The sequence below is a fragment of the Chiroxiphia lanceolata genome, chromosome 6 (genome assembly GCF_009829145.1).
Source record: "Chiroxiphia lanceolata isolate bChiLan1 chromosome 6, bChiLan1.pri, whole genome shotgun sequence".
Lineage (NCBI taxonomy): Eukaryota > Metazoa > Chordata > Aves > Passeriformes > Pipridae > Chiroxiphia > Chiroxiphia lanceolata.
In genome coordinates this window covers 19,905,384-20,193,741 of record NC_045642.1, presented here as the reverse complement: position 1 = coordinate 20,193,741, position 288,358 = coordinate 19,905,384, and the positions used below count along the sequence as shown (strand labels likewise).

At 40.4% G+C, this 288,358-nt stretch overlaps 4 protein-coding genes and 2 long non-coding RNA genes across 13 annotated transcripts; 4 read left to right on the top strand and 2 right to left on the bottom strand.

Annotated features, from left to right (window-relative positions):
• Nucleotides 1-14,884: 14,884 nt before the first annotated feature.
• On the bottom strand, nucleotides 14,885-18,814 carry FJX1 (four-jointed box kinase 1). Its single transcript, XM_032692229.1, has one exon. It carries the CDS (start codon nucleotides 18,645-18,647, stop codon nucleotides 17,361-17,363), a length of 1,287 nt encoding a protein of 428 aa, XP_032548120.1. The 5' UTR covers nucleotides 18,648-18,814; the 3' UTR covers nucleotides 14,885-17,360.
• A 30,971-nt stretch (nucleotides 18,815-49,785) lies between these two features.
• PAMR1 (peptidase domain containing associated with muscle regeneration 1) lies at nucleotides 49,786-108,513 on the top strand. Its single transcript, XM_032692119.1, is given in 13 exon segments — nucleotides 49,786-49,967; nucleotides 58,699-58,875; nucleotides 59,615-59,743; nucleotides 67,769-67,883; nucleotides 72,899-73,116; nucleotides 78,184-78,291; nucleotides 97,512-97,682; nucleotides 100,348-100,502; nucleotides 100,504-100,561; nucleotides 102,151-102,217; nucleotides 104,329-104,561; nucleotides 105,870-106,165; nucleotides 107,463-108,513. Coding segments are annotated over 13 exon segments (2,337 nt in total). The 5' UTR covers nucleotides 49,786-49,894; the 3' UTR covers nucleotides 108,000-108,513.
• A 3,998-nt stretch (nucleotides 108,514-112,511) lies between these two features.
• SLC1A2 (solute carrier family 1 member 2) lies at nucleotides 112,512-203,602 on the top strand. 5 transcript variants are annotated; one of them, XM_032692263.1, is made up of 13 exons: nucleotides 112,512-113,089; nucleotides 137,912-137,917; nucleotides 144,018-144,205; nucleotides 166,976-167,115; nucleotides 168,680-168,832; nucleotides 169,446-169,696; nucleotides 173,159-173,318; nucleotides 176,425-176,551; nucleotides 179,382-179,615; nucleotides 181,531-181,725; nucleotides 185,230-185,364; nucleotides 190,789-191,020; nucleotides 194,482-203,602. In XM_032692263.1, exons 4-13 carry the CDS (start codon nucleotides 166,986-166,988, stop codon nucleotides 194,554-194,556), a joined length of 1,692 nt encoding a protein of 563 aa, XP_032548154.1. In that variant the 5' UTR covers nucleotides 112,512-113,089; nucleotides 137,912-137,917; nucleotides 144,018-144,205; nucleotides 166,976-166,985; the 3' UTR covers nucleotides 194,557-203,602. The 5 variants fall into 5 exon arrangements, with proteins under 5 accessions (XP_032548154.1, XP_032548152.1, XP_032548155.1 ...); XM_032692261.1 differs by lacking the exons at nucleotides 137,912-137,917; nucleotides 144,018-144,205 and having other exon boundaries at nucleotides 112,513-113,089; XM_032692264.1 differs by lacking the exons at nucleotides 112,512-113,089; nucleotides 137,912-137,917; nucleotides 144,018-144,205 and adding an exon at nucleotides 115,047-115,282.
• LOC116788984 lies at nucleotides 135,704-157,544 on the top strand. Its single transcript, XR_004357829.1, has 3 exons — nucleotides 135,704-136,774; nucleotides 142,181-142,182; nucleotides 157,532-157,544. It is a non-coding gene; the product is annotated as an uncharacterized LOC116788984 (long non-coding RNA).
• A 5,389-nt stretch (nucleotides 203,603-208,991) lies between the features above and the next one.
• On the bottom strand, nucleotides 208,992-261,833 carry CD44 (CD44 molecule (Indian blood group)). Of its 4 annotated transcripts, XM_032691882.1 has the most exons (15): nucleotides 261,584-261,833; nucleotides 241,009-241,174; nucleotides 238,465-238,601; nucleotides 236,979-237,050; nucleotides 236,035-236,277; nucleotides 234,634-234,729; nucleotides 226,870-226,974; nucleotides 225,029-225,208; nucleotides 223,089-223,250; nucleotides 221,376-221,561; nucleotides 219,801-220,034; nucleotides 218,696-218,881; nucleotides 215,775-215,897; nucleotides 214,441-214,519; nucleotides 208,992-212,495 (listed from the first exon to the last, which is right to left on the bottom strand). In XM_032691882.1, exons 1-15 carry the CDS (start codon nucleotides 261,648-261,650, stop codon nucleotides 212,279-212,281), a joined length of 2,253 nt encoding a protein of 750 aa, XP_032547773.1. In that variant the 5' UTR covers nucleotides 261,651-261,833; the 3' UTR covers nucleotides 208,992-212,278. The 4 variants fall into 4 exon arrangements, with proteins under 4 accessions (XP_032547773.1, XP_032547770.1, XP_032547771.1 ...); XM_032691879.1 differs by lacking the exons at nucleotides 219,801-220,034; nucleotides 221,376-221,561; nucleotides 225,029-225,208; nucleotides 226,870-226,974 and having other exon boundaries at nucleotides 209,001-212,495; XM_032691880.1 differs by lacking the exons at nucleotides 218,696-218,881; nucleotides 219,801-220,034; nucleotides 221,376-221,561; nucleotides 225,029-225,208; nucleotides 226,870-226,974 and having other exon boundaries at nucleotides 209,004-212,495.
• On the top strand, nucleotides 223,335-227,043 carry LOC116788783. The gene is made up of 4 exons (XR_004357765.1): nucleotides 223,335-223,490; nucleotides 224,520-224,547; nucleotides 225,772-225,888; nucleotides 226,879-227,043. It is a non-coding gene; the product is annotated as an uncharacterized LOC116788783 (long non-coding RNA).
• Nucleotides 261,834-288,358: the final 26,525 nt, after the last annotated feature.

The window sequence follows — 288,358 nt, the reverse complement described above, 5'->3', positions numbered from 1 at the left end:
ACACTATAGACAATGTGATCTATCCCAGTGCTAAAAAAATCTTAGCCATTAAAGCCTTTCCAGCCTGGACAAAGCCAACAATGTGAATTATGCACAAACACTAATCCATCTTATTTGGCCTTTACTTGACCCACCCTCTCTTCACACAGCAGGAAGCCTACCAACTCATAGATGTTGATGCTCTCCCACAGAGCATTTCTAACTCATAACAACTTTACCTGGCTGTCCTCAGCCATAGCCCACCTCACACAGATGGTACAGCAAGGAACCAAGTACCTGGGAGGGTGTCAGCAGGACACATGATGAACACACGCTTGCTAGCTTATTTCAAGAAAAATTGTTCTCCGAGGAAGTAAAAGCTTTAGCTACCATGTATTAATCTTTTCACTAATGGAGATGGGAGCATAATGATTAGATGTGGGTATATATAAATCAGTAGCATTCAATTAATTTAACCTGCGTACATTATGATCTAAGTAAGGTCAGCATGGACTAAAGGCAGGTTATGCACAACTTCCAGGGAGTTGGGGTGGAGGAGGGAGCACTCTATGACAGAGAGGACTGTCAGTAATCTCACTGCAACACCAAGACCCCAGAGATCACTTTGCTCCAAACTAGACTCCAGAAAAGACCTTGAGAAGGTGAGGTTGTCACAAGGGCTCAAGCATCAATAGCAGCTTGAACCAAAGCACAAAATATAACAAGGGACTCTTGCCTCCTCCAAAACACCCCAACTCAGCTAGCCATGTTTCTCCCTGATTTTCTGAAGTTCTTGGTTTGCTTAATGCTAGAGAGAGACAAGGACAAAGAAGAACACAGTTATATAGCAATCTTGCTTGTATGAATGGGTCTGTGGTGTGACACTTCCCTTAGAAAAAAGAAAAGCCTTGATCTTCAGGAGCAACTAAAGCATTAAAGAAAGAACACAGCCTACTTCCTAGATGAAGACCTGAAGTTACATTTCTTCCATACCCCCAGATAATAGGTCTTATTTCTCAGAACAACTTTAATATGCCCAATTTCTACTGCAATCACAACAGACCCTGGGCACAAAACAGGAGCTGTTTTTATAAACCCTATGGAAATCCCTACTTTACATATAAAATATGCTAAATCATATGTTTTTCCCACCATCTAGCAGTTGGGAAAAAACCCTCATCATTAGCCTTTTTGCTAACACTGCCAGATGAGACAACACTTATGCTACCGGCACTACTCATGGTAGTCATCACATGGCACCAGCCTTTTCGTTATGGTTGGAAGCAACTTGAAGGCCAGAGGACTGATATTTTGCTGACAGACCCCCCTGAACCGCTCCACTCCCCTCTCTCACCAGCACCAAAGTAGGAGAGGAGCTTCCTAAAGCATCCAGCAGTGAAGGAACATGGGGGAACTGCTGCCTTCTTGCACAGATCGTTTTGTCTGTTAATGAACAATGTAGCTGTCAACTGAGTAATAAACTTCCAATTCCTGATGCTTCTTCTGAGTATCCTTCCTGCCCCTGTCTAGTTTAATAGTTTAAAAGCCTCCCATTGCTTTGCCCTTTTATTGGACTTTTAGTAATGCAGCCATCAAGCAACTTCTTGGGAAATATATGATGAAACCTACCAGGGTTACAAGGGCATCTTGCACCAGCAGGTTCCTGGAACAGCCCTCAAGCTGCCACCTGACAAGGCAGGACTGCAGGCTCAGCCACCTCCTGAAGTGACATGACAGGAGGCTGGAGCTGTTCAGAAGAGGCCGGCTGGGTGGCACAGACATCAAGGAAAACCACACTTCGGTGATTATCAAGAGCCACGTGCACAATTATTACTTACGCCAGGAGCTCCCAGCTGTTTCCCTCACGGAAAGCAACCATTGCCCTGGACTGGTGACATCTACCCCTACTCACACGGCAGTGTTCTGCCTTAGACCATCCCTGACCTTGCCTTCATGTCGTCCCCATCCGTTCTTCCCCCGCATGGCACCTGTGCCTGCCCACGGAGCGCGCGGCTCTGCGCGACCGCGGGTCGCTTCCCGGCTATTTTGGGCAACTGAGGAAATGCCTGATCAGTGTCCCCTCGCCCCAGTGGGATGCCCCACTGTCGCCACCGAGGCTCCCCCGCCCCACGGTCCCCGCGCACCCCCCGCCCGGCGCTCCCCGTCCCGCTCCGCCCCCGGGGCCGGGGGGGAGCCTTAAACCGGCGATGCCGCGCGGCGCCTCGGTGGGTTTGGGTTGTCGCTGGTCCTCGGCCCGAAGGAGTCAGACATCCTCTAAACGTGCGCTCCGCGGGCCCAAGTGCTTGGCGTCCCGCGATGCCCGCACGAACACCCACTCGCGCCCACACAGAGATCCCTCGGTGACAGCGAACCCGCTGTGCATCACCAGGGACTCGCTGTGGCTCCAGAACAAGAGATTATCGTTAATCTTGTTAATTATCACTGCAATTCGCGTGGTTTTTATCAACGATGTCTGGCCTGAACATCAGGCAGTGTAACAACATGCGCTGGAAGTCCTTTATTATTTATTTAGGGTAAATTCCTGCTGCAGCACCGCTACCCAGTTTGCTTCAGTTTGCTTCTTGCCGCTGATCGTTGTGTCCTCTAATTTTGCTCTTGCACAGCAGGGAATGAGGATGGTGCATTCTCCGATTGCAAAATCCATCAAGCAAGACTCTAGGGGAAAAATGGTCCTTGGTGGTGCCCTCTTTTACTGCACTAAACAAAGGCTACAGGGATGCTATTAGCTGTGCCACAGCTTTTCTGTGGAGTTGCTTGTTTCATGACAGCTGAGCTCAGGCATTTAATTCAGGTCCAGCTGGCCCAGTGCTTAGGCTGGAAGCAGCTCACCTTTTGCCTGCAGACAGTGAGCAAGCTGCTTGGGCAGAGCTGAAACGGCAGTGTCTGCCTTGTGCTTCACCTCCTTGTCTTACACATGGTCGGAGCTCACTCCCTCCTCACAAGCCACAGCAGCCAGAGCCAACCTTGCACCCAACAATACTGACTGAGTATTGGATGCAGAGGCACATTCCAACCCATGTGAGGGGAGTGCTCAGGACAGGGAGCTGTGCTGTGGCTCTGCAAGGGTAGATGGGTACAGGTGACTGCAAATGATGGTGATAAGTGTTTGAAGTGATCCATGGAGGTGGAGGTGGCCCTAAGCTTTTACCAGTGGAAAGTACAATGGCTGTGCTTTCATGGGAGTGGGCCTTGGCATTTGAATCCAGAGCTGCAGTGATGCAAACCTTATGCCTGTAAGAATTTATCAGCTTGCTTTCATACAAAATTGCATTTGCAGTCAAAATGCCATCCAAACCCAAATTTTAGCAGTGTCTCTCCCTGATGTAGCCGTCCTATGGAAGGCTGGCTGTGGGACATTTAGGGACGTGAGCATTGTCTTCTGTTCCTCTCTATTTTGTAATGTAATGGACTACCACATCTCCTTGGCACGGTCCTTAGGGGCTTTAGAAATAAGGCTTGTCAAGAACGAAGTCAAAGGCCCTAGAGAGCTGTCTGATGAGGAACAAGCAAGTTTTTATGTGCTCTAAACCCTCCCACCCAATTTCTCTGCTGCTTGTAGGCAGTCCAGCCCTTTCAGCACACATTAGTGAACATCACTAGCCTATTGGAAAAAGTTCTGGAAATGAAAAATGAAATGTACTCTATTTAGTCTTCAGTTAAGGAAGAAGAGTTTACTCCATCTCTCTAGGGCAACAAAAACTGGAGCAGAGTGTTAGGTTCATTGAACATTAATGATCTTTTTTTATTATGCTAAATTATTGCTTCCTTAACCAGCAATCAAATACAATAGCTTTATTAAAGCCTGTTTCAGTTAGAAAAATGAAAGTGCCTTTCTGCTGCAGTAGCTCTCATGAATGACAAAGGAGCAAGGGCCCTACAACGGAGTGATTGTTGGAAACAAGGGAAACAATGGTCCCTGCTGCTTCTGCAGATGTCCTCACCTTTCCCCTGCCCTGGTAACAGAGACATCGAGCTACCCAAAGGAGAAGCTAATTTCAGCTTCGTGCTCACCCAACTGCAGCTCCTCTGGCCCCCTGCACTGTGAGCCATGCCCTGCTGAGCAGCGCTCTCTCACCCCACAATGAAAAATATAAAATCTCCTAAAAAGGCATTTAACACATAACCCAGGTTGGAATAAAGTGTCTTGTTACAGCAATGAGGAACAAGCTCGAGCTGTAATAATACAATCCTGTGGGGGAAAAAATAATCTGAAGCAAAATGAGTCAATTTTGGTGCAAGTCTATGGAGGCAATGCTACACTCCTTAGACAAAATTAAATAAAACAGTTTTGATGGAGTTCTGTGGAGGTCACAGTCCAACGTAACTGCAATGGAAAATTGGCGTTCTGTTAAGTACGCTGCTGCTGAAAGGAAAGGGTATAAAGCCATGGGAAACACAATAGGTATAAAAAATAAGGTTGAAATTAACTTTTGAAATGGATTTATTTATACCACACCCCGACTGTGTCCCTCTCTGGCACTGTAGCACGCTTGTGAGATGACTGCCTCTTGCAGCAGCTCAACACTACCCCATGTGCTGTTCACAAAAACCAGGTGCATGGTCTCATCTGCTGCAAGAGAAGAACACAGTGGCTGAGGTGTCGTCTCCAGAAGTCCCTGAGCCATAACTGTGGCAGTGTGTTCCACTCTCCCTACCTGCCTGCCCTAGGTGCATAGGCAGCTTGACCCAGCTGGGCTACTCAGCAGTTGGGGATCCTTCGGCAGCACTCTCAGACATTCATCTTCACAGCACTCCAGCATGGTATTTAAAATGCCATTGTTCTGTAATCTGTGGCATACACAACAAATATCTTATCTGGGACACAGTTCAAATCTGAGTGGGTTTGGGTGGGAAATGGGAATGAACCATGTCATTTGCATGGTGGGAAGCACATGGAGGGGAGAGGCAGTGCTGGCAGAGGAATGCTGCTGAGCACATGGAGAAAAAGTCCAGCAATTTCCCCAGGGGTCAAAAGAGTTGTTTTATTTCAACAAGACACTTTTGAGCTATGGGAACTTCAATTTTAAAGTAGTTTCTCCCTTCTCCAATCTCTCTCTGTCTTGGCATCCGTGCCATACTACCCTCTGATGTTACATATTCTGCTTGAAATCTACCTGGAAAAGGGGAGGATCAATAGGCTCTCAGTTTTGCATCCATGGCAACACATACTTTACATATCATTTTATCCTGAACAAAGGAAAATTAAAGACTTGGGGTTTCAGGGAAAGAGGGGAGTTAAGGCAGCTGGCTTTGCCTCCAGGTGCACACTTGTCATATTGAATCCTTAATGCAGTGAACTTAAGAAAAGTGTTGATAGAGCAAAACTTGAGACTCTGTGAGAAGAATATGAATGCCAGGTTTATTTCCACTGACAGTACTCACAGTCTAATGCAAACTAGCAGAGCTATCACCAGCTCTTAACAGACAAGCATGTAAATAAGTTATTCTCAAAAAGTAATTATAGGAAAAAACCACCCAATACCTCACTCCAAAAAAACCCACAAAACCCCCAAAAACAAAATTAAAAACCACAAACAAACAAATGAAAAAAATCATAACAAAACAACAACATAAGAAACCACCAAGCAATATCAAACATTTATATTTTGGACTAATCATATTCTAAACCTTATTCTGACTTCTACTGGCAGAAGGCTAGAAAATCAGTTTTCAAGCTGCAATGGTTTAAGTCAAAAGAAAGCCCTTCCTGTGCTCCTGAACCCTGGAAAGTGTTGCTAATACTAGGTGGCATTTGTGATAATATTAGATTTGATATCTGATATACAGAAGCCTCACCTATGTCTGCTGATTTAAGTTCATTACTTCATCATAATAAAGTTGGTTTGGTTTTTGTCTTCCAAATCCCGTTATTCTGAATTTGGGTTGAACAGTGATTAAATTAGGTGTCAACAGCATAAAATGGCCTGATTTCCTTCTGCTGTGTCCCTAGGGTTTTATTTACACAATCACAGTATGAGTAAAATGCATAAAACCATGCATTTTTTGTATGGTTTAATTTTGCAATTATTTAGATCCACACTTTCAAAAGTGCAACTTCCTACACCAAAAGCAAGGCAGTGGAAAAGCCATTTCCTAGTTTTCTGTCTGTCCACATCCACATGAAATCCAAAATCTTTCCAAGTCATTACTGTGCTCTCTGTAACTGCACATGCCTGTGCTAATATATAAGTGTTGCACTGACTCCTCCAATCACAAATTTTCAAATTTCAAAGCTCTGCTTTTCCAGGGATGACTTGGAACCTGGTCTGCTATGAGGCTTCATGTGCTCCTGATAAGGCAAGGAGAATCCAAAAGCAGCATCAGGCCAGCTGGTGGGTGGGAATGGGCACAACTTGCTAGAAGCAAGTCCAGAGACAATCCCAGAGGAATCAGTGGATCACATCAGACCAACCACTGTGCAAACTCCTACTTGCACATTGCAAGCCTGGCACTCCTGTGTCAACAGTATCTAAGGAGCAAGAGCTTGACTTGAAAGGCTTCATTCACCAGCATAGAGCTTTTTCCTGGTCTCTTGTTAATGATGTATCTAAAGATGCTCTGTCTGGTTGCTAGCAAAGGCAGGCACAGAGACCACAGTTTCCATAGAAAATATATGCAGTTAATACAGCACTGTTGAGTAAAACCTTATAGATTTTACAGCATACTTTAAGGCTGTTTATTAAGCCATGTCTCTGGGGTCAGTATCCCAGAAGACAACAGATGTAGGCATGTGAGCCATTGATGTCACGTTTGTGCTCATTAAGAACAAAAAGATCCAGTCTAAATATGGGAAAAGAGAAATAATTCATCTGGATACTGAAAAGTGCCTGCAGTTGGGTTATTCCATTGAGTCCACATTACTGCCCTTCAAGGTATGTGTCACACAAGGACTCTGGGAAAAATATGAGACAGACAAAGATATCACAGCTTTCCTTTATTTACAGTTACCACCCTGAGGCTTTTATCTATAGTCTCAGGACTGTGTTACCTTTTCTTTACTCTGAAGCCTGCCTGGCATTGTTTGGAAACAAGGTGAGCTCTGCAATGTAGCTGTGCTGCTCCTGCAAGGGCAGCAACACGGACGGTACTGGGCAGAGGTATGGGGGAAGCCAAGCAGCAAGAACAACCTTTCTGCCAGTTCCCAGCAGCAGCATGGGCAACCTAAGCCGCCAGCTGCCACCTTGGGGGAAGTGGGTCCCCTGAGGGGCCACAAACAAGGGCCCCTCCTGCCCATGGCAGATGGTGAAGCCTCCCGCCAGCCAGCAGTATCAAGAGCACCTCAGAAGTGAGAGAGTGCTGCTGCCAGCACAGCATGGCTACGTAGAAAAAAACCTGGGCCCAAGTCTTGGTGGCTTGAGGGCAAGGTTTGCCTTAGCTTACATCCCACTTCAATGCCAGTGTCAGGCAACATGCTCTCAGTTCCTCTGTTCCTGTTTTCCGCTCTGTAACATGAGGGCAATAAGATACAGGCCACGAGAGCATTGTGATGCCTAACTCGTCTTTGTAAAATGCTTTGAATCCGTCCTGAAATGCTCTGCCAAAGTTCATAGCACATCATCAATATTACCACAGTATTTATTGTCTCTGAATGGTCCATGTCATTATCATTAAGAATGAATATTATTCTTTATTAGGCACCTATGTTATATCTTAGCTCCTTGGCAGTTGTTCAGAAATGCTGTAAATGCTTTTCTTGTATTTGCCCTTCCCCAACAATTTCAGGAAGATGTACGCACATCTAAAATGTTAGAAGTCAAAATTCTTTAATTTCTAATGCATAAAAGACTCCATCTGGCACACCTATATTTTTCAGCTATTATGCAAAGTGAGAACTGAAATATTAACAAGCTTTTTGAGTAATTCATATCAGGCAGGATAATTTTAAAAGTTTTTCAGTGAGTATACTTTTCTTTCTGAGAAGAAATTCTCTGGATGACTGTGAACGTACTGATAGTTGCTGGAATTGAAAGAAATGGATGGGTATCATTAAAATGACAGCAGACTGAAAAATTACAACGAAGAAAACACTTATTTGCATTTCAACATAAAATAACATGTCATGTGTTCTTTACCACCCTAGCTGGTGTTTCTGGGGCATTATGTGCAAGTATGGGCAGGTTCCTCCTAACACAGAATAGCAAGTGGAGGGAGCATGCCTCATGGGCAGGCAGACCTGTCTGTGTGTGGTATAAAATATACCGGCATGTGTGATTATCAGTGACATCTGAAAACTTGAAGAAAAGTGTGGACAGGAGCAAAAATTATCTAGATGGTAAAGAAAATGGTAAAGAAAATGAGCTGAACATTTTGAACAAGGCATGGGGTCAATACACTGAAGTTCTCTTTCCAGATAATAAGGATTTAAGCATTTTGAATGTCGACAAGTTCACTGGAGCATGTTCCTTCCTAGTGGTCAGACTCTGTGGTGTCTCTTGCAGAAGCAGCTATCCCACCTCTATGTTTTGGCAGTGCCCCTGTTCCAGCTTTTCCATTGGCAAGGATCAAGAACCTCAGCTGAGCAGCTCACAGCTGCAGCCTCACCTTGTGGGACATGTCTCCCTGCTTCCTGAAGGATCCTTCTGCTTTTGCTTCCCAGCTCTGAGGTCAAAATCTGAGTTTCAAGAGCAGCTTTAGCTGCCAAAGTGCTGAGGATGATCCTGGCAGGGAGAAGCAAGACAAAACCTTGCATTAATAAATATACAGAAACATCCATATTTTTGCCACTTGGTACCTGCTAAAAATCATGTGCTGGGTTTCCCACTTGCATTGGATGAGAGCTGTGCCTGTCCCTATTCCTGGTCCAAAGCACAGCTGGTGACATGGCCAGCCAGAGCAAAGAGCTGTGACACGGTGCTCATGGCAGACAGGTTGACTGCTCCCAGTCTGGACGAGCCCAGCCCCATCCTCTGCACCAGCTGCCACTCTGCCGACACCGGATTACACTGGGGTTAGTACAGATCTTGCAGCTTCATGGGCCACCTGTTTTGATCCTGTCTGAATATGATTGGGTTGCTCTGTGGCTTAAACATCTATTTTCAACTCAAGGGGGTGGGAGGCGAAGGAGGAGGAAGGGAGATGGCTGTGCTGGGGCTGATCCTCAGGGTTGTCTTCTCCAAGGGAAAACAAAATCTCTCTAACACTTGCATTCACTAATGTCATGATTCGTATAAATTTCTGACACTGCAAATGCATCTGTGATCTACATACTAACCCAAACTGTCCATACATTTACAAGGCATCAGTACATCACCCATGAAGCAACCAAGGCTTAGCTCCATACTTCGGTAAATAACCTATCTGTCCTATGTCTCTGATCATAGACAGGTTTCCTGATGTCACCAAAAGCACTGTTAAGACAGATGGGATTGACATGCTGTTTAATAGGGAGTAGATGTCACATGAAGCAGTTGTCTACTTTCTCTTCAGCATAAAGGAGCTAAACCTGACAGTTTCAAAGAGAAAAAAAAATTGTAACCTGGTTGTTAAAATTCACAAGGAAAAAAATCCTAAATATCCTCTTTTATTAAATCTATGAATAATTTTATTATTTTTATGGAAATAGTTTCATATCAAGGAATAGTAATTGTAGAGTCCAGAGAACAGTTACTGCACTGTCCTGATTGTGTAGGAGAGGCCTAGAAAATGAAACTGCCTGGAGACTCATTACTGACAAAAAATGCCTTGTTTATGTGCCTTGACTAGGAGGAGCAACACATAAGTAAAACAACTATCTGGACTATTCACTGATAAGTCAATTACATTTCTAATTTATTTTTAATCATCTGAAGCACTGGTAGGAACCTAAGGAGGGGAAATTAAGTTTTTTCTTAAAGAAGAAGAATGTCTCCTTCTGTAGAGATATTCAAAAGCCGTCTGGACACAATCCTGAGTAACATGCTCTAGGGGACCCTGCTTGGACAGGGAGGTTGGGCCACACAGCCTCCAGTCTTCCTATCTTATCCATTCTGTGATTAAAGAAAAAGAGAAGACAACCCAGGAGCATCCGTTTAACTGTATCAGCTCCAATGACTCATCTTCAGAAGGTCAAATATTCATCAGCTCCATAATAAATGACAAACTGGTAAGAGAACTGACAGTCATTGATTGTGGTCCATTGTTCTACAGCTGACAGGCACCTGAGGAACCTGATTAGGAGCTCCTCCGTGTTGGCTTGAGCAGATGGATAAATGACTGCACTGGGCTCTGTCATATGAGATTTCAGCAGCCTCAGACTCTGTCATTGGACAGCATCCCATGTAACGTGTTGTGCTGGTCCCCAGGCTGTTTCTGTCACCCTCTGCCCTGTGCCATGTTGCCAGGAAGGGAATAACTCAATGCTATCTACTAACCAATTTAATGAGCCCTGAAAGCAGTATAGCTGGACTCAGTGTAGCATTCCCAGTTTACTTTTTTTCCCCTTCTTTGCTGCTCTTTTGATAAATTTCTGCACAGGTAATTGTTTTTATGAGCCAGCAGATGACAGCCTCATTTCTGACACAACCTGAAATATTTCTTGCTAGAGGAGCTCATAAAACCTCCTATCATCCTGACTCTCACAGCAGGCTCTGGTTAGCTGGGCTCCCAGCAGTCTGCTAGGTTAGTCGACAAAGAAAGGAACAAGAAGCACCACTGTCAGTCCCCCTGGTCATTTCTAAAAGAGGGATGAAGCATATCTCTATTAATACTCATTGTGGATATACTCATGACCAGTTTTTGCATCCTAACTGCGGGGAAATTCATGCTCTTACCCCTGCAGAGCAGTAAATCAGAAAATATTTTAGAGTGTTACTTGCATTTAACAAATCACAAACAGGGCCTGATTTTGATCTCTGGTGGCTACCAAACCAACTCCACTGGGCAGTTGCCTTGCTGGATAGCTGATATGAAAGGAAATAATATAATTAATATCCTCCAGATCCTTGCATACAGGTTCATCCATAAACTGTGCCACCTTACTTTGCACTGCACTGTTAAAAAATAAAAAATAGCTCTTTTTCTGATAAGCAGTTCCTGTATGTTTTTAACAAAAAAAAAAGGAAACAATTACCCCTCCTTAACTTGAACAAACTAAAGGGTATTGGAAATTTTGGAGATGATGAAGGTGACCCAGTTAAACTAAAGCAAACTGACTAACTGCAGTCATTTAAACAAATAAATTCCTTGCTCATCTACAAGAATTCATGTATAGCTAAAAAATATTCACAATAGCAGCTTCAAACCATAGTTTATTAATGCCCTTTCCCCCACAGCAGGATACAGAAAGGAAACTGGCAAGATAGGCACATTAAAAAATGATGATTCCTCTGATTGAAACATATGATACCAGAAATACACCTCCCTTCTTTTATGCTGGGGTTGGAGATACCGATAAAAAACATGTTTGTTCCTTACCTCTTTACTGGGCTGCATTCCTGTGTTGGTATTACTTGAGGTAAATGCCTGTCTGTTTTCACAGCAAGGCATTTTTAAAAATTCCAGCCATGAGGGGAGGAGGCTTTTGGCAGAAGAGGGAGTTTAAGGGAGGGGTAGTTGGTGGGGAGCAGGACATGGTGGACACAGACACTTAGAACAGCTGCCTTTTGCTTTCTGGGAAATACTATTGGGAACAAAGCCCTTCAACTACATTTTAGTTAAGGGAAAAATGAGCTTCAATTCAGTCCATATAGACCAACAGTAATTTTAACTCCTGCACATGCTTTTGGGGAACATAAGGAGCAGTGAGTGGCAGAAGTGAGGGGTCCCTCCCAGCCTTGTGCCTCACCCAAAACCACACTGATCCCAAATGTCTGTGAATCCTCACCATCACACAGCTTCAGGTGTAAGCTCTGAGGATGCCTCAAAGTTGATGGCGTGCCCTAGTCCAAATAATTTGGAAAAACCTGAACAGTTACATTCCTGGATATTAAGCTATATAATGGATTTTATGGCACCAAAAGGGAGCTTTTTAGTGAACTGCTCACAATTCAGAATGGGGAAAGTATTTAATGAGTTTAAATAATATTGAATAGGTTGAATTAAATATGGAGGGCAGTAAAAGTTACTTACTCTTGCCCAGCTTGCATTCTGTTTGTATTCCACCTGAAATCCCCTTACCTGCATATATGTCCTTGGGATAGGAACTGGAGGGGTCTGTGTCTTCAGGATGTCTGCTCAATTTTCCCTGCATCAGCAATTGCTACATTTTGCAGTCAGTTTTCTCTTCTGTTTGCTTTCTTGCAGAAATGGCACAAGTACCACACACACAAACCCCCACAACCCAAACCCCACAAGAAGTGGTTGAATAGCAGAATGACACAAACCCCAATCTATCTGCAGTGTCAGACCCTCTTTGTTGTGCTGTTTTTGTTCATCCTCCAGTAATCCAGCCAGAGCTCTTTTCCTTGAGTATAGCACTGGCTTGCTTTCAGATGGGATCGGTCTCCTTCACCTGCACAGCTCCTTTCACACCTGCACATAGCAGCAGTCCCAATTCATGCAGGCTCGTGTGTTCTCTCCCGTGAACTCATCCTGCACTGGAGCGGGCAATGGAAAGCCACAGCACAAGAGGGTGTTAAGACATTACAGGTATAACACCTTGTTCCTGCCCCATACTCAAAGTACCCTCAGATTAAAGAGTCCCTGAGGGTGGGACTAATAATGTTTGTTAAAACACCAGTTGATTCTCAATAAAACACTGTTTGCAGACACGAGCCATGCTGTTGGGAAATAACTTCTGCTCAGACGAGTGTGCATTGCTTCAGAAGGGAGAGCTACATTAGCACCCAGGATAGCAAGGTAAAAGGTTTTCTAGGTCATGGAGAGTCACAGAAGCTGTGTGGGTGCCCGGCAGGCACTGCTTACTGTGCAGCCCAGCCCGTTCTCCTGGGAGCTTTGCCACATTTAACCCAGGGAGCACAGCTCTGAAGGAGTGATTAAATGTCATGCTGCGGTTGCAAAGTAGGAATAACATGCAAAATGGGATTAAGTCTTAATATAATCTCATATCTCATAGTCCTGGACCACCTAGTAATGTCAGTGAGAAAATTCTAAGTCTTATTAACATTAAAAAAATGCATCAAACTTCAAAGGGAAAGCAAACCACAAAAAAACCATGCTGGTGATTTCAAGAGCATGCTGTATGACCAGTAAGTCAAAGTGTAACTAACTATATTTTCACTGTCTTCCACTGGCCTCGAGTTATTTTCTCAATCTTTGAACGGGCTGACTCAGCCTCAGCACGGCAGCAAAGCGTGGCACCAGAGGTCAACACAGCTCCATCCCCAGGGCAGCTGCTTTTGTGTGAGAGGTAAGGGGACTCTACACCTGGGATGAGCTTCCCAAGCTGTGAAGGACATTCTCAAAGGAAAACCCACAGTGAAAATAAATCCTGACTGGAAATTACTTCAGATGCAAGCAAACAGAAGCAAAGGGAGATTTGTGCTGCAAATGCCAGTCTTGCTTTTTTTCACCAAGTGGGAACTCCACTGAATTCACGGGACTTCTCTGTCTGGTGCTCCACTGCAAGCACAGTTTTGATACTCCTTAGTTCTCAGAAACTATGAAAGCTGTCCTCCCTTCACACTAGTAGGGTTAGAGGTAATGTCCCAGTGACTATGAACTCAAGCTGGGAGAAGCAACAACCACCTACCCTACAAGACTCCTCAGATTCCAGTGAAAGAAAAAATCTGGGGAGGCATTCTGAATTTGAGTGGAGAAACATGAATAGGAGACTGAATGTAGAGCATTTAAATTAAAATATTCTCTCTACATTCTTCTAGGGTTTTTTTTCTATTTTTTTCCCCCGATTCTCATGTTATCAGTTAAGCACCTAGGTCTTCTCTGAGCTGAAAACCAGACCATCTGTCTCGCATCTGGGACAGACAGCAGGCTGACTCTCCCACCCAGCCTCTCCAGATCTGTGCAACAGTCCACACCTGGCCAAGGCACCAGCACAGCCAACCTTGCTAAGCACATCCTTCACTGAAAGCCTGTGAAAAGCTGTGGGAAGTGCATCTTTTAGTGTTCTGCTGAGTGAGGTCTAAAGCTCTACAGCCCCATTCTGACACAGGTTGCACAGATGATTCCTTGAGCCTCAGGCAAAGGGCTGCTGAGCTGCCGGCAACACACAGCCAGAACCACACAGCCAGAACCGCACAGCCAGAACTGGCCAATCCTACTATTGACAACCACCTTCTACTCACAAATTCCAGGTCCTGAAGTCTTCCTGTTCTCAAATAAGCAATGGTCTTCCTTGCCTGACCAATTACTGTAACTCAAAGGAAACTACTGGAAGTAGGCAGTTACATGAGTGCCATTGAAGTTATACTATGTCAAGTTTACAGCTTCATCCCTCGGTTCTGCGGGAAGACAGTCAAATCTAAGACAACAAATATAGATAAAATGGCGTGCAAAAAGTGTACCAAACCACTAATTTACAAAGCAGTGTTTGCTTTAAAGAAATCACACAAAATAAAGTAAGTTTGCCTTAATCTAATGATAATTCAAAGCTTTTTCTGGCCCAGAAGATGATTTCAACAAGAAGAATAAGAGAGCAATGAAGTAAAGTATCATTCTCCATCTATGCTAGTTTCTCTGTCCTTTTTGAATGAACACGTTTCCCAGGGCACTGCTTCTCTAGCACAGCATGTCTAGTTTCACACCAACCTAAAACTACATCATTTTTGAACACGTTACTTATATATAACTTGAGGAAGTTACCAGTCACCAAATAGGAAATCATGTTTCTTCTTGAAAGGGGTAATTATCTAGGCTCTGGCTCTAAAGACATTGCAAATGAGATTTACTTCCCATTAGCCATCAAAGCCACAGTTGTGCCATAATTATAAACCTACTTTAACAGAAATGAAACCTTAGATGCTTGTGGCACAGCAGTTTGCTCTTCACGGTGGTTTAAAATGTATGCCAGCAGTTTATTATTTAAATGCATTTTCATGAGGTGAATGCGACTGTACTGCTGTATTTCAGTCACAAAGCAATGCTAAAGAAGAATTAAGAATTACAGTTAAATTGTGTATTATCATGTAAATGGCAAAGGAATGTCACATGGGATTCTGTGCATTGTTCGTAGAGATAAATGCAGTGAACTATAAATACAAGTTCAATAGAGAGCCTTGACAGTTAAGCAGCTGAATGAAAGCTAGTCTTGGAGGCTGCTGGGACATTTTGAAATAAATACGCATACATACAGATGCAATACCTAACGTATCTAATTAATCAACCATTCATTTTGGAGGTGTTTTTTGTTGTATATCTCTTGTCCTATTAAAAAACCAACCCACAAAAAACCCCCCACCCCTGCTGTAAGGGGCAAAGACAATTGTCTTTGATGTGAAGTTTAATCTAAATAATGAATATTAATAGACTGAAGACCTCCTGCAGGTATGAATGTTCAGCCCTCCTTGAGTTCATGGGAGGGTTAGTGCTCAACACTGAAGACAGTGCCTACTTGAACAGCAGCCACCAAGAACACTGCTGTCTTCATCAAAAGAGGTGCCTGTCCAGATGTAGAAGAGATTATGCTGCTGTTTGATTACAGCAGGAGATATACTGGCATTTAGAGTTTAAAAAGGATTAGTTTATTCTTTGTCCTTATTCTGGCTGTTATTTTGAGCTGTACAATGGCCTCTTCTGTGAATACTGGTATATGCAAAAAAGCAAACAAGAGCTACAAATATTTTATTTTGTATGCCCACTGCTACTGCTTCACCCTACCCAGAACAGAACTTTTGTAGGGGAAAAAAACTCCACCAACTATTTCAGCAAGACTGAAAAGGTTTCCTGTTCTTCAGTTCGGCCTCCATGGCAAAAATAGCCAAAATGGGAAGAAAAAACTGAGAACCAGTATAAACACCCACTGAAAACAACCACTATCTCTGGAGATGCTTCTGGTGCAGTAACAGCTGACATCACATGTACTGAGAGGTTGGTATCCAGCCCCAGGACCCAAAAAGGCTGAGGGCAGCTAGCCCACATAAGCTCTATCAGTTTGCTGAAACTGCTACAGTTATCTCAGGGCTAGGCAAGGCACTTCATTTCAGGTTTTAAAAACCAGACAAATGTCTATTCAGCCGAAGTACTCACATTACTTTAGCCACTCAAAGAGCTTTTGCCCTTTCAATGACACAACAGTTAGGAATGAGAGAGAGAGGAGAGTAGTGTTTGAAAGCTTAACTCTACCCCTCCTTGCCTCAGAGGGAACAAGTAAAAGTTCATTCAGTTCAGTGGAGTGAGAAGCTGGAAGGTGGTGGCCTCCACTGCCCATCAAAGAAGGCTGAGGAGACACATGCTTCCCTGTCAAAGCTCAGGAAAACATTCAGTCCAAAGGCAAAACATTAACACACTTTACTGAAATATCAGTTTCTTTAGTAAGTTACAGCAAAACTTATGAACATATATAATGTACATAAAAAGCAGACTTTGTAAAATAAAAAGGTCTTCTTCTATAAAAAAAATATTAAAAAGTCAAAGTAAAGTGCATGTAACAGTTTTTCGTCCGCTTTAACTATTGTGTCAAAGTCTTAGCACATAGTATTTTTTAAAAATGGGAGACCTTCTTGTGCCACCCATTAGTCAGTTACTTTACTGGTCAGATGGAAGGATGATGGTGATGATTACAAACAAATGCTTAAGAATCAAAACAGTTTAAGTCGATGCAACCACAACAAAAACTAAGAGCTAAGGGAATATCAGCTTCCTATACACTTCTCACCGACAAGATTTAACAATCAGTGGAAAGGTTCACTCTCGTTAATCGGTAGGAAACAAGTTTCATAAATAGGGCAGTTTTGCTAGTTAGGGGCTCCCCTATTGTGCAATCAGTTCTTGGTCTATCAATATCAACATTTATACTTAAATATGCCATTGTAAAAGAAAGAATATATAAAAAATGTTTCCACCGGCGTCCTTTGGAAGAGGTACTCGACCCCAATCCAGACAAAGACAACAGTTTTCCTATGGGGTTTCTTACTAGGGCAAGTGCACCCAGAAAGTTAAGGAAAGTACTAAAGATGCTGAACCCTCTCATGTTTTTCAAACTCCGGGGGCAGAGTCCTGGAATGAAACTCGGCCATAATTATACCGATTGTGCTCCGCATCTTCAGAGATCTTGACAAACGCGAGTTAATCGCTCCTCTCGACAGCACCGGCAGGCAAGTTGCCCGTGATTCCCGCCGCTCCCGGCGGCCGTTCCCGTCCTCCGCAACCCCCCATCCCCGGCAGTCGCAGCGATTACGGGGCACCGAGCACCGGGGTGGCACGCTGGGTCAGCTCCTGCCTTCGGCAGCTGCCGGGGCAAGTCCCGCTGCCTGGAAGGAGAGGAAAGCTGAAGCTGTCGCCGCCAGCCTCCGCCCGGCCCGGGGCCATCAGAGCACGGCGGCCTGTGCGCGGCAGTGGGCGATGTGGCGGTGCACGAAGTCGACGCGGGCCTGCAGCAGCTCTGCCTGGCGCTCCGAGAGGAAGCCGAGGCGCGCCCAGAGCGGCTCCCGCGCCCGGTACCGGCGGCGCAGCTCGGCGGCGGCGCTGCGGCGGCGGTGCAGCTCGGCGACTCGGCGGGCCGTGCCCTCGCGGAACACGCACACGGAGCGGAGCAGCGGCTCGTTGTAGGGGTCCCACATGGCGAGGAGGCGGTAGCCGTGCACGAGACCCGCCTCGTTGTCCATGAACACGAGCCCGCCGTCGGGGGCGCGGAGCAGGTTGCTAGTGGCACGGCGCATCACCCGGGGATCCCACTGCAGGCTGAAGAGATTGCTGACCAGGCGGTCGAAGTTGGCCGTCAGGTAGTCGAAGAGGATCAGATCGCTCCACTGCACCAACTCCACCAGCTGGGATGGAGGCAGCCGGCCCAGCTCTCCCGCCGACAGCGGCTGCAGCCGCCGACCGGCGCCCGCCTCGGCGCTCCAGGGTGCGGGTGCCACCACGGCGGTGAGATTGTCCACCCAGCGGGTCAGGCTGACCACGGCGCCCTCGGCCCAATGCGAGCCGCGCAGCTCCTCCCGCACCGGCTCCCACTGTCGCCCGCGGGCCTCCACCAGGGCGAGGACCATGGGCGGCAGCCGCTCCTGCATGCCCAGCACCCCGGCCAGGTGGTACGAGAGCGCCTCGCCCTGGATCTGCTCCGGGTTGATGCCGTAGCGGACGCAGGCGCGGCTCCCGTCCGACAGCCGCGCCAGCCGGTTGGAGCTGCGCCCGCAGCCGCCCCGCTCCAGCGAGGACACGCGGGCGGCGCGGGCGGCCGAGAGCCACGCCGCCGCCTCCTCCGCCGCGAAGCCGGGAGGCACCTGCTCTTCCAGCTCACGGCTCCAGAAGATGCCCCGCTCCACCGGGGAGGCGGTATCGGCCGGCGGCAGCGAGCCGGTCACGGCGAACCGCTCTTCGCCGCCCCGCTCCTCCTGGCCCGTCGCCACCTCCGGCACCGCCAGTAGCGTCCGGAAAGTTTTCTGGCCGCCGCCGCCGGACTCGCCCCGCGCCGCCGGGGAGCCTCCCCAGCCCCACCGCCCCGCGGGGGACTCCGAGGGCGGGAGCGGCTCCGGCTCTGGCTGCGCCGCCGCTTCCCGCCGCAGAAGCACCGTCCAAAGCCCCGGCAGGGCGCCCAGGAGCAGCAGCCCCAGAAGGGGCAGGGGGCCCGTCGCGGCCCGCCTCGCCCGCCTCATCCTCAAGCCGCTTCACGCCGCTGCCGCGGGACACGGCGGCGGTGCAGCCCCGCCGCTCGGCCGCTCAGGGCGGCGCTGGCGCATGGCCACGGGCCGGAGCTGCCACCCAGGGAACGGCGGCGGGAGCGGGGTAGCCCAGCAGCAGCCCCGCGCCGTGTGCGCCCCGCTCCGCCGGCGGCCGGGGACACGGGCACCCGCACCACGTGGGGGAGCCGAGAGGGCGCGCCCGGCCCGCCCCGTCTCCCGGCGTGGAGCTCCGCTTAAAGCGGCGATGGCGGGGCGGCGGTCCCACCCGCGGCGGGGCGCCCCCTCCACGGGGCACAAGGGTCGGGGGTGGCGCGGGGGCCGCTCCGGCCGCCCGCCCGCGGGCAGGGAGCGCGCTGCGGCGGGGGCGCTCGGCCCGCCGCGTCCTCCTCCCCGCTGCAGGCAGCACAAAGGAGCCTGCCCGCCGAGGGAGGACAGCGGGGAGGGGGAAGGGAGAGGCGGTGCGCAGCCAGCAGGGCCGCCCCCCGCCGCCGGTGCACGAGATTCCGCGGAGCCTCCGGGCGCGGCCGCGCCGCCTCCCGCCCACGGCCGCACCGAGAGGTCGCGCAGCGATCAGCGGCACATCAGCACCCCCTCCGCTCCACCGCTCCTTCGACCCCCAGTCCGGTGCTGGGGGCCGGGAGTGAGACTGGGAGCCGGCAGGGGGTTGCACAAAGGGATCGTTCACGTACCAGGCTGTGCACACGCGTACGAATGCACACCCGGACACGCACCTGTCCGCCCGGCAGCGTAACGCCCGGGGCCAACGCGGGACACCGCGCCGTGGTGCCGGGGCTCCCTGCCGGGCAGGGCCGCCGCTGGCCGCGGGCGAGGCGCGGTGGTGAGAACCCACAGAGCATCACCTCTTCCTGCGCCTCCTCCCGCTTCGGCGGCGGCAGGTGGCACCGCCGCGGGGCCCCTCTGCACGGAGGGCAGCGCCCTTCGCGTCCTTACACACTGGGATATGCGGCGCGATCACGCACCAGGTGTGTCACGGAGCGTGAGGACCAGCTTTTCCTGGCATTTGAACTTTCTCCAGAGAAAATTTCAAGGCTGCGGAGCCGGCGGCAGGACGCTGTCCCACCCCACGGATTATCCTTCCCGAGGAAACCATAGCCAGCCCTTCTTTTCAAGTTTTGTCCCGTCGAGGTCTTTGGAAGAGTAGCTATTTCTTTATCCCCCATTTCCATTTTTCTGCCTTTCCAAGGCAAAGAAGTTCAGCTCTGCCCTTCCTGTATTTTTCTGGGGACCTCTCTTGGGAAGAACACATTTGTGAGCCGCGTTAGATGAAACACCTTTCCCTTTTGCTCTCAGTGCCGTGGCTATCCTCCGAAGTAATTATTGGAGTTGGATCAGTGTAGCAAAACCAACACACGCAGAATCTTAAATACTGCAAAAGAAAAAAAAATCCCTTTCTCATCTCCCCAACTCTTTCTGCTCTCTTGAGATATCACAGCAACTCGTATTTTTTCAGCCACACCACTCTCTTCCAGCTTAGATGAAAAATAATTTGTTTTCTTTTAATGTAAGAAATAGGGAATTCTTTCTTTTGCGAGATTTTGTTAAAAACATTCAAACTCTCCAAATCCACCTTAACAACTTACATACACAAAGGCACACCGTAAAAAACAAACAAACAAACAAACAAACAAAAAAAAAAAAAAAAAAAAAAAAACCAAAACCAAAAAAAGAGAGAGAAAGACTCAAAAGCAGAAGCCGAATTCCGTCTTTTGCCTCAAATTCCCGGGCAGTGAGCAGCGGGAGCCTCCCCCGCCGCTCCGGGCGACCGTGTCGCACCGGCGCCTCCTGCCGCTCACGGCGCCGCCCTGCAGCCACTGGCGGACCGGTGATAATGATAATAAGAAATAGTCACCATCCTGGCTTTCCTCAGATGCAATACCAGCTGTAAAACATTTCTCTTGTTGACCAGGAATTCGAGTCTCATGCTATTCCGACCCTGAAGCCTCATTGCCAGATGATGCTTTACACTTTCACCCTTTGAAAAGTGTGAGGTGAACACCAGGTGTGATTTCTGCACTTCACAGTGGTGAACAGTACCATTACTATAAGCAGGAGGCTTTTATCCAGCAGTACGCTGATATTTTTACCAAAGAAATGACACAGAATTGCCTCTGTTTGCTGTCACTTTACAGCTTGAAATAGCTTTAAGAAAACTCCTAGCTTGTTGAAAAAAGATTGAAAGCAGAATACTAATTTTATTCTGTATGTAGGTTGGACACATATTTTGATTTAGGTGAATAATTTATGTTTCTTTCAGGGTGAGTTGTGCTTCTATTGAGCATCCAACTGCCAGTGTCTGTACTGGGAATCCCCCCTGGAGAAGTACCATTGCCATGGATAAGGACACTACGTTTCCTGTTATTGAAGTACATATAAGCTCCAAGTGATGCATGGCATTAATTTCAATTACAGCTTGTCTCTTGTAAGCTAAGCAGTTAATCAACAGGCTATACTGTGGCTACACCCTTAAATCAATAGCTGGGAAAACATCACCTCCCCCAAATACTCTGCCTCCTAACTACACTATTTGGAAGGAGTACAAGCCAGAGTTTAGCTGAGCCATCCCACTGGCTAATAGTCCTGCTTACAAGCTGCAATATTTTTAAAACCAGACGATTAGTAAAGGGTTAAACATCAGCCAAGCTGTTCAATTTACAGCATGTTAAGCATTCCTGAAACTGTGATCACTGATATATTTGGGTCAATCAGATGTCTTGTTACTGCTTTGCAGACATTGCAATGAGCAGCTCAGAGATAAAGGAGAACAGTTTCCAGGCTTCACAGCCCTGTACTGGGGAAGGGAGAGCTGGCTGCTGTCCAGACCCAGAATTCTAGCAAGTAAAAAGATAACAAAATAATTTCTGGCTTCCCTATGTTGTTTCTTATATTAAGTTGATTTTAGTTGCCTGGCAAAGCTAGGCTCATAGAATACCTAGCTGCTGGTGTTTCACACTGATTTTAGCCTAGTGAAGCCTTTGTTCTCCTCATTCCCCTCCTGACCCGCCAGTACCCAGTTTCTCAGTGATGTGGGGGAGTTGTCATTACAGGCAGCGATTCCTCCCATTGAAGGCAGAAGAAACAGGAGCTGAACAGAGACTTGAAGATTTCTCCCCTGCAGCGAAAGTTATTTTGCATTCAAGACAACTGTCAAACTCTAATGGGCTTTGATAGGATTAGAATCATGGGGAAACAGATGGGGACTTTACTTTTCTGGACACTCTACCTATGCTGGCAAGAAAGGCTGGCAAACCAGGCACAGAGTGAGTCTCTATTACACCAGAGCCTAAAATGATTAACAACTCCAAAGCACTGAGAGATCTACCAGTGCTTCCCAGGGCAGGAGGTAGCCTCCTCCCATGGCTGGAGCTGCAGCTGGCAGAGCTTGGGAGGACTGTCCCAGCCGTGAGGAGGCACACTCTGGCTCAGGCAAGTTCTGGCCTGTGGTAGCATTGCATATCTTCATCTGATACTCTCCCATAGCCCAAGGCTTCAGTACAATGCCTCCACCCCCACCTTTCAGAGGCATTGCTATGAAAGTTATTTCCCAGCATAGGTTTTTTTGGACTACCAAAATTAGCCCCCCCCAACCCTTCCCAGGCTCATGAAGTTTATGAACGTTTCTCTCCCTTCACTGAGTACTGACAGACACTTTCCATACAGCATTGGTTTTAGTGTAAACCCAAAGCCACATCTAACACACCTCAATGCCAAGTTACTGAGGCTGGTGACTGCCACATTAAGCTCAGCAGGGCTGTGAGCTCCTTTCCTGGAGACTGCAGGAGGTGAGCCTGAAGGCTATTGCTTCATGGTGATGACTAGCACAACACAGGAAGTTCTTCATTTACTCTGAACTGGGATTCAAGAGCCCAGGGTGAGGTGGGAATAGGGTCCTTTTACTCCAGTCCAGCATATTTTTTCTACATTTCGTTCTCCTAAGACTTTTTATACAGCTTGTTCCTACTTTGAGTACTTCTCTAGCTCTATTTATACTCTTTCTTCTTTGTCTGTCAGGTTAGCAAATACCTCTGTTTCTATCCAGGATTTCTTTAACTGTCCCTGAGCAGCTTGTTCCCACCCCTGTGGAACCTTTGGTTCCTGGCAGTGAGCTGGTGCCAGTGAGCTCCCACACTGGTGATAGTCATTTTTAAAGTGCCATCTGAGATTGCTGTCAGGAGAGGAGCATTGAGTACATGGTACAATGTACCTGCACCCGTGGAACTGGGGTCTGCCCTGGCAATGGGAAAGCACTGCTGCAGAGAGGCTGTAGCAAAAGTATGCCCCTGTTTCCTCAGTGCTGCACATTTGGGTCCCTCCACATTTCCTCTCTTGGTGTTTTGAGTCACTGGATCAGGGAAAATGGTAGTATCAAGAGCCTTCCATCAGGACAGTATCAGTTCTCCACGTGCCAGTGATCTACACTGGATGATTTACAAGGCTCCTTTTCTGCTGATGACAGGTTCCTCCCAATGCAGCCTCCCTGGTGCCTCCTTACTTTGGTGGTGAGAGCATCTTATGCTGCCCTTCTGTGCTGCCTGAGCTTGTGGCCTCCTGAAGAAAGGGCAGCTTTTGCTCAGAGCCCCTTGTCCATATGGCCTGTGTGTTTCAATTCTTCCCTTTGCAAGAAAGTTACTGAGGCTAGCTGGCTTGGGGGGGGAAGAGTTGTGCCTGCAAAGCTACCTGGTACAGATGCATCAAGACAGTGCTACTGCTAAGACAGCTTTTTTCTCTTGTAGAAGGGTGAGAATTTTGGAATAAACTATACTGGCAACAAGTGAGTGTGCAAAAATGTTACGTGCTTAGTGTGACTAAGTTATTTCCACACTAGGAGTGCTTGGTACAAATTTTTTCAGCAGCATAGCCCATGTATATGCCTGACTGGCTCTGTCAAGGTGGATTTGTGTTTCTCAACCTAAACCCCATATTCCTTATGACGAGAGATTCCAACAACTGAAGGGCATGATTTATAGCTGGTTGTGACTGGGGGAGGGCTGAAGAAGATAAGGTGCTCTACATTTCATAGCAGGGAGGTGAACATTAGCAATCTTACCCTGCAGGCATGTTGGCAATTTCTGGAAGTATTTACAAACTTGTCTCAGCCTGGAATAGAGAAATATGGAAGCTTTTCTATTGCTTTGACTCCATAGTTGATTTCACAGGAAAGCTCTCAGACATATGTGACTCTATAAGGAATGGGGGGGATTGTTTTGGTTTTATTTGTTTGTTTGATTGCTTGGTTTGGTTTTTGTGGTTTTTTTCAATCTGAAGCACCATGCAGAATATGAAACTAGGCAATTCAATTCCTGTACACAGAATGGATCCTATCTGCCCTGTATTCTGTGACTCTCTACTTTTAATATCAAAGCAATAAATGAGTAAGTACTTGAGTTCTTGTGCCTGGTTCTTGAAAATGTTCGTAAGACATGTCAGGTGCCTGATGATGCTGTCTTTTAGGTGAATTGTTCTCATCCCCATTAAATGTGAACAGAAAAGATAGAAAGACTTTTGTATTATGCTCAGACTGATGTTCTCAGGTCCTTCAACAAGCAGACTTTGCGGAACTGTCATGAAAGAAATATATTGAAATGATAGGTTAGCAGCATCCATTATACAAATACAACCCAGCCTCTCCAGACAGCTCATGATTAGGCTGTGAGGATTTTTCATATAAGCAACATCAGGCATGATGCTTTTCATGGCTTAGGGGGGATATCCTTGGCTGATCTGAACTGGCAAAGCTGCATAGTGGTGAGCTGCTCACTGAAACTTGCAGCACGCACATTAGAACAGTTCTGGGAGGTCTCTGCTCCCTGCTCCCTGAAATACAGTCCATTCTGGAGGGAAACACAGTAGCCATTTGTGTCCATTACAAAATATATATATATATATTTATTTTTTTTAGATCGGGAAGTAAAGAGGTTCAAGACTTCTTCAAATGAAACTGCTGAGGTGATTTAGGGAGAGAAAAGGTAATTACCACATGAGAGAGAAATAATACATTAGGTACGAGCCTCTGCTTTCAAGTAGGGTCTCCTGAAAGATCACACTCCACGGCCTATAGTATTTATATCATATATATCAATAAGTTTTCTTCTCTCCTTCTTCAGCCTGCTAAAATATGTGAGTGAAGAGTATTGTTCAATACAGTTCACAGTAATTCTAGGCACCTGCTCTGATGTAGCAGAACAGGAGAGAGAACTCCAAATTTGATGTCTTTCCAGAAGGGAAAATGTCAAACCACCTTGATAGCAGCCCATAGACCTTCTTTCTTTCTGACCCCTGCTGCAAACCGTGAAATTTTACTAGAAAAATAGGTATGATTTGGAAAGATACTGCCTTTAGGCAGAGAACCTCCATCACCTTCCAGTAAGCTGTGCCAGGGGTTAAATGCTCTTACTATTAAAAATATCATCCCTGTAATGTGTTCTCCAGGCACTTAGTCCTATGATGGGCCCAGTTAAAAACTGAGATGGACCAGATTTGACTAGAAAAATAAGGCCAAGCTAAAGGCAGAGTTACTATTGTCACAGGAAGGAAAAAAAAAGGTCATAAAATTTAGCTTCTATTGCAAAAATGCACTTTTGCAAAAAGGACACATCTTAAACTTTTCAGCAAGTCCTAAAAAGCTGCAGCTTTTGCACTGCCAGTGAAACTGTTCTAATTAGTCTTAAGGTAAAAACCCCAGCTGTGCCAGTGGAAAGCCAGCTGTTCAGTTCTCTCTAAGCAAAGTAGAGAAAAGGACCAGCTTAAATAGCAAACCTAGTTTCCAGGCCCCTAATATCTTCTCTCTGATGTGTTGCCTGGAGAGGCTGCTGGATTGTTTCCAAGGACAGAGGAGCCCCTTTGGCTGCCAAATGTGCTGAAGGGGGAAGACACAGAAGAAATAAATGTATAAATTCCCTGGACATTTGCTTTTCTTCCCCCAGCCTCTTCCCTTCTTGAAGGTGTTCTCTGCCCCTGCATGAAGCTGTCAGGTGAGGCAGCAAGAAATGGGGAGCAGTGTCCCAGTCCCTCTCCTTTGGCCCATCGGTCCTGTCAGAGGAAGTCCTCTCTACACTGTGCCTGCATGGCACAATTTGTCAGGTCTGTCTCTTACCCACACCAGGGATTCCAGGGAGCCCGTAGCTTGTCCACAGGGGCATCCCTGGCCTGACGCTCAGGCACTTAGGACTGTACAATGCCATGCAGTGTACACATCAACATGTGCAGCATCCTGTGGGCTACAGGATGTGACCTCCAGCCACATATGGGGAGAGAATTCACCACTGAGGACAAGTATGATTCTGTTTCAGGTGACAATATAGTCTTTTGCATCAGGCCATGCTGAGCCTCTCTCCTCACTTGTGAGGGCTCTTCCTTCTCCACATTCTCTTGGGTTTTGTTTTATCCAATTTTAAGTGACTCAGATGATGAGATTTCCACTCTGCTCTATCCAGCAGATGTCTCTGCTGGGAGAATTGACTGTGGCTGCATTACCTACTGTAATAGTTTTTCTGCACATCCCAGCTGTTGGGATCAAGTTATTGACTGACACTCTCAGACTTCAAATGAGAATAGGGTATTCCTATTACTGCTCTTCTGAGTGGTGGGGTGATGAAGTCATAACATGTAATTCAAGGGTGATCAAAGGGGACTTCAGGGCTCTGGGACAGTTGATAAAAGAACATGGAACACAAGTTATTATCTCAGTTCATCAAGGCCATGTGCAAAGTGCTGTACCTGGGTCAGGACAACACCCATATCAATATAGGATGAGGGATAAAGGGATCGAGAGCAGCACTGCTGAGAAGGACTTCGGGGTGCTGGTGGATGAGAGGCTGGACATGAGCCGGCATTTAAGCCCAGATAGCCACTCGTATACTGGGCTGCATCAAAAGCAGTGTGGCCAGCAGGTTGAGGGAGGGGATTCTCCCCCTCTACTCTGCTCTTGTGAGACCCCACCTGGAGTGCCGTGTCCAGGTCTGGGGTTCTCAGCACAGGAAAGACATGGACCTGTTGGAGTGAGTCCAGAGGTGGGACATGAAGATGATTAGTTTTCCTCCTATGAAGGCTGAGAGAATTGGGATTGTTCAACCTGGAGAAGAAAAGGCTCTGGGGTAACCTTATTGTGGCCCTTCGGTAGCTGAAGGGGCCTAGAAGAAAGCTGGAGAGGGACTTTTTACAAGGGCATGTAGTGACAGGGCAAGGGGGAATGGCTTTAAACTGAAAGAGGGTAGGTTTAGATTGGATATAAAGAAGAAATTCTTTACTGTGAAAATGGTGAGGCACTGGAACAGGCTGCCCAGAGAAGTGGTGGATGCCTGATCCCTGGAATTGTTCAAGGCCAGGTTGGATGGGGCTTTGAGTAACCTGGTCCAGTGGAAAGTGTCCCTGCCTATGGCAGGGGATTGAAATGAGATGACCTTTAAGCTCCCTTCCAACCCAAGCCATTCTGTGATTCTATGTTTTTGTGATATCTCAATGTACATAGGAACAGCCAAATTGTCTGAAAGTAAGCCAGCTGACCCTGGATGTGGTCTAGCTGCATTAGCCATGCTTCAGGTCTGAGTTCAGAAGCCCAGGTTCAGGTTTTTAGCACACTTGCATGATTAGCCTAAATTAAGACTCAAATGGACTTATGAGTTTGTGTCTCTGCAGCTTCAGTGATCCATACACCACTGTCCATTGTGCAGGGAGATGTTCCCTGTCAGGACTCTTACCTCTGACAGGGTGCAAAGCAGGAATCCAAAGACACACACACACACACACACACACACACACACACACACACACATACCCCTGGGTCATGAAGGTGTCCCAGTTTTGAAGGTCCCAGCTCATGATTTTTCTGTGATTCGGTTGATGACCCAATCAGGGAAAATTGAGAATTTTCCCCGTTGTGCCCTTGATATCTTAATGTGATGCATTTAAAAATCTAAGCTTTATTAAATGTAGCATTAACATTCAATAAATGTCTTATTGATTACATATTTACTTAACTGGTATTTAAGTAACCTTCTCTTAGGGAATGAATAAAGAGTCAGAAGCAAGCGATAGTTGTTACATGTGATTTAAAAGGAACTGGAAAAGTACCCTTCTACTTTCAAGGACTACAGTTAGGAACTGAATCTACCTTCTATACAAGTGCCATGAATATTTTTATATTCAATAAACTCTATTAAAATACCATAATGCTTTTGTTGAATCAAAATATATTTTAACACTAAATGAAATCCCCTTTATCTACAAACAGGAAAGCATTCCAGTTTCTGCATAGCTGAACTGGCCCAAAGCAATACTTGGTTCCTCAGCCTGCAAAGCCTATGACTGCCACTAAACAGTGCAGCAGTAGGAGTAACACTGGTGAGTGGCGGGAGCTTTGGGCTGTAAAACTGCAAAATAAAGACAATTTATAGCTCTACTGTAGTTAGGTGGTACATCCTCCATGTGCTTTGGCTGTCAGGAGGGCCAGCCATGTCCTGGGGGGCATCAGGCACAGCATCACCAGCCAGTCGAGGGAGGGGATTGTCCTGCTCTGCTCTGCACTGGTGCAGCCTCTCCTTGAATATTGTGTGCAGTTTCGGGCACAACAATGTATGAAAGATATTAAACTCTTAGAGAGTGTCCAAAGGAGGGCAGGGAAGATGGTGAAGAGTCTTGAGGGAAAGCCATATGAGGAGCAGCTGAGGTCACTTGGTCTGTTTAGCCTGGAGGAGACTGAGGGGAGACCTCAGTCTCATTTTATCACATTTTCTGGTGAAGGGAAGAGGAGGGACAAGCACTGATCTCTTCTCTGTGGTGACCAGTGACAGGACCCAAGGCAATGGCCTGAAGTTGTGTCAGGGGAGGTTTAGGTTAGATATTAGAAAAATGTTCAGAGGGTAACTGGGCACTGGAACAGGCTCCCCAGTGAAGTGGTCTCAGCACCAAGCCTGACAGAGTTCCAGAAGCATTTGGACAATACTCCTGGGCACATGGTGTGACTCATGGGGATGGTCCTTTGCAGGGCCAGGAGTTGGACTCAAAGATCCTTGTGGGTCCCTTCCAACTTAGCATATTCTGTGATTTTGTGATACACCTCGTCCACCTCACTTGGGAAAGAGGTGCTACTCATCTTCCTCCAGGTTTAGGAGTCCTGGCAGCTGATTAATGAGCAGTGTAAGAAGCTTTGTACTGTGCCTGTTGTACCACATGCTGCACAAAGTGTGTCTTACATCAGGAATGATGTAACACAAAAGCATAAGAGTCTCTCCCTTAGCCTTTCTTCCATCCAATAGTTCGGCAAGACAAGGAATGAAGTTGTTACGTTTCTACAACTGGCCCTACTGCATTTCCCCTCTGTGACATTGTATGAGACATTTAGCTAGCCAGTGCCTTGGTTTCTCCACTTGCAGAATGGGATGTTGTGAAGGTAAGTTATTTGATAATATCAAATATCAAATACAGGTCTTTTAGTTCTCCTTGAGAGCTAGGAAGAACTAGTGGACACTCAAGAAAGTCAACACAGTAGAATTTCATGTAACTTCTGTTTTCTGTAGGTCTGTGTCCTTCTCACTGATGTCAAACTGAAGATTGGAAAAAACCAAAACTTTTGAGGGGCAAGTGAGCTTCAGTGTCTTCCAGACCAGCTACAATTCATTCAGTTTTCATCCCTGCTCAATTTCCCATTTTATCACATTTGAACTTCTCCAGTATGTGGGTGGAGAGGAAGAGCAGCACAGACATTACAGAGAAAAAACTTTTTCCTCTGGGAAGCTGACCAACATTTTTGGTTTAATTTAGCCCAGTTTTCTTTCAAATGACTTTCTGCCTTGCTGTTGAACTTTCAGTAAACAGTTTAGTGAGAGTCATAAAACTAATCCCTCAAAGATGAGAAAAATAAACATAGTCATGAGTTACTGAAGCGAGCTCTCTCTTCCTCCTGATGTTTGTTAGGCATCACAGGAGCTGATTTTCCACTGAGTCACAAGAAAATTGTGCAAGGAAATAACAGGAGATAGCACAAACAAACAAAAGCATCATGAGGAAAGTATATATATATGTATATATGTATATATATATATATATAAAGCTTTCAGATGGATTTCAAGAAACATCTGAACTTCCTCAAATATAGAGTGGCAGTAGAAATGTGGCTTAATGTAATCTGCCCCACAAGAAATGGCAAGTTGGTGGTAGGGAGGAGATGAGCTGGTGCTGGGTGTCACTGGACTGGAAAAGCAACTGCATGGGCATGTGTGCTGTGTCAGCCTCCCTGTTCAGATCATCAGGATCCTCCTGTACCCCTCTCTGGCTTCCTGTCCTTACCTTAAAGATTGTCTTTAAGTACTGCCTTAGGATTTTGAAATCACCAGTGCAGGCATTACAGGTCCCTTCACAAACTCTATACCTGATGCTCTATTATTCTGGAACAGAACTAAGTATAAGAAATACATTGCATTTATCTAATTGCCCTTTTACACAGTTCCTCAAATTAAGCATCAATAAGGAGCAATTCAGCTTTGTAGGGGCTGCATCACCATGAACCTCCTCAGCACTCTCTCTGTTCTGCAGTGTTATGCCCCTGTATGGAAGGCAATCTCAAGCCATTATCTAAAATGACTTTTGGTGCTTTCTCCTCTGCCTGCTAAGAAAAAAGGACGAGGACAAAGCCTGTATGAAGACCTTGGACCTTCCTTCTGTATATCCTCTCACCAGGAGCTGGAGCACTCAGTCCCACACAAGGACTTTGAGAACTTCCTGTCTTCTACTGCCAAACCCAAAGAAAGCACAATATTTACTAGGTTAAATATGCAATGTGAAGATGATGCTCAGGCTCTGATTTAGACTACAGCTGCAACATGCTCAGATGGGGTCATGTTATGAATTCTGCTCAGGAAACAAAATAATATTTAATGTGCAACACCCATCTTAATTCCTTTATTATCTTCAAACATCAGGGTTGAGCCTGCTCATGGTCAAATGCTCTGAAATGTCCAAAGTTGTTTAGATGCTGACTATCACTAAGAATCTCTACTGTAATACAAGTTATTCCATGATTTATTGGTTTTAGTAGGGCTCAATGGTCAGAATACCAACCTAAAAGTAAACAGCCCAGCTCTCTCAAAATTTGTCTATATGAGACTTTTCCCCCATTCTGGATGCCAGGAGGTTGAGAATGCAAAAGGCACATGAAAACAAAGCATTTTGAGCTAAAAGGAGTCACAGAAATAAGGGAGGTCAAATTTTTTTGTGACTAAGCAGAAAAAGAACCTGGATCGTACTTCTACCGTATGCAGCTTGCACAGGATTTAGATTCATAGAATCATAGAATATCCTGAGTTGAAAGGGACCCACAAGGATCATTGAAGTCCATCTCCTGGCTCTGCACACCAAGAATCTCCCAGCCCAAGAATCACACCAGGTGCCTGAGAATATTGTCCAAACATGGTGTTCCAGTCCCAACTACCCACTGGGTGAAGGACCTTTTACTGATATCCAACCTAAACCTTCCCTAACACAGCTTCAGGCCATTGCCTTGGGTCCTGTCACTGGTCACCACAGAGAAGAGATCAGTGCCTGCCCCTCCTCTTCCCCTCACGAGAAAGTTGTAGACTGCAATGACGTTTCTCCTCAGTCTCCTCTTCTCCAGGCTAAACAGACCAAGTGACCTCAGCTGCTTCTTGTATGGCTTCCCCTCAAGACTCTTCACCATCTTTGTAGTCCTCCTTTGGACACTCTCTAAGAGCTTAATATCTCTCCTATATTGTGGTGCCCAAAACTGCACACAATATTCCAGGTGAGGCTGCACCAGTGCAGAGCAGAGCAGGACAATCCCCTCCCTTGACTGGCTGGAGATGCTTTGCCTGATGGCCCCCAGGACATGGTTGACCCTCCTGGCTGCCAGGGCACTGCTGACTCATATTCAACATGGCATCAACCAGGACCCCCAGGTCCCTTTCCACGGTGCTGCTTTCCAGTGTCTTGTTCTGCAGTCTGTCCGTACATCCAGGGTTGCCCTGTCCCAGGTATAGAATTCAGCACTTACCCTTGTGAAACTTCATGTGCTGCCCAGCCCTCTGGTTTGTCAAGGTCTTTCTGCAGGGCCTCTCTGCCTTGAAGGGAGCAAACAGCTCATCCCAATTTTAAGTTGTCAGCAAATTTACTTAGTATACATTCAAGTCTTGTGTCCAAGTTGTTTATCAAGATGTTGAAGAGCACCGGCCCTAGAATGGAGCCCCGCAGAACTCCACTGGTGGCTGATTGTAACCCTGTTTGCTATAACTCTTTATGCCCAACCCATAGACCAGTTGCTCACCCATCGTATGATGTAATTATCTATCTATGTGCTGGTCATTTGTGTTTGTGGCTGTCACTGTGGGTGGGAAAGTTAAAACCACAAAACCAAGACCAATCCTCATGATGAAAGCTCTAGAAATTGGGATGTCAGATTTGACATGAAATAGTGAATGCATTCTGTGCACAAGTGCACAGCGTCCAGAAGTCAAAGAGAGTCAGGCACCAGCTGAGACATTTCTTGGATCTCAGAACCTTTGACACTCTGTATTCTTGGATGCAGTTGACTGTGCTGTCAGGAGTGTATTTGGCAAAAAGATGATATCATCTGGGATCTGGATCTTTAAAATAAAACAGCAGAAGATGGAATCAATCTTTGCTCCAGGAAAGTTGGTATGAGTTCCCTTCAGGCAGCCTCAGTAGAACAGTTGTGCTATTAAATTTCCAAGATGTTTCTATTGGTGGAAATTCAAACACAGAATTTAGCTTGTGTATTGACTTGGCTGGTGAGGGGACAATTAGCTGGGCAATTAGGTCGGGCTAGTGAGGAGGTAGGAACAAAAAATCATCTGTAGTCTGTCTTGTACAGAAGGGAGCTCAGGGTACAGAAGATGTATCCAGGGCTGCCCCTGCAACTGACTTACACAAGGGATAAATCAGGAGCCCTGCACTAACAAGAAACTTGAGCCGAGGATTTCCAGTGTGCAGTTTCCATGCACGGTTGTATGTCTCTAATCTTTGTGAAAGTATGTCTGTCATGGATCTTTATTTAGGATCCTCTGTAGGATCCTTTAAAATTCTCTGTAGGATTTTAGGTGCAGCTTGAGTTTTCCCCCTCTCAAGACATGGTTTGATTTTCATAGGAAAATTGCTTGGGTTTGCATCACACTTCTCATTTTAGTCTCATAAAAGGTTCCAGGATTGATCTTGGATTTTCTTATCCTTGAAATCCATGAGGGCAAAGAATAGAATTTGCATGAAAAAAGTGTTCAGAATTAAAAAGGTACTGTATGAATGTTGTATTTGCATAACATTTTTACTCAAATTTAATTTAATTTTGCCATTTTTAAAATTATCTGCATATTTAATGTAATTTCTTGATACATGGCTAGCATGCACTGCTGCTTCCGATATATTACAATATGACATAATACAGTAGCTGAAATATTTTATTATTTTAATGTAATTTAGTGAAATGTATAATGTTAATAATTAGCAGTAGCTGTTACTTAGAGCTAGTTAAAGCTTCATGCTATATTCCCCAGAGTATTTTATCTTATTCTTTCAATCTGTAGTGCACTGTAACAGATTGACACTTTGTACAGCGTAAATAATTTAAGTGCCAGGGTGAGTCAACAGCAATGATTTGCAGAAAGCAGCGTTAACACTGCGGTAAGAAGTAGTTTAATATTAGTGGTACTTTGTCCTTGGCTTGTGTTTTCCACCCCTATACCAGCAGAGACTTTACTAAGACAATTAAACATCCATTCATTACTTCTGTTTTCCAAATAGGCAACCAGAAGCTCAGACCACTGCAGTGATTTCAGGGCAGTTAATATCTGGGATCTGTGTTCTGTGATTCCTACCATATCTTTTTTCACCTTGATGTTTTCTAGGGTTTTGTGGATGCTTCAGAAGTCCAGGACAAGATGCAGCACTGCACTTGTACTATACCCAGCCAAAATTTCCCTCTGGACTCCCTGGTTTTCAGAAGAAGACAGTTCATGTCAGGTGGCTCAACTTATCTCTCCTCTTCCAGCCACTTCTGGTGTCTCGAAGGACCCTTAATCTTGCTTATCCCTGAGTACCCAGGGCAGATTTGATTCCAGTTCTTTGCAGGATGCAAAGGTGGGATGTAGTAAATGAGGGGCCTCTAGTGGCACACTTTGCTCTGTGTCCACTGCATGCCAGCAAAGACCTTAGTGACAACAAGGGACCAGCACCACTTAAAGGGTTAGCTGAGTTTCTACAGTCTTGGCTGCAACTGAGCAATTTATTTTGCCTTTGAGTTATTGTATTGTTGAGTGAGTGACACCATCTCTCAGGTACGGCTCAGACCAGGCCCTTATGTAAAGGTCAGCACTTCAGGTGGGGCATGCTGGACTTGGACTTGGAGAAGTGAGATGAGATGCACAGAGATCTGTTTGCTTCTTCCTCTCCTCTCTTATTCATCCTCAGCTGTGCTGCTATTCCTAGACACAGGGACCTAAATCTGAGCCACAGGCATTAACATGGCTTGATATTTTTATAGCAACAAAAATGAGTTCCCCTTTAGCCAAAAGTGGCTGGAATCCCAGGTCTGGAATTGTGCTGATGGGGTAATGTCTGGAAGGAAAAAAAGTAGGAAATCTCCAACATGGAAACACTAAATGCTATGGCAACAGAGGAGCAACAAACAAGGCTTAAAGACACAGGCTCAGCATTAATTTAAGCAATGGGAACTAGAAAGAGGGAAATATCAGCAGTTTATAATGCTGTGTTTTATCTGGGATGAGAAGATGGGATCCTATGCCCAACAGAAAGGTGTATGTGCTGTAGGAAGACAGACAGGGAGCATCCTGCTGCAGTCTGCTGGCTTTCATCAGAATTTCTTCTGGCCACTCAGCTGACATTACATGTGAGTTGTTCTCACATTATCCCTTTTTCCTGAGCCTTCTTTCCAGTCATGTGCTGTAAATACAAAGGAGGGAGCATATCTCTGTAATTTGTTAATCCAGTGATAGGAGCTGGCTGTGCTGCTGCTGCCAAACCATCTGCTCTTGAGTCATGGAGAGATTCCTCCCTTCCCTGAAGAGCAGAGATTTTTCTCCAGTGACATCTGACTTGCCCTATTGCTAATTGACAGCTCGCTGTTGAAAATGATGTATGTATTCAGGATGTGCTGGTGTTTGTTCCAGTTTATCCTGGCCCTAGTGACGACACTTCACAGGTCTCCCTTCAATCCCTAAATGCTTGGCAAACAGATAATTTCCATACATAAACCTCCAGAGTTCTATCCAGAGTAGCCCAAAGGAGGTTTCTCTTCTTTCTTTTATTTCCTTTGTGGATCTGAATCTCTAACCATCATGCCACAGTAGTTTCCAGTAAATATCTGGAGAGGAGAGACAGGGAAAAAGTAGTCTGAAATTGCTCAGTGGAAGGCAGGGGCTTTTGAAGGCAGGACACAGGCTTTAGCTCAGCAGATCTGAATTTATTGTGTTTGCACTTCTGCAAATTCCCTTGAGATCCCTGACAAGGCATGCCCTTTCATTATGCCTTCAAGCTCTGAAGTGTCTGTGTTAGAGAGACCATAACCCACTTGGGTAAGAAGTCTCTCCCTGTGCATGCAGAGCATCTGCCACAATGAGGCTTCAACCTGAGCTGAGACCTGGTGAAGCTACTTCCATATAAGCACTGGGTGAACTTCTTGTGTAAAGTATTAACAGGCTGGTTCCTTGCAGCACGTTCCATTGCAAAGCTCAGTGCCTGGATTTCCAGGCTTCTATAGTTCCTCCTCCTAATGATGTATGTATAATAAGTTAGAAGTCATCTTTGTGAAAGACATACTTTGTAAAAAATGGAACAAGTTTATCTGTTTTTTAATTTAAAAAAAAAACCAACATCACAAGACTCTGCTTGTCAGCATCCAACAGCAATGACACCTGAATCTCAGGCAAGTGACTCCATCTCTTTTTCTTATTCAGGTGCTCTGAGCATATATTTCCCAGACTGGCAGATTTTCTCCTCCTGTAAGGTGATACTGTATTTCCCCACTGTCCTTGCCCTTACCCCAAGGCCCTTGCTGTAAGCCTGTCCCAGGCTGTAAGGATTCATACGGAGAAGACATATGGCCTGAACATCTGCTGCTCTGATGACAGGACAGGCTATTCCCATACACCAAGACTTCTGTGGGCCACAGTGTGCATGATGTGAGCTGTCTGTGTGTGTGTGTGGTACACGATGTTTGTGCAGCACACTACTCTGAGCACTGACTACAGTGCAGCAAATCAATGAGAGTCACAGCAAACCTGTCCTCTTTAGTGATGTTTGTGTGTCCAGGCTGCTCAGGGTTTGGAGAAAGCGTGTGCCAGGGTGGCAAGAGGGGATGAAAAGTAGAAGCAGTAGCATCAGTGTGAATTCCTCCCTCTGAAGATTAGACTGAGGAAGCAACTTCAGCATGTTTCACAGGGCAGGCTAAACATGTGGGACAGGAATACAACAGTGGTTATTTCTCTCCCACTATCTACTATTTGATCTTGGAATAGTTCCTTCATTTCTTGTTGTATAAGTACCCTTTTTCTATAATGATAGGATAAGAATACCCTCCTTTGTGAAGTCCTTTGATATCCAAGGAGGAAAAATATCATATAGAAGTTACAGATTATTAGTTTTGTCAGCATCACAGCCATCTTCCTCTTGAATAAAGTCTCCCCTTTGTACAAAGAACATCATTGTTGAATCTCTCTCTCTGGTGTCACACTGAAATATATCTGCTTTCATTGTACAGGAAGAAAGAGAGTTGTGTTCCTTCATTCAAGGACCTGTTAAACTTCTCAATGTGTGTCCTGGCAAGGCATCAGGAGAAGAGGGTAAAAGAGTAAATGAGAATAATGACAACCTTCTTCTTTGGCTTCTGTCTCAGTGGATTTCTGCTCCCTGAGTTCCAGCAATTTCCAAGTTAAAAAAAAAAAGCAGTTTATGGTTTTCATTATTTCATCCGAATTTCCTTAGAACTGGGGCCAGGTACATTCCAGACAAAGGGATCCTTTTTGACCAAACTTCCCGGTTTCAAGTGTGTAACATTCATCCTACGCAATCTTGTGTTTCAGCTGAGCACATTTCACACAGCTATGTTCAAGACTAGGACTCTTGTATTACACCAGCTTTTAGAGGACAACATAGTGCAGTGCTTTCATCTTCACTTGCCTGTCTATTTGTGCACACATGAACAGCTTCTGTCTCTGTTAAACTCTGGTAGGGTACTGCTCAAGGCACGATGGGAATCCCAGTGGCACTACTTCCTGACGCAACCCTGGTACCTATTGTGTGGAGATAGAACCCAACAGTTTTGAAATAATAGTGGGATCAGAGGTATTGTTGTTCAGATGAACATCTTTTGAAGACTGAAAGATTTTTAGTTTTCACTACATCAGCTGTGTACTTCTTGTATCTGGAAAGCAGCCTACAGACCCAGAGCAGGAGAAATCAGCAAACCCCTAGAATTGTAGAATCATTTGGGTTGGAAAAGACCCTTAAGATCATTGAGTCCAACCATAAACCTACCACTGACAGCTCCACCACTAAACCATGTCCCTAAGCATGATGTCTGCACACCTTTTAAATACTTCCATGGTGATTCAACCACTTCTCTGAGCAGTCTGTTCCAATCCCTTTTGGTGATGAATTTTTTCCTAATATCCAATCTAGACCTCCCCTGGTACAAATTGAGGCCATTTCCTCTTGTCCTGTTGCTTGTTACCTGGGAGAAGAGACCAACCCCCACCTCACTACAAACCTCCTTTCAGGTAGTTGTAGAGAACAATTAAGTCTTCCCTGAACCTCCTTTATTCCAGGCTAAACAACTCCAGTTCCCTCATCTGCTTCTCATCAGACTTGAGCTCCAGCCCCTTCACCAGCTTCTCTAGACACGCTCTGAAACTTCCCTTCTCTGGACACGCTCCAGCACCTCCTTCTTGTAGTGAGGGACTCAAAACTGAACACAGGATTTGAGCTGCAACCTCACCAGTGCCAAGTACAGGGGAATGATCACTGCCATGGTTCTGCTGGCCACACTATTTCTGGTACAGGCCAGGATGCCATCGGCCTTCTTGGCCACTTGGGCACACTGCTGGCTTATGTTCAGCTGGCTGTTGACCAGCAACTCCAGGTCATTTTCCACTGGCTTTCCATCCACTCTGCCCCCCGCCTGTGGTGCTGCCTGGGGTTGTGGTGACCCAAGGACCTGGCACTTCATCTTGCTGGCCCTTGTGGTGCAGTGAGTAGGCTGTCATTGGTGTCAGAGCTCAGAAAGGGTGGACATGGACTGTCAGGCCAGCTTGAGCTATGACATCCTGGTAAGAGTTAGACTGAGCTTATTTGAGCCCAATTCAGTTCTTTTCCCTACTTTTGGAGATGATACCAAAGGAGGAACAAATAGGTCCTTGTCTTTGTTTTCTTCTTTTAGCTATAAAGAAAGGCTGAAAGTGTTTGTATTTTACAGATATTCTGAGAAAACTTTTCAGCAGATACCTTGTACGTGAAAAATTCAGATCTTGTCTCTACTCTTTTTCTTGATACACACTCTGGACAGCTTGAGAACTAATAGGATTATGATATCTATGATAAAGGTATAGCACAAATAGCTGAGAGAAAAAGTAAATTTTATCTAGGCTGTTTAAAATTCTGGGTTTTGTTAGTACATGTTTAATGCAACCCCACTATAGGCAGCTGGAGAAAAAAATATCAATTTGCCGAAGTGTCATCTCAGTCTGATCTACACAGTCAATACCACAGATACCTGTGCAGTTTTACAGGAAGAAGCGGTGAAGATAAGCCTTGACCTTTCTGATGCTTGAAAGAAAAACAAGAGAATGGAGGTTTGTCAAAGGGAAGAAAATGTCCCACTTTTCAGGCCTTTTTTTTTATTTGTCTCAAAAAGAAACAAGAAGAGCACAGACTCACCTTGCACTTCCTTTTGCCATTTCACCTTTCTGCTTCCCCTTATAGCTCAGGAAATGTCAGAAATGAGCTGCAGTCAAGGCAGAAGTTTCTGTCTGGAGAGTCACCAAATCACAAGCAGCCCAGCTGTGCATCTCACCCTCAGCCTTAAGAAGCCGACCTTGCAGTTGATTCTGGGCTTGAAACATCCCAGAATGTTTAAAACAATGGAATAAAAACAAAACAGCAATTGCTCAGACAGCAGGGTTTCCTGGGAGCACTGAAAGTCCTGAACAAGGACACATCAGCCAAACAACCATTACTACCAATTGCTTTGCGCATCTTGTACAAAATGACACAAAGGTAGAGCTTTGTCAGATGTTGCCTTACGGTTTTTCAACAAGGGTAGAAAGTGGTCAGACCTCTGCCTTACATCCTGTAGAAATTTGCAGTATTGTAGAGAATTCCAGTGAAAGTACTCTTAGAATGTGCTATGGAGTTTGCTGTCCCACTGGCTCAGCACCAATTTAGTTCTGTGTTTCATAAATTAAAAGTTATTTTACACAGCAGGTAAGATGGGTAAATCAAAGGCAATTTACAATGCTAAAAGAATCTCTCTCCAATAGTGAGAATCTCTTTGATGACCAGTGACAGGACGTGAGGGAATGGCATGAAGCTGTATCAGGGGAGGTTTAGGTTGGATATTAGGAAAAAGTTTTTCATCCAGAGGGTGGTTGGGCACTGGAACAGCCTTCCCAGGGAAGTGGTCACAGCACCAAGTCTGCTAGAGTCCAAGCATTTGGATAACACTCTCAGGCACATGGTGAGATTTCTGGGGCTGTCCAGTGCAGGGCCAGAAGCTGGACTTCAGTGATCCTTGTGAGTCCCTTCCAACTCAAAATATTCTATGATTCTATGAATAATGTGTGCCCAAGATTGCCCCAAATACCTGTCTGCCAATTAATACTCAGAACACCCATGTGCAAATTTATGAAGAGTCAAAAGAGAGTATAGCAAAGGTAAATGCCTTTCCTGAGAAACCCACTATCTAGATATTAATCTTCTATAAATACATTCCTAATTCTGGAAAGCTACAAAGAATAAAAGAAACAGAGATGCTTTTCTGTGAAGGCTGAAATTAGATGTTCATTTCCTGCAACCTCTAGGGAGATCACATTTATTTTATTGAACATTTTACCAACACTGGGAAAATACTCTCTTTTCCTGAACATTTTCCCTTTGTCATGTTGCCAAAGCCTTACAGAATGATGAATCATTCTTTACTGACAGTAGTGCTATTATTTCTCATTTGTAACATAAGCAGTATTTTTGGTGCAAAAATTTCAGACACCTTATACTGATGTTACAATGGGACCTAGTGCTGTGTATTTGAGCATATGAGAGAGAAGGGCATGAAGCAATAAAAAAAATTATTCCTGTGGTAAAATTAGGCAATGTTCACATTGATCAATCATACCAATCATGCCAATAGGGCTGCATGTGTACTTGACAGTAAGATCCACATTGTAAACCACGGAACTGCACAGGTGAAGACACAACTTCAGCAGGAACTATCTGATGCTGCAGTAGATGAGAACAGTGATAGCTGTGCTGATGCTGTAAGGAGCTCTGGGCTCAGAATAGCAATGGGAATGTCAAGACAAAAATCCAATGAATTTGCAGGAGAGTAAAGCAGTGGGTAGAGGGTGGGTGGTTGTCATAGCTTGGTAAGACTTCCCTTCAGCCCCTTCTGAGGTGCCCTATAGAAGGACAGAAATAAGTTTAAACTAAAATGGCTGAGAAACAAAGTCTGTGGGTCAAAACTGTCTGAGAGATAGGAAGAAACAGTAGGAACAAGTTTTTTTTTTCCTCATACCCTAACAACATAGGTGTAGCTAGGTGTTTAACATGGATGTGAATCCATATGTAGTTTAAAACACATATTAAAAAGTGGTGAGCTGAGATCTAGACACTTGTGGCAGGTAGCATAAGGTTAAGCTATCAGTTCAGACCAAGGAAAGTTTATGAGTAATTTCCAAAGAGTCCTAGCATAGTTTAAGGAAGAATAAAGGGAAGTAGACACACAACAAGTAGAGTTCAATACAAGCATCGGAAGACTAAGTTATCCCCACACTTCTCAGTTATAGGTTAGTTGCATCAGCTCAGGCAAATGAGGTGGCCAAAGAGGTGGTGGCTACAATGGCAGCTGCATCTCACCAAGCCAGCAAGTATGGACTGATCAAGGGAATGATGCAATGCTTTGATCTAATCAGTGGGATCTGACTCCTGAGGGATACTCATCTCATCCCAACTACTGCATTTCAAATGGATATTGTGGAACTAAAGGATGGTGAGGAAAAGGGGAGAGGTAGGGTAAAAAATACTAAACTGGTCTCTTACTGGCAAGTGAAAAACTGTAAGCATTGTCTTGCCGAAAACCAGAAACTTGTGGAATGAAGAAAATGTTAGAGAAGTATAGTTTAATCGTTTGTCTTGGTTTTTAGGAACCAAAGCGTAATTTAATGAAATAGAAGGTGCAAAATGTAGTTAGATCACTTCCACCACATATTTCTGGGAGCAAAATCTTAGCAAGTTTTAAAAGGGTATTAAACATATATATAGATGGCAAGAGGTAAAGAGTATAATTACTAAACCATAAATGCTTCAGGAGCTGAGTTGGTCTTTATTAGTGGAGAACAAGGTAAAACTGTGAGCTAGAAAGGTTATCCCAATGAGTTTACTGTTTTTATCTGTTGAAGTAATAAAGTCCTGGTCATTTCTGGAGGCAGAACGCTATACAAAGAGGATACTTAATCTTGTCTGGCCTGACTGTGTTTATGTGACAATGTTTCAGCAGATCTATGAATCCTGGGCCTGAAAGAAAAGAAAAGATTGAGGAGTGAGGTTTCTTGGCAAAGCATTTTGTGGTCCGATAATGAAATAGCAGGGGATACTTCAGGTCAGTCCTGAAACGCACTGCTAGAGCCATCCAGTAATAGAAGTCATCCATTATCTCTCAAGCACAAATATTTTGAAAGGAAAATTTCTGCAAAGGCTCGGAAAAGATGGCTGGCTCATCATTCTGATGAGATTTCCATAGAGAAGTTACAGTATTTGTAAGGTTGCCAACTTTTAAGCAATCCTCTCTCAGCCAGTTTCTTTCTTTCCCTCCTCTCACTACCAAACATGATTAGATCATATTATCATATTATGTATTGCCTGCCAAATTTCATATCTAGTTAATCATGCTGAGCACTGTGACCTTATAAAAGAATCTTAAACTGATTAAACTCTTTACTGTGTGCCTACATACAGGAAAAAAAGAAGTCTCACCAAGTACTCTTATTTTTGAGTACTATTTATTAAGGTATCTTGATTTATGTTTTCTTCCTCTTTTTGCAGTTGATATGTTGTACTTCAAAGGAAAGGGGCTGTAAAAGAAAACAGGGGTCCACCCTACTTGTGATTACATGGAAGAGGAGGATGGCGCAATTCCAAATACACTCCAGAGAGCCAGGAATATGCATCTTATTGTTCCCATTTATTTGTTTACAATGAGGCCCACATGGCTTATTTTGGTTGATAAAATCATAAAACATTTAAAGCAGTTAATCTGTGCTGACCAGTAAGGCTTTGCTCTGCTAGAACAGCAGAGCAGATCTGGCACCAAAGGCCAAAACTTGCCATCCTTCTGGCATGTTTACTTTGCAGAAGCAGACAATATTTTGCTTTATGATGAATGGCTACCCAAACCAGCGTGCTCTGTCTGGATTCGGATCAAGGTGGTTTTGGATTAAAAATACATGAAAAGAAACCTAAACTGAATGTCAATGGCCAAGAGATTCTTTACACAGAAAACAATGACTGAATATAAACAATGGTGTTACGGACAGTACTAAATATATGGGGAAAAAATTCTACAACAGTCAATACTTTTTCAGCACAAACTAAAAATTCTAACTGGATCCAAGACCAGCTCTTCTGAAGCAGATTAAACTACTCAAAGCAGACTTGCTGTGTAGGCTTTTCTTCCCTTGTATGATTTTTCGTGTTACAGTGCAATGGGAGTTCAGGAAAGTCTCAAGGAGCATGAATAGATATAAGAAATTTAAATCTATGCTGTCATGAGGCACATGTTCTTGTAGTTTCAAGACAAAGATAGAGAAATGCGGATTTTCTAGCAGGACAGAGTGCAATGGAATAGACCATTTCTTTCTTTTACTGCTCAAACTTGTAACATTAAAGGCCTGCTGGAGAAAACAAAAATTGGTCTTATTTCTTTTCTACTTCTTTTTATTGCTTCTCTTCTATGAAGAAATGTTCAAAGTAGTAAAAATCAATACCCTCTCTGTCAACTTGCATGCCACTGAATGCTAAAAGCCAAGGGGAGCAACAATGGTGTAGTAAAATCTATTACATTGTTTCAACAACTTTTTCAATCTTTAAAGCAAAGCAGCAGTGTTTATTTCTAATCCTGGAGGCTGCTACATAAATATTTACTAAAAGCTCTGATACACCAATTAACAATATATGTTGAAGGCTATCTTATTTAGAAAGTCCTGTCACCCTTCCAGTGTCTCTGTAGTGTTATGGTGCTAGTCTCTTGGTAATCCTAGTGACAAATCTGGTCTGATGGAATCTATTTATTTTTATTTCTTGTACAAAGCAGGCAACACACTGCAAAATGAGAGCCTCATTCCCGTTTGCTGCCAAGGGCAGCAACTGCAGTATTGACAGCAATGCTTCACATCTCTGGAGGTGAGGAACATCCAGCCATCCCAGGACTTGTACAGAAAGCTTTCCACATGACCTCTGACATTGTCACTTCTCCCAGTTTCAGTAATGGCTACCACTGGGATCTTTAGGCTTCAAAAACTTAAAAGAGCGTAATTTAGACCCACTGAATTCAGTGGGACTACAGATGTAACCAAAGTTTAGCACGTGCTTAATTCTTTACTTGGTCAGAGCTTAAAATATCATTGCAATCAGTACTGTGTAGTATCTTCATGGATGTTTTAAACAGAGATCTTATAAGCTATACAGTCTTCTATTAACTTGAATAAACTTTTTAGTTCACTTTTTTGTATATATAGTATTTTTACTTGAGTCACGGCTCATAAATCTTCTAAATCTCCTCAGTTTATATAGTTATAAGTAACAAAACTAAACTAAGATGTGCTTTTTGTGGCACTAAATACACAGAAGGAGATTTCCTGATACAAACATATCCTACTACTAGCTGAGCGTCAATTCCTGAAAAGTGTGACAGTTAGTGATTTCACAGATGCAAACCAAATTCTCCCATAGGAATTATGTCAGGGCCGTGGGTGGGATTTGTGCTTCCAAATTACACACAGTTTAAATATTGAGGGACAGTATTTAACAACAGATGGTCTTTCTGTTTCATATCCCAATATCACTGCCTAAATAATAATAATAATAATAAAAGTATTAGGACACTTTTTTTTCCTAAGTTTTAAGAGAAGCATCATTAGTGGTCTGGCATACCAGAATTCAAAGAGGATAAGGATGACATGGAGAGCAAAATATGTGGAAGCAGGATCACTGGGATTCTCAGCTGGCACATCAGTGTTTGATAGGGCCACTTCATCTATTAGTTTGAGCAATCTTGCTCTCTTTCTGAATAATTACATTTTTTTTGTCTTGGTCATCCTTTTCAGGTCTCTCCCTTTTTGTCAAGGTCAGCCAAGTCAATCAAGGGAGAAGTATGAAAAACCTAAGAACTGATTAGCGTAAGACAGTGTTAAATGATGAACAGCAGAACACCCAAAAGACGCATCAGGAAGATACATGGTGTGTTTCTGTACATTTCCCGATTATGTACTTTTATGACATGTAAAACAACTGCATAAAAGGTGAATGATTTTGTTACTCCTTGTTATCAAAATTTGATTGTTGTTCCCAGATAAACATTTTCACTGAATATTCCTAATTGCATTTCAGCAAATTTGACCTACAGGGACAGAGAAAGTGAGCCTTAACTTCCGTTTTTATGGGGATCAATGAAAGAAGAAAAGGAGATCACAAAAAAACTGTATTTCAAACTAAGATCTTAATTTGGTAGACACCACTGCTCAAGTCTTACATCACTCCATTATCTAACTTCAATGCAGTTACAGCTTGTGTGAGTCATATTTTCAGAACTGCTATACTTTTACATTTCCAGTTTGAAAAATCAGACATTCAGCACCTCTAAAAAGCTGACCTTTCACCAGTTACTTCCCACAGACATTTTTCTGACATTTATTTCATGCACACATACATCTGACCTGACTTCACACTGCAGTGCTAGGCTGGCCTTCTAGGTGGAACATGGCTAGGTTTCTGTCCCAAAACCTTATTCTCTTTTTGGCCTCCATGCTAATTCACATGTACCCAAGACCATAAAACATAAGGTCAACTTAAAAAAAATTAAAACAGTTCCTAATTTTCTGTGTCTCTGTTGTTTTGATGATCAGTTTGAATTTGCTACATAGTTAAAAGTTGTATTGATTAACCTAGAAAGCCTTATTTGTTCGCCTACAAAGCAAAAATGTATATCACAAGAATGACTGAATCTACAGCGTTCATTTCCCCATAGGGAAATAAATAATTGCAGCCCTCTTTTATTATCCCCTTAGAGAGTAATATCAGTGTCTGACTGATTGTTAAGCAGGATTTAATTTCAAAGTTTTAATTTCAGTTTTAATTTCAAACCAAATCTTCCACCTGTTTCTTTTCTTATATGTTGCTATGGTGAAGATCATCATAGACTGTAAACAAAAGTGAAACACAGAAGGATCACTTGAAAAAACATACAGACAGATTAAGACATGCAATAACAACTGAACAAAAGCATGTTTGCTTGTTAGGTACCATTAAGCAGTCATGTTTTTCTGGCCATATTGTGCTGCTTACCTGTCCAGAAATATATTCTGAATAATAAACTTTAAACTGTCTCAATTTTCCTGACAAAATCTTTCTAACAAATATGAGCATTACCATTGTCATTGCATGCCCCATTAGGTCAAGGGCTGTAACATATGCTGGCATTACAGCTCCTAGCTCTTTTGGCTTCTATTTTTCGCACCCATTTAGCTCTCCTGGACTGTGATGCTTCAGTCACTGAGGATTAACATCCTACTGAGAGATAGGAATAGTTCACAGAGCTCAGGCCAGAAGAAGCCACACAAAGTGCTCTTGCCTGTGTAGGTAGGCTGCCACAATTCTAATGTGAGTCATGAGTGCTGGATATTGCATTCACACATTTGGCAGAACTTGAAGCCCAAAGGGCAAACTATACTCTTGATAATCCTAGGAACTTATAAAATGTTCCTGAGATGTTACAATAAGGTCTGGGATTTATTTTAAAAGCTATATTTTACAGGTGAACACTTTATAATCTCTCCTCTAAAAGGACCATCCCCCATTTGACAATAGTGTTTTGAAGGGAGGAGTTAAATATTAGTGCTAATCTTTCATTAAGTGCTCTTGCTGTTAATCCTAAATTGCCAGGTCGGAATTTAATTTGAACTTAATTTCCCTCCGAGATACAAGCCCTCTGCAGCCTCTCAGTGGGTCCATTTTCCTTTACAATGTCTTTCCAATGGTTTCTTCATATATTGTTTGAGTGGGATGGGTATTATTGGGCAGTCACTAAAGTTCAAGATCTAATTCCAACAACCCTGTTGGGAGTATGTTTGATTCATGATTCAAACTCTTTCTTTGACAGAAGATTCCTCTAGTTCAGTGGGAATCCTGCCTGTAACAGGAGAGAGAAATTAACTCCAAATGTTCTTGTAAGAAGGATGTCCTGTGGCAGCATCCAATCTGTAGTAGCAGAAATGAATAACATTGAAAATTAGAGATTTCCTTCTAGCAGGATCTCTGGAGCTCTGGAAGATCACCAAGGCCATTTGGGATAGAATCATCTAAGCAGAAGTCACAAAAGCAGAAATTTTTCTGGCAATGTTCCAATAGCAGAAACAAGAGATTTCTGTAGTTTGAGGGGGAATTAAAAGTTCACTAAAATTTTAAAGACTGAAAAAAGTTAATTTGTATTTCAAGTCCAAATAGATTTTATTCAGAACTATATATCCATCACTAATTAGTCTTCACTGAGTTCTCTCAAGCAAGACAGTACAGAGCTTCGAGTACTCAATGGTGATGAAGCTACTGTGTTCCACTCTGGACCTGCCACTGTTTCAGGATATGAACCTCAGTTCATATCTCTGCATGTCAGTTTTCCCCAATATAAAATGGCAGCATTCTTTCTGTTTTTGCAGGTTGGACCACACAGCGTTTTCAGATTTAATGATAGATTATTAGAAACCTGAGCTAGTGGTATTAATTACACATTAATTATTCACTCAGTGGTCAATTATTAATTATCAAAGGTCTTGTTTTACTCTAGGTTGAAATGGATTGTTAAGTACTTGGAAATTACTATTAAATTATTATAACTCTATCAATTTTTGCACCACTCTGTTTTACAACTCAGTTTCAGTGCAATGTACTTTTCAAACCTGTACTTCCAACAATAAGATGGATACAAACATTGAAGCCAAATGCTACAGTGAGATTCCTCAGCAGCACAGACACATGGTTAAGAGCTTCTAGCTTTCTTTCGTGGGGGATTACATACAACCTGAAATATTTGGCTGGTGCAATGTGCCTGGCGTGGTCCCTGCCTCTTAATAGGAATGCAAGAAGTGCATTCAAGGAGCATTTTGTAAGTTGCCCAGAGTCATTCCTGGGACTAAAGCTATATCCCAACAGACAACCCATGTAAATAGGCCATGTGCAAACTTGTGGGATCATGACTGAATTCTCTTGTTTGGCTGCCGAGCCATTCTCTAAGGAGGCAGTAGATCCACCCACTGAACTGATTTGCTAGATGCCAAGCTAAGTTAAGCACTGCAGAGTAATGTTGTGTGATTATATTTTCTGGTTGCATAACTACCCTCCATCAGAAACAAGAAAGAAAAAAAGATGTAATAAATCTACCAGTTTTACCCTTTAGCTCACAGCTCCATAAAACAGAAAAGACCACTTTTCCACTCTAGAAGAGAAGATGTCCCTGCAGAGCTGATCCTTGCGCATGACAAAGACACAACTTCAGCAACTCGTTTTCTGCCATGTTGAATGTCTCACCACAGGAACTGACTCAAACAAATAGTTGTGGCCTTGTGGGTATATTTTCCCCAGTGGTTCTGGCCTTTATTAAACCTCAGTATTTGGTCCTCTATGTCTGGCCTTAACACTCACTTTGCCTGTGTTCAGCCTCATTAGGTGCTCTGGGATTTCCATTCACTTTATGTACCAAACCCAGATTTTGGCTTACATCCTCATGAAACACCCCTCAGAGATATCTAAGCCTCAGATATCTGTAAGCCAACTTTCAGTCCAAAAAGGACTTACTAGGTTAAATAATTTAATTGGTTATGAGAAATAATGTCTAGAAAATAAACTAATCATGATTCCACAGGCTTTAAAATAGCTTTGTGTTTCTTTCTGAAGATGTAAGGGCTCCCCATTTTCACTATTTTTGTCTGCTTTTGGAGGCCTCATTTTTTTCCTCTTTTTTTTTTCCTCCTGCCACTGACCAGAAATGGCTTGTTAGAGGAACCCAAAGCTGGAATTAGAAAGGAGTTTTCAGCATGTATATGAATGACCAAAAAGGAGCAGGGGGCCAGCAAAGCAGGGTTTCAGGACTCTGGGCAAGAGATGCCCATCAAGGGCTCCAGGGAAACATAGTCACTGACCCATAATAAGGTCCAGTGGGACTTGGAGAGCTTTGATGGCCTCCTCCTGAGGTGACAAGTACCCAGGGCAGCAGCCAGGGACTATGTGCGATAATGGTTAAAATCTTGGCATCTGTTTCAGGTCTTCTTATATTGACATTCTCAATGGTGGGCTTGTATCAGTGTTAAGAGACTCAGAGAAAAAAAGATTATCATTAATATTTTGGTATTGTTTTACACGGAAGGTGCCCAAACCCTACGAAGACTGTTGACAGTGTAAAGTCAATAGGTTGGCAGACAGACAAGCCTAATCTAGAGAGATGTCTGGATAAAGGAATTCATCCCATGAAAGACCACCTGAAGGCGTAATGGATTTTGCACTGCAGTAAACTACTCAAGGTTTCCACTGGCGACTGGTCTCAAATTTTTGAGGTTGCTCAACATGCCTGAGTTTTACAAACTGCTGTAGGTGTTTGTTAAAGCTTTTGAGATTCTCGAGTCTCTACTCCAATGCAACTGCAAATATTTCAATTTTCCCCTCTCGCAATATATGTAAATTTTGAAATCTTGCTACAGGAATTAAATTGAGAAAGTCTGACTTAGAGGTATAAAATGTGTCCTTTGGAAAGTATTAAAAAATTGTACAAGAAATATATATAAAAAATAAAGTATACTGCTATGAAATACATGTTAAACACTAAAAAAAAAATCAGTAGCATGTGCTAATAGAAAAGGCAAAACAAAATATTACACAAAGATAAAATCTCAATTAAATGTTCTCTTTTGTTTGGATTAAACATTTCCTCAATATCAACATGTTCCCACAAAACATTTAAATTTTGCCAAAATTGCAATCCTGGCAGAAATGGACTCTGTAAAAAGGTTTTGACTAGCACAAGCACATGTGTGCCAAGTGATTCCTTTTGTGTTTTGTGGTTTTCATTCACTGTGGACTGAACTTTTAGTGAGCCTCATTCATTCATCTGCCCCATCATAAAAATGCAAAGCTATTTTAAGCACGTCGTAAAGCGGATCATGTCACTTGGCCGGGCTGCCCAATTGCGGAATCATGGGCCAGGAATCCCTCTCTGCACCCACCCCACACCCAGCCTCACAGCACCCGGGGCAGACACCAACCCCTGCAAGTCTAAAGGTAGCAAGTACAAAGTGCCTCCTTCTGGGGACATCTGCAACTTCAGGTCACCCACAGCAACTGGGATGGCTCATATGGATATTTGCATTTTTGTTTCTCCTACCTTAACAATATCTTTCTTTACAGAATGAAAATTGCTATCTCAGAGCTGAGCACTAAGCCAATAAACCCATCACAAAAGGGATCAGTTGCCAGAGTCCAGAAAGGGTTAAGGCAGCAGTTGGAGAGGTTTGGGGTGACGTGTGCTTCTGGACGCCTGAGAAGTCTCTTGAAGGTAGTTCCCCTCTGGTGAGGATGGGAGCGTGCTGAGGTCTGAAATCCGAGATCCCTCGCAGCCTGGAGCTGGTGAGGTCCCAGTAAAAGCTGTTTGCCTGCTTTCCCTTCCTGAGCAGTCACACCGCTGCACCGGCCAGGGCAGTATGGAGCGAGCACCCTGGACACATGTAGGACTCACTCTTCTCCAGCTCCTGCTCATCTCCTGCCTGCCAAGAGGTACTGTAAGTGAGTGTGTGTGTTCCCGGCATGGCCGAATGAGTCCCTTTCCTTCAGCGTGTTCAGAGGGGTTTGATCTCATGCGCTGTCATGGGAAGTAGAGAGATCTGCAGGGATAATAGAAAGAAGGGGCTCTGCTTTATGAATGTTTTTTCCTTGTCGGCATGGAGTGTGTGTGTGGGGAGGTTTATTCAGGAATTAATTTTGGTCAAACTTAATAGCCTTAAAAAGAAACAACTGGCTGAATTTGTTTGCCAATGGCCATCAAGAAAAGGGTATGCAATCACTTAGCTTATTACTCCTTTTATTTTCTCAACACTCAGTGCTAAGGAAATGATGATAAAAAGAGGCATTTAAGTCTCTGAATTGTAAAGTGTAATTTGTTTAGTTTGGCAAGACAGAGATTTTTCTCTCCAGCCCCAACACCAAGAATGAAGGCAAGGGAGAAAAAAAGTGAAGAGAAAAAAGAAAACAAAACCCACACATTGTTTCCAGTCTGGGATTTAGTTCTGCCAATATTATTCTTTCAAAGGGGAAGCCTTGTTAAAGCAGAATGATCTTTTTTATATTCAAGCCTCACTCCCTTTTCTGCTGAACCAGCATTTATGGTTTATCTTGATAAGGTTGAGCAAAAAGCATTTACCGTTGAGTGCACATTTGCTGTAGTTATGGCCACGAACATGGGCTGTTTACACCTGGAGGTGTCTGGACCTGCTTGCAACAGCTAGCTGTCAGCATCACAGGCTGCTTCCTTGGGAGCTGCAGCCCTAAGGACTGGGAGGTGAGGTGCCCTCAAATCACCCACCCTTCAAGCTGCTGCAGATTTCGGCAAGGTAAGTGCCTCTTACCAGGAGAGCTGTCAAATAAGCAGGCACTCGGATCTTGATGACTATAAATAATTGGTGTCAAGGTTGGTGCTTCAGAGCCTGCTGCACCAGGGGCGGTGGCAGAGGGTCTGCCTCTGCAGTGCCCTTCCCTGCTGACCCCTGAGGACACAGGGTGCAGTGGACAGTTGGTGACCAGTGTTGTCTGCACACCAGGCTGGCCATCACCACCTCAGCTGTCCTAGGAGACTGACCTCCTGCCAAAATTTGCCCCTGGCTCACAAGCACAGAGAGTTTCTCCCCACCTCTGTCCCACATGCACTGATTTATCCCTGTGGTGGCCTGTTCCTCGGCCATGTGCCGCCTTGCACACTGGCCAAGGGAAGTGGCTCCATGGCATGTGCTGGAGGGGCACAAACCCAGCCCTGTCAGTGGCAGAGCAGCCCTAGGCAAAGGCTGTGGCTGTCAAGTAGCTTGGTGGGTAACAAATCCCTCCTGCTGCAGGGGCAGCATGTCTGTCTCATGGGGAGAATCTGGTCCGTGGAGTAATTGGGCATCAGGTCCCCTTGGCAGCAGTGACAAGGCGAGGCAGGAGGAAGGACAACTATGGGCAATGGGACACAAGGGCTGTGAGCCTTGAAGGGTGGGTGCTGGTTCTCCTGACACTTCCTCCTGCACCAGGAGCAGTGTGAGAAGAGCCTCAGGACGCATGGAGGTGAGCCGTCTCCCTTGCCCGCTCCCCTTCCTTGCCATGCCTCCACTGCCATGTGGCTGGTGGAGCAGCTGGTGGGCATTTCCCCAAAACAAGTCTGGCAGCATGAGGGGAACAGGAGCTCCCCTCAGCCACAGCGGGCGGGGCTCCTAGATACAGGGGAGCAATTCAGAAATGCAGTGGCCTTAACATGTCAGGGCAGGTTGGAAAATAGCATTTTTCCTCCTCCCCACAGATGTATCCAATTTTTATCCACATTTATCACACCCAGTTGCACAGGGCCTGCCTCAAGAGTTGGGGGTAGGAGTCAGGGCAATCTGGGAATTTATTTTTTGGAATAAACTTGTAGTGCATGTGACTCATGTTTCCTTAAAAATATATGTGTGTTTGTGTGTGTTTCTGCCTATCTAAACTCTTCCCAACCTCTCCTCCCTTCCCCCTCCAGTCTCTGTCTAGAGAAGGGAAGGCCAGATGCACTCAGACGCATCCAGATGCATTCTGTCTTAGCAAATGGGTTACTTCAGTTCACATGTTTAGGTTCCTAGCATGGACAAAGGGAAAGAGACTTGCTTTTTGTTTTGGAAAACAAGCTGGAGTTACTCACTCTTGACCCTGAGACCACCTCAAGTGGCTCCCAGAAGTCCCTGCAAGCCTGCCAATGCCCAGGATTTCTCTCCACCAGCCCAGAGGGACCCCTCACCACCACAGGACTCTGCAGTTGCTGTCAGCAGCATGAGCTCCCTCGGGGAAGTGGGTGCCCCTTATTCTCCTGCAAGAGATGGATGTGGTGTAGAGGCAAATGGGGAGGAAGGCCACCGGGCAGGGAGGGAACTTATCAGCAGTGACAGAGGGCTGGCACACTGAGGACATTTTCAGTCCTTGGTTAGGACTGGACTACACACCTCAGGGGAGCTGTAAGGAGTAAAATTTGAAATAGAGGCTCAGAGGGGTTGCTGCTGTCTGTGTGGACTGTTCCTATCTGGGCAACTGCAAGTAAACTGTCAATATGTTCCAGGTCTCGCACCACTATAACAGGCAAGCCCTCAGGACAGGTCCAGCACCACTCCTCTATGTTTAGGACATGAGCACACTCTCATGTTCTCTGGTAATGAATTTCAATACAGCAGCTGCTTCTTCTCCACAGATTTCCAAAGATTGTCCCATATTGCAGAAGTCTAACCTCATCAGTGCTGTCACTAACTCAAAAGTTCTACATTCATTACCTGTTCCTATTCCTTGTCTTTCAGTACAGAGAAAACAAATTCTCTTCCTGATCACACTACTAGAATATTTCTGGTCAGAACAAGCTCCTCTATATCAGAAAGAATCAAAGTCTGAAGCGTAATGTGGCAACCTCTGAGTTTTAGCCTTATCTTGGCTATTTTTCCTGTCATAGCTTTTCTCGGATGAAAACACAAGGCCCTGGTACCAATAATATCACAAATGCCAGCTTATAAATACAGAGAAGAAACTGAAGGAGAGGGATGTTTAAAAAAGACAGTTGAACTGATGCACATTTATTAAGTGGCTAAATTCAGCTTAGTATTGTACATTTCCTCCTGTGTCCTCCCAGTAGCTTTGATTTTTTTTAATAGAAATCCTTTCTTTCCCTCCTCTTCCCCCTTACTACTGTGTAAAGCATGCAATATGGGCAGAAAAGGATGCTAACTGACTCTGTAGATGCAGCAGTCTAATTTTTCAGCAAAGGTTTCTGACTCATAAAGTAAGTACACTGAGTAAAACTAAAAAAAGGATGTATTTTAGCTCCTTTCTTAATTAGCCCAGCTGCTGAAAAGAGTAATAGGTACATAATTTCTAAAGAGAAGCAAGTGGGTTTAGAGACAGCATTATCCCTTTCATCCTCTTAACACATCTAATAGGTAAACAGACATAATTTGCACAATAGTTTATCTGAGGTAAAAAGGTTAACAATAAAGACCTGCACTTTTCTTTATTTTTAATGGTTTGGGGTAGATCATTTCCCAAGAGCCCCAGTGAAAGTCTCTTTAAGGGAATGTCTCTCTTCCCTTCCAAGATTTATTCCCCTTGGCCTTACTGAAATCAAATGGAGAATTTTACTGCTCCTCACAATGGAGCCACAGTTTCACCCCACGTTGTGCTCAAAGCATTTCCTGTTGTTAAGATCCACATACATGATACCTGTGGGGTGAGGCCCAGTTTGCTTATCTATGCAATGACAGTAGAGCTGAGTAAGAAAGGAGCAGAAAAATGAAACAGACCTAAAGAAAATGTAAGCTCTACTAGGTTTCACCTCTGTTGAAGCCATTTTTTCTTTAATTAGAATGATTCCTTTCAGAATTATTACATGGTCAAATATTCCCTAATAACAGCCTTAAGAAATTGCTCCTTCAAATTCAAATGTTCCTTTCTTCTTCAGAAGGCAGTTGTTGTTGTTGAGCAGGATGCTGAAAAATTAAGATGAAATCAAATACAAAGGGACATGTTCTCATCTGAGTAATTTTAAATTGGTTAAATAATCAATTTGAAAAACTCGTTGTCTACAAACTCTAATTCTAGAGGTGTATCTATTTGTATCTGCTCTTATTACACTGCATTGTTAATGCAAGTGGCACTTTTCAAAGCAATTTGAAATAATATTTCTTTAAACTTAAGCAGTATTTTACCAATGTGCTCACGGATAAACTGAGGCATGGGAGGAGAACTCACCTTTGCAGAAAAACAGAATGGACTTGTAGGATGGGAAGTTCCATCATTGCAGACCAAGATGTGGATGTCCTTATAAAATATTTTCTTCCATCTTTCAGGAGTTCTGAAAAACACACGTACATCTCTCTCTCTCTCTCTCTCTCTCTCACACACACACACACACACATACAACTCTCTCTTTTGGAGGACTCCAGAGCACATTTAGGTGGCAAACTTATCGTTTCCCCCAGGTATAGATGGAGATGGCAAGCTGGTTTTCTGCTCAGTCATCTGATCCCTCCACATAGCAGCTAATGTCAGCACAACCATAGGAAGTGGGAATGGGAAGTCAAGGAGAGAAGAGAAAAAAGTGTTCCACCTCAGGAGAAGCATGGGATTATATCAGCTTAAAGTGAGTGTACGCTGTAAAAAAATCCCTTTCTTCCAAAGTGGAAGACACAAGAGATAATTGGTGTAATTAGGCTTGTGCCAATTCACGTTAGTTCTTAGTGAAATAATTTTCCCAGCTTTCAGACCTTTGGAACAAAAATCCCTTTCTATCTAGCAAGGTATCTATGATTGACAAATTCACTATGGCAAAAGATTAGTGTGCTGAAGCTGACATTTTACTATGATGAGCTGACTGACCCACTCCTGAGGCACCAATGTGCTTGTGAATCTGTTCCTGAATCACTAAAGCTTTAAGCTTGATCTCAACCCTGGGTATCAGGAGAGGCAGCAGCATCACTGTGGTGAATTGCCTTTGCAGTAACTCAGCCCTTGGACTGACACTAACAAGTGACCGGGAGCATTGCCTCTTACTGCTGTCTCACAAAATCCATCACTGACAGCCTTTAGGATCTGACATGTGCTATAGGGATTAGGAGGTCTTTCTAGGTGCAGATGTCAGTGAAAAGCATGAATGTGTTGTCATCTGAACCTGAAAATGTTCATCTCCCACCTCACAGCCCTCCTCATGCTGGACTAAAGCATCAGGTGAAACATTGTATTGTGCTCTGCCAGGCTCCTGAGCCAAGGAAGTCTTCCTTCTGGCACCTGCCCTGGAGGTTTGCATGCTTTCCCAACACAGCTATTTTTTGCTTGGTTTCCATGGTCTTGAGCTGCTTCCATGTGTGCTGTTTATGCCTGGATTTAATGGGCTTTTCTTCCATCATTAAAATCTCATAAATTAATCCACTGTTTATTTGCCTGTCCAGAGTCTTGTTTGTTCTTTGCAGCTAAATATTTTGCATGGGTTGTCAAGCAGCTTCTTCCTGCTTGTCCCAAAATCAGAGACACACTCACTGCCTGCAAGCCAGACTGCCTGTTTTGGAAGATTATCAAAGTAAAGCTCACAAAGCACCCCACAATTATCTCTGCCACAGCTGGCCAAGGCCTTGCTTTCAGTGTTTTTTTCAGCCAATAAATCTTTCCCCACTTTTCTCTGCCTCCTTCTCTTCTGTTTTGGGGTAATGATGGCCAAGTGTGGGTGTGGGAGCTGCCAGTGGTTACCCATCCCCAAACACATACGGAGGAATGAGGTTATGCCTTTGCCTCCCTGGAGCACAGGCTGAGCTCAGCCACACAAACAAACACTGTTTACATGCAAGTGGCTCTGTGCATCTCCCTTTTAAATTTCTGAGGCAAAGGTTTTATGTGCCTTTTGTTCAGTAGCCTAGAGATATTTAAAACAAAATCCCCAAAACAAAAGGGATTCCACCATTATTGAAGGGGTGCATAAAGTCTTCACACAAATTTCTTTTAAGAATAGATTCTGCAAAACTTCAAAATAATAATTTCATGATTTATGTGAGGAAAATCCTAGAAAAGGCCTCTTAAAAAAAGTCTCAAATCCCCATATTTCCTGAAAGGGAATTAAATTGTCAGTAAATCAAAAGACAGTCTATTTCCATTGTCTCAGTTGAGACAAAGGCAAGAAGTGAGGAAACAGCATTTCTAGGTGGCAGCAAGTTTATTTTTGCAAGTCATTTAAGGGACAAGATCTGCTCCCATCTTAGCACTAAACATTACCTCAAGGTCAATTTATGTTACAAATACACACATTCAGTCCATCAAGAATAAGTGTGGCATCTGCTTTTTGGCCCTGTTGTGAACACAAACTCTACGTATAAATATGCTTATGGACACATTCACACTCTCTTACCCACATACAAATACATGTGCAATATTTTAGGGAAGAATAGAGTAATTTAGGTGAAAAGGAGCCTCTGAAGGTCATTTGGTCTAGCCCCTTTCTTGGTGCTAACTTGGAGGTTGTGTTGCTCACAGCCTTATCTTTTCCAGGTTTTGAGTTCCTGGAAGGATGGAGACATACTTTTGTCACTCCAGTGTAACTCTGCCTATGAACATTTGGATAATTTTATAGATAGCAATTTCTCTTGGATAATTTACAGCTACAACCCAAATGAATATAGCCATTTTATTAATAGGCTTTAGCAATCTTGAGAGAAATCAGATTTCTAGCTTGAGTTAGGAAAGACGAGAATTTAAAGGAAGCTTTACAAAAGCTCTGAGTGTTGGGTACTTATTTAATAGTCAGACTTTGCAGAGTACTGCTTCAGCAAGGAGTGATACCCCCACTCCCATACACTAGAGAAACAGCTATTTTCTGTCTTGTATAGTGAGATGTATTAAACTAAATGTCAGTTCTAATAAGATAATTAGACACATGTAATCAATTTGCTCTGGAATCTGAATGAGATACAATTCGTAGATAAAAGGCTTAATTAAAACAGAATAATAGCCATAGATTAAGAAGTCCCAGCTTGGCCAGGTTGATTGACTGCTGTTCTGGGAATTAGAATGTATGAGTTTAATTCCTGTCTCTGCTCTTGTTTTTCTCTGGGACCTTGAGCAAAGTCACTTCACCTCCCTTGTGCTTCATTTTCCCATCTGGAAAGAGGACTTTGTAGAGTATATCAAGATCTACAGGCAAAGGCTATAAAACTGCTGAACACTAAGGTTATTTTGATGCAAGATTTCATTATTGGAACAAAAAATTACAGTACCTAATTGAATGTCAGAAGAAGCTTTTTCCTTTTGAAATGATTATAGGGGCAGAGAAGGGGAATGGAAAGGTTTCAGCACAAAAAGCAGCCTCGTTCCTAAACTTAGAGCAGTGACAGACTCTCCCTGGTCTGTACACCAGGCACAAGGGAAAAGCTCAGTTCTGAGAAGCACAAAAGGCTGAATTTCATTTCCCAGGCAAAGGAAAAAAAGTGAAGGAACAGTTTGGTGGTCCCTTTTTTAATAAAGCCAGTAAAAATCATTAGGGGGAAAGATAAGCTTTCAGGAACCAGGTTTCATGAGGTTATGGAGAATCAAGCGAGACAGAGCAGCTAGGCTCAGTAGTAGGGAGCTCCAGCAGGCACAGTGATTAGGTTATCAGGGACAATGAAACAAAAAACAGTTGTGTGAGAAGGGAGCCAGGTACAGGCATGCATTGGAGTGCTCCGCCTTAAAGACATATTGCTTGTCGCAATGACAAGGCAACCCCGTTACTCAGAGTTTAATACACAAGGAAAAAGGTTGTTATCTAACCACAATTAAAAAAAAAAAAGAAAAAGAAAAAGAAAAAAAAGAGGAGGATAGAGGGGATAAAAAGAGCTGGTCTCATTAAATTTCCTTCATGTCTCATCTTTCTAGTCTGCTCTCTCTCTTTGTACCATCAAACTCCATGAAAGCACTCATCAGGCCTGTCAGCTAGTTAGGAGGCATGCTGACAGCACCGTGCACTCATTAGATCTTACTTTGTAGAATTTAGACAGCACACTGGTGAGGAAAGACAGGATCTGCATTTATTGTGGCAGAGTCACAATCTGAGGTTGTTTCTTAAAAGAGTAGTTCCAGCATAGCTTAAGTATCATATGAGGTTATGTTAAATAATAGAAAGATGTTGCCATATTAGAAACGGTATTTGACAAAATGAACCTTCAAAAATAATGAAAAATCTTGTTTCCTTTGGCAGAGAAGCCAAATGTAACAATGCATGCTTCTGAGTGAAAATAGGGAGCAAAATTAGCAAAACCCAGCCTCAAAAGGGGCTTTTCCTGGTGGACACCCTGGACTTCAGGAGCAAATTCACAAGTAGAAATACAACCAAAACATACTGTCATAGTTTAAATAATCTATACTATACATGATGCCATAAATCAGTCCTGCAATCTGAAGAAACTTTCTCATATGATGTCATCCTCTGTGGTTTTTTAAAACTATTCTTCTCACCACAGAGGGGGGAAGGATTGCAGAGACAGTGGACATATTCCTTCCCTCTGGTCTTTCTGCCTCCTCTGGCTGGCAATGCAAAACTGCCTCTGTGTTCTTCAGACAACCAAGCCACATTGACATTTTGGCCACATGTTACCATGTAGTTTGGGTTTTTCTGGGCTGAAGACTCTGGCCAGCCTCATGCCATGCATGATCTGACAAATCACTGAATAGATCCTGCCAATCCTCATCAGATAATGGATTATTTCCATGTGTCCCCCTCTCTGTTCTCTGCTTGCAGAGTACACAGTGATCAATGAAAACTGCCCAGGTGCTGAGTGGAATATCATGTGTCGGGAATGCTGCGAATACGACCAAATTGAGTGCATCTGCCCTGGACAGAAACAAAGAGTGGGCTACACCATTCCCTGCTGCCGGAACGAGGATAACGAGTGTGACTCCTGCTTAATCCACCCAGGTATGTTTATGGCCATACTGCATTCACACCAAATCTTTGGCCAAGGCATCAGCACATAATGGTGGATGCTGGGCAGGGGAGTGGCGAGGGCAGGCACATCTCACTGAGGCATGGGATTGCCCCACATCTCCTCAGGAACTCCCTCTGCCACTCTGCTGACAATAGCAAGACACTTGGCAGGGTGACATTGCTGCCAGACAAAGAAAACACTTCATACAAGTAGTGTTGTCCTGAGGATGTCTTAGGCAGGTGTGGGAGCTGCCAAAGGGTGGCATGGTAGCTGGCTTCACACCAAAAGTGGGTTTTTGGTGCTCTGGGATGATTTTCATCCCCAAAGCAAGAAGAGAGACAATTTGGAAGTCCTGCTAGCAAGGAGGAAAGAGAAAAGTGAAAGGTGAAAGCAAGAGGAGATACGGCCAGGTTAAAAGACATTAGAATCACTTAGGCTGGGCCCAAGTGGCACCAGCATCCACATTCAGATTTCTGAGAGAGGCGTTTACAGTTGGAGCAATGAAATTTAGAGGTTTGGGCAAGTCAGACCAGGAGTTTGGTTCCAAGTCTCTCAGCTCCCTAGGTTTTGGGGGTGGAGGTTGGGTGTGGTTCACAGTAGGGAAGCTGTCAGCACCACAGCAATCACTAATGTCATTGGTATTTTCTGTGGAAAAGAGAGAGAGGCTCCTCCTCTTCCTGCAGGACAATCCACCTTGGCTTTCATCTAACACAGTGGCTCTCCTTTTAGGCTGCACCATTTTTGAGAACTGCAAGTCCTGTCGCAATGGCTCCTGGGGAGGGACACTTGATGACTTCTACATCAAGGGAATCTACTGTGCAGAGTGCAGAGCTGGCTGGTATGGCGGGGACTGCATGAGTAAGTGTCCTACATGGGCAGGGAAGCATGTCAGGGACAGGGATTGGTGGGACAGAGCCAGAGCCGTGCTGTTTCTTTCCAGCTATTCCTGTACAGTGACGCTTGCAAAGGGCACAAGCAGAAGTGGCCAAACACAACAAGGCAGTAGGCAGATCTACAGTGAGGAAAACTTTTCTCCCAGTGCTTGTCTGCTAGGGATAGGTTGGGCCCCCTGTCATGGCAGGTTATGACCCTACTAAATTTCTGGTTTGTTTTGGTTTATTTTTAAACATTAACTACTGTGACTCCAGAAATTTTCTGGTGTCTGCATTTCTTGGACATACTTCAGAATAAATGCTGAATTTATGCTCTGATTCCCCAGAGCATAAGCATAAATATTTACAAGGGCAACAGCTATATCAAAGAGCTTCTCTTCTGTCCTCCTTCAACCCTTGGACTGAAGAACCAGCCCCAAGGAAGTCATAGTACTTCCTCTCTCTTTTACACAGCTTCAATGCACTCCAGGGCAGTTCCAGAAAACAGTGTCTTGCAATTGCTGACAGTGTCATGAGAGACCAGGAGTGTTTCAGGCTCTGGTAGCAATATCTAAAGGTTTTGTTCCTGACAGTGTACAACAGCTCCTGCTCCTTAAATTTTGCTAAGTTGATGGTCTCAGTGCTGTCTTCAATAACAAGTTCCATCAGCTAATTTGATACAGTTTAAGACTGGTTTTTCCTTTACCAATTTCCCACTGGTGAAGGTAGAGCTTTCTTTAAATTTTTATTGACTGTCTCTTTGTTCACATTTCACTGGAAGGGATGAAAGCAGAGTCAGCTTTCCCTACTCTGTTCTGTTCATTGTTCTACATACCTCAGGCTTGCATCCTCTTAGTCATTGATTTTAAAGTAAAAATTCAACTTGCTTTCCCAACACAGCCCATGACCATTCAGGAGGTGAAAGCATACAGAATAAAATCATTACTTCAAGCAGCAGAATGTGGGGAATCAACATGTTTTGGCAACAGAGCTAACTCAACCTTGATGCTTTGGAAGTTGATCAACTGAGTCCTGTGCCATTTATGGTGTGATTTCTGATAGCACTGTAATGTCCCGTTTGCTCTAGGTCAATACTAGAGCTCCCGTGGTACTTTTTATAAAAGCAGAGCCAAGAAAGAATCTTTAACTTCTGTAATATTTCCTCCATCTGCCTGAGTATATTGGTTGCCTACATTAGATTTCAGTCTGCTCTCCCTACTTCTTTTAAAGCAAATACGCCCTCACAAGAGGTCTATTTGGACATTTTTGCAATGTTAAGATTTTGGAGAGCTTTATCTTTTATTGGTTTTCCTACTACTCGCTCTTTTGAGGGAAGCAGTGTGACACTAAGGATGTGGTCTCTTTTGTGTGGTTCTATGGTACTTGGTAGGCAGTGTAAGAAGGTCAGATAGTGCTGTTGCCTCTTCCACTCTTAAAAAGGCGACACGGGGGGCAGTTGTGATTCCAGCACACTCCTGAGCTCCCCTGTTCTGGCTCTCATGGCTATCTCACTTTTGGCCTTGGCTCAGGCATGCAGAGACTGCATGTCTGGAAAGCAGCCCTATAACCATGGTGGGTGCTGGAGTGCAGGCTCACAGTGACGTGGCTTGGGGTCTGGAGGGTGGCCAGCGATGAGCCTTTGAACACCAGCATGCACTGCTGCCGGAGCAGTGGGCATGCTAACACATCACACTTCGGAGAGGGAAGGAGGAGGCATCTCTCTTTGGCGCCTGCACACAGCATCACAGCTGGAATTTTGCAGCCAGCCCTGTGTATCTTGCCAGCGGCAGAGTGACCATAAATCCCAGAGACACAAGGAAGCGCAACCACAGTAATTAAGGGACGGAATGTGTCCTATAGTGCCAATGCCAGTGCTGACAAGCACACGGCCGGCCCTGGGGACTGCCCGGGGCACGGGCCGCTCCTTCAGGTGAGACCGGGAGACGCGGCAGGATCAACTCCCGGCGCCCGGCGAGTCTGCGGGCGGAGGGAGCGCCGGGCTCTGTCTCCCTCTCGCGGGGCGCGGCGGGTGTTACCGCGGTGCTCCGACTGCCGGGGCCGACGAGGAGGGCGAGCACCGCTCCGGCTCCATCCCTTCGCTCCCGGACCGCCCCCAGACACTGCTCGGGTCCAGCCCGCCCGGCCCGGCGGGGTCTCCGCTCCCCTCCCACCCGGCACCGCCGCCGCACGGGCGGGAGGTGGCGCCCGCCGGCCCCGAGGAGGCCGCGCCGCCCGGCCCGCGGCTCCAGGCGGGGAGAGCGAGGGGTGCGGAGAATCCTGCGGGCGGGATTGATGCCGATTTGATACTGTACGGGGTCAGGGTGGTGGTGGAAACTGGCAGGGCTTGGTTACCTCAAGGGGAGCAGTGAAGCCTAGCCCTGTGTCAGTGGCCAAGGGGCTGGCTGCAGTCTCAAGGGAAGGGTGAGCCCCTGGGAGCGATTTCTGGGAAATACCAGCAAAAGCAGTGAGGTGCCTGGAGGGCCGTGTCAAGGAAGCAGTACCATGGGATGGCGTATGGGTCTGTCCAGTTTATGCTATCTGCTGGCATAGCTGGATGCATGGACATGGCTGAAAACCCTCCAGAGGACACCAGACCATATGGTAAAATGGTAAATGGTACAGGGTAGGCCAAAGGATGTTATTAGGAAAAAACCACACTGACTAGAGTTAATTGGACACCGGGACATTTTCTAATGGGACTTCTGTTGTATTGAATTATCATGCCCTAAAAGGTACATCAGACACTAAAACCAGAAGAAAATCAACCTGTAGAGCCCTTTTCTCTGTTTGAAATGTCACCTGAGAGCACATGCTCCATCAAAGCAGGAGAGTTTTCAAACAGGTGTCCTGAGCCTTGTTGTCTGAATGTGGTCCCTGTGATGAACAACATCACTTGCAGTTTTTGATACTTTGTGAACATTAGTGTTTCACATAATACTAGTGACCAACAAACAACAGGTAAGGACAAGTTTTGACAAGTGACAGCTACCTTCCTATATCAGCCTTTTTCTGAACACCAGTAACGTTTCTACTCTCATTCTCCTCTGCAGTGCTCTTGACCTTTGAAGGAGCCTCATATCAAAGATGTAGCACTCAAACAGCAGATAATGAGTTCTTACCAGAGGTCGTCTCAGGACCTCTCCCTCCATCATCCCACAGGTCTCTGTGGGCTACAACGCAGAGGTCTCCTGAATTTTTTTTATTCTCTGTTAGTAACAAGCTTTAGAGGAAATCTTACTGTGGCCCTGAAAGCTGCCTTTTTTCAGGAACAGGAACGGAACAAGGATGTTGGTACTCTGCCAAAGTGGTTTATTTTTTTGTAAATGAGGCAGAATTTGCCAGCATTTGTGTTTATGATGTAAATTATTTTTGAGAGCTTTCCAGGTCTCCTGCAGATTTAGAATGGGAAGAGAAAAGACTTCTTTTGATCAACATATGATTGAACTGTTGGTCTGAGGAGTGAGCCTAACTTCTTCTAGAAGGTCTGGAGATAAAAGAGCATGGATTTGATGTGACTGCAAAGGTGCTTCACATGCAGAGACGGGTGGTAGCAAACCTGAGAACGTTCTTTTGGAGATAGTCATTGAATGGCTCCTCTTTAGTCTCTGGACCACCTGCTTTGCTGGCCAAACTTACTTCCTTGGCGCCAATGTTCAGAGAGTTCAGGCTGTACCGCAGCAAACAGAGGAGTGTGTTTAGTATGCCATGCATACAAGTATCTCTTTGCACCAGTTCTTTGGCTTTCTTTTGTTAAAGGCATCAAAAACTCAAAAGCCCTTCACAACGAAAGGGAAACTTTCTTTGAGGTGGTCCAAGCCCCCTGTCAAACCCTCTGAAGATTTCTAGCAGCTTTGTCTCAGGTTGTTTTTGAGTCAGGAGCCCAATGGCAGCACAAGGGCCCGTTTCTTGCTGTGGGAAGGAGCATTATCATTTACACCACAGCAGATCCTGCTGTACTCATTGAATCCTAATGTGGTTGCTGGGCACAGTCATTAATCCTTGCCTTTTACACAGGGAACTAAGCAAGCCACAGAGGAGGATGAAACACTTCTGAGGAACACTTCTGAGCAGGGTTTCTGTTTCCTTGGGTCCTGCTTAATTAAGGGTAACTGAGGGTAAATGAACAAAGGGTATTTCATTTGAACAACACTTTCTTAAGAAGAAAGAAGAGTAATTGACCTGCAGTTTCATGTTTCCCCATAGACCTGATGCAGCAGTATTGATTTCTAGACGCTATGATCGATGGGAACGGCAGATGCTTGGTACTTCACCAAATCAGGTCACTGTCACCCTTTTTTTCCCTAAGGAAGGAAGGGCCTAGGGGCAAGCATTAAAACCCACCATTTCAGTAGGAAACATTCATCCCGTATTACTGGTTAAAAGTTTAGGGTTCCTCTTGGGAAAGAGATGGAAGCAGCAGGGCTTTCTGTTGGACTAAAGAGGTAAAAAGAAGCGAGAGAATTGGTGTGGAGGTCTTTTTGGTCATTTGACTTTTTGCTTATCATCTGTGGTGTGCAGACTATCAGAGTCTCCTGATTTGGTGATGCTGTTAGACTGAATTGCAATTTTTGGCTTACAGACACAGGCTCATACCTCAGCAAAGTAACAGAAAGCTTACCAGGGGATATAGCCACGTGCAAGATTCCACTTGGAAAAATGTAGTCAGGAAAGTAGAAACTGAGAAATTAGCTCTGTTTGGTGTGTAGTGATTTAACTGTGCATTTTGCTAGCACTTGCATGTACAGATCACAGTAAGCTCTGCAAAAATCACTAAACAACTTTTCTTCTTCTATAGAGGAAAATACTATTAGACATATTTTATAGCTGGGGGAAAGGGAGAGGTTACTGAAGGTGAGAGAACTCTCTGGGCTAAAAGTGTTCAGCATTCAAGATGAGGAATTAGGACAACTATCCCTGGACAGCTGCCTAAGGACAGCTGCAGGATAACCATGAAAAGATATTGCTTCCTCAGTGTGTGACCTTGTCTGCTGTTTGTTCAGCTCATTGTCCTCTGATGGTTTTCATAGACTGGGCACAAATGACTGGAGTACTTCATTTTATTCTGTTGATGCTGGGCACTGAAGTACATTTCACAGTATGTAAAGCTGAGAGCAACACAGGCAGAGTGGGTCAGGTGTAGAAGAAAGGTAGGAAAGATGGGGTAAGGGCTGTATATTCAATATGTGTTACACTGAGTAATCAGTATTAACACTGATGATGGAGGGGCTGTGATGCTTATATACCTCATTGACATGGTGGTATTAACACGTAAGGATGATGTAGTGAATCCTGAGGACAAAACTTCTACCCTGGACTTCCACAGGGCCGATTTCGACCTACTCAGAAGACTGGTTCAGAGGGTGCCTTGGGAAACAGCCCTTGAAAACAAAGGGGTCCAGGAGAGATGGACATGCTTCAAGAAGCAAGTCTTCAACGCACAGGAGCAGGCTGTCCCAGTCTGCTGAAAGGCGAGCTGGTGGGGAAGACAGCCAGCCTGGCTGAACAGGGAGATTTTAAAGGAAATTAGAGGAAAAAAGAGAGCTTACCAACTATGGAAAAAAGGACTGGCTACTCATAAAGAGTTTAGGAATATAGTTAGGTCATGTAGAAAGAAACTCAGAGAGACAGAGGCAGAATTTGAACTCAGTCTAGCCACTTCTGTTAGGGATAACAAGAAGTGCTTCTACAAATACATCAATAGCAAAAGGAGGGGCAAGGAAAACCTCCATTCTTTGTTGGACATGGGGGGGAACATAGTCACCAAAGGTGAGGAAAAGGCTGAGGTGCTTAACACTATCTTTGCCTCAGTTTTCAACAGTAAGAGCGGTTGTCCTCAGGACAACTGGCCTCCAGAGCTGGTAGACAGAGACAGGAAGCCAAATAGCCCCCCTGTAATCCAGGAGGAAATAGTTAGCGACCTGCTGAGCCACTTGGATCCTCACAAGTCTATGGGACCAGATGGGATCCATCCTAGGGTGATGAGGGAGCTGGCGGAAGAGCTCACCAAGCCACTCTCCATCATTTACCAACACTCCTGGCCTGCTGGGGATGTCCCAGATAATTGGAAGTTGGCAAATGTCACACTGATCCACAAAAAGGGCTGGAAGGAGGACCCAGCAAACTACAGGCCCGTCAACCTGACCTCAATGCCTGGCAAGGTTATGGAGCAGATCATCCTAAGTGCAATCACACAACACCTACAGGATGGACAAGGCATCAGACCCAGCCAGCGCAGGTTTAGGAAGGGCAGGTCCTGTCTGACCAACTTGATCTCCTTTTATGATCAAGTGACCCGCCTGGTGGATGAGGGGAAGGCTGTGGATGTGGTCTGTCTGGACTTCAGCAAAGGCTTTGACACCATCTCCCACAGCATACTCCTGAAAAAGCTGGCAGCCCATGGCTTGGACAGGGGCACTCTCTGCTGGGTCAGGAAATGGCTGATGGCCGGACCCAGAGAGTGCTGGTGAACGGTGCTGCATCCAGTTGGCGACCGGTCACTAGTGGTGTCCCCCATGGATCAGTGTTGGGCCCAGTTCTTTTTAATATCTTTATTGATGATCTGGATGAGAGGATTGAGTGTACCATTAGCAAATTTGCAGATGACACCAAGTTGGAGGGGAGTGTTAATCTGGAAGGCAGGAGGGCTCTGCAGAGGGACCTGGTCAAGCTGGAGGGATGGTCTGATTCCAGCAGGATGAGGTTCAACAAGGCCAAGTGCCAGGTCCTGCACTTTGGCCACAACAATGCCCTGCAGCCATACAGGCTTGGGACAGAGTGGCTGGAGAGCAGCCAGGCAGAAAGGGACCTGGGGGTTTGGATTGACAGGAAGCTGAACATGAGCCAGCAGTGTGCCCAGGTGGCCAAGAAAGCCAATGGCATCCTGGCCTTCCCTGGCCAGCAGGACCAGGAAAGTGGTTCTTCCCCTGTACTCAGCACTGGTGAGGCCACACCTGGAGTGCTGTGTCCAGTTCTGGGTCCCTCAGTTCAGGAAGGATATTGAGGTGCTGGAGCAGGTCCAGAGAAGAGCAATGAGGCTGGTGAAGGAACTTGAGCAGAAGTCCTATGAGGAGAGGCTGAGGGAGCTGGAGTTGTTTAGCCTGGAGAAGAGGAGGCTCACAGGAGACCTCATCACTCTCTACACCTCCCTGAAAGGAGGTTGTAGCCAGGTGGGGGTTGGTCTCTTCTCCCAGGCAACCAGCAGTAAGACAAGAGGGCATGGTCTTAAGCTGTGCCAGGGCAAGTTTAGGTTGGATATTGGGAAGAAATTCTTTACAGAGAGAGTAATCAGACATTGGAATGGGCTGCCCAAGGAGGTGGTGGATTAACTGTCCCTGGAGGTTTTTAAGATGAAACTGGATGTGGCACTTGGTGCTATGGTCTAGTAACCATGGCGGTGTTGGATCAAGGGGTGGCCTTGATGATCTTGGAGGTCTTTTCCAACCTGGTTGATTCTATGATTCTATGACAAACATGTCTCCTCTAGGAATACATCAGCTGTTTTCCTCCCTCCTTGTGAAGGACTAGAAACTGTGATGCTAAGTGCAACAGCTCCTTCTCTCATTCTCTTGCTCACTTGATCTAATTCAAGTATTCACTGTAGTTTTGCCACCTTCCCACCAGCTTCCTCAGCATCAGTGATTGCACAGGTCAGCATAGGCTCCATCAAAAGTGTTCTAAGCTGGAGTGTCAGCCAGGTGGGTGGGCTGGCTAATTAATTGTGAGGCAAAAGCTGTAAGAAATGGTTTCATTGGGCTACATTGCAAACCAGGGAGAAGCAATCAACTAAAACTTTTCTAGGGCTGCTCTTAGCCTAAACAGTGCTCCAGTATAGTCATAACTCTTTATGACCATTGTGTGGCTGTCCTATTATTTTATATACTGCCTTGTGAGAAGGTGTGTATCTTCCTAAGTCATCCTGTCTTCTCGTTCTGGTGTTGTTTCTATGTGTATTTTCTTCAAATGTCTCTTGCAGGTCCCTCACACAGATTTTTTTTCTTCTTTTGCTCCCCAGGGTGCGGGCAGGTTCTTCGGGCTTCTAGAGGTCAGATTTTGCTGGAGGGTTACCCACTGAATGCACGATGCGAATGGACTATCCGTGTTCAAGCTGGATTTAACATTGAATTAAGGTGGGTCATGTTGACTTTTAGCCAGCACTGATTTCAGGTGGACATTGGGGCATATGGATAACCAAGAGCCAATGAGGGTCAACAGCTGTAAGCTCTGCAGCACTGAAGGTATAGCTACCACTTTGCATTTGGTACCTCAGTTCTTTCCCCTGGTCTAGCTTGTGATGGGCAACCACTGGACAAATCATCAGTGCTGTGCTTTCAATTTCCATTTAGGACAGCTGGATGCTAAGGAGAGTTTCTCAGATTTTAAGCTCAGTGTAGCTCTTTTCAAGACCTTTATATCAGAGAACCCAACATTTTCTGAAGACAGTACCAGGTACCAGGCTGAACTACGACATTCTTTGATGAAAAGCTGTAGGAACATTTTAATATGACATCTCATCCAAAGAGAGAGTTGCCCATGGGACCTACCTTGCATTTAGCCTACATTTTCCCTCTCTTATTTTTCTTTCACTTATTTTAGCAGGCCTGTCTTCTGCCAGCTTCAGTTATTCCTCTTACCATTCCTGTGTCTGGAGGATGTGATTAGTTCTGCAAGTCATCGCTCTTCTGACCTGTGTATGCTTAGACTTACTAACCTGTTCTTTCTGACCCAAGCTCACAGTTTTTGATTGGGTATCCTGCCTAGTGCAGGAAAGCCTCCTGTTGGACTGATTTCACGTGTGTGTAGCAGGGTGCTCACACGTGCAACAGGAAGTGTGGCAGCGGGTGGTATCCAAATCCCACTAGTTAATATGAAAAAAAACAGTAGCCAAACCCTTCATATCAACCCCTTTCACCAACTTTGGAGCCCAGGAAAAAGAGCTATGCTAGACACAAAAACAGTTGAAATATGTTTAAAAGGTTTGAATGTGTTCCTGTATGTTTGAAGAGAGACTTAATAAGAGGAAGATGACTCAATTGAATAGAAAAGAAGAGCTTGTGGCTTTCCCACACTAATGAACTTTTTTTCAGACTTGCAAATGTGAGCCTATTGTGTAGTTATGAGCAGCTGCAACTAATGCCTGGGATAGCATTGTAACCTCTTGACTTTGGAGAAATGTGTAGGAGAGACAGGAGCAATGCTGTGAGGAGAAGTTTTGTGTTCTCATGACACAACTTCACATCAGTCTCAGCATGCATGAGTTTTACCTGCCTTGTTTTTAAAAGGTGTTGAGGTGCATGATCTGCACAGCACAAGCTCAGGGAGCTGATTTTTTTTTCCCGTTTCTGAATAGGGCTTTGTCAGTTGTAAGGCTTAAAAAGTGCTTCAGGAGCTACAGGTGTCACCCTGTCTTCACTGTTACAGGGGTGGGTGTGAGAGTGGAAATGGATCCTGTGCATGCACCACTACCGAATGCACCCATCTCTGGGTAAAATGTTGACAGCCAGGTGGCATCAGGCACAAGGTACGAGAAGGGGAGAAAAGGCTATTTTTACAAAGGACACTAGATTGAAGAGATGTACAGTTAGCAGATGTGCTAACTCTTTTGAGAAATCAGACCTCCATTGTAGACCCTGAGGGCCACCCGTATGCATACTAGGAAGATGTGTCACATGAGATCGGTACAGTTCATTCTATTTATCTTTGCTGTTACCAGAAAATGCAAAACTTTAACATGAGGAGCATCCTGCAGAGACTGCCTTTCTCTTTCTCCCCATGTCCAGCCTTCCTGCAATCAAACAAACACAGTACTAGGTATCTCCTTGATGTAACTAAATTGTTATATTCCAACTGTGAAAGTCTCCAAGAGGGAAGCCTGAGCTACCAAACTTCTGTTGTAAGCATCTACATTCATCTGAGTTGGGTAGTGTTGGAGAAGCCTAAAGCCCTTTGCATAGCCTGATGATGAGTTTAATGTCTGAATGTCTAAAAATCCCATCAGATGACACAGTACTTCTAGGGAAAGACCAGAAACTCTCCTCAATGTCCACACTTAATCCTACCACCCTGCAAGTTCTGCAGGAGGCACAGAGGAAACCTTCAGGGCAAACACAGAACAGGAGGACCTCACATAAGGTACCTCTGTGTAGAGTGTTCTCAGAGCTGACCATTGAGGTATTTCAGCAGTTAGACACTGTGGCAAAGTGGCACAATAAGCCTACAACTTCTCTTTTAGGCCATTCCTACACAGAAAGGGAGGTACAACTAAGCTAGCCACCAGAGCCTGCCTCCTGAGTCTACCATCCCTCTTTCCTTCACTGCATTTTCATACAAACATGCTGATCCCCTCTGTGGGTGGTAACTGCTTAAAACTGTAATGCACAGCCAGCACTGTGCTGAATCAGCACAACTGCTAACAAAAGAACTCTTTTCTTCATTCTGTCTGTGCATAAATCCTGTTTGCTGCCACCCTGATGGCTTGCAACGGCAAGGATGGGTACACTGGGATACAGAAGGTGAACAAAGTGGTTGTCTTTGTTTACATAGAGCAGGAAGAGTAGAATTCTCAGGAGCACAGATAAATCTTCCCTTGCTTTAAACTGTGCCACTCAGTCCTTTGGAGATTGGTTTAGAAGAGCTGTTATGATAAATAGCGCCCATATTGCGGTGGTAATTTGTTTTCCCTGCCTTTTTTTCCCAGCCTTGTTTTGTTTTGGGATGTGATGTATAAGCTCCCTCAGCCTAAGCCATGTCAGGGGTGTCATACCACAGCAGAAGTAGCTCAGAACTTTCAATCTTTTTCTTTAGTGTCTCAGCAGAGAGTTTTAACTACTCCCTTTGGCTGGAAGCTTTCCTTAGAGGGGTTGGTGAATGTACTCACACTACAGACACTGATGAAGTCAAGACAATACTTTGCATTTTGTATCTGATGAGCTGTTGCATGAAATTAGCATGCTTATTTTTATAATATCCAAGAGAGTTATAATTACAGTTTCACTGGTGAGGGAACTGAAATTCATTACATTGCCTGCACCTATGATTTAAACAGCAATAGACCTCATGGTCTGTAAAGGGGCCTGTCAACTGGGCCATAGCCAAGAGGTTTTTAAAAGCTTTGGCAGGTTTCCTGACCTGCCAAGTCTGAGTCTTAATCATGAGATCCCATGTCATCAGTACAGTATATCTGCTTCTATGCCAAGTTAAATAAAATGCAAATCAGAACCCCTATGCCTTTCACATTTTCCACTCTGTTTTCCTCATTTTTTAATGCAGAGAAAACAAACAATTAAAGAGAGTATTCTGTGTATGGTTCTTTCATTATGTGTTTTCATTCTGTGTGAGTATGTCTTGATATTCTTTGTTCAGGGATGCACTTGCTAGACACAGTTTACCTTTACATGTATAAACAATACTGCTCCCAGTAGGTAATGGACATTCCAGAAACTTTCCTTTTGTACTCACACACATACTTAATTTTAATCAGAAATGCACCAGGTCAGAAAACCAGTAAATATTTTTTAGGATTGGGTTTCAGGATAAACTGTAGCCTGATAAGTGTAATAAGGATGAATGGGTTAATTTATATTGCTCTATTACTTCCATAAGGATAGATCCCTGGGGTATGTTTCAACAGTGAAAGAATGTTTTGAAGATGTAGTGTATAACCTGATACCTGTGAGGATGTCTATGACAAACCTGACAGAACTAGAATTCAACTCATGCATTTTATGCAAAGCTAAGTTGAATTATTGCTCTGTGATGCATATTTAAAGCAGATGTGGGTTTTTTTCTTGTTCTACATACCATCAGATGATTTAAAAAATGTGAGGCTCTGCTCCATTGGTGTAGTTTCCTACAACTGTTCAGTCATTTCTCTATATGTAGTCTACTCCTGATGCTCTAAAACTAACCATATGACCTGAACAAAGATGACTGAGTAGAGTCAAAGAAAGGTCATTTCACATAACATGGGGGCCTCCTTAACATGGGGGCCTGAGTCCCGAGATGAGAAGTTCAGGAAATAGGCTCTGCAACTCTCTTTCCCTTCAAACTGTGAGGTCCAGCAGCAGATCCAAAATTTTGTCTCGCTTCTTTGGTGTGCAAATGCAGTCTGCAAATCAGTAGGCCCACACTGGAATAGGCAGTGTGGGAGATATAGCCTAATCCTAAGTACACGTTTGCAGTGGTAGGGGTTCCTAGGAAGACTGAGTACATAACAAGTTTCATCTATAAAATATCCTACTGAACAGTAGTTACACGGTCTCTCCCAGGCCCATATCTTCTCTTTTTCTGCTGTGCCAAGGCTGATCCCAGCCTCCCTGGCCATTGCACATTCTCCAGAGGCACTGGGTGTATCTCACTCTGTTTCTCATTCATATTCTGGTAGGATGCTTTGGCTCTGGACCCAACTGAATTCAAATATCAGTATATAGCATGGCTGTTAATGAACAAAAGCCTCACACAGTGCCTGGATTGAAGCTAGAAAAGACAGACATTGTGGGAAAAGGCTTTAAATATTTCCTTTCTGCACTAACCCCTGTGCCTTATTTCTGCTCTCAAAAGAAGGGCAAGTGCCAGACATTGAGGATTTACTACCATTTTGCTTTCTAATGCAAAATGTGCTGTAGTATTTTGATTCCATTTCTCTGGCTATTTCTGCTTCTCTTATATCCCCAAGCTTTCTTTGTATCTCTAATTGCTGACTTCTGAACAACACAGTGTAAATAGCTTTTGAACCTTGTTATTTGATGCTACTACTTTCAACTACTTAGAACTTTATTTAGGGGAAATAGAGCAATTTTTAGCAAATGGCCATGATAGAAATATGCCCCCTATATTGTCTTACCCTATATGAAAGTTCTGACATTGTATTATGGTTAGAAACCTGATGCATGTGAACAGACTGTATGACTTCAATTTAGACTTCACTGTTCTGACACTTTATTATTCTCATGGAGAAACTGTATAGAGTTGAGCTGGCTTCCAAAGATCAAAATGCAAAAATTGAGATGCAGTGAGGGAGACTTTATGTGGTTAGGGACTTTTTGATTCATTGAGAGGGGTAGGCACTAACTTAGCTAAACATGCAAATAAATCATATTCAGGGTGCACAGGTATGCAGTCTGACTGTGTGTCCTTGTTCCCCAAGATTTTCCATGCTGAGCCTGGAGTTTGACTATATGTGCCAGTATGACTATGTGGAGGTCCGTGATGGGGACAATTTGGACAGTCGGATAATAAAGAGATTCTGTGGAAATGAGAGGCCACCTCCAATCCAAAGCACTGGGTCTTCACTCCATGTCCTCTTCCAGTCTGATGGATCCAAGAACTTTGATGGATTTCATGCTGTCTTTGAAGAAATTACAGGTAAAATAGTCCAAATATGGAACATGCCACTCATTCTCATTAATTCAATTTGACTAATCTCTTTCCCTGTTTTGCTTCATTAAAAACTTTCATGCTGTGTTGCCAACAGCAACTTACATAAAGTCAGTGTGGGGAAGATCCAAAAGCTGTCAGATGGCATGTGAATGTGAGGCTCTTCTAAAAAAGACTGAATTCTTTCTACTTGTGTGAAGAACAAGCACATCAGCCAATAGAGAAAAGCTGCTGTTTTGTGTGACTGTTCAGTTTGAATCGAAGAATTAAGAGCACAGAAGGAAATAGAGGAAGGGGCATGGGTATCTGCAATGGCAGAATTGCTCAATGCTGTATACAGGAGCAGAGTCACTGTCTCGACTACCAAAAACCTGATGCAAAGCCTCATGCCCTGACAGAACTCTTGTGTTGGCTCATGTACCATTAGGGCATTAAAAAAATAAAAAAAAAGGCTGTACAAAGGACAAATTATTTTCTTTAAGAAAAAAAATAAAAGAAGAGGCATTTTCTATTCTGTAGCAATCTCAGTGTTATGAATGACAGAAGCAGGACTCCAAAATTACTGGTTTTGTTACTACTCAGTGCTTGAGTCTCCTACATTGCTTTCCATAGTTTCTTTCTGACTACAAAATAGCATTTAAAGTGTAGCTGGCTCCTCATTTTTCCATTGCATTTGCAACAGCCTCTATGCTCTTTCTGGATCTTCCTTGTTTAGCTATGTAAGGAATTTTGGTCAAACCTATCCACAGTACTCCTGGCACAGAAGGTTAATCAGACTGTGCTGCTTTGCCATAGATAAACCCTGCAGGATCTCTGACTCACCATAACTTGCCTTCTGCACACACTAGTGACCCACATTTCATGAGGTCATCCTGGGTATATCTGTCTCAGGAAATTTAGTTAGTTTATATAACCCTTATATAAATACACAAACCTACAGAGGATCAGCTCTTAGCAATGAGCAGAAGTGTAACTAGCAATCTGAAATGTACATACTTCTGGATGCAGCACCTATGCCATTTCTTAGCCTGCCCTGTTCTTGAAATGTCACTTTTAGTACCTGCCAGTAACATAGCAGGAGCAGTTAGCTATTGATAGTTTGCCTGGGCTTACAGCAGGAGAGGTGACATAGAACAAATGAGTGTGGCGTGGGCTATGTTGCATAAGGGCTGCCTACACTCAGGGAACTAACATTTTCCATATGGTGCAAGCTGAATTGGTTCTGTTTTCCCTGCCCAGCAGGGAACACTTGGTATTCGAATATGGTTGAGCACTTTATTTCCGCCCCATTTTTAGTGGTAATTATTCTGAGGCTGTGAGGCTGCAAGTGTGGTAATCCACATAGAGCACGTTGTAAAGGCCTTCTTAGAGTTTGTGAGGAGGTCTTATTGTGCACTTTATTATGAGGCTGTTCTGGTCTAATGTGTAGCTGCAGTGAAAGGCTTTTCAAACATTCCCAGTGTCTTTTTATGTGAAGCATTAACCTGGCCAGCAGGACCATTTAAGGCAAGAATACAGTGTTCATGGGGCAGCATAGAATTGAAAGCGAGGGCAGCACAGGACCGAAAGCTCTGGCAGCACATTGAAAACTGAAGCAATTCCCTTGAAACTTTCCTCTGTGCACAGCACTGTGGAAGAGCCAAAGTCCCCAGAACAGATTTCACAGGGCTTACTAGAGCAATTTCCTATGCTGCAGGTGAGAGCAGCAGCAGCACAAGTGCTTACAGGATGTGGACCAGGCCATGGAGGTGATCTGATGTCCCCAGCACCTTAGTGGAGTAGTGGAGAGGACTGAAGAAGCATTTTATGCTGCCAAAAGTGAATTCCTTGAATTCCTTCCCTTTCTGGCTTCCCTTCCTGTGAGCTCTGTACTGGCTTAGAAGTCACAGCTTGCTGAAACAGGGGTGCTGACTGCACAGATGTCACTGGTTCAACTGCCAGAAAGGTTTTGATTGATACAAAATAAGCTGCAAAGCCTGTATCTCCTTTAGGAAAGGTCACTCCATGTGTAGTTATTAAAGGATGAAACTACACTACCTGCTGTGCTGCCTAGTCTGGGGCAGGTGCTAGGTCCCATCCCATGCCAAGTGTGAAATGGGAACCAGTAATTGGCATGATTGACTAGAAGTCACTCAACAGAATTCAGATGAGAATCATGGGGGACCAGATGGGGAGCCATCAGGGTCTCTTAAGGATTAGTCATACGCTGGATCCAGTTAGATGAAAGCCTGTTACTGACTTTCAATAATAACACTTTACTTTTTGTACCCCTAAGCTAGCGATCTTTGACACAACATAGTGGATTTAACCTTTTATAGTATTGTCCTATGTTGTTTGACTTAATCCAGGAAACCAAGACTCCTTAAAAAAGGAAAAATATTTAGTGCTCTTGAATATCAGGCATTTTCAAGGACAGTGTCTGACAGTATCTGAACCTTATCCTTGTCCACTTGACATGCTTACTTTTCCATAATCATGAGGCAAAGCTGTGGCAAAGACAAAGCTGAAAGTTCACTAGCTTCAAACCAGCAATCACAAAAGATCAGTCTGTACAGTCTTTTGCTTCTCCTTCCCTTTCTCAGTGATATTTTACTTTAGTTGGATACAATAAAATTGCCACATATATATTTCATTTTAACAAATGAATTACTGTCTTTAGTCAGGCCTTAGTCTTCAATGAGACCTGGAAGATATTTGTTGTCCAGCCATGTATGAATTGCTCTTACATCACCACATGAAACCTCCAGAGTAGTCCATATGTGGCATCTATATATTTCTTGTCTCATGCCATCTGGATATAGGAGACTTCTCCAAGAGAAGCTACTCTGAGGTCGGTCCATATGGTGGCAGAGTGACACATCCTGGCACATGGGGGCTTTTCCTGAGGTGGGAGACGCCTGAGCAGGTCTCGTGGGAGGTGCTGAGGAGACCTGCACGTTGCCAGAACAACCACCCTTCTGTGCCCCACCATGCCTATGCAGAGCAGCCGGGGGGTGTGCAGCAGGTCATGCAGTGCTCGGGTGCACAGCAGGGGCGAGTTCCTGCTGTGGCTGCAGAGCTGAGCCCAGCCATGGTATCCACTCAGCAGGGAGCTATGTCCTCTGCACATGCCAGAAAGGAGGTGGTGACCCAGGCAGAGCTTCCCCAAAAACATGGAGCCATCCAGGTCTGGCTGCAGGGAGGGCCAGAGCCTGTCTTTTTTGGCTCAGTCATCTCTTCCCACACTTCTTAAGCAGATTGACTGCAAGACAGGGACTGGGAAAGCAATGTCCCTCCTGCTGTAAGAGAAGATCAGGGCTGTGACCTCCTGAGGAACCTGAACATACCACCTCATCATAGGACCCCCAGGGTGGATTGCTTGTGGTTGCAACACTCAACAGTTGGTACAGGCATTCATTTTTCTTTTTAACCAAAATAATCATGGAAGGACAAAGATGATCTGTAAAAGAATTGGAATGCAGAACTTTCTAGCAATTATTATTTCCAGGTTTAATGTGTGAGCTATCAACCATACTTGGATAATTCTTTAAGATAGCAAGGAATATGTTCTGTAGTCAATGTGAACTGAAACTGAACTCAATTTCTGGTATGGATCCAGATGTGAACTTTGCTGCAGAGTCTTGTTTTATAAAGATAGACTTGAAGCAGGACATCAGATCCTGAACTCTTCAGGTGTTGGAGTTACTTGAATCTTAGACTAGATCTAAATCTTGAGATTTTGGGTCTACTTTCTGTCCGCTAAAACCCACACTCGATTTGGAAAATAATCTAAGTGGAAATTATTTTTTTTTTCATTTTTGAGATTAATTTATGTTCTTGTCCTGGTTTCAGCTGGAATACAGTTAATTGCCTTCTCAGTAGCTGGTGCAGTGCTGTGTTTTGGACTTTGTATGATAACACACTCATGTTTTGGTTGTTGCTAAGTAGTGCTTGCTCTAGATCAAGGACTTTTCAGTTTCCCATGTTTTGCCAGTAAGGAGGTGCACAAGAAACTGAGAGGGAGCATGCCCAGGACAGCTGACCCAAACTGGCCAAAGAATGTCATGCTCAGGATATAAACTGGGGGGAGTTGGCTGGAAGCTACCATTCGCTGTTTGGGGAGGGGCTGGGCTTCAGTCAGTGAGGGGTGAGCGACTGTGTTGTGCATAGTTTTTTTTCTCTCAGGTGTTATTTCTCTGTCTCTCTCCCTTTCAATGTAATTATTATTACAATTATTGTTATTATTATTATATTTTATTTGGTTTCAATTATTAAGCTGTTCTTATCTCAACCAGTGAGGTTTAGTTTTTCTTCCTCAATTCTCCTCCGTACCAGAGGAGGTGGGGTGAGTGAGTGGCTGCCTGGTACTTGGCTGCCAGTTGGGATTAAACCATGGCAGTCCTACTCACTCATCTCCCCTTAGAGCAGCCATCAAAGAAAGTGTGTGTGTGTTATTACACAGTGGAATTTGCTGATATTAATTGCACAGTTGCACATTCTGATATTAATTTATGGTAGTATGTACAGTTTGATGTGTATCACTGTTAGACTTGTTGCATGCAAGAGCTTCTCCAGAAAATTTAGGATCATCATGACCATTTACAGCTTCCTGAACCAAAAACCAGAGAAGTACTCCTCAGGGACAAAGCAACTTCCAAAGTCTAGAATTACAAGATGCAAGACCCAAAAAACCCGCCAGAACCCAGAACTTATCCCTAAACTCTGGAGTGAATGGCAAGAGAAATGTAGTTGCTATTGTCTTTAATTTAGGCTAAACATTATTTGAGCTTGGTGTAAATTATTTTTCTTCCTCAAACACTTCTTACCACTTGACTACAGTTAAAGGAAAATGGTAAAAGTAATGGATATTGGGTAAATTACTACTCACCCCTATTAGATCCCTTCTCCAGTAAGCAAGAGAAGACAACTTTTTGACATGCATCAGGCCCTTTACTCTGTCTTCCTAACTTTTAACCAGAATATATAATTTACCCCAAGTCACAACCACCATGAGGAAAACCAGATAGGTGCCCGATCCTATGAGAGACCATGAATGTTCTTGCTTTTGTTTTACAGCTTGTTCTTCATCTCCATGTCTTCACGATGGGACGTGCATTCTAGACAAAAGAAGTGCCTACAAATGTGCCTGTCTGGCTGGCTACACAGGGAATCGCTGTGAAAACTGTGAGTACAGGCACTAGTGTGTATGACCAACCTCCAGGGTTGTCATTGATATAGGCCCATTAATTGTTACGAGTGTCACTGATGTGTAGGGTCAGGTCAGTCATACTGCCAGAGAGCACACTGAGCTTCCTCTGGCATTTTCAAAGACAGGGTGCTTGCAGTTTTCCATTGAATCATTCTGGAGCTTTATGTCTAGTGTAAAAGTAAAACAGAAGTGGAACTAAGGAAAAGCACACAAGAAATCTTGTAGGGAATTAGCCTTATCAGACAGAGATATACCTGCCTGCTGTTTTCCACTGTGTGGATCAGCTGTTCTCTACTAAAGGCACATACTCCAGCTGAGCCCTGTGCTTGATGCTCTAGTCAGAGACAGTCATAGGAAAGTTGTCTTCCCCCACAGCCACCTGAAAGGTAGAATTCTGGCACCATAAATGACAGAGTCTTGGGATCAAAACAAATGAAGAAGGGTAGATTCTGTCCATATCTGTGTTGGTAGTTCTCACTGTCCCTATAGTCATACACTCGGTTTTGTCTGCAAGTGAATTGTAGAAATAATTGGGTTTAAATCAATTATCTGTTCCAGTGATTTACTTCATACATGAGCAAATGTCTTCATCTAACAGGGCTTGAAGGAGCAAGAAGGAGTAAGAATTGTGCAATATATGCCACGACAATGACTATATCATCTGTACTAGCTGAAAGGAGCATGCTGCAACATTAAAAGTCCCTGAGCTAGACCTCCAGCTGACCCTGAAGGATTTCAGTGATGATGGTGAAATATACTTGAGATCATATTTGGCCCAAGACAGGAAGCATGGCTTACTGCTGTGGCATTACTCTGGCCACAAAGGCACACAATGCCTTGCCTGCTAGGAGAGTTTTCATTTCTATGTCAGAGGAGCCCATATACACCAACCTATCTTTTCCCACATATGCTGTTGTCAGGAATGGATTCATCCTGGAATTTCTTTTATTTCATCAGGGGAGTTAAATCATAGTGACATGATATGTCCTTTCATGGGTCATTTTGAGACAAAGCACCCTTTGATTTCAGCAGATCCAGAATTACCTCATAAGGCTTGACTTCCCTCCCAGCAGATCAGAGGAGAGGTAGTTTTATATTTTCTATGAGTCTGAAAAAATTGTGGTTCTGAACAGCATGCCTCATTCTGCAGATTGCACCAATTCCTGGTATGTGTTCCATAGGGAAAAGGTTACTGAAAATGGAAGGTTCCTGACCTCAGGACAGAGAGTGGCTGGCTCTTCTGCTAACAACCTCTTTCCTGAGAATAGTTGTTTAGCAGGTCATTTAGGGACTGAAAACCCCCGAGCTCTTTGCAACTGCTCAATGGGATTAGTTCTGTTCCTGCCTTTAGAACAGGGTTAAAAAAAAAAAAAAAAAAAAAGGAAAGATTCCTATCTGGTTCAGAATGAACCTGTATTTCAGATTAATTACATTTCCAGCAAACCTCAACCCTAGTTTTGGCAGGCTCTACACTACGGTCAAGTCATGGAATGAAGCTCATGTTCTTTTACTGATTTTCTGTAACACACAGCAAAAAGGGAAGTTGGTAAAAAAACCGATAGGATGAGACTTCTGTCATCGTAAACAATGAAGGGTACAAGCAGTAACAGGATGAAAGGGAGAAGACACTTAAAAATATAGACAGTAAGATTTTTAACTTGGTAGGAATCCTATAGTTTGATTAGTGAAAGAAAATTTAGGTGAATCAAATTCTGTTACTGTTGTGATGTTTGTGGCTGTGTGCTTGCCTTTTGCTTAGGCTAGGAAGTATTGTTTTCCAGCACCTATATTGCTGCTTTCCATAACAGAAATAAAGGTTGACTTTTTTTGTTGTATATGAATAGCAAACCTCACAGTGGGAAAACATCATGGCAATTCTCTGTTTTTTCCATCTTCGAATAATTTTTTTTCTTAAGATAGTTCCTTCAGTTTTGCCAAAAGGTATCCTAAGTATTTTCCACTGTATGGGGGAGAAACGTCAGAAAGTTAAAGTTTGATTCATTTTTTAAGAACCAAAGGAAGAACTGGGAAAAAATATCTATGAGTGTAATTCTTTAAAAATTAGTCATGTAGTTTCCTGAACAGCACTTCAGTTTAAATGTTAAAGAGAGATTGTGTCATGCTCAGAATCTTTCTTTCTTTCAGCAACAGTGTTGTCGTGTGAGGTGGAGCCAAGGGAATTAAATTTATTTCTGCAGAAAACAGTCATAAAATATTTGCTGTTGGAGCACTGAATATGGCTTTGGACACTGTAAGACTGATTTTTTTCAGCCTGGTTTTCTTGGAGCAAGTCAGGTGCAATCCCATTAAAGTTAATGGATGAAAAATAGATATAAGAGAGAAGAAAATTAGAGTTCCTTAATGTTAAGTGCCTGTAGAAGCTTTGTGGTGGTGCAACAGAAGGTACCCAGAGTGATACAAGGGTTTTAAAGAAATCCAAGGGACATACTTCAGATGAAGGGAGATTGGGGGATTATCTCACTGAGGAATAAGTTAAGGCCAATTAAACAAATTTACAATGGATATTTCATTACAGAATCAGAAATTTTGTAGGTCCCTTACCATCCCAATGCAGATGTGTCTTTTGTCTGTTACTAAGTTAGTTTTAAGGATGTGGGAATCACTATTGGAATTATTATTGAAATCACCTTAATGAGATAACCACAAGGAACCTCTTGTTTCCTCTGTTAAACTAAATTCCATCTATTTACAGGATGGTCAACATTGGTCAAACTGCTTTCCTAATATTTAACCCTAATTGCTCTGTCACGATTTGCAATATTAATAAAATAATCCAAGGCACAGGTTACTTATAACTAGCAGTCTCTCTCCTCTTCCACTATAGCAACCAGGAAATTAACTCTTTGTTTACAATTTAATGAGCTAATACAGTGATTTAAAGGGTTTCAACAACATGAAGTGCAATATAGGCAAGTATCTTTCTAACAGCTGCTGATATGTTTTGATCAGTCCAGTTTCAGAGCAAGAAATATTTTATAGAAATATGTCTCATTTCACTCCAAATACTGTTAAAAAACCCAAACAATATGAAATTGTAAACAAATACCAAGCTTTTTTCTTCTGACCAAAACCACAATAAAGACAAGACTTAAGTACAGAAAAAATACCTTCTTACAGATAATATGTGTTGCTATCATGGTACAGTAAGTAGAGAAAACTACTCCCTATTTTAAATACTTGGCTTTTTTCTGACCTTAAACTTAATTTACAGTATATCTGCATACCCCTCCCGGTAACCCCTTAGCCATGGTGACATGATTGAGGTAAAACTCAGGCTTTTCTATTTGACCTCTGTAGATTTTAATGCAGTCAGAGGCACTCAAAAAACCCACAAAATCAGATAATCTTGTTCTTTTAGCCTGCAATACTGTGAGACAGAGTGGCAACTTCCTCAAAAGATGCAGGGGAAAAGTAACCAGCTGACAAGTGCACATCCTGCATGCTAAAAACCATCCACTCCAGTATCAGATTGTCAGTGACTCTACAGTGTGACAGCTACTTGTTGATCTCAAACTAAGAAGGGTCTTTTGCAAAGTCTCTATGTTGAGTTTTCCTGCTGAAGATGCAGCTGTAGAGAGATGGTATTGCTGGTACCCCATAGCACATGCTCTTGCCCTCTGCTTGTCCTCCTCCTAGGACAGGGTGTTCTGACTCAAGTCCTCCTAGAGCTTGCTGGCCCCAAAGCAAGAGACCTTGACCTCATCCTGCCCAGAAATTTCCTGTTACCTTTATTTCTAACAAAGCCAAGCAAACTAGGGTTCCTACGCACATAAGAAGAGCTTTGCTGAATGGGGAATTCAGGGCTGAGATCTGATTTCCATTTTTATTCTGTTTCTTGCTTCTGTCTGCCAAGTAGAAGAGGTTTGCTCTGCATCCTAATGAAGAGTCTAATCCAATTGACTAAACTGTATAAACTAACTCCTCGCTGTAGCCTTTGATGTTGCTAGGGCTGGCCTTAGTGTGTTCCAACAGGCCTCTGAATGTAGCTTTCAGGCCCTTCCCCAATGATTATATAATCCACTTCTATCCTTCCTGGCCCCATACAACTGTGACTTGGGTTGGTTCTTGGGGATGCGCTCACCCTTAACAGAGTGACTGATATTTAAGACAGGGAGAAAGCATTAACATCCCACCACCACACCTCACCCCCTGTTCTGCTGTGGGAGAAATGAGCCCAGCTGTCAGTGCTTGGCATAAGCTAGACAGAGTTTTAAACTCAGCAGAGTCTATGATGAGGCACTGGGGAAAAGTTCTGGACATTAAACCTTGTTTTCTTACCTACCATGGATGTGTAATGCAGAGTCTTCTAAAGGAACACTTGCAGGTTTAATTTTGTCAGAAAGATTCTCAGTAATAGATTTCAAGGAGTGTCATAATCACTGGTATATATTGGGCCATTTGCAGCCCACATGTGTTAGACCATGCCTATGCTGCATGATTACAGTGGAGAACTTAATAATACCCCTGATAACCTGATAACCAAACACCTCATAACCCCTCAGTTCTTTCTTTCCACTCTGTCCTGGAAATCAGTCCTATTCCCGTTGGGAAAATGATCCAAATAGAAATGTGACTCCTAATTTCCCTGCTCCTGGGGCTGCTATTGGTTGGTGGGGAGCGGTTTTTTTTTTGGGTGTGGGGTTTTTGTTTTGTTTGGGTTTTGTTTTTGTTTGTTTGTTTTGTTTTTTTGGTTTGGTTTGGTTTGATTTGTGTTTTTTTGTTTGTTTGTTGGTTTAGCTTAGTTTTTCTAGTGGAAAAATAGCTTGTACAGGGATGAAGTTCATCCCCACTTCTGTCAAGGTGGCTCTTTTGGTGGCTATGCCACAGAGATGAGGTTAACGTCACTCCTTCTCCACCAAATTTTTATTGTCCTCCCTATAGGCAGATGTGTATTAGGGTGGGAAATAAGAACTCAACTCCTCCTGCTGTCAAAGCACATGTATACCTGGAGCTGCTAAGGAGTAAAGGCTAGTGGCCTTTTTTCACTATTACAATCCCAGGGTTCACCTACCTTGAGACCCACACACTAGTGAAAACCTTTAATTGCAATATGGCAGTTCTCAGGTTTTGCAGGCCCATTAGGGGGTTACAGGCTAAATCTGAAAACAGCACCATCCTTTGGCCTGTCATGCAGCAACTCTGTAGTGTGAACACAGTCAGGATGCCCTCAGAGGTGGCCATTCTCCAGAACCTTCCTGGAACTCCCTCTGAGAGGACATGTAGTATCACTCCCTGTGCCTCGAGCACTGTTACTTGGTAAAACTGATCTTTGTGGCCAAGACTGTTCAGGACTGTTAGTGCAAACAGAGTGAGAAAATCCTACAGTGATAACATGGCCAGTGTAGTCACACAGGAAGCTTCACTCACCCACGTATCTCTCCAAAGCCAGATACTACAGTCCTTAGAGAGGTTTTTAATGTCATCTTCAGAGTTCAGTTCTGGTAGCATAATGCCCTCTTTTGTTCTACTGAGCTGATGAGAAGAACATTGTGATGTTGCCTAGAACGTTTGCTAGAATGTTATTATTACTTCCCCATATATACTCACTGCCCAACAGTGTACTCCTTTCCAGGAGGATCATGTGTTTACAAGGCAATCTGTATTGTTTAGTGCCTAGTGCATGAATTTGAAGGGCTTGGGTAGATATGGAGGTAGAGATTTCTGCTCCCAGTTTTCACTTCAGTATATTTCCTGGAGATTTATCCCTTGGTTAGAAGGATGCTGGAACTGTTCACACAGAAACTGCCAAACCACCAAACATGATGTCTATTGTTTTAAGATAACCTAACATCAATTTCAGGTTGTCTTAATTTACTGAGCAATAAACTAAAGCTGTTCAGCTCCTGCTACAAAAATAGCCAAGAGGCCTCATAGGAGGACGGAAACACCTAAGAGAGAAATGATGTTGATGGCTGAGGATGGAAAGCAAAAATCTGAAGCAACCACTAAACAACAGTTGCTTGTAAATTAGCCTGCAGAAAACTAGTCCCTAGGAGTGGTCTTTCCTTCAGTTTGTCAATATGACTGTTGGATTGGATAGGTCATGCAGTCTCTGGGAGGAAGGTGCTCACACCATGTAACAGTGTTTGATCTCATAATACTTTTATAATGTTTTGAAACTCTAGTGAGTAAGTGTTGCTAACAGCAAGGCTGAAAGAGACAGGACATCTGCTTTACTGACAACTGCTCTTGTCCCTTTTTATTTTCTTGGTGTCAATTAACTAGCCATTTTTTTTTAGTTTTTCATGAAGTTAAACATATCTGGTAAAACCCTATGGTATTCTGCCCAGAGCATAGCTATCATCTAAACAAATAAAAAATTGTCTCTTTGTTAATGTCTTTATCCAGGGCCAGACCTACCACAGAAAAGGAGTCTTTTCTAAACTACATTAAATATTTCATAAGGAATCTCCACTTACCCTACCCCAAAACAATACTGAACTTTTCCTTGGTCTGCTAAGATGCCTTAGAAATAAAACCATCTGTAGGATTCTCCCTGGTATGACTTGCCATGTGTAAGGATGAGTGTTGGACCAAGCTGCATTCCAGGTATTTTTACCCCCTGGACGGGCCAAAGATACTTTTCCCTGTCATTTAATCACTGAGTCATTTAGGAGACTAAGTCCTTCTGGCAGGCCTGCTCTAATGTTGGCATAAATCAGCATAGAATAACCGCATGCAGGCCAAAAACCAGCTTGCATCACTGGCACGCTTTAAGCTTAGCCCATTTTTGCAAAGGTCAAAGATGATGAGGGGCTGGTGTAGAGTTACAGAATATTCTGAGTTGGAAGGGACCCACAAGGATCATTCAGTCCAATCCTTAAGTGAATGGCCTCTATGACGAATCGAACCTGGACTTTTTTGTTACTAACCTGCTCTAAACCGACTTCTAAGTGCTGATGGAGGTGTTTTCTGCTGCCTAGCTGAGAGAGGAGATTTAACTTTTGGTTTCTGGAGCTAGAAGAAATGGAGAGAAAGGCCCAGAGTAGATTCTAGATTTGGATCTCTGCCTCTATCAGGCATTCACATTGTTGGCCAGCTACTCCCTTACCTGCTTCATCACACCTTCCTAATCCTCTTCCCTATATATTGGAGCCCTAGAAAACAAAATACTCAACTTCTAAAAATACTCTAATAGTTTATAAAAACCATTGGTCTGTAAACCAACAGTGAAGCTACACCGTCTTCTTTAGAATTCCAAAAAATCACCTCAGAAAAAGGGACCTAAACCTCTATCTCCAATTCCCAAAGCTGGTATTTTACATAAACCCCTCTCTATTTTTACTGTTAAATTGTCAGATAACCATCACGCAAGCTCCAAAACAACAAGTAAAGTTAATAATAGCCCCCATCCTGTGACCAAAACCATCCCCACTCCACAAGAACAAAACAGCTCTACCACTAAAATCCAGTCGAACAGAAAACATACCCCCACTATCAACAGCAGCCATCCCAAGCTTTCAGCATTCAGTAACCCCCCCCAATAACTACCTCCAAGTTCTAAAAGACCCACACCAAAACAACCAATCCCACCAAGCCTCTGGAAAAGAGTCTGCCACTAAAGACAAAAAATAAACAAAACCCACTGTCATTCCACCTGAATTAACCATAAACAACAGCAATGACACAAAGGAGACCCCCAAACTCAACAAACACCCACCCCCTGCAACAGACGCCAACAGCAAACCTACCATTCCATAATATGGTGAAGGGTTAGATGCAACTGCTAACCTTCCCAAAACAAAGCACAACCCTAAGAAAAGTAAAAAATAGGTCATAATAATTCCTACTTGGCCTCTCTCCAAGGTCTATGGCCTGAAAACATATCATTGTAAGCTTCAGCTACAGGAACCCACCCAAAATACAATTTTTATTTTTTTCTTCCCCCTCCTACCCTTCTGCTCAGTCTTCTCTGCAGACTACTGATATACTGTTGGTAGCTTCTGTGGTGTAAGCATAGTCTGCACAGGGTCTTGCAGTTCATCTTTCAACTGCTTTGACAGTTTGCTGAAATAATCAACATGCTTAAACGCTGACAGTTTCGTTCTACTCTACTCTACCTACTCATTACCCCCTCACCTACTCCCCCCCCCCTCCCCACCTCCAAGTTCATTAAAAGGCTTTGTTCCTCCTTGAGGATTTTACACTCAAACATCTCTGAGGCAAGCTACCTTACACACTTCCCTTTGTTGTGCTCAGGGGAATGGATTTCATTGTCTTGCACGCTGTTTGCAGGTGATACAAAACCCTGCCAAGGCAGAATGGCCCCAGGCGGTAGGAATGATGACACAAACGACCAGACAGAATTCCTCCTGTTCATATCTTATGGCTCCCACTCTCCTCCTTGGTTTCTTCAAGAGCTCAGGAACTGCATTTCACAGCCAACCAAATTGCCCTGCTACTTCCTCAGTACTCTCCTGCATTTTAGTTCCCTTAATTTTCTTTTCCCTATACTCTCATCCCAACACTTGGTAATTTCCATCTCTTTTTCTAAAATGGGCCATGCCTGATCTTCCTTTCTATATGAAATTCAGCTTGGATCCCCGCAAAAGGCTGAATGAACTATTCTGTCAGCCATGCTAGGGTGAATCTATATCATTAAATATTATTTTCCTGTTACGGTTAATACACATTCACAAACATTGTTTCAAAGCAATATGCATTTCTGTAGAGTGTCTTTCTCATCCAGCATTGTTTGGGCTTGTCCCTGTTTATCTGGAAAGCTGACATCTCCACAATGAAACACCTCAGGCTTATTTACTCTCTCATTTGTAATATGATATAATAATGAGCATATCCACTTCTATCTTGCCCTAGAATCTTCCCCCTGAGCAGACAGTGCTCTCCTCTGCAGCACGATACTGTGATGTTTTCCAAGGGACACATTAGGGAACTTACGATAAATATTGGTTCTTGCTACTGATAGAGAAAGTGAATGTTGTGGATCGTTAGGATACAGCATCCCAGCACAAACAGGTCCAGTTGTATAATTAAATAGGCCATCCAAGTACCGGAAAGGTTGTATCCAGAGACACAGCTTTCTAAGGGCTAAGAACAATGCTGATAAAGATCAAGTGGCTAATTGTAAGCAACAGCCTCCAAATTGCCTCCGGATGAATAAATCACAGTGAGTGATCCAAGCATATTTTCACATGGATACGGTCTCATTCACAGAGGCAGGGAGCTGGAAAACATCAGGGGCGAATTCCAATTGGCTGGAAGGGAATGAAAAGATCTGGATTTCAGTAGGGATTACGTCATACTTCAGTGTAATTATTCCTAGCCAGTGGAACCACTGTAAAAGCAAAAAGGCCCAGAGAGCAGGACTGGACACCTACTGTCTCTGGTTCTTTGGGCTGGTTGATCAGCTGCTCTTGTTATGATTTCCTTTGACATTTCCAGTACTAATGTGAGGACTGGCAAAATGCAACGAGAGGAGATTTGAATTTACAGGATTCTTCCATGGGGGATAAATTAAGGCCAAAGATCTTTGTAGTGAATAGTCTGCCCCAGTAATTCTGCATGAGCTGTGGCTGGAGCTGGGCATGGAGCTGGGAGAATGTGTCCTAGGACATCACAAGAGGCATGAAGGAAGGTAAACAGTTTCTTCCCTTTTGAAGCACAAGTGAGTGAGGGCAGACATAGTTTATCAAAAGTCCTCCTTTGCTAGCAACCTAAATGGATGTTACTGCAATGCAGGGAAGAACTTTTGGGGAATAATCCTTGTTACCCCTTCAAAACTTGTATTTGATACTGAAGGCCAAGGTCCTGAGTGATGTTTGCTCTTTTAGCTATTGCAATCACCACAACATGAGCGTTTTTGTGGAGCTGGCCATTAGTATCTTAGCCTTGGCTAAGTGCCTATGATAACACAGAGGTTTGAGGTACCTCTGAGACCCCTGCCTAAAGCCTCACCCAGTCATTGCTGAGTCTGTGGTGACAGGCATAACCAAGCAGAGCAGTGCTGCTTTGATGTGTGGCTGTAGTTGTTCAGAAAATGCTGCCATCACTGTGAACACTTTTTATGACAGTGGTTTCCATGCCCTTTCCTGTACAGGATCTACTGTGGTGTTTGCATGTATTTGTTCTCTGCTACAGAGTCTTGCTTTAAAACAAAATAATTTTCAATCCAAACCTTAGCACTCTTGGCTTTCCTTGTTCACTCTCTTCTAATTTGTAATTGTAAAAGCTGCAGTCACATTGGTTTTTTACCTAAAGTGCAGAGCTTGTCAGCTCCAAAAAGTAAAAGTTCTGAGTGGCAACAAAGAAGACAAGCGAGCATTCTAGACGACACCAGCCCCCTCAGATATGGCCCGTGTGAACACACACCACCCCCAGAAAGCATTTTCTTCAGAATTCTGACCAAGACCACCTGTCCTCCAAAGCTGTTCAGCTCCCAGCAGTCTGTTCCTGCTGTGGGGGAAGATGATCACATTGCTAAGCTAATGCCATTGAGCCTCTCTGGCTCTCATTCACATCCAGCTCTTGCCAGAGTCTGGAGGAGAACAGCTGGGCTGCTTGTCACTGTGTGGCTTCTTAGTCATCAGTGCTCTCCAGCGCAGGAGCAGTGGGAGGTTCAAGGAGGTGGTGGCAAGAGTGTTAGTTTCCTTATGCTGGATCCTGCAGTGCTTGATACCATTTATTCAGGAGATCTTGAGCTGAGAATTGATTTTGAGAGCAGCATCAGAAGATGCCAGGCTCTTTCCTGAGTATAACTACCATCACTGTGAATTTAGCTCCTTGTAGGAACAAAGCCTTTGCTGAAACAATTGTAGGCTCCGGCAGAGTCACAGAGAGAAGGACATTTCCTCCACACTTCACACAGCTTGCTCGATGAGGCATTACAGGACCTCATGAATCAAGGTTGCTGTCAGCGGACTTATGATGTGCCCATGATTCCAGCATGCGGAGAACCTTGAAGGCAAACAGGAGCCAGACAAGAACAATAGGACTCCTAAAGCATAAGTCTGGAGTCAGGGTTCCTGCCTCCGTGTGTGTGACCTAACAAATGCGGGTTTGTCAGGCCTGAGCACAGAAGAATGCAGAGCCACACTGCACTGCCTCAGGATGGCAGAATGGCCTGATGCCTCCCAATGTGGACTATTTTATCAAATCCATTGCCAAACTCGTATGCTGGTTTGAAAGCCCTGCACATTGCTTACGAGAAGCAATAGAAAAGCAATTCTGAGCGCTTTGAGCCGTGGCCTCCAGGAATCTTTCACCTCATTCTTTCCTAGAGGATACAGCTATTCTAAAAATATTTTGACAGCCAAGGTCCTTATGCTTTTGGCTAAAGTTAGTCTCTGTGGGCTTATGTGTTAGGCATTAACCATCTCTGGGCTGCTATGCCGAGCTGCAGAAGGAGGATGTCTCAGGAGAACCATCTGAGTCCTCCCCCATGTCAGTTCTTTTCTGCCAGCAAACCCTGCGAGAACCTGAGGGTCCTCACCTAGTGGATACATGCTGCGGAGAGAAGGGATCAGCACAGGGATAAATGGTATCAGAGATTTACATGGACTGACAGAGCTCATGGATCAGGATAATAAGCTCTATTATGAGTGAAGACAACAAATTCTGTAAGTCTGAATTCAGAAATGTCCCATATGGGACTTTGAAAAGGGCATCACAATACCCAGCAGTAGCTGCTAAGCTTCTGGTGGCTGGGTCCCTCTTTAACTCATGTGCTTTGTGTTCAAACATACTGAACTATCTGCTCCCATATGGCTTCATCACCTTTGAACAACACACTGCTGCTGAGAATAAAGTGTAGATTCCTAAATGGTAAGACTATTTAATGCTGCACAAAGTTGGGTCAGTTTAAATATAAATGTAGTAAGAATATCAGGAGATGACAGGACTGTTAGCATTGCCACTTACTCAGTGTTTGCCTTCAGATAAATCATTTGATATCTCAGTGCTATCACTTCCCCAGCAGTAAAATGCAGACAGATGCTAATTTTATAAAAAACATTGGAAAACCAGATTACTGTTATATAATGATACTCAGGTAGTCATGTCATCAGACTTGCCTTCTAAACAAAACTTAAACCATCAAAAAGAATTTGGTCAAATCAGACTTGCAGTCCAAAAGTCAAACATGATGGGATTTATCGCTATTGACTTCAGCAGGCTTGGCTGTAGGCAGCCTTTGCCAATATCAGTGAGCTGTATGAAGTGTATGTAGGTGGAGCTGGCTAGGAGTTTTCTGTTAGAATAGTTTCATAGCAGAAATTTGTATTTTCTGCTGTATTCTTATTTAATTTTTTTCCTTAGAGAGAAAGAAAAAAAAAAAGTCACTTCCACATACTCTACCTATTGTGCTCCCTCTAGCAACAGCATCTTGGAGCCATGTTCCAGGGCTTCCAGGTCCTCTGGCTCCAGAGAACATGTTGGCCACTGCTGTAAAGCCAAGAAACCCTGAAGTTCAGATCCAAAATCCTGATGCTCAGGATCCCTGTGCAGGTGTTTTTCTGGCTTAGCAACTGCTGTGACTTTTAGCAGCATGCAGGGTCATGGTAGCATTCACTTGAAACAGAATGTTATTTTGGCTTCCTCCAGACAAAATGTCCAGTCTCTCAGGAAAGTTATTTAAATTTCTTCAGTTTCAGTGTCTATTGGGCTTTCTCTGACAGCCATTAGATGGTTTGACTAGGATGGTGGCACCAGGGGTTCCAAAGTAAGTCCGTAACTCTTTTTCTGCGGAGGAAATATGCTAGGATTTGTTACAGCAGAAGCTGCTGTATTCCCCTGCTTGTTACAAGTGCAGTTTCTGTGACCATTTTCAGTGTTTGGCCTCCACTGAGCACACCAACAGACCTTATGCAAAAGCAGTATTACAAGTACCTACAAAAGTTCTGGGGCCCCCAACACAAGAAGGAAGTGGACCTCTTGGAAAGAGTCCAGAGGATGGCCCCGAAGAGAATCAGAGGGATGGAGCACCTCTCCTCTGGAGACAGGCTGAGAGAGCTGGGGTTGTTCACCTCAGAGAAAAGGCTCCAGAGAGACCTTATAGCAGACTTCCAGTTCCTAAAGGGCGGCTACGAGTGAGCCAGAGAGGGACTTTTCACGAGGGCATGTAGTGATAGGATGAGGAAGAATGGCTTTAAGCAGAAGGAAGGTGGATTTAGGTTAAATATCAGGAAGTAATTCATTACCATGAGGGTGGTGAGACACTGGAAGAGGTTGCCCAGAGAGGTTGTGGTTGCCTCATCCCTTGAAGTGTTCAAGGTCAGACTGGATGGAGCTTTGAGCAACCTGGTCTAGTGGAAGGTTCCCTGTCCATGCCAGGGAACTAGATGATCTTTAAGGTCTCTTCCAACCCTAACCATTCTATGATTCTATGATTGTATGATTCTATAAAAAATGCTCAACAGAGCTATACTACATAGGCAAAATATGCTATATACATCAGCACAAGTCAGCCTAAAATCCAAACTCTGATTGAAAATATGCAACAAGATAAATTTCTTTAGCAGGAGCCATATTAAAAAGTTTTGTAAGCAACTTAAGAACAAAACTCCATAAAATTACAAGCTCTTGCACCTAATATTTCAGGGAGAGAAAAAAAGAGAAATATAAACCTTTTATTAGTACCGGCAATGAGAAATGAGATTTATTTCAGGCATGCAATATTATTGAAAGGTTGTGCAGAATTTAGAGATAATAAATTATATGTGTGAGGGGGAATATATTATTTAACAAAGTGGGTGAAAGGAAGGCAGCAGAAAAAAATAGTGTTCATTATTGAAGGGATCCTGGGACAAAAGCAAATGATAATTCCATCAGGCAGGATTTGAAGGACATTGAAGAGAGAAGAGTGTAGCTCAAGAGATCATCTAATTTATCTCACTGGTGATAAAATTAGCTTGAAAACTATTTCTAAATGGCACATAATTCAGATCTGAGGAATGTCTCTTACACATAATTTAAAAGGAAGAAGTATTTGCACTGTTATTATTAATAATGGAATATTTTACTTAAAAATTCAGGAACTTACTGTTCCTCTAGTCAAGTTTTCCTCATATTGAGGAAAGTTATTTGAGAAATGTGGAGGCATTTTAATGTTATGGTACAGAAATTGTTTTCTTTTTCCCAAGACACCAAATAAGAGGCAAGAAGCACAATAAGTTTTATCAGGAATGTGTGAGTTTGTGATATAGACACTTGAGGCAGCTCTGGTTTTTATTATCTGACAACTGGGCTGCCACAACTGAGCATTTCTGCCAGAGGTATGTGTAACCACCTTATCATATATCTTCCTACTTTGCTGTCTTATGTATGGAGCTGTATCAAGCCAAAACTCACCTCAAACCCTAAAGTGACAAGGGTTACCTATATGCCTGTACAGTTTAATTGTAGAACTTCCCAGGAACAACGCTGTGTAGCAAAATATGGAAAAAATAAAACAAACAAAGAGAACTATTTCCATTCATAATGCATTTGTTAGTGTCACCCTGTTCTCTCCAAAGTCTATTTTTTTTATGCGGAATTTCAATTTTCAAATGATGAGACTCATATAATTTCCACTTACATCCTATTATGCTTTTCTAACATTTGCCAAGGAGACTTTTTCTTGAGTAAGAATTACCCTATTTTTCATTTTATCCTGCCTGAATATACCTCTTTGTCTTCCTGTAAACATTTTAATGCATCCTTTCTGGTTTTAGCTTTTTGATTATTGCAGTTTTTAACTTTTCCATGACCAGGGTGATCATTCTTAGCTCTTAGTCACTCTCAAGATTACATTTCCCTAACATTAATTTCACCTTTCCCTGAAACCTCTCTCATTTTCCTATTGCTTTCTAGATATAAATTCACCAGAATCTTAATAGGTCTGATGACATCCCGGCAGGAGGAATGGGATCAGCCTGACCCTCATGGAGTCTCTGGTTGCTCAGATATTTTTTGGCAGACCTTGAATGAATGTCTTTCATATTTGGCTGTCCATTGCCACGTCATAGTAGAATTTTGTAGACACCTGGTCCGTATTCTGGGTTCCTAGTGGCTTTGGTCTGACAGGAAAGTTCAGGGATTGAACCCTGCAACCTGAAATCCTGACGCTTTTAGTTCAGTTTTGGTAGGGCTGTCTCAAACTTACATTTTGGGGTAAGTATTGCTGAATTCATGGTACATTTCATGCATAATTCTGTCTGAAGTTCTCTACCTTGTCTTCTGCTTCTTCCTCTGTCTGCTTTACAAAGCACATGGAAAAGTTAGGCAGTGCCTGCTATTCAGAGGGCATTGCACTAACACTAGGGAAATTTGATAAGGCCTTTAGGTAAGATAAGATCTCTGGATGCCAGTTCTTTCTTTAACCACTGCTGTGTCATTGAGAAAAGTCCTCTCATGGGTTATCAAGACAGATTTTCCTACTCCTTCTTCTCTCGTTTTGCTATGGACAAGTAATGCTGTAGCAAAACAGAGGATAAATGGCACATCTAAATTGCCTCAAAGGTAGGAAGCCAGAGTCACAGGGCAGTAGGAATGTTTTTTGATTGTTTGTTTCTTTGTTTTCCATGTGGAGCAGGGCAGTCTAACTAGTGGCTTAGGAATGGTTCAAACTCATGGAGTGCTGCTGGAGAGCCCACCACCTGCTTCCCAAGGAAGTGCTGTCCAAGCAGCTTCCAGCCCTGTCTGTGCTGTAGCAGTCAGGCTAGACCAGGCACAGATATAGCTCGGGCTGGATACAAGGTGGGATGGGGATGGTTGTGGGTGAGTGAGGGCTATGAGGGGAATCCTGCCCTCTCTGGACCGATAGTCAGAAGTACTCAGTAGATGGCAGGATCAGACCCATCCTGCCTAGGCAAGGGAATCTAAAATCAATCGAACACCTTAGAAACCTTAGAAACTGAAGAGAAGTGGGTGAGCTCAGGTGGTTGGATTTTATGGCTAATATGTATCCAAAGGGTAAGGGCAAAGATAGGTATGAATGACATTTACAAAATGTTCTTTCCTTTTTTTTTTGACTTCTGAGAAATATCTGTTGGACAATTGGATGTAGTCTTACACCAGAAGAGAATGTTGAAAGACTTCAGTAAAATATCTCAAACAAAGGAGGCTGTCCTAAAATTCAGTGGAATACACTGCACATTCTGAAAGATATAAGAACCAGTCAAAATCACAGTCTTGATGGGAAGCTATCCACAAAAAGTTAAGATGAACTTGGATGAAGCACACAGGCTAGGATTCCCTTCATAATAACTGTTCAAAACTCCATTGTCTGTAAAGGGAAAAGGTGCAGAAGAGATGCCTGAAGCGTACTACATGAAAGGGATAAAAGGCAAGTCAAACTGAAGAGGAAAAAAAACTATAGAGCTCAAACCAAAGCAGTAGAAGCAAGTACTAGAGTAACTGTATGAATCTTTCAGGCTAGATAATATCACTGAAAACAGAGAGCTCAGCTGTGGTACTGAAATGCAGAGAATACCCCAAGATTCAAAACCATATTTAGCTGGTAGAGAGAACAAAGGAACTTAACAAGATTATCTGAACTTAACAAAATAAATGGCGTGGCTGTGCCTCTAGTGGCAAATTTTAAAGAAAAGGACAGAAGATGAGGGAAGACCCTATGTTACAAGAGAATGGACAAGCAGTAGCTAAAGGCATGGGTAACAAAAGGGACACATCTATTAATAATACTAAGCTGTTTTACCATCAGAGAAACCCTGCAGTGGCTCTGTAACATAAGTGGCTATGAGCTAATGCTTGTGACATCCCTATGATGAAAGGGGTGCTCTCATTTGTCAGATACAGCAGATGAAGCAACCTACCTATGACCACAGTTTTTTAGCTATGATTAGATCTCCTGACCTTCTGCCTCCATATCCTCTGTTCTAGGTCATAGTTCAGTACTAAATTAACCTGTGTAGGAAACACTGAATTTACATAATAAATTAAACCAGAGCTGTTCCAGCTGGCTCACACGTGCACAGAGAATCTAAAGAAAGTGTGACAACAGAACAAATCAAAAGGACTAGAAATGAAATAGCTTGATGAGTTAGGAGACTGAACAAGAACAGATACTTATAAGTAAGTAAGTAAGTGTGGCTTTGTGAAAATTTTCCAGGATGGATCTAGAACACAAAAGTTGTTCTGCAGAGTTGAACTGGACCACATGCAAAACAGAAAACCTGTATTTATGATAAAAAATAGAACTCTGAGTGATGAAACAGATGTTTCATCTAATTTTCTCATTTGACAAGCTGAGGGTGACTTTACATTGAAAGAGAGAAACATAAATGCAGGGAAATGGATTGCTGCACAGAGAAAGATATGGAGGGAGTGACTGGGAACACAAAGACCATGACTGCAAAGATAAGTGTTCTGAGAATTTAAAACACCTAGAAAATCTATGTTCCCATTATTTCCCTTTCATTTATCTATGTGCTTGTGTATACACATATCCACCTATATGCATGTATATGTGTCTCTATTTTACATGAGAAATGTCAAGGGCTAGAAATAAATTCTGTTGAATTTTTATCATTATTCTTTTGCTGACAATGATACTGATGCCAAACACTTGGAGCCAAGAGGAAATGCTGAGCTCCCCTAACGGGATGTGTTTTCTTTAGGAGCACTGAGTCCAGGCCCTTCTCTAATGCTTAAACATTACACAGTTTTTCTTGCCAAGACTTGTGCTCACTAGTGCACAAATGATTCTTCCAATTCATTATTTGATGTCTTCCTTATGTGAATATTTGAATGGTCCACAATCCATATAAACAGATGTATTTGTGTGTGCTCTGTGTAAGGATTACAGGGCAGAGGCCTTAGAAAAGTTTTTTCTCTGAAAGTGTAAGGATTGAAATTTGGCTTCAGGTTAGCAAGCAATTAGCTATGAGGCAAAACAGAAAAAAATCAAATTCTAAAAGCATAAAGTAGGGATTGATCTCTTTAGCATTCATCTATGTATCTTTAGCGGAGTATTACAGGTCCCAGGTAAAAAACCTATATGCCTATCTAAGTTTTGCACTGAATCCTTTCTCATGCAGTTTTTCACAATGAATGGCCCAGGCAAAGAGAGACAAAGAGATGGAAAACTTTGTGTATAATAAACCATGTGTGTCCTACATTGCTGTGAATTCTATCTACAGAAATACACATATGTAATTTCTACATACAGGAAATTGGTCTTTAAAAGTGACTTGGAGAAAGTTAATAGGGCATGGACATTCTCTGTCTCTATAACAAAGAAATTACAGCATCAAATAAAATTATCAGGTGTCAGGCTAGAAACAAAACTAAAGAAAGCAGTGCATTTTTCACGCAGCCCTTAATCTGTAGAACTCATTACTACAAGGTATTGTGGCCACCAAGTATGTAGCTGAGTTTAGAAAACACTAAGACAAATAAATGTTAAAAAAATATCACCAGGGTATGTTATACCAAAAATACCATTTTAGTTCTTCTAGACCTTGAGCTTCAGAATTCTGAATGCTGACAGAATATGCCAGGAAAGTATCCTATATGCTTGCTCTGTTTTTATATTCCTTCAAATCTACTCTTTACCACAAGTGGACAGGTTTCTGTGCTGGGTGGACTTTTGTTCTGATTTAGTATGGTTGGTTTGATGCTGTCAGAGAAATCTTGCCTAATCTAATATTTACTACTTGCAGTAGTTATATAGACCATCATCTGTATTTCCCCAATAAAGTGAACCCTGTGGAAAGGGTAAATATTCCAGTTTAGTAAATATCAAGGTTCCTTTTTAATGTAATTATGCTAATGTTTGGTCTATACAAATAATGATGCTTTAATATTTCAGCGATGTTATCTGCAAATCTATATAAAAATGTAAAGAATTTGAAAGAATTTTAGTATAAGGTTTTTAAGGATCTAAATTTTTTCTTGACCAGGCATAGTAGTTCATTCAAAACCACTTTTAAGATAGAAAGTGCTTCAAGTACTAATACTTTGAAAAAATGATCCCTAATGATTCAAACACATGCACATGATCACGTCACACTTCTGAGCAATCCCATTGAAACTAATGGATCTATATAGGCTTTGAAAAGTGACATACATATATATAAAGATCAACATATACCAGGCTTTTAATTTTTACTCCTGTGTCCATTTTAATTGGTTTTTCAATGTTCTAAATATAGAATCATCCTAACACAGTCCTGTTTTTGTAATAAAGTGGATTTTTTTGAAATATCTGAACTGTCAGTGGTGATGTGTAGGACTCCAGGTGCTCCCGCTCATGGTATTGTGGAAGGAGATGACTTTAAATACGGGGCCCAGGTTTACTTCAAGTGCAACGCAGGTTACAGCTTAAAAGGCAGCCGTGTTGCCTACTGTCAGCTTGATGGGATTTGGTCATCACATCATCCTGAATGTGGTAAGGTCATTTTAAGTTTTAATTCTTATGAAATACTTTGGCCGATGTATGCCCATGAAACTAGACTATTCAATCTCACTTGAAATTTGGTAGATCTGTGACTTAACATGTTCTTTTGTCTTCCTGTCTTTAAGAAGCAGTAGGAATTTTTATTTTACTCTGCGGAACCCAAGCCTGCAAGACTTCTTACATAAAGGTCTGACTGAAACATCAATTGACTGAAAACTAATATCCTCAAAGACTTTAGGCATATATCCTTTTTATACACAGATTGAAAATGTCTAGGACCAAAGCCAAGTGAGGGACATTGTGTAACAATGAGTAGTTATTTCCATTATTATGTATCCCTGACACCTTCTCTGCAGAAATCTGGTGCGCTCTGCGGAGGTCACTAGGGGCTTATTCTGTGAAGGCTAGACCCTTATGTCAACAGAATTCCCATCCTAGAGAAAAATGGATAAAAAAGAAACTTCCATTCATTCTGACTCTGCAAGATGGCATGCCTACCATTCACATTGATACAGCTATGAAATTCCAAGCCCCTTCTTCTCATCCACAGAGACTTTTAATTTTTCTTTAGTTGATTTGTATGGCACAATTTCATTTCCGTATTCCAAAATAATTTGTATCAATTGAAAAAATGCTTTTACAAGTGTGTTATGTCAAACAATGTAAATTTGCGGGGGGAAGCGTTGGAAAAGATCTGTATACAAGTTCATCTGAAAGAGCAAGCACTAAGCATTCTTCCATCTAGAGAGAATGTCTCCAGTTGCAGTGAATGTAATGTCAGGACCATGCTAAGTCCCTGCTGCATAATGTTCCTGGCTAAAGACCTATAGAAAGATCTGTCTCTAGACTTGGCTGTTACTGAAGTGCTAGGCGATGTAATTTGGGTTTCTCCTTCCCAGATGTTTTCTCTTGTTTTTAATCTATCAAAAGGTCATAAACCTGAGCTTAGGGAAGAAGACAATTACTCTTCAAATTACTGAAATAAGAGAAGGTCTTAGCTGACCTATTTGGTCAAGCTTTTGGTACATTTGGAAACATGTACTCCACTCATCAGATGATGCCCTCTAGGCTAGCCATCAGTGCAGAAAGCAGCTTGCAAATAAAGCATTATACTGTGGTGCATTCCCTGTAGTCTTTAGCTGCTATCAAGTTATCATTCACTTGCGGTTCACAAGTGAGAGAGCCTGTGAGGTACAAAGAAGGAAAACGAGCGAAATTAAAAGGAGGCAGGGCTCTGCTTTTCCTTTTCTCCTGGTTGAGAGGAAGTTCAGACATCCTCATTGTTTACTGAATAGGACCTGTGGAAAAGTATTTAGGTACATATAATAGCTTTGAGCATGTACTAAACCCATAAAGAAAACACAGAAATGTATGCTTAGCTTGAATTTACTCAATGTTTAAAAGCATATGCTCTTCATTAGACTTGCAGTGTTAGGGTTACCTGTGTGTTAGATGCTTTGCTGAGTTGGGCTTTGTCTGGTGGCATGAGGATATGGGACAGGACAAGGCCATACCTTTGCACTGTAATTGTGTTAATTTCAAAGTGATTTAATAAAGGTCTAAGTGCTTTGTTATATGTTGGTGCTTTTGTGAAGTGAGGCTCAGCAGGCAGCCAAGTCTGAAGCAATGATATGAAAAGGTCCGTTCGGGTCAGTTGATCTGTCTCAGTCTTCGGCCCTCTGTAAGCAGAGCAGCACCAACACCAGCTGTCTAAACTGGGTGTTTGCTGGTTATCATGCAAGGAGACATCAGGCAGACGAATTAAACAGAATTGCACGTTACTGTCGTCCTGACAAGAAAACTGAGATGAAATCCAAAGGGAAAAAATAGTACCTTGTCACATGCTAAATAGAAAGAGCAGAGTTAAAAATACAGGGAAAAACATCTACTAGCATCAAATAGTCAATCCCGATTAGGCCAAAAATTAAGTTTATTGAGAGAAAAAAACCCAAACCCAAACCCAACAAGAATTAAAAAGAAGGGGAAAATACTGGGAAGGAGGAAGTAAAAGAGGTTTTATAGGTAGAACATAGCATGAGTAGGCTTTCCATATTTACTTTTTAGTATCAATAAATACATATATATATTCTCTTTCAATTCCCATATTTCCCTGGATTATTGAGATCTCTCAGTGCTAAGAAAACAAAATGCATACATTTGCATGCATGCAAACATAAAAGTAAAATGAAGTAGTCTAGTTTTATTATCCAAGTCCAGTGAAATATTGAATGTACAGAAGAGGGAAATGAATGACAAGGGCCTATTTCCTGCAAATAGTTTAAGTATAGCCTTTTATGTTATTGAAGTAGCCTTGTTAATGTTAGTGGGATATTAGCATCATGTAAAGTCAAGGTTCTTTTTCAGTTGTCAGCTACTTCTTATGGTTTTAACAATTTGAGAATTTTTAACAATTTAAGAATCTTATCCTTTCATGAAGACTAAAGTATGTATTATAAACAGACATCTCTATATTATAATTTCTTCTTTAATATTTGATATTTTCAAAGACAGAGATCCCAGAAGGGTCTTGAAAAGGCATCTTTAATAAACTGTAGATTGTTTAGTAACATGAGAATGAAATGCCAAGCAATTTGATGGGTGAAAATAACGTAGTGAACATGATAAAATGGTTACTATCTTTTTCCCCTATCATTAGTTCTAGATGAAAAAAACTGCTCAGATCCTGGTGGCCCACTCAATGGCTACAGAAGAGTAGTAGAAGACACTGGGCTCTTGAATGGACGCTATGCAAAAATTGGCACAGTCATTGCTTTCTTTTGTAACAACTCATATGTTCTTAGTGGGAATGAGACAGAGGACCTGCCAAGACGATGGAGAATGGTCAGGGAAGCAACCAATCTGCATAAAAGGTAGTTTACAACTTTTTTACCACAACTCACACAAGCTGCTATGGTTTTACTGGATTTTGTTTAATATAATTTGCACTCACCAAACAATCATTTTTCTAAGAATAAGCTGTCTGACTGGTACCTGATACTGAGATAGGTAGTTTGTGAGCCCTAGTGGCTGCTATACTCAGACAGAGAAGATGCAATGATTCCAGAAGATTCCATCTTTAAACAGGGAAAGGAATGTTCCCTAAACCCTTATTACCCCTATTCTAGGATCAAATTTGCATAAGATCAAAATCAAAGAAAATCAGCAGGGAATTGAAATAGAATGAAATGATTCGTCTCATGAGACAGTTGACAACAATCAGTTGCTGTTCATAGTGAACAACTCTCCTCTCACAATCCTTTTAAGACAATGGGACCAGTCATGAGTGTAAAAGGCCAAGGCTGTAGATTGTCTTGAAGATTTGGTTCAGAAAACCACTTGAGGACATGCTTAAACTATCTGTATTCATTAAACACTGAATCACACCTTTAAATCCTTTGCTAGAAAGGGAATTATGCTATTGACCTGGAGCTATTATAACTGTTTATAAATCCATGAATGAATGAATCAATGAATCAATGAATTGGGCTGTGGAACTCCCAATTCATTTTATCAAAGCAATCGTTTGACACATATTTTAATGGATTTTTTGAAAATTGAAGTAATGATAATATAAGGAAATACATCTGTCTCCTGGGGAATTTGCTTTATTCTGTTATTTTAGATGAAAATATTCACCCCCTGAAGAGTATAATCATCTGTAAAAAGCATCTTTATTGATGTTTACTGTGATAGTGACATAACGGTTAACATATATAGTAATCACAAAGAACTAGATATTGTTCAATCACACAGAATACAAGTGTTCAGGCATACAGATAAAATCCATCCTGCAAGGTTTCTTTTCTTCCACTCTGTGCAGTAGGAGGGAGACCCTGGCAGAGTTATTTGAACTGATAAACCTGAATATTTTATCCTATTCTAAAAGTAAACAAACACAAAACTAGTAATCCTGGATCTCCCTTCTGTTATTTTATACCTGTTCAGGTAATTCTGAGGTGTTCTCCTGAATCAGTCTCCAGTTCCTTCCATGAGTACACAGACTCTTAGAAGTCTGTAACATCCTGCCACCTTTCTCTGTATGCCGAGTCACTGGGATTAGCTGTGTGGGGCTACACAGATAGAAATTAAGTATTTTTGTATATAATTCCATTGTTTCTAAAGTTTGCTCAGATACAAACCCATCTGCCATAGTGGTGTAAATCTGGCATTCAGACACACTGATGGAAAAATCCTCCTCCATGTCTGAAAGTGCCAGTGCAGAAGGTGTTCCGTAGCTTCCGCTGTTGTAAATGGGACCGATTTGCGAACTGTGGAGAAGTATTCTTCCAAGGCTTTAGGTTTTAGGGTCTGTCTTTATTTTAATGCACGTAACTTAACTGCCTCTTTTCTTAATCCAGTCCACTATAGCTAGTGAGAGGAAAGGTTGGAAATGTGCATGAACCATAGCACTTGAGCTGTGAATGTGAAAAAGTACTGTGCAACATTATATTTTTTCTAGCCTGCAGAGAGCCAAAGATCTCTGACCTGGTGAGACAGAAAGTGCTTCCAATGCAGGTTCAGTCAAGGTGAGAATGCAATATCTCAACTACAGTTTAAAGAAAAAATGTGATTTCTTTTTCCTTCCTCTCCTTTTCACTCTGTGTATTTAGCCTGCCTGAGCAGCGATTCCTACAAATGCACTGATAACCAAGCAATGAGAGCTGCTGGGAGGGGAGGTCTGATTAAGCACAGGTTGAAGCTGCTGGAGGCAGCCAGGAAGAAATGCACAGATAGAGATGTGCAAACTACAGGGTGATGCTGGAATTCTGCTTTCAAGCTTGTGACAGACTATGAGAACAGTCTGAGCACAGTTCCTTGGGCTAATGGTGTGTGTGTTAAAATATGAACATGTGCCGTCTTAGTGAAAAAATGTGCAGGGAGAGCAAAAGGAGAGAAGGGAACAATGTAATGTAATCTGCAGTGTAATCTGCTCCCAGTAAGTTTCACCATCCAAAGCAATATGAGATTGGGTTGAGTGTGGGCATGAGGGAGAGGAGGAAGTAGAGTAGGAAGGGAGGAAGAAATGAAAGATCAGAACCTTCCTGGTCTTACTCTTCTGATGATTTCCTGAAATAAACCCAATCTGAATTAGTTATGTTCAGGTTCATTTTTGTCCAAGTAGTAATTTCTCATTTCAGGGTTATTTTTGGCAGTACAGGACTCATTTAAATTTAGATGCAGTGCAAGAGCTTCCTCATCTTTGTTCTTAAGAACAGTCATATCGGGTCAGAATAAAGGTCCAGCTCAAGCCATATCCTGTCTCTGGCAACGGCCAGTAGCAGATACCTAGAGAAGGTTTCAGGAACAAGGCAAGCATGCACTTCCCAAGCACTCTCCCACTCTCCAGGTCTGTGATGTATGACTGTAGAGATGTCCCTGAGAGGCCAACATGAGGCTTTAGTAGCCATTAGGAGATTTTTCTTGCTTAAATTTCTCAATTCACTTGAATACAGGTCTTTTTATGCTAAATGTTTCAGATATTAACACCGGCTGTGTGAGGGCACATACATGCCCCCACATCCACAAGATGCCATGAGATGATGCCATCTCATGTTTTTGGGCTGTTTTTAATCCCCTGAAGTAGAATCTCCATTTCATAGGTCAATAGTGAGGCAAAGTCTGGATTGTGCAATATTGCAAGTCACATGTGAGTTTGGAATGGGACCCTGGCAGTCTAAGCATGACCACAGCAGCTCTCATCCTCCTTCCAAAATACAAGAAACTTGCCATTGCTCTTGTTCTTAGTAATTTTACTTTCCTGTTAAGTATTGTCTCACAGATTGGGTATGATGGAGGTGTCTGTGTCTCTCTGTGATAAAAATGGAATTGTCATGAGAAAAAGAAAAATTATGTCTTTTCTGGATGCAGGCAGTACCAGATATCTCAAGGGAAACTAATTTCCTGCTGAATTTTCAGACATAAATAGGTTTTTTTGGATATGGGCTTTTAAGCATTAGAGCAAGGGACACATTCGAAGGGATAAAAATTTAAGTATGACTGTAGTCAAGCTTATGGATCATATCTAGGCTGGTGCATATATTTATTTTTAATTATTATGCCATGTTTCAGCTAATCAGTACAATTTCTAAATGGAAGCTTAGCGATTATGAAATTATGAAATCTCTGTGGTGAGGCAATTATCTCCATTAATTGCTAAACCAAGCAACTTTAGCAACATGATTTAATCTGAGTCAATTCCTAATACTGCCTATTAGAAAGTTCACTAGAGAAAAGATGTGCCTAACTTCTCCCTAGTGAGAATTAATTACAGCAATTACTTCAGGTGTAATTTCTTTATTTAAAAATGGTATCTCAGCCCTTTTGTGAATGGCAAAAACTGTTCCACATTCAGAGACAACTGATTGCAATTCAGAAACTGTAAAATGAAAAAAAAGGGAGACACAAAGAGCAAATGTATAAACATATGTGTATTTATATACGTGTGTATATATATATATATATATATATGTAAATGAGAGCATTGCTAAACTCTGCTGGAATGATATTTTTGCCTTATTCTTTCACAAGTAAACTTCATATGCTTTTTAAATGATACTTAACACAACTGGTGATAAAGTTACAGTAATGATTGCTTTTATAATATTACAATTATTGTGTTCTTTGTGCCTTGAAACAGAGAAACACCTTTGCATCAACTTTACTCTTCTGCATTCAGCAAGCAAAAGCTTCAAATCTATCCAACCAAGAAGCCAGCACTGCCATTTGGAGAACTGCCCCCAGGGTACCAGCACCTGCACACTCAGCTCCAGTATGAATGCGTTTCTCCTTTCTACCGCCGCCTGGGTAGCAGCAGGAGGACTTGTCTGAAGACAGGAAAATGGAGTGGGAGAGCCCCTGTGTGTATTCCAAGTGAGTCTCCAAGGGAAAAAAAAAATGCACATATCACTTGGGTGGATGAGGGAACATAATGTGTATTCATCTTAGATATTTAGGGAGTCCCAGAAGTGTAGGCTGCCTATGCTTCCAGCTGGGAGAAAGAAGCGATAAAGTTTGAAGGATATATGTGTCGTTTCATCCACCAGTAGAACTTGTGCAGTTGATGGTAAAGTGATCTTTCAGCACTGTAATTTACCATTAATTTCTACCCTTTCATTGAGCAAAAGGTGTACTGAGTTTTTCTCCTGATTCGAAAACACTTTCTATATTCTTTGGCACACAACTGACACCACCATCAAACTTTAAGCAATAAAGTGGAGAGTTGGCAATTTTAAAGAGGCTCTTCCTTTAACAAACTCTGCTAAGGAAGGGTTCATATTGCGAACTCTAAGTCCAGATAAAATCTTATCCAGAGCTAGTGAACAAAGTAAGTTAGGGTAGGAACATCAGAAGATTTGGTAAAACCCAGTACTGCGAAAAGTAGATCTTAACAACAAACAAATTTTTATTGTTCTTGTTTGTGGTTTTACTTTGAGATCATATCATGTATTTTGAAAAGTATTGCACTCAATGTTTTTCACTATGGACATGCCCACACTACATCCCAGGAAAAAAAGTGTCCTAAGGGAGACTAAAAAATGCAACCATATGATGTAACTCTTTCACTGGAAGTAAACATTTTCTAATACAGGGGATTTTACTCCAGGTCTGACCCCGGGTAACATACTTCTAGAACAAGGCAGAGCTTTTTCTTTTCCCCAGGATGACTGATGATTTAGATGCATTTGCTTCAACATTCTTGTTGCAAGACAAGTCTGTTCTCATAGGCATGAATTCACCTGTGCAAAGATTAGTGTCAGGAGAGGCCTCACAAGTACTTTGTGACTGCCTAGGGTGAGGTTTAGTGCAATGCTTTATGGTGTTTTACGATAAACAAGAATCAGGGATGTTCTTTACATTTCTTTATGCAGTCATCTCATTATAATGCAGCTCGATAAGGTTGTTGTGAAAGTTCACCTGCTGAAGTGCTAAATCCATATTCCTACTTTACTCAGGAATTCAGAGAATAATGGAAAATTTGATTTATTTTTTTTTTAAAGCTATATAAAATACTCCTATAATTTTGTAGGTCAGATATAGAAGTTAATTAGACAACTGTCCCTCATGCTAGTCGTTGCAGTTTAGTTTCTTTTGGCACATCCTAAGAAGGAATCAAGAGTAACATTCAGATTCTTTGGCGGGGAAAAGGTGTCACTTAACTTTTGTTTCATGTTTCCTCAGTCTGTGGAAAGGCAGAAAACATCACACTTCAGAAGATAATGACCTCTACCAGGTGGCCCTGGCAAGCAGCAATCTATCGCACGGCCAACGGGGTGAAGGAGAACAGTCTGCGGAGAGGGGCCTGGATCCTCATCTGCAGCGGGGCCCTGGTGAATGAGCGCACGGTGGTGGTGGCAGCTCACTGTGTCACCGACCTGGGCAAGACCATCGTGCTCAAGACAGCAGAGCTCAAGGTGGTTCTGGGGAAATTCTACAGAGATGATGACAGGGATGAAAAGACCATCCAGAACCTGCGGGTGAGTAAGTCTGATGGGAGTGGAAAATGATGAGCACAGATAGATACTGATCCCACCTGTCTTGTATGGGGAGAAAAAGTTTACACTTCGAGCAGTGTAACTCTTTTACATGCAGTTCTTCAAAATGCATATCTAGAGAGGCAACTGACTGAACAGCCATGGCACAAGAAGGGCACATGCTGTAGTTCATTAAATTCCTCAGTGCTGTCCAATTCATACATCCACCCTCTAACAGAGAACATGAGGAAAATAGCTCAGGTTCTGTGAGCCATAATGTCTTGAGTGATGTTACCACAAAAAAAAGGAGAGGAGATGCCAACTACTGTCAAAATTGATTAGCATAATTTATGAGGGAAACACTTGTGCTCTAGATCCTGGTTTGATGCCATGAGCACATTTCACTCCTCAGCCCCAAGGCTGTATAGCTCTAAACTCAAAAGAAGTTTATATATGACTTCAGCTCCAAAAATAGCACCTTGGGCTCATGTAGTGGTTTACTTTTTTGATGTAGAACTAGAAAGGCTGAACTTAAAATGAGGAGAAACACAGCAACTTTGGGAATGTGTGTTTCTTTTGTGTGTGTGTGTATGTGTGTGTGTATATGAGTTAATTAATGGATGTTATCCAAGAAATCATAATTAACTTGATTCTTTCTCCCCTGCCCCCCTTTTTAGCTTCAGTTTCTTTCTCTAATCCCAGCTTTTTCATACTTTTCCTGTAAGAATATATATATATATTTTTGTACAGTATTTCCTTATAGGAACCCTGTCTGTTCTTGTAGCGTTTCATTAAGGAAATGAGCAGTAAAGGTTTGGCCCCAATATTATGTAACATATTACTATATCCTTTTTTGGTGGGAAGATAGTTGAATTTCAGTAAGGTAGCATTTTAATTCAAAGCCCCTCCTCCATCCAAAATCTACAGGCTGAAGGTAACATGGCAGGTAAAACCTTTTTTAGTAAACAGTGGAAAAACTTGAACTGCGTTTTAACTCCCCATTTTGCTGATAATGTCCTTGACTGCTTTTGATTAAGAAGTGTCTCATGCAATAAAAACTGTCCTGAAATCCAAGGCAAAGGAAAAAAAAACCAAGTCAGAAGATGCTCGGTCTCTGCATGTTTCTCATTTGAGTGAACACCATAGTGAAAGAACAGCATAGGTGAGGGCAGAGGAGAAGCGGGGATAGAGGAGAAATATGCAAAATAAACTAACATGTATTTTAGTAGTATGGAAAGAGTGCTGCTGACTTGCCATTCCTGTTAACTCTACAATTCTTCCGATTCTGTTTCCTCCCCAGATTTCTGCCATCATAGTGCATCCCAATTACGACCCTATATTACTTGATTCTGATATAGCTATCATAAAACTCTTGGACAAAGCCAGAATCAGCAGTCGTGTTCAACCCATTTGCTTGTCATCTACTCATGACTTGACGACATCCACAGAGGATTTGAAGATAATGGTTACTGGTTGGAAGGTATTGGCTGACATTAAAGATCCCGGATACAAGAATGACACAATCCGCATGGGAGCTGTTCAGATGGTGGATTCACTGTTGTGTGAGCAACAGTATGAGGATAATGGCATACAAGTCAGCATCACTGATAGTATGTTCTGTGCCAAACAAGACCACACAGCCTTTTCTAATATCTGCCCTGCTGAGACTGGTGGGATTGCAGCCATAACTTTGCCAGGAAAAGCATCTTCTGAGCTAAGGTGGCACCTGATGGGATTAGTGAGCTGGGGTTATGATAAAACTTGCAGCCTAGGACTCTACAGTGGCTACACCAAAGCTCTTCCCTTCAAAGACTGGATTGAGAGGAACATGAAATAAAAATCTGTGTCTGGAAATGGCATTTTATAATATAATATCTCTCTCAGTCTCTGCTGTTTTAGGCTTCTCATCCCAGTGATGAGACACATTTGGGATAAGGTTAAGGTAGACAGCCTGGTAAGTTGTCCTAGGATCAGGTACTTCATCAGGCTACTTTCACTTAACCCAGGGCAGAGGGTCTTAGTGCATGAGAAGTTTTGCTATATTTGGTCTTTCTCCCCTGGTGGGAGGACAATGCTCCTGAGTCTGACATAACAGAAACAGGACAGTAAACTCTGTCTGAAATTAATCTGTAGTGTGGAGTCCCCTAGAAAAATTGATGGTGAGCCTCTCCCAAAGATCTATGTGACTGAGTGAATTAAGAGTCTAGAAAGAGTAGCCTGAATTCATTAAGATGGATGAGCTTGTTAGGGTATGTGCTGTCTGTATTGCCATTACAATGTAATCTTTTTCCCTCCCAAGTACTTTACACATTTAAATAAACAATGGTTTGTTTTTTTAACCTACATACTCATGTCTGACATTGTTTAGATTCATTGTTGCTTTGTCTGTGTCACACACTAGGAACTCTCTACTTCCCCTTCTGTTTGCAGGTGACTCTCGCTTGGGACACTTCAGGACTCTAAAAGGCAGAATTAGCAAAAAATTCAATGACAATATAAATAACAAGATTCTTTTTTTCTTAATAGATCCAGCGCTGCTATTGTACATGAGCCACTACAATGAAATGTACAGGGGAGTTCTCTTCCACCTTGTATTCTAAATAGATGAAAACACGAAATGTATTCTAAATACTTTTTTTCCAAGTGGATTTCAAAGAACTATAAAAGCCTCAGGAAACTTCTAGTTTCCATCAGTTCCCACACCTTTGTGGCAAAACTACTCCTCTGTAGCTCTTCAGGGTGAAGACTAATGTCCAGGTCTTACACTTAGCAGATGTTTTTCTTGAACTGAGGCTGAATTGTTTGACACCAAAGGGTAACATTCTCCCATTGGGCACGTTGGCCAGGGGAGACACTTGGGTGTCCTCATGGTCCTTAGTCACTGCTCTTTCACCAAATCATTTGCTATTCTCTATTCAGTCATGGCTAAAGACTAGGGATTAACCCTAAAAAAAGCTGGGGAGAAGAGACAGTAATGATTGTCTCCCATCAATAATGACTCCTTGATAAGTTATATATGACCATATGACAACCTGGAATTTGAAGAACCTTCAAATAATTACAGTGCCCGAAACAGTTCACAGCAATAGCTGGATGTGAAGGCTGGGAATCTGATGAAAGGATTTAGTACTCTTGCCAAGAAGAACTCCAATCCTGAAATCGTGTTCTGCCTAGCCTATTGCATGGCTATGGCAATTGTAAGCTAGAAAGTCTGATTTCAGCTTTGATTCTCTGATGCTGTAAAATCTCTTTAAGAGTTTCTTAGCATTCAGTAGTTTCCACTCACTTTTGAATCTGAAAATTGCTGCTAATAGGACAATTAGTATTGGACATCATTCCATGTAATTTATTTTTTACTTTACTGAGCAAAAATACTTAATGTCTTATGCTTTTGCACTTTTCTTGTTTTTGCTGACAACAGGACCAGGTAATTTTGCTTGAATCATATACTTTAAAAGCTATAACCAAGTATATTGCTTCTCTTTATCTTGTTTGTCTGTCTCCTCCTGCCAGGAGATTATGCTTGGCTGACAAATTGCATGGCAACAACAGCAACAAAAATTCTGAATTACATGTGAAAAATATGACGCATGTCATTCCTCTGCTGGGAGGAACATGTGCCAGTGAATGTGTGGTACTCCCCCACTGACAGTATGGGTTAGAGGAAATTAGGTGTCAGTTTTGGAGAAGCACAAACTTGCAGAAAGTCAACATGTGTTTCTTCCTAACACTATTGACAAAGAATGAAATGAGAAAGCTCTTCCATGATTACATTAAATGACAGTCTCTACACTCTAAATAATAATTTAACTATCTAATGATAAACAGAAATTATAAAGATCTGTGAGCTAGTTCTTTTCTCAGGTATGACACTATGACAGCATTGTTCTCCATAGCATTATCATTTTCCACTGTTATAACTGAGAGAGAAGAGGTCCTAAATGTTTTTCTTTCCTTTTAGGATTTGTCCAGTCCACACAGATCTGTAAAGGTCTGTTTTAATTACAGCTTTAGCCCTCACTCTTCTCGTTTTACTAAAGATCAGCCATGACTAGTATTTACCAATCCTCTAACTCCTCCTCAGTGTTGAATCCCATCCCCATTTGGCTTCAAATCACTCACAGATCTGGCAATGAATAGCTGAAAGTTTCTGGGCTTGGGCAGCAACAATATAGCTGTTCACTGGCTGTATATCACACAAAAGTACATTCTTGAAGAGAAACTTGTAGGAATTCATGGAATTAAAATCTCAGGAGGTTGCTACAGCTGTGTAGGCACAGCACCATTCAACCTTCCTTCTTTTTACAGTCATGATGCTCTTCAAAGAAAACAGAAGCAAGAAAATGGCCAGACATCTCTCAACCCCAGGATTCAGATTTTACCATAGTCCTTTATAGAAAGAGGACTTGGTTGCAGCATTTGCTTCTACTTCTGGACCTCAGTGTTTGAATCCTAGATTCAAATCTGGCTACCTCTAAATGTAGACATGATGTTTTATTTCTATTATTACGTGCCGTATGTATTCACATGTACAAGTGAGCAGTCGTATCAACATATCCAGGCACCTGTACCAGTGTCTAGTATTCCCAGGAATTACAAGTCAGCTTGCCCATCCTTTCTCTCAGGCTTACCCACAATAGTTTCATATTCACAGCCTGAGCAGAACTGTGCAGGGGTTAGCATCTAATTCCAAAAATGAGGAAAAATAGGGATGAATATTTGGGAAAAAAAAAAAAGCAACCTGTGAGTTGGAATCACTAATCTCTTTGATTGCTAGGCTCTATTTTTAAGTTGTAAAACTACTTCAAACATCCCTTTATAAACAGGTGAGGATTTGTGCCATCTGTTGGAGAAAGGGTGTGAAATAGCACAACATGGATAGCAATTCATTTTCCTTCCAAGGAAAAAAAGCTGTGGATTCTGGAAAGGCCATAAAGATATTGCTATGGAAAGGGGAGAGCAAAACACTCTCTGCATTCTTGTTCGCTCCAGTGGATTTATACTTCTTCCTTTGTATGTTTTTTGGGCTGAATTAGATTACTTCCAAAAGGCTGGGTGCTTAGCTGAAAAACAGCACTGAAAGGAAATGGACATACTGAAGTACAAGGTCTTTTCAGACACCTTCAGTGACTCTTGTAGAATTGCCCTTGTAAATTGTTTCCAATGAAAATCTACGTCCATGGTAAGATTACAAGAAAAAAATGTGTATTTGATTAGGACTTGGGATTGCGCACAGGCTGCATTCTGCCATTTTTAAGGGCAAGTACTGGAATTGGCTTGGTTGCAGGAAAGGCATCCTGGGGGAGCGGGAGTGGTGAGCACGGTCAGGCCGGCGTTGCTCAGCTGCGCAATCCCTGCAGCCTCACGGCTCCTTATCGTGCCGGGGAGCTTCCCGCGTGGCCGCTGGCTCTCTGTGCCATCTCCTTGGTGCAGAGGAAACAGGCTGTGGCTGAAATGTTTGTTCCCTGTGAAACGGAACATCAAGTTGGTCAGACTTGGATGGAAAGGCACCACTGAGGTCGGCAGGCAGAGCCTCGGCTGGGGTCACCAGAGCGAAGGTGCGTGGCAGCTTCTCGGCGTGCCATGACCGTCCTGTGCCCCAGCACAGGAGTGCGGGTATCGAACAGGACGAGAACTTCGGGCCCTACGCTGCAAACACGGCCAGGCCAACCCCCGGGCCCACCGCGCCGCGGACACGCGCGGCGTCCCCGCCGGGGCGGGGCGGCGCTGCGGGGCGAGGCGGCCGCGGGCGGTGCAGGTAGGGACGCGGGGCGGACCCGGGGGAGAGGCTGCGGCCACCGACGGGATGGCGGCCGCTCCCCGGACAGGGCAGAGCCCCATCGCTCCCGGGGCTCCCGAACCCCCGGGGCCGCCGGCGGCAGGTGGGGCCGCGCCGGCCGCACCTCCCCGGCAGGGGGCAGCACCGCCCCGTGCGGCCGCACCGCGCCCTGCGCGTCCCTGCGGGCGGGGGGGGGGGCTCGGTGCTGCCGCGGGGGCTGCCCCGGCCGTCCCGGTGGGACAGCGCGGCGCTGGGAAGGGCAGGGCGGCCCGGGCCCCTCGGGAGGGTGCTGCCGCCTCGGCCCAGCGGGGCAGGTGCCGCGGCTGCGGGGGCGCAGGCGGGGAGGCGGAGGCGCCCCTCGGCCGGGCGAGCCGCGGGACCCTGCTGCCGCCCGAGCGCTGTCCGCTCGCCGGGTGTCCTGGGGGTGCGAGGGGACAGCCGGACACCCAGAGCGGGAGTGAATGTGTCCGTGTTTGTGGTCTTCGCGTCTTCCCGCGCCTCCTGGCCGGCTCCCCGGAGTCCCGGCGGGCCGAGCCTGCCCCGGGGAGGCGGTGGCGGCCGCGCCGAGCGGGGCAGGTCGCGGTCGGCGGCGCCCGGCCCTCCCCCTGCGAGGGGCTCGCCGCCCCCCCCGCCGCTGCCAAGGAGCTGTTGGGGGGGATTTATAGGAGTAACAACGGCTCGTGATGTCAGCCCGTGCCTAAAATAGAGAGGGATTGACTGCAAATCCACGGCTCGAGGGCTAAAACCTTCCAATCCAGCCTCAGCCAGCGCCGCGCCGATGTGAAGTCGCCCCCCACCTCCCGCTCGCAGCCGCGCACACACGCACACGCTCCCCGCGGCGAAGGGAGGGCGCCGGGGATCGCAGCCCAGGTGCCAGCGCCTCCTCGCCCCGCCGGCCACTGCTGGGCGGCCGCGGGGCACCGACAGCCTGCTCTGGGACGGCGGGGTGGGGGACAGCCGAGGAGCGGAGCTGCCGGATCCTAGCCCTGCGGAGCCCCCAGGATTACAAGGAATTGCGTGCTCCTTCCCAGACGTGAAGCGAGGGTTATACCAAAGAGCCAACCTCCGTCGCGCCCTGCTGTCCAAATTAATCCCTTGGACTCTTGAGAAGACAGGGGGTTTTTCGGAACCATGGCATCGACAGAAGGGTGAGGGGGACCGTCTCTTGGGTGGGAGGAACGGGAGGATGGGGGAGATGCCCGGCATTGTTCTTTTGGTAACAGTTTCCTGTCATCTGCTTCATTGTTAATCCTTGCCCCTCGCCATTCCCTAACAGAATAATTAGGGAGCGAGAGGAAACGAGAAGCAGACTAGCCACATATAGAAGAGGAAGAGGGGAGAAAGAATTTCAAATATGAGCCACTGAAAAGGTCTTGGTTTTCCTCCCATCACTTCTTTATTTAACCCCTGGAGGGCAGATCAAGCTTAAACCACCTGCCTGAAAGAAGAGTCCTAGTGAATGGTTAACTCAAGAGGGAGGGGGAAGCTGTTTCCTAAATAGAATAGTAATAACAGTAGTAGTAGTAATAATAATAATAGTAATTATTATTATTATTATTTCAAAAAGAATCAAGGACCTGTCCCCCTAGCCATCCCTTAAAAAGGCAACAAACAAATCCAACTTCTCCACTTGAGGAGTTGTGCAATTTTGTAGTTCTGTGCCAAATGCGTTACAGTGCTAGCAAGAGAAATGCTGGGAAGGGCAAAGGGTTCTACAAGAAGCTTTAAAGAAAAGCTAACACAGTTCAGCTCTGGTAGTGTGCCTCAGAAGGAAACTGTTCTCCCTACCCATGCCAGGATTGCAAGAATCAGTCACTTCGTTGCTCTCTGATAAGGTTGGAGGCTTCTTCAGTTTATAGAGTAACTGGTAGTAGGAAAGAAAAGGTTTCTTTGATCTCTGCTTGCCCTCTTATAACACTAGCTACTATTAGACTGCGTTTAGTGTGAGCCTCCTCTTTATCCCTGGATGTTGTCATGTTGTATCAGCATGATCTGCTCTGGATAGGACTCTTTGAGGACAGAGTGCAAAAGGGAGCTCAGTTTATATTGCCTTTGTGTCTCAGGTTGAAAGACTTGCTGAGTTGATTTAAATAACCCGACACGTGTCTGGGAGAGTGTGCACACGAGTGTCCCGTTACCTGGTCAGAAGAAGGAACTGACTCTCTGTGCAGTGGCCCCCAAGCAGTTGGCTTGGGAGGAGTGGAATGTTAGAAAGTATTAGTTTTGGTTGCTTTAGAAAAAGGACTGACAAAGTGCAAATCTGTAAGGCTCTTCTGGCTTTTCACAGGACTGTGACAGAAGTAATAAACTTACCATTTGCTATTACTTTGCCTTTGCATGGAATGTCTGCGCTAAATTTATGCGTTTTTGTTTTGGTAGCAGCCCAGTAATTTAACCTGCCCTATACAGCATTTCCTCTGACAATGAAATCACTTAATTAGATACTGTCAACAAATGATCAGAGCCATGAGGAAGACGCTCAGAGATGGAAGAACGAGCCTACATCCATAGGGTTGCAGCTCTGCCCCTTCTGTATCCTTGGATTACTCCAACTGTCATTCTCCTCTGGATGCTGCAGTCACCTGTCTTTGTATTCCCACATAAGGTGGCTGTAGAGATCTGTGCTTATTTTGGACCAGTGGAAGAGTGTGGGATTTGTTTTGCAGGGGTTTAATAGAAGGAGACATGACAAGAGATGGCTGTGTTAGAGAAATGTGTCAACTTTGGATAAAAGAAGTTTTTAAATGTGTCTAGAAAGAGAGGTACTTTTAAAAGAAGTTGGATGAACACACGGGCTAAAAGAGATCAGAGTACCAAAACCAAAAAGGTTTCAGTGGATGCATGCTCTTGCTTTCCTTACAGAACAGAGCTAAATTGTCAGGATGAGAAAAGAAAAGGTTTAGGCCTTGCTCGCAAACCTTTTAGGAAATTTACCTAGATTAAGACAAGCTGAAACTGTTATTTGATGTGATTCAACTAGTGGTTGGTGATAGCTGAAGGAGGTATGGAAAACAAGTCAAGTGGGAAGCATTTCACTTGTCAATCGCTTTTTACCAGTGAGAAGCTCTTCCAAAACTGAATTGTCATCTTTCTCTCCCCTCAAGTAAAAAGCTGAGGACAGAGATTAGCTTTCACTCTGGTGTAAAGGTCAGCAAACTGAGGCATCATAAGGATCATCGGGGAAAGTGAACATTGACTGGACGTTGTTCAAGAAGGCTTTCCACCGGCAGTGGCACAATGTGAGAGCGGTAACAGAGAGTGCCCATTGCTGCAAGCAGAGTAGTGTATCTCAGACACACACAGGTACATTGGAGAAAGACCTGCTGGAGGTGGGGACAAAGGTATTGTGTCTGTTGGCTCTTGGGATATTCAGCTACATATGTTAGTCGACATCAGAAATATATAAATGCTTTGTTTTGTGGTGATAAAACTACTCCAACCACAGTCATTTTTTGCAGTGAGTTATTTCTCCTCTAACAAGGGAGCTTACATAAAATCTCCAAAGTGAGGATGTCAGGGATGTGACAGGATACTTGACGGACAACAAAAGGCATACGTACACAGAGGAAGGTAATTCTGTATTCCATGGTTAAGAAATAGTGGTCACTTAAAGCTGGATTTTGCTAGGAAAGATTTCCTTGTCTGCGCCTTTCCAGTTGTTATTTCCTTTTCTTTCAATGTCTTGTCAGGTTACGCTTATCCATGTTTGGAATTTTGCTGCACAAATCTTTCTGTTTCAGGAGGATGGTGGACAATGGGAAACTTCAGCTGGTAGAAAGGGAGAAAGGAAGTGTTCAACAACATGGCAAAATCGGACCCATGCATCCTCTGAATCTGTCTTACTGTAGTTTCAGCTAGTGGGGTTTTGGCTGACTGTTGAATACACTGTCTCTATCTTGACGGTTAAGTCTTTCTTTCACAAAATCCCCAATACGGATCTCGTCACTGAGTTGGGTTTTTGGTGTTTAGTGTGTGCTGAAAATGGAAAATAGCTAGTTCAAGGAGGAAGAGCTAGCACCGAGTATTGATACTGTTAAGGGTTTCTTGGTTTTATGTTCTCTGTTTAAACGTCCTCTGCTGGCCATGACTGCAGGCAGGGTGCTGCTGGGAGATCTGACCTTCTTACCTGTGCTGGCATTGCCTTTCATGAGTGCTTAGTGTGGTTCAAAGACCCCACAACATTAGTTTATATTTGCAGGTTGTGGTGTATGACATAGGGCTCGCTATGCAGTAGGTTGATCTATGGAGATTTACCATAGCAGAGCATTTCAGCATTTCCATTGCTTTTACAGGGTTTTGATAGAACCTTAAGGTTAAATGAGATTGACTCTGATCCAATTGATGCCCATGTCTGCCTTCAGACCTTTGAGCAAAGTCCTGAACACCTTGCTTCGTGTGGTTTTATTATGGCTCTCATCTCACTTCAGTGTTACTGTTCAAAAGGGAAAAAATGCAGTACCTTGCTACTGATTTGTTTTGTTGGTTTTTGTTGTTTTTGCTTTTTTTTTTAATAAAACCCCCACAGATTAGTGTAACCTAGAGATAAGGTTTAGATGTTAAATCAGCTTTATAACTCAGATATTAAACCTTGAGTATTTAAGTTACATATTTTACTTATTTGAATGATGCTGATTTAAATACTCTGAAAACCTAGAGATGTGTTTGTATTTTGTATGCCTCTAAAGAGTGGGAGTTTCAGGTGTGAAGTCTGGATTTGGGTCTGTTCCTTCAAGAATACAGCCACTAGGAGACACTATCACTGCATCTGTAGTAGCAAATTAAACAGAGACAGAGGAGGTGTCTGAGCCTGGAGCTCAACCCTCTGTGTGCAGGTCAGCCTCAGAGCAGCCCACCATGGTCTGGCCAGGCACCCCTCTCCCAGTCCACAGGTTAGGGAGTCAGTGTGGGCCAGTGGGCGTTCCCAGTGGACAGTTTGGATATGATCACCATATTTTGGAGAGTTTAATAATACTGATGTGGGCTCTTCCATTTCCGTTTCTCTCAGTTCTAGAGAATGGTTCCAGGGAAGGTCTGTGGAAAGCCCAGAGATTTTGCCCGTATGGATGTGTGGTACACAGTTAACAGGCAAGTCTGGGTGTGCATGTGGAGGCACCCTGCTACAGAATGAATCCTGTGAAGTGGAATAGTCTGAAGCATTATTATGTTTTATAGACAGAAGTCTGGGTAATTGCTTAGCATTGTGGTTTGACTAGTGAAATAGTTTTAAGTGCTTCTCAGTTTTATGTACACTTAATATAAATGGTGTTTATGTAACATGAAATGGCACAAATGCAGTGCTCCTTTTCTGTTCAGAGTAATAGATAAACCACATGGAAACTATAGAGATCCCTGCTCTGGTATTTGACTTTATCAATATCTCACTTAAGAAGAAAAAAAAACAAAATGAAACAAAAAAACCTGATCTGTGGTCTATTCCTCCTCTCCAAACTTGCTTGTTCATACATCCTATTTCTATAGATACTCTATCTTCATCCCAAGTTGCATTGTCTCTGAAGCTACAGTTGCAGCATCATCAGTACTGTTTGTCAGTGCTACTGGATCACCAAACAATAAAAGTTTGGTCCAGATCAGGGAGCATATTCGGTTTCTCTAAAATTAGCCACAGCATATAGTATGGAATTTACATAGGTTTTATATTAGCTGTAGAAAAATGGTTATTAGTCAATTCAACATAAGTTAACACAGGAAGTACAAATAATAAATACTTACCTGGCATCAAGCCCTGTGAATGCAAGTTAAGCTGTCAACATTTTTTGAACAAATTTGAACTTTAAGAATTACTTTACTACACAGGATTATTTTTTTAGTTATGCAGCTGTGGTGGGTTTAGATCTTGGAGTAGGAGTTATAAGCCATTTTCTGCATTGTCAAGACAAAGCCTGAAAGGGAGATTGCCAGCATTTATTATGCATCTAGCCTGGAGACAACAGGACACACCTAAGTGAGTCAGAAAAACTAACTTTGCATTTCACTGTAGGGTTCAGGCGCCTACATAGGGGAGTGGGGTTTCAGGATCTGACACAATACATACAACAAGCACACCCACAGATTTCTTGCCATCTGAGTTCTTATTCTGTAATTTACCCACAAAATTTCTCTACGTGGAAACTTGATGAATTATTCTGGCACAAATGTTTAGATATTTCAAAGGATGAAATCTTACAAGTGCTCTTGCTGTTATTTTTATGCAGGATTTGACCAGCACCAACATAGGATAGAGATGTTTTACCCTATGCTCTTAGACATTTTTCAGGACAGATGGGGAGGATGTAGCCTGTTAATTAGACATATCAGCTGTGGCTCTGACCTCATTTCACTGTGGACAATTGCAAATCTCGCATCAATTTCAATGAAAGAGAATTAGGCTTTTCAGGAGATAACTCATGTTCCTTAAAACCAACCTAATGACACGATAGTTCTCATGGCCCCAGCCTTCAGTCTGGCCATGAGGTACACTTTCAAAAAGAAGTTGTCACCTAGATGTAGCTCCATTTTTGAACATATTCAGTCCTTTTATAGACACACAAGAATTAATATACTTCTTATACGGTCTACAGGGAATTATTTATTCTGAACTTTTAGGAAAAAGCACGTTATGGTATTGGATTAGATATACAAAGCCTAAAGGGAGATCATCCTTCCTTAAAAAATGATTAAAATTTTCAAAAGACTGTCTTGCTGTAGGTTTCTGTGAGATAAACACATATGTACAAGAACATACATGCAGATGTATGTGTTCAATGCCCTAAGACCTCAGCATACGAAGCGATACTGTATTGCTATACTAGCAAATTACTGCATTTAATTTTCTCTTCTTCATTTTCCTGTTTCCCCCGATCTACAGGCTGTCCCAACCAAGATCCCTAATAACTATAAATCTGTGTTTAAAGGGTCTCAGTTTTTTGTTTAAAAAAGGCTTTTGCTAAAGCTCTATCCTCTCACCTGTGTGGCAGTGTGGTTGGCATGGGGGGTTCTCTCTCCATGCAGATGACAGTGGGAACACTGGGACTCTGTAAGCAGGAGGGTGCAGAGCCCACACTAACATTGGCCTGCAGTATTAGGCTATCTCTCCAAAGAGCTGGCTTCATACAGAAGCAATCTGTGTGCTTGGGAGAGGTATGGAGTGAAGGCACAGTGCTAACAAGGGGGCCTACATCTGCAGTACCTTCTCATAATACCTTTTCATCTTGTGTGATTTACATCCCTTTCCTCTGCAGAATGTGTTGCAATACCTGCTATTTAGAACACTTAATTGTATGAGTTCTTGAAAATGCTGGCTGGGTGTGTCAAATCCATCATCTCTGTTATTGTCCATCTGCTAATGAAACTCCTCTCTCTCCAACTCAGTACAGCAGTTCACACAATTTTAGCCTCGAGCTCATTAGTTTAAAATGCTATTTCCAGAGGCAACAAGGAATAAAAGTAAGTGTGCTTTTATATATTTAATCCTACTTCTGTATTAATTTAAAGCCTGTCAGTATGCTTAAAAGTCTTAAGACAATTAACTACAATACATGTTTTGGTGCTTAGGAAAGAAAACAGACTAAGTTCAAAGATCATCATAGTTTCTAACTTTTATCTTTAACATATTTGGTTCCTGCATAAGCAGTTCCAAATTGGGTATTCTCATAAGGAAGAACATAAAAGAACCAAGGCATAAAAGAAGGCAACTTGCAGGCATCTTTAGGAGAACAGCGTCGAATTAAAAAAGATGCAGTATTTCAGGTTCACTGACGTGTCTGGGAAATCAAATTAATTGAAGCATTTTAAGTAAAATATGATAGAATGAGATTTTAAAAATTAAAAACATTTAATTTTTGTTTTTCAAAAACAACTGCTTAGTTTCAGCTTCAATTTAGAAGACTAAAATGGTGGGACCTCCAATACAGAGGAAAAGATTTTGCTATGTATTACGGAAACGTTTTGCGTAGACTAAAGCAATATTTGTCTTTTTTTGTGTTTTGCTCTTTTTAAATTTTTTTTTATTTTGCTGACAAACTCAAAACATATCTTTTCTTAGTGTGACTGCAACTGATCAATTTCCTGGCTTTTTAAAAATAAAAACACCAAGTTAAAAATCAGTAGTTTTTCCAGGCTGCTCTCAGCTCTGTGGCTTTTTTTACTCTTTATCAGCATGAGTTAAACTCTGGGCTATTCCTGTAAGCATTTAAATTTATCGAGAACCATAGAATCAAATATGAGTTTGGTTTGGAAGGAACCTTTAAAATTCATCTAGTCCAAATTCCCTGCAATAAGTGGAGCCATCTTCAACTAGATCAGGTTGATCAGAGCTGAGTCCAACCTGACCTTGACTGCTTCCTGGAAAGGGGCATCCACCATGTCCCTAGACAACCTGTTCCTGTGTTTTACCGCCCTCATTGTAAGAAACTTCTTTCTTGTATCTAATCTAAATCTACCCTCTTTCAGTTTAAATGCATTATCCCTTGTCCTATCACAACAGGCCCTGCTAAAAAGTCTGTCCCCATCTTCCTTGGAAGCCCACTTTAAATACTAAAAGGCTGCAATAAGGTCTTCCTGGAAACAGGAGAACATCTGGGGGCTGAACATCCCCAGTTCTCTCAGCCTTTCCTCATAGGAAAGATGCTCCAACTCTCATAATTTTTGTGGACCTACTCTAACTCTATGCCTTTCCTGTGCAGAGGACTCCACAGCTGAACAGAGTATTTCACGTGGATTCTCGGGAGAGCAGAGTTAAGGGGGAGAATCACTTCCCTTGACCTGCTGGCCATGTCTTTTGATGCAGCTCAGGATGGGTTTCTGGGCTGCAAGCACCTAGTGTTGCCTCATGTCCAGCTTTTCATCCACCAGAATTCCCAAGTCCTTCTTGGCACAGCCGCTCTCAAGTCCTTCTCCCAGTCCGTACTCATGTCTGGGATTGCCAGACATGGGGCAATCCCAGGGGCAGCACCTTGCACTTGGACTTATTGAATCTCATGATCACCTTTGAGATCATTGAGTGCAGACATAAACCTACCACTGCCAAGTCCACCCCTAAACCGGGTCCCTAAGTGCCACATCTACACATCTTTTAAGTACCTCCAGAGATGATGACCCAACCACTTCACTGGGCATCCTGTTCCAATGCTTAACAACCCTTTCTATGAAGAAATTTTTCCTAATATCCAATCTAAGCCTCCCCTGGTGCAGCTTGAGGCTATTTCCTCTTCTCCTATCACTTGCTACTTAGGAGAAGAGAATGACCCCCACCTGTCTACAGCCTCCTTTTAGGAAGTTGTAGAGAGCAATAAAGCCCCCCCCAGCCTTCTTTTCTCCAGGCTAAACAGTCTCATTTCCCTCAGCTGCTCCTCACAAAACTTGTGTTCCAGCCCCTTTACCAGGGGGCCTTCTTTGGACTGCACCGTTTTTGTTGCAGTGAGGGGCCCAAATGTCAATATACTCAAGGTGTCATCTCTGTTTGTTGTCCATCTTTTCAGTCCTTTGTGGTTTCTGTTTTGCCTTTTTTAATAATAATTCTCTTGCCCTGTCACTTGGCACTGGTGATTCATCTAGGGTCTCTATGAAAACAGCCAGTTGAGATGAGGTTATGCCAAGTCTCTCTGCTTCAGTACTGCTCTGTTTAGTTTGGAGTAAAATGTTTCTTCTTCTCTGGCTGCATACAAATGCATTTCTGATTCTGTCTTCAGCTGGTTCACTGGTGTTGCTTCCAAAACTTCCAAGAAGTATTGAGCCTTTTTTTCTGTCAATCTCACAGCATGTTAGTATATTTTGTGGTGTTGATTTTTGCAACTGCAGTTTTTCAGTGTTGGTTTTTAATACTGGTAACCATATCTAGGTGCAGGGCCTGCTTGCCTGACTCTGTTCAAGGAGCATCACGTTACTGCCACTACCAAAGTCAGGGTCCTTGAGGCTCATCCATGAATTGAACTTTTTCTTATTCTGTGATAGCTCATTATGAACTGCATCTCTAATAAGAAGATAATGGACAGGACCTCTGAAGCAGGTACTTTGGGGCAAATTTAGATTTAATCAATCATCTCTTTGGCATCTTGAGAACAATCAGTGATGTATCAAAGTGTAAAATCTGTGTGAGTGAGAAGATGGTCAGTTTGGTACTAGAACACTTAGAAGATTAAAAGTAAAACCTGCATTCAAACTGACACTTGTCAAAAGTGTAAATACATTAATTTATTTCTTTACATTTATCCCAGGGAAGACAGGTAAATAGGTCAAAGGGGAGTTACATCACCTGCTAGTTTACATTTCTCTGTGAATCAAGTTAGTTTCACTTAGCCCTACTGCCAAAGTTATGCCTCACAACTGACAGTGACTGCACTTCTGATTTACTTGTGGCCTCCTCAAGCCATACCATGTGGTTTCCAGATGGTGGACTTCATCTCCCCTGAGGCAGGAACCCCTGGTGTTTGCCTTTCCAACTGTTCATTGTACTTTCTGTACTGTCATTTACCCAGCAGCTGAATTAAGGTTGGATCTTGGAGATTTGCTCCCTTGCAGGGACAATGACAGAGATTAAACAGTAAACAAGTCACGTGCACTTGTAAGCTTCTGACACACTGCACATCATTCACAAAGGCTGTTTGGCAGGTGCTGTGAGCAAACCTGTTCATTCCTACTCGTTTGGACAAGTGTGTTTCATGCAGCACCCTCTTAGAGGGATTGACTAACACTTTTGGTATATGTTTCCAATCTGGAGGAGCAACGTGACCAGGGACCAGTTTAGCTCCTGAAGGTGGTGTAACTGTATTAGCCCAGCATTGTATCCAAGCTAATGACTGCCTCTTATTCCAGCTAATTATCTCGGGTGCAGAAGAGCACTAGTATGGATGTGCCAGGCTAGCACAGAGGCAGACACAGATACCCTTTATATAGCGGGTTCAACCCATACAGAGTCTGAAAGCCTGTTTCTCAGTCCAAGGAAAAAATATCAGTGTTTTTTCTGAGTATGAAAATTAGGACCAGCATTTGTGGGTTTTACAAACCTCTAACTGTCTAGGACCATGGCTTCTTTAATTAAAAAAATACCAACACATGCATAACATGTATCTGGGAATATGAGAGTGGACTAGAGGCTCTTCAGAGGTCCCTTCCAACTTTAACTGTTCTGAGATTCTGTGCACCACAAATACATAGGATACAGCCATCTCCATGCGGTGTCTTCATATCCTAGTTCTTGGATATGTCTGTGGTGCCATGTACTGCTGGCACATCATCCTGTAATGTACGCATCCATGTTACTGATTTTTCATGAGATTGGCTTCAGGCTATGTATGCATGAATAATAGTCCAACCCAAAAGAAATGCTTGGTCCTGATAAGTCCGCACTATGGTGGTTACTATGTGAAGAGCCTTAGGTTTGCTCCTTGTATTGGATCTGGCTGAGCTGGAGTTCATTTCCCCACAGCCCCCCTCACAGTGCTGTGCTTTTCATTGGCAGCTAGAAGGATGTTTATAACACACCGGTGCTTTGGCTGCTGCTGAGCACAGCACCAGCACTGTAACATTCCTTCCTCAATCAAGGACAAGATGCAGGGAGGGGACCCAAGTAGTGCAGCTGACCCAAACTGACCACAGGGATATTCCATATCATGTGGTGTCAGCTCAGATATAAAAGCTAAGGCAAGGAGCAGGAGGGCGGGCATTCATTGTCTCCAATGGCTGCCTGCTGAGGAACTGTTATGCGTACTGAAGCTCTGCTTCTCAGAAGTGGCTGACCATCACTGCTCATGGGAAGTAGAGAATATACCGTGTTATCTTTCACTTTGCTTCGCTTTTGCGCGCGCGAGCTTCCGCTTTGCTTTTTGCTTTAAATAAATTACCTTATCCCAACCCATGAGTTGTTTTTCCACCTTACTCTGTCCCCTGTCCGGCTGGGAAGGGGAGTGATAGAGCAGCTGGGTGGGTACCTGGCGTCCAGCTGAGGTCAACCCACCACACTCCTCTAGTGCATTTCCTAGTGTAGCTTAATCCAAAAGTAATTCAGTGCATCTGCCCCAACACAGCTCCGCAGTGTGAACCAGAGCACAGCAGGTGGGCATCTTCAGGAGGTTCACTCCAGAAGCTCACTTCAGACTAAATTGCTAATTTACCCTCAGTTGGTTACTGATATGCCTCAGGTAAGGTCTCCCCACTGGGCAGGTTCCTGGCAGGCTCTTGTCATCCTGTGGCTCGTCATCCGCTGGCTACTCATGTGCGTGCTGGCAGCACGGCTCCTTTTGTGTCCACAAGCTGAGGTTCTGCCATGGCCTGTTCACTTGCCTAAGTTGCTAGTGAACAATACTTGGCCTACTCACCACAAGGAGCATGGAGTGGGGCAAAGCCTGGCTGGAGGTAAACCACAGGTTCCAATTACACAGAATATGGAGGCTTCTATTGCGAATTCATGCCAAGCGTGCAGGGGGTTCTTGGCCTCATACTGTGGCAGAGGCAGCATCCCCAGTGTGTATGGTTTAGTACACTTCCTTTGAGGCAGAAAGCTATCTCATTAATTAAGCATCTGGTCCTTATCTGTGTAAGACCTACTTTTGCTATAGTAACTGAGAAAAGACTTGTCCATAAAAGCGCACATGTATATAAACACGTCATCCACATACAGGCATGCGTATGGGAATTAATTAACACCTGGCTGCTATTTATATCACAGCAATTTAGGTCAGGAAGTGAAAAACAGATCAGAATCCTCCACCCGACATTTTAGGAGGACAGAACAGGCAGATTACAATGTCCCATGCTGGAAACTGCCAGGAAATACTATTCCTATTGACATAGAAGTGCCAGAGGGATCTTCACAGCTATGTAGGGCAAAGGCATACAAAACCTGTCGCACTGTAACACCAAAGCACTCAGTAGGAGGCTGCCTGCTTCCAGGATTAGCTGTTGCCCTTCTTGCTTTCTTTCTCGTCCCATTTGCGGGTGTACGTTCCCTGCTGGTCTGCTGAAGGGAGTTCCCAACAACACTTTCCAAGGGGAACCTGGAGAGGACCTCCTGAAAGATATAGTAGTGGGCTCAAAGTTAAGGGCAGAAGGGCTTCGTAGCAATCGCTGTCTCTTCAAGTGAGTTGCTGGCGTGCCTTGAGGAGGACATTCCTGTCTCCTTTTTCTGGGAACGGTTTTGTGTCACACGGTGGCACCCTTGCAAACCAAATAAAGCTTGAACTCCCACTGCAGCCTCTCTCAGGGAGGTCTAAGGGGTCTTCACTCTCACTCAGTAGCTGAGGCTTCCATGTCTTTTGGATGTTGATCCCCTAATTGTGTCTGACTTCAAATCAGTGAGTAGGTAGAAAGACTTACTGGGCAGCAGGAAACAGATAAAACCCACAAGGAAAGTGTGGTTGTGTAAGCCCCATTTTTTTTAGGTAGCCTGGCAATAGACACAAACTCATAGTGCAAAGGGTAAAATCCCAGTATGTTGGTTGGTATTTATCATATTTATTTTTGCTAAGGCACTTCTTTTTTTCCTCAAAAATATTTAACAATGGGGTGTTACTATCAGAAGCAGTTAAGGATTTTGTGAAACATAACACAAGAATATATGTAGCTAGATTCACACTGAAGGAATCCCATTCTGGCCACATGGATTCTCGACAGCTTCCTGGCTCAGGCAGAGGTGTTGTGTTACCAAGTTCTCTTAAACAGTTGTTATTTTGCCTTTTCACAAATGAGGTATGCTGCTGAGTTTAGGTACTTCAGTTTTGTAAGCCTCTGCATCTTAGGAGATCAGTCCACTTGAGATATTGCTTTTTGTCACTGTGCTGTCCAAAAGCCTGGGCCAAGGATCTCAGCCCAGCTGTGCATTAACTCTTACATACATTTATTGTAGAAAGACAGGTAGTTGTCTGCTTTGGACAACTTACACTCTCTTACAGAGCTCCAGCAAGCTGCTGCAGTGAAGGTATGTCAGTGTTTGTTACCAGAACCTCTTTGTGTGCTGCATTTTTCTAGCTAAAAAAAGACACCATCAGTTATTATGGTGCTTTGATTTAGGGGCCCTGGTGATGGTAGGAGTAAGGTGGAGTCCAAAACCAACTCAATTTGTAGGTGTTATTTATTCGCTAACCTACATATAATTCAAAATATCAATGGTTAGTTAATCTATATGTATTGTCCACATTAGGAGAAAATAATGCATTTTTCTCTCTTGGGGGAGTAGTAAAGATGTAGTCTTAGAAAGGCTTGAATGCCTGTGTCTTTATTCCTGTCCATTTTAAACGTGCTCCCAAAATATTCTGTGGAGCCAGCAAATGTAGCCTTAACAATAAAAACATGAAGATAATAGTATTTAATTTGTGAAATTTTCTCCTGTGTCTGGATCACTCAGTCTAGCTTTGCCATTTGCTTTGATAAGTGATTTTCTGCTGTATGTCATGCTGTTCAACCTGCATATGAAACTTGTTCATTGCTCAGACTTCTTGACGAATTGATGAAATGACAGTGCAGGATTGCTACAATGAACTTGAAAAAATGTTAAGTGACAGTTTAATTCCACTGGGTGGTAACAGTTCATAATATTTTCTATTCAGGCTGTGCATTGAAGGTACAAAATCACTGTGATACCTGAATCAGTGTAACAGCCATCATATCCCTCCTCCTTGTGAAAGTACAGGAGGATTTAAGTAGTCAGCACATCTGAGATTGCTAGGCTACTCCTGACAGCCATAGTCTGCTGAGTGCTGGAGATGATGAGAAGAAAAGGCTATAGCTCTCACATTAAAGCCACTGGCTTTATTTCTGCAAAGGGAACATTGAACACGGTCACTTGGAAACTGGTCATTGCTGATGAAAGGAACCTGGCACAACAGGGCATGGGTTGAACAGGGACATCCAACTGCAGAAACAGCAGTTGGTGCCAGGAGGTCAGACTTGGCCTCAAGGCTGAGAACTGAAGAGGGGAACATATATTAATTACCATCTTGTACCTGTGTGTTAATCCCTGGTAATTACCCTGGGTTATGCAGTGGCCATACATCATCCTCCAAGTGAAGTATTTCCATAATTTTGGACACCATAAGGACATCACAGGAGCTGACATATTCTATTGCTTTGTATTTCCAAGGAGGAGAGAAAGTAAAGAGGAGGAGGATTTTAACTTCCAGCAAGTTACCTTCTATTTATACTCCCTCTGCCATCAAGAAAGATGATCGTTTTGTCAGCATATCTTCTCATCCATGATACAGCAAGAGTGGTTACATTGAGCTGTTATTTTTCCAGTCTATTTATTAGTAATGCTACATACCAGTATGCCTAAGATGTGCTTCTTTGAGGCTAAAATGTTATGTACAGGAAGACTAATGTCTCCTAATTTATCTTCCTGTGTAAACAAAGAAATCAGTGACAGTTTACGAGAAGTACTCTCGTCTTTATAGGTGGAAAGTTAATCTGTGAAGTTTGCTCTGTGTCACACGGCTGTGGATAAGAAACGTGTTCTGTTACCATGGCCAATCAGATAATGCAAAACTATCTGTCTCCCATATTTTTCATCCCAGGTGATTTTGGTTACACTTTTGCTGCTTGACTAGAGCAGAGGGGCCACATGAGGGGCTCAGCTTGCTTCTTTGTGTGCACTTGCATTGGCTTCCCTCCTCTTGTGAAAATACCATGTTGTCTTCAGATTTGTTGAACTGTTTGGGAAAGCTTAGGTTCTCCTTTTGCTTTCTCTCATTTTTTTTTTTCAAGCTGAATCTTAAAATATCCCAAAACCTGACAAATGCAATTTATTTTTAGAGGCAGGCTGCCTTTCTCAGTGCTGTTTCTAAGCACTGTTGTGAACTGATGTGTTTATTAACAGTGGCTGATTTGTAAACCTAGGCTTTTAGACATCAAAAGTACATACCTGAAGGATAGAGAGGACATTTTCCAGTGATGGGAAGTACACTAGTGCCAGATGTACATCAAAATCTGGAATGGAAAGATCTTTATTGGCAGATGACCAGCTTATTGCATTTCGCAAATCTTCCATCACTATCTGTTTTGCTGGATATCGCAAAAAAGTATTCAGGAACAGGAAAGTCAAAACCTATCTGAATCTGACTGTGTCTTTACCAGTTTCCTGGAATAATGTGTCATGTTTCAACATGTAGTTTCTTCCTCATAGCTCATGCTCGTGACATAACTTCAGATTCTGCCTAGCAGGACAGAGTAGCAGGAAACAGAAAAGTTATTGTAGGAGTTGATTAAGCACGATAACACACTAGAAAAATATTTGTTACCTGACAAAGTGTAAAAGAACAGAAGTGTGTTTTCTTGAAATTGGCCATAAACAATTATTGTGAATGGTCTTCCTTGTTTAAAGCAGATGCTTACACACCTGCTGAGACATGGGAGATGTTTTTACATACAGACACATACTAAAAGAAACACCTTCAAACGTGCAGTCACTATTATGTCACTATTATTATGTAAGGGTAATCTGCTACTAAATTGTCAGGTGTCTGTAGGACACAACTGACGAACATGACATAGTTGAAAATTGTCCCATTTGATACACTGCAAAATTTACATTAAAGTGAAGAGGGCATAGCTATCACTTGGTGTGTTTAGGTATTACTGACCTCAAACCATTTCTTAATTTCTTAAAGTTTTATTGAGAAATTCTGTTCACCATGTCCCATGTTCAGTGTAAAAGAAATATTTGGTCTCTGGAAGTGATCTTCACAGTCCCCTCCCAGTTTAAATTAGAATATTCTAGCAGGTGCTGCAATTTTTAAACCTTTACAATAATTTAGACTGGTTAGTGAATGTACTGCATCCTTATATTGTATTTCCTCCTCAACATTTCCTTTGTTCAGAGCCTCTGGAGAAGATGGTATAGGAGTTGGCTAAGCTGTATCTGTATCTTTCAGTGTCTTCTTGGGTGAATATCCTTCTGTCCACTCTTAATTCCCTTTGAAATACTCAAATTATGTATGTGAAACAGAAAAGATTCCAGATTTTAGCCTTAAATCTTGTCCACTTCTAAAATCCTTTAGCATAGCTAACAGTCATCCCTGACAAGTTGTTCCACTGTTAGTGTTTTCAAACCATGAGCATTAACTTGACATAGTGATTCATATTTGTTTTTTTCAAGACCTATGATGGACAGCTAGAAAAATTGCAGTAAATACCCACTGTAAAAGAAAATATGTCGAGTTAACTTATCTGTTTTTTGGACAATGCTGAATATGATTTCATATAAAAAAGCCCACTCACAACTCAGCAAGGGTAACAATCAGTGACTCCCCTGGCAGGGAGAGAGACCACCTTTGTCTTACTGTTCAACATCGGTAACAATGGTTAGAAGTCTCTGACTTTATCTGTGGATTCCATATCAATGGCACTACTCAAATATATTTTAGTAGGTTTCAAATCAATGCACAGGCATACATTCTACATGAAGATCTCATATTTTATAAGTTTTGTTTAAAATGCCTTCTTCCAGGCCAGTGGGATTATTTATTATGAGTGTTCCTGTGCAAAAATGAAAAATGATAAGTTAAATTTCACCATCATGTTATTATTTGTCCATAACACTTTTGTTATGTTTAGTTTCTTTTTTTTCCTATTCACTCAATCCACATACAAAGTGGAAGTTTCCTACAGCTTATTTAGTGCCTGTGTGGATAGAGCTTGTATCAAAGACTCTACATGCACTGTACTTTGACGGTTCCCGGCAGACTCAGTAAACAGACTCTCTTGTGTGAGAGTGTATTCTCAGTAACTGTGAGTGCAAATATCCACGCTCATGTAGACATCAGTGTTCACGTGCAGTGTCCCACAAGTTTGCCCAGACATTCTGGCATGCCTTAGACCTGAAAATTTTTCGCTCTCAATATTTTGAATGGATCAAGTAGTGACAAAAACTATAATAGGATTTAACAGTTTTGGCTACCTGGTCTCTTCTGTTTACACTATAAGCCTCTGTGTCATATTTTTTCTTCAGACTATTGGCAACAGTTGGTCACTTGAACTAGAATCAGACTTGATAGTTGCTAGAACTAATCCATGTTACAAATGTCAGGTCTTAATTGAAAAGGAAGGGAAGAAAAAAGTGCATTCTAAACAAATACTTCTTTTAATAGGTGAAAGGTAAGTATTCTGCCTGTTTGTTACATTTTAAACCTTTACTCATTGCAAGAATGAATAAAAGTTAATTACAAAGGAATGCAGGGAAGGTGGTGCACATTTAATTGCATCTCTCTTGGCCAGCTTTGCGTAGGCTGTATGGGTTTGCCAGTACAGACTGTTCTGATTATTTGCCCGTGTTCTGGCAATCACTTCTCATTGGTTATAATAGTGGAAAATTTCATTTCAAGTTTACTCTTCCTTCAGTGAGACTACTGCTAGTGTGGCTGGCAGGAAGAAAGCAGTGTCAGTGGAACAGGCTGGTCTTTTTGCTCAAGCACAGACTTTCATGGAATACATGATATGTGTCATGCGTAAATTCTAATGCTTTTCTGGATTACCTGTTATCTGAAAGCCTTTCTTTAGAAGTCCTTCACAGCTGCTCACAAGCATGCTGGCACTCTGTCTGGAAATGTATGGGCTTGCCTACTGTGAAGCATGCTGTTTGGCTGATGGGCTGTACACTAGCTACTAGCTACCCTGCACTAATTCCTCACACAGATATGATTGCCTCAAAGGAAAGGGAAAGTATCTAACTATACCTTGAAAGTGTAGACCCAGTATGGTACCTTTGCCTGCACCTCAGTGGATTATTAGTACAGGCAAGCCTTTAGAATTGTAAAGGCTTTCTGCCTCCCCCCCCTCCCCCATCACAGCTTTCAATTTACTGTGAGTTTCAGCAGCTTTGTGTTCTTTGGCTGGGTTCTAAACAGGACTGCCCAGATGAGACCAGGAGATGGGGTTAAAGAATTGATTTTGACTCTGCTTTTTTCTGACTACCAGCTAGCAGTACAAGAGATACTCTGCAAGTTTGAGCCTGGCAGCTAATAAAACCACTGGATGTTATGCACAAAATGAATTTGACTCATACTTGTCTTAAAAATACCAAGTCAGAGTCACAGGCCTTTGCATGTTGCAGACTTTGCCCAGTTCCCTTGTGCTGTGGGTGTGAAAGGAGCAGGACACTTGTGAGAACAAGTAGTGCACAATTGCTTGTGACTCTTAGGGAGAAAAAAAACCCAAAACAGGTAGAGCTCTGTAACATATGGTATGCAGAAATGGGGTTAAAAAGCTAACTTTCTCAGATCTCCCTTCACAGGGCATTTTGTTAACAGTAAATCCTGCTATACAGTAAATGCTGCCTTACAGTAATACATAACCACGAGGGCACAACAAGGCTGTATGGGAGGGTGTAATTAACACTAAAAAAAAGATGACTTAAAAAAAACAAAACAAGCCAAGTAGATGCTTCCCTAATGAGGCTGTGAGGAAAATGCTCGCATTCAGTAAGTGGACTTTTTTCTTATGAAATACCATAAATAGGCTAATGAAACTCCATTTAGGAATACACCGACAATATGCCTTCCAAGTTGCAGTTGTGAAGTGACATTTTTTCCTGCCTTAGAAAAATACAAACCTGGAATTCAATTCTACCAACAGATGGAGAGCAAAGATTCACTGTATTAAACAAATAGATGAATAATACTCAGATCTTCTTTATAATACAAAAATCACATATTTTGAAATTTATATCTGTGATTTTTTTCATTTGCTCCCCGAAGCAGAATGGAAAGGGATTGGCGGTTTGTATCATCAAACCCAGCTAATCACATTTTTTTAAGTGGAGAAAGACCAGTCTTTGCTCCTCGCTATTTAATGCTGCTGTATCTGGATTTAGGGTAACATGCTGGTAAAACACAGATTGAGATGTGGGGGTGGGTGCTTGAGGTACAGAGAAAGCTAGGTTTGGTCAGAAACGGAATTAGAGAGCTGAAACTTTGTTATTGCCTCTTTATACAGTTAGCCTCTAGGTGCAGATCTTTCAAACCCTTGCTGTGCTGAGATTTCTCTACCTGTTCTCTGGTCTGGAGTGATGTAGGGCAGCACCAGTCAAGGAGGGTTGTGCTGCTGCATTAGTCCAGTGCTGCAGCTGAGCTACTGTGCCTTACCTGTCAAATTAGCCTGTGTCTGATATCATGGTAACCCTTCTGGTCAACCTGAGCAGGGGGAGTCTGTTTCTACCTGTCTTATGCTGCTTGAGCCCTGAGAGTCAGTTGTGGTGCAGCAGCCTTTCTGCAGGCTGACCCTAGAGCACCTTGCATGGTGGAATAGGAAGGACATGGTTGTTGCAGAGCTGAGATCTGTTCTCTGTCAGGTGTTCAGACAAGAACCTGAACCCAAAGGCCAACCTGCCAAACTAAAATCCTATCTAGACCATTAGATACCATTCTTAGGGCATTTAATACAATACTTTTAGTGTGGATAGTCATATTCTAGTGCAACATAAGAGATTATGAATTAACTTTTACCTGTTACTCACTTCTTCCTACTACCTTATTCACAGCTCATCCCAAATATGTGCATGCCAAGCTTCTCTTTGATCTTCATTTCCCTTTTAGATCTTATCATATGCAGTTTCTCTGAGTTTTGTTTCTCTCCTAGCCTTAGATTTTAATCTGAACTGTAGTTACCTGATGGCTTCACTTCACGCTAGCATGCTTGCTGTCACCTCTAGGTCAGAGTGAATTCAGTGCTTATGAATGATGCTAAATGAGCAATTGAGAAGAATTTGAAGTTAGCATTTGTCCATGAGTAGGAAGGTCTCAATATTGCCTCAGTACAGTCTTTCAGAGAGGCCTCCAAATGTACAAACATCTGATTTGTGTAAGTTTGAAAAATCTCATCCTACCTCTTGCAGGGAGTGAATCCAGTCCCAACAGACTGGATCCTTTGGATTCTCCCTGCTGTGTCTACCACAAGTAATGTTTTTGTGGTTTGTGGGACTGCTCCCTAGGAACTGAAATCAGTCTTTTTACATTTATCACAAAACTGCTGTTAATGGTTGGGCATTTTGGTCACAGCTGAGCCAGCCTGGACTGAGTCCAAGGATGATCCCAACTCCCCTCCCTTAGGCATCCAATTCCACTCAATTGCAACACCAACACCCTCCACTATGTAAAATTAACTCTACCTCTCCCAAAATAAAAGCCCTTATGATATTACAGTGTGCTGTTGCTCTGTCCATCATAAAGGAGCTGCCCTATTAGAGAAGCAAGGCTGAGTACATGCGCGCAACTCGTGCAGTAGTGAATTATGTATTGTTAATAATAATAATTACTCCAAGCTTATAAAAATGGCCTAACCTACAAGACCCCCCTTTTGAAATCATGGTCAGCACCACAGAGCAAACTGTGTATCTGTCACCATTCGTCCTGACTTGCTTTCGTGCTCCCGGGAACTGCAGGAGTTGTGCAAAAATGTGACACAGACCTTTCTGGACAAAGGACCCAGGCTGAAGTAGTTCTGTCTTCACACTGGAGGTGGTTGTGTGAGTGCATGTATGCTCATATGCAACTGGTGCTCCATTAGGAGAAATAGATCCTATTATAATGTGAACATGAAACCCAGCAACTCTTTTCTGGGAAGTGCAGTGAGACAGAAAAAGGAGTATTTATTGTTGCTTTCTCTTAGCCAGGTGACTTTGCAGACAGTGAGATGTATTATCTGGTTGTGTTCACTGGTCATCACTCTACTGACTTCAGTGCAGTTCTGTCAGTTTATGTCAGCAGAGATCTGACCTTCTGCTTGCCTGAAATTTATATAGAAAATCCATCATTCAGGCAGTTGCAGGCTGTGTGTTTTATGGGGCAACCTCAGCTGTAGTGTATGCACATCTACCTACCTTTGTCAAGACATAGACTGTTCATGTTCAAAGCAGCCCAAATATGTTTTTATGAGTAGAGATCCCAGACATTACTATGGCAACCTAATGCTGTCAGTAAATTATTAATGGTTTTCAGCAGCAGAAAATGCAAAATCCTATTCCTGATCGCTGTGCATTGTGGTGTCATGTGTTTTAATGAGAAAATAGTGCAAGACTTTTGTAGCACTGGGATTTCACAGTACAGTATGTAAACTATTTTTCTTTATGTATTTTTCTTGGAGCATTGTTTTCTACTCTGAAGCTTTAAGCAGCTCTAGCAGTTTATCTAACTATTAACAGACAGAATGGGTTATGTTTAAAAGGGAATTTTTTCCGCTGAACTTCAAAGTTCCAATGCAGAACTCACTTGTTTTAAATTTTGTATAAAAGATGCCTTCTGAGATTTAAAAAATTACTATTTTAAATTAGAATCTAGGTGGTTTTTTGACCAATACGTATGTAGGGAAAGACTGTGGTGGTCTAATTTTCAAAGGAAATAAAAGCTAAGCTGATGAGCTCTGAAATTCTGATTTTGTACTAATAATGAGAATTTTCATAATGGATTTTACTTGCTCAGATCCACCCTCTCCCAAACATACTTCACACATTTTCTTTTATAAAATTTCCTGGAAATTCTTTTTAGGGTTTAGTATGAAAATTGTCATGAAGATAAGAGGACAATTCACTTGGAAATGAAACATACCAGTGGTGTGATTTGAGGGCAGAATATTTTCCATCTTTAATATCAAGATCAAGGTATACTTCTGGTATCGGCAGAGAGAGCAGCTGTTCTCTAGAGGGTCAGACAACTACTTTAAAGCTTACAAAACTTGTTGACACAATGCTTGCTTTTTCAAAAGGCTCTTAGTAACTTCTGTTGTAGGACTTTACTGCTTTAAGACTACCTATAGATGTGATCATGCTTATCGATTTTTCTCATGTATGTACCATCAGGTTTTTTTGGTTATTCAGATTTGTCTTTATTCTTAGTCTTTACTCACTAAGGGATTTGATTGGTGGCTCGCAGGTAAGAATTAAATTTCTGGTAATGTTGAATATTGGTTACAAAAATGGCAGAAAGTCTTTAAAATGTGATTTAAGAAACACGTAGGTATTAACCTCTACTATTCATGGTCTATGAATATGCTCTAGGAAAATACAGATATTTAACACGTATGCCAAGAAGAAAATTCACTAGATGTAGTTGTGCTTGAAAATACTGGGAATGTGATCCTAAATTTATTTGTTGAAACAAGTAGATAATTGAGTACCTGTCAATCACAAAATACATTTTTCCCACCTCGGACTAATATGCTTCTCAAATGGTCTGTGCTATATAGGTACATTTTCACGTTAGATCTGAAAGGGTTGTGTATGGGTCTTTCTCTAGGCTGCTGCTCCTGGCTGGAGAGAGATCTTTCTTTCCCCACTGGGTAGCTCAGGTAGGGTGCTGTGCGTAGCTCCCCTCCTATGCCCTGTGAGCAGGGACTTGTGTCTTTGGGTCCATTTCAGAGCTTGCTGTAGGGCTCTGCAACTTAATCAAAATCTTCTCCTTCCGGCCCCAACTTTTCCCTTTGGGATGTCTGATATACACAGACATGACTGTAGGCTGATCGTTATTGTTGGGATCTTTATTAGTGCAGATTTTTCCACAGCTCTTCTTGTCCTCTCTTGACACTCCAGCTAGGCTTTGATATGCAGGAATGAGACCAAAGACAGGTTTTACAGAATTTGAAATCCAAAGCTGATGGTCTAGGACAGATACTATAACCTCATCAGCCAAACAGACAAGAGCTGTATCTGCTTGGCTGTCCATCACAAGCCTTTAATGAGTCCTTTGGAAAAAAGATAAAACCAAGAAATCAGTAGTGTAGGATGCCTTGCTTTGCTGAGACACCTGGCAGGTGGCATTGATCATTTCTAGGAAAAGCAATAAACTGAAGAGTAGGCAGCTTTCTTGCCAACTGTTCAAGCCAGATCATGCTTCACTGCAACTTTATAGAGGTAAATGTGTGATCCCATTTCAGAGGGAATGGGAAACCTCAGCTGTTCAGCAAAGCTGGGAGCAGATCAGGCCAACCAGCTGACCTCAAATGAGTGGCAGCACAGCAGGCTTCTTGGAAAAACTTGTAGTTCAAAGCACAGACTCCTGCTCTTTGTCAGGTTTTTGTTAGAAGTAAGTTTTCTATACTAGCCTGACAAAATTAGAGGGAGAAGCAGAGCTAGCCTTTGCTGTTATTGCCATTGGAAGGAGAAATAATGATTTTAATGTTTTATGTAAGTTACCTGTGCTTATCTAAGGACATTCTTCTGCTGGGCTCTGAGCTGAGATGTAGTGCTGCAGGTTGAGACGTGTATTTTTACCATCAAGAAAGGAAGGAAATTAATTTGCTTGGTCCTCGTGTGATATAATCAGGAAGATTCAGATGGGGGAAAAAAACAAGGGAAAAATGGGCTTGAATTTACTGAAAAAAATCCAAATGTATACATGTATTTATGTAGTAATGACAGGATTCATTAGACAGTTCTGGAGATTCTCAGGGGAAGCAGGGAAGGATTAATTCCTTAAAATTTTAATGAGCGGACCGGACAAACGACTAACATATCACAAGGCACACCCACCTGAATTGCCCAGGAAGTGCCCAGATGGCCTACTAGATATTGTATTTAGAGTTTTATTTTAGAGAAGAAAGGTCAAAATACCCTATTGGAAATTAAAAAATATCTAGCCCTCCTGTTTTTTTCTCCAGTGGGATCCTGTTGTCCCCTGAGGTCTTGGGACCTTCTACCACACTCTTTCTGGACATACTCACCATACACAATAGGAAGGAGAGTGCTTGCTTATCTCCACCATCTGCACTACTGTCCAAAAGCCATCTTTTAGTAGAAAAAAAATATTCCTTCTCCATGTAATGTGCTGTCTGTGGTACAGAATGATCTATTTACTAAGGCCGAGGAGTGGGCCTGAAATGTAATCCACTGAAAACTGGACAGCAAGGAGGAAAAGAGGTGGCCTGTGGGGAATGTGTGGGGCTGTAACATTAGCAGTGGAGTTGTCCTTTACAGATATTTTAGCTGTTCAGTAAGCCCAGATAAAATCATGAGTCAGGAATATTCAAGACAAATCCCTCTTGCTTGGAACTAAAAAAGGAAACATTACAAATCAGGTTGCAAAAAGCAAAGAAAAGAAGAAAAAGATAAAGTAGAAGAAAAAGAAAAAATAAAAATCAGTAAACCTTCCTGAAAATCCACAAGGCTTGGGGACAATATGTATTTTTTGCCTGCTCTGTGTTTTTACCATTCAGCCCACGGGGGCTGGCTGTAATAGACACGTACTCGTTTGGACATAATCATTGCTTCAGGACCAAGTTAAAAATAGAGAATTACCAGAAACCCCAGAAGTTCAGATTGTAACAAGAGCAGTGCTGCTTTTTGCTCTTCTCCACCAATCCCTAACACTTGTGTATTTCCCTCCATCCTGCAGCCAGCTTAGTCATCCCTTGCAGACAGCTGATGGCCACTGGGCTCTCTCAAGGGTAGCACATGTTAAGCCCTGCCCCACTCATCTGACTTCCCTGTAAAAACTGTTAGGGGGACTGGCCAGAGGATTTATGAGCCAAAATTTATGCCCCAAGAAAGGCAAAATGCTACAGCTAGAGTCTCATTTAGAAGACTTAGTCAAATATTTGTAGAGACATTTACTTGCTTTTTCAGGGCGTTTCACTGCTCAGAGTCCAATAAACATCTCATACTGAATAGTACATCTAGATGTCATTTCACCAAAAATTGTGAATTATCCACTGTTTTCTTGTACTTGTATCTTCTTAGTTCCCACTGTGAAATGGAAAGGAAATTACTTAAGCATGGGGCAGAAGAGTTCAAGCCTGGTTTTGCAATGCCTCCTCTTATAAGCAGTCCCTGTGAGATTACTTGGAAGAATAAAGGCTGCATTCTTCCTGTCTGCAGAGCATATCAGGAAGCTGAAGCCAGGGTTTTTTTCTTACTGAAAAAAAATCAGACTGTGGTCTGTGCCCTGGGACATGGTGAAATGGGGAGGTGCCTGCCAGAGCTCCCCTGTTTTCCACATGGCCATTACTGCAGCACAGATGAGGAAAACATGTTTGGTTTTCTACCTCTACGCAGTTGGGAGTAGTCCAAGGTCTAGATTGTCACTTCGAGGACAGATGGAGTTGGCTATTTGTCCTCCTCACAACTCTTTCGTGTGTGAAATAGTTTTTCTTGTACCCATAAACACATACATACATGTTCTGTGCACGTGACTGTGTATTTTGGCCTCTGGGACCTCTCTCACACTGGAAAAATCCCTCCTCATTTTTACTGCATGATGGCCAAGTGACCCTTACCTTTATGCCAACTGCGTAATCATACCATGATGTTTCCCAGTGCAAGGGAAGGGTGCACTCAGAATTAGCAACTACAAGGCTGTGAGCACAAAAAAGATCTGTCTGTGTGTCTCTCCATCCCTCTCTGTTTCACAGGTTCAGGCTGTGGAATTGCCAATCATAAACTACAGGAGAAAGATTTCAGAGACTTGATGGCCTTGGCACTGATTCATTATATAATGAAATTTAACAATAATATATCTCAAAAAATGCACCATTCTGTAAACTGAAACTTTCTTCTCCCTCAGCTGTTTTTTCCCAACATCCTATTTAGAGAGGCTAAGATAAAAGTAAGAAAATCTGAGCAAGCAAATCTGATGCATGTTTTCCTCTCTCTTTGAGATACAGTGAATAACTGCAGACAGAGCTAACAAAATCATACATTGTAGAGCTGCTGAAAAATCATTATAAGAAACAAAAGACGACTAAATGTGTGTGGCTCCTGCACATTTTCCAGGCTGCACTAAGATCCCAGGGAAGTGTTGCACGTCATGTGGTTCTTTTCTGTGTCTTCCTTACCCTCTTCTAAAGGTAGATATGAAAGAGGATTAATTGGAAAAGCACTTGGTGTCATCTTGCTCACCACCAATGTAAGGTAAGATTTATCAAGAGATCAGCCTAGTCTGTGGTGCAGCAAAGATTAGTCAGGCTTTAAAATAAAACTCTTTGGAAAAAAAGTTCACTAAAAATAAACTGTCATGCTTTCATCCATTAGTAGGTACAGGGACTAGAAATAGACATCAATGCTTAAAACAATATGGAGTCACAACCATAGAATGAAGAAACACCTGTCTTATTTTGAGATGTGTTAAATATGAATTTTAATACCCCTGCACTGGGTGGGGTGTGGTATCCTGGGTTTTTTAAGAAATCAGAAATTCTACATTATTTTAAATGTTTAAATGTCATCCTGTTATTAAAGAAGCATGCAGATAGACTTGTCAGTTGGAATCTTCCCATTAATGAACATCACTGAAATTTTTGGTGCTTAAAAATGCATTTTTATTTGAATAGTGACACGTTACTTTACATCCCAAACAATCTTGGCACCACTGTTAGGGACTTAGCACATCAAATCTGGTTCACAGAGAGCACCATGACTCCACTTCCCAGCACAAATGGTAGAACACATTCACTGTCTTAGGCAGACTGATAGTAAGAGATTAAATGCAATCAAGCAAACAAAGCCCTTTGATCATAGTATCATAGAATGGTTTGTGTCAGAAGGGACCTTAAAGATCATGTAGTTCCAACCTTTCTGCTATGGGCAGGGAAGCCATTCAATAGATAAAGTTGCTCAGGACCCCATCCAACTGGGCCTTGAACACTTGCAGGGATGGGGCATCCACAACTTCACTGGGCAACCTGTTCCAGAGCCTCATCACCTTTACAGTAGGGAGTTTCTTCCTACTATATAATTTAAATCTCTCCTCTTTTAGTTTAAAACTGTTCCCCCATGTCCTATCACTATCTGCCTGTGTATAAAGTCGGTCTCCATCTCTGACTGGGTTTTGTTTAAACTGAAGGGTCTGTGAAGAACATCCCCAGCCTCTGCAGGTTAATTCTGCTGAGTAGAAGAGTTTTCGTAACACCTAACCTTAGCCTCCGTTTCTGTCTCATAGAGCAGCCTATTTCATAATAGAATGCTTCTCTGACACCACTTGGTGTTATATCTTAACTTAAATACCTAGTTTTTTACTGGAAGAGTTATGTTTGTTATATTAAAACTTACAAGAGATGCAGTTCAGGACTCAGTTCTCACTGTACAACAACAGAATAAAATTCTATTTTTGTTCTGATCATGATAAAGTTATCAGTCACTTGGGTTTATAATATGGTATTTTCATGATGGTGTGCTATATTCAGCATAACCTATTTCCATTTCACCAGCATGGAAGATTTGGGACCTCTCTTGTGGAATCCTTCAAACAGAACATTTGTTTTGTGAAAGCTATCTTTTTACATCTCTTCAGAGAGCCTGTTCTAACTCCCAGATCATAACTGGAAATTATTTTGCTTCTTACTGAAAAATGTCAAGATGTCTTTGGCAACTGGCCTCACTGTGTTCTGTGGTAGTATTTATGTGTCTGGCACCTTGGACCAAATGAAGTGACAGTCGGTTTTCTGCACCTCAGTGTAGTCTTTCAGAATGACTGACTGGCCTTTGAATAGAGAAAAATGAGAAGTGGACTTTGAAAGATGGAATCAATCACACTGTTCCATGAGTCATGAGGTGTTCTACATGCTCACATGAGGGAGTGTTGTCATTAACACAGTAAGGCCAGTGATGTTTTCTTTCTAGAAAATCTTACTTTAATTGCCTTTAGACCTTTTAGTACTGGCTGCATTTTGAGAAGAGTCTTGAGTTGAAACATGATGATTTTCATTGTGAATGAGGTGACAGTGTCTAACTCAGTATAAGCTTTTGCAAATTTAGGTGGCATATTCTGTTTTTCTAAGAACATTTTATTTTTGTTTTTCTGCTTAGCCACAAATGGGATTTAATTAACAAGGCTATCTTAGTTGCCTCTTTGTTGTCCCTCTGTAAAGACACCATTTGGGAAGTGTAATTAGAAAAAAATAAGAATTTAATACATCTGGATTAAACCACCCTTCTTTTTGATGAAATTTGTCCTAGAATCCTAAAATAAAAGGACAGTGATTTGTCAAGTATGTGGTATAGCATGAGAGGAAAATGTTTAGGTGATTATCCATTGGCAGCTAAGTAATCTAACTGAGCAAACAGCAAAGTTCTACGTTGTTGGTCACTTTAGTTTTATGGTGTTTTAAGTCCCTTAAGCTGAGTGGTATAACAAAAACTGAAAAGCAGGAATAAAGCCTGAGTGGTGACTCTGGTCTAAGAGTACTTCCATTTTCATTTAATGTGCATTGTTGCAATCCCAAGAGTGAATTCAGTGAGCTGATGGTCCATATTCTCACTGCAGCTCTCATTTGACTCAAGTATGAATCTCTGATGCAAGCCTAAGGAGAATTAGACTTAGCAAAAATGTACTTCTCTAAGGCTGGTGTTATAAACCCGAGGGTCAGATAATCCATATACTTTTTCAAAGGACAATGTTTTTAAATGTTATTGCATGAGTGAAATTTAGATGTCTGTTCTATGAAAAATGCCTATGTATTATTATCATTGCAACATAGTTCCTGGGAATCATTTCTGATTTTTATTGGAGTGGCTGAGATAATGCAGCTTGAACCAGGAAACACTGGATGGGTTGTTATGAAATAAAGTTACTAAGAAGTACCTAAAGTTTTGCACTAGGTTCTCACTATTGTGTCTAGGACTCTGCTTTGGAAGAGAGCACCTAGATATATAAGGAATGTGAGTCCTAATATTTACTTTGTGAAATGAATGTTGCCTAGAACTGATGTGAGTGTCAAATCCAGGGGAGTAGGTTGAGACAGAAGGAGGTCAAAAACAGGGGAAGTTGTTCTTAAAAAACATCAGAAATTCTCAACAGCATATAATGATGCCTTAGCATTTTCCACACAGGTCTTTAATATTTGTTCTCCCTCTCAAGGCAAAAGGTGGATAGCATGAAAAGAGTTTGGATCCTGATTTGCAGAGATCATATCTGTGCAGTTCTGAGGCAGTTATTTGTGTCATTGGCAGGCATTCTTCCCCATTGTCTATGGGAAGAAAGTGGCAGAAGCCTCGAGGCTCTGCCATGAGTCTCGAAGCGTTTGGTGTGGCATTAACCAGTTTGAGTCACTGCATTGAGGGGGCTCTGGCATTGTTTCCCAGTGTGTGTGCTGCTGGCCTTTTCTGCCAGGGAGCCCCTTCAATTGGATTTGCTTATTGAAGCTAAAATGAAACACCAGTGAAACCTCTGTATTTCTACAGTGGCCTTCAAACACATTTCAGCCTCTTAACAGTGCTGTTGTGGGCAGCATTGCATTCATTTACTGTGCTGCCAGGTTAACAGAGGTACAGAGAAGTTTGGCAAATCACCAAAGTAACACTGAACCCATGACAGACAGAGTCAAGGACAAGTCTAAAGGAGTTATAACTCTTAAAAATGCTAGTGAACCAATTCATCATTAAGTATCTTATCTCCACTATTGCCAATAAAGTTGAGATGGCTTATTCCACTATAAGTTTTCCCTTAGAAGTGCCAAATTGTCCTAATAGTTGCCAATAGCATTTATATCCTGATTTAAATTCATAGTAGAAGGAAAACACTGATAAAAGAACTGGAGTGTGTATCTTTATCAACTAGCAGCTATCTTGCCTCCTGTAAAGCAGTTGGTGACGCCTACAATGAACTGGCTTCAGTTAGGCCTTTGAAACAGTTGCCAGGTATCATAAAATTCTGACGTGTGTTTCTACTCCGAGATCAGCCTTTCTGTCAAGTCTGCCGCACAATCCCTTCCTGGGTGGTTGGCAGTTTTTCACAGGGTTCGTCAGTTGTGAGCTTTTGTGTTTTGTTTTGTTTTTCTTTTGGCTGGATTTAAAAATGTTAGGCTGATGGGCAAAGCTATCATTAACCTTAAAGGAAAAAGGATATGACAACAATGTAACTCCTCTGCTTTTTTCCTATAGCCATTGTAGCTGTGCCTTTAAAGCATGTCTGTCTAGAACATGGAACTTAGCTTTTTCTTGGACTGATTGTTTTTATGTCTCTTCCAAACTGATGGCTATATATATTTTTAATAATAAGTTTTTCAGGTTCTCATGAACTTTGTATTTTTTAATGAAAAATAAATTAAAAAATGCAGAAATCCTGTTTGTTTTTAAAACCCACACTGGGAAGTCTAGAAAGAAAGAATGTATCAGCAAAAAGCTACAACGAAAAACACTTCTAAAGGCAAATGTTTTGAATGCCTGCACATTGCATGTGTAAAACTAAATAGGATTTTTTCAGTGTATGTGACCTTCTCTTGTTCTGTTCACAAGAGTGCTCCCTGAAACAAGGTTACTATTCTTCTGAGTTCATTTCAGTTCATCCTAATATTGCATGCTTTGAAAATAAATCTGTTCCTTCATTTGGAGTTAAGCTATACATTTGCAAGACGTCAGAGGGTATTCTGCTTAAGGAAATAATTAGTTATTTTTTTGACAGTATTATATGGGACCTTTTTTCCCCCAAGACATTGCACATCTATTTTCAGTATCCCCAAAAGGAGTTTGCATAGCAAATTATTTCCAAGCTTGAGTAACAAAAGTTCGGAGATGGGAATATTCTTTGATGACATTGCTGACCCTGATTGCTGAAAAAAAAAAGGCTTGAAGCTCCCCTGTACAGTATAGCAATACAGAATGATTCTTTTTTGTATTGCTTGAAAACTTCGTAACTGAGAGAAAACTGAGCTGAGGAGTGTAGTCTAAATCTTTGGAAAAGGTGTCAGAGGGAGGGAAAGAATGGATTAGTATCTGTGAGATTGTAGGGAATAACTTCCATGGTAGGCAGAAACAAAATTGCTGCTCTTAACAATTTTTGGACAGAGCTTTATGTACTGAAGCCAAAAACATGGAAGGGGATTAAGAAATTGAATTTTTTTACACATTCTTACTCTTTGTTGTGTGCAAGAGGGTGCTAGGGCACAGATGCACAGTAACTGCAATCGTAACACAGTATTTAGGACGAGGGCAAGAAATGAGGTGGAGGCTTCTCTGTTCCATGTATCTTCAGCTTTCAGTGGTTTTCATTAAAAATGTCAGATATTACAGTTGCCATCCTATGTAGCTTACTGAGAAAAAACCCAATTGCTGAGTGTGAAAAAATGTGAGGCATAGCCAGAGCTCTGCGCAGTCTTCTCACCATCACTGTCAGAGAGAATGGCATGATCTCCAGATGTGCTTGCATCTGTTTTGTTTTGTTGGTTTTTTTGTATGAGATATAAACTCAAATCTATGGCCAGCTGCATTGCTGAACAACTGAGGAGAGATTGAGCATAAAAGCAGAAATGACTGAGTGAGATTTATATCTACAAAAGCAGAAATACAAGAGATTGTGAATAAAACCATCAATAAGTGAATGAGATTTGTATCTACAAAAGCAGGATAGCTCCTTCTTCCTACTCAGGTAAATCTCTTTCCTAGTATGCAGCTCATTATTTTCAGAGCAAGGAGCCCACATCCTCCTATCAGACAGCCCTGTGCTTTGCGTAGTTCCTCTAAAAGTCGCACAGAGACAAGGCTATCCCCCATTAACTTTAATATGGTTTGGTTCAGGTTCAAAAGCGTGGAGTCTTAGACGAACAGAGGAGATCTGGGTTCTATCTCAATTTGTCTAACCTTTAGCAAGCACCTCATGTTGGAGCCCTGCTGCTCTAGGTGTTTGTGCAGTTCTGGAGAACTGTATCCGAGGGAAACATGCTCTGGTCACACCTGTAAGAGATGCATGACATGCTGCTTTCTGCACCTGGTCATCTCAGTTTAGTGGCACAGAATAATGGGAGGCCTTCATTCAAGTCCCTTCCTGATTCCTTCGAAGAAGCTACTGCTTGCAAAGAAGACACCTTGTGTAACTACAGCTTTAAATTTTTCATATGATCATTGTCATGCAGCTGGTTCAGAAGGCAAATCAACCATGGTCTGGGTCATGCAGCACCATGATGTGCCTTGGAGGGCAGGACCATAATACTAGCCCTGGATGGCATAATCTGAGATACTCCTATAGTATTTTAAAATATATCGACTACCCCAAATCCCAAACAGTTTTCTTGGTAATCATCAATTCTGATTATTGTGATATTAAGTTACTTTTCTTGTCTATAGCCTTTTATTGGCTGTGGAAAAGGGCTCATGAGACATCTGCTAAAAAGGGATGTATCCAGTGATATTTGAATGAGCTTTAAAATAATCTGGGTCATGATAAGTAACCAGAAATCTTACCATCTCAGACAAACCCAGATCATGATACCATTTCTTTTGTACAGGATCCAGCACTAGGAAGCTGCACATAGAGCACAGTCCAAGCACTTGAATCTCCACCTGCTGAGTTCAGTCTGTAATAGTTGAGTGTAAGGAAGATCTTCCAAGGTTCCTGTTCCTTTGGAATCAGAGGTGAAACTGAGATGAGCGTGAGCAGACATGTACAGAGTATATCACAGAGCAAAAGCATCCTTGTAAAAACCAGCTGTTTTGTCATCTTTTCATCCTTTGAATGAACCCACAGAAGTCTGTAAGAGCGAAGTATGACAGTTCTAGAGCTCACCAGCTCTGGACCCGGGCAGACTCAGATTTGAGATAGTTTGCATCAACTCAGAGGTTCCAGGGGCTCTAGCAAATTATTGTGAAACAGCAGTTGTTTTTCTCCTCATGTTTGTTTTTTCTGTTGTTTTGAAGTGTGAATCAAGGTTGTACCTATTTCTCTATCAGTAACCAATCAAGAGAAGAATCTGCAAAAAACAGCAGCTAAGCACAGAGAGTGACCACAGTGAGTGCATGTTGTTTGCTGTCTACTAACCTTTATCCTGAGTGCCAGTCATAGATGCACCTCCTGAAACATTAAAACAGGAGCTAAACCAAAGCTACTCCCATCATAAGAACATTTTGTTCACTCCAGCACTTTTAATTGCGCAATAGTGCATGCTTTGTGCCCCTCAAAGATTTGAGGTTTGAGTATACCCTCACGCAAAAAAGCAAGTTTGTTTTTGGGGAGCTTTCTCCCTTGTGTATTAAAGTCGAGTAAGAGGAAGTGTCCTTCTTCATGAGGTCCTGTCCTTATCTTTATAAGTTAATAGTTCCTGTTAAAATTTTCCTCTTTCTCTTTTCCTTGTGTACACTCCTTTTATGTCTGAACGCAAAGTTATGAAACTGGAGTTAGGACATTCACATGCATTTACAAAGAACAAAGGTGGCATTCATTCAAATTGTTTGTTTGCTTTCTTAGTTTTTCACTTCTTTATTAGTAATCCCTCATTTTAAGTCTGTATTCAACACATCATGCTTGACTTTGGTTACAGGTTGCTTGGCAGAGGTACAGCAGATTCAGCTGTTAAAAACAAAAAAAATAATTCACCACCTTTTTATGACTGGTTGCCATTAGAATAAGAATGTTAATTCAGACTGTAGAGACATTAACGTGGAAAACTCCAGCGAGGAGCAGGAAGAATTAAATACATGAGCACTGTGAGACTTCCAGGCAGTGTAGGACCAAACCAGATTCCCATCTTCCTTCAGACCTATGCAAATGCTGAAACCCTTGCTAGCTAGCCCTGTCACTTTTCCTACCTGAAACACCACCTCATACTCTAAAACTACTGGGGTGAACGTATCTCACTTGTCATTAGGCGTAGTTTCAGGGTCATGCCTCAGTAAAAGGTTAATTTTAAGAGCCCCTTTGTGCCTGCTTCTAGGTGAATGGAAAAGGAAGAGGAGGTACAGGTGGGCTGCTGCTGCTGCTCCTGCTGCTGTTTTCTTGTGTAGCACAACGGGTGTCTCACAGCCCATGCCAGAGGAGACAAAAGGGAAGAAAACTGGCTGCAGAGGAAAACAGACTTTGTATGACTCCAAGGCAATAGAGTTGCAGTGCTTCTGTAAGACTTTTCTCATCGCTGCAATGCCTTACATTCTCTTCTAGCAATGGATTTTAAGAATAAGCTCTCCTGCCCCAATAGCACCTCACATGGGCTGATGTGAAGAAGATGCATATTTGCTTGTTGAAAATGGCAACAAACAAGAAATGTCTGGTTATTAATTCTCTTTCCTTCACATGCACATTTGCTTCAAACCACTGTGCTGGAGCCATGCTGAAATCCTTGGGAACTGGCAAATGAGAGACATCGGGGCAGGCAATAGTCTAGCCAAATTCTAGTGTAAGCTTTATGCTGTGGTGCATTTTCATGACACTCTTCACACTGTGTTGAGAAGTGTGAATGTTTCCATTGTCAAGATTCCTCTTTAGAAGTTTTTTCCCATTTTACATTGAAGGGAAGTAAGAGAAGCATTTCATGTTTAAAAAGCCAAGCACACATGGCCTGTAGGTTGGGCTGCTGGACCTACAGAGGTGGACAAAAGCACACAATGAATAGAAATATTGAATGCTGTTTTTTTAAACTCTAACTGTTTGCATTCAACACAATCCTTTTGCTTCACCTCTCTGTAAGAGATATTTGTGAAAGGAATTGCCTGCAAAAAGTCAGGATCAAGTATAAATTGTAAGAGAGATGAGGAAGCTTGAACATAAGATTGCAATTTTGTGTTGTCTGATTTTCTTGCAAATGAATTTTCAACTTTCCTGTCCACAGTCAAATACTACTTAAATATAGTATTACATGCTGCTTTCTAGCTCATGCTTCTGTGAAAAAATTCCTAGACACTTCACTCTGCATATGCAGAGTTTCAAAAGCTCTTTTGAGAACCTTCAGGGCCTAAAGCATTGCTGCATTAAAGAGTCTTTTCTAACACGTATGGCTTTAATATTTCTCCACAATGAAAGATTTGGCTGGGGAAAAAATGTTCAAAGATGTGGACATGTGATATTGTTTATTGTATTACTTATCATTTGAATTCTTCAATTTGTTTGTTACAGATGATCAACATGCTTATTGGTGTACTTTTGAGATATTAGCATTCATTTTTATGTCTCTTCCTGAGTTAATCTGGTTTAACAACTTCTAAAATTATCTTTCTTTATGTAACAATTTTTGTGTTTAGGCCTGCTAAAGTTAATCCTGACCAATAGTGACAGTAATTCTTAAGGCTGCTAAAACTTTTCCACTATTACGTTATTTTTGTTTCCTTATAGATTTGGCTTTTGAGGGGAAAAAAATTTCATATATTTTATGTGCAATCATATATATGGTTGTTCATAATAAATATCTATTTTATATATATATATATTTTAGCAAGAATAAGCAAAATCAGCAGCTGTAATTTTTTTTTTCTTTAGTATGAAGATCCACATTTCACTTGTGTAGTAATTCATGTGACCCCTAGTCAGGAATCTGAAGAGTAGAAATTGTAAATTACTGCTAGTTTAACTTCTCTCTGAGGGTATACACTGAGGAATGGTGTTATGAGTATGTATCCTGGCAAGCAGTGATGACATGTTTGTTTTGGTTTTGCATGTTTGCATTTGGTAGACCTCCTGGGATTTTTCTTTCTTATATTTTATTCAAAGAACACCTGAAGGGCACATATATGTTGCTTTATTTGTGTTGAACAACTGATGGAGTTATTATTCAAAGAGAAAAGCATAAAATGGCATTAATAATGTTGCCACAAACTAAAACATAGGGTGTCCAGTATTCTGTGATGTTTCATTTATTTGTCATAGAGATATGGCCCAGTGATGAAGGGAGTCTAAGAAAATCATGGTAATTTTGGGAATCTGATTTTACAGCAGATATTTAAACTGCCTGGAGAATCTGTGTGAGAAAGGAATCTGTAAACAAAGATCTCGGGGCATGCTTGCTTAATCAATCACTTCAAACTAAAGTCAGATCAGAACTACCCTGGCTGAATTATCAAACTGTCACAATGTGTTATGCTCTTGTCTTGCTGTAGTAGTTGTAATTTGGGTACCCAGATGGTTTCCCATTCTTCTTAATAAGCAAGGCTAAAGATCATGTTATATCTTGTGATGGGAAGAATGAATCACATTATGGAGATGTCCCTTATGGAGATGAAAATATATGTGGACCTGAGGTAGCCAGAGACCTTCATCTTAGCATATTTGAAATGGAAATATGTTCCAAACTTTCACTGAATTTTTCTCAAGCCCTGAACTTTGACTACGTCCTGAATTAGGAGTAGATAGGCACTCAATTGAGAGAAAAAGCCCAAGATAATTCATTAGTGGGCTGAGGCCTTAAAAAAATGGTATAAATATGTATTTGTCAGTGAGTGAGAGGTAGCAGCTCAGAAAATAAATTAAACATAAGGAGATTAAAGGGGCAGGCAAGTGAGAGACTAAAAAAGAGATGTACTGACCTTGCTTAACTTGGAAAAGCTAATTAATAAAGAGGAAAAACACAGTTCAGGATTCATCATGAAGGTTAGCTTTCTTTTAGGTGATGCTTATTACAAATCTCGGGCATTACTATACAAAATAATAGTATGAATAGCTATTATTTCTACTAGAAATAAGTGAGTCTAGACTGTAACATTCTAGTCTAGTGACTGTGTAGAAAACCTGTGAATGATTTTGTTCTTGGACTCTCTTTTAAGCAGAAAAACTTCTCATTGGGAAGTGTGGAGGACCAACCTTTTATATTCCAAGGTTAGAACAAAGGGAGTTGAAATGTCATCGTTGGCACACACATGAATGAAGTAAGGGACATCTTCTTTTAATTAGACAGTGTCCATCTTAAACAGTTGTAATGACAATAACACTTCTTTCATATAAAACTGGAAACAAGAAGAGATACAAAACAAGTAGATGTTTCCAAGGATATTGAAATGAGTGGCAGAGGACTAATTTATACAGTAATGGATACCAAGTGTGTTATTTTACCCTTAAAAACTGTGGTAACATCCTGTTGAATTTTCCCAACCCTCCCCTTCTTTTATGCTGCATGCAGATAAACACTAATTGAATGTAAAAACAATACTGGATTTAATGTGTTTGACAAAAATGTGTCCATGCTATAAAAATACTGTGTTAACAAAGCAAATCAACTTTCCATTTAATGAGTTTAAAAGTAGATTGGCTGCTAGTGCAGGTGTGCATTTCATCATACCAGGCAATCTGTAACACACTTCCTGCAAGTGCAGTAATAAGCCAAGTTGGTTTTAACCCAAGTGATGTGTAAGAGAAGGGAGAGCAATCAAAATGTTTTTTCTTCTTCATACAGACAATACAGGAAACTGTGTAACAGGTTCTGGCATTCTGTGGACTTTGACTTTTACATTATTTCTGTAGTGGATAGTCAAGTTCCACGTTTTTAGAGATGAATAGCTAAAAGAAGGAGAAACTGAGAAGATTTTTATTTGGTAAAATTATACAGTCAAAATGCACAGGTCCTATATTTTCATTCAAAGGTGGGATTTCATACATGAATAAAACAAGTTAAGGGTTAGGATTTTGTAGCTTTGCTCTGTTGTTGTATACTTTCACACTTTTTTGCCTATACCACGTGTATTCACTCTTGCTGTTCGTGTTTCATGTTTATTTTTAAATATAGATGAAGAACATATTTTCTCATCTAACACCTATGCATCCTGTTATAAATAACCCCTTGCAAAACACCTGCGAGTCACTATTTGTGCTCCTAATAAATTAGCAAGCAAGGAAGTATTGAAATGCGTGGAAAATGTTAAGGGTATAAAATTTTTTGCCTTAGTCTTTGCCATGGAAGTGATCAAGCTACCAAAACTGAGAGCTAGAGGCAAAAATGCAGAGGACATTAGTTGTCGTTCTCAGTAGCTGCCTGGTTTGTGCTGGGAAGGCCTGTAAGGTAACTTGGGCTTATGGCACCAGTAAATGTGGTGGTGTGAGGTGCTATTCAGTGTTGCTTTGCCCAAGCCTCTGCTGCCTTCTGCAAGTCTGTGCCAGCTCTTGAACCACTGTGGGCAGTCAGGGGGGGTGGTGTGTCAGGAAAGCTGTAAGGAGTGCACCTCTGCCATAAATAATAATTTCTAGCTCCTGTCACTCTAAAAGTGGACATGTCAGATTACCTGGGTCATTTTAGACCAGTCTTCTCTCCTCTGAAATGAAGCCCTTTTGCTGTTCCGGTTACTAGAAAAAACCACAGCCTCCTGCATCAGTAGAAGATGTTTTTTTAATTAAGTATTTTAAGCTTTAGTTGCTGAAGATTTTAAACCAGAATAATGAAGAAGGAGGCAGAATAGGAATAAACACAAAGTTAAAATAAAGTGAATTGTATTATAAAATTATTTCATGTCACCTGACAATTAAAGCCCAGAACAGGAAAACAATAGCGTGTCCCCAAATTTGTGTTAATCTGGGCCAAAATTTGAGCTTCATTAAGTTCTTAGGAAACTGGATTTTGCTTTAGCCCAGTTTGCCTTCTGACACTATATATTAATACATAAGATGCTTGTTTTAGAAGAAATTCATTTTTTGCCAGCAAAAGGAATGCCCATTCATCTCCAGCAGAGTTCTACTGTGTAGCAAAAAAGGAGAAGAGATCTTTCTCTTTGTAAGTGGTGCCATGATGGCAAGGCAAAACCCTTCTGAAATCCACTAGAAGTAAGACTTCATACCCTGCCAGGAAGGCTGAAGACGGTATTGTTTCCAAGGGACTTTACTGCAGCTGCTGGGGAGATTTCACTGCATACAGCTGAAACAAACTGTACTTTTGCACCTTGAAAGTTCAAGCAGACCTGTCAAGAAATATAATAAATGTAATAATTATGGTAAGAGAAGTGATGCATTGGTTCTGGTTTAAAAGTTCTCAAATGTCAGTCTTATACACTTCTGGAAAATTACAGTTACCTGAGTTCTGGGAAGCCTGCCCATGCATGCAGCATGGCACAGCTGGAGTTTCTCTGCAGGTGGGGGAACAACAAGGAGTGGGGAATGGCCAGCTGCTGCTGTGGAGGAGAGGAGTGGGGACAGATGAAGGATACAAGACTGAGAGAGAAGTTGGTTAGAGAAAATGCTGAGGGCTCCTCTTCAAGCAGTTAATACTTCGGTATTTTATCTGGGGAAAATATTTTGATTTTGATGAATCTGCTGCTTTCCATCGGCTGAAGGAGCTTGCTCATCATTTTTGGGGATGGCCTCAGTGCTTGTGTAAATGTCCTCAAGGACACTTGTGTATTTTGAAACATTCTTTGACCGATGCCCAGTGAAGGGTGCAGTGGCTGAAAGGTCACAGGAGACATTTGCTGGGGTAATGACCTTTGGTCACTTACAGAGCAATGGCATGATATTTGGGCTGTCCCAACAGCTTAAAGAAGCGTTAACAGCAGAAAAAACTGAGTTAAGGATTTCAAGAATTGCAAGACTGACCCGTTTTTGTGTTACAGTAAATACAACCATGAAAATTTATAGTCATTAGAAAGTAGCAAGGTTAGTGTATGAGACTTGAGCTGGGCAGAGAGAGAGAGGAGAAGAGAACCGAACATAAATATGAGGTAGGTTCAAGTCAGTGACTCCATGATGCCTGAGGAAAGACACACAAATGCACAGTCACAGATTTTCATTCCTAGAGCTTTTCAAATATTTCAGTGGTACAAACTGTATGCTTTGATTGGTGTCACCTGTTAATTAATCTGGCAGAAAAGTATCAGAGATTAAACAGACTTGTTACTGCAGGGCATGTGGAAAGGGCAACAGAGTTTTAAAGAGCATTTGAAGAGAACGCTTCTTCAGTTAGATTGGTTGTGCAAAACAAAGTTTCAAATTTTCCCACTTAAATCTGTATGCTAAATACTTAGCTGAAGACAAGCAATTAAACTAGCACATACTATGTTGTTTGCAGGGATGCAAAGCTAAATCGTGTACTCTGTGGATTTTTAATATCAATTTTTTCACTAATCCAAAGCACATACATGTGCTGTAAGGTACTATAAAGCTTTGCATCATAACTTCAGCACATGATTCTGTTGATTTATGCTTGTTTACAAATTTAGCCTAACCTGAGCATTATCATGCCCTAGGACATGGACACAACTACAGCATTACTCGTCCATCTTATTTTTAGTGTGTTTATTGTGGCTGCTTCCTCACTCTGTTGGTTTGAATACATACAGCCATTATTCATAATTTAATCATTCTTTAGGCATTGGTTGTTTTCAGTTTAAAACTCTATTGCAAACTAGCTATTTTTTTACAAGAAGTAGCCTGGTAAATCCTAGGGCTGTGTTTTCCTGTGGTTCATTGGTTAGGGACCAATTCAGTCAACCAGATAAACATGTACTTCAAGGACATGTGTAAGAGCTGCTGAGTTAACACACAGCTGTGTCCCAGGAGATCTCTGTTCATTATATTAAAAGACCAGAAGATTGTGTTTGGGTGTGACATGCTGTAAAGTTGTGTGCCTTTCCTCTAACATTGGCTCAGGGACAGGCCAGTCAAAAACTGAGTCGTCCTGCTTCACACAGTTTTACTATCCCATTTCAAACTCACATGAAAACATCCATTGCTTAGATGGTTAGTGGTAAGGGCTTTTTTTATTTCTTGGAAATAATTTCCCCCAAAAGTGAATGAGATTTTCCATAGCTCCAACTCTAGGTAAACATTCAAGTGACTTTAGTAGAAATGTCAGTAAAAACTCAATATAAACCTTAGAATTTATCTCATGGGAGTTCATTATTGGGCTTAGACTTTATTCCTTGGACTGAAGCACCCTGCCATACATCACCATTTTGCTGGACGTGATGTTTACATAATATGCTTTGGAATTCACCATGGAAAACATAGACATAGTAAATGTGGTTTGGATTAAGATTGTTCTGCAATTTATGTTGGCGATGTAACTGAGTATAATTCAAGTTAAAACTCTGCAAGCTTTCTACTTGTATAGCACGTTCTGTAGAGGTTCCCAGTGCCATCTCAGGCGTCTCTCCTTAAGCGATCTGTATTATAAGTTTCACAAGGAAGAATGGGGAAAATTGCTTATGGTGGCTCCTTTGTCTAACTTTGTATTGAAAGTTTCTTGCAGTTTATGTCTGGATAACACTTGAAATCCATAACCCACAGACTGATGAATACCAGGGCAGTACTTTGGGGAAATATAGTGCTACGTGCTTGTCTTACAGTCCTGTCCTGAGTATCTAGAGCTGGTCACTGTCAGAGATTTCATACTGAGTTAAAAGAGCTCTCTAGTTTCACCTGCTTCAATTTTCATATTAAAACATTAGGGAGAGAAGCATGGAATAATTTGGAAAATTAACCTTTATAGATTACCAGTAAATTTGAAAAAAGTTAAGTTTCCGTGGTTGAATTTGTCCAAGGTTAGAAAATCCATCCTAGTTTTCCGAGAAGCTACTGTGTCCTTATCCAGTGAGAGTAGTTGTATCATGTGGAAAATGAACTGTTGCAGCTCACATCAATTTCTTTTTGGATAGAAAGATTTGTTTTCAACAGTTATATAGTAACCATGCTGCTCTGGGTTGAAGTGAAGCACCTCCCTAGGAAGACACCACCAGCTGAACAGTGGTAGTTCAGGCAAGACTGCCAAAAGTGGTGCTGCAGTCCAGTGGACAAAACTGAATAAGCAGAAAAATAAAATATTTAAGAAAATGCCTTGTTAGGATAGAGACTTATGAAATGCCAGAAATAGTCTTGTTCCTGCTATCCATGAAATTCTTTCAATTCTTTTGCATCTGTAAAATGAGTGTAAGCAGACCTGGGGGAGACAGGCAGATATTTTGAGGGCACGGTACATGCCCTGAGGGCATCACATGTGTAGAAAGGTAGAAAGAAACACAATTATCCATCTTCAGGTCCATAATCCTAAATATACCCTTCTTTGTGAAAGCTGTTTTGTACTTATGAGCTCCCACCTTAATACTGTTGGTTTTCGGGTCTAGTTTCTTAACAGACATCTCTGATATGTTGATAAGGAAGGAAAAATATAAGCAAATCACCTGTGCAACCTGTTTATCTGAATGTCCATTCCGTTTCATACAGCCACTAGAATAAATTATTAGTCTATGTGAGCGGGAAGCTTTTCCCTTCTTTCACAAGATTGTGGTCACAGAGTGTTTACTACTGTTTTTCATTTGGTTTAAAGGTACAGTAGGAAAAAAAGGTTCAAAAACCCTAATTACAAAGGCACATGAGACAAAGAAGATGCTTAACACTGGGTGAAAATTATTACTGCCTTTTAGGATTTCCTCTGTAAGACATCTTTTTGATTCCAGCAGATGGCATACACTCTTCAAAGCTTGCTGTGTATGATCATAAATACTGCTCCAAGGATCACCCTGAGCTCTACAGAGAAACTGTATCACAAGTGGTTCTGTTATGCTACACTCGATTTCTGTAATCTCTTTGACATACTACAGGAAGCTTGTATGTCTTCAAAACTAAGTTTCTTTGATGTTTGGGGGCCCAGGCAGAGTAATTTTTGTTGAGATGGCTTCCAAGGAACATGAGCAGAGTTTGGCCAAAGCCAATTTTGTTGGAGCAATAGTTGTAATTAAAGTAATCTGAATATCTGACTATAATAAAAGTGTATTGGCATAAAAAGGGAAGCTGGCACTCTAGGTAAAAAAAAACCAAACAAACAAACAACAAAACAAATAAGAGATAAGAATGACTAGAAGTTTCTTGAACAGGATGTATTTTAAGCTAAATATGCCATATGGTGAGGCAAAAAGCTTAAAATATCTTTTCTTTTTTCTTTTCAGCTTGCAAGACAACATTGTGCTGGTGACCAAATACAGTCTTTTTATAATGTTATGCTGTGAGACCTCTGCACTTTCATGGAGGTTTCTGGCACTCAGAAATTGTAGTGGTAAATTATTAGCTTTATAGTTGCTTAAAATTTTATAGTTAACTTAAAAAGTTAGAATAACTGAGAAACACTATTATCTATAGTCAGAGCAAAATTAATATCTTTTAGATAGGAGCAAATTGGGACTTTGAGTTTCCATGCACTAATCCAAATTCTGACATTTTCTGCAAAGTTCAACTTTTTCTTCTGTTCTTCTTAGTTGTTGCTCTTTATGCAAACGGTTTCTGACTCTACCCACAATAGTTTCTGGAAGAGAAATTTTCCCCACAGGAAGCGCTGAGGAATGTTTTCAAACAGAATTAGTGCTGGATACAATGTTATGTGCTGGCTCATTGACAAACATCTCATGGAAATGAATGCATTTTTTTAATGCATTTTTAGTTGCTTTTTGTTAGGTTATCTGAAGCCTTGCCGAACTTGGATCTATTTGTGCCCTTTGCAGGGTTTAGAGTAAAATACTGAAAATGTGAAAGGTCAGCTTTCTCAGCCCTTAGCCTGTGAAAGGTCAGCTTTCTCAGACCTTAGCCACTGGAAGTCAGAGAGTAGCTCTGGGTTTTTGTGTTTTGGTTTTTTTTGTTTGTTTGTTTGTTTTAATTTCAATTTTAATAGTTTTTTGAGTGAATGTGCATAGCAAACCTAGCACTATTCAGTCACTTCTCAGAAAATATGCACAAAGTAAAGGGCTTTTAGTACTTTGAGGAGCAACTAGCTGGATATATATATATCTTCTAAAGCATACTGGAAAAGAAAGATGAAGCTTTGGTGTGAGAGGGAAGTTTATGTACTGAGAACCAAGATACCAAGAACATCAGTCACGGTGGGATGGGCAAGGAGGCTTTTCCTCATTTTTGTTATTTTTTTAATGCTCATTGACACATATCATACTTTTTTAAATAAATGGTTAATACACAGATTTGGTGAGACAATAAATTAAGCAATCAAGATTGGGTCTTTTTATCCCTAATGGTGTCTAAATGAATGCTAGTAACTGTGTTCAGATTCAGTTAAGATTTGCTTAATTGTAGAGCTCTGATGTGCCAATTCATCCATGGGAGGTTACACGGCTCCTATAAACTTGTTCTGTGTGAGTGATGTGGTCCAAAATCACTGGTATAGCTGCTTGCAGTGACAAACTTTTGAGAATTTATGGCAGGAAAAAAAACCCATTACTCAAGAAATAAATTCATAGGAGAAATTACATTTTGTTTCTCATTGTTATAACAAGTTAAATCTTTCTATCTGTCTCAATCAGAACTCCTTGATCAGTGCCTCTTTCCATGAACTACTCTGAATTATACAACCGCCCCACACACACTTCTACTCCTTTTTGTCCATACCCAATATGTCTAAGAGCTGCTATGTTTCTGGTCTTTTCACATTCTCACTGTCTTAATCTTTGCTCAGTGCCCTTGAAAACTGCACTAATCCCCAATAATTCCATAGGCTTTTTGTTTGTGCTACCTGGCACACCCCGAGTAGAAGCAAATGCAAGATCATGATTTTACTTGCCTCAGAATTTCTAAGGATGTAAGTACATAACTTTTTGCATGAAGTACACTGTTATTGTATGATTTGCCATAATAATAATAATAATAATAATAATAATAATAATAATAATAATAATAATAATAATAATAATATGATTCATCCTTAATTCTATTACTCTTCATCTCAGCCTCAGTACATAATTCTGGGGTAATGAAGCATGCACATTCCCAGGTTGTTACATCACTATAAAGCCCTATCAGAAAATTGACAGATATTCCACATGTGCATCACTACATAAATAAATTATCATCTTTATGGTAGGTATTATACTGTATTAACTTTCTTGCTTTAGACTCTGAATGATGCATAGAATACAATCTCTGTAGATAGAAGTGCACCTTGTTTACTCCAAAGAAACAAACTAGTAGCCTTTCTTGCACATAGAATTGATATTCATTTAGTCTGAAACACAGAGTAAATTTGAATCTTTACCATGAGTTGGTAGGATTTCCTTTTTTAGGTTAATTAGGCTTGAAATTTAGGATCAGAAGAGCAGAGAAGATAAATGGGCAGAGACAGAGCTTCACATAGATATGTCAGTGTCATATTTAAAGAATAAAAGAAGTTTTTGAAAAAAGCTTTATGTCTAGATCCTCATCTGGTATGAATGAGAGGACTTGGCAAATAGGAAGAATTATGGAAGTTTTTTCTTTGTCTGTTAAAGTGTGAGCTATATCACAAATTCTGTCTTCCCACAAACAACAGCTAATCTCTACCAAGGCAGTCTTATTTCGCACTGGAGATGCTCACAAGGAGAGGAGCACAGCATAAGTCTTTGGTTGCTCACTCTGCTTTGTACACTGGTCAGTGCTTGCAGGAACGAGAAACACTTTTGGCTCTTTCAGATATTTCTACGAGGAGTGGATTTCTGATCAATAAAACATTTTTCCTAGTAGAGTGTAGGGGGTCTTCCTTGCCAAGTACCATGGAAGACTACAGGACACTTGTCTTGAGTGAAGTTAGCTTTGTTCTTAGAAACTGCAACTTAATCTCTTCCTGTCAGGCTTTGTCATGACACTAAATCAGAAAATCAGTTAACTCACAAACACCCCAATACACACTGTCTTTGAGATGTTAAACTCAGGTTTTCATAAGGCTATGAAAGGCAGCGCTTTGTGGGATTCCAAAGCCTCTGCCACTGCATGGCTGCCAGTTGGAAGGAGACTGTACAGCTTCCCATGGCTCCCTTCCATCAGACCCACCACATGCTGGGTGGAGAGATGGTGTTACAGATCTCCTTTTTGCAACTTACTGCAGAAATTTCTCTCTCAGCCTTTCAAAGACATATACTGATTGCTTTCTCCCTATCTAGCTGGCACTTCCAAGGCATTTCTATGTATGCAGGTACATACCTGTTTTTGTAAAATCCAATTATCTTTTTTCTAACAAAACCAATGTGATTCAATGTGATCTGTTGGCTTCAAGTGGTTTGTGGTGCAGGGTTCCATAAGAACTGAACTTTAGTTCCCAATCTCTCCATAGAAACTAATTTTCTTTTCCACATAGCATGCCATAAAATCTAAGCTGCAGTAAGAAAAATCTTGCACAGGAAAAGGCGTTATCCATCCCCTGCAGTCTGTCTAAAGAGACTTTTGAAAAGCCATGTATGTGGACATACACAGGATGCATCATTCTGAATAGAAAATAATTCCTTCCTGCCTGGCAGATCCATCATCTTTACTCTGCTTTTTTTATTTTTCAGGTGTATTGCTGCAGCCCAGTTAATACATAAGTCGATACGTTAGTCAGTCAGATATAAGGAAACCCCAGGGGGAAGAAAAGTCTCTCTTCCATGGTGATATGTATTCATGGAAAGGCCTGGATAGATATGTAAAAAATGATCATGTTGTAAAAAATTTGTGTCATGTTTACTTCATTTTCCTTGGCTCCTGCTTTCAAATGGTCTTTAGACTTTCCTCTCTCCACTGGACAATTAAGCTTCCTGGGTCAGATTTAAAAGCTGGAGAAACTGTTAAAGGTAGCATTTAATGAGCAGAAATCTCCTGATAATTCTAATAGGATTTTAAAAATGCAAACAAATGTAGTGTAAGTTCAAATATTGTAAAATCATGTAGGTCATAAAGAGTTGTTTTCCTAAATGATCTCATGGACAAATACTTTAAAAAAATCAAAAGAAAGAGGTAGATGTAACTGGTAACTAATTCAGAGTAGACCACCCTTCCTTGCGGCATCACTAAGGATGCTGCTGATCAGCTATTTAGATATACAATTGTAGCATTCCACCTTTATTTAGGTTGGAAAAGGCCTTTAAGATCATTGAATCCCACTGTTAAACCTGCACTGCCAAATCATCCACTAAATCATGTTCTTAAGTGCCACATCTACATATCTTTTAAATATCTCCAGGGGTGGTGACTCAACCACTTCCCTGGGCAGCCTGTTCCAATGCCTTTTGGTGAAGAAATTTTCCAAATATCTAATATAAACCTGCCCTGGTGCAACTTGGGGGAGTTTCTTCTTATTCTATCACTTCCAGCCTGTGAGAAGAGACCAACCTCCACCTCGCTACGACCTCCTTTCAGGTAGTTGTAAAGAGCAATAACTACTCCCCTGGGCTTCTTCCTCTCCAGGCTAAACACCCCTGGCTCCCTCAGCCACTCATGAGCCTTGTGCTCCAGGCCTTTCACCAGCTTTGTTGCCCTTCTCTGGACACCTTCCAGTACCTCAGTGTCCTTGCTGAGGGACCCAAAACTGAAAGCAGCATTCAAAGTGTGGTCTCACAAGGGCTGAGTACAGGAGGATGATCACTGCCCTGGTCCTGCTGGCCACACTATTTCCGATACAAGCCAGGATGCCACTGGCCCTCTTGGCCACCTGGGCACACTGCTGGCTCATGTTCAGCTGCTGTCGACCAGCACCCCCAGATCCTTTTCCTCTGGGCGGCTCTCCAGCCAGTCTGCTCCAAGCCTGTAGGGCTGCATGGGATTGTTGTGATTGAAGTGTAGGACCTGGCACACTACCTTGTTGAACCTCATAAAATTGGCCTTGACCCATCGATCCAGCCTGTCCAGATCCCTCCACAGAGCCTCCAGCAGATCAACTCTGCCACCCAGCTTGGTGTCATCCACAGATTGACTGAGGGAGTGCTTGATCCCCTCGTCCAGCTCATCAATAAAGATGTTAACCAGGACTAACCCCAGCACTGAGCCCTGGGGAACCCTACTAGTGACTTGCCACCAGCTGGATTAAAATCCATTCACCACCACTCTCTGAGTCCAGCCATCCAGCTAGTTTTTTATCCAGCCAACAGTGCACCTACCCAAACCACAAGCAGCCAGTTTCTCCAGGACAATGCTGTAGGAAATGGTGTCAAAGACTTTACTGAAGTGCAGGTAGACAAACAGCATCAACAGCCTTTCCTTCATCCACTAAGTAGGTTACCTAGCCATAGAGGGAGATCAGGTTGGTCAAGCAGGACCTGCCTTTTCTACCCATGCTGGCTAGTCCTGATCCCCTGGTTGTTCTGATATGATTGTGATTAAACTCCCTCATATGATTATGTTAAACTCACAGAATGTATACTAAACGCTAACTCAGAGGAAACAATGTGTTTGTAAATTGTTCCAGGGAGAAAAGTTCTTTTTCCTGCTGCAAAAAGGCAAGTCATGCTTCAGGCTGTTGCTTGTAATGCCAGTCCCTAGAACAAACCATTCTACATAGTAAATTACTAAATCTCCACTCGGAATTCATTAATGTCTTACAAATAAGAAGAAAAAACCTACATAATACAGTTAAAATTCAATAGAAGGGCTTAGTGGCAGCAAGCGGCTTAAAACCCTTGTTAATGCAGACTGAGGCTTGTGTTTCTCTTGCAGACTGAGGCTTATGTTACTCTTGTTTGTAGTATTTTATGTGTTTGTTTTTGCTTTTTTTTTTTTCATTTTTGTGCAGAGGCTGAACGTGACTAGAATATTTTACTGATGTAAAATGCTATTACGTAGCCACAGTGATGCCAAAGCTAATGCATGTTTTGCACAATAAAAATATTTTAGCTGTTTCCCCTGCGTGTTCTGTGATATTGTGACTGTATATAATGAGCTTTACCAGCTCCACTGTGGTCTGAAAAATATGTATAACCTAAGAAAATAAACCCCCATACTATAGCATGTGCTAGGGCACAGTGGAACAATATAGTCACAGACTGTCTCCCTAAAGAAGCTCAGCAGCTGTTGTTGTCATTTAATTAATTTAAGTAGCAGGCAACACTATTTCAACTCAAACTAGAAGTTTCTTGGTAACTCATGCTTGAGCCCTAATTTCACAAGAGCTGTGGCAGACAGTTCGGACTCCTCACATCCAGCTAGTGAAATCCCTCTTGTCCTGGTGATGTTCCATGTTTTTCTAGTCACTTGTCTTTTATGGACCAACCAGAGTAGATCCTTTCCTACATGTGAGGTAGGAGTAAGCTGATCATGTGGGGTGGATCAGATCCGTACTCCCTCTCATGAACACAGCATGTAATCCTTAATAATCGGTGTTACACTGTCTCTGCAGGGAAAGGGAAAGACATACAACCCTGATCCATGCCTTGCTGCTAACAAATATCCTTCAGGGTGTATTAAGCTCTCATTTACTCCCATGCAATCCCACTGATTACTAGGAGGAGCTCTTTCAGTGAGGAGTCACCAAGATTACTGTGCACCAAACTTCATCCTAACATTTTTGCCATGGCTTTTCAGCTCCAACTACTTTTGGACCACCTGACTGAGTACTAGGGAACTGGCAGGAGGAGATTTGCAGCCCATTTGCTTTTTATTCTAAGGTCAAGAAAGCTAGATCAGCTTTCTACACCCCTGTCTTTTTTTTTCTCCTTAAGAAGGCCAACCCTTCTAAGAACAACTGCACTTCTATAGCTGCTGTTTACTCATTGCTTCAGAAGAGAGCAGTGTTTGGTTTGACAGCAAACATGTAGCTCAAGAGATGTTCTTAGATGCTTAAGCCTGTTTATCCAAGGTTGTTTTCTTAAGAATAGCTCTTGCTACCTAGATTGAAGTAATTGCTACAAAACAAAGCAGACTTTTATACTGAGAATACCTGCTTGATTAATTGTCACAGATGAAATGACTTGAGCAGATTAAACAGGATCTCTGCTAATTTACCTTGTCCCCAGCATCTGTTTTCATGAGCCCAGTTATGGTCTTTGGCTACCTTTTTTATTTAGATGATTGGTTTTTGGGTTCTGGTCTGTAATCTGGGTTTATGACAAGCTGGGTAAGTACTGGGGAGATACAGAGTTCTTTACCTGTAACTGACTGAACATAAAAGGGCTTTGTCACTCATGCACTGTGTAAATTGTTAACCCTTAACTTTAGTAAGGAAAGGAGTTATATTTGGTAGCCAAGGAAAAGCAGTTTCCCCAGCCTTTTAGTCCTAGAAACTTCAGTGGGAATACAGGAAAGAAAGAAGCATTTGAAAAGATAAAGGGCATCAGACTTTTCTAGAGGGAGCTAAGAGAAAACCTAAGAAAAACACTTGGAGGAAATAGGAACAAAAAATACCAGGGACCTTGGTGCTTCAATGAATTGCTTTCCTGCATTTTGACACATTTTGTATAGCAACCAGGAAGACAAGAAGACTGCAGCTTAAAAAGTGTAGATAAATAGATCATCTCATATAGCACTGTATATCTCACATGCAAAACCAACTGTAAATATTTAGATAATATACAATCAAATGCTTATGAACAGATTTTTTTTTCTTGTACTATGTGCATTCTGTGGGGATGAGGGACAGTAGAAAGAGCAAGTAGCTAACATCTTGATTATTTAGGCAAGAAATTGTTTCTTTGCTTAAAAGGGAGTAAAATTGAAGTTTGATTCTGATACTGATTTCTGTTAATTCACTTACATAGCACCTTGTCAGAGAAGAGCATATTTGAAATCAGTGAAAATACAGAGTGTGTTCACTTTGGGGCATTACTCTACTAAGATGAATAAAAATCAAATCTCCGGGGCTCAAAGGAGTTCCTCTCTTTTCTAGAAAAAAGTGCTGCCTCAAAAGGGAGAAGAGTAGGTGACACTGAGCTAGGAAGAACATCATATAAATTATTCAAAAGCTACCACATATACCTAGCTCTTAGTATATGCTGTTTCATATAATCTCCTGTTTCATGTGACTACACATTTTCCAATATTTGGTTCATTTTTTTATAAGTTCTGTCAATGTTTTCAAGCACCTGTAGTTAGTAGAAAAAATTATCATCTTTGAAGGTCTCAGTACTTAATATTACACTGTGGACCTCTTTTGGAGCTTAGCTCTTTGGCTGCTTGTCACAATGACACATGAAAATAATGAGCAGAATCAATTTATGTCATTATGTTCTGGCTTCACTGTAGTTAGACTAAAAGATGTTTTAGTTGGAGGGGGTTTAGGTAAGCATTCAGAATGGTTCCTTTGTTTGAATAGCCATAGAAGCTCAGTGCAGTGGAACAATGATTTATTTAAATGATTTATTTAACTAAGGTAATAACTTGCATGTCGGAGAGATCAGAGCTGCGAAAATGCATTCTGCACTGTTTTGTGATATATACTTAGCTACAGAGGTACCATTAACACAGAGATATATTGGTGATGTTCAGTTGTGTAGGAGTGGCTCTGATGATTGGTACACTTCTGGCTTTGTAGTTGGAGTCCCAGCACTGCCCATGAGTTGTGCAGTAAACACCTCTTCCTTCAGCATGAAAATCTGGAGCAGAAGAAAGCCTTATATGTATTTAAGTCCCTTCCCTGCATGCTTTAACATGGCACTGTGGCCTTCAGGGTATGAAGAAAGCTGTTCATGTGGGCATGCACTTTCAGTGGCAGACAGATCAAGGAGACTCTGATTCATATTTTGCCCTAACTTACATCTGTGCATCTTCCATTGCCTGAAATAGGCACTTCTTGCAGTTAGGTCATTATATGACTGCAGGTTTCAGGTGCAAAAAGTTCTGCATTCTTCTAAAGCTAAAAATAATTTACAAGATGCAAATAGAGGCACAAAACCAGCACAAGGAAGGTGACTCAGTCCATAAGACAAAAGTTGATTTCTGTGAATCTGAGGATAAACAGATTTTTATCTTCTAGTAATTGGATAGAAGATTTCTGGTGCAAAATTTTGATTTTGTCATGGGCTACACAAGAATCCTTTTCTTAACCTTCACAGAAGGTTTATATTTCACTATTGTTTCCCCTTCTCTCCTCCCACAGCATTCTCAAAAGCCTGGAACAATGCTTTGTCTCTGGTCTGGTGATAAATATCTTATTTCTGAGAGCAGTGCTAACTCCTTTGTGGTGCTGTTTTTCATGTTATTATATTCATCTGTCACACTTTTCATAACATAGCTGCATGGTTAGTGCATTTTCCTATTGGGTCTTTTTCTTTAGAAACCCCATACTCATCAGAATTTCAGTCTATGCTGAAGGTACACTTACAATCTTGAAGAGCTGGAGAGTCGTAAAACCCGTGTTTTGCACTTGAGGGAAGCACACAATACAGTACTAAGTTCCTGGAAATTTAGGAATGTCTTTAAAGACCTTTGTGTCCTCTTTTCCTTCTCTTCTCAGAGGATATTTGGATATCTACATTTTACATGGGTGAACTTTTGAAAAAGGTAGTTGCTATCATGCAGAGGCTCTGTGTTGTTTGACTGCCTCAAGCAGGGCTGGCTTCTATTTGGGCTATAATCCTGAAGTAGCCACTGCAGCTGTGGTAGTAAGTCCACCTTCACCTCCCTTCATGAGCCTTTGTATGCTGACAAGGCTTGAAGTGGAAGGGGATCTGGCCAGCAAACACAATGCTGTCACTTAGAAATGGATGGCAGTAGAAATAAGGCTTGAATGCAAGACCAGGACTGGAAGATGCCTTCTACATGGGAGGACTTACTTTCAGCAATGGTGTAAGGGGAATGATATGCTTCGTTGTGAATTGGAGAAAAGCCCCACAGCTGAGGAAGTAGATATTTATGAGTGGCTTTCTCTTAGATGGTATGAAGCTATATGCATGGTGTCAGGTAGAAAAGGGTCCAGGAAACCAAACTAAAATTAGCCCAAAGTGAAATCATCAAGTGCTTCTGTTTACTGATCCATTCTAGTTCTGCCTAATTATTTGCTAATGGAAGAGACTCTAAGGTTTTCTTTTTAATTACTTTCAGCTGTCCATAATTCAAAGTTTCAGAGGAATATATAATTAACCTGTAGTGAATAACAGATCAAAACAAGTTATATATTCATGTTCAGAGTGCAAGTGAAACTAGTTGTAATCCCCAGTTGCAAAGTTTGGATCCCAAGTTCCTTGGGTTTTTGGCACACTTCCACCAGTGAGTTCATGGCTTTGTGGCCCATGTGCATGAAAACTGCAGACACTGTCTCATCTTTCTCGTAATTCCTCAAGTAACTGTTAATGCACATTATCCTCTGGCTAATCCTTATGTATCACTGATACTTGCATTCATAAGTCTTCAAGAAGTAGGCATGCCTCACATTTGAGCTGTCTGAATGTGGACTGGTGTTCTTTGTTATTCCAGCAGCAGCAGCACGTCTCATTGTGACCAGCACTGTGAAATATTTTTGAGATTGCAGAATAAAGATTACAACGCTTGGAGGGTTTTTTCCCCTTAAAAAAAAACCAAACAAAACTCTAATACATTTTCAGATGGTGCTACTTTTTTAACAATCAAATGTATTGGAATGAAATGCAATGTCAATTTGAAAGGGAAAATCATGGAAATATTTATATCAAAATGATTGAATTCTTATTACAGTCTAATCATAACTTTCTGTTGAAAAACTTCACAAACACAACAAGCTATACAATATATGAAAAAAGAAATTTTGATTCATTGGGAATGGCTTAGTATTGAGAACATTGAAACCTTATATATCTTTTCAGACCCGTTTTAGGTCTGTAAACTTCAGTCAACTGTTGTAGAGGAAAATTTTCTAAAATCTTGTCTTAGTCTGGCATAAGACCAGATCTCAAAAAATATATTTTCTGGATAATAAAAAACCTGTTCTTTACCTATTTCTCATATTTAAGTAGACAGCCTTAACTTTTAGGGGAAATGTTTGATTCATAGTATTCTGGTATTTTTTTCAAACACATTTAAATACTTTGCATACAAGGGAGTCTATTGCTAACAATTTCTCAGGCATTGAGAAAGTTAGAGGCATGACTTCTGAAGTCCTGCAGTCCTGTATGTATCACTTACTCAAATATAAACCAGAGTTAGTGAAAAAAATTTTTCCTCTAACCACTGCCAATTCAATAAAACCAAAGGTTTTCTTAGAGAATGCATAGTTTTTGACTAATTTTCAGTGGCAGTTGTTCAAGTCTCATTACAACCAAGTTAAAAATATTCTTTTGACCTCAGCATTCTGATTACATTACAATAAAATATTAATGTTAAAATTAAATGTTTTTGAAAGATTAAGCAAAATGTTCTTGAATGCTTTATTTTGCATATAAATCCTCAATTTTAAACTATTATTCTGAATTGGAATTAAATAAGGTATTAAAATTTGCATTTTCCTGCTAGCAGAAACTTTGTTGTTCAGCCATCTCTCCTACTTAAATAAACAGCCACGGTCTTTGGGGAAACTGAATTTTCCAGCTCCAAACCAGTAGTTTAGTCCATGGAACATTTGGAATGATGTGTCCAGTGAATTAATTTTGTTTACATCTCTAGCATTTGAGAAATAACTGCAAAAAATACCATAAAGACTACACCTTTAAAATGCCATAAAGGCACCACTGCCATTTCAGAGACTTCTTCAGAGCAGTAAATATGCAGTGTTTATGAAATGTGGGAGGCGATGGATTATGCGTCAGATTCCCCAGTTATATATGATGGAAGCAATCCAGACTTTCCCCTCTCTTTTGGCATCTTGTGCTATAACTTTTACTTGATTTTCACTTTTTATTCTAGTGCCAACAATATGCCTAAGCAAGTAGAAGTCCGGATGCATGAAAGTCATTTAAATCCAGTGGAGCACAGATCTGGGAACATATGTGTGCAGTTCTGCCAGTCACTCCACAGGAATCTGCTCCTGACTCTTACTGTGTTTGGTAAGCTACATCCTCTGGTCTGGACAATCTGTGTGTATCTGTATTTGTTCATGTAGCACCACAGTCCCTGTCTGTGGTCATCAGCTGTTCCAGCTGAAAAATGCCCATGGACATTGTCGCTTTAAGTCAGGTGTGCAGGGTGTTACTGACACAGCATGGAGCAAATCCACACCACAGAGATACATTCTGTGTCTGGTTTGAATGGACTGTGATTTCAGCCCCAAAGCCAGTCAGATCAATGTCATTCAGTAGAACTAAATGCACTACACATCTTTGCTCTCAGTGATTTGGAAAAAAAAAAAAAAAAAAAGACAAAAACTTTTTAAAATTTCCTTTCCTTCATCTTTTATCTCTCAGTTTACACTCCACTGCTTTTAAGTTTTGTCTTCCCTTTCTGTAGCTGTAAGCCAGCACTCCATGATCTCATCCTGAATATTGCCTCTGGCTTTAGCAGCTTCCAAATACAGAACAGTTTGACATTTTATTGTGGTTCACTGGCTCTTTGCCTGTTTCTTTTTCACTGGAAGCCCAACAGCCAAATGCAGCAAATTTGTAGACATATTCTTATTGTGTTATTCTTTGAAAGACCAGCTGCAACTGATCTTGAGCTGCAGATGTCACGTCCATATTTTCAGCCTGCAAAACTCCATACTGTTGAAGTGTTTGCTTAGAGTCATCTTTAAAAGGTACCTGATGCTGTTCCAAAAAAAGTTTTAAATACACAGGTATTTTTCATTGTATCAAACGGATACTTCAAAGAGTCATAGTTGCTGAAAATCATAACTCAGGCTTTGCTACCGAGTTTTATTACACTTGAGATGTGGGCTTGGAATCAGGAAAACAAAGGCATCCTGGATGTAAACATAAAATGCCCATTCATAAAGGCCATGTTATGGAAGTAAACATGGCCTTTTTTTCCCCTAGACTATGCTTTAACAGCCTCAATCCTGAAAGGGAGGTTTAGGTGCTATCACTGTGGAAATCTACATAAGAGATGGATGAAGGGATTGTTTGTGATCTGAGAACATTAGCACAAAGAGAAGGATGCAGACCATCAAAAGAACAGAGTAATATGTGAGTCCTAAGAATCAAGTATTCTTCAATGATATGTGCAGTATTCCAGATCAGGCACTCTGTCCCAAAGTGCCCCAAATGCAACTTCAGTGTATTTTCCTTACGGGACTATTCTACCTTACCTAAACCTGCAGGGTTTTTCTTAGACTGTAGAACAGCTACTCATGCTGACCCTGTCTTCAAGTGGTACCATTCCTATGTTGAGAGCTAAATGTTGTACTCCGAAGAGCTGGATCCTAACCCTGACTCCTCTGTCAGTTCTATATGGACTTATATAAATCACTCCACCTCTTGATGCCTCAATTTTATTAGCTGTAGAATGATTATATGAATTATATTTGACTATCCCTCCCTTCCAAAGTCTGTGTTGTACCAAAGATCAGCTGCCCCGTGTAACCATTTTTCTTCTGGGCTGTTCTTCTGGATAATCAATGCACATTCAGCTATTCTTAAGTTACTTACCTGCTCTTTTTTGTTATTATTTTCCCAGGTGTTATCCTGGGTGCAGTGTGTGGGGGTCTTCTTCGTCTAGCAACACCTATTGACCCTGACATCATCATGTTAATAGCCTTCCCAGGAGATATACTTATGCGGATGCTAAAAATGCTGATCCTCCCTTTAATTATCTCCAGTTTAATCACAGGTAAGATCTATTAGCCATAAATACTTTAAGATGCTTTCTACAGATATCACCTTGTTTGCTTTTTGTGGTGTAGGAAGAACAGTAGTGTGATCCTGTCAGGTGTGTATTTTAGAATTAATTTCTGAATAACTTAGTTGGTTTTAATATGTATATGCTCCAGTGAATTTCATTTCAAACACACGCACACATACTACTATTAGAAATTTCTTAGTATACCGTTTGATATAATTCCTGGATTGGACCTTGCAAATAAGATGGCATAACACTAGTAAGCATAGCCTTCTTGAAGATGTGGTGTCAACCAGACCATGACCAGTTTGCAGCAATCAAGGGCAAAAAATGGTTTGATATCTTCTCTATTTTTCAATGCCTACAATGTCTGCAATTAGATGGGATCTTAAATGGTTCTCTATAAATTATTAGCAGTAGATGCTGCTCACATAAGAACTATAGGGAGAATCTGTCTAGTGGTGAGAACTTCACTAGAACAAAAGTAAGTACCTGTAGGCAGTCATTAAACTTTGAAAATTATAAAGGTTTTTATTTTATAATTATTGAATTGGATATTGAGTATCAATATATTTGTTTGTTTCTTAAAATAAAACACCTGCAGGACTGTCTGGTTTAGATGCTAAAGCAAGTGGCCGACTGGGCACAAGAGCCATGGTCTACTACATGTCCACCACTATTATTGCTGCTGTGCTGGGTGTGATTTTGGTTTTAGCCATCCATCCAGGGAATCCGAAACTCAAGAAACAGCTTGGTCAAGGGAAGAAGAATGATGAAGTATCTAGTCTGGATGCTTTCTTGGATTTGATCCGAAACTTGTTCCCTGAAAATCTAGTTCAAGCATGCTTTCAGCAGGTAAATCCTTCTACTCCTTGGTAAGACTCTTCACATCTTTCACTTACCAGGACTTTCTGTAGAGTTAATGTCATTGTTTAGGTGAATCGGATGATGCAAAGAGGAATACAGGTCTGAAGTCTTGAGCAGGTAAATGAAAGAACATTATTTATAGCTGCTTTGGTTGTAGTTGTTATTTAAATTCATAGAGCTTTTTTAAAGAAGATGATTTTTGGTTTTTTATTAAGTAAACTTTTTTTGTGCTTTTTATACAGTATCTGTGGTCATGAAACCTGCCCTGGGGCTGATCTTTGACCCAGGTTGAATTAGTTGCAGAGCTGATGGTTCTGCAGTGCCCTGTTTGGAATACATGGATGATATTCATTCCAGCTGGTTGCCAGCCCCGAAATACAACCTCTCTTAACCTCTAATGCTTTGTTAGAGTTCAGACTAGGTGGAGATAACAGAGCCAAGTGGCTGACCACCCTACAGGTGGCTCCACCACACCAGGTTTGGAGCATGCTGGGAAAGAAAGATGCTTGCCCCATGTGTTGCTTGCTCTGTAAGTAGATAATTAGATGATTTTATCTAAAAGCTTTTCACCAATGCCTAATCAAAACAGCTTTACTTTGAAAGGTAAAATAAATGAAAAATGTATGCTTCCTAAATTCTGCTTAAGCATATTTTTGGTATGTAAGCTGCTTTTCTCCTACAACTGAATTGCTTGGAAGTAATGCAGACAGGTTTTGGTTTCAGGGTTGTTTTGGTTTGTTGTTTTGGTGGGGTTTTTTTGGGTTTTTTTTTTGATGTAACAGGATTTGTTGTCAAACCTGTTTTTAAGTGTTCCTTTGTGAAATGGCATGGTTGCTGGTGCTGTGGTTATGGCCAAAGAATAAAGTGAAGAGGGGGAAGGGAGAACAGGCCATGGGGGAGTGGGAAAATGGAGGGTCATCTAAGCTGCCAAAAGGGCTTGGATTGCTTCACTTCTTACATGGACTTCCACATAAAAACACATAATCTTTGGGGATTTAGAAAGAGAACATTCTCAATATTTCCAAATCATCATGGGAATGTCAGTCATGTGGTCAAACTGTTGGTGGCTAAACATCACATGTAATGTGAAATGTATTTCTGCAAAATTAAGTGAGGGAAAGCAGGATGCTTATGGTTTTTTTCTTCCTTCCCCTTGTTTGAGCTGTGGAAGAGAGAAGAATTAAATTTCTGGTCACTTGAAATTGATCAAATATCTCAACAGAGGGGCAAAAACCAGTGGAAAGTAGAATTAAGCTACCTTTCTCAGATAGTTTTCTTAAAACCTTAATACTGTTTTTTCCGTGTGTGTAATTCCAATGTTCAGGTCACTTCTCTAGTTATGGATCACCATTTCCCTGATTGTTTTTCAATTTAGTCAAAAAAACTTCTGAGATTTTTTGCTTTCCAAAATTTGATTTTATCAGATTCCAAACTAATTGCTAGTGAAAACCTCTGCCACAAAGCCACATTTCTTTTGCAAAGTAGGTCACGCTCCTTTCTAGATGGAACTTATGCCTCTCTTAACCCTTAACTCCTCAGTAAGGAGTTAGGCTTTACTTGAATCTCTCTAGGAGGAAAATTAACTCTTTTTAATGGTGTCAGCATATATTTTCTCTTCCTGCATTTATACAGTCTCTTTCTGTAATCATTCAGTGTTTCTAGGTTGCCTTAGGAGGAAGAAGTGTTTTGCAGTAATCCTGAGAAGAATGGTTCTGAAGGGTGTGCAGCAGTGCTGCTGTACAGTGTGTGTGGGAGTTTAATATGCCTTCCACTGTGACCGGGCAGAAAGTGATGAAGAGATTCAGGTGCAGTTTTGAAACAGTTCATTTACAAACTGGACTCTGAATCATCGTTGGATTTCAATCTCTCCTGAATTTTAGTATGGTCCACTAGAAAGTTTTAATTTAAAATGAAAATTGCTATTCCAGCAGAGATAAGACTTCATGTGCCATGAAAAACCATGACACTATCATCTCTAAATATGACTATGACATTTTAGTGGTGTTTCTAGCCTCAGACATTGTTGTCAGAATCTAAGCTTTATATTAGATTCAGCATTTTTAGTGACCGTGGCCTTGTGCTGGCCTTGTGCAAAGAAGTGCTGAAGACTTTTTACTTAAGTGACTGTAGTGGAATTTGAGAGTGTGTATAGTTTTAATTTCTGTGACTCAGTTCTTACATTCTGAATACCTCACATAAAAAAATATTGTTGACAGCATCCTTCAGATGAACTCTGACAAAAATATAAACATGCAAGAATGTTGGATTGTTTAAGGACAACCAAAGCATTTTTCTTGTGCAAAGCTACATAGGCTTTCTGTCTATATCCTCCTCTCCAGATTTAAACAGCAGGTTTTGAGAGGAGGGATGTAAGATATTTTAAAACCATAAGGTTTTAATTATATGGATTGAATCTGGATCATCATCCATAGTACTTCAATCTTCATCTCAACAGGAAAGAGGTGCAAGTGTACTTTCGAAGGCTAATGCACCGTTTCTCTTGCCTTGCTCAAACATGTTTCTAGGAACAAGAAAAGTAGGGAGCAGGTGGGAAAACATGGCAAGGCAGTCACAGTGTCCAAACCATTTTGCCTGTCCCAGAGCCATGAAGAGGCAGAAAATGGTGAAGATGTGAAGTGGGAGGAAAACATCCCTTCTAAAAGTAGCAAGTCACAGATCTCTCTCTTTCCACTCCCTCCTCCCTTTTTTTACCTAGCTGTAAACTCAAGCCGTTTTCTCCACCTAGCATTCCTTCCCAGCTTTCCCTTGACCCTGCCTTTCATGTGCCAGAAGGGTCTAAATCCATTCAGATGCTGATGTCTTCTTTTTATGAGGTGGTCAGATTTCTGTCTGGGAGCACTGATAATTTTTCTGTTATCTGTCGCTCACAATATTTTAATTAGAGAGCTTGAGGGACTGTATATTCCATTTTGAGCTCTTGCAGTCAAGAGCTCAAAAGCTGTAAGAGAAGTGTTGGAAAAGTCTTAAATTTTTGATTCTTAAATTTTTGAGCTGGCCAGACCTGAATAATAAGCCTTACTGCAGAGTTGCTGCCATGACTGATCTTAGATGCTCTTACCTTTGGTGCTGAACAAATGGTATCAACATGTAACATGCAATCTGTGAAGCACCCTTTGTGAACCATCTGGACAAAGGAAATAACTGTCTGTAAAATGTTACACTGTAGTAGTAAGGAAAGAGTATTTGCCATGCTTTTCACACTAGAGTAATGAAGAAGACCCCCAGAACTTTGTAACACTTTAAACTATTGAAAAATAAACTTATTTTTGGAAGAGGGATAAGAGATTGTGGAATGCCGTGTCTAATCCTTTAAAAATATAGTTTCCTGGAATTTCAAGTGCGGACTGTTTTTATTATTGTTTCCTTATTTACCATATGGATTGTATTCAATCTGTTTCCATTCTCATCCTCCCTCTTTATTGCCTTCAGATCCAAACTGTCACCAAGAGAGTGCTGGTGCCACCACCCATTGAAGAGCCACCTAATGTCACTGATTCTGCTTTGGCTATGGTGAATGAGACAGCACCACCAGAAGCCCAACTGGTCATTAAGAAGGGACTTGAATTTAAGGATGGCATGAATGTCCTGGGTAGGAAAGTTTTTTGCCTGTCAAATATGTATCTCATATGTATGACACAGCTTTTTGCTGTGACTGATCAGTGTTGTCAGATCTGCTCTTCAGTGCAAGTTTAGTCTCTCCAAATAATCATCAAGTGTTATCACCTACTGGCTGCCCATTGGTCTCTGAGATGAGTATATCACAGAAACAATCAAGTGGATTGTTCTGTATTGGCAGCTTTGCAGTTATGAGTTGGAGTACAGTAGCAAAGCATGTAGGAGGTACCCAAAATACCCTTTCATCCTAGAAGAAGCCAATCTAGACTAATACTAATGCATATTGGCAAAACAGCACGGGGGAGAGCTTCAAGAGCCAGTGCTTCACACACCCGCTGATGAATTTGAGCTAAGTTGTTTCCAGTAGGTGTCTTGGGCATGCTGAAATAATTTGGCTTGAGGCAGAGCCTGAAGTGAGAGGTGGGGTGTGAACCACACCACCCAAGAAAAATCCCAGAAAGGCTTGACACATCTCTGAGTCACAACTCCCTCCTCCTTTCATCTTGGCTGCTGACCTTTGCCAGCTGCAAATGCCATCAAGCCATCTTGTCTGGACAAGCCAGCAAGTGGGGGAGGTAGGAAGACTTTGCCTATCTCCCACCCTTTCCTGAAACAACTGTTCAGACTGGGGCAGGAGCTCACGGGAAACAAATAGCTGGCACGCCACTTCTATTTTCTCCTCTGTGCCTAGAGTCACTGTTTTGTCAGCCCAAAGAGGAGAGCTCCTCCTTCGACTTTTTATTTTCTGGATGTGGGTGAAGTCAGTCACAAATTAGCTCTCAATTTCTAACCTCATTGGCACACCTACTCTTGAAGCTACTCTGTGACAGCATGTCCACAGGGCTGAGGGCGACGCCTGTGTACTGTCCTCAAAGTGGGACAGTATGTGGCAGTACCTAATCTGCTGCTTTCTCTCACCACTAGACCATAACCTTTTATGGGCAAGTGGCCCTTTACAGACTCCTTACAGCTGATGAACAGATCCTGCTGACAGTGGCTGCTGTGTCTGCAGAGCTTCTTTAGGTGTTGGTGAGTTGGTTGGCAGTGGCTGCTTTGCTTAGACATAGGGGAGATGGTAGTATCAATAAGCTGGTCTTGTTTGTCTATGAAGCAGCCTGCTCCACAAGAGCCACTGTGTCCTGCCTGCCTTCACGGCTCTTCCTTGCATTCAGCATCTGTGGGCAGAGGAGTCACTTGCTTTCAAAGCTGCGAGTTGGCATTTTGCACCATGTGTGAGGCAGAAGCTCATTGCCTCTGCTGTTACCCTCACCTGCTTTCCTCTCTCCTGAACCTTTACTTATGCATTAAAATGAAACAACCATTCTGACATGAGGGATGCACTGTATCACTATATTTAATGCTAGACTTGTTTTGTGTAGGCTCTTCATGGATAAGAAAAGATCTAGAAGGCTGAATACAGTTCCTACAGAAAATAAATATACAGTTTAGGGGTGGGATTTTCTGTGGTGTTTTGACCAATGACTCTCAAATGTTACAGAGTTTTTTGGTTTGGTTTGGTGTGGTTCGATTTTGAATGAAGAAGTGAAAATGTTGGGGAATTGCCATCCAGTTTGCATAAACTGTACAAGCCAGGCAAATTCCTGCAAATATGAACCAATCTTAGTCTTATGACTAACACAGCAGTTCATTTGGAATTAATGAACAGAAAAACCTGCCTACTAACATTTTCTGATGCAGATTCTGAATTCCAGGAAGTAAGTTGGTATCTGAAAAGCTTTTAATTATTTCTTTACGCTCTGCGGCACACAAATATATGCTTCACTTCCCTATTCAAGTGAGTCAACGGAGATAACTTGGTTCTAAAGAATGACTTTACATCCAGGAAATTGGATTAAAAAAAAAAAAAAAAAAGAAAAAATCTGGTTACTAAATCCAGTGTGAGGGTATGGAACAGCCTGTCTTTTCCCAGCATATTTGTAGGTCAAATTCCCTTCTCTTGAATGCTTTTGAGTCGTGGTAGGTTTTTCCTTAGGAATTTCCCTGCTGTTTACACATTTGTTAAATACTGAAGTCATATCATGAATGAAAATTTACCCTCAAAGGATGACAGAAGATTCAAACCATCTGTCAGTATCGATTAATAATCTGACTCTGGCCACTGAAAGTTGCTGGATGGAAAAGGTTAACATTGAAGACACAGCTCCAAAGTAATACATGACAGATGCACTCTGTTGTTTTTTCACACTGATAGTCCAATACTCCAGATATTCACACCTTAGCATTGAAATTTAGGAGCCAAATGTTACTCGTATTGAATGCTATGATTTTGTATCCACTGATAGCCTGTTCCAGTGAAATTATTCTGTTTATTGGGAGTACTGTGGCTAAGCTTAAAATGCAATACTTACCTTCTACTCCTACCTCCAGCTTCTTCATTTAACTGGAATACTCCTGGACTGCAAAAGTTATGTTCAGGGCTACTTTTGCCTTTCCCTGCACTCCAGGACTCACTAGACTGTAGTTTGAATCTGTCAAGGGACTTTTGTAAAGCCTGAGAAAAACACTTGGTTTCTAGTAACTGTTTTAACAACAGAGTTATGATATAGCAGTGTGTTACCTCTCCCATTCACCAGGGCTTATGAGTTATGATATAGCAGTGTGTTACCTCTCCCATTCAACAGGGTTTATGAGGTTTCTAATAGTTGCATGGCGCTGAGAAGATTATTGTATACGTACTTTTTGATGATCAGGTTAACTCAGGAAAAAAACACCAATAAAATCATAGCTGGGCTGTGAAGTTGGAATTTAGTAAAATATTGAAGAATCCAAGATGTTCTGAATTTGATTATGGTAGCTGAGAGTGAGTAAATATTAAAAAAATCACAATACATGTAATATCCTATAGTTCTGAAATCCTGTGTAATGTGCTCTAGGACAACCCTGCTTAAGCAGAGAGGTTGGACCAGATGACCTACTGTGGTCCCTTCCAAACGCACCCATTCTTTCATTCTGTGAAGTCTCATCAGCATGTAGTATCAAGACATTGACTAGGTGTAAAAAACTCCTAAAAACCATGGGCTTATGTGCCTTTTTTTTTGTCTTGCCATTTTTCCTGATAGGTTTGATAGGATTCTTTATTGCTTTTGGCATTGCTATGGGGAAAATGGGAGACCAGGCCAAGATGATGGTGGATTTCTTCAACATCCTGAATGAGATTGTAATGAAGTTAGTAACTATGATCATGTGGTAAGTTTGAAGTCCTAACTTATAGAACAAAAAATGATTTTAAGGAAACCCTCATAAAACCTTAATATAGCATATAGTGATCACAGTTTGTTAGTAAACAATGTAATTAGTTGACTTTTTAAAGCCTTGACAGGTATGTCATAACCACAGCAGCAGTATTTCTATTTAGTGAGGATTATTTGATACCCAGTTTGAAATATTTCTGAAGATACTCTGGTCTTCATTTACTGAAGTACAAGACATACACGTAGCAGCAAAGGCCTTCGAATGCCACATTGGTTATGGAAGTTCATTACACAGAAGGACACCTAAGCAAGCAAGAATGCCTCACATAAGAACATCCCAATCTTCCTGGGAGGTTAGCATAATCCCAGGATATTACCTTGGAAGTACAATTACAAAAAAACCTGGACACACACACACTATTTACTGTTTTCTGTAATAAAAATATTTTACCACCAAATAACATTCCAGTAGTTTTCAGTGATGTGTAGTCCCTCCACTCACAGTTTCTGCAGAACCTGTGTCTTACAACCTTGCTGTAGTGGGGTCACTGGAATATATCTGTCCTGTTTTCGAAGTGTACCCATTCATAATAATGGGACCTGACTTAGAATTGACTTTACCAAATTAAGACTGAGCCATTGTTTACTTCTGGTAGGGGATTTCCCCTTTCTTTTTTCTTTTGAGGTGTTTTTCCAAGGACTTCCCCAGAGCTATTTGTATGCAGTGCCAAGCATGGCCATATCACATAAAAACAATTTTTCAGAACATAAAAATGTGTTGGTATGTTTGGCATTGTACTACTGCATTTCATATCTCCTAGGTCTCTGAGAGCAGAAATAACCACTCCAATACAATGAATGTATCATGGCTCATTGCTGCCTGTGATTCCCTGGTGTTCCTGGAAGTGATTTCTTGAGTTACAAGGCCTCTTCTCTGAAACTCTAGATGGGTACAGTTTATAGAAAAGAGGGCAGGGTGCCTGAAGCGCGAGTCTTCAGCATCATCAATTGTTTCAAAGGGAGACTGTTATGCAAGAGTGATGCAGATAGTAACAACAACGTGGAAATGTGCAGAATAAAAGAAAGAACTTAAAGCAATGACTTAAAGCAATAACTTAAAGCATTACTGTTATACTTCTGCTTTCCTGTAGATGATCTTACTGCATAAAACTACAGTTGTTTTTTATTCACGAAGCTTTCAATATTTGCTTTAACCTGCTGGTCTCAACTCTAGAGAGAGAGAGTTTATACTTCACTCCAGAAGCTAGACTTTACTCTTACTTCACTTAGCACCAGCTGGTAGACCCAAGACATAATACCCTGCCTACAATATAAATTTTCTCTAGTAGTCAGTGTTGTAGTGGCAGGAAATCATTCCAATTTCAAGAAATTCACTGTAAATATTAATTTTTTACTGATTTGCTTTTTGTTTCTCTTTTCATGAGAAAAGGAAATTGATGTTGGGAATTCCACTAGTTTGAAATTGATGTTAGGAATTCCCCTTGTTCATTTCTGTCTAGAATTTTAAAAGAATTGTGGCCTGAAGCAAGGGTTTTTTATGTGTCTTTATAAAGAAAAATGCACTTCTTTATGCAGAGTTACATTTTGTTTGATTTATGATTTCTCTGCACAGACAGCTGTAACTCCCGTGGCACCTACAAACCCTCAGGAGCATGGCATTGCTACACAAGCATAAAACAAATCAGACATCTGGCTCTGACAGTGTGTAATTCTTTATAAGAATTGTATTTCGTCAAGTTCACTGAAATGTGGCATTGTATGATAATTGGTATAACAGCTGGCCTTGCATTTCAAGTGATTGAGGGCTTTCCATGTTTTGGGCACATTGTTTGAGAGACCATGAGATATTCTAACAGAAAACAAGAAGCACTTTTATTCTGAAAGTCAGTTTCCTTTGTATTGTCTTTAATTAAGCATCCGAATCACTAATCACCTTTGAAAATATGCATTATCATTTATTTTGAAAGAGGTATTTTTTTTCTCTCCACATTACATTACTTTCTCCCAATTTTTATAAAAGAGATAGAGAAGGTGAATCTCGCTTAAAATTATATAATGTACTAACTTTTACCAGTGCAGGTATATATATATATTGATTTCTATCCATGTACTTTCAAGTATGTTTCACTATAGCTGATTATCAAGTATTTTAAATAATATCCATTCATTTCAATTTTTTTTTGTTCCCCATCTGTGCTACCATTATCATCCTATTCAAAAGTTCCATTTATGTCTTCAGGGAGTCACATGATTAAGGGGACAAAACCCCTACCCAAAGTAACAAAAGGACATAATTAATGAAGAATCCATAAACTAAAAAGCATTTGTTCAAATTATTGAAAGAACATAATGGAAACATTTGTAACCTTCAAGATATAAACAGTTCATTCCAACACATAGTTTATCTCAAGTAAATAATGCAACTCCCTGAAACCATATAAACAATAGTTTGTAAAACTTATGTACTAAGAACAAATCTACACCACTCTTTGTAATGATCCAAGCCTGAGTAACATTGTAGTATGCTTGTACAATGTTATTCCAGGATGCAAAACTATTCAGGAAATGCATATTCCATTTGATGGGATGAAAAATTAAGTAGATGGGGAATTCACTGGAGATGGACATTATTTTTGAAAAAGATGTGAAAACTACGCGTTGAATTTCCATTCAATTCCTGATCTGCACCTTGGCATTGAGCTTCAAAGCTCCCTACTCTTTCTCCAGTCTGTACTATGTTGAGCACGGTTTTTAGGACTACACTGCAAAGACTAGTTCTCTCTATGCTTGTTTTCTTTTTCCAGGTATTCCCCTTTGGGTATTGCTTGCCTCATCTGTGGAAAAATCATTGCCATCAAGGACTTAGAAGTAGTTGCTAGACAACTCGGCATGTACATGGTCACTGTGATTGTGGGTCTTGTCATCCATGGAGGGATCTTCCTGCCTCTGCTCTACTTTGTGATAACAAGGAAAAGCCCATTTTCATTCCTTGCTGGGATTTTCCAGGCATGGATCACAGCACTAGGCACAGCTTCCAGGTACACTTGAGAAATACCAATGTGCTTTATTTTCTAGCCGATTATTAGCTGCTGTTTAGACATAATACATCCGCTGTTCTGACCTTCACTACAAAAATCATTTTATGCCATTGAATAAAAACTGCTTTGAATCCAGCCATGTTGAAATAAATCAAAATACCGCATGTCTTCAGGATTTTTTAAAGAGGTTGTAAAGCTACCTTTCTTTCTTTTCTGGTATTAACCAAATGACTTGTGCAAATTGTGTTAACTCTGTGCTTGTTTTCTCAGCCAGGAAAAAGTGATAATTCTGTTTATTTTGAAAGCATGCTAATACCAGTCTCATTGCATTCAAGAAAAAAACCCAAAACCAACCAAAACCAAACAGTGCTAGGTTTCGAGAGAGAAATGAAAAAACTTCTCAGTTTGTTCTTTCATCCATTTTGGCAGAGTAATGGCACTCCATTGAAAAGCTGAACATTTTAGACTTGTTCTTAATGCACAGAACAGGCACAACAAAGTGTGGAAGCAACATAGCTCTCAGTAATACAATAAAATCAAAAATTGGTGCTTTGCATCAGGGCGGTTAGTAGATCTTGTATTGAAATTATTTTTCAGTTAAATACCATATCTTAAAATGTTTTTCTTCAATAAATGTTTTATTTCTGAAGAAAAATTTATCTTCCATTTTAATTAAAAAGTTGAAAATCAAAAAGGCAAGTTCAAAGCTGACCACCAGAAAATTGAGCACTCTTGATTTCAAGAATACCTTGGAAGAACTGTAATTCGTCTGCCTCTTTGGGTCTGCTCAAAACCACTGTGCTGAATAACTTCTCCCCTGATGAACAAGAGGCTCTGGAAGGGCCTTAGTGGTGTGCATAAATGTCTGATGGGACAGTGTAGAGAAGATGAAGTGAGACTCTCTTCAGTGGTGCTCAGTGACAGGAAGAGAAGCAGTGGGCACAAACTGAAACACAAGAAATTCCATCTGAACACAAGAAAACTCTTTTTACTGTGATTTACTATGAAGGTGTGTGAATACTGGCACAGGTTGCCCAGAGGAGTTGTGGAGTCTCCATTCCTGGAGATACACTAAACCTGTCTGAGCATGGTCCTTGGAAACCTGCCCTGGCTGCTCTTGCCTTGAGCAAGGGGGCTGGGATGGGTGACCTCTAGAGATACATTCCAACTGCAGCAATTCTATGGCTCTGTGAAACAATATGAAATTATAGGAGATATAGTCTGGCCAGAAGTTTTAGTAAATCACAATTTAACTAAGGCTTTTGTTCATTGAAGTGTTTGAGTTTCCGCTTCAACAGTATTTTTTGATGAAGGTATCGTATTTTGAGGAAGTGAATGTAATAGACTGAAATATTCCCACAAAAACAAAGCACTGTGAATCTGTGCAAAGAGCTGTTCCCCTCTTCCAGGCATCTTTTGCATCTTTTCCTATCCTCCAGATGTATTTCATGTCCTTTCTTCCTGTCCTCCAGTGGTACAACATGGTTTGTATCTTTTTGCCCAGCTTTTTCAGTCCTTAATGTCATACAAATTTCTCCCTCTAGAGCAAATTCGCAATCAAAGGAATTTAAGACTTGTCCCTGTACTCATAGGTCTGTCTGTCAGAAAACATCTGGTACTTGTATTTTTCAACAAAATGTAAGAAATAAATTGTAAATGAGTCTGAAAAATTTATCCACGCTCTCTCAAGCTCTCATGCTGCTTCAAGTCATGTTCATGTTCTGGCCTCAGTCCCACTTCCAGCTAAATGTAGGTTTAATTAAAAAATCATCTAAAAAAGGCTTGAATCACAGCAGAAAGTGGATGTAGAAAATGTAAACGATGGTAATAGTATTTCTGACTTTGCTCCCTTATGGGTATGTGTTATATTGATTGTAATTATGTTTTCTTTACTTTTCTACTTTCTCTCCTTCAGTGCTGGAACATTACCTGTCACATTCCGGTGTCTTGAAGAAAATCTCGGCATTGATAAGCGCGTAACAAGATTCGTTCTTCCTGTTGGAGCAACTATTAACATGGATGGAACTGCCCTTTATGAAGCTGTGGCTGCCATCTTCATAGCACAGATGAATGGAATTGACCTGGATGGAGGCCAGATAGTTACTGTGAGGTCAGTTCAGAAATGCTCCTAGGCTTTGTTTCTACAGACTGTAAAATGTGTGTGCTTTGGGTTGGATGTTTTCTCAGCTACTGGATTCACTATAAAATCCATGGATTTTTAATAATGATATGCAAATGAATGTTTTGTACATAGGTCCTGGTTCTGTGGTGACAGGCCTTTTCTATCATTTGCGGCTTTGATGCACGCCGGTGTTGTTTTACACACATGGCTGCCATGGTTTAACCCCAGGCAGCCACCAAGCCCTAGGTGGCCACTTGGTCACTGCCCCACTGGTGGGATCAGGGAGAAAATCAGAAGGGTAAAAGCCACAAAATTTCTGGGTTGAGATAAAGGGAATAATAGGGAAATAAAGATAATAAGGAAAGCAAAAGCCACACACACAAGCAAAGTAAAACAAGGAATTAACTCACTGCTTCCCATGGGCAGGTGGGTGTTCAACCACCTCCAGGAGAGCAGGGCCCCATCAGGTGGAACTGTTACTTGGGAAGACGAAAGCCATCACTTCAAACGTCCTCCCTTCTTCCTTCTTCCCCTCATGACTGAGCACGATGTCTTATGGTCTGAAATATCCCTTTGGTCAATTGGAGTCATCTCTCCTGGCCTTGTCTCCTCCCAGCCTCCCATGCACCTGTATTACCCCTCCAGCATGGCAGTAGGAAAAGCAGAAAAAGCCTTAGATCTGTGTAAGCCCTGCTCAGCAATAACAACGTCTCTATATTAATCAACCCTGTGTTCAGCAAAATCCAAAACACAGCCCCCTACCAGCCACTGTAAAGAAAACTAACTCCACCCCAGCCAAAACCAACCCAGGATACAATGTCAATTGTAGTATGCAGCATTCTCTGTCCAATGCAATGCTTATTTTTTAGTGTAGAGGGATGCTACAAGTCATATACTTTCTAGAATGTATGTGTTTATATACACCGAAGAAAAAAGTGTATCTAAAATATCTGTCCATGTATTTATGTTTGCCTGTACTTTTTCTGTGACTTTGGTGAACAGACAAAACAAATGAACTGAGAGTAGCCCATCCTGATGGTGAGATTGCCTGTGGCATGGTTTGGATACTCGCAGACCTTTTATCTCTAACCCAGCAAATATTAACTGTAGTCTTTTCATATCAAATTGTCTTATCTAGGACTAAACTGAATATCTGTGAGGACAAAAGAAAGTACCCATTAAAAAAGGATAAGAGTGATTGAAGGCTGTTTACTCTAAGGGAGTTTAAACTTAATGAAGACAGCAGGTCTAACATTTTGAATAGTTAAAATGGAAACCGCAAGTGAAGGCTGTCAAGTCTGCCTTCTTCCTGTAGTTTTCACCCACACACTTTTCTTTTATTAAACCCTTTTAAGTCTAAAGAAATTCCTGCAAAGGGATATCTAATTCTATGTTTCTTGCCCAGCTATACTAGCTCCACATTTTCCATTTCTTTATTTCCTGCCCCAACCCCTGAAATAGTAAAACCAAGGTTTGTAAAAGGTTCAGGGTTGCTTCTAATAAAGGCAGATGCTAGACCTGCATGATGCATATTTGTTCCTAGAACTAAAAACAGACATTTCAGAGATGCCACGTACTTAACTAAATTAAGACGAGGAATTTCAAGTTAGGAATCTGCTATTGTCCAAGGGATTTGGTAGGCTTGAACCTGAGTTACTCCTCTTCTCCCCTTCTGAGACTGACCAATTGGCTCTTCTTGATCTCACCATTTCAAGGCTGATGTAGCCAGCTGTGATACTCACATTTACAAAGCAGGCAGCAACTTTGGTCTATCTGTACAAAAACCACTGGGTGTCCTCTTCATGCAGTATAGCATTTTTGTTACAGCAATATGACAAGAACTATCTCTTGAGGAGACAATACAAATGAAGTGAAGGTTATTAGGTTTTAACAATCCACTTTGTGATATTGAGAATATTCAAATGATCCAGACATAAAATCATGAAGGCTTAATTAGCCTTTGACCAGTCATAGTTACTTCGTATTGGTCATGTAGTTCCTCTGATTTCCTGTATTTTTTGGGAAAGGTTGATCTTGGAAATTGTAGCTAAGCCAGATTCTGTGTAGTCCTATACAATTCTAGCTTTATTCCCTTCCACATCTGTAAGTGCTGCTGTGGGAAGGTTGGCAGGAGCGTTTCCTCACAGAGCTTGGAAGCAATCCCTCACCAGTTTAGGCTGAAGTGCCTGAGGAGCTGGCATTGCATGCAAAGCCTGACAGCAGAGCAGAGCATCCTGCCTGCATACCTGCTGGACCTATCTGGGTGTTTAGCAGGCCAAGTTGCACTCTAACCCAAACACCTGACAAACACACTGCACCCTGGATTGTTAGCTGGATCAGATCGAGCCAGCCAACGTCTGCCAGCTCTAAATCAGGCTAATATCCTCACAGATTAGTTCTGTGGCTAATGGTCCAGGATTTCCCCCACGGAGTCTGTTCTCCCCTGCTTCTGTATTGGAAGCACTTTCAGATTTGTTGGGTCCACCCACGGAATTGCAACCATGTTACTCATCTCTATGTTTAAAAACACAGACATAACTTTCTCTTTCCTCATTTCTTATTCCTTTTTCCGTCTCCTTTTGTCCACTTTTCCTTTATACTTACCCTCCCTCTACCTCTTGCTCTCCCTCTTCCTCTGCCTTCCTCTCCCCCTCCCCCTCCCCTTCCCCTTCTCCCTCTCCCTCTCCCACTCCCTCTTCTTTTTCTCCTTCTCTTCCATGTTTTTCTCCCCTTGACTAGCTCTCTGACAGATCTGACAAATTGTCCATTCTTCATAGGACTGCCCAATGATGTTGATATTTGTTATAGTCTGTGTTGTATTTTTACAAACCTTTGAAGCTCAGACATTCACTTTACTGACCTTCATCAAAGTATAGAAGGCAAAAACAAACACAGGTTTGGATTTATGAAAGAATCAGATCAATTTTGCTTTTTCATCTAGAGTGATTCGTATCTAGGCTTGGTACACCACTGGCTTATATTTTGTGAGTTTTGGATGCTGGGACTTTTATTCTTTTGTGTTTAATAATAACCACTTTCTCTCAGCCTTTAACTCACAATTCAGTCTTCAAGTAACATAAATAAACAGAAATTAACCACCCTGAAAACTCAACCCATCATCACCAAACTTCATCATGTCTGGATGATCAAAACTCAGAATTCAAAACCCTGGATGTGTTGGTAGAGCTCAGAAAACACCAGGACACAGATTTGAATGTCATAACTAGCTTACAGTACGTAAAACTCCCAGACAACCCTCTTACAACTCTCAGAACAAACCCTATAGATCTGGCCTGACCTAATAAATATTTTTAGAGAAACACAAGAGTGAAAACTATGGCCTGAGCTTTCTGTGATTTATCATATAGTTGTTGTTTTATGGGAAGAACTCATTAAAAATATGACCTTGCTAATGATCACGTGATTTTGCAATGAAAGTGTATCTTCAAAGTGTATCTTCCTGCTTCTCCCATTTGATTTTTTATTTTGCAGTTTGACTGCCACCCTTGCAAGTGTTGGAGCTGCCAGTATTCCCAGCGCAGGACTTGTCACTATGCTCCTGATCCTTACTGCAGTGGGTCTCCCTACCCAGGATATCAGTTTGCTTGTTGCTGTTGACTGGCTTTTGTAAGTTGTGCTGACTCCACTGCTTTGTGCAGAAAAAGTAGTGAAGTAATGCTTGTCTGTAATGCTTTTCAGCCATTGATTTCAAAGAACTATAAGACTCTCCTGTACAGATAAATCAAAGGAGGAAAGGGGCTATTCAATAAAGTAGGAGACACTGAAAGCAGCTTCTCCACCGTTACAAACTATTAGAGAGCTGCTGAAGTCAGTTTCTGTGAGCCAAGGGTCTTCTTGTCAGACTTGTGAGCTCACACTTATATGTTTTCTTCTTCCTAAGTATGCGTTTCCATCACTCAAGAGCACTTTTCTGATCTTTGCTTTCATATTTCTGTTTCTTATAGTTCTGGTCTTAAATGAAGGACAAATCCTGAAAATGCAAGTTCCATCAGGATTTTGTCAGCAAGTTACAGGGTGATTTGGGCATTTGTAGTATCAAATTTTTTATACTCGTAGTGGGAAAAGTCAGTTTCTTTTCATAAATAAGACGGTAAAATACCTTTAAGAAGAGTCTGTTCTAGTCAGGACATAAACTAAAGACAGATAAGAATGTGAACTGAAAGAAAGAAGGTAATTCTCTAGTTTTGTTTTACTGACAGATCCCTCAAACTGGAAAGACTGGCTTTCATTTCCAAGGACTTGAGATCAAAGTCCTTCAGTGCCATTGCAGGTCCTCCAACAAGAGCGAGCTAACCCACATGTAATTTTCCAAGGCTTTTGGTCTTCAGTGTTTGAATACAGAGGCTGTAAATATAGACAGAGGATATGCCAAGCCATGTTCTTTCTCATTTCTTTCTTTGACATTTGACAGCTTGAATATCCTTCTGTCACCTGTGCAGAGCTGAAAGGAACTCAGTAGTCCTCTAAATTGTCCTGGGCTCTTTAGAGACTTTCACATTGCCCTGCACTGCTGCAGCACAGTATATTCTGGAGCCATCTCTCCTCTAGTATTCTTTTACGTAGTAAAGACACTTGTTTTTGTCATTCCAGCTATGGTGCCCAGAAGGGGAGGTGTAAGTATAACTGTACTATTTGTGCATTTTCTCCTACACTAGCAGCTTCAGCTGCCTGATTCTGGTAGCTTTCAGTCTCAGATACACAACTAAAATTATGCAAGAAGAAATAACAGAGTTGAGAATGTGAAGTCAAAATACAAAAATGATTTTCTATAATTATCTTGTGGCTTATTGAGAAGAACTCAAGAACTTAGTCAATCCTCTGACATGTATTTTGGATCTACTACTAAATCTGTCACTAAAAGTTTTAAAGAATAGAATGCAGCTCTGATTTCTGCTTCAGGGAAAAACCAAAGAGGAATTTACAGCTTGAGGAGGCAAAGGGAAAAGTTGACTTACATAATTTATATATAACTGAATAGCATGATAGCATGATGCAGAATGGTGAAATGAGACAGGGTTCAGCTGGCAGAGTACAGCTGGCATAGTGAAAGATGTGATATTCTGTGGGTTTATTATATTTATGAAGTCATAGTTGAAAACAGGAAAGTGGCATGGGAATCTGCAGCTGGGAGGAAGAGACAAAAAATGTATAAAAATATATTTTAAATATATGCTTTTCCTGGCTCTCAAAGTAAGGCAAATAGGTAGGTTTCTGCAGCTGGTAGGAGGATGTGCAAAAGGAGCCTGTGGTTTGTTTGGGTTTTTTAGGGAAATGTCTTTTTAAAATAATCCTGTGCACTGAGAAGCTCTACCCACACCAGTAAGCCTCAGAGACATAAGTTTATCAGCAGTTCTGATCCACTGGTAGGTGTTGCATTTCATTCTCAGGTTCAGCAGCATTGTTCCCACTGTCTAGTCCAATCCTCTTTAGGAAATAAAAATTTCTGTACTGTGGAGCTGTAGCTGTGATGAATGTATGTATAGGAAGGGCAACAATTCTGAAAGAAATATTTCAAGGTGTATTTCCAAAATAAATGGTAGACAAAAGAGCTTTCAGCCCAAACAGTTGGTTTTGGATCCTTCTGGCCTAACAATTAGCAGTGCAATTGCAGTATGATTCAGAATTGAAAGGTAAGGGGAAAAGAAATAAAAAAGAGATTGAAAGCTCTGTGTCATGCCACTAGTGCTGCAAAGTCAAAACATTGTTTGTTGGTGGAGGTGTTGTGCTTATTAACCTGTGTTCGACAAGTAACAGCTTTATTTTCCATCTTCAAGTGGCTGCATTGTGGTAGCCCCTATGATCTAATGAGCCATTAAAAATGATGCTGCTGACATTCCTATTTTAAGAAATGGCACACAAGCCAACTTTTGAGCAAACTTTTGCACACATAAACCAGATCTAAAGAATATCTGAAATGAAATGTCATTAAAAAGTATTTTCTTTACTTACAAACCTTGTCTTCTTCCATTTCTTTAGACCATTAAATAATATTGCAGCAGTATTTCTAACAGAATGTAGAATAGAAAGTTAATAAAATATTTAAGACCCAATTCCAGCCACCCTTCTGGAACTCATGTGTAAACGCAACCACCATGTAGAAATATTTAGAGTAGCTCTTTTATAACATTTGAATTTCAGATAAAGAAAGCTTTTAAAAAATTCTCTACTCTATGAGTTTTTCAATATTTCTGCTGAAAGCAAATATCATAACATCAATTGATTTTACAATACTACCACCATCTGTAACTTTGGTCTTACCAAAACCAATTTTGCATGATTTGCAATTCATGGTATAGCACAAAGACAACTTCTTATCAAGTCCTTAAACTTGGCACTCTGGCCTTCAAAAGGTTTCTGTAGTGACTTTTCAAGTCTCTCCAATATCTAGAGATTAGGCTGCTCAACCTTTCTCCCTCCCATGCATACATACCCAGCGTAGGCTCTTTCACCAGGCAAGTTTACCAATATTTCACAACTCTTACAGTCTCTCAGTTTAAAACCAAGCACAACAGAGCAGTGACATTTAATAGGTCAGCAATCAAATGCCAACAGATGGAATAAAACCAGCTTACTTTGCTCTAGCCAGAAGCTGGGTACTCTCCAGATGTGAGCTGACAAGCTTAGCAAATATCGGTGGTACCAGATTAGTGGTATTTTGCAATAGAGAGGAATTAGAGAAAATTAGCTTGAACAGCTTATCCGGTATTTAAACCTTCATTCAGTACCTCAGAAAAAGATTGCTTCAGTTCTGACTCTGTTCCTTGACTTAGATCTAAATTCAGACTGTTCGAACCTGGTTGATGTCTGGATGTTATGAACAGGGTCTACTGCAACCTTCCTCCATTTACTTTGTTTACATGTCCCAGTGTGCCTGGAATTAATTGATTGGTTTGCGTAAACAAAAGAGTAAGTACAGTTGCCTTTGTTCTTCTTAGGGTGTTCTTTGGCCCAAAAGAGGTCAGTGTCACTTTGCTGTTGATTCCTGACAGCTGAGACTTTGTCCTTTCTGTTGAAAGGAACTTGTTTCCTTTGGCTCATGCAGTATATAGCATGCTCTACATCAGTGTGCAGTTTGTGTTGCTGAATCTCTTGGCTAGTGGTACACATATATGAGCCCGAGTATATCCTCAAATGACCCTTTCAGAATTTGAATTATGCCTCAATTACATTTATGTACTCTCCATCTTGGTGTTTTGGCATCCTATACTACCCTCTGTCATCAGCAGATTCTTTCAAAATTCAGCAGGTGTTTTTTTTGTGGAACTATATTGCTGGATTCAGTGTAATTGATGGCCTTAATTAAAATTCACACTCAGAAAGTCTTATTTTCCTATTCAACTTCTCTGACCAGGTTTAAAACACTCTTCATAGGCATGGGATAAGAACTATATGAAGCATTTAATTTATGTGAAGCAAAACTGGAAGGATGTTTTCCTCTTATAGATTTGTTTGTTTCTTTCTCAGGGGGATTACTGGAGAGGTTTTTTACCCCCTGCATATTCTTTTGATGCAAAAAAAAAAAAAAAAATTAACTACTTCAGCTAAGATATTACACCATGAAGTCCAAGTATGTAGGCATGCTAATGTTGAGAGGGAGAGGAGAAATTTGAATGGAACTATAGTTCCACAGCTGAGAAAGGCAGATTTACAAATGTTTTAAAATGGGCTCAAAAGATTGTATGGCCACGAATAGGCATATATAATGAATCTTTATCAGTTTGGGGTTTACATATTTAGCTCTTTTTTTCTCAGTGTTCTACAGGAAAAGGAGATGTCACACAAATCTGGTACTAGAAATACAAGAAAGGTTTTAAAATTAATCACTGTCATGGGAAATGAGGTCTTACATACTGGCTTTTCTGTCATTTGGCAAATGTCCGCACTGTTCAACCTGCCCAGTTTGTGTAAATGAATCTTGATGAATGTACTTCTGAGAATTATTCAGTGTAATCACTTCTCTGACCTGTTTGACATAGCTAGACTCAGTTGCTGTAAGTTGCTTTAAGTTGCAAACCTTGGTCAGAAGGGTTTAAGGAGTTTTATGTTTAGTTCAGATATGAAAAGACAAATTAGACTGTAAACTATTTCAACAGGTGTAATACAGCCTACCTGCAGTAGGAAAGATAGCAGGACCCATCTCCCATTTTTGCAGAATTTTGGGCAGGTTTGGGGCAGAATTTTGAAATCAGGGAAAATGCACAACCATGAGTTCACTGTTGACAGATAGAGCCACACTAAAGACAAGACAGCAGAAAGCTGGCATGTCTATGCAATGAAATCCTGTCCAGGAAGCACCAATGAACATATTTGTTTGAAATTAAGCATGTTAGCCTTAGTTGGCACCCTCCTACGAGGGGCATTCGTTACTGAAATGCTGTCACAGGCTCATTATTTTGTAGGCCATGACCTATATTTGGTTTGCTCATATGCCAAGCTCTGGCATGGAGTAGCGTGAATGGGCATGGTGCCACACTAACAGATGGCCATCTGTAAAGATGGTGCCAGGAGAGGAGCTTCAGTGGCCTGAGCATTATGGAGATATTTCATGCATTTTTGTTCCCCATAGTTTGTTCACTGAGAGTAAGGGAGAAGCCATTTGTTAATTCATACCAGAAAGGAGAACAGCTCATTAGATCCAAAATCCTTTTCCCTGGCTGCACTAAGGTCGGCGCTCTGATTAAAGAAAGGGCAGTGGTATGTGGACATTGAAACCTCCAGCTCCAGAAGCAGGCACTGGAGAGATCTCAGTCAAGCTGCTCTGCAGTTTGGCTGTGATCTAGCACACATTCTTTGCCAAACTCCACGAGAATGAGCAGCTGGGACATGGGAGGTTGAACATCCTCGCTGTCTGAACAAGTCCCCTGGGATAGCAAGCTTTTTTCTCTTCCCTTGAAAGCTCCCATCTCTCTGTTCAACAGATACCTTAACTTCCTGAAACCAATGCAGTAACTGTGACAGTAACAGGGCTGCCATGCCCTACTTTTTCTTCCTCTCATGCCGTTCAGCCTCTGCCTTTTGCTTCTTTTATAGGGACCGGATGAGAACGTCAGTCAATGTAGTGGGGGATTCTTTTGGTGCTGGCATTGTCTACCACCTTTCCAAGGCAGAACTCGACACCATTGATTCCCATCATAAAGGGCACGAAGACATTGAAATGACCAAGACTCAGTCGATCTATGACGACATGAAAAATCATAGGGAAAACAACTCAAACCAATGTGTTTTTGCAGCTCACAACTCAGTCATGGTAGATGAGTGCAAGGTACCTTTCACATTTATGGATATTGAGACATGTATATAGCACTGCATGCTTTATTTTATCTTATTTTTTAACCTGCATGTATTTTTCAAATCGTTCTGCAAATAACAATGTGACAACAAGGTTCATGAACCCCAGACATTTTGAATGTGTTTGAGCAGTTCAAAAGATGGTTTTTTTTGCACTCTTCTTAAAACTTGTCATTTGATGGGAAAAAATCATGTACATTGTTTACATATCAAAAGGCAAGATACAGCGTATTATGGGATATGCCAAGACGCAGAGAATGTGGCATCACCTTCTATGGACATTTACTTAATTTTCTATGGCAACACAGAACTTAATTGCCAACCCAAATGAAGGATAGCTGCAATTCAGATACAGCTGTTGTCACTTGCTGACTGCCTTCATGATATGCTGTTCAGAGATCGACATGTTGAATGCACTTTAGCATCAGAATGCTCCTGCACTCATACAGCATGCTCATGCTTCGCTTCGCACATCGTTCCTTCTTGAGTCATTAAGACACAAACATTGTATTCTCTCTCTAATCCTTGCTGTAACTAACGTGGGATATTAATAGTAATAATAACATCTTGATCAGAGTAAAGTGAGCTTGGGAAACTCCACCAGTTGAATGAGAAAACAGTTGGGGAGATTAGTGGTTAAAAGTTCACAAAGAACCCACCACTAGGATGGGGCAGTTTAAGACCAGGAGAGAGCCTTTGAAAAGGAGGAGAAAGAAAGTTAAAATAAGATGGAACCTTTAATTTCATCGTCTTTTTTTTTATTTAATAACACTCCAGTCTGATGCTGTACACTGTCTTTGAGACAGTGAATTTGCCAATTGGCCCACCTTAGCCAATTATCCAAAGAGATCCTCTTGTATCTTCCAGTTGCCACAACTGAGACAGTATCTAACTGTGAATGACTGCACTAAGTTCATTAACTCACCATATATATCAAAATATAAGTCCTATTCTGTCATTTTCACTTGTCTCTAGCCTGGCTGGAAATGTTCTTTAGAATATTTTTTTTCCTTATGCTTCATTCTTGATAATGTAGGCCAAACCTGAATTGTCAGGGGAGAAAGTAATGCTGAATTCAGAAAAAAAACCAGCTTTCATCTTCAGTTTTTCCCTGAATCTTCCAAGGTTTCAATAAAATGATTTTTTAAAAATTAAAACATACATTTTATTCTGACATGGCTCTCCCCTTTCTCTTCTGGCCCACTCTTTTTCCATGAGAAAAATTAAAAAAATAAAATCTGAAGTGGAAAGAGAATACATGATTACACAAAATCGAAAATTGCCATTAATTTATATTTCTCAAAAAAGGGAAGGACACAAGAGATTAAAATTTGAAGGAAAAAAGAAACTCTCTGAAGAGAAAGATAACATTTGATAAAAGCTTTTTTTTCATTAAAAATAAGCATGTGCACGCACCTCTTTTTCGGATAATTTCCTTTAGAATTTTTGGAAAAGTGTTTTTGAGTTAAATAGACTATGCTAATTTCAGTAAGTTTAAGACAAATTAAGCTACCATATAGCAGTCTTGAATCACATTCATGGAACTGAACATTGATAATTTTGTCTGCTTCCAGTCTCTCAGGTTTGCACAGAGATCCAAGTCAAGTTAGAAAGTTGATGCAATCAATATTTGCTAGACTTTCTTTTCTCCTTCAGTTTCTCTTATCATTTCCCTCATTTGAAGCAGTAGCTTGCCTCAAAAACATGGATTAATAGTGCACTATGTCATCCTAAGCACACCCTTTAATTAAAGTTTTGGACCAAGGATGTATGAGCTAGAAGTGTTTTGTCCTTTTTAACCGTTTTAGGCTTGCTCTGCTTGCAATCTCATTTTGCACTTTTAGACTCATAAAAAGAGCCAGTCTTTACTGAATTGAGCACAAAACTGACTTTGAGCAGATCACTTCTCTTGTCGACGTGTCTGTCTGCAAGCTACCAAAAGGATGTGTTGTTATGACCTAGTTGATAAGCTATGCTGACATCTGCAAAATGTTTGGATCATGTTGAAGTACCTGTACAGCTCCTAAGTGTTAGACTAGCAAAGGCAACAGAGAATAGGATTTGGGGCTTCAAAACAAGCAGTGGTTAAATTTGAAGAGACATCTCTTCATCCTGTCAAATGCACTGGTGGGTTGAAAAGCATACTGCAACTCTGGTCAGGATATGGAAAAGCTAATCTACTAGCATGTCCTTTCTGTTTACTTTCTGTAATATACTCCATGTATAACACTAGTACTTTATAATTTTGCATGGTCAATGTACATAATTAATAATTAGTTTACCTTTATATGGGGGTAGAATGGTTGTTATTGCATGATATTTTTGTATTTTTTTTATTACCACATTTCACATGACTCTATGTGATTTTCATTTCTGAATAAGCTGTTCATTCCTGTATTTGCATGTTTCCCACTTTCAATGATCTAAGAAAAAGCTTGACTTTGTTTCAAAAATCAGTGCATTTTGTCATGTTTCCATGTCCCAATGCTTCCATGCATCCAGTTTATCCAGCATGGGGAATTTCAGCTCTGTCTTTAAGTTTTCATTTGAAGCTGAGGATGTTAACTTACAAGGTAAGTTAGGAAAAAGTAAGCCATCCATTTAGAATTAAATGAAATATTTTCTCACATTATAAAGATCTAGATCACTTTTGTAAAGTTAAATTGACATTTTACCTTTTTAATTTTTTTAAGTCATTTGGCTGGAGAGATCTTTCTTGAAACATGAATTTATTTATAGTGATTTCTGGAATGCAACGTACAGTGTTTACTGTGAGTACCAACTCAGGTTGGTAGATCACTACAGATCTACCATACTTAAACCTAAAAATATTAGCACATATCTTTACAGAAAAGAGCAAAGTTTTGTGGTACTTTTTGTGAGACAAATATAGCATTACTATGAATTTTTGATCTGGCTATACTCAAAATCTTTCACTGCACTGTTACAGTGGTATGATGAACAATACTTTCACAATATGTCTTTTCTTCCATTTCTTTAAAGGTGGTGTAATTGTAGGTGAGTTAGTATAGATACACATCTATGATTATTCAGACCTTGCATATTGTTCATGTCCTTGCATCAGTTATGCAGCTTTGCTAAGGAATTCCACTGAAAAAAATATGACTTTCTACATTTAAAAAAAGTAATCTGTCCTTGAAATAACCCAGAGAAATCTATAAGAAATGGAAAGGAGTAAATTCTAAAATATTTATTTAATAACATTTTTCTACTGCTAATGTTTTCTAGTCAGTATAATAAATGAACAGGAGTCTCAGTATTTGGCAGTGTTATGAATCCTGAATAAACCCTTATATAATAAGTCGTGGTGTATGTAATTCCTGCAAATATCATGATCTTCCATACGAAACTCATTACTTTTCTTATCAAAGTGCCTTGGTCTTTAAGTCGGTTGTTGATGATAATTACTTGCAGGTAACACTGGCAACCAATGGCAAATCTGCAGACTTCAGTGTTGTTGAAGAAGAGCCTTGGAAACGTGAAAAATAAGTGAAGAAATCCCTAGCTGCATCTTTAATAAGCCCTGGAGCTATCTTCTGGCAGAAGATATCATGATTAAAGAAGATTTCTCTTTTTTTTTTTCTATTTAACATCTACAATTTCTGCTTACTTAATTTCGTAAATGAAACTTAGCAAAGATCTCATCAAATCATTGTAGTGTCTTTGCCAAGCAATGATCCATAACCATCTGTCTCCCTTGTGTTACTGTTTGGATGATGCAGCTGGAGAATACTCCATGCAGTGCAATGTGCTCTCACCCAATTTCCCTTTCATTCAAGACACAGAGAATGTAAATGCTGCAAAATGGGAAGATCAAAGTGCCAGTACAGTTCACTACAGGGACTCAGGGTCACAAATATGAGAGAAACATAACACCACGTAAGCCTTCAAGTGTTTTGGTGACTCTTGTGGCATACCTGATCTGTTTATCACTGTATGGCTAAAATATCTTTTGAAAATGTCCATAATGATTTCTATTTCTTTTAATAATTACAAGCACTGTACTTTTGTGCCTAGTTGTACTTCAAACTGACCTTAGATCCAGGAGCAAGATTAATGTATAGAAGTCAATAAGTTATCCCAGACTAATAGTTAGCATCAAGAGAAGACCTTAGATTTGTATGTGCATGTGGTGTGTTTTTATCAGGTGTCCCAGGGCAGGTGCAGCTTTTATTTTATGATGGTGCAATGCTCCTTTGGGACCACAGTGCATCACATAATACAAGGCAGTATAATTACAGGGGTGGTAGTTCACTAAATCTGCCTGATGTGCAAAACCACTGACTCAGTTATGGCATTCTTAATCAAAGTAGGTAGTACCTTAATGTTCACCCTGCTCCACTGATCAGAGGGATTTCTCATGTGAATGAGACTACTCCAGTAAGGTACTGCTAAGATTGATTTTGGATGTTATGATTGGGTACTTGAGCTACAAACAAATTCTGAATCCATTATTCTTAGAGAATTATTGAATGTGATAATCAGTAGCATTTGCTATGAAGTGAAAGCCATCTTTCAAGTATATCATGTTTCAGTGAATGGCTAAATCCTGAATTCATTGCTAAACCAAATTTCATATAAAGTTAATAGATTTTTGTCCAGGGTTAGGACTGAAAGAAGACTAAACCAGAATTTCAGGATTTAATGAATTTACATCTCTCTCTCTTTTGCAGAGTAATAAGTCATATAACTCCCTAATGGCAAAGAAATGTTTTTTAGAGTACATGGCATCTGAACTAATGAGATGGTGTTTTGTAAACAGATTATATCTGACTCATCCTGTCAGAAGAAATTACAGTTACAATAATCACCCTGTGAAGTGTTTTTAAAGGTGCTTGTTAATATTCAGCAATTTTAAGATACTAGTGAATGCCATTATACTATTAGCAATGTTCTATAGCAAAGCTGAGCCACATGGCCTTGGAAGGCTCTACTCACAGAACAAGCTTTCTGCAATTTTGGGAGAGCTCTCGGAAGTTCTCAGAATGAATCGAAATATGAGCATATGGTGAACTTAAAAATGGCAGTAAACAGAGTTGAAACATTTATGGAAATAGACCACTCAGGTCTGTGCTCAGACCTGTCATAGGTTTAAACAGGAATAATGTGTTTAAGTGTAGACTGATATTTGGCTCTGTAGAAGCTATTAAAATATAAATATGGTCTGCTTTTGTTCATCTGCATTCATATAAATATCTCTGAAAATGCACACCAACCTGAGCCAGCTAAGGCTACTTGCATGGTTAATAATGTGCAAGATCAAGTCCATTGTCAGAGTATCCCTCCTTTAAGCATTTGTTGTGGAATATTTTTCTTACTGTTGTATTTTTGTCATCACTTGAATTCCATGGCTACAATCCTAAGCAAAATGACCTATATAATTTAACACATATTGAACCACTGTGAATTCTGTAAGCCTCTAACATGTATTAAAGATGGAGACCTTTTCCAGAGGCCTCCTGAAGTATCTTAAGGATTTTTTATTTTTTTTGGTGAAGGATGGAATTGTAGGTTATTCAGAGAAGTGGCAGACAGATTCTCTTTTCTTCAGCCATTGTTATCAGCATATCCAGAGTTAACCTATATCTAGCTACTGCTTCTCCCCATTAGCTTTCACTGGGTTATGTGCCAGAAATGTGCCTAGGATGGTGTGTAGGTACTGTAAAATGTTCCCTACTCTGAGGGTGCTGGCTCACATCAAGTGAAATTTGCTGTGACTTGGGTGGTAGTTATATCCAAGAAAAACACATAGCGTTTACCCTGGTTTATATCCAGCATTCTTGAGCTGTTTCATGGCACAGCTCACCCCTTAACAGATGATTTTTCATCCTTTTCACCATAGAAGTTTCTTAGCAGTAGCCACAGTGATTGCTTACCTTTAAAGTAGCTTTAGAAAACTGGTCCATATACTTTTAACTGTCATTTGAAACTGTTTAGCAGTTGGAAACAAACAGGAATGTCAGTAACATGTGACTAGGCAGCTCCACAAAATTACATGTTGAGAAATGCTTAAAATATGCTTACAGTTATCCACATGGGATGTATTGTCCTTTGAAGAGTGCTTCTTTGGATAGAGACTAGGGAAGGAAGGAATGCAATAATAGAGAAACCCCACCCACATATGGAAGAATAAATTTAGGTCTTTTGATAGGATTAGAATAGCAGACTGTGATTTTAAAATAGTAATTCTGTAGATAGAGTAACTCAGGGATTTTTCAAAAGATAATTATGATGGTATTTCTCTATTTAAATGTGGATGTGGGAGAAGGAGAAATGTTGGGATTTTTTACTCGTCTACTTGTAGCCTGACTGAATATTTAATATAGTGTTACTCCAGTGCAGCACTGTATTAAATCATCAAAAAGCTTTCCACTTCTGTGGGAAAATGTAACTCACTCTTGGCTTTCATTTCTCGGTTTGCTCAATCCACACGAGGCTGGGTTGCTACTTAACTAAACAAACAGAAAATAACCAAGGGACCATCCACTTCAGTTAATACAAAGTTCACATTTCAGCAGGCAGTGCTGGTTACTTGCCAGCCTCCTTTTACTTTCACCAGGAGTGTCGATGCATTCATTTGAATCTGGCAATTTTTTTGTATCTGTTCACAGTGCTGGGGTGGCAAAGTTAAAGGAAAAGCACAGTGGAAAGTGATTTGTTTTCTATGTAGTTGAAATTAACATTTCTTTGTACATTCATCTCATTTGCTGCTCTAGCAGTTCCCCCCACCTTTGTCTGTGGAACTGCAATATCCTTTGGCCTTTGGATTGCTGACAGCACACTGGCACATGGAAAAGTCTAGACCAGGCAAAGACGCAGCTAATTGCATACTAAATTAAATACATGCTTATGTGTTTGCTTTATTCATTTGCTGCTGAAGCGAGGTTGGCATTCTCTTAGTATCTGTTCATTGAAACTAAAGCATACTCTATGTTAAAATTATGGGAGAGGTGGAGCACTTTGACACTGAACTTGTTTCTTCATTGCTTCCCTTGGAAGACAAAGGCTGCACCAGCCTTTTAAGAAACGTGTATGGGTCTTATACATGAAGATGCTTCAAATAGGTAGGGGATAAGCCATTTGAACTGTATTATGAGATGTGCTCTTTCCATCTGAATTGGTGAGAAACTCGGTATGTCTTTGAAAAATTGTTTGCAGTGGTAAAACCTGTGCCTGCAATGCTTTGATTATTGGACCACATGAAACCCCACTGAAATCTGTGGAAGTCACAAGCTTCCAGGAAAAGTCAAGTCCCTTCCTGTCTCTGTTAATTTATAAGACATTTCACAATCCCGTCCTAGGGAATAGTCTTTGTTTGCTATTTATAATGAAGTTGATTCTCACATCCAAAAAGATATCTGCCAAGATGCTTCTTTTTTACCTAATTGTTTCTGTGCTACAAGTCCAGCACTGAAATTAAAACTCAGCACAAAAATAAGGATCACTATCATTACAGTTTTTTTCCATATCTTCTCTAAGGTACAGCTGATCTCTGTTTTTTCTCAAAGCATGTGGAATTCTAGACTTTATGCCACTTTTAAAGTACGAGTAATATAGATTTCTGATTTGTTTTCCATCACTCCCAGGGTCATTATTTTTCCAGCAGTAAACACTCAGAAGAGCACACTGTTCATCTGAGAAGTGACAGCATTAGCATTTGAACAAATTTATTCTGGTGACTGCCTGGATTTTCTTTGCTTCCTTGCCTTCACTTGTGTTATTGCAGCCTTGTTGTAGCAACACAGCAGCAATTGCACAAATCCCCATAACTATAGGTAGTATTAAACCTCACCTCTAACATTCACTTCTGTAATTATCTTCAGAAGGGCTCTGAGCTTTAGTATCAGGCTCAGAAGAATCCTTTTGTGGAGATGTAAAGGTATAACTGTTTCTCATTTCATTAAGTTCCATTCATCTATTTTTATTGCTGCATTTGAATTAATTTACAGAAGGATAAATAAGGGCACTTTATAAAAATGTACTGTAATATTATTCTGTTATGAGCCTGAAGACTGTCCTTGATTTTTATTACTGTGACTTTTAAAGCCACAATTATGATATTTTTCATCTTAGCTATTGTGATAGGTGTAGAGTCCATTGAGACAGTTAACCTCGGCTATAATTCACCATGTAACACTATATAGAAGCTCCTGTTCCCAGCAGAAAGCATTCTTGGAAAGATGAGTTATTTTCTTCTCTCCAATAATATTGATGACTTTGAAGGAAAAATATTTACCCCATTTCCTTTGTCTAAATAGTGATATATAGAGTGTAGTTTCAAGTACTAACAAAAAAAAAGGAATCACGATACTGAAGTGTCAAAGAAGGCAGTCAAGCTGTAAATGCATTGTTCAGCTTCGCCATGTAATTTTTTAAAATGCTGTGTTCTTGCTCACAATTTTCCTGAAAAAATGTATTTAGTGCACATTCCTTCCAAAGTCGTCAGTCTTTCTTCCCACATAGGCGCGAAGGCTGTATCTCTCCATGGTCCTCAGACAAAGCACAGACTCTGCAGTTCTGCACACTTAAGGCAGGATTCTGGGCAAAGTCCCCAGGAACTGGGGACTGTACAATGGATGCCTCCCTCATTTTTTCTTCCTGATCATGTTTTATGTTAAATTGAAATCTGCTGCTACGAATGAATCAAATTGCTGCTGATGCCCAGGTGCTGGTAATTCTTTTACTTCTCTTATGAGTGGGCTCCCTGGCACAAGGCTCTGAGGAACCTTCCCTCACATGTGCCCACCGTCTCAGAGACATCTTCCCCTGCTCAGGGGAAACCTGGTGGTTCCCCACTGCCAGGTTGATACAAATCCTAACACAGATAAAGTGGTTGTGCAGTTGCAAGTACGAGTCTTACAAAAAAGCCAGGTTCCAAATATTGAAAAAACCTAGAGCATATGACTGAGCCACTTAGTAGGTCTCTACTAGTCCAGGATGGAAATAACTGACAGACTAATGTAAGATATGGGGAGACAAGAAGACTTGTGAGATTTATCACTTCACCCAACCTTTGATCCCCTTTCATTTCTAACTACATTCTGCTGCGGAGCCATTGCTGATCCATGCTAGAGCATCCATTCCTTCTTGTCTGATTTTTCAACATTCAGGAGTCCTGCAACTGTTTTTAATGATGCTCTGTGGCATATATCATTGCATGAAGAGAAACTGGCATAGGCAGCATCACGCAACCTGGATTGTCTGGTACCTGTATATTGCTTTGTACACAAATAATATAGTTTGCAGGGATTTTTGTATCATTCTTTTCCATTCGTTTTCTACAGTTTTTTGGAGACTGTATGCAAACTGTGCTTGCACATTGATGTTGTAGTTAGTATTGTAGATTATAGCATTTCCATTTTGATGGTTTGTAAGGATTTGTGAGTTCCTGTGCACTACACATTGTCCTTCTTTCTTAAAGACAATTGCGTACACTTCTATCCAACACATCCTGCTCCTTAAATATACCATATTTCCTATGATCTGGTGTGAACTCTTGCTTGTAGAATGCATTAGAAAAAGCTGAATATGTATTTATAGTATTAAATATTATATGCTCAACACTGATTTAGTTAAGAATAATACAGGTTTTAGGGGTTTGTACTTGTTCTCTGGAAACTACAGTGTAGACTGACTTAAATTACCTAGTATCTGTAATTTACAGACACTCAAATATTTTCTTATAATATTTTCTATGTGATTATATAAGGTAGGGACATAATTCTCTAAAGGTGATCTGTACCTTAGAACAAAACCAGTTTTCATATGACATTTAGGATCAATGAAATATTTCTGTGTTATGTTTAGTGACAATTTATAGACAAAGCACAAAATGCAAGAAGAAAATAGGAATTTCAAGATGTCCTTAAATGCTGCAGTTCATTATGGAACAATGTTATAATAATCTAATCTGAGCAATCTTCTAGGTTGACTGTCTTGGGCAATCGTCCCTCATTGTAATAATTTTTCTTGATGTTACCTTTGCCAAATCCTGCAGTTCTTTCTTAGGCCCTGATAATGTATATTTGATTGACTCAGAATGCAGTTTTAGAAAAACTGGAGATCTGAGGAGGCAAAAAATATGTTACCAGGTACCCTGTCCATCTTGCTACAATACAGTGTGTGTGAGTTCAGCCTGTGGAAAGAGTTTATGATCTCACCACCTACTTTTGCCTTCTTGAAAAAGGACCAATAGAACCACCATGGGACCAGTGTAATTGGGTAGCATCCATATAAATACCTCTTGCTTTCTTATGTATTTTAAAGAGAATAACCACTATATTTTTCGACCCAGATGACAGTTGCTTCTCATTTTGGTCATCCCTTCCCATTAGGCAAATACCTGTTGGCATTAAGGCCGTGGCTATAATAATTTCTACTTAATAAATAAGGAACTGTTTTTAGAGGAATAAAAAAAAAATAATATAAATATTCATAACAACTATATAACAAAAAAAATCTTCCATGGCCTACTAGCTCTTTGACTGTGATTCAAAACAAAGCAAACATTGAATAGCAAGGACTGCTGTCTCAGTGTGACTGATACTGGGTATCTCTTTAATGATTAAAAAATCTATGGGGCCATGTTATTCTGCTGAGGTTTTGGAGCCTGAGTTTCTAGTAGATATATATATGTAGGAAGTGTGTTGATATACCCTTGTATTTTAATCTTTATTGTATTTTAAATCAGATGTAACAGGTATTATCTTAATAGGAATCACAGGTAGAATAGTGCTGAGTTACTAATAGCTGGAAAACCCTATTGATACAATTTTTGACATTTTGTTGAAGCATGATGTCCAGTGCCTCTCTGCACTTAGTGTAGATAATGTAGCTATCAACATGTAATTTCAGTGAAATGGTGTATACAGTATGTGTAGCAGTGCATTAATTTAATTTAATTGGTTTCTATGTGTTGAGCCATAGTAGAAAATTAGACTGTGTTTTGAAATTTTGTTCTACTTTCTGTTTTTCATTTGTATCTGGGTTTGTTTCTTTTTGGCCATTCAACTGATTAGGTTCCATAGCTTAGTAACTACTTTGTCTGTCTGTTATGGAGTATCCAGTTTTGATAACATTCAGAATCATGTATGCAGACAGCTTATTGTAAATATGTTCATTTTAGTTTTCAGCTATCTAACCAGTATGGTGTGTGTTAGAAGCTGCATGTGTGTAGTTCTCTGGCAGTAAATGAAAGTGATCCCAGCATAGATTTCCTGCCTTGTGAATGCACTTGTTATGACATGTTAATGAATTAATGTTCACATGAAGTGATAAGTTTTGTTTTCTTCGTTTGCTTGAAATGTTTGAACTCTTTATCACCAGAAGTTTAGTAAGTCACTGTTTAAATTGGCACAATGAATAAGGGGAAATCCACCTAACTGCATTCCTGTTGGATGCCCTGGCTGCTTTTGGCTCTGTGCAACGTTCAGCCCTTAGTCACATCATGGCATCATAGGATCCCTTTGAGTCATTTCCAGTTTCTCCTTGACCACAAATGCCAGGAAAGCAGTGCAGTCCCACGGCTATGACTGGGCAAGCCTGCAGGCAGCAAGGGGCTGCCAGTTCTGTCCAGAGTGCCTGTGAAGTCCAAGTAGGAACCTCTATTTCATCCCCTTAGCAGGAACAGTCTCTGAGAAAGATGAATACGCTCAGGGGCAAAGGGGCACTGTTTCTTTCACTGTTAAAAAGGGATATTAACAATTATTGGAAAATAAATGCAAAACTAACAGCTTCTCAAGCTACTGTGCTTGTTGTATAGGCCTGTTATCAGAACTATGTTTGATCATAAAACAGACATATGAACTACAAAGTCGGTGGCAAAAATCTTCTGAAATCAGGGCTGCAGTTCAGATCTATGAGAAAATAAGGCCGTATAGAAAGAAGAAGCTGATTCGTTCCTAGATGCCCTGGACCTGGATCTCAGAAATGTAATCATCCCCTCTAAGCAGAAAGAAATAAAAATCAGGCCCCAAAGCACAGAATCTATCTTGCTTGGTGAGTCCCATCCTGATGCTTCAGGATGAATTGCATGCTGGAGTACTGTGTGCTACCTATTCATCATCCCTTGCCCCTTCTTTAAGGTGACCAGACATGAACTGGAAGGTTTTGTGATCTTTCACATAAAAAGGATAAAAAGGAAGAGGGACAAGATTGGTCTTTTCTTTACATTCAAAAAGTTCTGCAGATTTTGAATTTACATACTGTACAGAATCTGTAGCAAAGTTTGTTTAAAAATTAATGAATGCAGATGATAACATTTCTCCCAACTCTTGGTTCTATTCTTGTATATTGTAGTTGGAATGCCTTGTAGACTGATTCTATTTTTGTAGTTCAGATCCTTTCCTCTTTACAAGGATTGTTAGTCATTTGCTTTTAATGCTTTCTTATGGCGTGAACTGATTTCTGTAACTTTCATGTATAAAACAAACTAGACATTCTTTCTATACTGGAAATATAGTCATGAATATAATATTTCACTAAGTGTTGTACCTCTTATGTACATACATCAATAAATGTTGATTCATAATTTTCATCTGTGAGTTTTAATTTCAGCCTGGGCTCAATATGGGAATGCTTTGTGTAGGAGTTTAAATAAAGCAGTCTGGTGTGAGAGGCTGGCTGTCCTGAAAACTACATTCAGGGTAGAAGATGGACCTGACTTTGCCTAACTGTTAGAAAACCTCACCCTTCACTGTATCCTCCAAATATTCCAGGATGCCAGCTGCAAATGAGCTCATTTCCCAAAAAGGCCAGGGCTCACTGGCTACAGTTCTTGGCAATGAAACCAAAAGAAGTGAAAAGAGATGTTAGAAGAATAGGAGAATACAAATCAGTGGCTGAAGTTGCTTTAGAAACCTACTTCCCTCCCCTGGCTACAAAAAAATAAGTCTCTTATTCATAGTCTTTCTAAAAAAAAAAATAAATAAAGCCTGTAGCGGAACTTCTGGAGTACTCTGTAAAGAAATCAACACTTATTTAACACATAAAGTAAGAGATGCTTATGGAGCAAACCATGGCCCTGTGGACTGGCAGTTGCTAAGTATGGAAAGAAAGCTCCAACATTTATGCATGCTCAGAGTAGCAGACTTTACGGAAATAGCATAACTACCGTTGTGTGATAAAGGCACATAACCGAAACCTCGGCTGTGAGGATTAACTGTATGCACAACCCTGGCCTTACTTCTTCTTAATCATCCACTTGACAAATTTCCAAAGAAACCCAGGCATGGCAGGAAGTGGCTTTGGCAGCACCTCAGCTGGCGATCTGCCCTCTTAGTCAGTAACGAACTAAGTCCTGATGTGGTGCTACGAGGATCTTTGGGCAAAAAGTAAATCTGAGGCCCCGGCTACCTGCTGCCATTTTGATACCATGTTACTGCTTTCTGCCAGAGGCAAAAACGCCTTGATCTGGCCTCATCAACAAGTGTTGTTAATAAATGCATTCTGCTGATGTAAAATTCCCTGCTTAAGTTGGTTCGTGATCCCCCATCACTCACATATTTCATGTGGACTATGTATGTTCAAATTCCTTCCCTAGAAGACGGCTATTCTTCTGTTACACATCATGATAAAAGTTGAAAATGAAAGGCCCGACACGACCCATGCAGGACCCTGTACAATTATATGAATGCAATTATATGAAGTTGTCCCTTCTGAAAATACACACTCCAAAGGCTGATTCTCTAAGCGCTTGCAAGCCCCTTGTGTACCCCTTTTCCTCCATGTCCTCAGCCTTAAAGCAAAAGATTATTTCAGGAGTGTCTTTTTATCTGAAATGTGTCCCTCTCTACAGGAAAGAATCTACTAGAAGGTGCTATAAAAGACAGTCATGAATCATTGACTCATATTAAGAGATATTTCTATATCTCCTCTCAGGCATGAAAGAAAAACTGAGATAACACTCAGGGTTATTAAAACTCAATCTTCTCCTTTGTATTAGATAGTACATGTAAACAGGACAAGGTTATGAAAGAAACGGGTGGCCCCAACGTACAGTGCTTTAGGAGAAAAACAACATTAAAAATTACACTCAGTTGGGCTAGAAAGAGTTATTTGCAGCAAGGACTTATACTACAAGAATGTACAAATACCCCAGCAGGGTTTAGTGCTTCCGAAGCTGTGCAGAGCCCCGTGCACGCACACAAAACTGAGGCAGCTTTGCAGGCTTGGCAGATGTCTGTCTACTGTCTCACATGTACAGCATGCAGTGAAAGTAGGAAGGAAAACAGACTGCATGCAAGATCAGGCCTTGTGGTTGTGGTGGTGTTAGCAGAGCAGGCAGGTTCTGTGGTGATAAGCAGAACGTGTCTGTGTAGACAGATAAATTACAAAGCTGACTGTCACCCACCAAAACTCACAGGGACAGGATCTGGAGGAACAGGACCTCACACTGTTGATGGTGCTTCTGTAGCACAAGGATGAGTACTTAGAAAAGCAACATAGGGTCTATTTTACACAGTGTTGTGCTCTTCATTCTCACTTGTGACTGAACTAAAAATGTTTGCTTTTCCTGTGCTCATTGTAAGACTAATCTATCTCCATTTGTCTGTTTTCTTACTGGGGTGCCAGAAAGTGCTCCATGGACCATTTTCCCGTGACCCATGGGCACCACTTGAGAAATGCTGCTGTGGAGATGTGCAAGTGAGAAAAGACATCTGACTCCCAACTCTCTGAAGGGACAAGTAGAGAGACCAAGCTAGGAAATGCACTCAAAATTCATTCCATTGTTTCACTGAGGTTAGTGGTATTACCTAAATTGAAAAGATCACACAAGCTTTGTTTCTGAACCTCATTTCTCCCATTTTGACTGGTCTGTAACCAACAGGCAGGCTTTATACCTATCCTCTTCATGGGCAGGGGTGAAGTCACCCTTCTTGAACAAAGGGCAATTTTGTTTTTTAAGTCACTAGCTGAACAAGAAGCCTTACCTAGAGTTTATTTCAGACTTTCACTTGACTAATTAAAGATGAAAATGAACTACAAAAGAACTGTAGGGAAATACCCAACAACTATGAACTTGACTCCACTGGTGAATCTGATGACCTACTGCTGCAAAACAAAACATGCTGAGTTGAGTGGATGATTGTGAAACAGTTTTACAGTAAGACAAACCCCATGTGCTTGCTCACTAGGATACAGATAGACAGTACTTAGATGTACCTTGGCAATGCTTGAACAAAGCCAAAACATAGAATAATTTATGAATCTGAAAACTGAAAGGAACCCAAACTACTCTGTCCAGGGATTTGCTCTCAGGCTTGTATCACTGACAGTGGTCCTCCACGGTATGTGCAGGAGGCCTATTCTCTCCTTTGGAGTGCTGTTGTCAGCTGAGATCACTGTGGCTTGATTATGGGGCTCAGCTGTGATGGACTCACCTTAGGTAAACTCATTCTACAGGCTCAGGCTGAGAGCTGCAGAAAATTGTCTCCCTGAGTTAGCTACGGTAAGGTGCTGCTAGAAATCTGCAGCAGCAGCCCTAAACCGGATGTTTGCTTTTAAAAAAAGTAGGCTGATTAAAAGCGGTGAATATAAACTCTTAAATTAAAATACTGAAATTCCCATCATGAGGCAAAACTTACCCAGTTTATTACTGTCTGTTCTGAGAAAAATGGAAGTGTGGAGTCTCAATTCATACAAAAGAAAATGTGTTCATTGAAAATTACCTAAGCCTTTTTTTTTTTTTTTCAGATTAAACCAGGGGAAAAAAACCCTTTTGAGTATGTGGTGCCAGAAGCTAGATGATGTGAATACAAGTAAATTTAGATTTAAAGCTAAAAACTCTGCTGTACCAGAGCCATTTGGTACCAAATGATACAAAACCATTTATACAGTTCAACATGGGACTATCAAAATGGGCATTAAAACTGACCCCACCATAATATGACTGCCTGAGGCAAGGCTTTCAGATGCCAGGTACAAAATTTACAGCCTCCAGAGAAGTGAAAAATGCCTTATCATATCCTCCTCTGTCCTGAGTTGCTCTGGGAGTTAGAAGGACTTCAGGACAAGCTCAGCAGACATGAAAGTTGTTGGGTGCACAGAGCCTCTGCCTGAGAGCCATATGCTCATTTACCACTGCCAGCCTACATACCCCTAACTTTAACTGTGCCTCAGATTCAGCACCAGAAGCAAGCAGCTGTTGAGCTAAATTCTAAGTTAAGTGGGTGTTTCAGTGAGGCTTTTCCTTAATATTCTGAAAAATGCTTGAGGGTTTTCCAATAGATACACTTATGTCATCTTAGACTTGAATAGTCCTATTTTATTGTAAATTTGCACATACATTATTTTCCAGTGGCAAATAAATTACCTGTAAGAATTGCATTTTAATACAAAGGGAGAGCTGTATTATCCATTAGGCATGAAGAATCTTCCCCCCCCCAAAAAAAAATTGACCAAAAAAAAGTAGTTTTGCATGGTTAGATTTTGTCTGGAATATTAAAACTAGCTGAAACTATGTCTGTTCCTTAAAAAAAAATAATTCTTATTTGACAGTCCTTGTGGACTTATTTTTATCCAAAACTTCATAATTTTTTTCCGAAAGAAATCATAAAATTAAAGACATTCACATCAGTGTTCAATACACAGCTTTTTGTTGCAGAGAATGTATGAAAGTAGGTTTCATCCCCCAGCTTGTTCATCCAAAACCACTTTGCCTGTAGAGTAGGAAGTTTTAATAAAAAACCTGAGACTCCTTGAAGGTGTCACTCAGATAAAATCTTTCTAATTCTTGCTGGACCCATCCAGACAAAATCGATAGAAGGCTGTGTTTAAAGCATATGTGAAGCTTTCACTGCCTCTGCTTTACTTGTGCTTTAACAATCGTCAACTGTCTTGAGGTCAGGAGGGCTTCTTTGATGGTGGATTCGCTTCTTCAATTTCAGCTTTTAAAAAAACTATGCAGCTATGTGAAGATCCATATCAGTCCTGCACTTTCAAAACAGGAAGACAAGCAAGAAGCAAAATGTTCTCGAAATCTTGCCATTGCTAACCTTGCTCAAATGGGTGAGAAAGGGAAGAAAAAAAGCACAGTCTCTGCGCTGTACAAAAGACATTATTACTCATCTTTGCTGAATTTGTGCTTTGCCTCTCACTCCTCACTGTCACAGCTGCTTGCTCGCAGCATGGTGTTGGTGGATGCCAAATGCAGCATGGCACAGCAATAATGAGAAATAAGCTACCAGGGGAAAATTATTCAAAATCACTTTGCAAAGGAGATGGTGAATGTAGAGGATGACTTGGAGGTGGGGGAGGTCCACAGGAAAAGGCTAATTCTTTTTTCCTTCTCAGAGCTGTGAAACATTCAAGTGCCAGAGGCCTGGGAGTGTTGAAGGTACTTTCCCAGTAGTTGTACAGAAATTTCACTCTCCCTTTACTTCCTTTCCCATCAGTTGTGTCCTCCCTCCATCCCTGATTCCCCAGAGCTCCAACCCCAGAACAATTTTTCACAATTCTTTCCACTCTTAAGAAACCGGTCACCCACTCCCACACAGCTGGAACTGCACCCAAGGTAACAGCTGTTTTCGTGCCACCTTTTTGTCCTTCTCCCTTCCACAGAGAAAAATTAGACAGTATCTGTGGTTACTGAAAGGGCTGGTATTTGACTAATCAGATCTCTTGCAAAGACTCCAGGGGAGTCAAACCCTTGAATTGTTTAATAAAGACTAAGAAATAATTATTGTCTAATGGCCTCATATAACTTAAATCCATTAACTGCCGACTTACAAAATATCTCATAATCTGTATAAACTGAGACAGTACACAGCTTCCAGAGGATTTAATTTCTTTCCTTCATCTACAGAAAGAATAATTAGGACCAGCCCTGCCCAGAATGATATGCACTAAAGAGACACTTGGTAATTGTCTCCTAATAATATTCCAGACAACATGCTTCAAACTAATTAGTACAGAGGCTGATGTTGTTGAAAAGGGACACACAAAAGACAGCCATATCATGTGAAAAACTGCAAAGTCACAATTTTGGAACTGATATTGTGGTAAGAGTTTAATATCCACACAGGTAGACATGATGGCCACATACCCTTTCTCTTTCTAAGATCTTCAAGAAAATACAGATGAAACAATCACTCTGCATTGCTTCATGAAAAAAATTATATTCTTATAAAACATAAAATCTCTCTCTTGAATGCGTCTACTGCTTTAAACAGTACTTCCATTGGTCTGGATTACATTTATTTGAAACTTTTCAAGACAAAGAATTAACACAAGCTGATCACAGGGTCTGACCTCCTCAGCATCTTTAGAAGAGATCCTCATACTTCCTAGGCACCAAGGATAGACCAAAACCCAATTTGTCTGTCAACACGCTGAAGGAAGGGTTGGGTGCTGTGCTCTCTAAATGCTGTTGGTTCAATGAGCCAAGAATAGTCATGCAGGTCTTAGTGGGTTGATCTTAAATTGAATCAAGCTGATGTCTGCTTCTGGGGGGAAGCTGACTTGACCACCAACTCCCAGAGCATCTGTGGAGCCTATGGAAGGCTGGTAGAGCAGAAAAGGTCACATAGCATTCACCTCGACCTGGCTTAGAATTTGCAAGCAGAAAAAATTGTCACAAATACTCAGCATGATTATCCTGCTGAATACTTCTTTCCCGCTAATAGCTGGTCTTACTGTTTATCCTCAATGTGGAATCAAGTTTATTTTGGAAGCTTATTTTACAGTTCAATGTGTTTTTAGCAATACTATTGCTAGTTACAATTTAGATATGATATTTTCTATCATTCTGATTAATCTGTTAAATAAATATGCAAATATATCAAGTGCTCTGTATAAAAATACATACACACAACAAACAACCCCTCATATAATAAAATCAAGATTAATAAAAATATGTACTATATTACACATATGAAACGTAGTTTTGAAACTATAATGAAACAATCACACATGAATCACAGGACATAATCTAAAAAGAACCAGCATATATAAAATAATGGCAGTGCCTCTGTAAAGACAACTTGAGCATCTCCCTATTTAAAAATATATAAAAAACCCAACCAGTGTTGTCTGTGCATTTATAGTTGCTGAACGTAAGGTAAACTAGGAAGAAGTTTGTGAGATTCTTCATTCAACACCTGTGTAGGGAGATGAATAACATCACAAACTTTTTCTTTTTCTAAAAGAGAAATTTAGGCTCCAAGACAATGAAATATCTCCTTTACATTAAGACCTATATTCAATTAGGACTTAAGGAGAGGAATAATTCTTACTCTGGATCTCTATACTTAGTGAAATGAGTACCTAACACCAGTTTAAACATAACCTTCAACAGAACATTTTGATTTGTAATGACAAATAGAAAAGCTTGCTTAAAAACATTACAGGGATTAAACAAAAACCAATGCACTGTTCATAGATGAAATATGCTGACCTACATAAAGTCAGACAACATCCTATGCATATTTTAAAACCTCTGCTTGTCTTGGGACCTTTTGCCCAGGTGTAAATTGCCCTTAGAAGATCTGCCTGCAGATACCAGGGCACTGAGCATCTCAGTGAAACACATGGGAAACTGCTGGAGGACTGCAATTCAGAAATATAATCAACAGTCTTGTGCTTTATGTTCCAGTAAAGATCAGTGTGAGCTAAAGTTAGTATTTAGCCAGCTCAATACTCATCCTCCAGGCTGTTTCAGATGGAGAACATAAAATAAAATGCTTTAGCAGAACAGTTTCAAAGACAGATGCTATGGTCAGTGAACAGGAACACTTGTGTAACCCTGCTACAGGCCATCCCTATCCAGCAGCTGACGCAGACCACAGGTTGCAATTACTTAAATTGTTTTCACTTGCATTTTCTTGGGGCAGCCCAATTAGAAGTTATCATTCCAAACTACTTGCTTAAAAATAGCACAGACCACTGGTAGTAAATAAGATTTTTTCTGACAATTCATATCAATATAATGCACAGCATCATAGCTTAATACAAATACTTTACATAACAGACACAAAAGGACAAAACACAAGCATATAACAATGCAGCTTAGCTACTCTACTATATTACATGGCTGGGAGAGTTTCCTTTCATTTTCTTTGACCTTTTCTGTAGCATTTGAATTTCTGGTACCAATACGTAAGCAATGTTTCTTTTTAAAAAGCAGATGGAAAAAATGTAGATGAAATAGAATTCTGAGGAAATTAGTGAGATCATAGAAAAAGAACTTTTAAAATATCAGCAAACTGGTACGACATAATAATAATAAGGGAAACAATTTTACTAGGCTCAGCATCTCCTAAGTAAAATGGAATAAAAAGTAAAACATCTAAGATAGAGACCCATTCTTCAGGAATAAAATACTGTCACCTTCCCTAATGATCTCCAAATGCTTGATTTGTGCATGTGTGCTAGAGCTGGGGTCATTTTGTTTCATTCATTATCTTAACTAACAGACTCATTAAAAACATGCACAAACTTGGACCAATGAATGAGGGAGGGAGAAGAGCAAAGAATATCTCAAAAACTCAAAGATAATTGTACAGGTTGCTAGGATGATAAAGTATAGAACTTTATTATGTATCAGTTTGCATTTTCATCTCTTTATTACCCCTCCCGAGAAGACTTGCTGTATGCCCATAGTATCATTTAAAAATAGAGATAAATAAATTTTATCCTTCTGGGTTTCCCTCATTGTGGACCAAGCCACACATAATTACAAAATGTCACTTTCTGTTTATAGAAGCAGATTCTGAATGCACCCTCTGCTCTTCCTAGCTGGAAGGCATTTCTGAAGGATTCTCATGTTTCAGACATTATAGAGCACGCCTTTTGGGTTTAGACTTGATTGTCACTCTTGACATTTTTTCCTCATTTACTCTTGTATCATGGCGAGTTTAGTACCTTATATGTTTCTAAGATGGAGTGACTGGATACTTCTTAAGCTCCACACAGCGAAGACCTTCCATCTGGGGAAATAATGACGTAAACTTGTATGCCTCCCAACATCCAGGACAAAGTGAAAGTCCTCTGTGTAGGGACTGGGAACTGAGAGCATTATGCAACTCTTGGGGCATATTTCAGAAAGCACATGTCAATTTTTTAACCCTGGCAACATTGTAAAGTGATTAAAAAGGAATAAAACTTATGTTTATTTTCAAAAGACATCAGTAGCACAGTGCATCTGTGAATTCCTGTTCAAGTTCCACATGATTTTGATTTCCCCAGCCCTGATCTACTTGCCAACATGGTACCATTACACTCCAGTCTTCATGTCAAGGTCCTGATGATTTTGTGTTTCATTAACAGTCATAAGTTCATCACATGCTTGTGTTCGGTCATTTGACCGTTCTTTATGAACCAAGTGCACCATTTCTTGTGATTTGCTGATGTCTCCATTTAATGCACTTGACTTCCTGTCCTCCACTGCCCCTTTCCCATTGTTAATCACTAGCTTTTTCTTCTGCCCACATCTAGAAATAAATAAAAATAAAATAATATTAATAGAGACTAAGAGAAATAAGAAAAAAATTGAACATCAATATTTAGGAAAAGGTGATTGGAAAATAAACTTGTGTCTGCCAGTGCAGACTTACACTATGCAAAGTGCAAAGTTTCTCCATATCACGTTTCAGTTTTGAAAGTATCCAAATGCATAACATTTGTCAGGAGCTCACTTATCCAATTTATATCTATTTTTCCTACATATAGGAATAACATTCATTACTGAATGCCAAAATTCTTTTTCTAACCTTTGAATATATCCACATTTATGAACTTTGTATATATCCCACTATAAGGACATACCTTTGAAAATGCATGAGTTCTCGAGGGAGTAGAAAATTCAGATCAAGCTCTCACCTCATTATACAAAACAACTCTCTTTTTCTTTCTATTAGCATGTCAAGCCTAGAAGCCAATGAGCAGCAAGGAAATACGGAGCACTACTGCTGCTATCTGCAGCACAGTTCCTTATGATGTTAAGGTAGGAAATAGGTACTGTGCCTTTAAAGTTACACTCACTGCAGTGATGCCCAGTAAACTTTATATATATAGCTCTGAATGAAAACACACACACACACACACATTCCTTTAGAAAGTCACCAGTCCAAAACTGATGCACCATGGGCTGCATATTCTTCAATGCAGTAAGAAAGAACTAGTTACAGCTCTCAGGTTTGCTTCAGACTGTTAAGATGATTCTATGGCTACACACTGTTGAACATCTTACTTTTCCTCAAACAGCCTTGTGTTTGAGGAAACACTGAATATACAAAGCACAGCTCTCCTAAGGGGGACAATGTCTCTGTGAAGTTGTACTTTTAAGTGCTTCTTCTTCAATGAAGCATATTTTGCCCGAATTACTAATTTGGCAGTTCAATTATACTATTATGCTTCAGAAATACTATTTTTTTCATGCTTATTTTTTCACTTTCATAGATGAGGGTTATTTTATCTGAAATACCTCAGTTCACTGTGCTAATGTTACACACACCCTCGGGAATGATTTCCTGCTCTGTAGCCATAAAATGCCAAAGGACACCAGCAAGGAGCTGTGGAGCTCCAAAGCCTCTTCAAAGAGCAGCTCAGAGTGCTTTGCAACCAACAGACTAGGAAAAAATTTGCTCACTATTTCCTGAACAAAAATCTCCACATACTATATGGTTACTACTCCAATAAAAAAAAGAGTTCAAATTCAATATTCAAGTAGCATTCAGTAGTCACTCTGTTAAAGGGCTCAATTTTAACATTCAAGTAGCAAAAAGCTGTTGAAGACAATCGAGAAGTAACCTCAGAATAGTCCCCAGAGAAAAGAAAGCTGTAAGAACTTTATAGCCCATGCTTTAGGTTAAGGTTTTTTCAAATTTCCTGGCTAACTTAGCACAGATCACTGCACCTTTTCATTGCTCAGCTTCTTCATCTGTAAAGTAGAGTAAATAAAGCTATTGAGAGCTCTGATAGCAGTGTTAGAATATATCCTTGTGACTGCCAGCTATGATACTGACTCTTGTTTGGGAGGAACAGACTAATGATAGCAATTGTCCAATACAACCCTCCAGACTGTACACAGACAACACTGTTAATGGTGGAAGATTATACTCAGCTCATCCTGTGGTTGCTACTGTCTATGTGCATCTCACAGTTTCTCCCTCAGTGAACAGGATTTTCCCATTAATAACTAACAGATAGAGAATAATTTTCTGTGATCTATATGCACTCAATTTCCATTTCCAAGACCAAACAGTTTATACAGCTGTTTATACAGCTACTGATATCAAATGATTCCATGTGAGTGTGGAGGCTGATGTGTGACCTGTGCAGGACATGGTCACCTGGGCTCTCACACCCCAAGACACAGAGCATTGCAGAGGATGCTCTTTCCTGCATTATATTTTTCTACTCTTTGACCAAGCTTACCTTCTCCGACTGTTAACAGCAATGCACACTGCAAGAATCAATACAAGTGCCACAAGAGCAGCCACTATGATCAACCATTCTATAGGGAGACATGAGAGAGGGGGGAAAAGCATGTTAATGTATCTCATGTAGTTTTGCAAGAATCTCATGTAGAACTACAAGAACACAATCTCTTCTACTTTCATTTAACTGTCACTCTTTTCCTGCTTTTCATGGATGTTTGTTCATTTTACAAAGTGTTTCTGTGTAAGTCAAATAAATTTTCATCATTCAGCTATACACAGGCCAACTCAGATTAAATATCCCATTGTTGTTATCACCCGTAAGTACTGGATTTTGGTGGGCATAGGTGAAGAGGAGCTGTATGACTGACTTACTCCAAGAGCAAAAGAAAAGGCTTAGCATGACACACCTACAAGAAGGAGAATGATTTCTAGTACATTTTTAGTAAAGGAGGTTTCAAGACCTTCCCAGTAGCCTCTTCTCTGCTACCATTATAGCCCTACTACCATTACAGAAGGAGGTCCTCTACAAAGAGCTAACTGCTTGATTTTGTTTGTTTGAAACAGGTCTCCCTTGTTTAACAAAACTCTTACACTGTATTTGAAACAAATTTCCACTTCTAATTAGTTAATTATGATTAGTCTGTGGTGAAAAACTGATAAGCATTCTTTTTGTAGCGTGGTCTTCTTATATCTCCCCTCAGTTTTCTCTGAAAATGATGAGTTCTTCAGAAGGTGCTTCAAAGGTTACCTTTCCAAAATTCTCTGTATGCTCTTCTCCATTTTTTCCTATGTGAGTTAGCAATGCCTTGAACTGAACACAGAGCTTCAGCTCTGGACTTGCTAGGTCTAAGTAGAATGGGATAATTACTTTCTCTGTTTTAAAAATTACTTTATTGCTAATATGTCCCAGAATATATTTGCATTCTTTTCCAACTGTATCATGGTGTCGGCTTCTTTTTATTTTGTTTTATTCTGCAAACTCTATTCTGCAACACTTGTCTCAGCCATCATTTTTACTGAACATTCTCATGGATACAATACTGTGAATAGATCTTTAACGAGATTTGCCTGATTTCCTATCAATTCATAAAAATATTTGAATCTTAATCCTATTCTCCAAATGCATGGTTTCTCTCATCTCAATATTGCTGGAAAATTATATGAGTTACAATACATTCCATTTTTTAGACTACTAGTGAAGTGCTGAATATTATTTGATTCATAACAAAGCCTGAACAATTGTACTTGACCTCATTTTCATCTCTTACTTTAGTTCATATGAATGCAATTCTCTACTTATATTTTTAAAACATGATTTCAAAAACCTACCTGGCACACGGGCCGACCTTGGCTGTGAATCTATTTTTGTTGTGGCAGTCTCTCCAGGGAAAGTAGTGGATTCATAATGTCCCTTGCGTGGTCCTTCATTACCATATATGCTAGAGGTAGAGCCTAAGACAAGAAAAAAAATTATCCATTAAGCCAAATATGCTTAGCGAGTATTTAACAGCAAGGTACAAAGACTATGACTTTCACAATTAAAAAAACATATTCTGGGAAGTTCATGCTGAAGCAACTTATAGTACAGAAGTATTTATACTGAAAACTATTACATATAAGTATCATACTCATCTGAACTATGGCTAGCTTTAGTATTTTGAAAAATAAAAGTCATGGCTTTGCCCTCTTGTTTCCCTTATATGTTTCTTTTTTTTGGGTGAATCAAAATGTGATTATGATTGCCTAGAAATTTTCTGAATAAAATATAAAGTGTTGGCAACTTTTTGCAGAGGCTTTTGTCATACAGGTCAAACATCTTGTCTGTTCCATGGGGAAAACAGAATGAGAAAAGGAGAGAGAGAGAATTTTAGTTTTTTATTTAAACCTAAAAGGTTTAAATGGAGAAATTTTGAAACTATTAATTCTATTCCGACACAGGATCAAACTGAATGTTAAAACTCTAATATTCTCATTAAATAGAATGACAGCTCTCTGAATGGTTGTAAATTATCAGCAGAATATAGATACAGTAATTTCATTTGGGACTACTACTTCATTATCACTACAAAAAAATATATTACAGATCTCCACTTCTCTGAATTCTTCTAGAGTCTTACAGAGTAAATTAAGCACTGACTCTAATCAGCTGTAAAGTTCTTTTTCTTTAACACACATTGGAACTCATTTCTATCCAGCATTTCTGATCTCCTTTCCTAATAACAGCTGGCAAATACAAAACCAAGAAGAATGTTTTTCCCCTCTTGCTTTGCCAGCAAGCAGCTCGTGAATCTTCCAGATGTTTTCATTATTTTTATTAACAAGAAACTTATTGACTGGTGAGTTGTTTGGTGATATCTCACAACAAAGGACAGAGTAATAATTCAGCAGCTAAGGGTCCTGATCTAGTGTCAAAGAAAGCTGACCAAGAGGAACATACTGACTTGTCTACCCCACATCTCAACAGACTCTTTAAGGTGCTTTATATCATCCTTGAAAAATTCCAGAGCTTTTCCTTCACAAAGCCCCTTAGAAAGGCAGTAGGACATTTATTAAAATGTGTGTGCTTAGAGAATGTGCTACATTTGCTTTTCCCCCGAGCACCGAGAAAAAGCAGGATTCAGTTGAGTCCCCTGCTGTTCTGTCTCTGGGAAGGTGCTTGCAAGTGGCAGGGAGGGATCCTCAAAAGCTCTCTGCATTTCATTTTGGTAACATACTAGGGTTTTTTTCTTTATGGACACTTATTTTTGGGGTTCCTTCTGTGGACTGATTTTTTATTCTGTGGACACTGGGACACTTAGTGTGATGTCAGACCACAGCTTAAACACTGCTGTAGAAAAAAAGCAAGAGAAACAAAGTAGTATCGTATATCAAGCCATCCGTCTGTTCAGAGAAAGCCTTTAACTGTAGCCTGCCAATACATTCATGAATCTTTTCCATTCCATTACACCAATATGAGGCAACATTACAAATGAACGAACCATTCAGTAAATAATTTTTTTTTAATGAAAATGGTAGTGTCCTAGTAATTCCCTTGTGTTGTGTTTTTAAAAAGCACCAAGAGAAAGTAAACGAAAAAAGGCAGAGTTTTAGGAAAACAGCCTTTTGCCAGGGCACTGACAATGCAAAGATTCGATGCGGAAATTCACATTGAAAATTATCTTCAAACCAGTTCTTACATGTTCTATGTGCTCAAAACAAAAAGGTAGCAAAAATCTTTTCATAGTGTGTAATGTCTGCACATAAAATTAAGGAGGCAGCTTGGATTAATTGAGTGAACAGGACCAGAGAAAGTCAAGAAATGAGCTTGTTGAAGTAGGAAACCATTATGAAAAATAGATTTATCTTTCCAATAAAATTCTATCAAAAATATATTTTGCATTTATACTGCTATGCCTATGTCAAAATACTATAACCAGGCATTTTTGACAGAGTTGAATTTACTGGGTTTATACAAAATTTTTGGAAAAAAAAAGTAGGCCAAGTTCCATCTCACAATGTATTAATTAATTATTAATAACAGAATTATCTTTAAAGCGTTTGCTGTATAATGCTGTAAAAACATAGGTACCTAACCTTCCTTATGTGCAAAGAGTGTCCACAGAGCATTGGCCAAATTCTACCCTGGAATGGTTCCACTAACTTCCAAGAAAGTGCATGAAAACAGTGTTTGGATTAGCAGCTTTTGGAAAAGAAAAAAAAAATCCCTTACGGTTAGGATGATTATTTGTATGGAAACTACATTTGGAAATAAGGAAAAGTCCCTTAACTTTGCATAGAATTAGCATGTGACCACACATAAAAAAGTACCAAAGGATACATGTAGTATAATAAGCAAACACTGTTATTGTTAATTGCACTAACTTTATCAGAAGAATAACCCTTTAATAAAAAAAAAGTTGTTCTCAAATGAAATGTCCGTTACAGTCCAGTAACAGTAAAGAAAGGCAAAATGTTATCACAAATGTATTGGCATGAGGAGAAAGTTTAGACTTCTTCACGTCAATAACTGTGTTACCACACACTGATAACACAAGGTTATTTGCAAACAACTATTTACAACCTTTTAGCAAATACCCTTCATGACATCTTATCAGCAGGTTATAAACAATAGCAAACCCTCAAAAGGAAATCATACTATAACAACAATTTACAATTACGGTTAGTACGCACGGGCTTGGACAATAGTCATTATCCACAATTAATAACTTACTGACGGATAAATTAAAATGTTCATAATTCATTGTTCTTACTAGTAGTAAGAGGGGTCTGCAAGCGGTTAAGATGGTCTTCAGTGTCTGGAAGAATTGCAGGTATCCAACCGACATGGGAACCATCTGTGGTGTTTGCTTGTTCACTTTCCCTTCCAGGTGGAGTGCCAGGTGCCAGTGGCTCCTTGGTTGCTTTCTCTTCGTTAACATCCTCCACAGACTCTGTGACTGGCATGATGGTGCCGTGATCAGCTTTAAAACGGAGCACTCACACAAAACCACCACCCATATTGTTTCCACATTGTATTTCCATATTGCACCACAGCAAGCCAGAAAGCACGTCCACCTTCCTCATTCAAAGCACAGAAGGGGGGAAGAAGACATGAAGGCCTCTCCTTCTTCTTCCACCCTGTCACTGGCTTCTGAGAGACCATGAAGCATCACATCTCTGCTCACCATGTTGGAGCAAGACATTGGCTACATGTACAGATCCCAGTGACAGATGGAGAGGGGAGACCTTGAGGAGAAGAGACCACAGCAGCAAGAACCTGACCATGTAACTCAGCAGTGAGAGGCCATACTGCAGCCAGACCTGTGTCTGTCTTTCCTAGCAATCCACAGGTGAGGAGAAGTAAGAAATTGATGGCAGAATATATGGGACATAATTCTTCTATGATTGCACTGCACTCACCACTGGAACACCTCTCCCCTATGATGGTGCTGCTGCTGAGTCACAGGAGCAAGTCATCTGATTAACCTACCAGAGCACCTCCACCACACCAATCATGGTGCCAAAGCATATGAAGCCTGACCCCACTGATGCACAAGAAAGGAAGATGAGGCTGGGGATTCAGAATCACCAAAGTGAATGTCTGGCAGAATAGTTAGCAGGTCACCCAAAAACATGCTTCAGCAAAGGACAGAAACCACCAAGTGTACCAGTAGAGAGTCCCTTACGCCTTGTCTACAGATCCTATTACAGATTTTTGCATTGCAAGTCCACACTAAGAATGTAGATCTCCAGGATGAGAAAGATAGGATGAGAAAGGAGTCAACTTCAGAAGAAATAATGTCTCATTTCACACAAGCATGAGAAATGAGTATGATCCATTATTCTTACTGGTACCTATCAGACGAGAGTCATTACCAGCTTTGATTATACTGGCAGTGGTCTTGTGGAGGACTTCATCCCTGGGGGCATCTGTGGGATTTGTGATGCCTTCAGAGCCATGTCTTGATCCATTATCTGAAGTCAGAGGTGGTTGAGTTGGATCTTTGTGGTGGGCATCATCAGGAGAGGTAACAGCTGTTACCATGATGTGAGTTGCCCATGCTTCCTGGGTTATATCTTCTGTTTCCAGAACATCAGTGGAGGCTGTGACTGTTGTGATGATGGCTGAGTTAACTTCAAAGACATTTTAAAATGTCTACCTTACAAATTTTTTCCTCTTTATTTAATTTAGCAATCTCTAGTCTTTTATTTATTAGCCTATGTAGAATATGTAGTGAGAAGAAAAAAAAACAAAACCCATAAGCAAAGAATATCTTCTGTATATGTCACGCATTTTGGGTTGTCTGTTCCTTCACTAACACCCTAATAATAAAGTTTAATATCAATTTAAAATTACACTACTGAAAGTTATCGTCACTAAGCAAAATCAGAAAATGAAATATGCATTTACAAACAATGCAGCCTGAAGTGTTAGTTTTGAAAATACCTCACAAACACTACTTAGAAGGGCAAAAATAGTAATGTTATTTTCCTAATAAAATGAGTATAAGAATTTCTGTGGTTACACAGGAATTATATTAGAATGGCTAAATTTAAAACATTTGAATAAATTGCTAAATCATACTTGCTTTTTCATATTTGCAACTGATCTGTCAAATCACATAAGCTTAATAACCAATGAACTGTGAAGCTTTACCGAATCTCCTTCATATTTAGAAAACAGGAGTAGGGGGTAGAGAATACAACTGTAATTTAATCCATAAACTGTATTTTAATTCACACAATCTTTAGCTTTCACAGCTCTTTGGCAAATCCTAAATGTTGTGGATTAAATAATTCTGATGAAAATGGATTTTGAAGAAGAAAAGGGAAAGCATAAATGCTAATTTTTCCATAGAATTTCTTTTTTAGAAAATGTAAGAGACATGCAAAAACTTCCAAAGCCCTATGATGTCATAAAAATAAGTAACATTATATTGTCTTATGTGAAAAAGCAGTATTTTGAACTCGGGTAATTTTAATTGGGTAACATGTAGATCTTCGGAAACTAAGTAGAACCTTGAAGAACTACATGAACAAACTCCAGTAAATTATTTCAAATTTTACAGTATTAAGAGAATATGTGGAAATATCAAGACCAGGAAAAGTCAGACATGAAAAGACATATTTAAGTTTATGAATTATTTACACTACTGGCCACTTCCACAAAGCAACTGCTTTCTCAGTATTACCATCTACTAAAAATAAACCTGAGAAAAGTCAGGGGACATAAGACACAGGGCATTCAGGGAAAAAAATATCCTTAAATAGGGAGCAATTCTTGTTGGGATATTCACATGCAACAAAATGATAAAAATATTTGCACTGCAAGTTCACAACAAGAATGCAGATCTCCAAGATGAGAAAGACAGGGAAAGGAGTCAAGTTTCAGAAGAAATAATGCCTCATTTCACACAAGCATGAGAAATGAGTATGATCCATTATTCTTACTGGTACCTATCAGACGAGAGTCATTACCATCTTTGATTACACTGGCTGTGGTCTTGTGGAGGACTTCATCCCTTGGGGTATCTGTGGGATTCCTGATGCCTTCAGTGCCCTGTCCTGGTTCATTATCTGAAGGCAGAGGTGGTTGAGTTGGGTCTTTGTGGTGGGCATCATCAGGAGAGGCAACAGCTGTTATGATGGTTTAATAACAGATGACTTAAATATAGATTATTTAATCAGCTGTGAATTCCATCTGTGTGCTGCTGTGGCCTTCCCATTCCCATCTCATTCAAGTCTCCTTAAACCACTGTTACCCTTTTAGCAACACAAAAAGATAAGAGAAGGGAGACCTGTCCCGTACAGGTCTACCACTGCTCTGTTAAGGTTCTCATGAGACATTTTCATTTGCTCATCCACTTTTTTACTTAATAAAAAATATTCCCAAGGACAGTGGACACAGGGACATAGAGACAGCAGTCATGAGGATTCCCTGACCTGTGTCCCAGGCCGACTACAGAGCCACAACTTCCGGGACACTGCCATTTGCTGTTACAGCATATTTTACATTGCAGGTATCGATACCGACAATAAAGAACCCTTTCTACAGTCACAGTCAAAAGTTACTCAAGACACTGTGAGTGGTGACAAGTTATAATTCATTGTTCTTACTAGTAGTAAGAGGGGTCTGCAAGCGGTTAAGATGGTCTTCAGTGTCTGGAAGAATTGCAGGTATCCAACCGACATGGGAACCATCTGTGGTGTTTGCTTGTTCACTTTCCCTTCCAGGTGGAGTGCCAGGTGCCAGTGGCTCCTTGGTTGCTTTCTCTTCGTTAACATCCTCCACAGACTCTGTGATGGTGCCATGATCAGCTTTAAAACGGAGCACTCACACAAAACCACCACCCATATTGTTTCCACATTGTATTTCCATATTGCACCACAGCAAGCCAGAAAGCACGTCCACCTTCCTCATTCAAAGCACAGAAGGAGGGGAGAAGACATGAAGGCCTCTCCTTCTTCTTCCACCCTGTCACTGGCTTCTGAGAGACCATGAAGCATCACATCTCTGCTCACCATGTTGGAGCAAGACATTGGCTACATGTACAGATCCCAGTGACAGTCTTCAGAAGGAGAGACCATATCATGTTTTTAGCACATTATTTTAATGTTATGAATAGTTATGAATAGTATGTTATATGAGATTGCATCATGATTTTGTGTCATGCCAGTTTTGTAAATTTGTTTCTCCCATCATTCTGTGAATCAGAGGGACAAATATTTTGATAAAATCTGTGAAAAGAACACTGTTTCCCCAGATGAATATTCACAAATAAATGCATTAACCTGCTGATATACAAATATACATAAGTATGAATTCAACTTTAAGATAAAGATAGTTTGGCAGCACAAAGTAATATAACTTATGTAATGATCTGGATGCAATTTCACAGCCATCCTTCACCAACGAATGGAAAGTACTGAAAGTGGTGTTGGCAAGGAGAGGACAAATGTTTTATACAGAGCTAAACCAGAAAACTTTCATCTCACCACCATCCAGATGGAGTACAGAGAAAACTAGTCATTCTACGACTTATGTTGTTATTTTAAGAGATTAGTAATTATCCCTGTCTACAAGTTTATGCAGCATCTTTCCAGGACAGGCCATCCGAGAGACAGAAGTGATGCAATACACATAACTGACATTATTAGTAGTACCTGTAGTGGAAGAGTCTTTCTCATGATTATTCCCTCTGGAAGGAATAGTTCTATCCATTATAGCAGGCCGTGTTGCATATTCCTCTCCGTTGTCCCAACCTGGATATATCCATGGGTCTTGCATGGAGTCATTCTGTTTGGCCCCATGGGTGGAGACCATAGCTGTTATGATGATGGTGAAGCAATTACGAACTCAGTATATAAAGATCCATTTCTCATATTAATCTCCTCTTTGGTTCTTGTCTCTATGACAGGCCTTGCTCACATGTCTACTACATTTAATGACAAAGAGGAGTAAAGTAGATTTGCTTCTCATCCTGGTTTATGTTTAGAAAAGCTGCCTACTCTCATCAGTAGGACCAGCTCCTTCCTCAAACCAAACATACGCTTTTCAGAATCAAGGTATCTTATTGTTTTTCGAAAGTATTTCTCTGAATCTTGCTGTTGACTTTGTTTTGGTTGAATATCAAACCAATATCCACTGATTCAGAACTAAGAACCTCAAAGGCAGAAACAAATGCAAGGATATGCATCAGTAAGATTTTAATCAGAGAATTTGAGTGCATTGACTGGATTCAATTTTTCCCCCTCGAAATTTCACTGTTTTATTAGTTGCAGCATCTCCAAGAAAACAAACGAGGAAGTATGACAGAGGGGAATGCTAGCACATGCTACAGATTTGTGAACAGTGCACACCCTAGATAAGACAGCATTCAACTGGAGAACATTTGATATTGCAGTTATTTAGAAAAAACTTATCCATATCAATCAATCTGTAGTTTTTATTAGATAGTCATAGCAAAAGAGTACCTGAATCTTATAGGAAGCATAACCCTCCTCAGCCCCTTCAATACAATAAGAAATTTGTCACAGTGTGTTACAATTTCAGTTGCAACCAGGCCATTAGATATTGCTATAGTAGTGTAGTATAATGTAGCATAGTGTAGTATAGTGCAGTGTAGTCTGGTAAAGTATGGCACAGTATGGTGTTTACATATATATCTCTATCTCATATTGCACTGTACTGCATCACCAGATTTTTTAAGGACGGTGATGACATATCTGGGCTTGATATCTTAGAGGAATGTGGACTTAGGCACTACTGAAACAGTGAGCTACACAAAACTTTTGCTATTAAGATTAAATTTAGTTGAATGAATAGAAACAGCATCTAAATTATGTTTGTTATATACTTCTCTTCAAAGATCTGTATTTAATGATTTGCAAGAGTAGATGACTGTTGGTACCACATCTGTCATTAACTAGTAAGCTTGGTACACTCACAGGAACAGAAACTAATATATGCCAATTTTCAGTTACTAGCTTTAAGATATAATTTGGTCTTTTATGTTTCAATTGATTCAACGAATGGAAGAGAGAAGCCTCTTTCTTATTCTACGTTGTGCTTTGTTTTCTTCCCTTCATCACCAGTATCACACTATCATAGTTCAAAAGTAAGGTGAGTAGATATTTTAGATAATTTTTTTTAGATATAATTGCTATATTAACAAAAACTGAAAAAAGAAATCCTTGCAACAGGGGAGTGAACACAGGTCCTAGTAAATGAAATATACAACAGACATTATTAAACCTTCTCTGTTTCCTACAGATAAAACCCTGGTAGATAGCTTGTTAAAAGCTTGTGACTGCATGAGACACAACACAAAATGTAGGAGACAGTTATGGAAGGTTACAATACTAAAGGTCTTGACCTGCAAGTCAAATAGAAGAGAAGAAAACACCCAGGGACAGGTCTGAAGAATAATTAAAAATTAAAACTATTTTTTAATAATTAAAAGTAACATAACATCAGAATTGTTCAGGGGTATTCACAGAATCTGTCCTATGGCCTCAGAATGCAAAAATATTAGTTAAAGAATCCTAAAATTAAACCTTTAGAAAGACTTGATAATTTACTAAAATGTGACCTGTAATATTACCTGTATGAGAAGATTCCTTTTCAAAATAATTTTCACCTGCAATAGTAAATTCATGTTGTTCAATACTCGCCGTGGTATTTGCAGGATTTTGTTCTTGACTGATCCCTCCAGAATGAACGCTGTATGATAGTGGATGTTGGGTTGGTCCTTGATGTTTTTCATTTTCACTTGTAACTAGTGCTGATAAGATGATGATTGAATCAATAATGATCAAAATACCCATCATCAGTCATATTATTCTCATACCATGGTTTAATAACAAAGGTGCCTGGCTTTTGTGTTCTGGCTTTTTCTTGCTGTTGCGTTTGATGTGAAATGAAAGATGAAAGAAAAAGAAGTCCTTTGGAAACCCTATGACACAAAACCATCACCAGGATCAGAAGAAGATTTAAGTGGGCTAGAAAGGATCCCAATGACCAGTGGAAGAGAAAAGATATTGGAGAAGCAGCAGAAGAGCACATAGAAACAACAGCTTACACCTCTATTTCATATTCATTAATACTAACTTAACTGTTGAGTCTGTGTATTCTGGGTTTTTACAGTGAAAAAGTGGATGAATTTTCTCTTTTGAGTTAATATCTCAATTACACAATTACAAAGCTGGCTCCAAGGAAATTGTAATTTCTTCTGAGACTGGAAAGATGAAATAAGTAGGTTCATATATTCGAAGTTGATAAGCATACTTATTTTGAACTCAATAATAATTAAAGCTCTTACTCTTTAATTTGCTCTTGCTTACACAGCACAAGATGCAGTCAGAAAGAAGCTGAAGTACCACCACCATAAGAGGTTTTCTATTGAGTATCGACAGGTTTGGAAAAGATACATCAGAAAAACCTAAGATGAGCACTAGAACTCAGGTAGAAATATATTTGCCTTAGGTATCAAAAATTTCCATGAGTGATATATTAAAAGTAAAGCAAAGGTCCTTAATCAGAGCATGCAAAGAATGAGCTGGACTTGTTATATATGCTAAGAAACCAGCTAGAGAAACCTATGCTACTTCCCCAAATGGGAAAAACTGGAGAAATATTTATTTTCACGTTCAGGCAATGAAATATTCATATAGAGAGCACTCATGAAAATGTAATCCATTCTTTTTAAATTAAACCTAATATATCTGTATCATCTTATAAAACAAGACTTAATATTAACTAATGTATGAATATAACTGATCTAAAAATAGGCCACAAATAAAAGAAAGTTACCACAAAATTTTTTTCTGGGTGATTACAGATCTTGTTCTAATGACAATTGTATAAACCTTCGCTGTTCAAAACAAGCTCAGGACCAGAAAGATACAGCAAAAATAGCTTGAGAATGCGCTCTGTAAGCCTTTGCCTACAGAAGCTTCTAGCCTTGAGTGCTCTGGTATCTCAGCAGGCTACTGCCACGAGCACTGGTAGCAAAATGTTCACATTCATCCGGAGGATGAATTTTGTAGGAAAATTTCATGATTTTGAAACACTAGCTCCCTTTTATGTCTTTTGTCTTCAGATTTTACAACTGAAAATTTTGAAATGGAAAAAGGGATTTTTTTTTTTTTTTCTCACCGAGGTTGGTCACCAGAAGTTACAGTCTGTTCAGTTCTATTTTGCTACTGGTAGTGCAAATATAAAAATACCAGAAATGTGAGGAAAAGTGGCAATTAACCAACTTTAGCTGCAAAAGATAGACTTGGAACAACAGATAGATGCCACCTCTGAGGGCTCTAGTACAAATAATGTAAAGGCATTACACTGAACTGAGGCTATTTGTATGGGAATTACGAACAGTTGCACCATGAGTGTTACATTTTTGTCACAAATCTGAATATTATCTGAAATGCTTGATTCCTTTACCCCTGCTAGGAGAGCTAGGATACTGCTCCTCTTCATCTGTGAAGGTGGGATTCCAATGATCTTGTGTGGAGATTTCCAGAAGTGTTTCGTGTTGTGAGTCCACAGCTGTTGGGACAATGGAGGATTGAACGCTGACTATGCTCTAAGTCTACCACTGTTCATGTGTGCCATAAAGGTGATGGAAAATGGAAATTCATGTATATCCTAACTACAGCCTCTCCACTCTTTTTATCAAATCCCTTTACATCAAACCAGTTCTTCTTTTCTTTGCATTGGATAGACACAAATTTTCCCAAGACGAATGGGGAAAACAAGCAATAGAAGAATAATGTATAGCAGAAGTAACGTAAAACCATTACAGCAGTTATAGACATTTAAACTCATGTTTGAAGAATAATGCTGGACCTAAGGAACATGGTAGATATCTCAATAGATGCTTGCTAAGTACCAAGAAGTACTCAAAAAGTACCATACTAGAATATCCAGCACTGAGCTCAAAAGCAATGAACAGTAAAAAACTGATAGCGCCTTGACAACCAGCAGGTCACTAATATCAGTGAAGAAAGTTATAATACAATTAAAAAGATAAAATAAAACTTCCACAAGAGTCTATGATCAGAGACTGCATACACTTTCACCCGTGCAGCATGCAGACACTGCTAGGCCATAGAAATTATTTGGAATGCAATACACCAGTGGGATAAGTCACCAATGCAGAGTCTCAAAGATAAATAAGCTAACAGCAGAAATACCCAAAATATAGGCAAAAGAATAAAATGCCCCAAAGCAAGATGATTTGATGATTTTGTAATTTCTTCTAAAAGCAAAGACCACTGCTGAAAAAATGTAAATACTGAACTGTCTCCAGAAAAGTCAAATGCTTATAAACAGTGATTTATAAGCACTGTTGAGTAAATAAGAGCACAAACAACAGATACATTAAGATGTACTTAAATTAAATAAAATTAGAGAAATAGAACAGACTGTTATCTTTGCACAAATAAGAGCATTAGAGTATAGTCATCAATGGCAACTTCTATGCTAAAGCCCCCTCCCCCAGGCTGGGGCCATTCCCTGGTCTTAAAGTCAAGTACCAGAGTGTGTGCTTCAGTGGCACACAGCATTTGGCTTTGATCTTCACATGTGGTGGTTTTCTGGTTTTCAGAAAAAAATTATTTCAGTTATGGATGGCTTTTGAATTTAGAAAGAGTTATCAGATGATGACTGTGGGACTATTCCTATCAGGAAAATAAAGCTATGTATTAAAATACCTCAATGATCATGTTGGATCATGCCTAGACATCTGAGGTCACAAAATAAATGAGGTGATGTTAGAAGACAACATGGGAAGAGTGTAGAAGGGAGCAAATATGAGACTGTTTTGTTGATAATTCCCAATGAAAAAGGCACTTAGGCTTTGGTCTTCTCAAATTATGCCTGAACATCTCCTTCCACAGACAGGAAGTAAGGTATTAAATAGTTGTAGATTATATAAAGCATGAACTAGAATTATTTTAACACTTCAAAAAAATTCATAGAAAGAAAGATAAGCTTTTTTTCTTCTTGGAAAATCATGAGTGAATGAAAACATTTGAATAGGCATGAAAATGAGGTGGTAATTTTAAGTAGTGATAGAAGAGATATTACTTTTATCAATATGGAGCTCAGATAATTTTTTCAATCACAAAAGAGATATTTCTGAAGGAACAGATGATGAGGAGATCATCCAATTTTCACATAATACGTGTGTGGCAAAGGAGGAGGAACATCAAGTGTGAAAGGAAAAAAGAAGAAAGAAACCATCCAAAGAGAAAGCAAGTTCCTTACTCGTACTTGGAGAACTCTTGTCCTTGGCCACACTCCTGCTCCAGCTGGGAAACAGTGTGGGGTACATCGTCTCCTCTGAAGAGTCTTCATCATCTGAACCATTGCCACTGGAAGTCACATCTGCTGTGATGATGTTAAATCTGCCATGAAGCCCTAAATCACAAGGCCTTCTGTTGGCAGCATTAAGGCTTTCTTGCCTCCCCTACATGTAGCCTTACAATTACAGAGGAGAATATACAGAACTGTGCTTCCCATGGTCCATATCTCCTCCTGGCCTTTTCACTCAGAAGGGATGCACCACTTTGCCACAACCCTCCTGAAGCTCCCCGGTGTGGTACCCTTTGCATACTCACAGCATTAACCATACTCTATCCTCTTCAGCCCCTAATCAAAATGCCCTCTTAGCATAACATTCTTTACCCTTGGTTGCCTGTGTGGCTTCTTGTGTCTTCTCTCCAGGATTTGACCACCACCAGTGGTCTGGAAATGGATTCCACCAAGCTTGGGTGGTGGCTTTCACTAGGTCGTCATGACGAGGCCCTGGAGCTGTTAAGACATGGCCCATTTAACCAAGATCTTGTTATTATTTCTTGAGAAGCACTTTTCCTCCAGGAAAGTCAAGTCCACTAGCACCAGCACCCTGAGCACCCTCATGCCACAGAGATGGATGTGAGTGCAAGGCGAATGTACGAATCCATGGTATCATTACATTCCTCAAACACATCGCTCGATGCAAGTGCTTCTGGCAGTCCCAGGAAAGAACACAGTGCCTTGAGAGCAGACATCAAAAAGCCCTGTGGGTTTTCTCTAGCCCTTCACATGCCATAAAGTTAACGAGCTCCTCATAGGCTTTGACAGGAGGAGAGAGTAGATAGCCTTAGGCTCCAGAATGAGGAACATCCACCAAGATGACATAAAATCACATACAAAAGGTGAAAGAAGTAGCCATATCAGGCAAAAAGGTGACCCACAGATAAGCACATCCAGAGAAGCAAACTGCTCTGCTACTGAGAACCCCAAGAAGCCAATGCTGTCAGAGACCTGGGCTCAGAACTGCCGCTATTGAGTTCACGCAGAGGACACATGCACTCCCCTTAACCTGATGCTGTCAGCTAAATCCACACCAGAAACACTTTTCAGAGTAGGCATCAGCATAGCGTGAAGAGAGAGAGATGCAGCTTTATTCCTATCACATGACCAATGCACAATATGTTCTCAGATCAGAGCATATCAAATAATCAATTCCAGAGGTTTGTGACAGGCATTTACAGATGGAAAGAGATTTCTGCTTACAAAAATCAGAGGAATCTACAGTGTTTTCATCCACTGTGCTAGGCAAGCCAAATGGGTATTGGATGCAAATAGAACCAATGTGCCACTTGTAAGAGGTTGGAAATTCCCTCTGAAGAGAAATCAGTCGTTGAGATACAAAAACCAACAAGGAAAGTCCACAAATCTAATGTGGACAAGACAGCAATTGAATAAGCATCGGAAGGTGGTGCTTTTAAGCTATGGACCACAAATGATTTAAATGGCTTTTTCATGTGGCATGGGAGAGGTGTTTGAAAAAGGGCTGATGAGAAGAGAATCCAATTTTCACATAATACGTGTGTGGCAAAGAAGGAAGAACATCAGGTATGAAAGGAAAAAGAAGAAAGAAACCATCCAAAGAGAAAGCAAGTTCCTTACTCGTACTTGGAGCAAACTCATCCTTGGTCACACTCCTGCTCCAGCTGGGAAACAGTGTGGGGTACATCGTCTCCTCTGAAGAGTCTTCATCATCTGAACCATTGCCACTGGAGGTCACATCTGCTGTGATGATGTTAAATCTGCCATGAAGCCCTAAATCACAGGGCCTTCTGCTGGCAGCATTAAGGTTTTCCTGTCTCCCCTACATGTAGCCTTACAATTACAGAGGAGAATATACAGAACTGTGCTTCTCATGGTTCACATCCTCTAGCCTTTTCACTCAGAAGGGACTCACCACTTTGCCATGGCTCTGCTGAAGCTGCCCCAATGTGGCCTTTAGATGCATTTTGGTACCCTTTCCATGGTCACAGCACTAACCATGCTCTGTCCTCTTCTAGCAAAGTGAGCATAGTGTACTGACTTGAAAAAATTTTCGTCCTTTCTCCTACAAGTCCTTCTCGTTGGAACAGTCTACTACTAAACTATTTCCAAACAGGAAAAATGAAAAACTCAAGTACATTCTTTATATAATGACTCCCATACTCATCCTATACAGACACGCAGAATGCCTGTGTGGAATGTGAGCAGTGTGGACAGCTGCTCTATTGCTATCACATGAACAGTCCATGAGAAAAAGCCCAGTACTTTGTTTTTCCCAATTGCAACACATAGCAGCAAACAGCTGTGAAATATACTACACATTCACCCCCTGCTCCATTTAATGCTTCCGAAGCTGGCTGCTCTGGTTTCTGCTTATTCAGTCCCTAATCAAAATACCCTCTTAGCATGACATTCTTTACCCTTGGTTGCCTGTGTGGCTTCTTGTGTCTTCTCTCCAGGATTTGACCACCACCAGTGGTCTGGAAACGGATTCCACCAAGCTTGGGTGGTGGCTTTCACTAGGTCGTCATGACGAGGCCCTGGAGCTGTTAAGACATGGCCCATTTAACCAAGATCTTGTTATTATTTCTTGAGAAGCACTTTTCCTCCAGGAAAGTCAAGTCCACTAGCACCAGCACCCTGAGCACCCTCATGCCACAGAGACGGATGTGAGTGCAAGGCGAATGTATGAATCCATGGTATCATTACATTCCTCAAACACATCGCTCAATGCAAGCGCTTCTGGCAGTCCCAGGAAAGAACACAGTGCCTTGAGAGCAGACATCAAAAAGCCCTGTGGGTTTTCTCTAGCCCTTCACATGCCATAAAGTTAACGAGCTCCTCATAGGCTTTGACAGGAGGAGAGAGTAGATAGCCTTAGGCTCCAGAATGAGGAACATCCACCAAGATGACATAAAATCACATACAAAAGGTGAAAGAAGTAGCCATATCAGGCAAAAAGGTGGCCCACAGATAAGCACATCCAGAGAAGCAAACTGCTCTGCTACTAAGAACCCCAAGAAGCCAATGCTGTCAGAGACCTGGGCTCAGAACTGCCGCTATTGAGTTCACGCAGAGGACACATGCACTCCCCTTAGCCTGATGCTGTCAGCTAAATCCACACCAGAAACACTTTTCAGAGTAGGCATCAGCATAGCGTGAAGAGAGAGAGATGCAGCTTTATTCCTATCACATGACCAATGCACAATATGTTCTCAGATCAGAGCATATCAAATAATCAATTCCAGAGGTTTGTGACAGGCATTTACAGATGGAAAGAGATTTCTGCTTACAAAAATCAGAGGAATCTACAGTGTTTTCATCCACTGTGCTAGGCAAGCCAAATGGGTATTGGCATGCAAATAGAAATAAAAGTGACTATTACATATGGATGAACAAAATCAATCACAGTCACTGTTTGAGTAGGTTGCTCTGATAACTTAGAAGGGTATTTCGTTGATCAGTAACAGAGTTTTACATCTGATTCCTGGCACACCTACAGATGAATCATAATTTATTAGTAACAAAGAAACTTTTTTCATCCAAGAGACGAAGTTGATGGCAAAGTGCTGAGAGTGTATTAATCTGGTCCATTAACTTGATGCAGAACATCACCAACAATGTCTAAATCCAGAGAAATACCAAAAGGGTATTGTCTGAAGAACAAGGAGCTGTGAATATTGTTCATTTCAAACCCATAGCAAAGAAATCTTTAGATTAAGCCAGATACCTTTTCACAAAACTTTAACTTTACAAATGGTGTGTAATATAGATTGAGAGTCACACGGTTTGTTTCTCAGTTTAACACACTATAGAATTAGATAGATATATTTTTAGCCATCTGTCAGAAGATATATGACAAATAGTGTTCTTTACCTATTTCTTAATTTTCTGCTTTCCTATCTGTGGGATTTTTCCCTGGGAAATTAAACTGGATACTCCAATGAGCCTGCAGCGCTGTGGAATCTAAAGAGCAGATATTGGGGTGCAGCTTCATCTTCTTTTTTTGATTGTTCTCCATGTAACTTTCTCCTACACTACTGAATATTTGATGACTTCTCAGAGAGATGCACAGCTTATACTTAACTTCTTTCTGAAAGGACTGCTAAGTTACTGATTCATTTGTAATGCAGTAAAATTAAACTAACTGAGTCTCTTTGGCTTTAAAGTGGTGTTGCTGATGTTGCTAAATCTATCAGAAAAGCTCAGGTGCCTTACTTTCATAAGTTTTTTTTCCCAGAGAACCAATCTATCAATCCTAAACCAGTAAACAATCATGCCAATGCTATCACTTCTGTGATACACATATATCAGTATTGACATATTTTATTACATTGCTTTATAGTTATTTTGATCTTTTAAAATCTTAAATACCTCTAGTTTTCCCTCTGTAAAATAGTCATGCCCATGAGAGAGAACTGTTAGCAACAGGAAGGGACATATATATCTAGAATCAATACATTTGATAATCAAGGAGTAAAACAAAAACAGAAAGCTTTCCTGCCTGGAAAAAATGCACAGGTTTTTGCAGTGCATACAGAAACACCTGTACGAGGAAACACTAAGTCACACATGCATACAAAAGCAAATACATATGAAGGTGGAATTTCCTCCACGCTTCACCCCCTTACAGGTAATATTTTGTAATAAAAGCTCTTGCTTGAAACAAACGCCAGAAAGTTTTCTACTTTCTTTCAAGGTTTGGGGTAAAATCAACCTAATATTTCTTTTCTTATCTACATATTTATAAGCTATTACTAACCTTCACATCCTCTGAGACAAGATGCTTGGTTTTAGTGATTTATGCCTTCTAGCAAGGCTTTTGCTGACTGTGTAAAACAAATGATCATTCTTACTCTAAATACAGTGACGAGGGCACCACCCTTCCAAATCACATAGACCATTTGACCATCTATCAGCAACCAACAGACAATCAAGCAAGTTCCTCACTTTCATGAATTTCCTTGGTGGGGGAAAAAAAAAGAGCCAGTAGGAAGAAACTTTCACGTCTATCAGTTCGATCTTTACTACAACATGCCTCTGTAGATTTCCTGTGTGTAATTAAAATGTTCTCCCTTTAGGTTCACTTTATTTTCTGGGGCAAAGATCTTTATCACTCTAAACTTAAGAACTAATGTGAACATATGTACATTACTTCCACTTTAACATGTGCAAGATGACTTCAAAAGCTTTTTATTTGTTGTAGCTGCTGTGCATTACATATTTCATAAAAACATCACAAGCAGTTTTTCTGATTCAATAAAGTTATCTAAGGACAAAGCTGAGAAAAATTGCTAGTGTTTTTTGATTCCTCAAAGCCTGTGGAGCCCCAATTTTCTCTCATGCATACTGCCAACAACAAGGGTCAAATTAATTTTTGCAGTGCACAATTGGAACCATATAAAGGATTGCTTTGGTTAGCGAGGCCATGTTTTTGACACAGATTACCCACATTCACAACCATAAATATATTAGAATAACAGAGAACTTTTATCCTAAATTGACAAAAATGTCCTTTTCTACCTCAGACATAAATTGACTTCAAGTAACAATTGGTTGTACTAATTTGTGGTGCCTCAGAGAGCAAACAGGTGTGATAAAACAGCAGTGGAAAATATAAACCAACAATCTCTCTGAGCTCATGTATAAGCATTGAATTAAACACACTGTAAATGATTTTGTTCCCACTGTCCCAGAGAGTGAAATTCATTTCTGACTTAACCAGTTTGTAAAGCAGTGTCTTTCAATGTCTTTCCAATATTTGAAATGTTGTATACCTCACCACTTACCAGAATGCCCTTCTGGAAGAACAAAGCAATTTTAATGCAATCTATATTTAATGTAGTTGTTATGAAATGTAAATCTTACTAGTAGTAGCATGATAATGTCCACCATCTTCTTCATGGAAATCATCAGCCTCTGTCCCGAAAGAGATGTCAGGTGATAGAGATGGAACTTCATAATCTGTATGGTGATGGATAAATCATTATATTTCATTAGTTGAGTTAGCTGAGTTGCAATGCAGTATTTAGGAGTACTTCAGTTATTCTGTCCTGCAAGCTTCATCCCTTCATTTATTGGTCCAAGAGAGGAGAAAGATACAGACTAGATTCCTCTCATAATTCAACCCCGCATAACCTTACTTTACCAACATAGTAAGGATATCACCTTACAGATTATTTCAAGAGGAGTATGTATTACAGTGATAATGAATATTCTGGCAGTGATCTGTTCAGGTGATACAAGATTTAAATGCTACCTGTATACCATGTGGACAGGGATTCTAGAGTAATGAATGAAGCTATTTGTATTCCCCTCTACTGAGATATATTCTGAGATTTAGTCCAAAAATTTATACTCTGCATGCAAGCAGAGTTGATAATAGCTGTAATGGCAATCAGTTAAAATACACAGCATACACCTCAGGGAATGGTTCTGATCCTAGTTCCTTAGGAAAAAAAATGTTAGGATTTATCATTCATGATGCTAACTATATGGAAAAACAAGCATAACATAACATGAGTATACCGCAAGTGAAGAGTAATTTTATAATCCTAATGCTTCTGCTCTTTTTTTTTTATTTTTAATTTCAGTATATACTGAGGATAGTGATGCAAAATACTGTTATCCTTCACTGGTAAGTTACGGGTGATTTGATAAATAGCCTGTAGTCACACAGTAAACCTTACTGTCCTTAGAGGATGACTTGTATTTGTATCCCTTAGGTTCAATTGGAGCTAGTCTTTCAGACTTCAGATAATTTCATCCACACAAGAAACATAAAAGATGAAATAAAATATATAGAAAAGAAGATGGTGTTTCTATTTGGTAGGGCTTCATGAAATTTGAATTTGGCTTTACTACCTAAAAGAAGTTATTAATAACATTTTAATTTGACATATCTATCTCCCTAAGCATTCTCTAATATGCCGTAGTAAGATGATGTCCTAAAAAATCTCCTGTATTTATACAAAGAGAAATCTCTTCTATTGTAAACTCCTCCTCATTCTTATTATTTAATGTCATTTCATTTAGAAAACAGATAAGAATGTTATCCTTATCTCTACATATGCTTCATACTCACATACAATCAAAAAAATGCTTAGAAATTTAGAATGCCTCAGTTTTCTCTCAAAGACATACATTCTCTCTTTTTTTTCCCTCCTGAATACAAATTAGAGATGGTACTTTTCAATTTCTCATTATATCCTTTAACTATCAAAGTAATCTTTCACTCACTTATATTAAAGGGCAACCTACTGTTCTTACCATAGTCTTTTCCAGGAGTTCCTTTTCCACCCCCTCCAGAAGTGTGGTCTGGCAGCTGTGAGACTGGAGTAGCACTTCCATAATATGAGGGGCTGGATTTCCTGATGGAGGTATCCATGGGAGTTGTCTCATGAGTTGATCCACTACCTACATTTTCATCGTCTGCACCTGAAGTTGAGGACTCTCCACTGGTATGACGTGTGCCATCTGCATTATAGCGTGAGCCATCTGCATTGTCAATGACTGTGGAAAGAGGGAATTAAGCAGTTAATATCAAGGAGCTACATAGCTATATTTCAGTAATGCTAAACAGTTTTAGTTCTACAACAACAAAAAAAAAATAAAGAGAAACACTTGTGAATTAATACCAGTTCATCCATTTTTGCCATCCTATCTAACCTGTCTAGATAATACTTCACTAAAAACTTCACTAAAACATGTCTAATGTATATATGCTAGTTTACATATTTCTCAAATATGTAGGGACAACCCTGCATCACTTATTTCCATCAAACAGTTTGGTTTTAACATAAAATCTCGGCATTTGTAAAGTCAATCAGAATTTCAGAATTGCAACAAATAATTTATTATGAGCATTTTCTTCCACTTCCAGCTGCTTTTCTAACAAACAGCTCAAATGAGATGTAGAAAGGTTGTTGTCTTAAGCCAAGTCATATGTGTCAAAGAGATATTATCTGCTCTGAGATGCTAAAAATGTCAAATACCTATATAAAAAAGTGTTTGGTAGCACCCTGAAACAAACAAAGTTCCATCAGATTTAGGGGAAAAGAAGTGACCAATTGTTTTAATTTCTGTTGAATGTCTCTTAACTTCTTTTTCTTATGTTTGGCTTGATTTTTTAATGTCAGTAACTGTTTATGTAAAAAAAGATAACCAGATACTAAAAACTGAGCAAGTGCATGTCTTTCTAATCAGTACAGTACCTATTTCATCTTGATTACTGAGGAGAGAAGTATCTAGTTTTTCGACTGGCTCACACCCTATGTCCCTTGTTTCTGTGAAAGAAGGAATATAGAAATTATTAATTTGAGAAAATGAATTAAAAAGTCACATGTATATCCATATTAATGGTACATAATCACAAAACGTCAGCTTCAGATGAGGACAATTGGAAACAAATTTCCAAACAAATATTATTCACTGATGTACCTACTTTCCCTTTTTGCTCCTTCCGAGGTGGGACACTTCAGTATTGTTAGTTCTGTCAGCTAACAATTAGATTCTCCATTTCCATAGCCATTCCAGAAAACAGTTGCAGTCAATGTCAGTTAAAACAGCCTTATGACCCAGTTTCAATGCAGGCAGCCCCATTGTCATGATGGAAGTGGCAACTCTAACCCTCTCTTACTGAAGAGACTGTCTTCTCCATGGAGGGCTCTGCACAGGCAAAGCTTGCCTTGGTCTGGTGAGCACTGCTTCCTCCAGTGGGCTGAAGTGCCACATCTGGGACCAGTGTGTAAGCTACCTGATCATACTGCTGGAAGGGAATAATACTTGGGAGGAGTTATAAAACTCTGAGGGCAATGGATATCACTGTAGCAGCAGAATAGCCATTTGTGAGTGTCAGAGGATGGCAGCTCACATACTGTGCCAATGCAAAGATTTTTAATTATATGACTACTAAGAATGACATCAGAAAATGTCACTGCCACCTAAATCATGAATGATTTTTTCCTACAGCTTTCTGTAACAACTGTCTGTGAATGTCACTATCTACTGAAACTCGAGCCACTGGAAGTTAGTCCAGATTTTATCTTCAAATATTGTGTTCAGCATCTGTCATGGACTACCTACATTTTCCTAATAATTTAATAAAATATTTCTATCTACTAAAAAGTTCAAAACCTTAGACGAAAGTGGTCTGCTTCTGACCCACGTTGCTGTCTAGCTGCCTAATGTCTGAATGGAGATTTGCCTAAGCAAATACTGAATGAACCTACAAACAGGAGAGCAGCAGCCATGTCCACGGGCCTGGGATGGCCCTTGCTGCTGCAGGCGGCAGCCACTCCTAGTATTTCCGAACACAAGTAACTGCTTTTGGCTACAGAAGCTCATGTGCGCATGAACAGAAGAGCTGAATGCCAGCACTGACAACAGTTGTGTCTTTCAGATTTACTGCACAGTGGTTCAGTTCACTAAGCCGTTATAATGAACTGTTCTGAAGCTACTAAGTTATTCCCAAAGGCAGAAAAAAAGTTTAGGTCAAAACACAGTAATAACAAAATGGATCAAATTCATTGCTGGCATGATAGTTACACTTCTAGAGTTTGAAAAAATGTATTTCTCCTCAGCTGAAAAAGAGATTATGTTTGTTATAGAAGCCTTCATTCCAGTACCTTAAATAGGAGATTACATACATTATTTTTAGTTAATCTATTTCTAAAATACATCATAAAATCACCTACATACCTGTCTCATTGTAACAATATGCATCGTACCGACCAGTTGTATTCGCTGGAAGCTTGTAAATGCCAGTATGGTTTGCTGCACAAAGATGATACGGTCTGATTCGTGGGATAACAATATGCCCCACTACAAAACCATACCTGTGAAGGACAGAGGTAAATAAACCATATTACTAACTATAGCAGATGGCACCTCAAACATGAAGAAGCTACAAAGAAGCCATAATGTTTTTAATGCGTATGTATTTATGCATACTTTTTTGTTCCTTTTTCATTCAGGTGTTCCTTTCCCACAGGTAGCTACATCAGTCTCTGACCACTCAACACTGTTTCATAAGTAATTTCTAGAATTTAACCCATTTAGCAATTGATTCCAGAGCAAGGCAGTGAAAGTGAGGGAAGCAAGTGCACTTTTTGTTCAGTGGAAGGTTGTATTACCTGACACTAAAGACTGGATTGTTTTTCCTTTAGGGATTCACACTTTCGTTGCTTTGACATAACATAATGCTCAGTGACATTCCACACAGAAATGAAATGTTGAGGGCTTAATTTATGGTACCTGAGCAAACTTTAAGAACGATTGTAACACATATCATTTTCTGCAAAAACTGACAACTTAGTAAAATATTCAAATACACCAGTCATTCATTCACAAATTCTGAGTCTATCTTTCAGTTGAACAATGTGGTTATTGTGTACAGAGATCACATATTTCAGTGAAGACTGTAGTTACACTAGGTATAATACATTATTACTATTTTGCAACCCTGTAACAATTGATTCCAATGTATTTAACTGGGATATGTGATAGAACTGTAATAAGAACTGGGGCTTGATTTGGGTTTTGTTTCACTTCTTGAGAGGGATGATTTGTCATGGAGGAGTAAATGTCATAGCTTTGCAGTTTTTTATCTATGAACATCATTCCAGTTACACGTCTAACGTGCAGATACTTGTAATTCTGAAAGTCTCTTGTAGGTGGAATTATAAATTACTTTACACTCCCAACTGACACCTTCTAAAATATTATTGACCTATTTGTGTTACATTCTGTTGATTCATCTTATTCACTCACCATTTGACATGTATTTTGATGATTATATACAGTATATTTTTCCTGTCCCACTCAAGCTTGGTAAGAGCTAAGGCTTACTGACAAGGACCTCTAGCACAGGATCAACAAATGAAAATAAGAGGGAGGATTGGCCAGGAGGAAGAAATCCTATCTGTATGCCTTACACATCCAAATCTGTCCTCTGGTAAACTCTGAATTAGGGAAAATTGTAAAATTAAAAAAAACCTACAGCTCCCCACTGAAAAAAAAATAATCCATCTTCTTCTTTCAATTAGCTTTATATTTTAACTTCAGAAAAAACTTTCCATATTGCAGAATACTCATAATTGCTAGCACTAGAAATCTCTATCCCTAGGCATTAGTTAGGATTTGATCTCTACATATTATGTAGTGCTGGGCAATTCAGACTGCTATGTATGTTCATATGCCAATGTCAGAAAAAAAGAACATGCTTACTATGTTATGAAGGATTTTTCCCTCAGAGTAAAGTACTGTTTCTAGTCTTTATGTGGTACAATTTTAAATTACACCCACTTCTCACAGAAGAATCCAGCAAGAATTCTCTGTCCACTGTTCCCTGACAATTTTGTCCACATCTTTCACCATCATAATACTTGTGAAAATGAACATCACATGCTGTCATCAAAAGCAGTGCACAACACTTTTATGTATAAGAAAGTTTTCAAAGCACTGTGTATAGTAAGTTTATTATGTGTTTTTTAAAGCAAGATCACATGTTCATATAGTCTGACGTATTTACAGACCACAGGATTGTATCGACTCAATTAGTGCTTGAACAGAGGGCATCCTTAGGGAAAATATTTAATCTTGATGGCACTTTTGTTACAGATTTTGTTGGAATACATCATTACTTATAGAGGGTAATTAAGTCACTTGACAACCTGGTTTTGGGTTTTTAATAATTACTATGTCTGTCTTCTGAAACTTTTCCATTCACAGATTATAAGGATGCACTAATACTGTGGCCATTTTTTCATTGGGATGCCAAGAGTTCATCCCTCATGGTGCCACTTGCTGCTTTTTACTGTTTCTTGACAAGACAGAGTTTCATATACCATATATACCATCTTCAGTCTTTGACCTTACGTTAGGTCCTTACTTATTACTCATTACTTATTATCTTACTCATTACTCAGCGATACAGTATGATCTGAACATCTTCCTGATTAGTTTATTATACTGTCAATGTTTTGTTACCTTTAGATTTTATCTGTGAGAGGTCATGATTTTTTAAAAGATAAGTGGTAAAAACTATATGCATCAAGGACTTATTTATTACTGGACCCAGAACAAACATACACATGCACAAAGATGTTTTGTTCATTACACAATATAACTTATTTAACTGCTATGACCATCTTAACATCTATAGGAAGTCAAATGTAATTATTACACTATAGCATGAATGGATTGACTTGTCATGGTATCTCATTTTTTCAAGAATTTCTTTACCTGCAAGTTTCAAATCCAAGTTCATGAGCTTTCTTCAGCTGTTCTAGTGTTGCCAAGGTACTATTGAGAGCTCTGCAGAGTTTGACTGCTTCAGGTCGTGTGAGACTGTAGCGACCATTTTTCTCAACATGAAAAACTCCTCCGTATCTGCAGCTTACATTGAATTCTGTTATCAAAGAAAAAGAAAAAAAAGGTGTTACAAATTGTTAGACCTAATGCTTCACTGAAGACATGGAAATTGTTTATTTTCAAATATAGTACTTTCAATGTAAACCACCAAGAAGTAGCCGCTAACAATTCATTCAGAAAAAGCACTACCACTTTCAATCATGTTCTTCATACTTCCCCTCTTTGCACTGAGGCACAAGCCAAATCTTTAGCCTTTCCAAAAATAGCAATACAACATGTTTTTGTGAGATATCTAACACTTTTAACATTCCATTAACAATAATGTGCAGACGATACACTTTGTGAAATCTTGGAAGCCACACTGCTGCAAAACTAGGTGAATATCAGATGTACTTGAAAGTAAAAAATTTCATTCATAACAGATTTTTTTAAAGATGAAATGGAGTATAATAAGAGGTTTTGTGATCATTAAGTTCTTTAATTATCTTATTGTGATCCCTTTACAGTGTATGAATTTATATGTCAATCCCCAGTTTCAGAACCAGTTCAAGTAACATGTTCCTATTACGTGCTAGACAAAAGCAGAAAGTGGTTTGATTTTCATGATCTCCTTGAGATAAGAACTATTCATGGTCTATCTGAGACAAAAACTAAGTAAGTCTGAACTAGAACAACATTATGTTGTTAAATACTCCCTGAAAGATAATCTTTAAACTCTTCATATTCAGCCTGCTGGGGCAGATAAAGAAGTGTCAAATACACATTATATAAGAGTTCACATGAATGAATTTCTTGCCACCTGTTCATTCATCTGACAATATTTCCCTGCATTTTGAAAGGCTACTTCTTGCTGAGTTCATGCTCTCGCACAAACATCTTACTGCCAACTCATGTCAGAGTTTCAATATGTACTGCAGTGTTCATTTAATGTTAAAGGTTATCTTGGATGGATTTTAACTCAATAATACTGTAAAGGTTTGCATATGGAAGTAAATTTCAATGGCAAACTGTATGAGGATAAAATTAAAAAAAATAGTTTATACAGTTACATACAATTCATTTTCTGGCCACAAGCCTGGCAAACCTGAACAAGCAGTATTTGCAAAGCCTGAGTGAGGGGAGCACCCCATCCAAATTATTAGAGACACTGAATGAAAGGCATAAGGGCTAGAGACTCTGAGGAGATCATCCTCCATTCATCTTTTTTTTGGAAAAATACTGCCTACATAATGCAACAAGTAAACTGGGGAAATGGCATAATCCAGGGAAAGTCTGTGACTGATAAAATGAGAGAAAAAAAATAAATATTAGCTGTCATCTTTTTTAACAGAAGCAGCTAAAAAAGAGTTAATAATAATAATATTACCAATAACAATAACAGTATGAATAAGAACAATCATACACATGGAGAAAAATCAGGGAAGAACAGGACACTTCCAAGCAATGTGAAAAGACTTTGCTTTTGCCCCACCTTTCCCTCTAGAGAAAAAAAGCAATTGCAACTCCAGACCAGAATGACAACAGCAAAGCACACTTAATAGGAGTAACCTATCATTCCCAGTGAAAAGAGGAGTACGACTCATTTTTATCTTATTTTTAGTGGAAGTTCCATGTGCAAGAAAGGGAAAAATAGACTAGTCTCCAAATATTAAAAGGGCGTGTTTGTACCATCTATTTGAAAAAAAAAAAAAGACATATAATAACTGCTTTTCTGAAAGACCTGAAATACAATTCATACACATTTGCATTGACACATACTATGTGAACAAGTAACTTTCCCAATGTTATTTTTGCTTGACAGTCTATTTTCTTCTATAGTATAGATGTGAAAGCAAATGATGGTAAATAAGGCATGCACTCTTTCTTCAATTACTTTTGTTCATTGGCAACCTGACGTTATTCTATGTACAGTGTATCTACTAAGTGTGAACTGCAAAGAACATTCCTTTTCGTAGCTCACAGGAAACAATCAAGGAGATAAAACACCAGATCAAACCCAGACTGTATGATGTATGAGAAGACAATCATTATTCATGTCCAATAGTATTGATGTTTGCTTGACCAAAGGAGCTCAAAAGCTGTGCATCCAATCTTGAATACTTTTACCATAGGCAACAAAATTAACCATTATGGTTACTTGGATTGCCTTTCCCCAAAAAGAATGTACAAAGTACCTCTGCTCTCTTCCCCCCCAAACCGCCCCTTCAGTATTTTGGCTGAAGAAAAAAATTTCAATTTAGACAAAATCAATATACATTGCAGAGCTGTTTAACAGCCTTGCTGGTTACAATTCTTAGTGTTTGTATTATCATACATTATTTAAAAAAATCAAGAACACATAATTTTTAGTTCTGTAAAATTTATGCAGTACTAACATTCTCTCAAAATGCCTTTTTGTTTGACAGAGTTGTTTTCTTCTTCCAGGGAAAAATAGTTCTGCAGAAATTTCTCTGATGACAGACATGTCATAAGAGGTTTTGAAGGCAAGAATGAGGAACCTGTTTGGCAGAGGACACAAAAATACATTTCTCTTTCCTGGGGGACGTAATGTCCTGCAGCAGAGGTTAGTTTCAGCAAGTTCCCATACGTGATTCTGAAATTGTGACAGTGCTCCCCACAAGTGCCAGATGCAGATGTGCACAGCACTGGTCCTGGGAATAGTTGATGGACTTGAGACCTTCTGTGGCCACACTCCTGACTGAACACCACCACATGTTGAAAAGTCATCACCACATATGCACAGTGTCACAGATGTAGTCAACAAAGCACAGGATGCAGATTCCAATAGATATTTCCTTATAACAGCACAACGAATAGCTGCTCTGCATAGAAGGATGTGGCCCTTCTGCCACTCCTTGGCTACTGCTATGGGATGGAGCAGCTTTTGCAGCTGCCATGCAAGTGGCTTCTACTTTGCCTACAAATGTTTCATATTCAAAGACCGACATTATCTTGGAAGTTGTCCAGTCAGTAGCTGTATTAAACATAAATGACCTAGACAAGAAAAAGACTTCTCTTTGGTTTTTCCTTCTTGATTCTCTCTTCCCTGTAGAACAAAACAGGCCGAAATTTGTTAATAATGAAACATATTCTGTGAAGTCCAAGACTTAATATTATATTTGGGGATCAGATCACAAAGTTCTGTTTGATTACTTAAAAGTAACAGGCTCAGTGTTCTTGGAGATAGATTTGCTTGAGACATCAACACCTTTTCTGATAACTTTAGGCTAATTTCTGAAGAACTGTGAAAGCAGATACCACATGCATTGGGTGGCATTTGATAGCAGTTAATCCTATAGTCACTGAATCACAAAGTGAAGTTCACTTTTGTTTAGAGTGAGTTCATTTAACTGTCATCAAACCACAGTTTTAAACACGACAATATATGCTTCATTAACATCCAGGTACTCAGTAATAGTCAGAATTCCACCGAGAATCAGTTCCTTAGACTTCAAGAGTTTAAAAAATGAGGCTTATTTACACAAATAGGCTTAATGGAACTACTTGTAGGCTACATGCCTATGCATGTGTACATTTTTCATGGAAATGCTTAGCCTGGATCTACAGTGTACATACTGCACACCAGGACACTTCTGGGAAGTATCAGGCTTATTGCACATGTGCTGCCCAATCGCACTGCATGCCCACACAGGAGGGCCAAAGCTCTCAGGAAGCCTTGCTCATGCAAAATGAGAGATCACGTGGGTGTCCAGGAAACCCCAGGCAAAAATGTGGCAATCCAATTCTCAAAACTGGGTTTAAGGCCATCCAATTCCTTGGCACTGTGCCCTAAAGTAATGCTGAGACAGCATGTTTGTTTTCACTTTGATGATTATCTTCTACACCTACTATTAAAAACGTACCATTGCTGTAGTATAGACACTCTGTTCATGAAGAAGTGAATACAGAAAAAGGACTATCACAGTACCTAAAACTCACACAGTATTTCACAGTCTAAGCCAATTGCATAAATTCAACATCTAGTTTTTGAAGACAGTAATTACTACATTTTAAGAATGACAAAATAGAAATGCAGAGCACACAACCCAGACCTGTCTGGTAGCACAGTATTTTTACTTTATAGTCTCCTCATCCAGACCATGAGGATTCTTAACTGAAGTAATGAAAAAACTTCTAATCATATCAATAGAAAACTTAACAAAAATAAAAGATGGAGTCTAAACCAAATTGATACCTTAAATTCTTTTTCCCATGGTGAGGCTTACAGACTAATTTTGAGTTAAGGAAGAAACATGATCGCCAAAACCAAATCTAAATGCATATTCTATCTTTTCCAATAGTGCAGGAAGATCAAATCTATTACTTTTTATTGATGTTACTTAACTGGCTTTAACACAGTTATGCAAAAGATGGATTTTTGCTTTGTTTCGAGAGACAAGGCAATACAATTGTGTGACAAACTATTACTGATCCCTTTAACCATTTTGAAGCTTAAAGGAGTGATTCAGAGTGGACTTTCAGTGACATCTCAAACAGCACCCAAACCTTCCCTCCTGCCTCCTCTCAGAGCTGTCCGGCTTTGGGTGCTCTCAGGCCATGATCCTTCCCTGACATCCACATAATTTGCTACAGCTGTTTAATATAGCTCTTTAAAACCCAAAAAGTACTAAACATGTCTGAATTGTCATCATCATTTATCTCATCCAGACCATGAGATTGGGTGACACAATCCAAAGTCATGGAATGTCCCTAAGTCTGTGATGAGTGTTATGGGCATGGAGAACATTAGCTTCCACACAGGCCATTTCTCTCCATCTTTTCTGGGATTTCTGATGCCCTGTCCCAAGCAGCTGCATGCAAACCTTTCTCTATTGGCTATTGCCATTCACGCAGATAAACCATGTTCAATTAATACTTGTCAGCCAAAATCACTAACTTTAGTTCCCCGGACAATTTGCTAGCTAGAGCCCACCGATGGTATAGAATCATCTTAGGCAAACTAAAGAGCATTGTCCTGTCATGGAAGTGTGAGTTACACCCTGATTATTAATATAAGAGGCTTGTTAGAAACTGTCACAGGAAGAAACCAGGTGCAATTTCTATTTCCACCCTGATTCTGCAACCCTTATGCATAATGAGTAACACTGACTCATGCAACTCTTCCCATTGGAGCTCATTTTCCATAAAGATTTTTGGTGTATGGATATTTCATGCACTGCTCTGTGTTTTTCATTGTTTTCAAGACGATACCTAGGAGTTTCATTCTGAAGGTGGATGATGTCTTATATTTAAAAAAAAAAAAAAGTTATTTTAACAACTGCAGAGATACATCAAAGCAAATGAAGTGGAAGATTTGCAAAAACCCTGCCCACTGAAACGACAATGTGTAGAAGAATACGCGTTAACAGACTTCTTGGTAAAACCGCAGTCTGAATCGCATGGCAACGAGGAAATGTTACTGTGCCGTTTTCATGGGGATTTTCCTTTTCAGTTTGCGGTTCAAGATGATTGATAAGTCACCAGGATGTGATAAACTGGGGCTGACAACAGGGACCGAACTAGAGGTTTCACAGTGGATATAGTTTTCATTTGTTTGTTTTAATAGAACATAGGATTTACATTTATTATAAGAACTTAGTTCTAAAGCTTCAGGCAGATACATATGGGTAAATGTGTCCTTATAATTACAGATTATTTAATCTTATGCTCCTGAACAGGAACAACCACTAGCTTAGCACTGATATCTACATTTTGAATATTATCACCTGCTTTAAATGCGTGTTAGTAATGAAGTAGAGAAAAGTGACATATTAGAAACAGATGAAAACCTGTTTAAAAAAAAATCCTAGTAACTCCAGGCAAATCTAGAAATTGGGTCATATGAGTCCTAATATCTGAGGAGGTCTGGACAGTCCACATCTTATCTTTCAGTTCAGACCTATCTCCAGTTATGCCTGTTTTTTTTTAATTGTTTCTCAGGAAAACTACTTCATGGTTAAATAAGAATGCATATTTTACTTCTTGACTTGAGGAAATGCCCTCTGAATACAAAATTTCCTATGGGATGGATTCATGAGGCATTTCAAGATCCAAGAAATTTTGTCAACGTATACACTAAGTTAGCCCAATTACTGCCATTTTGACATCTGTGAGAAATTAAATGTATAAAAAGTATCATTCAGTGATTACCTAATGCACTACAATACACATGGGCCTGGAAGGCATTATTATTTGCTGAGTATTCCACCTTTTTTTAGAGTCTATTACTAAAAAACTTCATTCAAGCAATTCGCAGCCCAGGCAACTGTAACAGGATACAGAGACTTTCGCCTTTATGTCAGAAGTTGGACTAAAGCCCGAGTCAGTGATGAAAACCGCTGGATAGCTGTTTGCTAGGTTATGCAAAATGATTCATTAATCCCAGCCACAGTCACTAATAGGCACGTGTCGACATCATTAAAACACACCTATACTTGAATCCCTCAGGGCTTGATGAGGAAAGGAAAATTGTGCTGGGAAAATAGGACTCAGGATGATTACACACTGATCAAAATTTAGAAGTCAAATTCTGCAAGATCCACGTGAATTAAGCAAACTTGTGTCTGTGCAGCTGCAGTCCTTTACCATCCCAACAAAAAAGAGTCAAGGATCAAGCAATATGTGTAATCATTCAGTGTGGCTGGGTGCTGTTTTTTGTTCTCCCAGTTACAATATTCTTGTTCTGTCAAACACCATTCTCTAAAGAGTAGATAAACAAATCTGGAAATAGGCCACCTACACCACAAGCAAGGGTCTTCCAAATAATGACAGTGAAAGTAAGTATTTACAGGTTCTTGGGATTTGTCTGATGAAATACTTTCTTTGGAGTATTGCCAAGTTGTGAAACTTACAATGATTTATAGGAAATACATTTCCAGATTTTATGAGAATAAAACACTTTTTTGGCTTTCAAAGTACCCCTTGTGGATATTGAAATTAAACAAAATAAGGGGTTTGTTTTTCAGTTTGAAACTGCCTTTCATTCTGAAACTAAAATAATTAGTTCACCCAAAATAAAATGAAATAATTTAACAAAGTTAAGTTCAAATGTTTACATGGTTGCAATACATATAGATAGTTTAAGGAACCTAGACCAAAGTTTCCCTCTAGAGTTTTTTAAAATGCCTTATTTTCATTTCAGTTTGGCATAGAAAAACATTCTAAGCCTTGAAAATTTTAATGGGACAGAAAAAACCCACATAACTATATCCCTAACAGATAGCCGATATTCTGGGAGAAGAAAATTCTCCATGCACCTGGCTTATTATACAGTAAAGTCCCAGAAAACACTTTAAAAGGAATTTACCTGCATGTTTGCAAGGAGTTCCTGCTATAAATAGAGACAACATATTCTTGGTGGTTGGGTGTGGTGACAAAAAAAGTGAAGATGACTCTCCACAGATCCAAAGGTATACAGTAGACCTATCTTTGAAGTTGTGCCTAAGCTGTTTCTACTACACAGTTATATTTTAGTACCTAGTGACTCAGTCTGAAAAAGCAAATAAGAGTGTAGCTTCCTCACTTTTCTGGGTGCTGCTAACTTCATAAAAAGTCATGAGACAGCCTCGCTAACCTTGAGGTCCAAGTGGATGGCTGAAGCGGGTTTCTTCACTGAAGAAGAGAGATGTGGCTGGAGGTACACACAGAGGCCAGACAGGGATACACTGCAGTAGAAGGTTCTCCTTTCTCCACCAAATGTTAAGATGCATTCCTTACATTTCTGCATTACTTCTGGAAGTGCACAATGGAAATGGGATGTGGGACAAAGCTCAAGCTGTTGAGCTCCTTCTAAATTGTTGTTCTCAAGGAATCTGCCAACTGGTTACCAAAGTAATTGTATCTGTTTACTGATGGGCAAAAATCTTAAATCTGTCAATTGATAGCCCTCCTCTTAAATCTCTTAATTTAAGAAAATGGGGGTGGGGGTGGTGCTATTTATAAATCAAGCATTCATAGAGTCACTCAAAATGCAAGAAAGTACGAGAAATATGCTTCACTCCTTATCGGTTGCTGTAGGAAGACAAAAGCTCTGCTAACGCCTCTTTCAAACATACTTTATCTGCTTGGCAACTGTTGTTCTGGTAAACATCCTGAGTGAGCCTATACTGTGTCATCACTTATGATAAACTTCCTTGCTGATGACATTAATATTAGTCTTTTTGTAATAGTTTCACTCAGTAGGGAGTTGAAAGTTTTCAGACTCCACTAGAACATGGTACAGCTGTGTAGCACCTCAGGGGAAAAATTGCAGGCAGTGAAATCATAGTCTGCAGTTAGTTATCTGATATATCCCCCTCAAAATGATGAAAACATAATCATCATTGTCAATACTAGGAGAGCTTCAGGCTGTACAATGAGTATTCTAACCCCAAAGGCTGAGTAACAAGGACTGTGAAGAGAATCAGTTGGATCCGTTCCACACAATCCAGGTGAAGAAACACATATGAAACAAGGCTGGTGAATAATAATTGAAGCCTGATATTCATTGTTTGACTGATTTAGTTATTTGGGATAAAAACAGTTGACAAAGAGAGTTTCTCAGCAGACAGATCCCCAGCCTGGAGCTCAAAAGGGCCTTATGCCTATTTCCTACTTTGTCGCCTATCCAATGAAAGAAAAGAACCTCAGGAATCTTTCCAAAAGCTCTGAAAGCTAGCCAGTTGAAACAAAGATAACATTGCTCTGGTAGGCACACTGAAAAGAGGAAGGCTGTTAGAATACGCCTCACAATGTAAGACATGATCTATAGAAGTCAATGGTAAAGTTCTTATCCTGTTTTAAATCAGTGCAACCTTCTGATGATGGAAGACAACACTGTTACACCCACTGCTCCATCTGGTTTTTCCCTAATACAAGAAGGGCAGGGATCCCATGGCCTGTAACCAGAATACCTGGGCAAGCAGGCAACTTCTCCTGGAATTTTTGTGGCAAAATGTTTCAATTTTCTGGACTCTGTATAACTCTATCCATCCATATACTAGAGTTTCAAGAATCTTGAGATTTATATTGAAAATGCTGACTAACAAGTAACTTTCCTAAGATGTATGCAGGTTATTTGTACCTTAAGCTACATGTACAGTTAAATTTATTCAAAAATTTTTATAGTCTTGGTTTTGAATCTTTTACAACTGCTTTAGTAAAAAGATATGTTTAATAACTAGAGTTTGGAATTAACATTAGTATGTATACAATTCTGATGCTACCACAAGTATGGTAGAAATAATGATATGCCTCTGGTTTAATATATTTTTCCCATTATTTTTTTTAAAGTTTATTTAAACTTAACAATTCATGAGAGGCAGTGACAATTCACTTGCCTGAGGGAAGAATGAGAAAGCAGCATTGGCAGTGTGGCCTTGATATTCTGTGATTTCAAATACTTCATTCAATCTCACATTTAGGCAGTGGAGATACATAAAGACAATGCATTACAGCTTGTGTGCAATCCTCCTTGAACAGTGATACATTATTGTCTCCCAAAAGTGTTGGAATCATTGTGAAGCCAGTGCTTTTGCTGTGATTCTTGTTGATTCTAATAATCTTCTATCTTAATAAGCTATAGCTGGATTTCACAAAACAATCCAGAACTAAATCAATGTTTGAATGGCAAATGATACAATGGCAGACCTCAATTCGGGTACAGTGAGTTTTATGAGATTGGCTCCATTTTGAGCAAGAGTCAATTTAAATAGCAAATCAGGAATATGCCACCTTAATAAACAGAAAAACCTATAGTTACTAATTTATTATTAATAAAGCACAATATTTTTCCCTCACAAAGGGTATTACTTACTTCACAGAATATTCTGAATTGGAAGGGACCCACAAGGATCATCGAGTCCAGCTCTTAAGTGAATGTCCCATACAGGGATCAAACCCACAACCAAGGTGTATTAGCACGATGCTCTAACCAACTGAGCTAATCTCGGGGTTAGGCATTACTTACTTGAAGCAAAATTCATCAAGTTGTTTGTCATGTGCACTAGACAAAGCATCTGTCCTGGACATAAGAGTACAGACTGGGTGAACAACTCACTAAGAGCAGCCCTGATGAGAAGGACTTGGGGTTCCTCATGAATGAAAACCTGGACATGAGCCAAGTTGGTGTGCTCGCAGACAAAAGAGTCAATTGTATCTTGGGTTGCACCCAAACAGTTGTGGCCAGCAGGTTGAGGGAGGTGGTTCTCCCCCTCTACTCTGCCCCTGTGAGTGAGACCCCACCAGGAGTTCTCTGGGGCTCCCAACATGAGAAGCACATGGACCTGTTGGAGAAAGTCCAAAGGAGGGCCACAAAAATGATGAGAGGGCTTGAGCACCTCTCCTACAAAGAGAGCCTGAGAGAGCTGGGGTTCTTCAGCCTGGAGAAGAGAAGGCACTGAGGAGGCATCATTGCAGCCTTGCAGTACTTAAAGGGGGTTTATATAAAAGAGAGAGAGAGACTTTTCACACAGGAAGAGAATGATAGGACAAGGGGGGACAGTTACAAGTAAAAGAGGAAAGATTTAGATTAGATGTTAGGAATAAGTTCTTTACTGTGGGGGTGGTGAGGCACTGGAATGGGTTTCCTAGAGAAGCTCTGGATGCCCCATCCCTGGGAGTGTTCAAGACCAGGTTAGATGGTGCCCTGAGCAATGTGATTTAAAGAGTGGAATCCCTGCCCATGGCGGGCGGTTGAAACCTCATCATCTTTTAGGTCCCTTCCAACACAAACCATTCTGTGATTCTATCATGTCTCTTAGAAACAGCAGAAGTAGCTGACAAAATGTGGAACCACTTTTCCAGGTGATCTGCTACAAGTCATTGTGCATAGATCTTATTTGTCTTTCTTGAACAGTCTAAAAGTATGTCTTAGACACATCTCGCTATATGATTGCCTGGAACTGCTAATTCATTGACTCTTAAAACTACTTCCTCTGGAAAGATGGGAGATATTGGGACACCTCACAGTACAGAAATCAATTCAAGATACCCAGCAAGTAAGTTAAAAAGTAGAAGACAGGATCATATTAGTCATGTTGCCATGACTATCAGTGTGGATATATTTGTATCACTTCAGGGGTGGAAAAAAGGTGTTAATACATTGCCTTGAAACTGCTGTGAGTCAACAGTAATATGATGGTGACTGGTGTCAATAAAGCGGCATGACCTGAGCACTATGAGTAATAAACTCAGAGAGATGACTGATACTGTTAAGAAATTCAGTGCAAGTCTGAAAAAAATTGTTTGTAAGGGTTTAAAAAATTAGGAAAATACCTACTCTTACTCATAAAGAGCATTTTCTTACACAGACTGTTCAGCTGAAGTAAGGATTGCATAGCCAGACTCAATGATGGATTGCCAAACAGTAACGAAAGAGTTTCCTGTTTTTATGACAACAACGTTCAGAGAATGCTCTGGTCCTTTGTGCTCTTGTTTATTTCTGATCCAGCAGAATAATATTTGCACAAGGACATTTTTCTTAAGATTAATAATAATGCTTCTTTCAGTTGAAATAGCCCTGTATGTGAAATCATACCTGATTTCTGAAATTGAAGCAAAAGAGGCACAAACCTTGTTGATGAAACACCAGCCTGGCACTTTGGAGAAAATGTTCTGTTTACGGCTACATTGCTTTCTCTCTGTTTCCCTACCTGTGAGGTTGGGATAAAATCACTGACATCCAATGGGCTCCAAAAATCACTAATTATTATTTTCTGCTGTCCACATGTTTTTCAGGTCACTTCTTTCTCAATAGTTTTTACTCTGTTAAATAATAGACTTCAAGTTTTAAGTTCTATGGTAATTTAAACCCATTAAGCCTGACTCCAGCTCTGCTGAATGTGTTGATGAAACCCACTAGATAAGGCACCAGTTCCCTCTAGACCGTGTGATATTTATGTGAACTTCATGCAATGCAAGAAAAAGAAACACTACACAGAACAAAATTTCATCAAACAACCCTCTATTTCTGAAGTGATACATTGAGAAAGCATATGATATCAAATCTCTTTCAAGAAAAATTCAAGTCCTTCTTCTACATTAGTAATAAGAACGCAGCAGGTGACAAACAGAAGGAATACATCTCAGACATACTTTGGAGTCAAAATATGTGAATGTTTAAGGTGCTGTAGGATATATTGAGGAGAGACCACTGTGTTTTGTTACTAATGCCCACCTTGAGCTTTGAAGATGTGGATGTGTATCATCAAGTAGATGCTATCAATAAACACTTTTATAGGTTATTAATGGATTTAAGTCTTGCTGAGCCCAAGACTTGCGATGCTGTGGCTATGCTATATTTATTGAATAGGATTGTGACAACATAGAAGCATTTGAAGAAAATAACATTGTCTATACTTTATTTTGAAGGGTAGCCTAGTCAGTTAGAGGTTTTTGGTTTGTTTTTGTTTTTTTTTTTCTCCTTGCTCTGTAAAAGAGATTAATTAGAGAATTTATTCATTTGCAAATACAAAATCTTGGCTAGAAATTCTACTGATCTCTAAGGGCACTATTGCAACATTTTACCACTCCTGAATTGCTCTGTATGTAATATATTGTTTACTCTACACTAATTTACATAGTTCTGGTACCCACTGGCATGTGTATAAGTAATTTTAGTTGTTAAAAAACATAAAAGGAGAAGCAAAAAGATCTCCAGCCCCAGAAAGTTATACAAACTACTTGTTATATGAAATACCTGGATTAAAATATACACTCATCAAGGCATTAACAGAAAACAAATTTAGATTCAGTCATGGGTCTTAACAGTCTCGAAGTCAAAGGATATGCCTTCTCCTCAAAAACTGGACAAGTGGGTTTCTCTCTAATCCACATGAACCCACAGAGACAGAAAATACTATCTAGCACTTAGACCTAGACATTCCCTGAAAAAAAACGCCTAAATAACTGTGCTGATCTTACCCTTCTATGATGCTCTAAAATTGCCCCTGCTTAACTGTTTTAAAAAAATACTTAATGTTGCGCTCTGTTCAGTGTGAACACAAGCAGTATCACAGCTAGATAATGTGTGAGACTTGGCAGGTCAAAGAGATGTTGAGAAAATAAAACAAAACTACTGTAATCTTTTCCCACCCAGCAAGCAGCCAGGAAATAGAGCCATAAGAAAAAAAAAAGAATGAATGGGACTGACTTAATAGAAATGTCAGGAGACACAAAAATCATCACACACACTCGTAGGAGAGCTCTGTAACATTTTACACCACAACAATGAGCAAATGGATACAGGGTTTTCTGAGGCAAGCCACAAAAGCAGGAAAGAAACTAGGCAATCACCATGGGAATGTGTCTTACATGCTCAAAATGTCTGCCTGTTACTACTTTCAATACAAGGATTGTTAGTTGGATAACCACCTGTCTAAAACCTATTTACTGATGAACCGGAACCACAAAGTATGTCTTCTCAGGGGGCTATAAAATCATTTTGTTGCATTCTGGAAAAGAGGAGTTTAAAAGTTTAGTGCTCAATATGCAATCTCAAGATGGGTATTCTTATTTTCTGTGCTAGAAGAGCTTTTGCTCCTCACAAGATGAAGTTACTCTTACTAGTGCAATGTAAGAGTGCTATTTTTTTCATACCAGTCTTACAAAATCACTGGATGCTCATGCCCTATTAGCCTGATGTTGAACAAAATTACAGTGTGCCACACAGCACAGTAGGTTGAAATAAAACCTCCTAAAAATAAAAAATATGCATGAGTATTTTCTTGTCATTCAAGTCTTCTCTGAGACCTGTCTCTTGAAAGAAGAATGTGGTTGTTACATTTTATTTTGCTCGAGAATTCCTAAGCTGATGAGCAGAAGTTCTACTGCATCAAATGTATACAAGTTTCTATCACAAACACAGGGTGACAAAAGTCTATCAGATTTATTAGACTGCTTCAGTCAGATGTACCAGAGAGATGGAGATGTATTAGTGGGGAAAACAGTAAACAGGTGTGAGAACTAGAAAAAGTTGTTAAAAAGAAGATGTGGGCATTTGAAAGATATACCTGGATACACGTAGTGGCTGCACAGTAATACTGAGCTTGATATTCAAGCTTCTCAGGACTTGTAAGGTTCTGGCCACAGGGCTTTCTGGCATTGTGACCAGATAGGTGGCCCACCTTCAGGTTAGAGACGGTGGGTCTATTCTTGGATCCTCCCCTGACTTGCTAAGTCATTTTATGTCTCTCAGCATTTTGCTTTCCCAGAGTATCAATCCTTTATGTACAAATACCTCCAAAATGTCAAGAAGACAATTGATATTTATCACTGGGAAGTATTGATTCAAACAGTAGAGAAACATGACTAAATTTAAGGCACCATTCTTCAGTTAATTATTAAATAGATTTTTAAGTTCTTGAACCTAAAGAAGTGTTAAGTTTGACAGTAGGGTAAAAGATGTAAGTCAGTTCTCATTTGCCAGACAACTTCAAACATTCATAATCATAAAAAGACTAACCTTGAATAAGAACTTTCTAAGGAAACTCTACTTTGCATTTGCTGTTGTCTAACAGGAAACATTTGCTATTGAGTTGAAAATAGCTGCCAGTCTTCACTGCATATATAGATAGCAAACACACAATTAAACAGGATAAAACTGTCAGAGCAATAAAGGATGTTATATCTAATTATTGCAGCGCTGCTATGGGAGAAATTGATTCAAACAAAATACAAATTATTTCACTTCCATGTTCTAAGTGTTCCTATATACCAAATTTATGCATAAATGATCCATAGGAACAGAGAACAAACCCCTACATCTATAAATATGAAGACTCATTGAAAAAAGAAGCTTTTTTTCCCTACACTTACATGCCCTTGCAAATGATGGAAAAGGGAAAGGACACTTAAATTGATGGAAGACACTTAATCAAGCAGAAGGAGCCAAAATAGGGAAGTGAGTGAAAAGAAAACAGTAATATATGTTTAGGCCTCACCCTCAGTGTCTTCGCTATTAATGAATCATAATTAGAAAATACCACTTTCCCTTGAACCTGCCCAGTTAAATACTCCATATTCCTTGCGCAGAATGTTTTTCCAGAGCACCGGGATGGAGTTGGGAAGACCTGGCTGTCCTTAGCAGTGACATCTTGTACCAATACCTCAGTCTCCTCATTCTGTGATAGAGACACTTCACCTTGTCTGTAAGATGTGAGTTGGCTGGTGGCAAAGAGTAGGTAAATCACTACCATCACAATCTCCCCTACAGAACTGTTGGACTATTGCACTTTCATGCAGAAAGAGCATCTTCCAGCCTGCTTGGTCTGTTTTGAGTAGACATGTGGGCTCTGTCTGCTCTCTGAAAGCAGCTGCAGCCACACTGCTCTGGCACGCAGGATACCAGTCCCTTGCTGATAAGCCTCCCTGGTGGCAAGATATGTTCTCTCAGAGAGGCTGCCAAATTAAGTCTGATGCTTGACTTTTAGACCCAATTTGGATAGCAACTTGCTCGCTGCCTGGACTGAGCTAACTCAGGTCTGCCCACAGGGTTCTGGGTGGCCATAGAACATACACTGAGCTTCAGTTAACCTCTCACTTCTGTATGGGAATCCTGCAAGAAACTATTCATTACAACTACCCACACATACCACACCCTGCTTCTTTACAGACACCTATCCATTAACAAAAATAACAATAAAAAAGCCCCCTAGGGAAATACGCTTCTGAGAACCTGTTTTGCTAACATGCTGTCACTGTGAGACATACCTAATTAACAAAAGCTATGCCACAGCAACTTTTTTTTTACTATTATATATTCTGTCAGAGGCAAAATCTTATTTATGAAGGCAGGTATTTAGAAAAACAGACATTAATTGTGTAGTTGATGATTGCAAGCTAATGCCTTTTCCTAGGCAGCTGTCAGTCTGTACCCTGGCAATCTCTTTTATAGCTGTCTCACACTGCTTTTGGAACAGTAAGTACCATTAGCAGAAAGAGAGATGGAAGTCTTACTACAGCTGCTGTGTGTCTGACTTTTTTCTTTTTTTCTTTTTTTTAAGATGCAACACAGTCTCTTAAAGCTTCTAGCTACTGAGCTAGGTCAGTCATCAGTAGAAAAGAGAAAAAAGCGAAGCAATGTATTTTTCAAACTCCAAATGTAAGTAAAATTTGTATCTTCCCTGTGATTTTTACTTTGAATTGGCATACCATGCTTGTGCTTCCATGTTAGTAATTACTAAAACTGTAGATTGTTCTTCAACTCCTTTTGGTCATTTTTGTTGGGTTGGTTTGTTTGATTGTCTGTTTTTCTGTTTCACAGTATGAGAATTGAACATTATTTTACTGAAATAAGATTGCTGGATTATATAATGTTGCCAGTGTTGCCATGCAGAGGAACTGGAAAGTCCCAAAGCCAGTGCTTACAAAAGAGAGTACAATTATGTTCTTAATTGAAGACACAGACTCAAAAAATGACTGCAGGTTTCGTTAGGCAGGAAACAGTCACGGAGGCTTGAACTTTAAATTGAAATTAGCTGAACTTTCAGTCTGACTGGAAAGATTCTCCAAGGAAAACCCCTCTTTCTCTCCGTTGCCATTTCACATTATCGCCTGCAAACTCATTCATATGATGAGCTGCTCTGCCGTCCCTTGGGTGGGGGCAGCTCCAGCAGCCGCGGCAAGGGAGGAAAATCACAGCCAGCTGCTACTGATATTACTGCTGATGCACTGTGGGGAGGCTTGTGATTGAGCAGGGAGGAAACAGATAAACAGTCAGGACTGACACAATCCTCTCTGCCACCACTATTGGCAGCACCCATAATGGTCACTGATAATTACAGTGTCTGATAGCTTTGAAATTATTATTACCTCTCTGGGAGCGAGAGACAACAGCTGAGGGACTTCTGGTCTAGTCTGGAAAATGATTAGCAGCTACACCAAACTGGCCTCACGCCTACAATGATGGATAACCCATCAAGAATGGTCCAAACCACCAGGTATATCACAAAGAAACCCTGACAGGCAAAGGCAAAGAGCAAAATAGACTGTGGATGTGAGTTTTACATGGTAGCAACTTGGAAGTTTGAACTTCTCTAGTTTAAGAATTCAGTTTAATGCTGAAAAATTAAATCTGATAAGCATGCTCTCAGATACCAGCTGATGTTAAATATGATGTGTTTTGAACACCATTAATTGTTCCAGTACAATGTTGTATTGTTTTCAAAGTAGGCAAGATTACTGTGGTGGATCATGTTTGTTTCAGGATTATCCTCTCTGTGAAGTTATATTTCACAGGCAACTATGTACATTTAGCCTTGGTCCTGGAAAAAGCAGGAGAGTTTTGCTGAACTCCTTCCCTTGCTCTCTCACATAGCATTCTCTTGGGAAAAAAAAAAAAAGACCAAAACCAAACAATGATTTACCAATAACAAAACACATGTCATATCGTCTTCTATTTCTCAGCTGTATTTTCAAACATTTTTCCCTTCGTTCTTGAACAGAAATATGAGGCAAGAAGACCAGAAAGCAGATAGAGAAGCCTTTTTACAGCATCTTTGGAATTCCAAAAAACTTTTAAATTCTTGGACTGATTAATTCTCTTCTTAAAAGCTCTACACTGTTTTTTCTCTGCTTTGCTACAGTGCATTTTACTACCAGTCAACTACATTCAGAACTAAAATTATCACATCTTTTCAACAAGTATTTTAGCAGTAATGACCTCATGGTGTTTATCCGTCTATCATCATCTCATCCTGCTGGCACATTCTTAATACAGTAGAACCTAATGCATGTATAGGTGACAAATGAATAACTGCAATATTCATACTGTCTTAAACTCAGGCCTATAAAAGTCATGGGAACTGTTCTGAAAAGAAAGATATGCCACGTAAGGATGAACATTTTGTTTAACCTTGGCTAGAGTTACTAGTGGTTTTAAAAGCATTTACTTTGAAAAGTTCTTCCTCAATTGCATGATGCTATCTGTCCTCATAAGGCCTTTCTCTGACTTCCTGTTTTCAAGGTAATGGCTCTTCATTGTGGTGAAGAACACCAGTAACTAAAGAATCATCAAACATTTCTCCAAAGACTGCAAGACAATCCTCTGCCATGGTTTGTTGGCTCTATGTGGGAGAGTATTTCAAGGAGAGCTATAGAATCCTTCCACTAAACAATGATGGAAAGGTCAAGTGAATGCTAATAAAGTCTAGTTACTTTGTAGCTTTGGGAAAACAGCCAAGATACACACTGTAAGGACTGAGTGAAAATAAACTAGCACAAAGAGGTTCTTCAAACTGCTTTATTTAAAAATTTGGAGGATAGATACATAAACCAAGAGGCAGGCAGGTCTCCTCCTTTGTGACTGACTGACAGCTATAGCAGCACTGCCTCAGAGCCTTACCTTGTAATGGGACTCTGGACAACCTCTCCAGCGCTAACAGCTAAGCTCCTCCCTCCCACTGGTAGACTCATTCTCCCTCTTTCCATTTCATCTTTACTACTACTTCTGTTCCAGTTTCTTCCAGTTTGGTGGTCAAAATTGTAGGATTTGCTTTATGTTAATCAAGGAACATTTTGGGAGAAACATTTTTACAAATACGTAGTGCTCACTGGAGAAAATGAGCCCCAGAAACATTCACCAAGATGTCAGCATCTGTATCCTCCTGGATTCAGACTTCTTAGACAATGAAAATCAAGCCAACACCAAGACTACACCTGGCTCATGTATCAGTGACAGTATGGTCACAGCAGCACAGAACTCAGGATGAATAAGTTTTTCAGCTTTCTCTGCATCTGATTTTTCCTTCTGTAATCATGTTAGCAGTAATACCTGGTCCTCTTTAATTTCATGAAATTCTGTACTAAAAGAATCAAGATTCCAATTCAGGAGTTTCCCAACAGCAGTGACTATTAGTCTGTGATACACAGTAAAATTACTGGCTTAAAAAAGGAACCACCACCATCAACTGCTGTTTTGAAGTCCTTACTGACTGCAAAGTCGTGCTGGAATGTAGCTCACACCAACTAAAATATATTGTAGCTATAGTCTAATACTTTACTGAGCCATTAAAGAAACATATACCCCACAGGGGTTTATGTTTCGTTTGACATACTTTTTCTAACTATGCTGAAGACTAGGTTATGGGGCTTTATGTTATGCCTCACTGTAAAAGTGCATTACTTCCAGAGTCAGTGCAGACCCTGATTCTTTAGGACATTCCAGGCAGCATGTAAATTAACAATCTGTTGAGCAGTTGGTAAACAAATAATTAAAATACTTATATAGCACACAGACTTGGACCAAGCTAAGGTTTTAAACACATCTCTGACATACTTTATTTGTATACAGTAGTCCTTCCTTGCTCTTAAGGCATTGTCCATATAACCTGATCTTAGCAAGAACATTTTGATACAACAGACACACACTTTTAGACTGAAAAGCAACGAGGGTGCTTCAGCTATCACAGATGCACTGGGAACTTGTTCACTCTGACACACCCATTCACAGCCCGCCAGTGCTGCAACCATTATAGAAGTATCCACTGCTGCTCAAACAAATTAGATATATATTTACCATACACACACGTAGCCCTTGGGTGACAATGGACAAGAAAAATGTATTTTGTTAAACTCCTAGAATTGATGAGTAGAAAAATAATGTAGAAGAGCAATTGTTATCCCCAACCACAAAATGCCTTGAGGCACTTACAGTCACAGTGAGAGTCTGTTAGAAGTATGGTCATTTCCCTAAAACATGGTTGAGCCTGCACTATGTGAAATTTTAAAAGCTTTCTGTCCTTTTGGACACAGAATTTTTATTTTTTTTCTGTATTAACATTTCATTTTTAAATACAAATATTTGAAGCAGATAACCAAGCTACAGTAAGTTAAACAACTGAATTTTGTGGTCACTTCTAACCCCCTTTGTTCCTAAATCTCATCAGTCAGCTCTAAAGAAACCTTAGAAAGTCAGAAACAAGCATGTTTGGCATAAAAGCTCGTCACATTTTAGTCACAGATCACTGCAGTTTTGCTTCTGTTCAGCTGTGTCCAAATTCAATATGTATTAGCTGTTGGTTCAGCTCTTGTAAACTCAAGAATGCAGTTGTTGTGTGCTGGGGGGGGGGGGGTGTTCACCCCCATTTTGCCCTTCCCCACCTTTTCTCCATAGTCTGAAATGGAGCTGGGAGAGCAAACTAAGTACGTTAACAGCAGTCACATTGTCAAAATGAGCTTTACCAGAGCCATTCCAAATTCCCTAAGGTAGTTCTGTTCTTGAACTTCACTTTAATGATGTACAATTTACTTTTTACAGATCTGGAATTGCCCTTTACAAGCAATACACAGCTTTCTGTGATTGTACAGACCAGCACAACCGAGAGTACAGTTCTAAAGCATCTCTAGTAACACTCAAAAATAATAAAACTATATAGATGCAAGAAAGCTGTTAGTTACGTAGCAGAAAAGCACTTGCTGTCTGAAGCATAAACTTAACATTCATAAGTGTTTTCATTCATAAAAAACTTACGTGTTTCTGCTAGACAAAGCTTCAACAAACATAATCCAAAAGTCGCCCATAAGGAGAAGTTGGCCATTGTTTTCTTGGAAGTGTTTTGCAAAATCCAAAGATCCTTGCAAGCTGCAGGAAGAAGAAAAGCCCCGACGCTTGTTAAGCCCGCAGTCAATGAGTCTGAAGTTTGCTGCACTTTTTATTCTGATTCAAAGGAACTGAAGTAATGACATAACTGGGAGGGGGAGCTCCATCAAAAGTCACACCCATATTGCAACAAAAGTTACCCAGCAGTAGGAGAAGGCGGGGAGGGGGGGGGGATGTGGGAGGGGAACCAGTACTGACTAAGCAGCCACACTTGAGTTTTAAAGAGGCACTAAACCTCTTCTTCTCACACAAGTACATTCAAAAATTATACTTATTGTGCTTGCAGGAAAAATTGTGTAATCTCTCCTGAGTTAGCTCAAAAATGCACTGTTTGTTATGAGCTTTCCCTCCTTCGTTTTAAAATCTCTTCATTATTGCAAAAAAAAGCATTAGAGATTATGAACTCCAGCAAAGCATCTATAATAGCCTAGATTTTTCCCAAAAATATTATGCTTATTTAGTCCCACCTCACCATTTTCTTTTTTTTTTTTTTTTTGCAGGTCAATTTAGACCAAGTAAAATGCCTGCTCTACAATGAAGCTTTCTGCAATATTTTTGCTAGTTGCCAGAGGACAAACTCATGCAGAAGGTAAGTTAAGGCAGTTCAGTCTCCCACAGCATGTCCCACAGGCTTCTCTTCACAGGCTGCTCCAGCAAGAGTAGTAGATAATGCCAGTGCCAGCAGTGATACTCAGGATTAAGGTCGATATTTTATTGTACTTATGGCATAGAAGGAATTATTCCTTGTATTCCCAATTCACAAAGCAGAGAAACAGGATGAAAAGGTATGACATCTTTGATGTTCAGACAAGGTCTCAGTTCCTGAGGGACAGATGTTCATTGTAGTGTGGGGTTTTGCATGACTCTAGATGCCACATGAAGTCCCTCGTGAAAACCCCAAGGCCTCTGCAGATAAGCAAAAGGGGTGTCTATTGTGTGCCTTAACGATTTCCAGTGGTGTCTCCACGCACTGGCCCCTCCTCAGAGCTGCAGAACTGCAACAGTGGTTTGTGTGCCGTGGAATGAGGGGTTTGTCAGGGATCACCAAAGCCAGCACATCTCACCTTTAACAACCAACATGTGGCAATGACTGACAGCCAGTAATGCTCTGATTTCTGTTTCACTTGCCAAACTTGGAATGAATACTCCTATATCAGATTAACATTTTGTCGATCTTCCCACTTGAAAGAATTTTCTCATTAATTTTTAATCTCTGTGAACACAAACAATGGAAAAATACAGATAGGTCTTTCCAGCCACAAGTATAAGAAGTTCACATAAAGAAGTTTTCAGGACTTTGCCTTTTCTTTGACTTTTGACTTAGAGATGGCTGGCTATCCTTTCCTCAACCAGCCAAATTTTTACAACAGGTTCCAACAGGTTTTTCCTACAGTTCTAGAATATCTGATAGACAAAGTTAAAGTGAAAAATCTTTCCTTAAAACACAGGGGAATCTTTTCATTAAGAAGCTAGCAACTTTGAAATTACAGATAAAACCCATTTTCTTTAGTTAATATACTACTCTTTCTTTTGAAAGAAATGGCTTCAAAAGCAATTAAAAAGCAATCTCCTATATACCTTAGTGTTTATATTAGTGGAAAGAGAAATATTTCTATGAATTCCTGTACATTTATATCTATAAATGTTTTGGCATGAAAATACATAAATCAAGTTTAGTGGGACTTCAAATGCTGGTGCACAGTTAATAAACGGATGAAACAGAAGAACTGAATATTTAATTAAAATTTAGATAATTTTGAGTCTTATTTCTGATGAACATAAATTACCTCTCTGTTAATGTCCTGTGTCTATAATTATAGAGAATTAAAAAAATGAAACATAATCAGTACTTCTGCACGTGTTTGGCAGATGTGAGTGGTATTCCACTTTGGAAAGACTCTGTCTTCTTTGTTGCCCTATAAAACCGGGCTAAGATTAGATGCATTTAGACAAGGTGCATGAAGGTGCTTAGTACCCAATACAAAAGGAAAAGACAGATGTATACAAGAAAAATAATTGATCACGGTATGTCATTTCATGCAATAAATCACAAAAATAGTAATGAGCTGTATCTATATAACGTAAGTTTTTCCATTTCACATTCCATCTGCCTGCTTACACATCAACCTGAGAAACACATTTGCATTCCAACAAAAAAATGACAAAAAATACTTCCTTCTTTCCCACCCAAACATGGTCAACAGATGTTGGTCTGAGGTAGACAGCAGATCAAATTTAGCCTGGCTGTAGGGCCTAATGCTACCAAGAAAATTTAGTCAAAGGAGATGTACCACTCTGGAAAAAGTGGTTTGGGGGTTTTCGATTGTTTGTTTGTTTGTTTGGCTTGGTTTGGTTTGGGGGATTTCTTTGTGAGAAATATATAACTTTTCTTTTAATTTGGGATAATCTTAATACATAGGAATAGAAAAATCTAAAGCAAATCTACAGCTGAAGAAATGCAGCACAGCATAATTTTAAGTGAGCCTATTAATATAGTTAAATATTTGAGCTTTAGGAACGTTTTTACTCCCTTTGTAACAAGCAGCTAAAATAGTGGCACCAAAAATTTGTAAAATAATTAATGGTACCAAACGAATTAAGTTTTCAGAAGAGAATGAAACAATAAAACTAAAAAGGATAATCCCCTATCATTTTAAAAAGTGTTTTTCTGTGATGACTTTGACACATTGAATACTGAATCTATGATGGCACAATATAGTACAGCAAAGCCAAAATAACTCATTTGTGATTTTATCACATATGTGAGCTGTAGTCAGCACTAATTAATTTTGATTAAAAGCTTATTAGGGAGTACGTGTTGCAGCCCTAGAAAAGGAACATGCATAGCTTACAGTGATATAAAAAGACATTTTTGTGAGAATTCCCACAGAGGAGGAAAGTTTGGCCTGGCTGAACTGAAAGACCAAAATTCCACTGAACTCAGTGGGGCAGCCTCTCCCTGAATTTTATTATGTGGACAGACAAGACAATGAATGTATCTGAATGAATCTGTAGTTATGATGGAAAAAAAGGTACCAATGGAGATTGATTTCACTATCAAATAGGAACAACTGAAAGAAGGGTAGAATGGAATTCTGTTTCTGTGAACATAAATGGCATTTCTCTTATGAAAACCAGAAATTTATGAAAAAGGAAGCTCATAATTTGAAATATTTTTTCTATTATTAGCAGAAATACTTTTTTTTTTTCAATTAAAAAACAGTTTTCTGAACGTATTTTGGTAGATATTTCAAGCCTGTTATGGGGAGTTGAAGAGCATAGTCTTGGTTAATATAAAAAGCACAGATCTCATTAGGTAATTCTGGTCATGGCCGTGCATATTTTGCATAGACTACAGGTGATCTGTAAGACTGGCTGAAAATCAGATTTGGGGGAGCAGGGAGGATTTTATACCCACTTATCTGTAATATCAATAAAATATGTTATTTCTAATAAGATTTCCTCCTTGTCCCTAGACTGCAATCTCGTTTCCTGCATTTCAGACTGGATTCAATTTCAGACTAGATTTAATTTTCATTATCAATCCTGAAAACAGGTTTTGTAATGGAAACGGTTGTAAATGCTTCAGTGTGGTAAACCTTGTACTGCACACTTTTCTTGGGCTCTGAGAGCTGATGGGAAGGCGTAAGAAGAGCCTGTGCCGGTTTAAGCAAGAAAAGCTGCTCTTTTGGCTGGAGGGCAAAGCACTCCTTTGGGAAGTTGAGAGCCCGGTTCTACTCCCATCAACCTTTTGTTCCTAGATGTAATTTACAGCCTGTGTCCTGCAGAGAGTTAGGAAGATGAACAATGGTTCCTACTTGTTTACTTCTAAAAAAGGCAGCAACCCAGATTGGCACCTACCGTGTGGATTCATCAGCCTGTTTTACTGGTTTGCCCCAGATCCCTAAACAACTCACTAATCCAACACAGGCAAAAATTAACAGCCGGAATCGCTCAAGTAGGCCCTAGGAAACACTTTGCAGCAACGTTTCTCCTGTGGCAGACCTTGTGGCCCCATCAGCTTTCTTGCTCCTAGCACCACCCCAATGCACGTAGTCCCTGGCTGACCACATCTCCCAGCAGTGCACAGGCAACAAATCACAGTGCCAGTCCCCACTGGCAACTTTAACACCACTATACCCAGTTAGTTACTATGTTGTTGCTGGAGACTGAGCAGGAAACCTGCACACAGCAGCTGCCACCAGCTGTCCAAGCGTGCAGCAGAGACACACAGAATGCATTAGTGACATTTGAGTCATAAGCAGCTGCGTAGAGGGCTGGGGGTGGGGGGAATACAGGGGAAACTGAGGGGAGAAGGGAAGACGTTCTCTATAGGTGGCTTCTGTCTGTGTCCACCCCTCCTTCCCCCTGGTAGGCCTTCCCAGCACACACCATGCAATAAGACCCTGGGACTGATATATCTGACCATGAGCTGCCATCTTTGTGCTAAGCATTCTCTATTCCCACTTTCATTTCTTTCGTTTGCAATTACACAATAGGTAAATCAAGCTTATCCTAAGCCATCTCTGGGATATACTGTTTCTCTCCTCCCTCACTATCCTTCTCACTGTCTTTCCATTTTCTTCCTTTTGATTTTGCTTCTTGATGTCTACTTTGACTTCTCTCTCCAGTCATTTCTCCTTTTTCTTAGACCCCATCCTTTCTCATCCACTTGCCCTTCTATGCAGTGTATTGGAATTATTAAATAAAACATTTAAAGCCCCAGAGGAGCAGGTGAGCTTTTCAAAATACAAACATTCACGAAACTCAGGAAACACTTCCTATTTGCATAACCAAACAGTTAACCGTAACCTACAGATAAATACTTAGGGGCTCTTATGCCTAATATGGACCTTCCTGGAGCTATTCAAAGTCAAAGGAGGTTTTCTACTGATTTTGAGGAATTTTGAAGGAAGCCAGCTGTAAACAGTGTTTGGTTGAGTCCCAGCATTTATGTTATGATAACTCTGCATACTGCGCTACAGGTTTCCCCTGTATATATATAATCTGAGGATAGAGGGATTACATCAGATTTATAGGCACTGATAAAATATTTTCCTTTCTAAAGAAAGTAAACCCCAAATTTTAGTTGGAACAATTTCTGTTCACACCAGCTCTGTTTGTACCAGTCTTGACATAGCCACATTTGACATAGCCACATTTAGACTGTGCCTTAAATGTAGCAGTGCGGGAATGAATACTTAAGCCTACCTTTTTCACCCACAAAGAACACTAAAACTAGACCTTGCCCGTATATAAACAGAAACTTACTGGATTTCACTAGGTCTCCCTGTTAGTCAGTTTTATGACCCCTGTCAGAGGTGGAAGGGAAGGAAAAGCATCCTAATTTTAGACCATAATAGGCATGTTTGTTTTTGGAGGCAAAGATTCTGGCTGTTTCCAGTGTCGCTCTAGGAGGGAAGTTGCAGGTGTGTGCACATCATAAGATGAACAGGGTGACGAGACTGACAGTGCTAGGTTCTCAATTGCTAAAATATCTGGGTAAAATACACACAAAGCAGTCTACCCCCCCCTTTATATTGATTTAGGGAATGCATTGCTGCAGCAGTAGCACCTTCTTCCTCAAATGGGCAGTCCTTTTGCCTTGGATGTGAAGACATCAGCAGCAACCAACATTTCAAGACCCTCTCCCCCACAAATTTTTTTTTTTGTTAGTTATGAAGGTTAAACATAGACAGGAATCAATGACCTTGGCTCCTCCTGGTGCAACAGCAGCAGCTTGTTTCCTAAGGCTTGATCCTTTCTGCCTGGGCATACCCAGACAAAGCCAGTACTGCTGTCTCCTTGAGCTCAATGCTAAACAGGGAACCTGAGGAGATCTCTCAGGTCTGAATGGCAATAAGTTCCCCTCCTTGGGTAAAGAATGTGTAAGGCAGGAAAATCTTGCCCCCTGCCCTGTTTTCCCTTTGGAGCTTAATTTCTGAGCCCTACATAATATATGTTGGAATTGTCAAGTAAAAAAGCCTACGACTTTTGAGGGAAGTGTAATCTATAGTGTAAATAAGCAAAGAAGGTAATTCTGGGTGACTGCAGGCAGGAGTTTTGTGTGAGGCTGGGACAGAGGCACAGAAAATAGATTTCATAGAATTAGTGAGACAGAAACTCTGGTTTTGTACATTTCCATGTGCCTGAATTTCTGCTATAGAAATAGATGAGGAAGGAGCTGAATGCTATTACAACACAGTGAGTTTTTCTTAGAAGTAGGATTTGTCACACTAGACTGCACATCCACTGCCTACTTAACAACTTGGTTTAACTAATAACATTTTAGATTTTAAAAATAAACACTCATTTGGGATATTATTACATACTTGGTAAGAGTTCAGTTATGGATTAAGTTTCTTTCATCAGAAAGAAATTCATACCTAAACAATACAGTTGTGTTTGAGAATGTTTCTCTGTTACTGGCCAAAACCTGATATCACTTTGGTTTATTTGCTTCATCTTTTCTTTAAGAATATCAAATGACGATAACTAACCAAATTTAAGGAGAAATATTACCATGATTATGATTTTGAAAATGTGCTTGCATTCAGTTGCAATCCTTTTGGGTTGCCTTTTTAGGCAATGTTTGTTGGACGTGTTTGACAGGATCTACCAGCAAGAGATATTAACCAGACAGAAATTCTATACAGAATAAAAGCAGAAATTCAATGTTTTATGCAATTGTAAATTACAAAATTTGTACTATCACGGTATTTATATAAATACAATAATCACCAAATTACACAGTATCACATAATCATAATTGCTAAGCAACTCCATATCCCCATATCATCTTCTAGTTCCTGAATACTACTTTTTCAGTAATTTGTGATTCACTGAATAAAAAACATTTGTTCAGGAATTCATCAGATTCTTCAAAATAATGCATGTCTAAAATATTTTCAATGTGTTCACGAACAATTAATTTGCAGAAATGTACAACTGGCAATAAGTAAAGTATTATGAGTTATTTGTTCACTTTTAAAACATTACTTATATTGTCTAAATATTTTACTGAAGTGTTGGAAGAATTAAGCAGGTCATGTCTGAACAGCTTTTTGAACAAGTTGGATCTGGAAAGCTATCAAGACTCCTTCAGACGTTAAAGTTTCAGCCAACTTGCACTGAATTTACAAGAAATTGTCTGTGTCTGAGTCATCTGAGATTTCAAAGACGTGATATGAGAGCAAACTCAGTGATATAAAAATGGATATGAGAACTAGCAAAAGAATCTGTAGTTTATCTGCTGTCCATTGTATCTGAAATCTCATCAGTAAAAAGTCCCTCTTCCTATCTTTTGCAAGATACATTAAGATAAAGAAGTTTACACACATAAAGATTTAGCTGGGATTCGTACTCCACTCAGTTTGTTTTCTATAACCAACCCTTCAATAATTGTTTCAATAATTTAATGAAAATTTTCCCTAGGGGAACTGGTAGGAGAGGCAGAGATAATAGAAAGAATAAAAAACTGTTCTGTTAGACTGATAGATCTGGTACCAGAATAAACTCTGCACACCACTATATAGCAAGCAGGAACTTCTAGCCAATACCACAAAAAGAGTATGACACTAAAAAGGTGTTTGAGAGTCTTGAGACAAAATGGAATGTGTTGAGCGCACTCCTGCAAAGATTCTTTCCCTTATACAGAAGGAGAGTCACTGTTTGGTATTAGCTAGCCCAGGATGGATAGATCTACATCATCAACTCTTACAAATGTATTACTCCCTAAGTGATGAATTATACAAAGCATATCTCAAGGGGCATAGATGTGAGATAGACAGGCTATGAATGTTCAAGAGTCTAGTTCAAATACAGATATGAGGATACTAAAGCTTATCTCAACTATGTAAGGATTCCTTTTTAACTTCTCCCTCCTGTATTCAAATTCAGTTCTTCTATCCTAGTCTAGCTAGTTTTTCCTCTCTTCTTAGTCACACCTTTCTGTACAGGCAGATATCTGAAACTCAGTTCACATAGTCTAGTCTTTGCTAAACTTAGCAATTCCAGAATAGTTTGCACGTTTTCTAGCTTTAAAGAACTAACTGAAGCACTCATAGAAACCTGGGAAACAAAAAAGTAAAAAATACACCCTACATCGGCAGTCACACGTGGCCAGAAACCCTTACTAAATGCCTCAGGAGGTTCAGACTGCATCTCTCAAAAGATCACTTATTTCCTTCCACGGTATGAATGTCACGTAGAGGGCAGAGCAAATCCTTTGCACAATATTGTTGTGTGAGAATTTCAGAGAATAAAATATAATTTTTCTCTAACTGCAAATAGAGGTTACAGTGTTAATTGTTTGGGCTGTGATTATTTGAAATAGAATGCAACCAAGACTATAAAACTAAACACACCTATAAGTGAGTAAGACCAGAGTATTAGATTCTACTGGGGTTTTCGTCTGGGATGTGGAAGTCACAAATTTAAGCCCTATACCTGCTATAAATATTTTAACCACAGCTGCTAGTGGACATTTGGTCCCCTTACTGTCTCCCAAGCATTCACATTGAAGGGAGATATTAGGCCAGAGAGAGAAACTGAACCTATGGCTCATGGCTTTGTTTGACACTCCTGTGGGAGAGTCAAGGTCCTCCTTTCTTCAGGGAGTAGGCAGTTTAGCATGAATTTGCACATCTGCAGAGCAAAGACAGCTCCAGCTTGCTGTCAGCTGAGCCTGCTTCAGAGCTGAAAACATTGTAGCCTCAGTTGTTTGGCATTGCATATGAGCTAATTAGCCTTGCAGATAAACTTAACCAGCCAGGACCAGCTACATTCTGGTAGTGATCTATGACTTTCAGGAACTCATGTCTTTACATAGCTTGTAATTACATCATGTGGAAGTACCAGCTGGGTACATCTCTTCACCCTCTTCTACTGTACACTGAAGTCATGTCCCTAGTCGCTTGAGGTGAACTTACCTACACAACACAGCTCATTGCAGGATTTTAGTCATAAATCACCTGTAAGACTGCTTGTGGCCTGTCAGATAAGAAAGAGCATATCAAAGGAGCTATCTGTGCTTTCCCCACCTCCCTACTTCTTTCTTTTGCAAGACTCTGCAGGATTTCAGATTTTGGTGGTATGGAATTAGGATGAAGCGTAAATCAGTAACAGATTTAAAGCCTAAAGTCAACAGATTCTAAAGCCTTTTTTTCTTTTGGCCTTTTTGGCCTTGCCAAATAAATTCTTTGCCAAGCAGGAAGTCTGGCCAAGCAAGACTAGGAAAAATTCCTCCTGAGGCTCAACTGGAGTAAGTGGTAAAATTCAGACAGGAAAAAAATGAATCTGAAATTAGGAAGGTCCTGCTCTGAGACCAGCTACATAGTGGAATAGATTTTGAGAAAATGCTCATCCTTGCTGAATGATGGATGAGATGAGTAGATCTTTTAACTATGAGTTAAACCTAAGAGAATCCCACATCTCAAGTGGTATACTTGAAATATCAGACACTGAAACCAGTACTAGGAATTAATCACATCATGGTAGGATTTGCCACTCCTCAGAGACTTCACTGCCAACGAGGTCTGCTTTCAGTCACACAGCTTTCAGCCTGAGACTTCACTAGTAGATCCCTCTGTTTCTTGGAAGGCAAATTAATTACTTTATGGGAAAGAACATTTGTACTTTAAGCTATCTCATCTCTAGTCATGTCATTAACAATTTAACAGACATGCTGGGTTTTACATTTCTCAAGAATCCATTTTAACATCCCTGGTAGATGGGATATTATCAGTAGGTAACCAATTACTAGGTGAAAAATTAGGAATAACCTGAATATGAATTTATGACATTCATTCATAATAGTCTCTTACTCTTTTACTCCAAAAGAAACACTAACTTACTTGCACTTTTCTCTACTCAGTGCCTTGATCATGGAAAGATATCTCTATGTTCTGGGCTGTGCAATGCAATTACAGCCTCACAGGATCAAGATTTTAGAATAACTTCTACTCCTTCGCAGATTCAGTAATTGCTTTTAACACTAGAAAATGTATGCCTTTATGCATGACTGAATTGAGAATTCAGGACACAGACATTGTAAAGAAAAACATATATACAAAAAAGAGTTCTTGTGAAGAGACGTATAGTGAATTCCTAGGTCAAGTACACTCTCATTGCTATGCAATTACACATTCTTCAGTGATTTCCACACTGAGCTATTACTTTGCAAATAATACTTGCTTTTTAGAATGCTAGGCAGTTCTAAAGGAATATTGAAAATAATAACTGTTCAACTTTGACCCGTTTCAGAAAATGTTATGAGTGGAGTGGTACAGAGGAAAAGAAATTATACATGAGAGGGACACAGGATTTGAAACAAGGGGACAAGGACTGGGCTGAACACATTCTTTTCTGATTAGCATTATTCTAATGTTAGTGAATAATTTCTGAGCTGCAGCTCAAAACCATGAAATATATAGTGATCTCTTCCTCTTCCATAAATATGTTAGTAGAGTAAGGAAAAAGCATAAGATCTATCAGGAGATATGTTTTTTGTCACTGAAAATATCAAGTCTACAAAGACAGAAATCTGAAGCAAAATGTACTTATATAATTTCCTTCAGATGACTCTTTACAATACTCATTCATGTGCATGGTTTCAGCTATGCAATACTGAAGCATCTTTATAAATCTGAAAGCCACAAGACAAGTTATATAAAACTGGGGAATAAAGGGGAGTTACAGGAGAGATTCACATGATGGTGGCTCCTTTGCCTTTCTGAGGCAGTACTGATTTGAGATAGACCACAGAGTGACACAGCAACACTGGTCTCAGCCATTCTTTCCTGTAGGCAGAGACCCAAATTCAACAGATGTTTTTGGTCTCAACTGTGCTTTCCCTATTTCTAAATAGTCCCAAAATGAGCCAGAGTTTGGTCTTATCTGCATTTAGTTTTTGGTTCCTGAATGTAAAAACTTCAAGATGGAGTTGTCCTCTTAGATGTAGAAAAGTAATTTCTTGATTTGAGTAGAAATTCCTTTTCCATATCAGTGTAAAAATACTTTTTCCCCCAAGACAAACACCATTTTTGACAGTTTGAACCCTTTCAGTATTTTGATATCTGGGTACTATCTGTCAGCCAGTCTTCAAGTTTGTGTGGAAAGTAGTCTGAGTTCAAATGTTTAGCCTGTTTGCAGAAAAATTATGACCAACCCAAACAGTACTCAGATGTACCTCTCAGTGACCTCCAACTTAACAGTACAATAAAAGGGGAATAAGATGCAAATCAAAGTTTTAGAAATTTGGTCTGTTCCATGCTTAAAGTATTAAAATCAAAGAGCTTGATTTCCCTATTTCGGTTGTAAAGTTTAGCTTTAGTTAAGAATCAAAACCTATCCCTAAGGCTGAACACTTACCCATGCAGGACAATGTTCGGTAAATCAATGTTTTATTAGGTAAAATACTATGTTGACTCTTCTCCCTGTTTATACCCTAAAGCCCAACAGATTTTAGAGGGGAAAAGAAATTCCAGAGTCTCAATTCTATAAATCTCAGCTTGCTTTCTCTCTTAAATCAAAGACACATGAGAATTTGCATCTCTGATGATTGCTATGAGGTGGAAAGAGATGCAAACCAGAGAGGATATGCAAAATAGAGGAAAGGTGAGCCTGGAGAGAATTCAGAAATCTGCTGCAAGACATAAAATCTCAAGTCAGATACAAGCTCTAGAAAGGAGACATAAGCCATGATATGGACAGAGAACTCATTTCCACCCAACAATTAAGATTATGTTGTTTCAATCAGTAATCATTTGCATGTAACCACCTCCTACTCACACTCATTCTGAATAAACAAAAATTCACTTATTAACTTTATTTTTTAATTTAGCATAAAAGGTATTTGTTTAATTTTTTTCAAAATTTTTTAAAATGGAATCTGTGGGCTTTATAAATAAAGCCTAGTTTTCAAAAGAACGAAAGCTTTTTTCTCAACTTCCACCTTAGTCCAACAATTTCTTTCCACTGCATGTGGCTACATGAAGAGTGATGGAAAGTCATAAATAACCATGCCAGGTATTTGGCAATGAACTCTCTCAATTACAGTAAATAAATTGGACACCCGATGAGAAGCTGCAGAACAGTGTGTTATACTAGGGATTTTTTTGTTGTTGTAGTTGTTTTTTTTTTTTGGGGGGGGGGGGGGTGGGGGGGTGGTTGTTTGTTGTTTATTGGGTGTTTTTTAGCTACAATTTACTTTAAATTTGAAGAAGTTCTCAGAATCTCCTTAAGGGAAATAAGGGCCTTAGCTATGCAAGTAGATTACACAAAGTACCAAACTGACCTTCCAGGATTGCTTGGTTTAGATATTGCTCTGTGTTTCTGCACATTGCTATGCTGTTTGAATTCCTATGGAAATATTAATAGTGTTTCACTTTTGTGGAGACATTTCTTTTAAAAGGAGATAAACTATAGCAGAAATATAATTTCTGATTTTGTTGTAAATGTCTATCACATTAAGTATACTTTAGAAAAAATACAGTTGTGATACCAGGCTTCTTTGTACCTATTTTCATTTTGACATGCAAATGATGGCTGAAACCTCTATATTAGCGTGTAGTCATCCAAATACACTTGTATATGTCCATATATATTTCTAATACTGTATATATTTGTGTGTGTGTATGTGTGTAAAACAAGAAACTTTATGAATCACCCATCACCTATTTAAAGAACAAAACGACAAGAAAAACAAAAAGAACAATATTATGTGAAAAGGGGATTCCTCAAGGACTCCACCCAGAGGGTGGCTGAGCACTGGAACAGGCTCCCCAGGGAAGTGGTCACAGCACCAAACCCGACAGAGTTAAAGAAGTATTTGGATGATACTCTCAGACACACAGTGTGACTCTTGGGGATGGTCCTGTGCAGGGCCAGGAGTTGGACTTGATGATCCTTGCAGATCCCTTCCAACTTCTGTGATTCTGTGACTCTAGTAAAATCCAGCTATGGCATTAACACAAATCACAGAAACACTTTTCAGTATCTGTTACAAATCCTGATTTAGGATCCTGCCAACTATGCCAACTTGTCATGAAAGAGTGTGTTAGGGCTGCTCAAAGAATCACCATCAAAGGTATAAGCAAAACATGTTTTAATATAATCTTATAAAAATGTGACTTAACAACGTTTGATGGTAAGGTTCACTACATGGATGAAGATTTTAGCATTGATTTAGAATGATTTACACAAAGACAAAAGCTGCAAAAGTGTAAGGGAGACCCTCTCATTGAGTCACGAGGATCAGAGTAGATCCCCTTTCTTTCTAAACTCCTGATGGAGCTTAGTTGTGGCTCAGTCCAATCTGTATAGCTCAGAAGTGTGGTCGAGGAGTTATAACAATAAAGTGTTTATTTCTGCCAATGACTCAAAATACAGTAAAATAAGTTTTCCTTTATAACACCACATTATGGCATTTCTCTACAGTCAGAAACCGAGTGTTTAGCAGAATGGGAGTCATGGAGAATGCCCCTGTGTCTCAAGGTCCTGTCTTTGCCTCACTAGAATCTATAATGCCACAGTAATGGTACTAACTATAACAGAAGCACATGTTTGGAATGCTTTTCTCCTTTTGTGCAAAATCTAAAACCTGTATCCTTGTGCAGTGTCTCTTCTTAACAACTCACTGAAGAAACTTCTGACATCTCATTATTTTAATATTCGAACTTCCCCTTTCTACAGTCCCTAAAAGGCCCTGTTCCCCACCCCCACTCCACTACAAGTAATCTCATCTCTTTCATCACAAAAAGCAACCAACATTCTTACCCAAATTTAAGAAGTAGGTATCTCATATTTTTTCAGTCTTTAGTTAGGTTTTATAAAACTCTTGAATCCATATAAGTTTTCTTTGAAAAATTCTATAAGATTTTAAATAGAAGGTGTGTTTGACAGTGAGCTACCCATATTCTCTTGTTTTGTCACACAGTAAGCAGCCCAGCTTCAGCATGTGGTAATCCTCAAGAAATCTGAAATGACTGATAACCCATTGTTGCAGGTACAGGATTCAGGGACATGTTCTGTCACATTCCCTCTCGAAGGCAAGTTCCTGTGTCACTGTACAGTCATCAATGGCTCATGATACTGGCTTATCAAGGCCCTTTTTCATACTCCAGGCAGCTTCATTTATTCCTAACTGCTGCTCAGAAGATATTGATGACTGCACATATTGTTCAAACAAAAGTGCTCAAAAAAAAAAAAGCAATTCCCAAAGAGAAAGACAATTGTTTACCTGGTAAAGAATTTCTAAAACACAACTCTTTACTACTTTTCATAATATCACCTTGTACAAGAATTTTTCAGCTATACTTCCATCCTTTCAACAAAGGCACAATTTCTTTTTAATCCGTTTTACTTATTGGACAAAGGAGAATTATGTCAAAAGAGAGAAAAAAAGGAAGCTGAATTAACATATTATTTGAGAGAAACTTCCTGCCCAGCCTGTTGCCCTTTTATCTTACTGATAAAGTAAAAATTAAAACAAAGAATATTCTTGCATGCCCTCACTTTTCTTTAAAGATCTACTTAAGAGTATCTTTATGACTGGTGACACTTGTAAATATTATTTAATAGTATGAGACTGGATCCCTACTTTATCACCATGTTCAAAGTAATATTTTAGGAAGACAATTTTTTTCTACTTCACTTTCTCTCTGCACTTCAATGTATACACATTTACTGTATTTGAACAGAATACATGGTCAGAGAGGGAGTTACTGATGCTAGTGAGATTATTTCCCCCCTCACTTAGCAGACTGTAAGACACATAGTCCCAAAGCAGCAATGACTGCAGCTTTTCCACTACCAATGAAATTACAACCAGAATAAAGGAATTTCCTTTTCCATTGCTTACAATGTTCTTTCATTTAATTTATTATTTCCCCAGTTCTTCTGCCCTAAAACACAAAACCTGAGCACAAACTATCTATTTCCCTCAGCTCTTTAAGCAAAGTGGTTACCACCCCTCCCAGGGATCTCTCAGCTTAGAACTCTGTATTTTAAAGAACTTTGAAGTTCTAACCCAGAAATTGAATTGATGGAATACTTATAAGCATATGTGTTTACATTTATGTTCCCATTTATAAATATTCAGATCTTAATTGAAGAAAATATTAGATTAAACAGGAAAGTAAAGCAGTGACAATCAGTGCAGAGATGTTTATGTCTAGCCTAGTACTTTCTCCTTCAAAGGGTAGGACTAGATAGTAATCTGTGCAATGCAAACAAAACAATTCCTCCAAAATGGATTTTTTAATTTGAAGAGATGTAGTTAAAATATTTATTCATCGGTTCTCTCTTACTGTGTTGGCCAGAGAAAGGAATTTATATTCTACTGCAATTAGAAATAACTGGATAGGTCACTGTTGCAAAAATCCTTCACAGTTCTCTCTTACAACAGCACTTTCAAGGAGGAGCAATTAAATGATTTTGTGCTCTATGCTGATGCATGTGGTCTCATTTGCTTGAGAGGGACTGTACATAGTGACAAATAATTTCACAGCATTTGAGAAAAAATTTCAGACTTTGAGGCTTGATGCAATCAGTGCCCAAAGGGAATGACAATAAAAGTAGAGAAGGAAATGAGTAACACAGAATATTGAAAATATTCTTCTGTGCCAGGACCAACAGACTAATTTATATGTTTAAGCCACATTGCTTTGGACATAAGCAGATACATGAAATTCAAAAATGAGCTTAAGTAGATATACTGATTTGCTCAGAAGATTTGAAGATGCACTGGAGTGCTCACAGGAATTTTGCTGGTTTGTGCATATTTATCTCCATGGAAATAAAGCAAAATATTTGTACAGGGACAGAGGAGATCAGGGGTTTATAAACAGTATTATCTACGTAAATACTAATGCAAATGGTAATTTGACAATCTTCATGCATTTTTCCTACCAGCCTACATTAAGCAAAACTCTAAATTATTTCAGTGACCAAGAATGCAATAATTATTTTGAAAAGTCTCAGGAACCAACCTGGTACTTCCACATTAAGATGTCCTTGGAGTTAGCTGGTATGTTCCTAAATAACAATGATTCAAAAATGCAGTATGTTGTCCACTGAAGCCCCTGATAACCTTTCTTATACTAATTTCAGGAATAACAAAAGACATGCCAGTAAAAGTTTATTTAAGTCAAAACCAACAGGTTTTACAGGGAAATCTGATGTTTGCACCAATTCCACCACACATTTTTTGATCTCAGAAGTAAAGTGGTTGCCACCCAGAAAAAAGGTTTTAGTTGTAAGATACTGCAGTTACCCAAAAGGGCAGGAGCAGCAGAAGTACTGCTTCAAAGTAGCTCTCATAGTCTATATGGCCATATTCTTGCCTTTTGATGATGAAAATAATCTCTACTTACATGCTTGATTTCAGGGTTTCTATATTTCTTCTTCATATTAATTTATACGACTTTATTTATTTTCACATCACTTGATGCATTCAAGTGAATGCAGAACGTCTTGCATCTCAGTCTTGATATATCAATGATATATCACTGCTGATTTTTGGTCCATCATTAATTACATCTGTTGATCATATTATATTAGCTTAAAAAATTTGTTCATCTTTAATTGTCACTGAACTAAATATTGGAACAAGGGAATAATTTTTCATAAAGCCAAGACCATTAACAGGAGCTGTTCTGACTGTCTTTTCACATGACATGAAGAAAACTTCGTAAAATCAATTAAGCAGCCTCATCTCTTGTTTACAAAGAAAACATTGTAGAATTGACTAAAAATGAAATTTGCTTAAATAGAGTAAATGCAAAAATGAATTCAGTGTATTTTTAATATTCACTAAGTAAAATACAATGTGAGAAGGAAAAGATTGTTGTTTTTTTTTTCTTCCAGAACACCTTTTGATGTCTTATAAGTTTTTACCTATAATACAGTTACAGATTCTTCATTTTACATACAAAATGGACAGCAATCTTATATTTTTAGTCATAGGCTTCATTAATATTATTCGAGTAATACATATTTTATGCAACACCGAGTGTGACACTCATTACAAACTAAATCAAAATTCACACTGATTGTATCACCAGGGACAGTAGTGAAGATGGAAGGAAGCCAGCCTTCATAGGCTTTCAGATGAGCCTGAGGAGCAAAGCCTTTGAAGCAGTGCTGGGTGATTACTGTATATTACTGAGCCTTACTGCAAGATCAGTCAGTTTACTTGATGAACACAATATCAATCCCTTGGTTCTCGGAGCACACACCACCACTATTAGTTACTTTCAGAGAGTTAAATGAAGAAACAAACTCATATTGAGGCCTCTGTTTAACCAGATTGAATGAATAAAGAGGAAAATGAAAGCGGTGAATAGTTTGTTGAAGACCACTTGACCAGGAGAAGAAAACAAAAAAAGCAAATACAGATGCATTGTGAGAGGTCCACTCATATGAGCCTTATTAGAATGAATGTACATGAGCCCCAGGCTCAGTAGTCCTACAACTATTGAAATAGCTAGGCTGTCATCCAGGGTAAAGGTCCAGGTAAGGCTTTTTAGCCATTTCTTTCAATCTATACTGTCAGAACTCCTATCAGTTCCCAAACTAAATCACAGAATCACAGAATGGCTGAGGTTGGACCTCAGCCATGGCATGGGCCTCTGGAGATATTAATTCTAAACTCCCTGCTAAGCAGGACCATCTAAAGCCAGTTGTGCAGCATCATGTCTAGACAGCTTTTAATTATCCTTGAGGATGAGAATCCACAACTTTCCTGGGCAACCTGTGCCAGTGTTTTGTCAGCCTCACAGTAAAACAGTGTTTCCTGGCATTCATAAGGAAGATCCTGTGTTTCAGTTCATGCCTGTTGCCTCTGCTCCTATTACTGGGCACCACTGAAAAGAGCCTGGCTCTGTTGTTGTTACTCTCTCCCCTCAGGTATTTAAATAAATGTGTAAGATCACCCCTGAGCCTTCTCCAGGCTAAACAGTCCCAGCTCTCTCAGTCTTTCCTCACAGGAGAAATGCTCCATTCCCTTTACCATGTTAGTGTCTCTTCATTGTACTCTCTCCAGTCTGTCCATCTCTCTCATACTGGGGAGCCCAGAACTGGACACAGCACTGCAGTTGTGCCCTCACCAGTGCTGGGCAGAGGGGAAGGATTACCTCCCTCAACCTGCTGGCAATACTTTGCCCGATGTAGTCCAAGATACCATTACCTTCTTTGCAGCAAGGTGCCCTGGTTTCAGCTGGGATGGAGTTTATTTCTCCTCAGCAGCTGTTACAGAGCTGTATTCTGGATTCAGAATGAGAATAGTGTTGATAACACACTGATGTTTTGGTTTTTGCTAAGTTGTGTTTGTTCTAAATCAAGGAGTTCTCTTATTTGTTTTGTGTCTCATGCTCTACCAGTGAGGAGGTACACAAAAGAAAAAAAAAACAGGCAGGGACCATAGCCAGGACAGGTGACTTGAACTGGCCAAAGAGGTACTCCACACCATAATGTCATGCCCAGTATGTAAACTGGGGGAATTACCCAGAAGGGGTAGGGGGAACAATCTGGCTTCAGGAACAGGGTCTGGCATCAATGGGTGGTGAGCAATTTTATTGTTCATCACTTGTTTGGGGTTTTATCCTTTCCCTTTTACTATTATTATTATTATTATTATTAACTTTGCTTTCAGTTACTGAACTGTTCTTATCTCAATCCACAAGTTTTACTTTTGATTCTTCTCCCCATTCCACGGGGATGGGGGTGGAGAGGGGGATTGAGTGAGCAGCTGTGTGGTGCTTAGATTCCAGCTGGGCTTAAACCACGGCACATGGGAACATTAATGCCTCATGTTCAACTTGGTGACCACCAGGACCCCCAGGTTCTTTTCTGTCAAGCTGCTTTCCAGATGGAAGACCCCAGAAAACAAATATTTTACATCTAACTATGGATCATTTACACAGCCTTTTTAATAAATTTTTTTTATAATAGCATAATCCTGGGCTCTTCCATTGCAATGGATATTTATTGCACAAGTTTTGGAACAAAAGAGCTGGTACCTTTGCAGCAATGAAAAGGCATAGACTCCTTGCACTGGAGGTTCAGAATGTCCATCTTGGTGTCTGATTTACTGAGGAAGACCATATTTAACTACTGTAGTTATATAATATAAAGCAACTGGTGAGTGTAAGCTTAACCATGCCTTCTAGTAGACAAAATAGCTTTCAAATGAAGATTCCAAGCAGTTTCCAGTGCTCTTGAATATGACTCAGGACCGCTGAATATGACTTCAAAAATAACAACATATTTTGTAATTAGGATAGAGGTATGCTCTTGTTGACCTAGTCCACTCATCATTTTCAGAATTTCATTTATGTTGCAATTAATGGAGAAAATATTATGTGGTCTAAAGGTCAGCTTAATCCTACCTGGACTATCAAACAGTGCATCAAGTATCTACTGCAATTAGTCTTTAAAAGCTACCAAGGTTTTGGTCTTGTTGCTATGAAGCAGTCAGGGAAAAAGAATTTTATGGTTAAACCCTAGTAGTGGGAAATTATGGACTCACTTCTAACAAAGTGATGATTATGCATTAGAAGCAAAGCTAATACTTCATTGAGCAAGACTTTGAGCAAAACGAAACAGCTGAGTCCATCTGGAAGAAGGTACTAGTTGAAGTAGAATGGGAAAAAATTAAAATATTTACATTTGGAAGGAAGAAACGGAATGTAAATATCACTGTGTAAATTTTTGGTTCCAAAGATCCTATTATCAAATAAATAGGAACGAAAAAACTCAGAAAAACAATAGTAGTTCAGATGTAGGTGTTTTCTAGGGCTAAATTTATACCATGAGTGTACCACAATCTCATTTCCAGTTCGTTATCAGTCATAAAAAAAAAAGGAAATACATATCACTGTTTGCTCTTTGTGGGATTCAGTTTCCTGTCTAGTAAACTGTTCTCTGCTCACAGCTGTAAAATATTACATGCCTCTGTACTAAAATATAAGGTATAGGCCAACCATGTGAACTAGACTGCTCTGTAGAATGGACCTGTCTGACCATGTTTTTACTGCACCATGTTTTACATAAACTTCATTGGAAATGGATTTATATTCTAGTACTCATTAAAGAGGAAAATATTAAATAACAAGTGAACCAAAGAAAAAAAGAGTCATCTAGAAACTTTCCCATGTACTAATGACTCCCTTTTTACAGTTACTTTTTTCTGATCTCTCAGTCAGATTTTGTTTCATGTATGTGCTGTGTCTAAGTGTGAAATCTCTTCTGTTCATTTTCTCCTTTGTATAACCTACTTTTGCTGAAGTGATTCTTACAGATCTCAACTCTACGTGCCTCTGTGCTGCTGTTATTGTCAAAACTCAGTACCAGCTGCTAATATAAGAGCTGGATGGTCTCAGCTCTGTCCCATACAACTCTGCATATCTGTGGAAGACATAGCAGATTTGTTCACTTTAAAAGCCAATGAAAAAAGGTAGCAAAGATCATATTAAAATTTAATCAAAGAGATTGACAAATCAGTTTGAAAATCAATACCGTCATTTTATTAAAACATGATATCCCAGATTAAAAACATTTTCAAAGTATTTTTGACTGCTTTTATTCTTCCAGGCCTTCAGCAAGTACTCAATAAAACTGTCCTTAAATACCGTTTATGGGAAAGTAATACAGATCAGATTTTTTTCCTGCCAGCTACTGAAGCAAGCCACTTCATTCATACAATTAATCTATTCAACTGAAACAGAGATGATTTAACTAAAACTTTTCCTCTTTGACTGATTTCTATGTTCCAGTTCCCCTCCCTTTCCTTCCCCTTTTCTTATTCACTCTCTTCGATTGTTGAATCCACTAAAAAATTATTGCAAGAAATGTCAAACTTAATATGTTATGTATTTGAGAACATAATTCAGATGGTTAATTTTACATCATGTATTTAAGTTTAATGTGATCTCACAGAGAACTCTCTTATCTTGAACAAATTGCTCTCAGTTTTTAGACTTCCCATTTGTTCAGCTGAAGATTTCTGTGGTTTGTAAAGCTGAACAGAAAGAACCAAACAAAAGGAAGTTGAATTACATAAAGGCCATTTGATTCTACTATAAAGAAAGCCAAGCCAAGGAGGCAAAAAACTCATGAGATTTCCTCTGAAGAAACTACCTTGCCATAGCAACCAAAGGTTTTTTAGAGCTAACAGATGAAAATGTCAACCCCTGACTCCTGAAATTTGGGGTATAAATCCTACCACTGCTCACATGCCTCTACACAAAAGCAGCACTAGAATTCAGTTTCTGTTTGAATAAAATTCTTAGCAGCAACTTAAAAATGCTTACAGCAGGCAGAGCAATAGTGATACACCTGAACAGCCATGTCTTCCTCCCAGGTTTCCATGTAGAAATGCAGTAGATCAGAGTCATCAGAGTGATATCACTACAGTCTTTCCCATCCTGAGAACTAATACTTTTTCCATGGAGCACTAGTAGGAGTACAAAGATGCAGCTGAGATTTAAATAATGGCAGACGATGTTCTAAATCAAGATAGAGAATGCTCCAGCATTCTCTCAGTACTCCTTGAGTTTTCATGCAAATGCATGAAAGAGCTGTTCATTGTATTGGGTGCTGTGCCAAGGAAGAAAATAATAAATGTTTTTGACCTTCTGTGGTTTGGGACTATAACACTTACGCTAAATCTCCCCTTGACCACAACAATGACCTCCAATGTGCTACTTAAAGAGCATTGAATCTTCAAACTGTTTTTTCCTCTTTAGTGCAGGAAAAGAGAAATACTGCAGAATATGTTCCAAGTTAGAAATTACTAGTGGAAAGTATTTCTATCTCTATCAGGTCTGATTAAATGGGATTAGATTATTAAGAAGCTGACAAAGGAAAAATAAAGCTTTATGCCACATTTTCAGTTGTGCAGTACAATCTACATGATCTTCTGTAACCACAAGCTGTCTGAGCCTCACACTTATATTGCCCTATATTAGCCAGATTTTAATGACTATGCTTGTGAACTTCTGCACTTACAAATTGTTTATGCAAAAATATAAACTATATAAATTAAGGATGATTATCCCAAAGAGGAACACACTATAATGTTCTGGCAACAGATCAGAAGTTCTTTGCCACAGTTGCATTAAACCCAAAAAATTTTCTCCTCTGTCCAAAAACCCACCCAGAAACAACAGAGGGTTAAGGTTAAGTGTTGAATTTTTAACATGTAATTATTGCTCTACCACATCTCTTAGACTAGTGGGGAAACCTCCAAAATTCAGATATGCTTTGGATTCCAGTGAATAGTATTCCAAATAGTATTCAAATGTATGACAAAATGTTCTATTAAAAACTATTGTAACTGTATATCAAAAGCAAAGGTTTCATACAAAAGTCCTTCAAATAAATGATATTAAAAATGTGTGCAGATCAAGACTATAAAGTTCTCTTTTAACAACTGTGCAGGAACACAGTTTGGAAACTAGAAACCACTCCCACTTCCGGCTCATATCCATTGCTGAATTTTTTGAGTTATCCCAGGCTTATTTCAGATGGGTAAGCAGCAGGAAATAGAACTAGCTTTTAGGTTTTACTCAGTCTCTTCTTTGGTATTTTGGGGATATCTACACTGACAGTTTCTTTCAAGGATTCTGTTGCTTTTGTCTTCACTGCATGTATGCTCCATCACTTCTGGGATGTCTTTCAAAGTGACACAATTAGGTTTCTGCCCAACAGAAAACTACAAGTAATAGCATAGGCATCACTGGGATAGGCAATACTCTAATAGGCAGTATGAGTTAAGATTAAGATGTGCCTTGCTCCCCCTCACTGGCTCTTCTCACCTGTTAATACTTCTAACCTTGTGCGTAGCTCTTTATACCATATCTGGTTATATGCAAATACATGCCATCAGTCCAAATTCACACAAACATGATCAGTGATCAGATGGCATCCAACCAAGAAACGTTTAAAACTGGGTTTAGAAACAGCTTCATGTGACATAAATAGGCCAGAAAGGATATGGGCAAATTCTTTCAAAAATATATAATAAACAATTCTATCAACTCTTCTGAACTTGAAAGAGTGACTGAAGGTCAATTTTAAACCACAACTTTTTACTTGTACTACAAAGTAGTAAAGCAATCACTTTCGAAATAAAACCAACAAACATTTCCATGTCTGAATGCAGCATCTGTAAGTATGATCAGATCCTACTGCTATGCAGATTTGTGCAAAGAGTTTAGGCACTATTTATAAATATAAACCCACTGAAGTTACAATTGTAGCAACTTTTATGTTCATGAGAAGTATATTCAATTTATTTTTGTGTCCCTCTCACTCAGTATAGTCTAACTCAATGAAATTGACTTGCCTAGGTATTAAAAACAACTGACTTGAGGAGGTTTTCCACAAAAGAAACAAATTTTTTAATGAAGAGTAATATACAATGAACAGACTGGAAATTTTTCTTACTGCATTAAATCTTCTCCATTTAGAAAAGCCTGTGAGAATCAGATACATCATCTGCAAGCACTTCATTTTCCATTCCTCAATTGTTGCCACGCCTCTATGGAAACACCATATGGTCCTACCCCCAGTCCACTTACTAGAATGGTAATCAGAGACAAAGAAATGGAAACACTCTTTTTTCATCGCTGGCTGAACTGCTGCTCTTATTTCTTCCACTCTAGTTTAATCATCACCTGTCACCCAGGAATACCCTCACATAGGGTTTGTATCTTCCAAAGCAAAGTAAGATGTAAAAAAGTACTTTCTGAGCATTTACATGTTGACCCTGATATATTCCTTCCAGAAAAGAATGACATCATTTTAGTTGATATTATGCATGCTTCCTATGGGAAAGTTTCCCATGGGCAGAAAGTTGAAGGCTTAGATTTATCATTCAAAATCTCTAAAATGGTCACATTTTGTGAATAGTCTCCAGCATTTTTCAGAAAATCTTAAGTAGATAGATGAAAAAATGAATGAATTTTTGACACAGCTTTTCTCTTCCCAAACATATACATTTATTTACTTCTCTTCTATAAAAATTATCACACTGAAACCTGAGGAATCTCAGGGGTTTCACTTTCACAGAGAAAAAGCAAGTTTCTTGGCAATTAATAATCTTTATGAAATCAAAAAATGTTACTTTTGCAGAATTACAATGCCTTGTAACAGTGAGGCTTTTTTTTTTCTAACTTTGAGTTTGAACACGGACATGAAGACATCACCAGTGAATTTAAACAATCTCTGTGCTACAGTACATTAAGTGAAATATCAGAGCAGTTGAGCCCAAGTACAATGTTCTGTACTACCTCCTGTTTATCTATCTTGCATATTTCAAACCTCTTCACAACCATCCTAGACTCTTTCTCTTTGATTATATTTTCCTACATTGAAGGGATTAGTGCTGTGCAATTCCACCGCTTTCTCATTTTCTGTCATGCACAAGTCTCTCCTCTATCCAGCACCCACCATAGCAGAATTATGCAATCTCCTGCAAGTTTTTTTTCTTAAGTGAAGTGCAGAACAACAACCAATAATGAACAATTTACTTTCCTAGACCAACAATGTATGTATTTTAATGTTTTCTATTTGACATATCTTTATATGCACTATTTGCACAACAAAATTCCAGGCAGACAGCCACTCCAGATAAGCCATTAACTCAGACACTAAGACTGGCAACCTGTCTCCAAGTGATAATGTACATACCTGCACTAAGCATACTTCAACCACTCAGAGCAGCTATGTTGGTGTAGAAAACCCAGTCATTTCATCATCTGCGTAGTTTATGCTTGGTGATTTCTTTTGCCACATATTGACTTCTTGTAGGAGTAAAACAATATTTCTGATTAGGAAATGGGGGGAGAAGGAGGTGAGTAACAGTAGAGTACTGTAAAATTAAATACCTAGTTAATGCTTGAGGATGGGCATTCTTTACTTGTAATTTAAATAAGCTCAGCAGGATGGCATTTTCATGTCATTCCCTTTCTCAAACTTCGACCTATGCAGTTCTTCAGACACAGCAGGCCAGCAGTTCTCTGAGGAGCCAGTATTTTGGCAGTTTATAGCATATAAAATGGTGACAGGCCATTTTGTCTTTATCTTACCTTTCAAATAAAGTAAAATGAAAAGGGTTTTTTTACCTGCAGGATTTTCCATAGTATTGATAGAGGTGAAAAAAAGAGTAGTTTTTTCTTCTTGGCTACTACTGGAAATGCTACTTAACCCACTAAATTTGTGAATAAGTTCGCTGCTGTGCTCAGAAAGATGAGTCTTGGGAAATGTTTATTGAGAAGTGTGTTTATATATGGAAAAGCTAAATAGATCCTGCATTGTAGATTAAGGTAACTGGAAAAAGGAATCAGAGACTACCTCTTCTAAAAAGATTGAATACACATTTAGACTGCAAGTTTGGAAAGATTTTGCAAGTTTACCCAAAGCAATTCCCTGTTCAAACAGTCACTTTGGTACATAAGTGACCTTTCATGTTATTATGATCTCTATCTTAAAACTCCAGTGAGTGCTATTTCTAATGAAGGGCTCCTCCAGAGCCTTCTTGGTCTCATTTTCAGATTCCATAAAGACAAAGAACCTCTGTCTCTTTGATCATGTGTTCCTTGGTTTAAGATGTCATTTTTTGGTCCTGGTTATCCTCCTTGTTCATGTGCAGAGAGCAATATCCTCTTTTCCACTTCTCTTTCTAAGCCAAAGGATGCAAATTCCTTCTGAGCATCCGGCTTGCCCTTAACCTACTACCATTACTAGAAATGCTCTGAATGACATCTCCCAGGACTTTTGGCTTTTCCCATGGTTGTATATCTTGTCAACAACTGATAGTTGTCCATTCTCTCACCCAAATTTTCTGCTTTCTAAGCTGCACTAATTGTCCACTACCCCTGTGGTAGTGACAATTCAGAGTTGTTTTGTGATTAGTCTCTCCATTAAATGCTTTTCTCTACTGAACTGTTGAATTTTATGTCCCTTCTATTACTCCAGTACCCAATGCAAATGAGCCTTCCTGTATGATGTTCCAGTTCTACCCCATGATGAAAATAGATTACAATCTTTGTCATCATCTGCCCTACCCTTCACTTCCAAGGTGTTTCTTTATCTCTCTTCTCCTTTACCAGATTCTTCTCCACTTTGCATTTTGCACTCATTCCCTTCTTAATGGATAGTTTCTAATGTAGCCCTATATATGATGTGTTTAATTCAAATAAATCAGACTCTCCCCACTGCCAAACAATTCCCTGATTTTCTAGAGAAAAAGATAAAAAAATTGTGTGGCACAACCTTCTGTTTGCAAAATCATTGTTTGAGTGCATACTTGCTTCAATTTTGGAGTAGTCTTGTCCTTCAAGTTTGCTCTTAAGGCTTTCCTCTATTTCAGGTTGAACTAATGCACCTACAGATATGCAGATATATTCCTTCCTCTCTGTAAGTGCTGATAAAACATATTTGTGTCTTTAATATTAACCTGAGCATTGTATAATAAAAAGATGTAACTCGGCCTCACGATTTTTTGCATGCTAGCTAACTAGGAAATCTCTGAAAGAAGGGGATGCTGATTTAGGGTTTGAATCATACAGAGAAATAGCTTTACTCCTGATCACATCCTCACTCCACTGAACATTTTTCCGTATAAACTTTTCAGTTTATGTG

What these genes read in the sequence shown, in the direction of transcription:
- SLC1A2 (XM_032692261.1), top strand. An exon ending in CCTGACTCTTACTGTGTTTG is followed by an intron (nt 167,116 to 168,679) that starts GTAAGCTACATC and finishes TTATTTTCCCAG; the next exon opens with GTGTTATCCTGGGTGCAGTG. An exon ending in TATCTCCAGTTTAATCACAG is followed by an intron (nt 168,833 to 169,445) that starts GTAAGATCTATT and finishes AAACACCTGCAG; the next exon opens with GACTGTCTGGTTTAGATGCT.
- CD44 (XM_032691882.1), bottom strand. Translation starts at nt 261,650, where the DNA reads ATGGCCAACTTCTCCTTATGGGCGACTTTTGGATTATGTTTGTTGAAG. An exon ending in TGCCAGTATAATCAAAGCTG is followed by an intron (nt 218,882 to 219,800) that starts GTAATGACTCTC and finishes CCATCATGCCAG; the next exon opens with TCACAGAGTCTGTGGAGGAT. An exon ending in AAGGTCGGCCCGTGTGCCAG is followed by an intron (nt 214,520 to 215,774) that starts GTAGGTTTTTGA and finishes GTCTCCCTATAG; the next exon opens with AATGGTTGATCATAGTGGCT.
- FJX1 (XM_032692229.1), bottom strand. Translation starts at nt 18,647, where the DNA reads ATGAGGCGGGCGAGGCGGGCCGCGACGGGCCCCCTGCCCCTTCTGGGG.